Source organism: Phyllobates terribilis, unplaced genomic scaffold (assembly GCF_046119375.1).
Source record: "Phyllobates terribilis strain yellow unplaced genomic scaffold, ASM4611937v1 Scaffold_7__3_contigs__length_470593459, whole genome shotgun sequence".
NCBI classification, from domain to species: domain Eukaryota; kingdom Metazoa; phylum Chordata; class Amphibia; order Anura; family Dendrobatidae; genus Phyllobates; species Phyllobates terribilis.
The window spans coordinates 137887741-138176098 of NW_027362767.1; the positions used below are offsets into that span (position 1 = coordinate 137887741).

General features: G+C 46.3%; 3 protein-coding genes and 1 long non-coding RNA gene across 9 annotated transcripts; 1 reads left to right on the plus strand and 3 right to left on the minus strand.

Annotated features, from left to right (window-relative positions):
- Nucleotides 1–8032: 8032 nt before the first annotated feature.
- On the plus strand, nt 8033–26846 carry LOC141153969 (uncharacterized). 3 transcript variants are annotated; one of them, XM_073639296.1, is made up of 4 exons: nt 8033–8318; nt 8404–8611; nt 23243–23599; nt 24294–26846. In XM_073639296.1, exons 1-4 carry the CDS (start codon nt 8313–8315, stop codon nt 24341–24343), a joined length of 621 nt encoding a protein of 206 aa, XP_073495397.1. In that variant the 5' UTR covers nt 8033–8312; the 3' UTR covers nt 24344–26846. The 3 variants fall into 3 exon arrangements, with proteins under 3 accessions (XP_073495397.1, XP_073495398.1, XP_073495399.1); XM_073639297.1 differs by having other exon boundaries at nt 8033–8611; XM_073639298.1 differs by lacking the exons at nt 8033–8318; nt 8404–8611 and adding an exon at nt 8710–8855.
- GLMP (glycosylated lysosomal membrane protein) lies at nt 26323–30606 on the minus strand. Of its 3 annotated transcripts, XR_012247373.1 has the most exons (7): nt 30458–30606; nt 29230–29487; nt 28931–29134; nt 28621–28839; nt 28219–28496; nt 27393–27909; nt 27013–27107 (listed from the first exon to the last, which is right to left on the minus strand). XR_012247373.1 is itself a non-coding variant. In XM_073639295.1 (6 exons), the coding sequence occupies exons 1-6, from the start codon at nt 30536–30538 to the stop codon at nt 26975–26977; spliced, it is 1173 nt and encodes a 390-aa protein (XP_073495396.1). In that variant the 5' UTR covers nt 30539–30606; the 3' UTR covers nt 26323–26974. The 3 variants fall into 3 exon arrangements, 2 of the variants coding, with proteins under 2 accessions (XP_073495396.1, XP_073495395.1); XM_073639295.1 differs by lacking the exon at nt 27393–27909 and having other exon boundaries at nt 26323–27107; XM_073639294.1 differs by lacking the exon at nt 27013–27107 and having other exon boundaries at nt 27177–27909.
- A 3593-nt stretch (nt 30607–34199) lies between these two features.
- On the minus strand, nt 34200–38952 carry CCT3 (chaperonin containing TCP1 subunit 3). 2 transcript variants are annotated; one of them, XM_073639299.1, is made up of 14 exons: nt 38790–38952; nt 37355–37416; nt 37234–37284; nt 37095–37157; nt 36913–37009; nt 36720–36837; nt 36354–36540; nt 36131–36280; nt 35767–35899; nt 35458–35539; nt 35200–35380; nt 34840–35085; nt 34629–34760; nt 34200–34544 (listed from the first exon to the last, which is right to left on the minus strand). In XM_073639299.1, the coding sequence occupies exons 1-14, from the start codon at nt 38818–38820 to the stop codon at nt 34437–34439; spliced, it is 1641 nt and encodes a 546-aa protein (XP_073495400.1). In that variant the 5' UTR covers nt 38821–38952; the 3' UTR covers nt 34200–34436. The 2 variants fall into 2 exon arrangements, with proteins under 2 accessions (XP_073495400.1, XP_073495401.1); XM_073639300.1 differs by lacking the exon at nt 38790–38952 and adding an exon at nt 38047–38126.
- An 86-nt stretch (nt 38953–39038) lies between these two features.
- On the minus strand, nt 39039–150594 carry LOC141153972 (uncharacterized). The gene is made up of 3 exons (XR_012247374.1): nt 150485–150594; nt 49284–49355; nt 39039–39235 (listed from the first exon to the last, which is right to left on the minus strand). It is a non-coding gene; the product is annotated as an uncharacterized lncRNA (long non-coding RNA).
- Between the last annotated feature and the right edge of the window lie 137764 nt (nt 150595–288358).

The following is a 288358-nucleotide window of genomic DNA, read 5'->3' on the forward strand; positions in this document are numbered from 1 at the left end:
TGACATCACTGAGAATGCCGCCTATCCATCACCAGAGATCAGCGGTGACACCACTGAGAATGCCGCCTATCCATCACTAGAGATCAGCGGTGACATCACTGAGAATGCCGCCTATCCATCACTAGAGATCAGCGGTGACATCACTGAGAATGCCGCCTATCCATCACTAGAGATCAGCGGTGACATCACTCAGAATGCCGCCTATCCATCACTAGAGATCAGCGGTGACATCACTGAGAATGCCGCCTATCCATCACTAGAGATCAGCGGTGACATCACTGAGAATGCCGCCTATCCATCACCAGAGATCAGCGGTGACATCACTGAGAATGCCGCCTATCCATCACTAGAGATCAGCGGTGACATCACTGAGAATGCCGCCTATCCATCACTAGAGATCAGCGGTGACATCACTGAGAATGCCGCCTATCCATCACCAGAGATCAGCGGTGACATCACTGAGAATGCCGCCTGTCCATCACTAGAGATCAGCGGTGACATCACTGAGAATGCCGCCTATCCATCACTAGAGATCAGCGGTGACATCACTGAGAATGCCGCCTATCCATCACCAGAGATCAGCGGTGACATCACTGAGAATGCCGCCTATCCATCACTAGAGATCAGCGGTGACATCACTGAGAATGCCGCCTATCCATCACTAGAGATCAGCGGTGACATCACTGAGAATGCCGCCTATCCATCACCAGAGATCAGCGGTGACATCACTGAGAATGCCTCCTATCCATCACCAGAGATCAGCGGTGACATCACTGAGAATGCCGCCTATCCATCACTAGAGATCAGCGGTGACATCACTGAGAATGCCGCCTATCCATCACCAGAGATCAGCGGTGACATCACTGAGAATGCCGCCTATCCATCACTAGAGATCAGCGGTGACATCACTGAGAATGCCGCCTATCCATCACCAGAGATCAGCGGTGACATCACTGAGAATGCCGCCTATCCATCACCAGAGATCAGCGGTGACATCACTGAGAATGCCGCCTATCCATCACCAGAGATCAGCGGTGACATCACTGAGAATGCCTCCTATCCATCACTAGAGATCAGCAGTGACATCACTGAGAATGCTGCCTATCCATCACCAGAGATCAGCGGTGACATCACTGAGAATGCCGCCTATCCATCACCAGAGATCAGCGGTGACATCACTGAGAATGCCGCCTATCCATCACCAGAGATCAGCGGTGACATCACTGAGAATGCCTCCTATCCATCACTAGAGATCAGCAGTGACATCACTGAGAATGCTGCCTATCCATCACCAGAGATCAGCGGTGACATCACTGAGAATGCCGCCTATCCATCACTAGAGATCAGCGGTGACATCACTGAGAATGCCGCCTATCCATCACCAGAGATCAGCGGTGACATCACTGAGAATGCCGCCTATCCATCACCAGAGATCAGCGGTGACATCACTGAGAATGCCACCTATCCATCACTAGAGATCAGCGGTGACATCACTGAGAATGCCACCTATCCATCACTAGAGATCAGCGGTGACATCACTGAGAATGCCGCCTATCCATCACTAGAGATCAGCGGTGACATCACTGAGAATGCCGCCTATCCATCACCAGAGATCAGCGGTGACATCACTGAGAATGCCACCTATCCATCACTAGAGATCAGCAGTGACATCACTGAGAATGCCGCCTATCCATCACCAGAGATCAGCGGTGACATCACTGAGAATGCCGCCTATCCATCACTAGAGATCAGCGGTGACATCACTGAGAATGCCGCCTATCCATCACTAGAGATCAGCGGTGACATCACTGAGAATGCCGCCTATCTAGGGCTAGTTTTAGTGGCCAGGGCTGTTAGTGGAATGGGGGAGTTGAAGTATTTGAGCTCTTAAAAAAAACACCTTAAAACATGTCTGCAAATGGAGCGTGTGGTTTGGCATCACATCCTATGTTAGGTGCGTCATCTGGCAAGGTTCACTCAAGGATTGATATTAGGACTGATTCATCAACGTTTTTACATTAAAATTAGGGCTCTGACAAAATGGGTGGAGTGGGGGCGTGGTGACTGTCGGTCGTCAAATTCATGACGTGCATCGGCGAGGTGCATGCCACTCGTGATGCTCCTGAGTGAACAACGCCGATCTTGATAAATCTGGTCCATTGACTATTAGAATTGCTTCTCCCAATAGGAAGTGCTAGAGTTCAAATCCTGGTCTTCACAGATGGGACAATTTGCTTTTAGAGTTTCCCACAGGAGCATTGCATGGCCTAAAAGTCTCCCTACGCCAGACTGACTCCATAAGGAGAGACGTTAGCTCTTAAACCCCTGGCCCTGCTCAGGCTGTGAGGTGATCTAGACTGGCTCCTAGTTTCATTGGGGTGGTAGCCCAATTGGATGCTGGGTGCAAGACTGGGTCTCCTTGGCTTATACTGTGAGTGGTCCTTAGTTTCTTCTGCCTTGGAGGAACAGGAATGGTTTATAGGGGGCCTGCCTTCTAATGGAGTGTGCTGTGATTGACTGCATGCTTATTACATATTAATTATGGAAAGAGACAATTTGCATATTTGTTTTCTTAGAGGAGCTGTGCATGGCCTATAAGTCTCCTTACACTGGCTTTGCACTCTCCACAAAGAGGGATGTTTCTTAAGCTCTTGCTGGAGGCTTCTCGTTCGCCCAAATCAGACCTCTTTCTTTGCACCGAGAAGGGGCATACACCATTCAGCCAAATCTGACCTCTTGCTTTGCATCAAGGAGGGGCATACATCCTGAAGGCTTCTTCCAATAGGTGGTGCTAGAATTCAAGTCCTCTTTCTTTCTGAAGAGCTAACTTGCATGTATAGTTTCCCAGAGGAGCATTGCAAGGCCTTGAAGTCTCATCATTCCGGTTTGACACTCTCCATATGGAGAGCTGTTACCTTTTAAACCCCAGTCCGAGGCCAAGTCAGACCTTTTGTTTGTTGATGAGGAGGAGCAAACACTCTGAAACAGCTCTAATTAGGCAGAGGCCCATTTGTATGTGAACAAGATTTGGTCTCCTTAAGCTTCAGCTATGAGCGGCCACTGCTTCTTGACTCTTGCTGTGGCCTTCTGGTCTGCATTTTGTGCACTTTTTCAAGTGTTTCCAAGCACTGTATTTGGGCTCTTAAAAAAAACATCCCAAAAACATGTTCAAATAGTGTCTGGTTTGGCTTTCATCCTTGAAGAATGTGCCCAATAACTTGCAGCAAGTAAGTGTGTACCACTGAATTTCCTTAAACAGGTTGAGTTAAAGAAGTCCTCTTCTTCTCTAGAGGCAATTTGCATATTTAATTTCCAAGAGGAGCATTGCATGACCAATAAGTCTCTGTACACCCGCTTGGTGCTCTCCACAAGACACATTACTCCTTAGACCCCAGAGATAGGCCTCTCATCTAATTGAATCAGATCTCTTGCTTTTCACTGTGGAGGGGTAATCACCTGAAACATGTGTTTGCAATTGGATCGTTTGGTTTAGCTTCACATCTTAAATCATGTGAAAAGACTCGATAAAGGGTCAATATTGACTTTTGGAATTGTTACTTCCAATAGGTGGCACTAGACTTCAAGTTCTCTTCTTTTCTGAAGTGACTAAACATATAATTTTCAAGAGGAGCATTGTGTGGCCTAAAAGTCTCCTTGCACTGGCTTGGCTCTCTCTGCAAGACAATACAGTGTGTGACACTGCAGATGAACGTTCATAGTTGTAAACATGTCTGTAATCACGCAATGAGCAAATGCCTCATTCACTGGGTGATTAGCTCTAAAGTCAATACTCTCGGCAGCACATCACCCGTTGTAATCAAGACACGTGCTGTCCATAGCATGAACTGTATGGGATAGAATAAGCAATTAGTGATTATAGCATCGGCGTCTCTGCCTCCTGCCCGGCAGAGACGCTGTCCCCCTTACCGCCGCGGTCCTGTTCCGGCGACTTCCGTCCTCCGTGCGGCTGCTGCTGGTGCACGCAGCTTCCCTGGCTCTGTGCTTAGGGTGCGCGCGCGCGCTCCCTCCCTCTAAAGGGGGCCGCGCGCACCATCCTAAAAAGTCCCCGGCCAATGGCCGGAGGACTTCCCCTATAAAAAGCACCTCCTCCAATATGGAGGTACCCGTGCAAGGTTGTAGCTTTGTGTCTCATACTCTGCTTCAGCCCTCAGTTCCCGCTGCCAGCCTGACTACAAGTCCAGTCCGCCAGCCTGACTACAAGTCCTGCCCGCCAGCCTGACTACAAGTCCTGCCCGCCAGCCTGACTACAAGTCCTGCCCGCCAACCTGACTACAAGTCCAGTCCGCCTGCTTGTCTACTCTCCAGCCTGACAGTTTGTCTACAGTCCAGTCCGCCAGTCTGTCTAGGGGCTCTGTCCGCTTGCTTACCTGGAAGCACCTGCCCGTTACCTGCCGTGCCTGCCAGCCAGCCTACCTGGAGGCTCCTGCCTGTTACCTGCCGTGCCTGCCAGCTGGCTTACCTAGAAGCACCTGCCCGTTACCTGCCGTGCCTGCCAGCCAGCCTACCTGGAGGCTCCTGCCTGTTACCTGCCGTGCCTGCCAGCTCACTTACCTAGAAGCACCTGCCCATTACCTGCCATGCCTACCTGGAGGCTCCTGCCTGTTACCTGCCGTGCCTGCCAGCTCACTTACCTAGAAGCACCTGCCCATTACCTGCCATGCCTACCAGCCAGCCTACCTGGAAGCTCCTGCCTGTTACCTGCCGTGCCTGCCAGCTCACTTACCTAGAAGCACCTGCCTGTTACCTGCCGTGCCTACCAGCCAGCCTACCTGAAGGCTCCTGCCTGTTACCTGCCAGCCCGTCTGCCCGGATCACCTGTCAGCCTGCCTGCCGTGCTCATCTACTGTACCGGTCAGTTCCTGCCTTCTGACCCGTGGGAGTCACCTGCTCTCATACAAGGTCGGTCCCCAGAGTAGCACCTGGTCCCTCTGCCCGGTCCTTCCCTGGTCACGGAGTCGATTGAGCCGCCGTACGACTTTGGTCGGTCCGAGTTGATACCTAGTTACGCCCCTCTGGGTCCCTCCTTGCACCGTAGCACAGAGGTTCCACCACCCGGATCCGTAACAGTGATCATTCCACATGGCTTCACATTTAGGGGCCCCGGTTTTAATTTTGACCCAGGGCCGCACTTTGTCTAAAACTGTCTGTGATGGTGTGTGGGGTATCATTCTGTCTATTTTCATATTTTTACTGATTTTAGGAGTGGCTCTGTATCATTCTGTGTGTTTCTCGTATTGTCTAGAGTCTTAAAAAAGGTCCGATAATTGAATTAGTTCAGTTACCATCAGCAGCCTCTTGATAAACCTCTGCTGACATCGCCTGACTGTCCATTCATGACCCCTCTGCTCCCCCAAATGCCTCAAATCACCCCCTGTAGTGTCCCGATCTCTGAGGCTCCATTCCTAGGTCTAGGGGGCCTGAAAACAATCCAACCTGTCTGCCTACCCCTGGCTATAAGGAGGGGGCCTGAGGAGGACATGTAGTCGAGGACCATAGATCCTTTGTGGGATGCTGATGCTAAGGCCAGCACCCCAGACAGACTTGGAGATACCCTGATTACCCTGGAAAATACTGCTGGAGGAGCCTATACAGAGAAATATCTGGAGCCGCACTGCCATATCCATCTCTAAGCGGAGGATTGGGACTCTCATCTCCGGGGTCATTTATCTCGTTACTGGACAGTTCCTGGACTATTTCATCTTCTGTGTCGTAGATTGTTTTATGGACCTTTCGGTTTGCATATAAAGATTCTTGGGATTGTTCACTCATCTCTCGCTCTGTTGACTGTGTGATACCGGAGTAGGACCCCATGACACCGTCCCTGAACCTATCCCATTCACTATAGAGCAGTAGTGTGAATGACCGGCCACCAGGGGGAGCAGTTGATTCTCTTATTCCATCGCATTGTCCTGGCGGATTGTGCAGATCTAAGTATTGAGGAGTGAGCACGAGTTTAATAATTTTTGGGCCGAAGTGTAAAAAATCTTTTTGTATCCCCCTAATGAAATTTTCAATTTGAATTGGGGAACCCAATGAATCGCTATAAGATCGTCATACTATATAACATACGGAAAGCCTCTCCTACTCCTCTCGTCTTACAGCCCTGTATTCTCTGTATTGTTGATTCGCTTGGCCCGTAAACTCTTTCTGAACTCAGTCTAATTCCAAAGCAAATAGGAGGTTAAGGTTTGTTCATTAACCTGCTGATCGATGGTATACAGGCAAAGAATGTACAATAGCCGACTCGTTAGGACCGGTTACTAATTATCAGACCGCTGATAATACCAGTGACAAACAGTGAACTGTATTGTAAGGGGGTTCTGCCATTGTGTTCCTCTCAAATTGAACGTTTGTCATAAATGGCGACGCATGAACTTTTATTTAGTGACCGGAGGGGAATGTATAGTCATTTTTTTCCCTTTAATTACAGAACGTCAAAGTCCTCACCTTTTTCCACATAAAAAAAAAAAATCACATATTTGGTATCTCTACGTCTATAAAAGTCTGATCTATCAAAATATAAAATTGATTAACCCGATTGGTAAATGGCGTAATCAGAAAAAAAAAACATTAAACTCCAGAATTAAGGATTTCTTTGCAACACTGCAAAAAATTAATAAGGGGCAATCTAAACATTGTATCTTCCCCAAAATGGTATCAATAAAAATGTCAACTCATGACGCAAAAGAATAAGCCCTTACGCGGCCTCATTGACCAAAAATCGAAAATGTTACAGGTCTCGTAAAATGGCGACGGACACAAGAGAATTTTTTTTTCATCGCTTACATGAAAAAAATCTATACATGTTTGGTATCGCCATAATAGTACTAACCTAGAGAATCATATTGCCAGGTCCTTTTACCATATAGTGAACATGGTAGAAAAAAAACTAAAACAATTGTGGAATTGCATTTTGTTTTTTGCAGTTTTGCCACACTTCATATATCATTGACAATATGGATTTTCACATGTTGATTATAGTCACACCAGGATTTCCACATGTTTCTTTATGGTTGGTTCATCCAGTCCTAAGGTCTCCTGTGTGTTTCACTATTTGTGCTATATTGTAAACCTTATCATTTGCCTGAATTGCCCTAGATGCTTGTCTTGTCGTTTCTGTAAGGTCCATTTGAAGAAAAGTGGCATTTTAGTAACCACTAACTTCTAGGGTGCCGATACTACAGTAGATACAGTGCTGTGAAAAAGTATTTGCCCCTTCCTGATTTCTTATTCTTTTGCATGTTTGTCACATTTATAAACTGCATTTTGTGGTTACTTGTGTTATCTTTGTCTAATATTTATATTTGTTTTGTGATCTGAAACATTTAAGTGCGAAAAACATGCAAAAGAATAAGAAATCAGGAAGGGGGCAAACACTTTTTAACACCACTGTATGTAGGTAAGGAGTTTTTTTTTTACTACAACACTGAATGTATATACACACTAAGTTATCAAGTGTTCGGCCAGTATACTTAAACGCAACTCCCTATGGGACCGCTATGGGCTCCACAACCACCCCAGGAGTGTAAAGGGTAATTCAGTGGCACACAGTTGCTGCAAGTTATTGGGCACCTTCTCTTGAGATATGTGGTCAATGTTGTTGACTCTTATAGAGTTTTCATGATGTCCCTAGTGCCTTGGTTTATGAGGGTCACCATACCTTGCTTTTTGAAACCATGATTGTCTACACCCTAATACTTTAACTCACAATGTTGTTTAAGGGTCAGAGGTTTAAGGGGAAAATTATCTTCAAGTTAAGGGTTCATATGTCACAAAAGCAGGTTTCCCCATCGTCTTTGGCATTGTTAACATTAACAAATAAAATAGCCGGTGACAACTCTGTGTGGTACTGCCCTTCCCTACAGCAAAAGATTGAGGGGCAAACAAGTAGTGGATGCCAAATATACAAGCTGATCATGGCGTTAACCAGTAGGGGTTTATTTGTCCCTCTCTATTACGTAAGCCTCCTTTTAGACTCAGTGAGTGACTTGTCCTTTCTTCCTCTTCTCTCTCACTGGCTCTTCCTTCCTCTTCTGTGCTTCTCTATTCTGGGCATATCATTTTCCCTGTCTCTATTTTTCATCCTTGTTAACTCTTCTCTTTTTTCCTGATCCCTCTGTTTCTCCCTGTCTGTCTCTTTATCTCTGGTTTTCGCATAGTCTCGTACTATATTTCACTGTCTCTCTCTCCTTATACGGTATGTCACTATTGGTTTACAATCCACAATTTTTCTCCATATTTCTGTTTTAGGCTGTCTCTGTGTCTCTCAGAACCTATTCAGGACCCCACATATGTGTGTGAGTATGTCTCTGCCTCTCCCTCTCTGTCTCTCTCTCACACCTTGCTCTCTATAATAATAAAGCAGATAATCAGGTGTTTTAGTTCCTGTCAGCTGTCACACAACGCCATGACTCCACCTTCTACTTGGTAATCCAGGAAGAGAGGACAGCAGAGCGATCTGATAGCTCAATGATGGCTGCAGAGCGCACTCCCAGCAGGAGAAAGCAATGTATTCTTAGGAGGACTTTCCAGAGATTCCCCTTTGGGAAATGTGAGCGCAGATCCCGCAGCAGCAGCAGCAGCAGTTACGGTAAGTGGCGGTACCGCATGTGGTCACTAAGCTGGAAACAGGGAGCTTTACAGTACAGGGGGCGGTGGAGGTGGCTCTATCTGTGGTCATGACTGTGGATTAGGAGCTTAGTGGTTAACATTGTTGTCATGCAGCATGAGGGTCATGAGAGTGAACAACTGCAGTGTTGTTACCCCTGACATCGCAGGATCATCACACCCCAAAGCACAGCATTCAGCCAAAGACGTAAACTCCATTCACCAATGTAAGTGAAAACTGCCCTCACAATATTACATATGATAGGCATGATATTCCTGTTCATAGGAGCAGTATTATAGTAGTTATATTCTTGTATATAGAGGGCAGTATTATAGTAGTTATATTCTTGTACATAGGTTCAGTATTATAGTAGCTATATTCTTGTACATAGGGGGCAGTATTATAGTAGTTATATTCTTGTACATAGGGGGCAGTATTATAGTAGTTATATTCTTGTACATAGGGGGCAGTATTATAGTAGTTATATTCTTGTACATAGGGGCAGTATTATAGTAGTTATATTCTTGTACATATGAGCAGTATTATAGTAGTTATATTCTTGTATATAGAGGGCAGTATTATAGTAGTTATATTCTTGTACATAGGAGCAGTATTATAGTAGTTATATTCTTGTACATAGGGGTAGTATTATAGTAGTTATATTCTTGTACATAGGGGGCAGTATTATAGGAGTTATATTCTTGTACATAGGAGCAGTATTATAGTAGTTATATTCTTGTACATAGGGGGCAGTATTATAGTAGTTATATTCTTGTACATAGGGGGCAGTATTATAGTAGTTATATTCTTGTACATAGGGGGCAGTATTATAGTAGTTATATTCTTGTACATAGGGGCAGTATTATAGTAGTTATATTCTTGTACATATGAGCAGTATTATAGTAGTTATATTCTTGTATATAGAGGGCAGTATTATAGTAGTTATATTCTTGTACATAGGAGCAGTATTATAGTAGTTATATTCTTGTACATAGGGGTAGTATTATAGTAGTTATATTCTTGTACATAGGGGCAGTATTATAGTAGTTATATTCTTGTACATATGAGCAGTATTATAGTAGTTATATTCTTGTACATATGAGCAGTATTATAGTAGTTATATTTTTGTACATAGGGGGCAGTATTATAGTAGTTATATTCTTGTACATAGGGGGCAGTATTATAGTAGTTATATTCTTGTACATAGGAGCAGTATTATAGTAGTTATATTCTTGTACATAGGGGTAGTATTATAGTAGTTATATTCTTGTTCATAGGGGCAGTATTATAGTAGTTATATTCTTGTACATAGGAGCAGTATTATAGTAGTTATATTCTTGTACATATGAGCAGTATTATAGTAGTTATATTCTTGTACATAGGGGGCAGTATTATAGTAGTTATATTCTTGTACATAGGGGGCAGTATTATAGTAGTTATATTCTTGTACATAGGGAGCAGTATTATAGTAGTTATATTCTTGTACATAGGGGACAGTTTTATAGTAGTTATATTCTCGTATATAGGCGGCAGTATTATAGTAGTTATATTCTTGTACATAGGAGCAGTATTATAGTAGTTATATTCTTGTACATAGGGGGCAGTATTATAGTAGTTATATTTTTGTACATAAGGGGCAGTATTATAGTAGTCATATTCTTGTACATAGGGGGCCGTATTATAGTAGTTATATTCTTGTACATAGGGGGCAGTATTATAGTAGTTATATTCTTGTACATAGGGGGCAGTATTATAGTAGTTATATTCTTGTACATAGGGGCAGTTTTATAGTAGTTATATTCTTGTATATAGAGGGCAGTATTATAGTAGTTACATTCTTGTACATAGGAGCAGTATTATAGTAGTTATATTCTTGTACATAGGGGTAGTATTATAGTAGTTATATTCTTGTACATAGGGGCAGTATTATAGTAGTTATATTCTTGTACATATGAGCAGTATTATAGTAGTTATATTCTTGTACATAGGGGGCCGTATTATAGTAGTTATATTCTTGTACATAGGGGGCAGTATTATAGTAGTTATATTCTTGTACATATGAGCAGTATTATAGTAGTTATATTCTTGTACATAGGGGGCAGTATTATAGTAGTTATATTCTTGTACATAGGGGGCAGTATTATAGTAGTTATATTCTTGTACATAGGGAGCAGTATTATAGTAGTTATATTCTTGTACATAGGGGACAGTTTTATAGTAGTTATATTCTCGTATATAGGCGGCAGTATTATAGTAGTTATATTCTTGTACATAGGAGCAGTATTATAGTAGTTATATTCTTGTACATAGGGGGCAGTATTATAGTAGTTATATTTTTGTACATAAGGGGCAGTATTATAGTAGTCATATTCTTGTACATAGGGGGCCGTATTATAGTAGTTATATTCTTGTACATAGGGGGCAGTATTATAGTAGTTATATTCTTGTACATAGGGGGCAGTATTATAGTAGTTATATTCTTGTACATAGGGGCAGTTTTATAGTAGTTATATTCTTGTATATAGAGGGCAGTATTATAGTAGTTATATTCTTGTACATAGGAGCAGTATTATAGTAGTTATATTCTTGTACATAGGGGTAGTATTATAGTAGTTATATTCTTGTACATAGGGGCAGTATTATAGTAGTTATATTCTTGTACATATGAGCAGTATTATAGTAGTTATATTCTTGTACATAGGGGGCCGTATTATAGTAGTTATATTCTTGTACATAGGGGGCAGTATTATAGTAGTTATATTCTTGTACATAGGGGCAGTTTTATAGTAGTTATATTCTTGTACATAGGGGGCAGTATTATAATAGTTATATTTTTGTACATAGGGGGCAGTATTATAGTAGTCATATTCTTGTACATAGGGGGTAGTAGTATAGTAGTTATATTCTTACCGTTCTCTCCTGGTTCTCCACCTACTTCTCTGACCGCTCCTTCTCTGTATCTTTTGCCGGCTCCTCTTCCCCTCCTCATCCTCTTACTATCGGGGTTCCTCAGGGCTCAGTCCTAGGCCCCCTCCTCTTCTCTCTGTACACTGCCCCTATTGGACAAACAATCAGCAGATCTGGGTTCCAGTATCCTCTCTACGCTGTCGACACCCAACTATACACCTCTTCACCTGCCATCACCCCTGCCCTAATACAAAATACCAGTGATTGTCTGTCCGCTGTCTCTAACATCATGTCCTTCCTATATCTTAAACTGAATCTCTCCAAAACTGAACTTCCTGTGTTTCTCCCCTCCACTAACCCAACTCTACCTAACATCGAAATTACCTTGGAGGGTTCAACCATAACTCCCAAGCGTCATGCCCGCTGCCTTGGGTCATATTCGACACTAACCTTTCCTTTACTCCCTATATCCGATCACTCACTCGCTCATGTCACCTGCATCTTAAAAACATCTCCAGAATCCGACCTTTTCTCTCCTTTGAAACTGCTAAAACTCTTACTGTCGCTCTTATTCACTCTCGTCTGGACTACTGCAACTCTCTACTGATCGTTCTCCCTCTTACCAAACTTTCTCCTCTCCAATCCGTCCTGAATGCGGCAGCCAGGGTCGTATTTCTGTACAGCCGCTTCACCGATGCCTCCATCTTGTACCAGTCTTTACACTGGTTGCCAGTCCGCCTCAGGGTCCAATATAAACTCATTGCTCTCACCCACAAAGCTCTCCACAGTTCTGCGCCACCTTATATCTCCTCTCTCATCTCTGTCTATCGCCCTACATATGCCCTCCGTTCTTCAAATGACCTAAGACTAACATCCCCCATAATCCGAACCTCGCACCTCCGTCTCCAAGACTTCTCTTGTGCTGCGCCAGTTCTCTAGAATGCACTACCCCAGGCAATCCGACTGATGCTTAGCCCCCATGTCTTCAAGCGTGCTTTAAAAACCCATCTCTTTAAACAAGCCTACCACCTCAACTACTCAGTAAATTAACTTTCCCCTGTTCCCTCGTTCTAAATATCATTCAGTATCTGTTCCCTACTCTTCATCTGTTTCCACACCCTCCATGCACAAGATAACTGCACTCGGTACTCGAGTATTGCACTTAAACATACAGGCTGATGACCGGATCATACAGCTTTATATGAAAATCCCTATTTATTAGAATTGCCGGACCTGAAATAACAAGCACTTTTCACCTATTGTGTCCCCCCCCATTTCCTTGTAGATTGTAAGCTTGCGAGCAGGGACCTCACTCCTAATGTAACTGTTTAAACTGTCCTTAAATTGTGTTGAATTTATTGTCTGTACATGTCCCCGCTTAATTGTAAAGTGCTGCGGAATTTGTTGGAGCTATATAAATAAAAAAATATTATTATTATACATAGGGGGCAGTATTATAGTAGTTATATTCTTGTACATAGGGAGCAGTATTATAGTAGTTATATTCTTGTACATAGGGGGCAGTATTATAGTAGTTATATTCTTGTACATAGGGGGCAGTATTATAGTAGTTATATTCTTGTACATAGGGGGCAGTATTATAGTAGTTATATTCTTGTACATAGGGGGCAGTATTATAGTAGTTATATTCTTGTATATAGAGGGCAGTATTATAGTAGTTATATTCTTGCACATAGGGGGCAGTATTATAGTAGTTATATTCTTGTACATAGGAGCAGTATTATAATAGTTATATTACATAGGAGCAGTATTATAGTAGTTATATTCTTGTACATAGGGGACAGTATTATAGTAGTTATATTCTTGTACATAGGGGGCAGTATTATAGTAGTTATATTCTTGTACATAGGGGACAGTATTATAGTAGTTATATTCTTGTACATAGGGGCAGTATTATAGTAGTTATATTCTTGTACATAAGGGGCCGTATTATAGTAGTTATATTCTTGTACATAGAAGCAGTTTTATAGTAGTTATATTCTCGTATATAGGCGGCAGTATTATAGTAGTTATATTCTTGTACATAGGAGCAGTATTATAGTAGTTATATTCTTGTACATAGGGGGCAGTATTATAGTAGTTATATTTTTGTACATAAGGGGCAGTATTATAGTAGTCATATTCTTGTACATAGGGGGCCGTATTATAGTAGTTATATTCTTGTACATAGGGGGCCGTATTATAGTAGTTATATTCTTGTACATAGGGGGCAGTATTATAGTAGTTATATTCTTGTACATAGGGGCAGTTTTATAGTAGTTATATTCTTGTACATAGGGTGCAGTATTATAATAGTTATATTTTTGTACATAGGGGGCAGTATTATAGTAGTCATATTCTTGTACATAGGGGGTAGTAGTATAGTAGTTATATTCTTACCGTTCTCTCCTGGTTCTCCACCTACTTCTCTGACCGCTCCTTCTCTGTATCTTTTGCCGGCTCCTCTTCCCCTCCTCATCCTCTTACTATCGGGGTTCCTCAGGGCTCAGTCCTAGGCCCCCTCCTCTTCTCTCTGTACACTGCCCCTATTGGACAAACAATCAGCAGATCTGGGTTCCAGTATCCTCTCTACGCTGTCGACACCCAACTATACACCTCTTCACCTGCCATCACCCCTGCCCTAATACAAAATACCAGTGATTGTCTGTCCGCTGTCTCTAACATCATGTCCTTCCTATATCTTAAACTGAATCTCTCCAAAACTGAACTTCCTGTGTTTCTCCCCTCCACTAACCCAACTCTACCTAACATCGAAATTACCTTGGAGGGTTCAACCATAACTCCCAAGCGTCATGCCCGCTGCCTTGGGTCATATTCGACACTAACCTTTCCTTTACTCCCTATATCCGATCACTCACTCGCTCATGTCACCTGCATCTTAAAAACATCTCCAGAATCCGACCTTTTCTCTCCTTTGAAACTGCTAAAACTCTTACTGTCGCTCTTATTCACTCTCGTCTGGACTACTGCAACTCTCTACTGATCGTTCTCCCTCTTACCAAACTTTCTCCTCTCCAATCCGTCCTGAATGCGGCAGCCAGGGTCGTATTTCTGTACAGCCGCTTCACCGATGCCTCCATCTTGTACCAGTCTTTACACTGGTTGCCAGTCCGCCTCAGGGTCCAATATAAACTCATTGCTCTCACCCACAAAGCTCTCCACAGTTCTGCGCCACCTTATATCTCCTCTCTCATCTCTGTCTATCGCCCTACATATGCCCTCCGTTCTTCAAATGACCTAAGACTAACATCCCCCATAATCCGAACCTCGCACCTCCGTCTCCAAGACTTCTCTTGTGCTGCGCCAGTTCTCTAGAATGCACTACCCCAGGCAATCCGACTGATGCTTAGCCCCCATGTCTTCAAGCGCGCTTTAAAAACCCATCTCTTTAAACAAGCCTACCACCTCAACTACTCAGTAAATTAACTTTCCCCTGTTCCCTCGTTCTAAATATCATTCAGTATCTGTTCCCTACTCTTCATCTGTCTCCACACCCTCCATGCACAAGATAACTGCACTCGGTACTCGAGTATTGCACTTAAACATACAGGCTGATGACCGGATCATACAGCTTTATATGAAAATCCCTATTTATTATAATTGCCGGACCTGAAATAACAAGCACTTTTCACCTATTGTGTCCCCCCCCATTTCCTTGTAGATTGTAAGCTTGCGAGCAGGGACCTCACTCCTAATGTAACTGTTTAAACTGTCCTTAAATTGTGTTGAATTTATTGTCTGTACATGTCCCCGCTTAATTGTAAAGTGCTGCGGAATTTGTTGGAGCTATATAAATAAAAAATTATTATTATTATACATAGGGGGCAGTATTATAGTAGTTATATTCTTGTACATAGGGGGCAGTATTATAGTAGCTCTTCCTCCTCCATTACTTCCTCGGCTCTTGCACCCTCACTAACAGTTTTTCTGGTATCACCAGCCCCCTCGATCGCAGTAATCCACCCTCACTTGGCATCCGCCTGTGTGACGACAGTCTGGAACTTTTAGACATTGTTATCCCTTCGCATCCTCCTCTTCCTCTGGGACCACCACCTCCTCCCGCAGGCTATTCAAAGTCTGCTCCAGCATGTAGATGACCGGAATAGTGATGCTGATGATGATATTGTCAATGCTAACCATCTTAGTAGCCATTTTGAAACTGTGCAGAAGGGTACAGAGGTCCTTAATCTGTGCCCACTCCGTAAACGTCATATGCCTCACGTCCCTACTGCCCAGGGCATACGTCATGACATGCTGCGTCAGGGCTCTTTGCTGCTGCCACAGTCACTGCAACATGTGCAGAGTGGAATTCCACTGTGTCGGCACATTGCATATCAACCTATTAACTGGCATGGACAAAGAGCTCTGCATCGATGCAAGTCAATGACCCGAGGGGTTGCGAACTGCGGAAGTGAGCACACAGCTTCTGTGCTTTCTGCAGCAGCTCATCCAGGCCAGGATAGTGGCAGAGAAATCGCTGTACCACCAGGTTGAGGACGTGAGCCATGCAAGGCATGTGTGTGAGCTTGCCTTGGCGTAGGGCCGCCACAAGGTTCTCACCATTATCAGAAACAGCCTTCCCTGGATCCAGGTTCAGGGGAGACAGCAATTGCTGAAACTGAGCGTGGAGAGCTGTCCACAACTCTTCAGATGTATGACTGCCATCTCCAAGACATATTAATTTGAAGACTGCCGGATTGCGGTGAGCCCTGGCTGCACAGTATGGAGATGGTGTGGATTGGCTCTGCAGTGTTGGAACGCGTGTCTCGTTAAGGCAGAGGTTGAGTGCGCAGGTGGAGGCCCTAGAGGAGGTGGAGAAGGCAGAAGCAGTGGAGGAAGTGGGAAATACAGAGGTTTATTCTGCAAGCCTTGGGGATTCCAAGATTTGTGGAGCAGCCCCTTCCCCGCCTGTCCCCACAGCCACCAGAGTCACCCAGTGCCCAGTCAGCGAGATGTAACGCCCTTGGCCATGATTACTCGTCCAGGTGTCTGTGGTGAAATGCACCCTGGCACACGTAGATTTAGTCAAGGAACGGGTGATCTTGTCATGCACAATGTAGGAAAGACTAAGTGCAACACGAAGGGATGAGGAGAAGGGAGCCCAGACACTAGGGAAAGGGGAAGTAGAGACCGCTAGGCTGATCTAATATCACCCTGTCTGCCCTACCGTCCCTATATTGGTTCCTCACCAATCACCGAACTGGAAACCTAAGCCCTGGAAATCCCTAGAGCAAGGCCCTGCATAGGGAAAGGGGGGGGGGGGTGAAGACTGGTCAGTCACCACTATAAACTAAAGACAACAAGGGTGACCAACACAGGGGGGAGAAACTTAGCTTGAGCCAACTTCAGAGAGATTACACCAAACGTCCTCTGAAGCACCAGAGAGGAAGTAAGCCTAATGCAATAGCTTCAAGCCTTCACAAGGGAACATGTGAATATCACCCTGCAGCAAACTGAAAGTATTTAAACACCCAGGCCAGGGTGTCAATCAGAGCAGGAGGGAGGTAGCCACTTGTTCCTAAAGTAAGACTGATTTAAGGCGGTGTCTGTAATGCCAAACAAAGTGATCCTCTGCAGCCAGCTGCAGAGTGACTATCTGTCACATCTGACACTCCCGTGACAGATGTCTGCAACATGCTGGTTTAGCGCAGGCACAGCTTTCTTAGAGAAGTAATGGCGACTGGGAATCTGGTACTGGGGGACTGCGATGGCCATCAGCTTTTGGAAACCGTCTGTATCTACCAAGCGGAAAGGCAGCATTTCCGTGGCTAACAGATTGGAGATGGTGGAGTTCAACCTCTTTGTTTCCTCTTACACGAGAAAGCTATCTTTTACGTGACCACAACTGCGGGACCGAAGGCTGGCTGCAGTGCTGAGAGAGGGCGGAGTACAGTGAGCTGGACAAACTGCTGGACTGTGAGTGAGGTGCAGGCAGAGATGTTACGATGGATTGATAAAGTTGTGGTGTGCTTGTTTTCTGAGATCAGTCAAAACCAGCAGGTATGTCCGCTTCTGTTACAGCTGACGGGCTGTCACTCAGCCTGACTGGAGCGGGTAAAGAACCAGAGGTTCTGCGGTTGGAGACCTACGTGACAAAACTTGGCACGGAAACAGAGGAGGAGGAAGAAGCAGCAGATGCGGTTGATGGGGCAACTGATGGTTGTTGAGGTGCGCTGGTCCGCATTTGATCGCAGTGAGATTGCCTGCGTAACGCATGTTGATGGAGCATGTGACGGTTCATTCATGTAGTAGTCAAATTATTGCACTTTTTCCCTGTACCGATTTTTTTTTTTTTGCAAAGTTGGCAGGTAACGTGAGTTGGCTCATCCTTTGCGGTGTCAAAAAAGGCCCATGCTAAGCAACCCTTCCTGCCCCTGCGAGTTGCAGACCCGCGACCACTGCTGGCCAAAGCCACAGTTGTGGCTAAGGATGCAGTGATCTTTGTACTTGCATCACTCCATGACTGCGCTGTAGGGCGAAACGTAACCCCCTCATCTTCCTCCTCCTCCACCTCCTCAGATGAGCTAATCGGCCGCGTGCCTCTGGGTTCATAGCAAGTGGGATCTACAACCTCATCATCATCCAATGTGTTATCCCATTCCTCGCCCTGAGAGTCACCCTCCTCCTCTTCTTGACCTGACAGCACAGTACAGTCCGCGTGAGCCTCAGGTATCTGAGTCTCATCAGGATCACCTCCCATGCAGTTAACGTCTGGTCACGAAGATCAGGAACCTGCTCGGACCCTAATCCGTCTTGACCCGGATCCAATTTAAAAAAAGTTGGGCTTCGGTACAGATGCTTTCCTCCTCCCCTTGACTCTGTGACTTTGGAGTACACTTCTGATGCCCATGGTGTAGAATGGGTGAACAGTTCTACAGACTCGCCCATCTGTGGTTCCCTACAGTCAGTTGGGCGGTTGGAGAGTTGTGACGCTGGGGGGAAGCATGGGTAATTGGGGTGCCACCTCTGATGTTGAGGTGGAGGAAGAAGAGGAGAGGGCACTGGAAGCAGAGCTTGCCATCCACTGGAGCACCCGCTCTTTCTGGCCCTTAACAAGGCGTATCGCTGTGCGGCTGCCAAAGAAAGGGAGTGGAGTAACAGAAGTTGTCAGTTGTCTTTGGATAGGACATGACGGTGTTGGTTCACTAGAGCTTTCACTAACATTATCACCTACACTACGTATACACTGAACACCAAGCCCTTGCTTTTTCCCACTCATGTTGCTCAGACACTGTAGTAAGAGCACGCTATTAGCAAAACAAAATTAGATTTTTTTACTCTGCACACAGCTGAATTTCAGCGGCACTAAATGACAAGGTGAGATATGGCGTGCTTTATCACGTTAGTCACAGAAAAAAATTGATTTTTGTACTCTGCACTCAGGAGCTCTGCATACAGCTGAATTTCACAGCAACAAAATGACAAGGTGGGCTATGGCGTGCTGAATCACATTAGCAACTGACACTAAATAGATTTTTAAAGGTGTACTCGTACATGGAGCACAATAGAAGCAATGCACAACAGACTTCTATGACATGGGCCCTGCTGTCCTTTTCTGGACCTGACTAATTGCACAAGAAAAAAAAATCTGCTGGAAGGTTGTTTTCACAGCCACACAGGACACTAGCTATCTAAACTATCTGACTTAGAAGCAACCGCCTAGCTAACTAGCTAAAATCTCTAATGAATCCCGGAGCAGACCTGGAGCAGCCTCTCTGATCTCTTATAGTCACAAATTGGCACTAAAAGAACATGGCCGCTCTTTATATAGAGAGGGACATGTGATTTCAGAAGCCAATGGCACAAGCCCTTGTGTCTGGACATTGTGGATGGTTCCTGCGCCCTGATTGGCTAGTCGCAATTTGCACACATAAAGTTAGGGAAAAAAAATACAAGCATGCCGCTCCTCTGGGCTCTCCCCACCCCTCCCCTCATCAAATACGTCCCCCCTATCCCGCTCATCAAACACCACTATTCTAGCCAAAGTGATAAAAATATTGTAGTGGAAGAGCAATAATTTCCTGCATTTTTACCGAATTTTACCAAATTTTGCCAATTTTAAGAAAAAATACTCATGCTTCCGATCACGAATCCGAATGTGCCATATTTGAAATTGGCAACCGTTTTCCAAACATATTCACTTATCTCTATTCTTGTACATAGAGCCAGTATTATAGTAGTTATATTCCTGTACATAGGGGCAGTATTATAGTAGTTATATTCTTGTACATAGGGGGCAGTATTATAGTAGTTATATTCTTGTACATAGGGGCAGTATTATAGTAGTTATATTCCTGTACATAGGAGCAGTATTATAGTAGTTATATTCTTGTACATAGGAGCAGTATTATAGTAGTTATATTCTTTTATACATAGGGGCAGTATTATAGCAGTTACATTCTTGTACATAGGGGGGCAGTATTATAGTAGTTATATTCTTGTACATAGGGGGCAGTATTATAGTAGTTATATTCTTGTACATAGGGGGCAGTATTATAGTAGTTATATCCTTGTACATAGGGGGCAGTATTATAGTATTTATATTCTTGTACATAGGAGCAGTATTATAGTAGTTATATTCCTGTACATAGGGGCAGTATTATAGTAGTTATATTCTTGTACATAGGAGCAGTATTATAGTAGCTATATTCTTGTACATAAGGGCGGTATTATAGTAGTTATATTCTTGTACATAGGAGCAGTATTATAGTAGTTATATTCTTGTACATAGGAGCAGTATTATAGTAGATATATTCTTGCATACAGGAGCAGTATTATAGTAGTTATATTCTTGTACATAGGGTGCAGTATTATAGTAGTTATATTCTTGTACATAGGGGGCAGTATTATAGTAGTTATATTCTTGTACATAGGGTGCAGTATTATAGTAGTTATATTCTTGTACATAGGGTGCAGTATTATAGTAGTTATATTCTTGTACATAAGAGGCAGTATTATAGTAGTTATATTCTTGTACATAAGAGGCAGTATTATAGTAGTTATATTCTTGTACATAAGAGGCAGTATTATAGTAGTTACATTCTTGTACATAGGGGGACAGTATTATAATAGTTATATTCTTGTACATAGGGGCAGTATTATAGTAGTTATATTCTTGTACACAAGAGGCAGTATTATAGTAGTTATATTCTTGTACACAAGAGGCAGTATTATAGTAGTTATATTCTTGTACATAGCGGGCAGTATTATAATAGTTATATCCTTGTACATAGGGGGCAGTATTATAGTATTTATATTCTTGTACATAGGAGCAGTATTATAGTAGTTATATTCCTGTACATAGGGGCAGTATTATAGTAGTTATATTCTTGTACATAGGAGCAGTATTATAGTAGCTATATTCTTGTACATAAGGGCGGTATTATAGTAGTTATATTCTTGTACATAGGAGCAGTATTATAGTAGTTATATTCTTGTCCATAGGGGGCAGTATTATAGTAGATATATTCTTGTACATAGGGGGCAGTATTATAGTAGTTATATTCTTGTACATAAGAGGCAGTATTATAGTAGTTATATTCTTGTACATAAGAGGCAGTATTATAGTAGTTACATTCTTGTACATAGGGGGACAGTATTATAATAGTTATATTCTTGTACATAGGGGCAGTATTATAGTAGTTATATTCTTGTACACAAGAGGCAGTATTATAGTAGTTATATTCTTGTACACAAGAGGCAGTATTATAGTAGTTATATTCTTGTACATAGCGGGCAGTATTATAATAGTTATATTCTTGTCCATAGGGGCAGTATTATAGTAGTTATATTCTTGTCCATAGGGGGCAGTATTATAGTAGATATATTCTTGTACATAGGGGGCAGTATTATAGTAGTTATATTCTTGTACATAGGGGGCAGTATTACCGTAGTTATATTCTTGTACATAGGGGGCAGTATTATAGTAGTTATATTCTTGTACATAGGGGGCAGTATTATAGTAGTTATATTCTTGTATATAGGGGCAGTATTATAGTAGTTATATTCTTGTACATAGGGGGCAGTATTATAGTAGTTATATTCTTGTACATAGGGGGCAGTATTATAGTAGTTATATTCTTGTATATAGGGGCAGTATTATAGTAGTTATATTCTTGTACATAGGGGGCCGTAATGATTCTATATAATTTCTTTGTGAGTTCTCAATGACTTTTGCTCCAATTACCAGAATTTTGATTTTAATTCCAAATTTTTGACCTCTGGTGAAGTATCAGTGCTTCTAGTTTTTACACTTTAGATAACTGTTTTTCCACCCAGAATGACCCTTGGATACAACACAGAGCTGCTGCCTGGATACAGGTGTATCAGAAAACATAGCACATTTGTACACTACGTACAGTGTGTGTATCATTGTATATGTGACTGTAACGTATAGTGTGTAATATACAGTGTGTGTGTCTATAACACATAGTGTGTAACCTTCACATATAATAATCCCGGCTTTGCAGATGGGCGTTTATAGGTAGCCATGTCTCCGCTCCTTCATGTTGTGTTGGGTCTGTTATGCCTTTGTTCTCGGCAGCACATTGCTTGTACACAGCAGATGTGCTGTAGTGATGGTATCCGCCATCGTTCTGTCCCCATCATTCAGGTGATAATCGGCCCCTGTTTAACAGTCTTACATTGGGGCCCCTGTTCTGCTCCTTGCCCAGGGCCACGCTTTATCTCTGTATCTAGGGCCAGTTGTAGATTAGTAGACAGCTGGGATGGGATATTTGCGGAGCGGCCTCACATACCAGGATATTGTGATCATTAGTCAGACAGGTTGGGGCAGATATAACTATAAACTTCTCTCCCTCAGGAGAAATCTAGGAGGTGCCAAGTGAGCCGCACCTACCGGGGTCTCCACTGAGGGTAGTATAGGGGCCGGGCTGTGGGAGGCTCATTAGTGGCTTTTAGTGAGCCAGGGTGATGGGGTGTGAATTGCATAATTGCAGTACCTGCTGGCAACCAGTAGGTGGCGTAATGTGGACTTTTGTACAGGATATATGAAATCCTACTGGACGCAGGACAATAAACAGTTAATCGCTCGCTCTCAGTCATGCCACTGATTCCTGAAGTAGTTGGACTGGTTTTTCCAGCAGGGCTCACAGACACAAAAGAAGATTTCCATTAATGGCCCCAGCCAGAACATACAGCCATTGTGTGAGTGCAAACAGGGGGTCATCTAGTCACCCCCCCCCCCCCTCTTATATGCCATTGTTGACTTTCAGCTGCACTACCAGACCCAGCCTATCTACAGGGGTGGCGCTGTTTTTCACATTCTGAATGATCTTTCAGGAAGACTTGAGAATGCACATACATACAGGACGCAACCTTATAACAACTGCTTACATTAAGTGTCCGGAGAGTGAACCCCACAAGCAATGCCCCTCACAAACAAAACTCCTTTACCCAAGAAAAATTGCCCTTATTGCAGCCTTCTTATAGATTCATATTTTGTCTTCCTCCGGACACCACTAGGGGGGAGCTCACTACATGTCTATGTATACAGCTGGAAATGAAAGTAATAGGAGGAGTATAAATACATATGTGCCCCCTAGTGGCACACTGGACAATCTGGGATACAGATAAGTATTACAAATCCACAACCCAATGGCACAAATTTTGGAACTTGAAATGACATGTTCTCTATCAGACTGAGCAATGACTTCTGTCTCCTAGATGTCCACCATGCTGATGTGTCACCATCGAAAAACGAGGAAAAATGGTCACCCACCTACCCCACAGTTTCCACATTTAATGCAGTGGAACAAACAAGTATCAATGAGTCCCAGATGGTAAATGCAGGTGGCTTTGAGGACGGGGTATTTCTAGAACCATTGCCACCCATCCATCCTGTGTCTGACCTGCCGCTGTCTCCAGATCTCCCCCTCCCACGTCAAGTCTTAGACTCTATACAGATCCATGCAGACCTAGAACAACCAGACGCAGATTCCGCTTATTCTTCTGTGTCCTACCGTGAGGAACAACATCAGCGTCATGTGATATCTCCTCCATCCCCCAGCATCTCCAGCATGGGTGAGTCTCCAGCATATGGCTGAGGTTGAGGTTACTGGTGTAATAACACAGGTCTACAAAAAAAATTAAAACATTTTCAGGTGTCAAGGTTTTTTGAATGGATTTAGGGTATTTTAAGGGCACTGGATTCAAAAAGTCCCATTACTTTTGCTGAATTGGTTCTAGTTTTTGAGATAATTCATCCATGAAAATAATGCATTCCCCCAATGCGACTTGTGTGTGATAACAGATGCGATAGCTTTTGGTCTTTTGACTCTTTAACAGCGTCTTAGGTAATGAAATATCCCATATAATTATTTTAGATTTCAGTTTGTAGGCTTACAATGCTATAAAAGTGACTTTTTGAAGCGAGAATTGTACTGTAATTAACTATGAAATATCTCAGAAACTAGAGCCAGTCTGGCAAAACCAAAGTCATGTTCTTAATCAGCACCATAAACTTAATATAAACCATTCAGACATCGTTGGCACCAAAATCACTGTATACCAGTGTAATCTTTAGAATATATTCCAATGTATCTGTCAGAAAGTAAATATGAGACGCATCACATTTTTTCCCTGTTAAATTTTGGGCACTGCAATGGGGTCTACTTACACCCCTTATTAAGTTTCTAAGCAGCGATCCGCTTTGATTTCTTCTGTTTTATAGCTTTTTATTTGACACTGTCTAACCAATTTTTTTCTGGACTTTTAGAGACAGATGTGGGAGTCGATCCTGAGACAGGGGAACGCGCCATGGAATAACAGTGAGATGCAGGAAATTTAGATGAATATCTAGAACATCAATCCTGGGCATAACGCTCAATGACACTTTAAATATGAGCAATAACATTCAGTTGCCAAGGAACAGTGGGTACAAAATTGACTTCTTGTGAGTTGCCATCTTCACAAACTTTACACACTGGACATTAATCATCAATCTTCTATGGGGCAACAGACCAATTTTGCCCTTTTAAGAAAGCTGTTTCCCCGTTAGACGGTAGAAGGAACCTGCATGAAACCTCCAAGATGTGCTTTTTCTAAGACTTTGTTACAGATGGTCTGTAGGTGGCCATAAGCTAAAATAATGACCACAGTCAGATGCGTTTACATAGGACATTTTACAACGTCAGGGCAGAAATTGTCCTTGTTACCCCTAGCAAACAATCAAATGTACATGAATTCTGGTTACGGGTGATAAGGCTTGGGCAGAAGTCACCTTGTTGAGCGTTTTGCTTTGGGTGGAGGGAAGATGAAAAGTTTTTCTAAGGCTGTGTGCCCACTATGCGTTTTTTAAGTGTTTCCGCAGCGGCAGTTCCGCCGCGGAAACAATTAAAAAAAGCTTGGTAGAAGGCCTGCCATGTTCCCCAATGATAATCCGCATGTGCTGCGCACATGCTGCGGAAATTTCCGCTGCGGATTATCATTGTGGAAAAATCCGCAGCACTACCAATTATTTTGCGTAATCGCTGCGTTTTTACCGCCATTGACTTGCATTGAATCGCTTAATATCCACATGACTACATGTGCACATGCGGATATCATGCGATTCAATGTGTGGATGGTACCCAGGTCTGGAGAAGAGGAGACTCTCCTCCAGACCCGGGTACCATGGTAAGTGTAAAAAAAAAAAAAAAAAATAAATAATATTAAAATAAAAAATACATTATACTCATCTTCTGATGGCCCCCGCTCTCCATAGCGATGCGTCCTGGCTTCCCGGCAGCTTGCGATGGTCTAAAAGGACCTGCCATAACATCATCTAGTCATGTGAGGGTCACGCGACCGCTGACGTTGGCGGTCGCGTGACCTGTCACATGACTAAATGATGTCATTGAAGGTCCTTTTATACCACCGCGAGACACCGGGAAGACCAGACACATCGAATAAGGAGACCGGGGGCCATCGGAAGATGAGTTTAATTTTTTTTTTTACCATTTTTTTTTTAAACTATTACTTGGTCACACTATATATGCCGGCTGCATGGATTTATATAGTGTGACCAAGTTGTCAAGCACTTTCCAAGTGATGCTAAAATTGCTTGGAAAAGCGCTTGATAACCCACATGCGAAAATGCATGTGAAGAACGCTTTACATCCACATGTCCCTGGCAGGAAAACGCATGTACAATCCGCATGTACAATCCGCATGTACAATCCGCATGCGTTTTTTCTGCCAGGGAGATGCAGAAACGCTCAGGAAAAAATCCGGAGCATTTCTGCATCGTGGGCACATAGCCTTAGGGTTCATGCAGACGTCTGTTGATCTCTGTCCAAGCATGTACTGTTGATAATTAGGGAAAGGAAAGTAGGGGAAGGGGAAAGTGAATAAAATACAACTTATTAATGACTGTATAAAATAGTAGAAAAAAAATGTAAAATAATACACATATACCCAACTGAGGATGTATATGGAGTCACTGCTCGCTTATATAATTGTGTACTTAATAAAGCTGAGACTCACTAAGTTCCCGATTGGATCACTTGGGTATAAGTTTTTTTTTTTTATAGGGAGTCAATTATATAACCAAGCAGTGACTCCATATACATCCTCAACTGGGTGTATGTGTATTATTTTACATTTTTCTACTATTTTATACACTCATTAATAAAAGTTATATTTTATTCACTTACCCCTTCCCTTTCTGTAATTATCTACACTTTCTCAGTGTACATTTAAGTGAATAAAATCTAATGAGATTTGACAATACTACTTCTCCAAGCAAGGACTGTCCTTGGGTCTCTCGATCTGAACTTGACAGCATCATAAATTACTACGAGACTGTAGAGTTCGGGTCAGGAGAACCGTGGACAGACTGCTCGGACCAAGATCTACGGACATTTGCATGAGCTCTTAGTTTGTTACAAAAAGCAGGCGGCCTTTATCCATTTCATATCTCAAGACTTAAAAGGATTTATCTTGTGTAAATATAGTTTATTGAAACGAGCACATCCTGTGATCATATTTTGTGTTGCACATCCTATGGGAATTTGATCTCTAGGGACCGCAATGGGCTCAAATCTCACCCCCAGATTTCAATAAATGTGTGCAAGTATTTTACAATTTAAACCATAAATTAGTTTGTGTTTACACTTTTTTCACCACGGTTAGCAAAACTGACGGTTTTGACGCTATTCTTCACACAATTGCACCAAGAATGGAAAGTGTGAACGCTCCCTGATCGGTAACTTGTATTTTACGCTACGTATCGTGTCACTAGGTTTTATAGAGGGGAAAAATAAAATATTTTGCCTTATGAAGCATTGAATTACATTTTGTTTTTTTTGGTGTTTATCTCCGACATGTAAAAAAACAAACAAAAAAACATAGGTGTAAATCTTTCTATTCTTTTACTCCAGTCACACCCAGAGATGCAATCCAAAATTTAGCAGCATGCTACAATAAATATTCTATAATATAACAATTACACATACCAGATGGCAAATAGTCATGGGTGATTGCAGCTCTGGATGTGACTGGAGTAAAATGTTGCCTGGTTGTTGAAGCTTTGTGATCTCGCGATTGGAAGCTGAAAGATGGAAGCAGACGAAACTTTAGAAACTTCTCTTTTTTATTGAAAGCAAAGTTTAAAAAAAAAAAAAAACAATCATCATATACAGACAAGAGTCAAAACCACACAGAAAAAGAAAAAAATTCAAGTAAAAGGATGTAAAAAAAAAGGATTAAACAGCAGCAATGGAAAAAAACCCTGAACAGTGCAAAAATGGGGGAAAAATCTCTGATCGCCTTATTTTAGGATCAGCGAATTAGAAGGCTGGAATGTCATGTGACAGGTGGAAAATGTTTCACCTACAATGTATCGATCCTGAGTAACACTGTTTCTACTCCGGTCACATCCAAGGCAAGTACGAAGCTGAGGTCCCATAATGCACTGCGCTCCAATGCATTATGGGAAAAAACTCAAATTGGCGGCTGTATGTGCGTAACTACCGCAAGGAAGAAGGCAAGATTACTGGAAAAAGAGTAATGGAGGGAGCAGCCTCTTGTGCGCCACCCGGAGGTCACCACGGATGATTGAACGGGTCATTACAATTGTCCCATCCGGATCACAGGTCTCTGAATTGGCGCCACCAGACCCGGGTTATTGCCGTGTGAACGTCAGTATGTGCAAATGATGGGAGGAGCTGTCCATCTCTGGCCTCTAGTTAATGGGCTCATAGCTGGAGTAAATGCTTTTCTTCTTCAACGAGACCACGATGGCTCCAACTATCAACAACAGCAGTGGAGTCCCCAGCGCCACCGCCATGATACAGATCACCAGGATGGAGAAAGAGTCACGAGGGGGAACGCCGTATCCCACCAGAGCCGACCTGCAACCAGGAAAGTATCAGTAAGACGCTGGTCACGCACGGGATGTGGTAGGGGAGATGGAGAGCGAGGGTCAGGCAGGAGGAGACGCGGAGAGCGAGGGTCAGGCAGGAGGAGACGCGGAGAGCGAGGGTCAGGCAGGAGGAGACGCGGAGAGCGAGGGTCAGAGGGGGAAGCGGGGAACGTGACGAGCTGAGGTCAGAGGGGAGGCAGGACGAGGAGACTGGGGGGATGGGGTGGGTGATGAAGGCAGGATGTAGAGCTGATGGCACTGAGGGGGAGCATGACACCAACACTCAGGGTACACTCACCATCCTAGGAACATGTTTTTATCATAGAAGTCGCCTTCTGCAATTCCGAAAGACACATTCAGAGCTTCCATGTTGTACTGGTCGATCAGCCGCTCCCCGTAGAATGCCTGGATGATATGGGGGACGCTCAGGGTCCCGTTAACGTCTTGAGGGTCGTACACCACACACGGGAGCGAGTTTGACCTGGTGCCATTCACTGATCCGTACGCCACAGATTTCCATTGGAAATAGCCCTGGGCATGGCTGGCATTGGGAAGGTTGGGCACCAGCTCCATCATCTGGGGGTAAACAGAGCAGAGATTAACTTGACGATGTAACACACTGACGTCTGCCAGGCTCACCCGCCGGGGCCAGTCAACGCCTCTCGCCTCGCCCGCGCCGGGGCCAGTCAACGCCTCATACCTTAAAGATGGTCGGCGTGTACTCATCATCGATGGAGCGCACAGACCGCAGCTTCTTACGCCCAGACTTCTTCTCCAGTGTGACCATCTCTAGAGCAAAGCGGGACTGGTTTCCCCGGGGCTGGACCCCCGCGATGGTGAACTCCAGCTTTGTGCAGTTGGCGGTGTGGAGGAGCCGTGGCGCGGAGGTGTCCCGTCCGGGTCTGTCGTACGCAGAAACCTGAGGAGACGGACGACAGATATTACAATTCTTAAAGGGCCAGTACCCTACAGTGAGCTCTGCGGAGGCCCACAGCCGCAGTCCACCTCACCCTGAAGCTGACGCTGCCATTTCTGAAGCTCCCTGTGGGGTCAGAGGCGTCGGCTCCGGACAGGCGGAAGGAGAAGGAGGAGGCGTTGAGGGTGGTGTTGGCGTTCTCCCAGACGAAGCTGGACAGGTTGTAGGCGGGGTAAAAATACCGCTCTGCGGTGCCGGAGAAGTTGGCCGTGTTGTTCACGTCGTGATACTCGAATATCTGGGGGGAGGAGCCGGACACGTGAGCAAGTAGAGCATCATGGGAAATTACTTTTAAAGGGGGCATTTTAATGCACCCCCCCCATGGTGACTTACCCTGGTGAAGGCGAGGGCGGTGGAGTAGAGCACGCTGCCCGCTGGATCCACAGTGATGGCCCCGGAGGGATCTGCTGACAGCAGCTTGGTCCAGTTGATCCGCAGCTCGCTGTGCTGGTCCTCTGTGTATATGAGCAGCACAGTGGGGGCCCCGATGGTGCTCCAGACGTAGTGGATGGTGCTGCCATTCCCCACTGCCCGGGTGTGCAGCAGGTTCACAGAGGAGCCGGGAAAGCCAGGGTTAAACTGCAGGTAAATCTACAAAAAAGAAAACCATCGTCACCATCATGGAGGAAAGAAGGAGCGAGGTCAGACAACTGACCGGGCGGGTCCTGTCACTGACACCCGACTCCTCCGAGAGCGGATCCCCATCGGTAATGTCCTATAACTCGAGGACGGGAGCAGATCCCCATCAGTAATGTCCTATAACTCGAGGACGGGAGCGGATCCCCATCTGTAATGTCCTATAACTCGAGGACGGGAGCGGATCCCCATCGGTAATGTCCTATAACTCGAGGACGGGAGCAGATCCCCATCGGTAATATCCTATAACTCGAGGACGGGAGCGGATCCCCATCAGTAATATCCTATAACTCGAGGACGGGAGCGGATCCCCATCAGTAATGTCCTATAACTGGAGGACGGGAGCGGATCCCCATCAGTAATGTCCTATAACTGGAGGACGGGAGCGGATCCCCATCAGTAATGTCCTATAAATGGAGGACGGGAGTGGATCCCCATCAGTAATGTCTTCAATCTTCACACGTTGCGGCCTTATAGTGGCAGTACGGTGACTCTGGCGCATCCATCGCCCGTTTCCTGTACACCAGCCGATCTCAGTTCCCCTTGTTTTGGGACATGTGGGCGGAGTCACCGCTGGTGGGGGAGGAGTGCTGAGATTTCAGTTCTGTTGATGAGTCAGGCTCGGATCCCCACCCGCCTCCTCATCAATAATACACTCTGTATGTGGTAGAACTACAGCTCCCAGCATTACCACAGCACGGCTGTGCCCTATACACCATGTGTGGCCCCTTTAAGAAGATAACCAGCGGCTGTGAACTACAATTCCAAGCCTGTCCCTCAACAACAGCCCAAACGCGCGCAGAACTACAAGTCCCATTAGGGCGCGCTACAAAACAGCGAGGCAGCGGCTCTGCGGCCGCCCGGGGGATCCTGGGAGTTGTAGTCTCTCCCACAGATCACTATGAGGGGCCCATTGCTCTCTCACCTGCCGGGTCTCCTCGTCCTCAGGGGACCCCAGCACCGCGGCCACCGCCAGCAGCAGCTGCAGCCAGACCGCCGCACACATGACTGCGACCGAACACTGCCGCAGCTTCCGGCTGAGCCACGTGACTCTCAGTCAGCTGATTACTGCCGAAAGGGAGGAGCCGGAGCTCTTAAAGGGGCCATGTGCACTTGTGGTGAGAGTATTACTATAGGAAACGGCTCCCTCTGCTGGTCAGTGGAGTTCATTGATTATATTAGATGACCAGCAGAAGGAGCCATTCCTCATCCACACCTCTGGTCTTTTCTATTCATCACTCAGGTAGTCATTCTGGGCCCAGGACGACAGACGAGGCGATGACGAGATATCGTTCCCGGCCCAAGACGACAGACGAGGCGATGACGAGATATCGTTCCCGGCCCAGGACGACAGACGAGGCGATGACGAGATACCGTTTCCGGCCCAGGACGACAGACGAGGCGATGACGAGATATCGTTCCCGGCCCAGGACGACAGCCGAGGCGATGACGAGATACCGTTTCCGGCCCAGGACGACAGGCGAGGCGATGACGAGATACCGTTCCCGGCCCAGGACGACAGACGAGGCGATGACGAGATACCGTTTCCGGCGACAGGCGAGGCGATGACGAGATATCGTTTCCGGCCCAGGACGGCAGGCGAGGCGATGACGAGATATCGTTCCCGGCCCAGGACGACAGGCGAGGCGATGACGAGATACCGTTCCCGGCCCAGGACGACAGGCGAGGCGATGACGAGATACCGTTCCCGGCCCAGGACGACAGGCGAGGCGATGACGAGATACCGTTTCCGGCCCAGGACGACAGGCGAGGCGATGACGAGATACCGTTCCCGGCCCAGGACGACAGGCGAGGCGATGACGAGATACCGTTCCCGGCCCAGGACGACAGGCGAGGCGATGACGAGATACCGTTCCCGGCCCAGGACGACAGGCGAGGCGATGACGAGATACCGTTCCCGGCCCAGGACGACAGGCGAGGCGATGACGAGATACCGTTTCCGGCCCAGGACGACAGGCGAGGCGATGACGAGATACCGTTTCCGGCCCAGGACGACAGGCGAGGCGATGACGAGATACCGTTCCCGGCCCAGGACGACAGGCGAGGCGATGACGAGATACCGTTCCCGGCCCAGGACGACAGGCGAGGCGATGACGAGATACCGTTCCCGGCCCAGGACGACAGGCGAGGCGATGACGAGATACCGTTCCCGGCCCAGGACGACAGACGAGGCGATGACGAGATATCGTTCCCGGCCCAGGACGACAGACGAGGCGATGACGAGATAACGTTCCCGGCCCAGGACGACAGGCGAGGCGATGACGAGATACCGTTTCCGGCCCAGGACGACAGACGAGGCGATGACGAGATACCGTTTCCGGCCCAGGACGACAGACGAGGCGATGACGAGATATCGTTCCCGGCCCAGGACGACAGGCGAGGCGATGACGAGATACCGTTTCCGGCCCAGGACGACAGACGAGGCGATGACGAGATACCGTTCCCGGCCCAGGACGACAGGCGAGGCGATGACGAGATACCGTTCCCGGCCCAGGACGACAGGCGAGGCGATGACGAGATACCGTTCCCGGCCCAGGACGACAGGCGAGGCGATGACGAGATACCGTTTCCGGCCCAGGACGACAGGCGAGGCGATGACGAGATACCGTTTCCGGCCCAGGACGACAGGCGAGGCGATGACGAGATACCGTTCCCGGCCCAGGACGACAGGCGAGGCGATGACGAGATACCGTTCCCGGCCCAGGACGACAGGCGAGGCGATGACGAGATACCGTTCCCGGCCCAGGACGACAGACGAGGCGATGACGAGATATCGTTCCCGGCCCAGGACGACAGACGAGGCGATGACGAGATAACGTTCCCGGCCCAGGACGACAGGCGAGGCGATGACGAGATACCGTTTCCGGCCCAGGACGACAGACGAGGCGATGACGAGATACCGTTTCCGGCCCAGGACGACAGACGAGGCGATGACGAGATACCGTTTCCGGCCCAGGACGACAGACGAGGCGATGACGAGATACCGTTCCCGGCCCAGGACGACAGGCGAGGCGATGACGAGATACCGTTTCCGGCCCAGGACGACAGGCGAGGCGATGACGAGATACCGTTTCCGGCCCAGGACGACAGGCGAGGCGATGACGAGATACCGTTTCCGGCCCAGGACGACAGACGAGGCGATGACGAGATACCGTTTCCGGCCCAGGACGACAGGCGAGGCGATGACGAGATACCGTTTCCGGCCCAGGACGACAGGCGAGGCGATGACGAGATACCGTTCCCGGCCCAGGACGACAGACGAGGCGATGACGAGATACCGTTCCCGGCCCAGGACGACAGGCGAGGCGATGACGAGATAACGTTCCCGGCCCAGGACGACAGGCGAGGCGATGACGAGATACCGTTCCCGGCCCAGGACGACAGGCGAGGCGATGACGAGATACCGTTTCCGGCCCAGGACGACAGGCGAGGCGATGACGAGATACCGTTCCCGGCCCAGGACGACAGGCGAGGCGATGACGAGATACCGTTCCCGGCCCAGGACGACAGGCGAGGCGATGACGAGATACCGTTCCCGGCCCAGGACGACAGACGAGGCGATGACGAGATATCGTTCCCGGCCCAGGACGACAGACGAGGCGATGACGAGATAACGTTCCCGGCCCAGGACGACAGGCGAGGCGATGACGAGATACCGTTTCCGGCCCAGGACGACAGACGAGGCGATGACGAGATACCGTTTCCGGCCCAGGACGACAGACGAGGCGATGACGAGATACCGTTCCCGGCCCAGGACGACAGGCGAGGCGATGACGAGATACCGTTTCCGGCCCAGGACGACAGACGAGGCGATGACGAGATACCGTTCCCGGCCCAGGACGACAGGCGAGGCGATGACGAGATAACGTTCCCGGCCCAGGACGACAGGCGAGGCGATGACGAGATACCGTTCCCGGCCCAGGACGACAGGCGAGGCGATGACGAGATACCGTTTCCGGCCCAGGACGACAGGCGAGGCGATGACGAGATACCGTTCCCGGCCCAGGACGACAGACGAGGCGATGACGAGATACCGTTCCCGGCCCAGGACGACAGGCGAGGCGATGACGAGATACCGTTCCCGGCCCAGGACGACAGACGAGGCGATGACGAGATATCGTTCCCGGCCCAGGACGACAGGCGAGGCGATGACGAGATACCGTTCCCGGCCCAGGACGACAGACGAGGCGATGACGAGATATCGTTCCCGGCCCAGGACGACAGGCGAGGCGATGACGAGATACCGTTCCCGGCCCAGGACGACAGACGAGGCGATGACGAGATATCGTTCCCGGCCCAGGACGACAGGCGAGGCGATGACGAGATACCGTTCCCGGCCCAGGACGACAGACGAGGCGATGACGAGATATCGTTTCCGGCCCAGGACGACAGGCGAGGCGATGATGAGATACCGTTCCCGGCCCAGGATAAGACGAGGCGATGATGAGATACATTTCGCAGGGATTGAGTTTTCCTTGATGCCTTACTCACATGGCAATGCTTGACCTTCTTCTTGCCCTCCTTGCTGCATTTGGGGGTCAGTGCTTTTAGCCACTCAGTACGGAGCTCACTTCGCACCTGACTTAGCCATTATAGAGCAGCGCCCCCTATGAGGTTACAGCACAGGAACCAGATTTCAGACAGAATACATTTGAAAGAAAAGTTTTATTTTCTCGGTAGCAGGAGATGGCCGACTTATGGGGGCCCTGCTCCCCTTCATCCTCCTAGACAGCAATAAATAAAAAAAAAAACGGACTCCCCGCCAAAGCGCGGCATACAGACAACCCGCTGACGTGTGACAACTGCCGAGACGTCTGGAGTGCTGGACGCGCTTTCTGGGGTGATCAGCACGCCGTGGGTCCCGCTTCCCCGCAGGGAGGTGATCACTCCTGGGGGTTCCCCGGAGCTGCGGGCGGCGCCTTCCCCTGATCGTCTCCCTTCCTCTTGTGACCGGATACGATGTCATCGATGCGGAGCAGCAAGATGGCGGTCTGTGGGCGGGAGAGGACAGAGCATCACTACAGGCAGCATTCTCACGAGCAGAGGCCTCGGCGAGGCTGGCGGCGCCTCCTTACCTCCACAGCGGTCTTGTACGTTTGCAGCTTGACAGCTAAAGGCTCCCAGATGCCCAGGTCTTTCATGTTGACGAGCACGCCGGTCTCACCGTCCACGCCCCAGGTCTGGCAGCCGTCCTGCGTGTGTTTTGCCTGTAGATGGATAATGAGGATTGATTATCTTTGTTTCCCGCCATTGTCGTCACCCACCCCCAGGACCCGGCCATCGTACCCGCAGTGATGTCAGCACCCGGATAGTGCTGGCTCCGCAGTTCTGAATCAGGGTCCTTGGAATGACCTCTAAGGCCTGGGCCACGGCTCGGTACGGCCACTGCTCCACCCCAGTCATGGTCTTGGACTTCTCAGTCAGGACGTGGGCAACGCTCATCTCGGCAGCTCCACCTCCCGGCACCAGGAATGGGTCGATCATCACGTTGCGGCACACCTGCATGGCGTCCTGGAGGTTGCGCTCCACTTCCTGTAGGGATAAACAAGGGATGGTCAGGATTACAGGCGACACTTACCACTCGGGAACCGATAGAAGATGTGACCACAATACGGTGATGGCAGCTCGGGCCCCTGCGACACTCACCGCCAGGATCTCCTTACTGGCTCCGCGCAGCATAATTGTGCAAGCCTTGGGGTCTTTGCATTCGGTGATAAATGTGAAATACTCATCACCGATCTTCTTGACCTCGAAGAGCCCAGCGCCTGTCCCAACGTCCTCCTCCCGGAGCTCATCTGTGCGGCTGGCGATACGAGCTCCACAAGCCCTGGTGGGAAGAGAAGATGTCATCAGCGGCCTCACCACACGGGCTTGTCCGCCATCGTTCTTACACGACCACGTTACCTGGCTATTCTGTTGTTGTCCGTCTTGCGCACTCTCCGGATGGCGGTGATGTTGGCTTTGACCAGGTAATGCTGAGCAAGATCTGAAACAAGAGTTATAGCAGGAGCTCACATGTGCCATGAGAAGAAAATAAGGGGGTATCACTTTAAAAGACTCCACCCACAATCTGCAATCAATCATAATCACTCCATCCATACAGCTCCTCTCAGTAGTTCATAAACTTGGACCCAGGCATCTTAAGTCACCAGTCGTATGGTGCAGTCAGCCTGATAACAGAGAACACTAGACGCAGTGTCCCTTTAGTCGTACCGGAGATTCCCTTCTCTGTGATCACCAAGTCGGGCTTGAGTCTGATGATGTCCTCACAGATCTGCTGGATGTATTCCTCCTCCATCTGCAGGATACGAGCAAAGTCTTCCTCCCGTGTAATCTCGATCTCAGTCTGTGGGAACATTGAGTAGAGGAGTGGGGTCACTGGCCAAACCCAACCTACCAACCTCAATCTCATCACTCAGCCGCAGCGCCATGACTGAGCGGTTACCCAGAGCCACCACTAGGAGGCACACACCATTATCCACAGGATAGGCGTTGAGTTGCTAATCTGGAACCCCATACGTCCCAAAGGCTCTAGTTTGGAGAACCCCCTAGTGGTGTCCTGCGTCATACTCTATACCTGGCTCTCTCCCTTCTTGTACTCCAAGGAGCAGTCCAGGAGGACGATGCGCGGGTTCTTGATTAACCTCTTCATCTTGGGGTGTGTGACGTCCTTGTTCACCATGACGCCTCTCAGGACACAGGATTCCTCGATGATCCCACCTGGAATCTGGTGATGGCAGGAGACACAAGTCAGGACCGGAACATCTCAGGCTAAATCTGATCGAGGCTCCGGGACTCACCTTCTCCACTTTGGCATACTTCTTGATGTCAAACTCTTTCCTGCCATTCTCCTCAAACTCCACCGTCTTGACGGCGTCCAGGGCGATGTTACAGGCCATGTCCGCCCAGCGCTTGATGGCCTTGGTGTTGATGGCGCTGTTGATGATCTTCAGCATGAGCTGCCGGTCACTCGTGTCCACAGGAGTGCTACAACGGGAGTTGAGGATTCAGGCTAAAACACCCCACCTCTCTTCTGGTGGCAGCTTATAGCTCTATGACAAGGATTGGGCATGCTGACATCCAACTGCCTGATCCTCATCTCTGCTGACATTTTACAGTTTTGGCCGCAGAGATCCAATTTATCATTGGGGTCATCAAGTGGTCACCTGATCTCCTTCAAGATGCCGATCATGTCATCCAGGGCCTTGCGGTAGGCGCTGATCACCACGGTGGGATGAATCTGCTGCTCCAGGAACTGCTCGGCCACAGACAGCATCTCCCCGGCTGTGGAGACAAGGACCAGTAATGAGGACGGAGACGAGGACCATTCATACCCGGGAGGGTGGCCGCCAGCCTCACCCAGGATGATGACCGATGTGGTGCCATCTCCAACCTCCTCGTCCTGTGTGCGGCTGATCTCGATCATGGACTTGGCGGCCGGGTGCTGCACCTGGATCTAGAGGCGAAAGAGGAAGGAGTGTCATCTATCTCTGCCTGCATGGCGTGAAGGACATCCCCAGAGGTCTCATCCCATCACCCACCTCTCGTAGGATGGCATTTCCATCGTTGGTCATCACAATTCCTCCCATGGGATCCAGTAACATCTGTAAAGTAAGACGCGTTTACTACGGAGTCCCAAAAACTGACAATCTACAGGAGGACCGGGGGGCAATCACTCACCTTCATCATGGCACGGGGGCCCAGGCAGGTGCGGATAATGTCTGCAATGGTCTGTAAGAGATGGAGAGAAGTTGGGGGCTCGTCCGAGATGAGGAGGACGCGCTCACCTCCATGTACTTACCTTGGCCGCATTGATGTTCCCGGCCTGGACCTTCCTCCCAGACTCTCGCTTCATGTTCTGACCTAAGGCACAAACATCACACTCAAAATTATTGGGGCAGAACCTGACCCAAAACACATCTCCCCAGCTCCCGTTTCGCCCCCTCAATCCGAAATATTGGAAAGGAATCGCTTGTTCTAAGAGTGCAGAGCCGGGCGGCCATCTTATCCCTGCACCAGCAAGGGTGTAACAACCGTGGTAGCAGAGGTAGTGACCGTGACTGTGCGGGCCCGCCGACGCCAGCAGAAACTTCAACTGGATGTGCATCCTTGGACCCATCGGGTCCGTACGCGGCAATACACGCTGCCGGCCAATCAGAGGCCAGCAGCTGACGGCATGCACGTGACTTCGCTCACACCCTGAAGTCAACTGACGGCTTCAGAAGTAGACACCGTGCGGCAGGGGAGCAGAAGGAAAGTGACTTTTATTTTTATAAATTGGTGAGTACACGGAGGACCGCGGGGAGCCGCACTCTGCCACACGGATGACCGCGGGAGGTACATTATGCTTCTGCTATGGGGCCCCATGACTTCTATGTTGCCCCTGGTGAGTATAATGTTTTTTTTTTATCTGTACATTAAAGAAGTTGGCCACAACTTATTATTATGACCCCAATGTGTCCCCCCAGGGCCCATAAGTATATTTGTAAATACCTTCTGTTGCAGGTTCTGCCTGTGAGGGGTGCTATCACTGGCCGCTCACAGGCATCACGTGACCCCGTGCCGACAAGGCGTGACTCAGCGCTGGGGTCCCCGCGGTGGCTGCTGGGTTGTGGGTGGGGTTACCTCACCGCGTCACACCCGACATCCACCGCACGCTTTCCCAATGAATGGGGAGAGGCAGAGGGGGGGGGAACCAGGAAGAAAAAGACCCCCGGCTCCTGCCAGTACTTGTCGTGACGTCAGCGGATGTCAGAGCCGGCTGCAGCCGGGGGTCACGTGATGTCTGTGAGCGGCCAGTGATAGCACCCCTCACAGGCAGTAACTGCAACATAAGGTAATTACAAAAACACTTATGGGGCCCCGGGGGGATTATAAGTAGTAGACAACCACTTTAAAGAACAGGAGAACAGGGGACATATACCAGGATGGAGGGCATACATATATACCAGGATTGGAGGAGCCCCGGTCGTAATCTTGCCCCGGGCCCATCTGGCTCTAGTTTCACCACCGTGCACCGGTCACACAAGTAGTCACCGGCCAGACGTGAAAGCGGTTGCTAGGTAACTTCTAGGGATTTCTGGTGACCTAATTAATATTCAGCGCCATTTGCATATTTACACCCTGTGATAAATACACTAATTCTCATTACTGACAGGAGGAGCAGCGCTGACAGTTTGTGGCCCTCAGGGGCCCAGACTATGACTGAGCGGATTCTCTCTCCCTCCATCACTCACTTAACACGAGTACCGGGCGGCCCATCATCATGGCGGCGGCGGCAGAGGAGAGTGGAGACCACGGAGCCGGCAACGGGAGAAGATTCTGGAGAAAGAACGAGCAGAGCCCCCTCCTGAGCGCACACTAACCGGAAGGTGCGGGCCCTGGGGCCAATAGTGGAAGCGGCCGCTGCGCCTCAACCAATCCCCTCATAGAGGGTGGGGCGAGAAGGGCTAGGCTGCGTAAGCTTGGTTGGCGCAACACTTACCGTTGAAGCCGCATGGTAACCATTTGGGTTGTACGCATGCGCTGCGGTGGCTGCTGTATCGCACAGCTTGCCGGGAAATGTAGTCCATCTTCTTTGTTCCATAGTCACACAGCGCGCAGGCGCCTGCATCTGCTCCATAGAGAAGCCAGAGGGGTTCGCATTGCATAGTGGGAGTTGTAGTTTTTTTTCTGGATACTCCTACATATGACCAAATTAGGCAAAGATGCTGCAGTCAGTGTGTGATGAGGAGACGCACAGAGAGCAGCTCAGCAGCGACACCCAGTGGTCATATTGTTAAATGTAGTGCTGGCGACCACACATTGCTTTTTTGCTGCAGGCAAAACTTGCTCTCTTAGTACACAAAAAAGGATATTTAGACTCGTTACAGTCATTTTTTATATTTCACGAAGGCATCCAATACTAAACATATTAAAACATATTAACACTAATACCACCACTGAGAAATTAAACTATATAAGACCATATAGCATTAATTAAGCATATTGAAAAGTTTATTATAGCAAAAGTTAGCACACACCAATTCCCATATAAAATAGCCCCTAAAAATCCCCATATTTCATATATATACAGGGAGGTCTTAATAATCCCATATACAGGTAATTGTATAGATAATAATAAAATAGCCACTAGTATAATTCCAAATGTAATAGATGATGACGGCTGAAGATTAGATCAACTGAGCACCATATAGTTAATACATAGTTATATTTAATTGTTGTTCATCATTATATAGACACAAATATTCTTTAACCAAAAAATCATGTTGATATTTACAACCCAATTCTACCATGACTAATGAAATCACTAAGATCCATAGCCCTCAATGCCACCAGGACAATATAGAGATGCACAGAGTCTTTCAGTATAGCACCATTGACCTCATAAATACAAGGAGACCCTGGTCACCTATTGGTGATATATATGTGTCACCCTGGCCTGGATGCCACAAATATAATAAAGCTGTGTCTGAGAGCAAGGGGGAGGTTCTCTAGTCAGGGGAATATTAGCATGCAATACCTCCTGTCTCAGGCCAGTAGGGGGAGCAGGCTGCCCCTATAAAAGCTGGAACCGGGGGCAGGGTTAGAGAGAACTGGACGACCTGTCTCAGGACTGAGAGGTGTCCCAGAGCAGAGAGGGACAGTTGTATTGCACCCTAAGAGGAAGTGTGGCAGGAGGAGAGCCACGAGCCAGAGACAAGAGGCGAAGAGAGCCTGTCTTGGCAGACAAAGAACTCCATTTTACCAGACTTTGGTGTCTGAGGCTGTGAGGATTCCACGTCCTGCAGCAGATAACCAGTCCGCAGGGGACTGTATGTTCCTTGGCCTAAGAAGCCCGGAGGCTCTGCCACAACAGAAGGGACCAGCAAAGCCGTACCAGGCCGGGAGTAGAAAGGGACCCACGTTGCAGGCCATACAGGCGAGAATACACGGTGAGCTCGGGACCGTGGGCTGTTACCCTATCAGGAGGAGATAGCCAGAAGGAGCGCAGAGAGCACGGTAGGCCTACACCCTCACCCTGACCAGGGCCAATTTCCCAATTGCTCTCAGACATCCCGGTCCCCTCCTAGCCGGGACTGTTTGTGGGTCAGTTCACCTGTTCTAGTAAAGACCCTGGACTGCAATCTGTTGTCTGTGTGCTCCTTGCTCCTCCAGCACTAACGGTACTGGGACGCCCTACACCATCACCCCCATCTTCCATTATACTGCCCTGGGGCCGCACTCTTCCCGTGGGGAGTCACACTATCCCAGCTGCATACATCATCAGCCCCAGCGGTCTACCTGGCAGCGGCGGTCCGCACTGACCGCAATCCACGGGTGGCGTAGTCGGACATCACTTAAAACTTATAAAGGGACTACCACTGGTCTGACCACCCTGAGCCACGGACCGGGTCGCCACTACTACCCCCATCGTTCCCCTATTGCCTGGATCCGAGTGCCCCAAGGCCCAGGGGGCGAGTCAGCTTTGGCGTAGTCGGCAGGATAGTAACCAACCCGCCACAAACGGGTATTGCGTGCCTGAAAAAGACTGTACAAGCACCTGAAAAGAGGTTTCCCGCCATCCGGAGCCGTTTCCTGCCATTTCCAGCCGCTTTCCCGCCATCTTCCGTCGGTTCCCGCCATCTTCAGCCGTTTCCCACTATCGGACGCCATCTTCAGGACGCCGCTCGGGAAGAAGAGGGGCGTGGACATCCAAACCGCGTGAGACCCGAAGCTCCGCCCCACGCACCGACGCTGCGCAAGGTCCTGGAAGGGAGAGAGAGCGACGCTGACATCACCAGGACGCGACGCATGGTCCTCGTCCATAGCAGCAGCAGCGGAGCCGCGGCCTACAGAAGAGGATCGTCGGAAGGTAGGCCACGCTTAACTAGGGGGGAGGAAGATGTCGGACACAGAGGCGCCCACTACCACCAGCGCAGCTGCAGCAGCGGTGATGCCATTTTCCCTGCCCTACATCCCTGGAGCGGCCTGGCTGCCTAAGTACTCATGCCCTGACTGATTTTAAGGAAAGGCTGTACAGTCTGTTCCAAGTTTACCCCCTGACAGAGGAACAGAAGGTCAGCATACTGACGGGGCAGTTAACTGGCGCAGCCCAGCGGGAGGTAAAGTCGTGGCCCGCTGAGGAGAAAAGGACTGTGAAGGACATTCTGGCCCGGCTGCGAGGTACCTTTGATACCCGTACCTCCGCTGAAATTAAAATGCGGTTCTATGGATGTAAGCAGCGGGCACAGGACAGCATTAGAGACTATGCCCTAAATTTGCAGGAAGCCTTGAGGGCCATCAAACAAGCTGACCCTGGCAGCGTGCAGGATACTGATAAGCTACTAACAGAACAGTTCATAGAAGGTCTGCTGTCCAGCGCCCACAGGACCCAGCTGCGCCTCATGTTCTTTCAGAACCCTGACCTGACCTTTGCCCAATTTAAGGACAGGGCCATAAGGGTGCTCCGTGAACCCGCAACAAGTGGCGCTATAAACCCCCGGCGCCCTGCTCTCACCTACCACCAGGAGGCGGCGTCCTCCTCTATGGACTCTGTGGGGGCTGACGCACAGGCCCTGAACCAAGCCCCGTCGAAAGACCTGCACCACCAAGTCCAGGAGCTGACCAGGAGCGTCGCGGCGTTGACCAGGACCGTCCAGGCGTTGCAAGTGGACCCGTCAAGACCCATCGAGTTGGCTTCAAGTCCGGAGGATGTCCCATGGCGTCGACAGAGGAGGACCACGTCGTTCAGAGGGAGGCCCACAGACCGCTACGCAGAGGATTGACAGCCCATTTGCCGTCGATGCAACCAGCCCGGACACATTTCCAGGTACTGTAATTTAAACGGGTCCAACTTGGGGCAGAGGGCCAACCCCCAGGCATAAGATCACCAGGTCCTTATAATTGGCGTGATAAGTACGTTGGGGGGCGCCCGGTTTTACCCGTGGTGCTGGACGGTAACCCCATGAGCGCCTTGCTGGATACTGGGTCGCAAGTAACCACTATCCCTTATGTACTTTTTAAGCAGTATTGGACTGATGCTGATATAACGCGGTATCCAGACAGTAACTTGAGCATCATCGCCAGTAATGGCTTACCCGTGCCACAGATGGGGTTCAAGGAGATGACAATTAAAATTGGTAAAGTTGAACTACCGGCACAGGGAGTGATTAGTATGGACTTTGACCGTCGTGAAAGTCACCCTAAAATAACTGTGGGTACTAACGTGATTGAAAATTGTCTTTCAGAGGTAATTGTAATTCTACAACAGGTGGCGGTGAATGCTAGTTCCAGCCAACAGAGAGTCCTCAACAAAGAGATAAAAGTCCTGATGAGACGGCAGCAGGTAGAACTGTCTGGTGGTGAGATCGGTAGCGTAAGAATGAGTGACCCATTCCCCTGCCTCCCAAAAGTGAAATGATGATCTGGTGTCGGACTGCAATCGGATTGAGAGGTAGAGACTACCATGCCATGGTAGAACCCGTGTACTCAGACAGCAGGCCCACCATTTTGACAGCCCGGGGGGTGGTTGATGTCCATCATGGGAGGGTGCCCGTCCGCATCCTCAACATTGGGGAGAGAAAGGTACACTTACCCAGGTACGCTACACTTGCCAAACTGTTTGTTGTCGAACACAAAGCTATCAGGGCCGTGGAACCCTTGCCTCCATCTCCTCAGGCGGAGGGTAATGGCTCCCAGAAACAAAAGGAGGACTGGTGCCAGAAACTCCATGTGGGTGCTGACTCCACTCCCCTGCACCAAAAACAAGGAGTCTACCGGGTGGTACAGGAGTACGAGAGAGTCTTTAGTAAGCACCCGCTAGACTTCGGCAGAGTAAAAGGGATAGAACACTACATCCCCACCGGGAGCCACCCACCAATAAAAGAGAGAAACAGACCTGTACCCCCTGCACATTATCAGAACGCAAAGTGCATGCTAAGAGAAATGAAAGAAGCTGGGGTCATTAGAGATAGCTGTTGCCCCTGGGCAGCCCCCTTGGTTCTGGTGAAAAAGAAAGACGGTACCCATGAGAATGTGCGTAGACTATAGACAAATCAACCGTATCACCCATAAAGACGCATACCCGCTGCCTAGAATAGAGGAGTCTTTAGCCGCACTAAAATCAGCTAACTTCTTTTCTACTTTGGACCTTACTAGTGGGTACTGGCAGGTTCCTGTGGCAGAGGCTGACAAGGAGAAGACCGCCTTCACCACCCCGATGGGACTGAGCGAGTTCAACTGTATGCCCTTCGGGCTCTGCAACGCACCAGGGACCTTCCAGAGGCTGATGGAATGCTGTCTAGGGCACCGAAACTTCGAGACGGTCCTCCTTTACCTGGACGACGGGATCGTCTATTCGAAGACCTATGAGGACCATCTGAAGCACCTGGCCGAGGTGTTCGAAGCCCTGGCAGGCTATGGCCTGAAGGTGAAACCATCGACTTGTCACCTGTTGAAACCGAAGGTCCAGTACCTAGGGCACGTGGTAAGCGCGGAAGGAGTGGCCCCCGACCCTGACAAGGTCACGGCAATCAAGAGCTGGCCAAGCCCCTCGACCATCAAAGAAGTAAGGCAGTTCCTCGGGTTGGTAGGCTACTACCGAAGGTTCATCCCCGGGTTCACTAAGATGGCAGCTCCTATGCAGGACCTCATGATAGGACAGTCTAAGTCCAGAAGTCAAAAGCCACCCTTCAAGTGGGATCAACCGGAAGAGGAGTCCTTCCGCCAGTTGAAGATGGCCCTCACGGGGGATGAGATCCTGGCCTACCCTGATTATGGCCAGCCTTTTAATCTCCACACAGACGCCAGTAATGTGGGACTGGGAGCTGTACTGTCCCAAAACCAACAGGGCAGAGAAAGGGTGATCGAGTACGCTAGTCGGAAGCTGAGGCCCACCGAGAGGAACCCGGAGAATTACAGCTCCTTTAAGCTACAATTCTTGGCGGTGGTGTGGGCCGTAACGGAACGCTTCAAGCATTACCTGGCCTCCGCAAAGTTCACCGTGTACACGGACAACAACCCGTTGACACACCTAGACAGTGCAAGACTTGGTGCCCTGGAACAGCGGTGGATGGCCCGTCTCTCCAATTATGACTTCGTGATCAAGTACCGGGCAGGCAAAACCAATGCCAACGCTGACGCGCTGTCGAGAATGCCTCACTTACCTGAAGGTGACGAAGACCCAGAAAAGCTGGAGGAGGTAGAACTCCCCGCATTTCACCGGTATGGAGCCGCTCAATACTCCCACCGTGTGAAGGAGGAGGATTTAACAACCATTATGATCAATCCCCTACCTCACCACAGCTGGGCCGAGACCCAAGATAGTGACCCTGCAGTCCGCCTGGTGAAAGATCTGCTGACCCAGGAAGATGCCCGCATAGATCCGGATGCTCCAGAGGAAGCCAAGCAGCTATGGAAAGAGAAGAGCAAGCTGTTCCTCTACGAAGGCAAGCTGTGCAGAAGGCTTGTCAACCACCGGACGCACGAGCTGACCTGGCAAGTCGTGGTCCCAAGGCGGGATGCAGCCATGGTCCTGGGGGCTTACCATGACAGAGCGGGGCACTTCGGTTGGAAGAAACTGGAGTTCCTGCTAAGAGGACGGTTCTTTTGGGTTGGCATGAGAGGTGCTGTAAAGAAGTGGTGCCGGGACTGTGGCCCTTGTAACTTAAGGAGAAAAGACCGCACCAGCCAGAAGACACCCTTGAAGCCCATCGTCACGCAGCAACCTCTTGAGCTGGTAGCCCTAGACCACGTCAAATTGGCTCCAAGCCGGTCAATATACATCTACGCCCTGACAATTGTGGACCACTATTCCCGTTTTCTAGTGGTGGTCCCGGTGAAAGACTTGACAGCCCAAACGGCGGTCAGAGCCTTCCAGCAATACTTCTGCCGTCCACACGGGTATCCGGAACAAGTCCTGACAGACCAGGGTCCAGCGTTCAAGGCTGAAATCTTCCAAGAGTTCTGCAACCTCTATGGCTGTAAGAAGATTCGGACAACGCCTTACCACCCACAAACCAACGGGATGTGTGAGAAAATGAACAATATAGTCATTGATCTCCTGAAGACGTTGCCCCTGGAGGAGCGCAGCCTGTGGCCAGAAAAACTGCCGGACCTGATGGACTTATACAACCATATCCCGGTGAATGCTACAATCTGCACCCCGGCTTACCTGATGCGAGCCAGACCAGGTAAGCTGCCCGTAGACCTGCAGATGGGAGTCCTAACTCCTGAGGACACCTCCCCGGATGCGGACTGGGATACGGAAAGGCAACTGCAGTACAAGAAGGTACAGGAGAGTGTGGAGAAGAGCCTGGCCCAGGTGAGAGAGAGGCAAGAAAAACTCTTCAACCAACACGCCTCTGCTGGTCCCCTAGAACCTGGTGAGCAGGTCCTGAAGCGAAAGAGAAGGCTTCATAAGTTGGACGACCAGTGGGAAAGGGAACCCTACACCGTACTGCAGTCTGATCACGACAACCCGAAGGTGTGCGTGATCACCAAGGATGGAGGAGAAACCATTAGTACCGTCTCCAGAGACCACCTAAAAAGGTGCCCCGAGCAACTCCGTGGTGCAGAAGAGGATCAAAGTGACCTTGAACCCGCAGAGGACAAGGAAGAAATGATCAGCACCGTTCTCGGAGAGTTCTCTCAGTCCTGGACTCGAATAATTGATGCCATAGTGGTACCCGTCCTGCATTTCCTGCAACCGGCCCAGCAACAACCTACACCAGAGCCGGAAGGTGAAGAAGAGCAAGCAGTTCCAGAGACAGAAGAGCCTGTACCAGCAGCCCAGGAGAGTCAACCCTCTGCTGACAGTGAGCCTGCCATGCCTGCGGTAACCCAAAGGACCCGCAGACAGCTGCCTGCCCTACCTGTACACCAAGCTGGTAGCTGTACCCCTAACGCTAGTGGGGAAAGCCAGGTCGGTCCACTACCAGACAGTGGGTTAAGGAGGTCAACCAGGAGCACAAAGGGGCAGATACCCGCTCGCTGGAGAATATAGGGTGCACTAAAATTGTAAATAACCCTGTTGCCAAATGTTGAAATGTTTGCAAAGTTACATGCATGTTTGGTAATTCTGTGTTTCAGTTTCTTGCAGTTACCTTAAGGACTCAAAGGTTATGGACTTTTAATAACCGGGACCTTGTATGGACTGCGTTCGGAGCCTAACCAAGGAATGAACTAAGACTGTAAAGGACTAGGAGTAAGACAGACTCCCCACCTGGTTAAGGCTCCCCGTTGTGTTGGTGATATGGACACCCGGTCACAAACCACACTGTGACCTTAAGAACTCAATTTGTGCGTCACTTTCCTGATAATGTTTTATGGTCATGCATATTGTCTTTGTTTACTGTTTAGTCCCGGAGTACTAAATTTTACTAGGGGGGAATGTGTCACCCTGGCCTGGATGCCACAAATATAATAAAGCTGTGTCTGAGAGCAAGGGGGAGGTTCTCTAGTCAGGGGAACATTAGCATGCAATACCTCCTGTCTCAGGCCAGTAGGGGGAGCAGGCTGCCCCTATAAAAGCTGGAACTGGGGGCAGGGTTAGAGAGAACTGGACGACCTGTCTCAGGACTGAGAGGTGTACCAGAGCAGAGAGGGACAGTTGTATTGCACCCTAAGAGGAAGTGTGGCAGTAGGAGAGCCACAAGCCAGAGACAAGAGGCGAAGTGAGCCTGTCTTGGCAGACAAAGAACTCCATTTTACCAGACTTGGTGTCTGAGGCTGTGAGGATTCCTCGTCCTGCAGCAGATAACCAGTCCGCAGGGGACTGTATGTTCCTTGGCCTAAGAAGCCCGGAGGCTCTGCCACAACTGAAGGGACCAGCAAAGCCGTACCAGGCCGGGAGTAGAAAGGGACCCACGTTGCAGGCCATACAGGCGAGAATACACGGTGAGCTCGGGACCGTGGGCTGTTACCCTATCAGGAGGAGATAGCCAGAAGGAGCGCAGAGAGCACGGTAGGCCTACACCCTCACCCTAACCAGGGCCAATTTCCCAATTGCTCTCAGACATCCAGGTCCCCTCCTAGCCGGGACTGTTTGTGGGTCAGTTCACCTGTTCTAGTAAAGACCTTGGACTGCAATCTGTTGTCTGTGTGCTCCTTGCTCCTCCAGCACTAACGGTACTGGGACGCCCTCCACCATCACCCCCATCTTCCATTATACTGCCCTGGGGCCGCACTCTTCCCGTGGGGAGTCACACTATCCCAGCTGCATACATCATCAGCCCCAGCGGTCTACCTGGCAGAGGCGGTCCGCACTGACCGCAATCCACGGGTGGCGTAGTCGGACATCACTTAAAACTTATAAAGGGACTACCACTGGTCTGACCACCCTGAGCCACGGGCCGGGTCGCCACTACTACCCCCATCGTTCCCCTATTGCCCGGATCTGAGTGCCCCATGGCCCAGGGGGCGAGTCATATACAATGCCTTACCAACCCTGTGCCATTTTTAGGAACCACACTGCCCCGTACCCCAACGCGTGTTTCGTGTTCAGCTTCTTCGGGAGGTACTGAGTCAGTCCTATGTCCGAGTATGTATAGTGTATAAAATAAAAAAATCACCTGTGACTATCCATGACAGCCGGCGCATGTATTCCGCCCATCACGCCTCGCCCCCTCCGGCCGGCGTCCCGGAAGTTTGACAGCGCATGTCAGCGCAGCCGGAGCTCCGATTGGAAGCCGGACACAGGGGGAGAGGCCACGATGACGCGGCGCACACGCACACCAGGGCAAAGATGCCGTTTTAGGTGTGAGAATACATGCGTTATACGGTACCAAAACATCATTCATAACTATGAGTATGGGCATATATACATTGTACAGTAGTAAGAGATCTTGTTACAAGAGAATATATACGGAACTATGATCTTCATTTTTTGAAGGAGTCATCATACAATCAAAAGGTCATGTGACATCTTTAAAATAGAAAAGAACAGAAATAATAAGACAAAGCAAAATAATTCGTATAATGCCATCTAATTTCATAATATATTAAAGTATAATAAAGATATGATATAATAAAAATTTTATACATTATAAAAAAGATGTAGTTTTTATGATCGCAGCAATGTCGAGACTACATGGAGCAAAGCTCACAAAGTCATTCACACCTTTAGGTTTGACAATATGAAGGACTGTAATCCATTTTGCCTCCGTCTGATGCAATAACGTTTTAGCATCACCACCTCTCACACCTAAGTGGATTTGATCTATCCCACGAAACCGTAGGAAACGCCAATTACAGCTGTGACAATAACGGAAATCTTTAGGGATATTTTCATTTGGGTCTGTAATCTTAGCAGCATTTTTAGTGTCACGTATGTGCTCCATTATTCTCACACGAAATTCTCTAGAAGTGAGGCCAATGTATATCAGTTTACAAGGGTAAATTGCCCTGTAATCTTCTGTCGAGCGACAAGTTATACGATGAAGGATTTTAAATGTCCGAGTATCAAAAAAATCAAATGCCCTATCAACCTGAAGACATGCTCCACATGAGTCACATGAGTAACAACCCCATTTTGGACCAGAAAATCCCGTAAATGGTATTTGTGGCGTCGGAGGCATGTAATGGCTCCTTATGAGCATATCATTTAGAGTTTGAGAATTTTTAGGGGTTATCAAAGGTTTAGAGGATATAATCCTATTTAATATGGGGTCTGAAAGTAATATTGGCCAATATCTCCTGACAATATCAGACATCTCTCTCCATTGTGCATGGTAAGGGGTTATCAGCCTCACCTGATCATCCCTTTTCTTTTGTTTGGTTTTCAAGAGTTGACCCCTCGGAGTCGCCACCGCTCTGTTGTAGCCCTGTTGGATGACATCATCATTATAATTACGGCCTTTAAATCGTTTCTTAAGTTCACCTGCTTGATTCTCAAACAGTTCCCGTGAGGAACTGACCTGTAGGGATTGATTTGATCACTTGTGGAGGGTGAGAGGATTTTGCACTCAGCAAAGAATTTGCTGCCGTCTTTTTCCTATAAATATCCGTTGAGATTTGACCATCTGACTCCCTCCTAATCTTAAGGTCTAAGAATTCAATTTCCACAGGGCTCGACGTATATGTCAGTTGAATGTTCCATTGATTGTTGGTAAGCTCTTGAAAGAAGCCATTAAGTTGGTGCACACCCCCCTGCCAAATCACAAAAAGATCATCAATGAAGCAGACCCACATATGGACCGCTCCTACTTCCCCTTCTGGGAATTTTATATTATGTTCCCAATACTCCAGGAAGAAGCACGCATATGAGGGCGCACAAAAGGCCCCCATAGCCATGCCTCTCTCCTGGAGGTATATCCTATCCTTAAAAAGGAAAAAATATGCATAACGCAATAATTGGAGAAGTAGATCAATTAGTTGATGATCCATATTGGTCTAACTGAGGAAAAACCTCACTGCTATAATACCGTCCTCATGATTGATTGATGCGTATAAGGATTCTACGTCCGCAGTGGCCATAATGTACGACAGGAGATTCCGCACCAAAGGCTTCAAATAATAGTCAAGAATTTACATGCATGTTCGCATAATCTGTTATTACCAAACATGGTGGGTCGTCCTGGGGTGTCACGCAAGGTGTGGGAAAAACTAAGTGCAACACAAAGGGAAGAGGGGAAGGGAGCCCAGACTCTAGGGAAAGGGGGGAGTGGAGAACTCCTAGGCTGATCTGATATCACGCTGTCTCCCCTACCGTCCCTATATTGGTTCTTCACAAATCGCCGCACAGGAAACTATCCCTGTATTTCCCTAGCGCTTGTCCCTGATAAGGAAGGGGGGGGATGAGCACTAGTTGATCCCCACTAACAACTAAAGACAACAAGGTAGACAGACACGGGGGAAAGATAACTTAGCTTGAGCGGACTTCAGAGAGATAACGCACACGTCCTCTTAGCACTAAAGAGGAAGTAAACAGACTGCACTCGCTCCAAGCCTTCACAAGGAAATATATGAATATCACCGTCACCGCCCTGTAGCAAAGTGAAACTATTTAAACACCCAGGTCTGGGTGTCAATTAGAGCAGGAGGGAGGTAGCCGCTGGGTCCTAGAGTGAAACAGCTAAGAAGATGTCTGTAATGCCAAACAAAGAGATCTTCCGCAAACAACTGCAGGGCGACTGTCTGTGACATCTGACACACCGTTGACAGTACCCCCTTATACGAGTGGCCTCCGGACAGTCAGGACCAGGTTTCTCAGGATAAGAGGTGTGGAATGAACTAACCAACCTGGGAGTGTTCACCTTTGCTGCTGAAACCCACATCCTCTCTTCTGGACCATAACCCTTCCAATGCACCAAGTATTGCAGGGAACAACGTTGGAGACGAGAATCTACAATCCTCGAAATCTGAAACGCCAGATTACCATCAACCATTACTGGGGGCGGTGGTAGAGGTGAGGGCTCAAGAGGTTCCACCTATTTTATGAGTAAGGACCTGTGGAAAACATTGTGGACCTTAAGGGCCTGAGTGTTAGAACTCTCCTGTTAGTTTTTTTTTAGTTTACTGGTCACATGACCATTTTTGCCTATTTAATCCGGCTCCGCCTTCCTGGTCTTGCTGGACTTCATTGTATTTACTACTCTTGAGCTAGCTTGGTGCTCTGTTGCCGTTCTCTGTTAGTTTTGCTAGGTCTTCTGACCTCTATGCTTTTTGTTGTGTGTTTGTCTTTGACTGCTACTATTTCTGCTAGGAGGTGTCCAACTTATCCCAGTCCCTAGTTCTTGTAGGGATCCCTCCCTCACATCTATAGGTCTTCGTTCAGACTAGCCGAGGACTTTAGCGGGTCTGATCGCAGGATCAGGTTCCCCGTTACATCGTAGGGATCTAGTTTAGTTCTATTGTAGGGACAGTTCTCCTGTCTTTCCTTAGTCCCTGTAGCAGATCATAACAGTAAGTCCAGCCCTAAAAGAAAAAAAAATAATTTTCTCTAAAAAAAGACCTCCAGTTTTCCATCATGGTCTCGGTGCAAGATTTGGCTCAACGCTTGCAGGGACTCTCTCTGGAGGTGGCCAAGCTCCAACAACATGTGAGTAGCTGTTCTGGAGCACATTTTGTGGAACCAAAGGTACGTCTGCCTGATTTATTTTTTGGCGAACAACAAGATTTTTTTTCTTTTAAAAATGCTTGTTTATTGTATTTTCGTTTGAGACCCGGGTCCTCTGGTGATGAATCACAGCGCATAGGGTTCATAATGTCACTTTTGCGCAAAGATCCTCAGGGATGGGCCTTCTCTCTCCAACCTAGTGATCCGTGCTTTAGATCAGTGGATAGTTTTTTTTCTGCTTTGGGTTTGTTGTACGATGATCCTGATCGTGTCTCATCTGCTGAGTCTGAATTGAGACATCTGAGGCAGGGATCAGGTAATGTGGAAAAATATTGTTCTCACTTCCGTCGGTGGTCTGCCCAGGTGGGGTGGAACGATTCAGCTTTGAAAAGCTTGTTTTTTGCAGGGCTAGGTGAAAGGGTTAAGGATTTACTGATTGCTTATCCCACACCTGGAAACTTGCAGGAGGCTATGCAATTAGCTATACGGGTGGACAGGAGACTGCGTGCAAGGGTTAATGAGAGCAAATCCTCTGCTATGTCAGCTCCGAGTCTTGAGAGGGTCTGTGCTGACAATGGAGAGCCGATGGAGATTGGAGCGATGACACCCCGCTCTCAGGAAAAAGATCGCAGGCTTTCTGAAGGCTTGTGCTTCTATTGCAGAAATTCTGGTCATTTTATTAAGAGCTGTGTGCTTCGTTTGAAGAAAGAAAAAAAAATGGTCAGTTATGCCCGTATTGCCTGTTTAAATTCTAAGGGAGTATTCCTATCTGCCACTACTGCTGCTCAGGATGAATTAATTGAATTTCGGGTATTTGTGGATTGTGGTTCTACTCTGAATGTGATTGATGGGGGATTCTTGGAAAAACTTAGATTAGAACCTAAAACTTTGTCATCCCCTATTGCTGTGGTTTCTGTTGATGGCTCTCCCTTGAAGAGTGTTACTCACAAGGTCTGTGAATTTCCCCTCACTATTAATGGTATTCATCAAGAGAATTTGGATTTGGTGGTATTGGATAATTTGCCTTCTCCAGTAATATTGGGGTTACCCTGGTTAAAATTTCACAATCCTGTACTGGATTGGTCTACCAATGAAATTAAGTCCTGGAGCCCTAAGTGTTATGACAAGTGTTGTAACGGGCGCATTGCTGCTGTGGATAAAGGGGAATTACCTGTACCTATTCAGGATTTTTGGAGAGTTTTTTCTGAGAAGGATTCGCAGGTTTTGCCTCCCCATAGAGACTATGATTGTACCATTGAATTTGTCCCTGGAGCGACTCTTCCTAAAAGTCGTTTATTTAACCTTACTATTCCTGAGAGGAAGGCTTTGGAGGAATACATACAGACAAGCTTGGCCGCTGGTCACATTAGACCTTCCAAGTCTCCTGTGGCTGTTGGATTTTTTTTTGTAAAAAAAAAAGATGGCGGTTTACGTCCTTGTCTGGACTTTCGTGAGATTAATAAAATTACTGTGCGCAATCCTTACCCAATGCCATTGATTCCTGATTTATTTAACCAGTTAGTGGGGGCCAAGTGGTTCTCTAAAATTGATCTCCGGGGGGCATACAATTTGTTGCGCATGAAGGAGGGTGATGAATGGAAGACTGCTTTTAACACTCCTGTGGGTCATCTGGTTATGCCTTTTGGTCTTACTAATGCTCCAGCATTTTTTCAGAATCTGATTAATGACATCCTTAGACCTTTGATCGGCAAAAATGTGGTTGTGTATTTGGATGACATTCTGATTTATTCGCCTGATCTGGAATCTCATTGGCGGAGCGTACGTGAGGTATTACAGTTATTAATGGACAATTCGCTTTTTGCTAAGCTGGAGAAATGCGAGTTCGCTGTACAGAGAGTTAGTTTTTTGGGCTACATTATCTCCAGTGAAGGTTTTGAGATGGACCCGGTTAAAGTTCAAGCTGTGCAGGAATGGCCTAGGCCTATTGGTTTGAAATCGATACAGAGGTTTTTGGGTTTCGCCAATTATTACAGAAAATTCATAAAAAATTTTTCTATTATTGTCAAACCTCTGACCGATCTCACCAGGAAAGGTGCTGATGCGGTTCAGTGGACTTCTGAGGCCATTGAAGCTTTTGTGTTTCTAAAGGAGAGGTTCACCTCTGCTCCCATCCTTATGCAGCCTGATGTGACTAAGCCGTTTTTGGTTGAGGTTGATGCTTCTTCGGTGGGGGTCGGTGTGGTGTTGTCTCAGGAAAGCAAGGATGGAGTACATCCCTGTGCCTTTTTTTCCAAAAAAATTTCTGAGACTGAACTTAATTACGATATTGGTAATCGGGAATTGCTGGCGATTAAACTCGCATTTGAACACTGGCGTCACCTCTTGGAAGGTGCTGAATTTCCCATTCAGGTTTTCACTGATCATAAAAATCTGACCTATCTTGATGCTGCCAAGCGCTTGAATGCCCGTCAGGCTAGGTGGGCACTTTTTTTCTCGCGGTTTAATTTTTCCGTTACTTACATCCCGGGTACCAAGAATGTTAAAGCGGATGCTTTGTCTCGCAGCTTTTCTCCCATGGTCGGTGTTGAGGAGGAAGAGGAGAGCATTTTACAAGAAGGTGTTGTGATTGCTGCTTTGGACTCCGTTTTGGAGGATGAGTTTCTTAAAGCTCAGGAGAATGCCCCAACTAACACTCCCCATGGGAGGTTGTTTGTGCCTAGGACCTTTAGGAGAGATTTGTTTGTTGAGTGTCATGAGTTTCGGTTGGCAGGTCATCCAGGAATTTCTGAGACCAAGAGACTTGTGGGTCGCAGTTTTTGGTGGCCTGGATGGCAGAAGGAAGTCATTAAGTGGGTGCGCCAATGTACTGTGTGTGCTAGATCCAAGTCTTCGCATGCTCCTGCTGCGGGGTTGCTTTGCCCTCTGGAGGTTCCTAGTGCACCTTGGACACATCTGGCTATGGACTTTATTACTGACCTTCCCCCCTCTGAAGGTTTCACGGTCATCTGGGTGGTCGTGGACCGTTTTAGCAAGATGTGTCACTTGGTTCCCTTCATCAAACTGCCTTGCGCTAAGACACTCGCTAAGGCCTTTGTCAAGGAAATTGTCAGACTACATGGTGTTCCTACTGACATTGTTTCTGATAGGGGACCTCAGTTCGTGGCTCGTTTTTGGCGTGCCTTTTGTGACAGGTTGGGAGTTCATTTGTCGTTTTCATCTGGATATCATCCTGAGTCTAATGGCCAGACAGAAAGGAAGAACCAGGATGTTGAGCAGTTCTTGCGTTGTTTTGTGGCAGACAATCAAGAGGGGTGGTCTGAGTTTCTGCCACTTGCTGAATTTGCTCTTAACAACCATACATCCTCTTCTGCTGGGTGTTCGCCTTTTTTTTGTTGTTCTGGGAGACATCCGTCTTTTGGGTCATTCTCCAAATTGGTTTCGGCTGTGCCTGAGGAGGAGAGTTTTTCCGGTGATTTGGAGAGAGTTTGGACGGATGTGCGTGGTAATCTTCAGGAGGCTAACAAAAAATCTAAGAGGTACTTTGATAGGAAACGGCAAGAGGTTTTGTTTGCTGTTGGTGACATGGTTTGGTTGTCCTCTAAGAATCTGCGATTGAGGATTCCTTCTAAAAAATTGGGTCCCAAGTTCGTAGGGCCCTTTAAGGTGCTTCAGATAGTTAACCAATCTGTTGTTAGGTTGGAGGTTCCTACGTCCTGGAAGATTAACCCGGTGTTTCATGTTTCTCTGTTGAAAAAAGCTGATGTGTCTGATGGTGACGCCTCTGCCACTGTTCCTCCGGTGGTGGAGGACGGGGAATATGAAATTTCCCGCATCCTAAATTCTAGACGGTATAGAGGGAGTTTGCAGTATCTCGTCGCTTGGAAGGGTTTCGGACCTGAGGATAACTCATGGGTGAGGGCGGATGATGTTTCTGCTTCCAGACTTGTCAGAGCGTTTCACAGGAGGTTTCCTGGTAAGCCTGGGCCTAGGGGATCCGGAGGATCCTCTTAGAAGAGGGGGTACTGTTAGAACTCTCCTGTTAGCTTTACTGGTCACATGACCATTTTTGCCTATTTAATCCGGCTCCGCCCTCCTGGTCTTGCTGGACTTCATTGTATTTACTACTCTTGAGCTAGCTTGGTGCTCTGTTGCCGTTCTCTGTTAGTTTTGCTAGGTCTTCTGACCTCTATGCTTTTTGTTGTGTGTTTGTCTTTGACTGCTACTATTTCTGCTAGGAGGTGTCCAACTTATCCCAGTCCCTAGTTCTTGTAGGGATCCCTCCCTCACATCTATAGGTCTTCGTTCAGACTAGCCGAGGACTTTAGCGGGTCTGATCGCAGGATCAGGTTCCCCGTTACATCGTAGGGATCTAGTTTAGTTCTATTGTAGGGACAGTTCTCCTGTTTTTCCTTAGTCCCTGTAGCAGATCATAACACTGAGGAAGCTCAAGACGAAACGCTGCTGGGTTAATGACGGCGATTATTTTGTAGGGACCAATACATCTAGGTCCAAGCTTCCAGGAAGAGACTTTCAACTTAATATTCCTGGTAGACAACCACACAGTCATTTACATTCAGGTACAGACCTGGCAAGCGTTTTCTGTCAGCCATGCGTTTATACCTGTCTCCCATGATCTTTAAATTACTCAGCACCCCCCCCCCCCGCCACACCGAGAAGAGCGACGAAGCAAATCGTTCCTCCTCAGGAACTCCAGAAGCTCCTCCCCCACTAAAGGTAACAAACTGTGGGTGATAACCGTATGCACCAAAGAACGGTGACCTGCCAGTGGATTCTTGACGATTATTATTAATGGCAAATTCTGCCAGCGGTAAGTAGGATGCTCAATCCTCCTGATTTTCGGAGACAAAAGAGCTGAGGTAGGTTTCCAAACTGTGATTGGTCTGTCTATTCGACTGAGGGTAGAAGGCAGAGGAAAAGCACAGCTGCTCTCCCAGTCGAGAACAGAATGCTTTCCAGAACTTGGAAACAAACTGGGTCCCCCGATCCCCGATCTGACACCACATCGGAGGGAACCCCGTGAAGCTTCACGATCTCATTTATAAACACCTGGGCAAGTGTCTTAGCATTGGGAAGTGCCGGTAATGTGATGAAGTGAACCAGTTTACTGAACCTATCTACATCCACCAAAACACAGTTTTGCCTGTAGAAACAAGTAGGTCAGTAATAAAATCCATGGACAAGTGTGTCCATGGCCTACTAGGGATAGGTAGCGGAAGAAGAGTACCAGACAGATGAGTATGCGAAACCTTAGACCGCGTGCAAATACTACAAGCAGCTACGTGTTCAATCACATCCCGATGCAACCCTGGCCACCAAAAACGACGAGAGAGGAGGTCGGCGGTTGACTTACCACCTGGGTGACCAGCAAGTACAGAGCTATGATGTTCCTTAACTACTTTGTGGCGCAGATTGGATGATACAAATAACCTTCCTGAAGGGCAGGAGGCTGGGGCATCTCCCTGAGCCTCCAACACCTCACCCTCCAGTTCAGGATACAATGCCGAAATAACTACCCCTTCTGTAATATTGGGGCAGGGTACTCATGGTCACCACCACCAGGGAAGCTCCGGGACAAAGCAACAGTCTTGACATTTTTGACCCCTGGATGAAAAGTGACAACAACATTGAACCTAGTAAAAAACAGGGACCATCTGGCTTGCTTAGGGTTAAGACGTTTAGCTGACTGGAGATATGACAGGTTCTTATGGTCAGTAATAACAGTAATAGGATGGACAGCCCCCTCTAACCAATGTTGCCATTCTTCGAACGCCAATTTGATCGCCAAAAGTTTCCTATTACCCACGTCATAATTTCTCTCAGCCGAAGACAATTTTTTTAGAAAAGAAGGTGCATGGACGCCACTTACCAGAGGATGGACCCTGAGACAACACACCCCAACCCCCACATCCGAAGCATCAACCTCCACAATAAAGGTTTGGGAAACATTGGGTTGACTGAGTATAGGTGCAGTGACATAATGATTCTTTAAAGAAGAAAAATCTGGAGGGAGGCATCCGACCATTTGGAAAAATCAGACCCCTTCTTAGCCATGTCTGTAAGGGGTTTCACGATTACTGAGTAATTTTGGTTGAATTTCCAGTAAAAATTAGTAAAGCCCAGAAAACGTTGTAGAGCCTTCAGGTTCTTGGGACGGTCCCAATCAAGGACTGCACCGATCTTCTCTGGATCCATCAGAAAACCAGAAGATGACAACAAGTACCCCAAAAACTGCACCTCATGAACAGCGAAAACACATTTTTCCAGTTTGGTATAAAGTTTGTTATCCCTTAATATCTGGAGCATCTGCTTAACATCCCCCGATGAGTCTCAAAATCAGGTGAGTAAATCAAAATATCGTCCAGATAGACCACCACAAACCTCCCCACCAAATGATGAAAAATATAATTTATGAAATGCTGGAATATCTCAGGTGCATTGGTCAAACCAAAAGGCATAACCAGACTCTAGAAATGACCTTCCGGGGTATTGAATGCTGTCTTCCATTGGTCCCCTTCTCTTATTCTAACCAGGTTGTAGGCTCCTCTTAAATCCAACTTGGAGAATACCTTAGCTCCCACAACCTGGCTGAACAAATCTGGAATCAGAGTAAGAGGGTATGGATCACGGATGGTAATTTGATTTAATTCCCGGAAATCTAAACAGGGACGTAGACCGCCATCTTTTTCTTCACAAAGAAGAATGCTGCCGCCATGGGCGAAGATGAGGGTCTGATATGTCCCTTCTCCAGACTTTCCGCAATGAAATCCTTCATGGCTTGTCTCTCAGGGCCAGAAAGATTATACAGTCTGGTCTTCGGTAGTTTAGCTTCGGGGGTCAGGTTAATAGGACAGTCATAAGCACGATGAGGAGGCATTCCCTCTGAGAAAAAAGTCCTCTAAACCAGACAGAAAAGCAGGTAATATTTCCGTAGAGACAGTAGCAAGGGAAGTATCTAAACAGTTCTCATGACAGTAATCTCCCCATTCAATAATGTCCCCAGTTTGCCAATCCACCAACGGGTTATGTTTAACAAGCCAAGGTATACCCAAGACAATCTGAGTAGGAAGATTGTCCAGAACATAGCAAGGGGTTAATTCACAATGAACTGACCCCACCCTCAGTTTTACATTATGTACAATCTGAGTAAATGCTTTCTGTGCAAGTGGCACCGAGTCAATGGCGAAAATTGAAATAGGTTTATCTAAAGTACAGCAAGCAAGACCATGAGTTTTCACAAACTCAGCATTAACCATGCTGACTCTGGCTCTACTGTCAACAAACACAGAAATTTTCTCAGTTTTGCTCTCTAGCACCACCTCTGCTGTCAGGACAAAGCGGGAACTGCAGTTTGGCCACAAATGCACCCCTTGTTTGTCCAACTCCAGACTATCAAGAGTTAATCGAGTCTCCTTTTGTTTAGGAAATGAAGGACAGGTCCCAACAAAGTGTCCCTTTTTCCCACAAAAAAAACATACGCCTTTTTTCTTGAGAATCTCCGGGGAGATGTATGATGCAGAGACACCCCCTAACTGTATGGGTTCCTCCACCTCCCCCAGTACTGGTTCACTGCCAGACCCCCCCCTGGCAGAGGTACACAACCCCGACAAGAAGGCCCCGGAGAAGATGGTCTCACCCGTCTATCCTGAAGGCGTCTATCAAGACGTATGGCCAACGACTTGGCAGCCTCCAAGGACTGAGGGGTTTCATACACTGCCAAGGCATCTTTCAACCTTTCAGTAAGCCCCTCACAAAATTGACTTCTAAGGGCTGAGTCATTCCATTTAGAATCTGTTGCCCATCTACGGAATTCCGAACTGTGTGTTTCCACTGACCTGCTGAAGGCGACGTAGCCTAGACTCAGCCAAGGCGACTCTGTCAGGGTCATCATAGATGAGGGCCAGAGCCCCGAAAAACCCCTCCACAGACTGGAGACAAACCGAGTCCTGCGATAAAGAAAACGCCCATGACTGAGGATCTCCCTGCTACAGAGAGATCACAATACCAACCCGTTGCTCCTCATTTCCGGAGGAATAGGGACGAAGTTTAAAATATAGTTTGCAGGCCACCTTGAAAACAAAAAACTTGTCCCTACCGCCTGAAAACCTGTCTGGGAGGGCAACCTTGGGTTCAGGCTGGACAGGCCTACCTGCAGAGGCCCCCACATTGGCGACCTGTAGCCGCTGATGCTGCTGTTGAACCTCACAGCGGAGGTCATTCACCTCCAGAGACACCGCGCAGCCGCTCTGCAAGCTCTGCAACTGAACCAATACCAAGGGAGAAAGGGAAAAAAAAAAGGTCCACGCCCAAAAACACACAGAAAAAAAACAAACAAAAGTGTCAGTCTCTTTTTTTTTTCTTTTTCCTTTTCAAAATGTGCTCGGCCTGCGATAATGTCACGCAAGGTGTGGGAAAGACTTAGTGCAACACAAAGGGAAGAGGGAAAGGGAGCCAAGACTCTAGGGAAAGGGGGAAGTGGAGACCTCCTAGGTTGATCTAGCGTCACCCTGTCTCCCCTAACGTCCCTGTATTGGCTCTTCACCAATCACCGCATGCGTGCCTCGCCCTGTCTTTCCCTGGCGTATGGCTATGGCTAGGGAAGGGAGGAGATGAGCACTAGTCGATCTCCACTAAACACTATAGACAACAAGGGTACACAAACAGGGGAAAATTGCTTAGCTTTAGACGAACTCCAGACAAATGCGCACACGTCCTCAAGCTCCAGAGAGGATGAAGTACTGCTCTTGCTAAAGCCTTCACAAGTAGTAATGAATATCGCCGACACCTCCCTCTGATACAGAGCAGGTATTTTTACATCCAGACCAGGGAATTAATTAGCCAGGGGAAGGTAGCCGCTGGGTCCTAGAGGCAGCCTCTAAGAAGATGTCTGTAACGCGAAACAGAGAGATCTCCTGCAACTAACTGCAGGGCGACTGTCTATCACTTCTGACATACCCGTGACAGAAGGAATAAGTGTACAATGATGGTAAGAGGGGGAAGGGAGTCCAGCAACTTGGGAAAGGGGGAGTGGAGACCCCTAGGCAGATCTAATATCACTCTGCCTACCCTATCGTCCCTATATAGGTTCTGCACCTATTGCCGAGCAAGAATCCAAACCCTGAATGGAGAAGGATGTAACTATACTATAGAGATGAGAGGATCAAGAAGGTGTCTGCAATGCTAAGCACAGTGACCTTCTACAGCCAGATCCAGAGCGACTGTCTGTCACACCTGACACACCCGTGACAGAAGGAGAAGAAAGGTTTTTGCTACACCTCTGAGAAAATCAGATCCCATTCTGATCAGAGTCTGATAAGCATAATCGGAGCGATTTTCTCAGATGGAGAGAAATCGGTTGTGTGACCCTAGCCTAATTCTGAGCAGATCATTGGGAACCAGGTCCTGAGACTCCCACCAATCACTTAAAAGATGTCGCAAAAGTGCGCAGCTCAGTAGACAAGAGCACACAGCGGAGTAAAGATACAGTAGAAAGTCATAGGCTTCTGTCCCCTAAGTTTCACACTACCAATAGGTCACCTGAGCAATTGGTGGGGGTCTCAGGATCTGGACCCCACCGTTCTGCTCAGAATAAAAGAGCCTAAAACATGTAAAAAAATCTACCGAAATGTAAGTTACTATTTAAATGTTTAATAGTGCTATTGCCTACGTCTCATCAGTACTGTGGCTCCTGCATGGTCCGCTGTCTGATTATGGCAAGTGACAACAACTTCCATCATCTCTTTACCAGTTTTAGGGTGATATTGGGGGTTGCAGGTTCATGTGACACAATTGTATATGACAGGGGCTGACCTAACATTGCAATTGATCGCTGTATTAAAGGGGTTGTCCACTACTCGGTGTAGCATTGGCGTCTCTGCCTCCTGCCGTGCAGAGACGCTGTTCCCCTCACCGCCGCGGTCCCGGTCCGATGTCTTCCTGCTTCCCTCCTGCTTCCCGGGCACTGTGCTTAGGGCGCGCTACCTCCCTCTTAAAGGGGCCGCCCGCGCCGTCGTAAAGAGTCCCCGGCCAATGGCCGGAGTTCTTCCCCTATATAAGGCACCTCCTCCAAAATGGAGGTGTCTGTGCCAGGTTGTTGTTTTGTGTGCTAACACTTTCCTCAGCCCTCAGGTCCTGCTGCCTGTCAGTCCAGCCCGCCAGTCTGTCTATCAGCTGTGCCCGCCAGCCTGCCAACCCGGAGCACCTGCCAATTACCTGCCATGCCCGCCAGCCTGCCTACCTGGAGCACCTGCCAGTTACCTGCCGTGCCTGCCAGCCTGCCTACCTGGAGCACCTGCCAGTTACCTGCCGTGCCCGCCAGCCTGCCTGCCTGGAGCACCTGCCAGTTAACTGCCGTGCCCGCCAGCTTGCCTACCCGGAGCACCTGTCTGGCTACCCGCCTGCTTGCCTGCCCGGAGCACCTGTCTGGCTATCTGCCGTACCTGCCTGCTTATCTACCCGGACCACCCGCCAGCCTTCCTGCCGTGCTCATCCGCTGTACCGGTCAGCTCCTGTCATCTGACCCGTGGGAGACACCTGCTCTCACACAAGGTCGGTCCCAGAGTGGCACCTGGTTCACCTGCCCGGTCCCTCCCTGGTTCACGGAGTCGACTAAGCCGCCGTGTGACCTGAGTCTGTCCGAGTAGGTACTTAGTTACGCCCCTCTGGTCTCTCCTTGCACCGAAGCACAGTGGTTCCACCACCCGAACCCGTAAATGTTTGCACAGGCCATGGAACCAGGTGGCTCCCAGGTTCCTTCGCTCTCAGACCTCTATCTAGATGTCTCTCGCCAGAGATCCCAACAGGATACTAGCCTGTCCTATCTGTGGACACTCAACTCCCGCCTGTCCGTCTCTAACCGAGTGTCACCCGCTCCGGTGGCACCTCAACCCAGTGGCGCTGTGGCACCCGGCTTTGGACCCCGGCTCTCTGCGCCTCCACGTTTTGGTGGTGACCCCGTCCTATGTTGGGGCTTCATAAATCAGAGCACACTGCACTTTGAACTCCTGGCACACCAGCTCACCTCTGACCGAGCCAAGGTGGCGTTCATCATGTCTCACCTCACTGGAGAGGCATTGGCTTAGCTTAACCCTCTTTGGGAAAGAGAGGATCCCCTGGTGTCCGATCTTCTGACTTTCCTCGCTGCCTTCCGGAAGGTCTTCGATGAGCCCGGACGAAAATCTTCTACTGCCTCCTCACTTCTCCATCTCCGCCAAGGGAGTCTCACTGTGGGCCAGTATGCCATACATTTCCGAACCCTATCATCTGAACTTGCCTGGAACAATGAGGCCCTGGTGTCCACCTTTTGGGAGGGTCTTTCCGGACGGATCAAGGATGAGCTAGCCAGTTGTGACATCCCTTCCACCCTGGACGTCCTGGTGTCATTAGCTACCCGGATTGACATCCGTTTTCTGCAACGTGCTAAGGAGACGACCCGAGAGAGAAGACTTCTGCATCTCACTCCAACATTCCAAAGGGCAATCCCGCAACCAGCAATCCCCCGGGCGTGTTCATCAGAGCCTATACAAATTGACCAAACCAAGATGGTCAAGTCTTGCCTGGAGACACGCCGAGCCGAGGGGAGTTGCTTCTACTGTGTCAGTATAGAGCATCTGTTCCATTCCTGCCCGGTGAGGGGGGTAAACTCCAGTGTCTAGGACCGCTCGGAGAGGTTATCCTAGGCAAGAGTAAATCCTCTCCGTCCTTGACTCTGTCTGTTTCTATTTCGAGTGGTGAGACCCGCTTCTTCGAGACTGCCCATCTGGATTCCGGGACCGCTGGGAAATGTCACGCTGTCTCTGTATACTGGAGGTAGGGGGCCTAAGCTGACCCTAAGCTGGGGCCCTGACTAATCCCTCAACCTGGAGGTACTGTTAAAGGTACAGAGGTCCAGGCCGCCAGCGTAACCCCTACCTCCTGAGGATCCCTGCACCTAAGTAATCTAGTCCTGAGAAGGACCCCGATCACAACAAAAGAGGACAAGTAATAATATGCCCACACACAGTACTTAGACGAACAAGACAGTACAAGGGAAAAACCAAAACCACCTTGCATACAAAAACTACACAACTACAACAGAGGGAACACCAACGGGAAAGGAGATAAATGATAAAGCGAGGAAGGGAAAAACCACTCCAAATACACTTATCTCAGAAACTCCAAATACCACGATCCGCTCTGTATGAAATGCTTTCACCGACACTTCCCAAACAGACCAGCAGGCATTTGAAGGAGACTCACTACAGCAGCATTGATTGCAGCTGGGCGAGGCTGGACCTCGTCTAGCACAGAGAGAGAGAGAATTAACTCCCTCACTGCCGAAAACACAAAGCACCAAAAAGTCAGCTGCGAGAAGTCAGGCTGTGTAATCGTGACGATCTTCATGGCGACACACCCGTGACAGTACCCCCCCTTCTACGAGGGGCCTCCGGACCCTCAGGGCCAGGTTTATCCGGGTGAGTCGTGTGGAAGGCCCGAACTAATCGGTCTGCGTTAATATCCGACGCAGGAACCCACATCCTCTCCTCAGGACCATACCCTTTCCAATGAACCAGGTACTGAAGGGACCGGCGATTAAAACGTGAATCGATGACCCTTGATACCTGGAACTCCAAGTTACCATTGACCACCACTGGAGGGGGAGGTAAAGGTGACGGTACCACCGGCGCCACATACCTCTTAAGCAACGATCTGTGGAACACGTTGTGAATTTTAAACGTAGGGGAGAGGTCAAGACGGAATGCCACCGGATTAATAATAGAACTGATTCTGTACGGCCCGATGAACCTGGGACCCAGTTTCCAGGAGGGAACCTTAAGTTTAATATTCCTGGTAGACAACCATACCCGATCGTTCACACTTAGGTCCGGACCAGACACTCTCCTCCTATCAGCCATACGTTTGTATCGGTTCCCCATAGTATTCAGATTCTTCAGCACCCCTCTCCATACTGAAGCGAGTGATGAGGAAAATCGTTCCTCCTCAGGAACCCCCGAAGAGCCCCCCCTACTGAAAGTACAAAACTGGGGGTGAAAACCATATGCCCCAAAAAACGGGGACTTACCAGTGGACTCGCTCCGCCTATTATTAAGAGCAAACTCTGCCAGAGGTAAGAAAGAAGCCTAGTCCTCCTGGTTCTCTGACACAAAACACCGGAGATATGTCTCCAAGCTCTGGTTCATACGTTCCGTCTGACCATTGGTCTGAGGGTGAAAAGCCGATGAGAATGACAAATGCATCCCCCGCCGTGCACAAAACGCCTTCCAGAACTTGGACACAAACTGAGACCCCCGATCAGACACCACATCGGAGGGTACCCCGTGAAGCCTCACAATCTCCCCAATGAACACCTGCGCAAGAGTTTTAGCATTAGGGAGAGCCGGAAGAGCGATAAAATGTGCCATCTTGCTGAACCTGTCCACTACAACGAGTATGACCGTTTTACCCGAAGACGGAGGGAGGTCCGTAATAAAGTCCATAGACAGATGAGTCCAAGGACGCTCCGGGATCTTCAAAGGTAAGAGGGCCCCAGACGGACGGGTATGTGAGGTCTTAGAGCGCGCACAAACCCCACAGGACGCGACAAAAGTTACCACCTCCTTATGTAAGTTAGGCCACCAAAACCGACGCGAGAGGAGATCCACAGTTGCTTTACTCCCCGGGTGTCCTGCCAAAACTGAGTTATGGTGTGCCTCGATCACCTTTTGTCGCAACTGATCTGGAACAAACAGTCTCCCCGGAGGTCCAACAGGGGCGTCCCCCTGAGCCTCCAATACCTCCTCCTCCAGCTCAGAGCATACTGCCGAAACCACCACCCCCTCCTGAAGGATAGGAATCGGGTCGTCCGTATTCCCGGCCCCAGGGAAACTGCGAGATAAGGCATCCGCCTTTACATTTTTTGACCCAGGACGATATGTAACGACAAAATTAAACCTGGTAAAAAACAATGACCACCTAGCTTGTCTGGGATTCAGACGTTTTGCGGACTCCAGATATAGCAGGTTCTTGTGATCGGTGATGACGGTGACCGGATGGACTGCCCCCTCCAAAAAATGGCGCCACTCCTCAAAAGCTAACTTAATGGCCAAGAGTTCCCTATTGCCGACATCGTAATTCCTCTCAGCGGACGACAATTTTTTAGAGAAAAAGGCGCACGGATGCCACTTACCAGGGGACGAACCTTGTGACAATACTGCTCCCACCCCTACCTCAGAAGCGTCCACCTCTACAATGAATGGCTGTGACGCATCAGGTTGAATGAGTATGGGTGCCGAGGCAAAACATTTTTTCAAGCAGGAGAATGCTTGACAAGCCTTGTCAGACCACCTAGAAAAATCCGTCCCCTTTTTAGTCATGTCTGTGAGAGGCTTAACCATGGACGAGAAATTACGAATGAACTTCCGGTAATAATTAGCAAACCCCAGGAAACGTTGTAGTGCCTTAAGATTCTCTGGCCGATCCCACTCAAGAACTGCCCGCACTTTCCCAGGGTCCATACGAAAACCGGACGCTGAAACCAGGAAGCCTAAAAACTGGAGTTCCTGTACGGCGAACACACACTTTTCCCATTTGGCATACAGTTTATTATCCCGCAAGATCTGTAACACCTGCCTAACGTGCTCCTGATGAGACACCAGATCCGGCGAGTAAATTAAGATATCATCCAGATATATGACAACAAACTGTCCCACCAGGCGGCGAAAAATGTCATTAACAAAGTGTTGGAACACCGCCGGGGCATTAGTCAGACCGAATGGCATGACAAGGTTCTCATAATGCCCCTCCGGAGTGTTAAACGCCGTCTTCCACTCATCCCCCTCCTTCATCCTAATCAGATTGTACGCCCCCCTGAGATCCAACTTAGAGAACCATTTGGCGCCCACGATCTGATTAAAGAGATCGGGAATAAGTGGGAGTGGATACGGATCTCGGACCGTAATCCGATTAAGTTCACGGAAATCCAGGCAAGGGCGTAGGCCTCCATCTTTCTTCTTAACAAAGAAGAACCCCGCAGCCACCGGTGAAGATGAAGGTCTAATATGCCCCTTAGCCAGACTTTCTGAAATATAATCCTTCATGGCCTGCCTCTCAGGACCAGAAAGGTTATACAACCTAGCTTTAGGTAACTTGGCCTCAGGGAGCAGTTTTACAGAACAGTCATACTCGCGATGAGGAGGTAGTTCCTGACACCCTTTCTCCGAGAATACATCCTCAAAGTCCGCCAGAAATGGAGGTAAGACCCAAGGAGTAACCGCACCGATGACCGTGTTCATGCAGTTTTTATTACAGAATTTACTCCATTGGCTTATCTCTCTGGTTTGCCAATTAATAACCGGGTTATGCTTAGTTAACCAAGGAAGGCCCAACACTATAGGAGTGGGAAGACCCTCCAACACGTAGCAAGACAACAGTTCTTTATGTATCGCCCCCACTTGAAGTTTTACGTCATGCACAGCTTGCAAAAAACTTCCCTGACCGAGAGGCCTGGCATCGATCGAGAATATGGGGATGGGTTTAGCCAACTCACTCAATCGCATACCTTGAACCCGGGCAAACCGAGCATCAACCAGATTAGCCCCGGCCCCACTATCCAGAAGAACAGATATCCTCTCAGTTCTCGTACCCACCACCACCTCCGCCGGTACGAGAAACTGAGACGAACCTAGGGACGAAATACCTACTCCCAGATTGCCGTCCACCACACAACCTGGGATCAACAGTTTTCCGACGACTCTTCACTCTGCAAGGGACGGGATGGACACCCCCCAATAAAATGTCCCTTTCTCCCGCAGAAGAAACACCTTCCTGTCTTATGGCACACCACCGGTCCCCTCCCCCGAAATGATGTCCCTCCTAATTGCATAGGCTCCTCTGGACTGACCAGGGGAACCACCATATGAGGGGACCTTGTAGGAGGTGGAGTCATCACAGGGGGTCGAGTTATCCCGCACCTCTCCCGAAGCCGTCTGTCAACGCGAATAGCCAGGGCCATAGCGGCTTCCAGTGACGCGGGAGAGTCATACTGTGCCAACACATCCTGTAATTTGTCGGATAAACCTTGACAAAACTGGCTCCTAAGAGCCGGGTCATTCCACTGGGTGTCCGTGGCCCACCTACGGAACTCCGAACAGAATTCCTCCGCCGGACGATCTCCCTGCTGGATCCTACGTAACTTAGACTCAGCAAGGGAGATCCGATCTGGGTCATCATATACGAGTCCCAGAGCAGCGAAAAACCTATCCACTGACTGGAGAGCCGGGGAGCCCGGGGGAAGAGAGAACGCCCAAGATTGTGGGTCCCCTTGTAGGAGCGAGATGACAATTCCCACCCTTTGTTCTTCACTCCCCGATGACCGAGGCCGCAGCCGAAAGTACAATTTGCATGCCTCCCGGAAAACAAAAAACTTGTCCCGCCCCCCAGTGAACCTGTCAGGGAGAGCTACTTTAGGTTCTGGTCCGGCTTGCTCCTGAGGATGCAAAACCTTGGACCTAACGTCCGCCAGCTCCATGGACAAACTCTGCAACTGCCGAGCTAGACCGGCTACTGGATCCATGGTAGCTGGAGAAAAACTAAGTGGGTCGGTGAAAATGTCACGCTGTCTCTGTATACTGGAGGTAGGGGGCCTAAGCTGACCCTAAGCTGGGGCCCTGACTAATCCCTCAACCTGGAGGTACTGTTAAAGGTACAGAGGTCCAGGCCGCCAGCGTAACCCCTACCTCCTGAGGATCCCTGCACCTAAGTAATCTAGTCCTGAGAAGGACCCCGATCACAACAAAAGAGGACAAGTAATAATATGCCCACACACAGTACTTAGACGAACAAGACAGTACAAGGGAAAAACCAAAACCACCTTGCATACAAAAACTACACAACTACAACAGAGGGAACACCAACGGGAAAGGAGATAAATGATAAAGCGAGGAAGGGAAAAACCACTCCAAATACACTTATCTCAGAAACTCCAAATACCACGATCCGCTCTGTATGAAATGCTTTCACCGACACTTCCCAAACAGACCAGCAGGCATTTGAAGGAGACTCACTACAGCAGCATTGATTGCAGCTGGGCGAGGCTGGACCTCGTCTAGCACAGAGAGAGAGAGAATTAACTCCCTCACTGCCGAAAACACAAAGCACCAAAAAGTCAGCTGCGAGAAGTCAGGCTGTGTAATCGTGACGATCTTCGTGGCGACACACCCGTGACAGGAACCTCATTCAACAGGCAGTTGTGGAGCTTTATCAGATTCCTACCGTACGTCTGGCTGAACCGTTGGCGGTTGCCTCCGTGGATGGTAGGCTTCTTCCAGAAACCATCTTGCTTGTCACAGAGCCTGTAACCCATCAGGTGGGAATGCTGCATTCGGAGAAGATCTCCTTTCATGTGCTGTCTGGTCTCTCTCACTCCCTCTTGCTTGGTCTACCCTGGTTACAAAGACATGAGCCCGTCATGAATTAGAGATCTGGTGAAATGCTCCATTGGGGTCAGGAATGCCATGAGTCCTGTCTGGTTCCGGTACGTCCTGCTCGACCCCCGTCTACTCTGGCAAACCTACCTGGTCTGCCGGCACCCTACTGGTCCTATGCGGACGTCTTTGACAAAGAGGAGGCTGAGACACTACCACCTCATAGGCCGTATGATTGCCCCATTGACCTAGTACCTGGTGCTTCTCCTCCCCGCGGGCGAATCTACCCTTTGTCGCTGGCCGAGACCCGTGCCATGTCTGAGTACATAGAGGAGAATCTTGCTAGGGGATTTATCCAAAAATCCACCTCCCTGGCTGGAGCAAGATTCTTCTTCGTCAAGAAGAAAGACGACTCTCTACATCCCTGTATCGATTACTGGGGCCTGAACTAGATCACCATCAAAAATAAGTACCCCCTGCCTCTCATCTCGGAGCTGTTTGACCGCCTTAAAGGCGCGAAGATCTTCACCAAACTCGATCTTCGTGGGGCGTACAATTTGGTCCGGATTCGCCAGGGAGACGAGTGGAAGACGGCATTCAACACCCGGGATGGTCAATACGAATACCGCGTGATGCCCTTTGGTCTCTGTAATTCTCCAGCCGTCTTCCAGGAGCTGGTTAATGACATCTTCCGAGATCTCCTGTATTCTTGGTGGTGGTGTACCTGGACAATATCTTGGCTTTCTCTCCGGATCTGCCCTCACACCGGAGGGATGTTCGTCAGGTTCTGCTGAGGCTCCGGAAGAATTGCCTGTACGCTAAATACGAGAAATGCCTCTTTGAGCAGACCACTCTGCCGCTCCTGGGCTATATTATCTCCGAGACTGGTCTACGGATGGATCCCGAGAAGGTGTCTGCCGTCTTAAAGTGGCCCCGACCGGAGGGGTTGAAGGCGATTAAGCGATTTGTGGGCTTTGCAAACTATTACCGCATCTTCATTCCTCATTTCTCCTCCCGGACTGCTCCCATCTCTGCGCTCACCCGTGAAGGAGCAAATCCCAGGGAATGTACTCCCGAAGTGGAGAAGGCCTTCATCTCCCTTAAACAAGCCTTCTCCTCAGCTCCTGTGCTACACCGTCCGGATTGCAACAAGCAGTTCTTCCTGGAGGTTGATGCGTCCTCCTCCGGGGCTGGAGCAGTGCTCACCCAGAAATCCTCGTCCGGGCGAATGGTAACATGGGGATTCTTCTCCAAGCTCTTTTCCTCGTCCGAACGCAACTATTCTATAGAAGATCAAGAACTGCTGGCCATCAAGTTAGCGCTGGAGGAGTGGCGCTATTTGCTTGAGGGGGCTCGCTTATTTGCAGAACCCGCAAAGACTGAATCCCCGTCAGGCCAGGTGGTCTCTATTCTTTGCCCGATTCCGCTTCACTCTGCACTACCGCCTGGCGGACAAGAAGATTAAAACTGACGCTCTATCCCGCTCATTCCTGTCTTCCGACCAAGAGGAGGAGCCTCTACATATCATTGACCCCTCCAAAGTTATGACTGTTGCTCCGTTTGACCTATCTCATCTTCCACCCGGTAAGACCTTTGTAGCGGTTCCGGATCAGAAGTAGGTTCTACTCTGGGGCCATTCATCCAAACTAGCCGGTCATGCTGGCCAGAGGAAGACCTTTCTGCTCGTTGCCCAACATTACTGGTGGCCTTCCCTGCGCAAGGATATTGTGGACTTTGTCGCGGCTTGTTCCTCTTCTGCCCGTAACAAGGTTCCCAGGCACCTTCCAGCTGGCCGTCTCCTTCCTCTTCCCGTGCCTTCCTCTCCATGGCAACACATTGCAATGGACTTCATCACGGATCTTCCTGTTTCTGCCGATTGTACTGTCATTTGGGTGGTCGCCGACCGCTTTTCTAAGATGGCCCACTTCATCCCTCTGCCTGGTCTTCCGTCTGCATCTGTGCTGGCTAAGGACTTCATTCACCACATCTTCCGTCTTCACGGCCTACCCCTCCACATTGTCTTGGATCGCGGAGTTCAATTCACTTCGTGCTTCTGGAGAGCCATGTGCAAGCTGCTGGATGTCTCTTTGGATTTCTCTTCTGCTTATCTTCCTCAGTCCAATGATCAAGTGGAACGTATCAATCAAATCCTTACCAGCTTTCTTCGGCACTTTGTCAACGCTCACCATAGTGATTGGGTTGAGCACCTGCCCTGGGCCGAGTTTTCCTATAACAACCATGAAAGCGAGTCTTCTACCAAATCCCCGTTTTTTGTGGTCTACGGTCGACACCCCTGGATTCCGTTTCCCGTCTCCTCTTCTGTGGACAATCCTGCCGCGGAGTCTCTCGACAGCGAATTTTCGGCTATTTGGGAAGACACTAGATCTGCGCTTCTTCAGTCCTTCGAATGGATGAAGAAACATTCTGATAAGAGACGTCTGGGAGACAAGGTCTGGATTTCCTCCAAATATGTCCGTCTCAAGATACCTTCTTATAAGTTGGGTCCGCGGTTCATCGGTCCGGTCGAGGTTCTGAACCAAATTAATCCCGTGGCTTACAAACTGAAACTCCCGGTCACCTTACGGATTCCCAACTCCTTTCATGTATCTCTCCTCATACAAATTGTCCTTAATTCTTTCTCTGACGACTCAGGTACCACTCCAGCTCCAGTCTCCGCTGAGGACGTCTTTGAGGTAGAAAACATTTTGGCCACCAAGAGGGTAAGAGGAAAGACTTTCTTTCTTGTGGATTGGAAGGGGTTTGGCCCAGAGGAGAGGTCTTGGGAACCCAGGGAGAACATTCATGCCCCTCATCTTCTTAAAAAATTTCTTGCGGGCCTAAAGAAGAGGGGGAATAAAGGGGGGTGGTACTGTAGCATCGGCGTCTTTGCCTCCTGGCGGGCAGAGACGCCATTCCCCTCACCGCCACGGTCCCGGTCCGGCAACTTTCTGCTCCCCCCCTGCCCCTGCTGTGGCGCGCACTGCGCGCAGCTTCCCGGGCACTGTGCTTAGGGCGCGTGCGCTCCCTCCCTCTTAAAGGGGCCACGCGCGCCGTCCTAAAGAGTCCCCGGCCAATGGCCGGAGGACTTCCCCTATATAAGACACCTCCTCCAAAATGGAGGTGCCTGTGCAAGGTTGTTGTTTTGTGTGCTAACACTTTCTTCAGCCCTCAGGTTCTGCTGCCTGTCAGTCCAGCCCCCCAGTCTGTCTAACAGTCCTGCCCGCCAGTCTGTCTATCAGCCGTGCCCGCCAGCCTGCCTACCCGGAGCTCCTGCCAGTTACCTGCCGTGCCCGAAACCCCTGCCTACCTGGAGCACCTGCCAGTTACCTGGTGTGCCCGCCAGCCTGACTACCTGGAGCACCTGCCAGTTACCTGCCGTACCCGCCTGCTTGCCTACCCGGAGCACCTGTCTGGCTATCTGCCGTACCTGCCTGCTTATCTACCCGGACCACCCGCCAGCCTTCCTGCCGTGCTCATCCGCTGTACCGGTCAGCTCCTGTCATCTGACCGTGGGAGTCATCTGCTCTCAGACAAGGTCGGTCCCAGAGTGGCACCTGGTTCACCTGCCCGGTCCCTCCCTGGTTCACGGAGTCGACTAAGCCGCCGTGTGACCTGGGTCTGTCCGAGTAGGCACTTAGTTACGCCCCTCTGGTCCCTCCTTGCACCGAAGCACAGAGGTTCCACCGCCCGGACCCGTAACACTCGGACAACCGCTGCTCAATCCTCATGTTTCTCACTTTCACAATAACAACAACATATAACAATAACAATAGCACCAGACAACCGTCTGGTGACGGCTACGTGCCAGCGGTGTCGGTGCTGTCTCTCATGGCGATCACGTCACAGTGTGATGTCATGTGAACCCTGCGGTCAGTCAGTCATCGCCGGCACCTTTTTATTTTAAAATGATTGAAAAGTGGTTGTCCCGAGTAGTGGACGGCCCCTCTAAGCTTGGTGATCTATGCATGGGCTGTTGGTGGCTCTGATCCTGTAGCAATCCTTCATTTGTCAGACTTTACAATAGATCATTATAGGATCAGTGTCTGTTGTACATGGACATTATGAAGGCTAAAAATACAGCCGTCTGAACGAGGCCATATGCGGCATGTCAGCCAAACAAGTGTGTGACTAAAGCCCCCATGCACTTTAGAAAGCGTCTGCCGAACGATGGTTCAGCCAATTGTTGGGCCGGCGGCCATCTCCCCCGAGTCTCCCACACACAGGAGCTCCTCTGAGCTCTGCTATGTCCTCTATCAGAGAGCCGCTGTCAGACATCTCTGGTGGCAGCTTATCTCTTACAGAAGGATCAGCAGTCTGATAGGGGACATGGCAGACCTCCATCTACCTCCGCAATCATCTGTTAGGGGCCCCATAAATATTAGGCTAAGTTAATATTATAATTATACGGATAATATTTTATTTGCAGATTTTACCCATAGACTCAAATGAGATGAGGAAAATCTGCAGATAGCAAACACTTTTTTTGTATTTTATTGCATTTCTGCAGCCAAAACGTAATAAATGCGCATGTAACCTGCATATGACTGTATGAGTGAGGTCCAAGGAACAGCAAGCCTAAAAATACAGTGTGGATGTGGCCACGGGGGGATCTGAGCCCCCAAACCAAGTGCCGCGCTGGTCACTAAGCTCTGATCCACCAAACCTGTAGGAAAAAGTGTGTGCAGCGGAGAGACCACTTCATGTCACGAGTTCCAGTTATGTATCACCACATATGAGAACTCTCAGGTAAGGTGGGCTGCCTTGTAAATCATGTAATCGTATGGGCACATGGCAAGTACCTGGATCACTAGGTATGGTAATCTCCAGATACCTGCGTCACTCCCGTGCTCTCCATGCAAATGGCTGGATGACGACCTCAATCTCTGCTCCGGACACAATTATACAGGAGAACTTCAGCTCTATTTATGGGCCTGGTATGGAGAATTTTTTACCTTAGGGAGATATAAAAAAAAAATCAAAAGTAACCTGCGGACAAATTGACCCTCCCCTGCTGACAAACTGACCCGCCCCTGCTAAATATTTAGGAGAAATTAGTTGAAAAGTCATTGGTTGTTTCTTTTTGACACCAGCTCATTTGCATATATCAGTGAGCGAGCGCTCTGATTGGCTGGCTGTAGAATGCTGCATCTGCAGCTAGATGCCACTACAGGGCAGTGGGAAGAGCAGAGGCTAAGCGCCAGATTTGGCGCATCTTATGGATGCGCCATTTCAAGGACTGCTAGGGGGTGATATTAATAGCCGCGGAGGGGGCTAGTATTCATGGCCCCTTCCCTGGCTATTAATATCATCCCGCAGCTGTCTGTTTAGTCTTTTCTGGTTAGATTTTATAGGGGGATCCCACGTCAGTTTTTTTCTGGGGTCCCTTTGTAATCTAGCCAGTAAAGGCTAAACAAACAGCTGTGGGCTGATATTAATAGCCAGGGAACATTGTTAGCTAATGGCCCCTTCCCCGGCTACTAATATCAGGCCCCAGTGGTCGGCTTTCCCTCTGTTGGTTATAAAACGGACGCAGGAGTCTACGCCATTTTTTTTTACTTTTAGGCTCTGTGCCCACGATCTGGACGTAGCAGTGCTTTGGACACATATTTTTTGCTGCATCCAAAACATTGCATTCTATTGAACTCAGGTAAATCCACATATCTTCACTGATTACCGCATTCTATACTTTCTGGGTGTCAAATTTCTGTTTCAGAGACTAGAGACTCCGCAAGTATATTTGACATGCTGCGGTCCTGAAAGACGCGTCACAAGTCAGTGTCCATGGGTGATCCGCAGCCTCTGATGCACGCATAGTGGACATGGGATTTCTAGAGATCCTATCCACTATGTTGTAACATCTGGACGCTGCGGGTTTGACGCTGTATAAACACATAGCGTCAAACCTGTAGCGGCTCCTGATCGTGGCGACATACCCAAACTCACCCGCAACATGTCAATTTCTGTTGCAGACACACCAGTCTCCGCTGCAGATTTTGACAGATTGAAGTGTTATTATATGCGGTGGATTCACATGTAGCGACAACAAAAGTGCGGCATTAGAACACCGCGTTTTGGACGCAGCAAAAATATGATGCGTCCAAAGCACTACTAAGTACTGATAGGGGTGACATAGTGGCTAATGAACCAGCTGTGAAATGTTAATTATGGCCAGGGACCATGTTTGCAAATGGCACCTTCCTAGGCTAAAAATAGCAGCTCACAGCTGCCGCATAAGTTACATGAATGGAAATGCTAATGAGATTGGGCAAATAGAATCAGCTGACACTCAGCTCTTTTGTTTGGTGATGACAAGGTGTCAATCAGACCCTTTCATAACCAAACCTAATTAAAGTAAAGTAAAGAGTTAAATAAACACACAGACACAGAGCAAACACTTTATTTGAAATACAACAGACACATTCTTTAATCATTTAAATTAACCAATATACTCACCCCAGTTCTGATCCAAGGGTAAAAGCAATGTCCCACCAAATAACTTTATTTAGCTCCAAAAAGCATTCATTGATGTACAAAAACGCTTCAAAAAAACGGGGCAAAACCGATGCGTTTTTTCCACAGCGCTTTTCCTGCCAAGGAGATGCAGAAATGCTCAGGAAATTTCTGCTTCAAATCCTGATCGTGCACACATAGCCTGACAGTGATACACAATTTAACTAAGTCCACCTAATTTAAACCAATATTCTTTGCATGTGAAAACACACCGTGAACCCCTGGAACAGGGGACATCATAAAGAGCTAATATGCACTATACCTGGTGTGGGCTAGAGGGTGTCAAATACCCTATTTAATTTTCGGCTCCCTCGGCCTTCTTCCGGGGTACTGCTACACTCAGGAAAGGGCTCCATTAATAGTCCCAAACACCAATCATACTCATTCATGCACACCTGTCATTCATCAACATTCAGACGTGTCCGAGAGCTAGAGGGAAGAAATGCCTCAGTTACATCCCCTTGGTATTCCACCAGCAGGGACCCAATCCATGTGCTACCTGAATGTGGAGAGATGAAGGTGGTGATCCTTGGGGGGAGAGAGAGGACACATAGACTACGTACCCCTCACTTCCACCCTCATCACAAACATTCACACTAGCACTGCACTGTGGTGCCTGTCCGCCCAGAGAGGCGCATCCACGGGTTGGGTCCTTGGGGCGGTCCGGTGATGCGGCACCACCGCCACAAAGGGGAGACATCCCCCGTATGCACGCATCGGAGCGGCAGGAGGCGCACGCACACGGCACCAGTGAGCAGGTAGTAACCCGCATATGATTCCAGACAGTCTTCATGCGTACTAGAACTGCACCTATGCGCACCCAAAGTTGGGACATGCCCACATACAGCTCCAGCACGATACATACAGTATATGCCCCAAGGGAGTCAAAATTACTTATAGCAGAAGTTATATTCATGAAAGCATACTGTACACAAGATGTAGGACAATAACCTAATATCTATATGTAGATCATAATCAATCTCCAGAACAATTCCAATCAAGAAGTACACACATTTAACACCAAGATAAATTACTGTTATCATAACTTTTATACTAAGAAAATACAAATATAGATCTCCTTATAACATGGAAATTGATAATATATGTTCCACATACTGTATACATAGATCTATCCTCTACCATAATTAAAGCCTTCATTAGTAGTGTTGAGCGATACCTTCCGATATCAGGAAATATCGTATCGGATTGGATCGGGCCGATACCCAAAAAGTATCGGATATCGCCGATTCCGATACCGGAAACCAATGCAAGTCAATGGGACACAAATATCGGAATGAAAATAAACCCTTTCTTTCCTTGTAGGTTAATTCTACATGAAGTAAAACAACTAAGAATAATGTAGAATGACATGAAAAGCCGGCAATTCAGCAGCGGCATACACCGGTACCCGACAATTTACAACAGAAAGAATAGAGCTTCACACATAGATTAGATAGATAGAAACATGTCAGTCACATATATATGAAGTACAGTGACAGTGTTGCTTACAGAACTTGTCATTTAGTGTAAAGGATTTATTAAAAAAAATATTAGTGTTTTCGTGCACCGTCTCTTTAAAAAAGCCGGCCGGCAATTCAGCATCTGTACCCGACAGTTTATAACAGACAGAATAGAGCTTCACACATAGATTAGATAGATAGAAACATGTCAGTCACATATATATGAAGTACAGTGACAGTGTTGCTTACTGTACTTGTCATTTAGTGTAAAGGATTTGTTAAAAAAAATATTAGTGTTTTCGTGCACCGTCTCTTTAAAAAAGCCGGCCGGCAATTCAGCAGCGGTACCCGACAATTTATAACAGAAAGAATAGAGCTTCACACATAGATTAGATAGATAGAAACATGTCAGTCACATATATATGAAGTACAGTGACAGTGTTGCTTACTGTACTTGTCATTTAGTGTAAAGGATTTATTTAAAAAAATAATAGTGTTTTCATGCACCGTCTCTTTAAGAAAGCCGGCCGGCAATTCAGCATCTGTACCCGACAATTTAGAATAGAAAGAATAGAGAATCACACATAGATTAGATAGATAGAAACATGTCAGTCACATATATATGAAGTACAGTGACAGTGTTGATTACTGTACTTGTCATTTAGTGTTAAAATAAAGGATTTATTAAAAAAAAAATTGGCGTGGGGTTCCCCTTAATTTTAGGCTCTAGCGGAGGTTAAGCAGACGGCTGGGGCAGATGTTTGAAGCCTGGGAAAGGGGTAATACCCACGGAGCTTCCCAGCTACTAATATCAGCCCCCAGCTGAATACCTAGCCTTTACTAGCTATTAAAATGGGGGAACCCCCCCCAAAAAATAACGTGGGGTCCCCCCTAATTTAATAGCTAGCACAGGCTAGGCAGACAGCTGGGGGCTGATATTAATAGCCCAGGAAGGGTGCCATGAATATTGGCCCCCTCCCAGGCTAGAAACACCAGCCGTCAGCCGCCCCAGAAATGGCGCATCCATAGGGTGCGCCAATTCTGGCACTTAGCCTCGCTCTTCCACGCTGCCCTGGTGCGGTGGCAGGGGGTAATAGGGTTGGGGTTGATGTCAGCTTATAATGCCAGCTGACATCAAGCCCAGGTTAGTAATGGAGAGGCGTCTATAAGACACCCCCATTACTAACCCCATAGTCAAAGTTAAAAGAAAACACAAACACCCAGAGTAAAGTCCTTTAATTGAAATAAAGACACAATTCTTTATTGTTCTAAATTAAACCATACTTACCATCACGCCCATTCCAGCTGAAGCCAACGATCTCCTGCAATAAAAGAAAAATAATAAAGCAACCTCATCCTTACCTTTCCATGGTTCCCAGGACAGCTTCAGCTCTGCTACATCGAGATGACAGGCTGGACCGCAGCAGAACGCTGCCATCCAGCCTGTCATCCCGCAGACACTGAGAAGCACAGGCATGCTTGCGCTCCTCAGTGTCTCTCTGTGACGTCATCCAGATGAGCCGAGTTCATGTCCAATGAACTCAGCTCACCTCATGCACGTCACTGACAGCGTGGGAAAATTCTCACGCTGAAGTGCTGAGTGCAGGAGAATTTTCCCACGCTGTCAGTGACGTACATGAGGTGAGCTGAGTTCATTGGACATGACCTCGGCTCATCTGGATGCCGTCACAGCCAGACACTGAGGAGTGGAAGTATGCCTGCGCTTCTCAGTGTCTGCGGGATGACAGGCTGGATGGCAGTGTTCTGCTGCAGTCCAGCCTGTCATCTTGATGTAGCAGAGCTGATGTGTCGTGGGAGCCATGGAAAGGTAAGGATGATGTTGCTTTATTATTTTACTTTTATTGCAGGAGATCGTTGGCTTCAGCTGGAATGGGCGTGGTGGTAAGTATGGTTTAATTTAGAACAATAAAGAATTGTGTGTTTATTTCAATTAAAGGACTTTTTTCTGGGTGTTTGTGTTTTTTTAAATACTTTACTAGAAATTCATGGCGGTCATGTCTAATATTGGCGTGACCCCATGAATTTTGGGCTTAGGGCCAGCTGATAATGCCAAGCTGGCCTTAACCCCTTTATTACCCAGTGAGCCACCGCACCAGGGCCCTGGATGAGTTGGGTACAGCGCCAGAAGATGGCGCTTCTATGAACGCGCCATTTTCTGGGGCGGCTGCGGACTGCAATTTGTAGCGGGGGTGGCCCAGAAAGCTTGGGTCTCCCTGCGCTGCGGATTCCAGCCCCCAGCTGCCTAGTTGTACCTGGCTGGGCACAAAAATAGGGCGAAGCCCCACGCATTTTTTTTTTAAATTATTTCATGAAATTCATGGAATAATTAAGAAAAAAAGGGCTTCCCTATATTGTTGTGTCCAACCAGGTACAAATAGGCAGCTGGTGGTTGGGGGCAGCCCATTCCTGCCTGCTGTACCTGGCTGGACACAAATATAGTGCGAAGCCCCACGTCAATTTTTTTTAAAATAAATCCTTTATTTTAACACTAAATGACATTTGAGGAGTTAATAAAGATGCAGTCCCTAAATTATTATTTATTTTTTAATTAATTTTTCACAAAAATTTTGACGTGGGCTTCGCCATATTTTTGTATGCCAGCCAGGTACAGCATCCAGCTTCTATGAACGCGCCATTTTCCGGGGTGGCTGTGGACTGCAATTTTCAGCGGGGGGGGGGGGGGCAGAAAGCTTGGGCCTCCCTGAGCTGCAAATTCCATCCCCCAGCTGCCTAGTTGTACCTGGCTGGACACAAAAATAGGGAGAAGCTTCACGTATTTTTTTTTTTTAATTATTTCAGGAAATTCATGAAATAATGAAAAAAAAATTGATGTGGGTCTTCGCCCTATATTTGTGTCCAGCCAGGTACAGCAGGCAGGAACGGGCTGCCCCCAACCACCAGCTGCCTATTTGTACCTAGCCGGACACAACAATATAGGGAAGCCCTTTTTTTCTTAATTATTCCATGAAGTTCATGAATTTAAAAAAAAAAGACGTGGGGCTTCGCCCTATTTTTGTGTCCAGCCAGGTACAACTAGGCAGCTGGGGGCTGGAATCTGCAGCGCAGGGAGGCCCAAGCTTTCTGGGCCCCACCCGCTGCAAATTGCAGTCCGCAGCCGCCCCGGAAAATGGCGCGTTCATAGAAGCGCCATCTTCTGGCGCTGTACCCAACTCATCCAGGGCCCTGGTGCGGTGGCTCACTGGGTAATAAAGGGGTTAAGGCCAGCTTGGCATTATCAGCTGGCCCTAAGCCCGAAATTCATGGGGTCACGCCAATATTAGACATGACCACCATGAATTTCTAGTAAAGTATTTAAAAAAAACACAAACACCCAGAAAAAAGTCCTTTAATTGAAATAAACACACAATTCTTTATTGTTCTAAATTAAACCATACTTACCGCCACTCCCATTCCAGCTGAAGCCAACGATCTCCTGAAATAAAAGAAAAATAATAAAGCAACATCATCCTTACCTTTCCATGGCTCCCACGACGGCTCCAGCTCTGCTACATCGAGATGACAGGCTGGACCGCAGCAGAACGCTGCCATCCAGCCTGTCATCCCGCAGACACTGAGAAGCGCAGGCATACTTCCACTCCTCAGTGTCTGGCTGTGACGGCATCCAGATGAGCCGACAATGAACTCGGCTCACCTCATGTACGTCACTGACAGCATGGGAGAATTCTCCTGCACTCAGCGCTTCAGTGTGAGAATTTTCCCACGCTGTCAGTGACGTGCATGAGGTGAGGTCATGTCCAATGAACTCGGCGCACCTCATGCACGTCACTGACAGCGTGGGAGTATTCTCACGCTGAAGCGCTGAGTGCAGGAGAATTTTCCCACGCTGTCAGTGACGTGCATGAGGTGAGCTGAGTTCATTGGACATGACCTCGGCTCGTCTTTATGCCGTCACAGCGAGACACTGAGGAGCGCAAGCATGCCTGCGCTTCTCAGTGTCTGCGGGATGACAGGCTGGATGGCAGCGTTCTGCTGCGGTCCAGCCTGTCATCTCGATGTAGCAGAGCTGAAGCTGTCCTGGGAACCATGGAAAGGTAAGGATGAGGTTGCTTTATTATTTTACTTTTATTGCAGGAGATCGTTGGCTTCAGCTGGAATGGGCGTGACTGTAAGTATGGTTTAATTTAGAACAATAAAGAATTGTGTCTTTATTTCAATTAAAGGACTTTTTTCTGGGTGTTTGTGTTTTTTTTAAATACTTTACTAGAAATTCATGGTGGTCATGTCTAATATTGGCGTGACCCCATGAATTTCGGGCTTAGGGCCAGCTGATAATGCCAAGCTGGCCTTAACCCCTTTATTACCCAGTGAGCCACCGCACCAGGGCCCTGGATGAGTTGGGTACAGCGCCAGAAGATGGCGCTTCTATGAACGCGCCATTTTCCGGGGCGGCTGCGGACTGCAATTTGCAGCGGGTGGGGCCCAGAAAGCTTGGGCCTCCCTGCGCTGCGGATTCCAGCCCCCAGCTGCCTTGTTGTACCTGGCTGGACACAAAAATAGGGCGAAGCCCCACGTATTTTTTTTTTTAATTATTTCATGAAATTCATTGAATAATTAAGAAAAAAAGGGCTTCCCTATATTGTTGTGTCCGGCTAGGTACAAATAGGCAGCTGGTGGTTGGGGGCAGCCCGTTCCTGCCTGCTGTACCTGACTGGACACAAATATAGGGCGAAGCCCCACATAATTTTTTTTTAATTATTTCATGAATTTCCTGAAATAATTAAAAAAAAATTGACGTGGGGCTTTGCACTATATTTGGGTCCAGCCAGGTACAGCAGGCAGGAACGGGCTGCCCACAACCACCAGCTGCCTATTTGTACCTGGTTGGACACAACAATATAGGGAAGCCCTTTTTTTCTTAATTATTCCATGAATTTCATGAAATAATTAAAAAAAAAAAAACGTGGAGCTTCTCCCTATTTTTGTGTCCAGCCAGGTACAACTAGGCAGCTGGGGGATGGAATCTGCAGCGCAGGGAGGCCCAAGCTTTCTGCCCCCCCCCCCCGCTGAAAATTGCAGTCCGCAGCCGCCCCGGAAAATGGCGCGTTCATAGAAGCTGGATGCTGTACCTGGCTGGCATACAAAAATATGGCGAAGCCCACGTCAAAAGTTTTGGGAAAAATTAATTAAAAAATAAATAATAATTTAGGGACTGCATCTTTATTAACTCCTCAAATGTCATTTAGTGTTAAAATAAAGGATTTATTTTAAAAAAAAATGGCGTGGGATCCCCCATAATTTTAGTCTCTAGCGGAGGTTAAGCAGACGGCCGGGGCAGATGTTTGAAGCCTGGGAAGGGGGTAAAACCCACGGAGCTTCCCAGGCTACTAATATCAGCCCCCAGCTGAATACCTAGCCTTTACTAGCTATTAAAATGGGGGACCCCCCCAAAAAAAATGACGTGGGGTCCCCCCTATTTTAATAGCTAGCAAAGGCTAGGCAGACAGCTGGGGGCTGATATTAATAGCCCAGGAAGAGTGCCATGAATATTGGCCCCCTCCCAGGCTAGAAACACCAGTCGTCAGCCGCCCCAGAAATGGCGCATCCATAGGATGCGCCAACTCTGGCACTTAGCCTCGCTCTTCCACGCTGCCCTGGTGCGGTGGCAGGGGGTAATAGTGGTGGGGTTCATGTCAGCGCCAGCTGCCATGAAGCCCAGGTTAGTAATGATGGGCGTCTATAAGACACCCCCATTACTAACCTACAAAGTGTTAAAAAGAAAAAACACACTACACCCAGAAAAAAATAATTTATTTGAAATAAAACACACAATTTTATTTAATTCTTAGTTTACTAAAAATAATAGTTACCTGTCCACGTTCCTGCGCTGATCTCCCATGCACAGCTGTCACATCTGGAGATGGTGACAGCTGTGCATGGCTGCTGTAAGCTCACGCTGCCGGGAACACGTCCGCTCCCGGCAGCGGGAGCCACTGACTGAGGTCACCGGAGTGCATTCAGGCAGCGCAGCTCCGGAGACCTTCCTTTACGGCACTGCTGTACCGTGGGAATTTCTCACGATACAGCAGGGCCGTAAAGGAGCTAACCGGAGCAGCGCTGCCTGAACTCCGGTGAACCCTTACGGCCCCGTCATTCTAGCGGCGGCAGCGGTTCAGAGCGGTCACATTCTATGTGGCTGCTCTGAACTGGAGATCTTCGTGGGACACTCGTGGACTGCTACGGAGGGGTAAGGATAAGGTTGTGGTTTATTATTTTATATTTTATTACAGGAGATCGATGGCTTCGGGGAATTAGGTGTCTAGGTGAGTATAGGTGTAGTTTTTTATTTTTTACTTTATTTTAGGTGGCGATCGGCGGGGACAGGTAATGTATGAACTAATTTATTGTAGGTAACCACTGGCCACCAATGACGTGTATTTAACATTTATTGGGGACACAGTAGGGCAATTTAAATAGCAGGATCAGGCTGATGGGAACTACTGCTCCCATCGAGCTGATCCTGCTGGCAGGAGTGGACGGGGGACAGACATAGGCCGATGGGAGTAGTAGTGTCACATCGGCCTATGTCTGCCTGCACGCACACACCCGCACAGACACCGCACACACCCGCACACATCGCACAGACACCGCGCACACCCGCACACACACCCCGCACACACACCCCGCACACACACTAATCATGACGGGTCTGGGAGGTGAGGCTGACCTGTGCGGCCGTGGGAAAGTTCATGTGAGTTCATGCAGTCAAGCATGAACTCACATGAACCCTCTGAGGGCAACGCGGCGACTTCAAATGAACAGCTGATCGGCATCACCTGATACCTCAGCTGTTCATTTGAAATAACCGGCGGGAAAGCGCAGCACAGAACGGGAAAGCCGGCGGTGAAGTCTTTTCACTGCCGGCTTCCCCGCCCGGGTCCTTCACTCCCCGCTCCTTGGTGCTGCGCTCCCTGCCCGGTCCTAACTTACGATCGGGATGGGAGGTGGCGAGGGGAGCGGAGGATCGGGGTCGGAGGCTGCGGGGAAGCAGTATGGGGCTGTGTGATTGTTTAAAAGCCGGCGGCTTTTTACCGCGCGCCGGCTTTTAAACAATCAGGAGAATTCTCCCCCGCTGGGATGGCATTCTGATGACAGGCTGGATCGCGCTGCCATCCAACTTGTCATCCTTCACAGACACTGCAGAGCGCAGGCATTATGGGAACTTCCGATTCCGGTATCCGATATTGTAAAAGTATCGGAATTAAGTATCGGAATTCCGATACCGCGAATATCGGCCGATACCCGATATTACAGTATCGGAATGCTCAACACTAGTAATCATATATTCTTTGGAACCATCAGAGGAATTGAAGTGCGTGTCCCGCTCGATGTTAGGACAGGCCACGCAACCCCCACATGGTGAACATCCCCATTTTTTTCTCCTCACACGTACAAAGGGCAGTGTCCTTTGGTCATTAACCTCATGGTGACTGCGTACTAGAATGTCACGTAGGCATCTCCCCCGTCTTGCTGTTGCACACGATCTCTCCGGAAGATACTGTCTCAAAGTTTTATCCACCAGTAGGATCGGCCAATATTTGTCCATACAATCCATCATTTGATTCCACTGTGAGTGGTATTCTGTAATCATCCGGACCTTATTTTTGGTTGGTTGTTCCCTTGGTTTATACATCAAATCGTGGCGTTTGGAATTCCTTGCTCTATCATAGGCATGCTTAATTGACCGATTACTATAACCCCGTTCTCTAAAACGATCCTTCAGCTCCACAGCTCTCTTCTTGAAGTTGGTATCCGATGAGCAGACCCTATGAATCCGCAGGAACTGCCCTACCGGAACCGAGTTGATCACATGATATGGGTGTGACGATGAGGCGTGAAGCAAGAAATTGACCGAAATCTCCTTCCGAAACAGATCTGTGCAACATATCCATATCCATTCTTATAGTGGAGGTGATCATTCACACCAGTATTTCCTACATGTCGGCTTATTGATGAGCTGTGTTTATGGTTTATGGACCATGCTTATTGCTGGTCGTGTGGCTTCTATGTGGGCAGTTGACGTCTCTTTTTATGTTATCAGTGTCACTTGTAGATCGCCATCATTGTCTTTCTCCATTGAATGATATCTGTTGTGAACATCCTGTAGCTCTTAGCAGTTCTTCTCTGACTGTCTTGTATGCATCTACTGTACAGCACGTATGGGATCACTGAGGATTCACCACTAGCTGTATTGGGTGTTATACTTGGGTATGGCGGTATATACTAAACAAAGTCTCTGTGTAGCCATGGCCTAAGTGTCAACTGGCTGTCATCATTTCTCCTCCTCACAGATTCAGTGGGTGACCTCTGTGTGTAGTGACTCAGGCCTATAACACCTAGCTGTCAACTTATTAAGGCTGCTTTTACACGTTGTTGTCACAATTTGTTTTTTTGCCACAGTTGTGGAAAAAATTCACTGACTTGCCACAATTTCAAAAATTACTGCAAAAAATATTGCAATGTGTGAACGCCGTCTATAAAGGTTGGTAACTTCTGCATTGAGAGTTGAGTAGTGCTGGTAATGTCATGTTTGCACATACCTACAAGTACACGGGAACAATAGGCATATCCTAATAGGAAAAGGACAGGTAAACTCTACCTGCCGAATGTGCAGACTTCCTAACAGGTATGTATAGATATGACGTCTTTAGTGCTGCTTATCTCCTAATTCAGAATTGCCAGTCAACCCCTTTAGGAGAGTGGTGGGTGGTGTGACAAAGAAAATTATCCCATGGGAATGTTGCACTTTATTTTTGGGATCAGGGAAAGGCTATATTGTATGTGGGCTGGTCGGGTCAATGTGGCAGGGCTGTTTTTTAGTCCCATTCCGGCCCTACTTCTCACGTGCTGCGCCAATTCTTTGGAATGCACTACCCAGGACAATTTGATTAATTCCCAATACCCACAGTTTAAGCGTAGCCTAAAAACGCATTTCTTTAGACTGGCCTATCGCTTCAACATACAAATCTAACTGTCCCTGTTAAATATAAATTACGGATATTAATTTTATTCCTAATTCTGAATTCTGTATCATACATTGCATAAGATTGCATCATCCACTGTGCTAGGGTTTATAGATGACATGCGCTATTTGTCTATTTTTAGTTAGTACCATAAATAGAAGAACAGCTGGTACGACCGGCTATATAACCCCATGTTAGAGACAGGGGGCGCTCTTGCCATTTCACAGGACACTGGACGACATATGGTGTCATCCTGACACATGTGCTGGACACAGACACGCAATCTACCATTCAGGATTCCAGGAAAAAATTGGTGAATCTCAACTATTAAGCTAATTATGGACAAATGGACAATCACTCTGTAACTGTTTAACTATTTTATGTAACTTCTGCAATCATTCTTTTTAATGGACAATTCAAGCATAAATTGATACTTTTTTTATAAGAATATCGTGATATCGATACTTTGATCGATCGCATCTGATAAGAAGTCCTCGATAGAAAAATATATGGAAATAAGTATTTTTTTACATTGGTGAGCCACAGCCAGTCCTGATTTTTCATGTTTTTAATTGAATTTCCTTCTTGATCAAAAGAGAGAAGACAAGCTGAACAGCTGTTGTTCACGTGTCAGGAAATCCACTAACTTTGTCACAAGAATCAGAAAGAACCTACAGATTGAGGACTGATATATTCTTCAGATGGATTGACAGGCACCAGAGATACTACAAGGGTCAGATCAGATGAGTTGAGGATAATACGTGCTGATCATCAGAGGCTAAGAAATCTGAAGGCAAGCAAAATATGGATATAATTTCCTCTTTTGCTAAACAAAGTAAGCTTAAATTCAAAGTTACTGACGAAACTTAGATATTTTGTGGCTTAGTTTATATAGAGAATGTGAATTGGTGAATTTACAGTTAGATTCTAAGTTGGTATCTTTTCATAGTGACAAAGAAAAATTGAGAAATATTCTACAGTTGGTAGATGTATTTCATAGTCTTGTGTTAGAGAAGTCTAAGCAGGACAATTGTGTAGAAGTAGTGTCAAATGGTGATACTGATTCTGACTCTAATGTAGAAAACATGAAAAGAAGACACGTGTCTGTAACTGAAGGTGACCTTACGTCTGAGGAAGAGACAGACATACAAAAAACTGACATGGGAGGAGACATGATTGACGTACGAGAAACTGACATATTAGGTGATGTGGACGGAGACATGATAATAGACATGAGTGACATAGGAGGAGCTGATGTACAAGGGCCATTAAAATAGCAGGGAACTTAGTAGCTACCGAGACCCAACTTCAAATTAAAGTGAGGAAAAATGTGCTAAAATTATACAAAATCATGCCAAAATATGATGTCAAAATCCATGTCTGTAGAAATTCAGAGATATTTGAGAGCTTTGCTGATAAGTTTGATTTATCCAATGAGGAGAGGAATCAATTATTTAAAATGTGGATTCCTGTAATATTTGCCAGACGTTTAATTTTAATGCCCTGTGAAAATGACTCTCCTAATGAATGGAAAAATGATTCGGGCAGATTAAAATATTTGATTTATTGTGCCACAAAGGATTTCCCCGACATAGATAATCTGCAAAAATTAAGGATTGATAGGAAAGAATGTACATATACATTCATGTCCATATTTGAACGGATGTACAAAGCTCTCATCAAAAATGGAAAATTACAACAAATGATAACAACTTTTGTACAAAAATTCAAATTCCTAAATCCAGTATCTCAAGTTATTGCGTCATAAAAGGATCCTCTATGTAAATGTGCGCAATTACTTGATTTTGTTAGAAAACATGAAAATCGTGAAAAGAAAAGAAATCAAGCTAAATTTGTAAAACCAGAAAAGGAAAAATATCAAGAGCCAATGAGTCATCCTCGAAATGAAATCTATGAAATACGTAGAAGATTTCATATATGTTAAAAGCCATATCAGATGATTCAAAAGTCAATTTCTTCACAGAAAGAGTTAAAACTCAGTCAGAACTGTGACTTCTCCCTAAAAAGGAAAATGGCCGAAATTGACGGACAGAGACAGGTGAGACGACCAGCTCACAGTGACATCATGGAATGTAGACTGAAGAACAGGCAATTATCTGAGTTTTTGAAGAATAGAAAGACGTCTTTTCTAAACAGAGCTTTTCTGGAGATTTTTGACAGAGACATAAGATTTGGTTTAGGGAGTGGCTAAGAAAAAACTGTAGTAATATGTTGTATAAAAGTTATACAATGTATCATTAGTTATTTATTATTTTATACAGTAAAATTGTGAAGTTATATAGTTTTTGTAGATTTATATATATATACACTTGTATACAGTAGAGATTGTGTATAATTGTATTTATATATATTTATAGTAATATAATAACAAAAAAATTAATAAATTAGATCCTCAAATATAAATTAAAGTAGCAATATTTTGAATTACATTAGAACCAATATATGTATAAGATATTTAAATAATTCTGTTTCTGTATAAATTTGATATTTAATCTTATTTTTTATGTTTCCTTAGAGTTTTCATTCCAAAGTAGGATTTGATCAAACAACTCTAATCTGGATTTATTTCTTTATTCACACAGGAAGTTGAAAAAAATTGCATGATTTTATGTGTATAACATTTTAAAATAATAACAATATAACCAGTTGAACTATATTATGTGTAACACTTATTAATTATTTCTTTTGAGCTTTATAACTAAATTAACCTTACTGCACGATGTGTGTGACAGCTGCAGCCTTTGAACTTTGAGCAAATAATATGGATTTCCATTCATCCTATCTTTAGTTGGTGTAATTTAAACCTGGTAGCCAGTAAAAAAAGAATCTAAGACATTTCTATTTTAGCAAGTCAAGAGTATTTTTTTTTCAAGCGTCCTAAATTTCAGTGAAGAAAAATCTTATATTATATTATACAGTATGTACTTGGGGAATATTCAAAGAAATATTAAGTATTATCTTAATAGTTTACAATGCACATTGATAATTAGGATACAAAAAATTTGGGTTAAATATACACTGCTCAAAAAAATAAAGGGAACACTCAAATAACATATCCTAGATCTGAATGAATGAAATATTCTCATTGAATACTTTGTTCTGTACAAAGTTGAATGTGCTGACAACAAAATCACACAAAAATCATCAATGGAAATCAAATTTATTAACCAATGGAGGCCTGGATGTGGAGTCACCCCCACAATTAAAGTGGAAAAACACACTTCAGGCTGATCCAACTTTGATGTAATGTCCTTAAAACAAGTCAAAATGAGGCTCAGTATTGTGTGTGGCCTCCATGTGCCTGTATGACCTCCCTACAATGCCTGGGCATGCTCCTGATGAGGTTGTGGATGGTCTCCTGTGGGATCTCCTCCCAGACCTGGACTAAAGCATCCGCCAACTCCTGGACAGTCTGTTGCAATCTGTTGGTAGATGGAGCGAGACATGATGTCCCAGATGTGCTCAATCAGATTCAGGTCTGGCGAATGGGCGGGCCAGTCCATAGCTTCAATGCCTTCATCTTGCAGGAACTGCTGACACACTCCAGCCACATGAGATCTGGCATTGTCCTGCATTAGGAGGAACCCAGGGTCAACTGCACCAGCATATGGTCTCACAAGGGGTCTGAGGATCTCACCTCGGTACCTAATGGCAGTCAGGCTACCTCTGGCAAGCACATGGAGGGCTGTGCAGCTCTCCAAAGAAATGCCACCCCACACCATTACTGACCCACTGCCAAACCAGTCATGCTGAAGGATGTTGCAGGCAGCAGATCGCTCTCCATGGCGTCTCCAGACTCTGTCACGTCTGTCACATGTGCTCAGTGTGAACCTGCTTTCATCTGTGAAGAACACATAGTGCCAGTGGCGACTTTGCCAATCCTGGTGATCTGTGGCAAATGCAAAGCGTCCTGCACAGTGTTGGGCTGTGAGCACAACCTCCATCTGTGGACGTCGGGCCCTCATACCACCCTCATGGAGTCAGTTTCTAACCGTTTTTGCAGAAACATGCACATTTGTGGCCTGCTGGAGGTAATTTTGCAGGGCTCTGGCAGTGCTTCTCCTGTTCCTCCTTGCACAAAGGTGGAGGTAGCGGTCCTGCTACTTGGTTGTTGCCCTCCTACGGCCCCTCCTCATTTCTTGGTATACTGGCCTGTCTCCTGGTAGCGCCTCCAGCCTCTGGATACTACGCTGACAGACACAGCAAACCTTCTTGCCACAGCTTGCATTGATGTGCCATCCTGGATGAGCTGCACTACCTGAGCAACTTCTGTGGGTTGTAGAGTCCATCTCATGCTACCACGAGTGTGAAAGCACAACCAACATTCAAAAGTGACCAAAATATCAGCCAGAAAGCATTGGTACTGAGATGTGGTCTCTGGTCCCCACCTGCAGAACCACTCCTTTATTGAGGGTGTCTTGATAATTGCCAATAATTTCCATCTATTGTCTATTCCATTTGCACAACAGCATGTGAAATTGATTGTCAATCAGTGTTGCTTCCTAAGTGGACAGTTTGATTTCACAGAAGTTTGATTTACTTGTGGTTATATTCTGTTGTTTAAGTATTCCCTTTATTTTTTTGAGCAGTGTATATATATGTTATATCTATAACTTCATATGTGGAATGTTTGAGTTGAACGAATCTGTGACAGAGTGAAATGTGATGAATATATGAGCAGCTGCTAAGTGTGATTTGTGTGACAGAGGCCTCATGTATGCTTGAAAAAAAAAAAACGTTTCTTTATGTGAAGGTACAAAAATACATTTAATTCTGAGAAAATTATGATACATAATTAAGTATTATCTACATAATATATATATTTCTAGATTTCTTTAGTAATTATTACTTATTGATTTAGCTAATAGTGGATAAGGGCAACCACACATCAATATGGTTTACAAAGCAAATTTACATTTAGAATAATTTTTCCCCATGATAATTTTATAGTATTCAAGGATATTATTATTTTCAATGGTTACCTAAATAGGTACACACCTTTTCAGACAAATATATGCTACACATTGATATGAAATTTATGCAAAATATTTATAGAAGAAGAATTATTTTTAATTTGGTTCTGATATATAAATTATTTTATAAAATAATATTTTTTGGCATTAAGGGGGAAAATGTGTTTTTTGATCCTGATTACATAATACTTATTTTTCACACATTTTAATGAAGAAGAAATATTAATAAGGTACAATGGTATAATTAAGAAGGGTATTACATGCAAAGTTGCAGAATTTAATCATTTTTGGTAATACAAGGTTATGACAAATATGAAATCATTCAGATAATGGAAATATAAGGTTATTTTTAGGGAGAATATAATTACTCTGCATTTGTCATTAACATATAACGGCCTTATTTTTATTCTTATTTTTAGTCTTAATTTTAATTTTTACATTTTCTTCTTATTTTCTTCTTATTTTTCCACTTTTCATTTTTAATTCTCATTTTTTGATTTTATTTTAGTTCAATATCTCAATTGAGAAAACAGATTAATATTTAATAAAGTAATGTCTAGTACAAGAATATTGCTTCATTAAATATAATGATATGGTTCCAATATAAGAAGAAAAATGTTTCAGTTTTCTGAGTAAACACAACAAGTCATTCTTGGATGGATTCATTCATTCATTCATTTATATATTCATTCATTTTGGCTCATGAGTATACATTCTTTGGTATTATTGTGTTAAGAAAGATATAAACACTTGTTGTTTCAAAACACACTGACACCTATTGGTTGGAAAAGGTAATTACATCTATGACATAAAAATATTCTATCACATGAAGAACTTGATTAATAATGAATTACTATCTATTATTGTTTTATTATTCCAGACATAATTTATTTAAATATTTTGATAATAATTAGATGGATAATAGTTGGATATTATTGATTGCTATGGTACGCTGTGATATTATAGGTTAAGAAAATTGCCAGATTTGGTATCAGATTAGGGAATGAAGACTTCAATCAAGACATCGCAATTATGAATTCTATCTTAATAAAGACTTTTCATATTTATAAATCAAGAACAAGCAACTAGACTCTGTCAATAACATACAATACATTCACACCACTGATAACCACGACTAGAGGACGATGATCCTAAATGAACTGGGTTGGTTGTGTTCAAGTTTCATCACGTTCCAGTGGTTTCTTATCAACTGCAACGCTTCAATGTAAGCTGGTAAACAGGGTAATACCTGACATACAGTATGTGACTTGTACATTAAGGACTGCGTACTGGTTATGGGGCTATATAAAGCAGGGACGTGTCAAGTTAACCCTTGCTTTGCTGACCAAAGACGTCACATCTGTTCCAAAAGTGACACGAGACCAGTGCGGACGACACGGAGGATTCCAGAATTATCCAAAGACAATCCAACGTAAGTCCAGGTGACACTGCATAGATATTAAAGCTAATGAACACAATTATGGACTGTACAATATCTACACACTATAATTTATTTCAATCATATAAAGACTGTGTTTTAAAAGAACCGAGAAGAAGACGAGACGAAGACCCGATGACATCAGATGATGACGATTGGACCCGCGATTGCTTCGATTTAGATTTAGGGAAGTATAATTATACATGTCAAATGAATATTAGTCACGGCTTACCCTAACAAGAATTTACATCATTATGCTATTGAATACATATAAAAAGAATCCGATATTGATATTATTATTACTATTATTAATATTATTATGGACATTAAATTATATTGCCAAGGAAGAAGGAAAGAAAAATGATCCTGTTATCCTAATGATGAACCTATCTGAGGATTCCAGTTGATGTCTGTCTTCCTCAAAAGGGGGAATTGTTAAATATTAATTACGGATATTCACTTTATTCTTAATTCTGAATTCTGTACCATACATTGCATACGATTGCATCAGCCATCGTGCTAGGGTTTCTAGATGACATGCGCTATTTGTGTATTTTTAGTTAGTACCATGAATAGAAGAACAGCTGGTATGACCGGCTATATAACCCCATGTTAGAGACAGGGGGCGCTCTTGCCATTTCACAGGACACTGGACGACATATGGTGTCATCCTGACACACATGCTGGACACAGACAGATGCAATCTACCATTCAGGATTCCAGGAAAAGATGAGTGAATCTCAACTAATAAGCTAATTATGGACAAATGGACAATCACTCTGTAACTATTTAACTATTTTATGCAACTTCTGCAATCATTCTTTTTAATGGACAATTCAAGAATAAATCGATACTTTTTTATAAGAATATCGTGATATCGATATTTTGATCGATCACATCTGATAAGAAGTCCTCGATAAAAAAATATACTGAAATAAGTATTTTTTTTTACATCCCCGTTTGACCCATAAAAAAATTTCTTCAAATTCCTGTTCATACCCTCCATGCACTTAATGGCCTCTGTGTCTGTAGTGTACACATACACCCTGGCGACAAGTTCATACAGTGTTATGTACAAGCCCGATTTAGTATACTATGGCTGTATTGTACAATATAAGCACATTGTCTCCCCTATTTCCTTATAGATTGTAAGCTTGGGAGCAGGACCCTCACTGCTTTTGATATCTGAGTTATGCTGAGTCAAGCAACAGTGGCAAATGAATGTGAAGAGGCTATGGTATAAGTGGTATAAGTCCTCATTAAATAACTAGGGAAAATTACTATCCCGGGTTCATGCTGTGGATGCTGCTAACGCCGCCCCTCACTATGATGCACCTTTCACACGAGCGTCCTCAGGGCGTGATCAACCCCTCATATACAGCCTGCACCCCATGTACTCCTCATACAGCCTGCATCCCCATATACAGCCTGCACCCCATGTACCCCTTACACAGCCTGCATCCCCATATACAACCTGCACCCCCATATACAGCCAGCACTCCATTTATCCCCATATACAGCCTGCACACCATGTACCCCCATATACAGCCTGCACCTCCTTTCATATACAGCCTGCACCACATGTACCTCCAATATACAACTTGCACCATATGTGCCTCCCCTATACAGCCTTCACCCCTATATACAGCCTTCACACCATGTACACCCATATACAGCCTGCATCACCCCATATACAGCCTGTACCCCCCCATATATAGCTTACATTCCATGTACCCCCATACACGGCTTGTACCCCCACATATACAGTCTGCATCGCCCCATATACAGCCTGTACCCCTGCATATACAGCCTGCACCCCACGTACCCCTGTACCCTGATTATCTGTCACCAGTGCTCCATCTTCTCCAGCTGCTGATGCTTCTTGTCCAGGAAAACACTTCACTTTCTGCAAACTTGTATGGGAGGATGGCTCCTCCCATATGAGTCACATGGGCATGACGTCAACGCAGGTACTTTACTGGTCCTCTAGGATTCATTGTCTCCTGCCAGGGCAGGGAGCTGCTGAGTGCTCCTCCTCCCATGCAGCATGCGAGCGACTCCTGAACCTCCATCACCTTCCCCCCCAAAATAAAAACGGTGATACAGACACTTGATCCAGCGGTGAAGCAGGGGAAATTCATTGTTGTTTTTTTACTCCTTCTTGGTGGTGCCATCCTTTGCTGCCATATGCACCTGCCCTCCAATGTCTAGCGGCTGCAGATGCAGCATTCTACAGCCAGCCAATCAGAGTGCTCGCTAACTGATATATGCAAATTGTTGCACAGCTTCTGGATACCCACAGTTGCGGTAGAAACTTCACAGAGCAGAATACATGGGATAACACGCTTTTACTTCTCAGAACATGAGGTAAAGGAAAAAACGCACAGTCACGCAGTACTGCACCAGGAAGTAAGAACAAAACAGTAAGTACAAGAGAGACTTTTTTTCTTTTTACAATACAGTAAACAAGGAAACTTTACATAACATCGCTATCTACTGTCAGATCAGTATAAAGTCCTCCTTCACACAAACAAAGAAGTCCACAACTGTTGCATATACCAGCACAAATGAGCTGGTGTCAAAAATAAACAACCGATGACTTTTCAACTAATTTCTCCTAAATATTCAGCAGGGATGGGTCAATTTGTCAGCAGGAGCGAGTCAATTTGTCAGCAGGGGCGGATCAATTTGTCCGCAGGTTACTTTTGATTTCTTTTGTCTCCCTAAGGTAAAAAATTCTCCATTCCAGGCCCTTAAATAGAGCTGAAGTTCTCCTGTATAATTGTGTCCGGAGCAGAGATTGAGGTCGTCATCCAGCCATTTGCATGGAGAGCACGGGAGTGACGCAGGTATCTGGAGATTACCATACCTAGTGATCCAGGTACTTGCCATGTGCCCATACGATTACATGATTTACAAGGCAGCCCACCTTACCTGAGAGTTCTCATATGTGGTGATACATAACTGGAACTCGTGACATGAAGTGGTCTCTCCGCTGCACACACTTGTTCCTTCAGGTTTGGTGGATCAGAGCTTAGTGACCGGCGCGGCACTTAGTTTGGGGGCTCAGATCCCCCCGTGGCCACATCCACACTGTATTTTTAGGCTTGCTGTTCCTTGGACCTCACTCATACAGTCATATGCAGGTTACATGCGCATTTATTACGTTTCGGCTGCAGAAATGCAATAAAAATAAAAAAAAGTGTTTGCTATCTGCAGATTTTCCTCATCTCATTTAAGTCTATGGGTAAAATCTGCAAATAAAATATTATCCGTATAATTATAATATTAACTTAGCCTAATATTTATGGGGCCCCTAACAGATGATTGCGGAGGTAGATGGGGGTCTGCCATGTCCCCTATCAGACTGCTGATCCTTCTGTAAGAGATAAGCTGCCACCAGAGATGTCTGACAGCGGCTCTCTGATAGAGGACATAGCAGAGCTCAGAGGAGCTCCTGTGTGTGAGAGACTCGGGGGAGATGGCCGCCGGCCCAACAATTGGCTGAACCATCGTTCGGCAGACGCTTTCTAAAGTGCATGGGGGCTTTAGTCACACACTTGTTTGGCTGACATGCCGCATATGGCCTCGTTCAGACGGCTGTATTTTTAGCCTTCATAATGTCCATGTACAACAGACACTGATCCTATAATGATCTATTGTAAAGTCTGACAAATGAAGGATTGCTACAGGATCAGAGCCACCAACAGCCCATGCATAGATCACCAAGCTTAAAGGGGTCGTCCACTACTCGGGACAACCCCTTCTCAATCCTTTTAAAACAACTACAGGTATTCTCACCTCTGGTGCCGGCGCTGACTGACTGGCCGCAGGGTTCACGTGACATCACACTGTGACGTGATCGCCGTGAGAGACAGCAACGACACCGCTAGAACGTAGCCATCACCAGATGTGAGTATAAGTGTTATTGTGAAAGTGAGACACATGAGGATTGAGCAGCGGTTGTCCGAGTAGTGCACAACCCCTTTAATACAGCGATCAATTGCAATGTTAGGTCAGCTCCTGTCATATACAATTGTATTACATGAACCTGCAACCCACATGTGATGATACAGCCTAAAATCTTAATAAGCCAGACGTTTAGATTTGTTAATCCAAGAGAAATACGCTATTATCTTTGTGTATTTGTGTCTGGTCTATTAGAACAGACCAGTATTTGTATAACCCTGAATGTTTAATTCTACTCCTTTGGAAACAATCATGTTTACTATGCTAATGACAAATTGTACTAGGGATAAGCTAGATGTTTGTTTGCAACAGCCCCTGTGATACCAACTATGTAAATAGATTATCTAAAACAATGATAGCTGAGCCCTGCACCTTTACCTCTGAGATGTGACTGATGACCCTTGACCTGTGGATGTTTACTTAAAAAGGACATGTGCTTCTGTAGCAGTCAGACTTGAAACAGAGATTGGAGAAAGACTTTACATGGAGAATGAGAGACATCCTTCAGGACAGTAGGTGGATTGCATGGCATTAAATAAAGAGACACAGATTTGAATTCTGTATGATTCTAGCCTAAGGGTACTGGCGCTGACTGGAAAGATTCAGATCTGCTCCATTTAACCATCAGAGGGCCCATGGATACATTTTGGGGAGACCAGGAGAGGATGAAGAAGTAACCTGGCCCCAAGGATATGTTGTTTGGGGTTGCCAGGAGGGACCCACCCCTCGCCTGCAACCCACAGAGACATTCGGAGAAACCAGATTGGATCCCATCGGTCATCTGGCTCCATGGAAACTCTCGGACAGGCCGGGTCTCCTGGCCTTGTACCTCGATGGACTTCTCTCTGTGAGGGCCCGCCAGAAGCGGGAGGCCACTGATTCAGGTAGTCGACCCTGGAAGTCTCCAAAGTCGCAGCTGTTCTATCCCAGGTGGGCAGAGTAGGAAGGGTGTGACTGTGTAATGTACCATTTGGGGATTTTCTGGGACTGTCCTGTGTGTTTATTGTCCGCTTTGTGGTTCAATAAAGTATTGCCACGCTGTTTTATCCTCACCCTGCGTTGTCTGAGTAGTGTTACACCCACGGAAGACCCCAAGTCTTCACACCACAGTATCACCCTAAAACTGGTAAAGAGATGATGGAAGTTGTTGTCACCAGCCATCAGACAGCGGACCATGCAGGAGCCACAGTACTGATGAGACGCAGGCATTAGCACTATTAAACATTTAAATAGCAACTTACATTTTGGTAGATATTTTTTACATGTTTTAGGCTCTTTTATTCTGAGCAGAACAGCGGAATCCGGATCCTGAGACCCCCACCAATTGCTCAGGCGACCTCTTAGGAGTGTGAAACTTAGGGGACAGAAGCCTATGACTTTCTACTGTATCTTTACTCCGCTGTGTGCTCTTGTCTACTGAGCTGCGCACTTTTAAGACGTCTTTTAAATGATTGGTGGGAGTGTTGGGACTGGGTTCCCAATGATCTGCTCAGAATTAGGCTAGGGTCACACAACCGATATCTCTCCATTTGAGAAAATCGCTCCGATTATGCTTATCAGACTTTGATCAGAAAGGGATCTGATTTTCTCAGAGGTGCAGCAAAAACCTTTCTTCTCCTTCTGTCACGAGTATGTCAGGTGTGACAGACAGTCGCCCTGGATCCGACTGTAGAAGGTCACTGTGCTTAGCATTGCAGACACCTTCTTGATCCTCTTATCTCTGTAGTATAGTTATATCCTTATCCCTTTGGGACCCAGCAGTGACCTCCACTTTCTGCTGCTGATTGACACACCCTTGCTTGGTAGTTAAAATCTCTCAGTTTCTCCAGAGAGTCACCGGTGATAGTTGTATGTATCTCTGTGTAGGCTTGGAGTATTAGCATTTGACTAGTCTCGTCTTTGGTGCCCTTGGAGGACAGATGGCGTTATCTGTCAGGTGTCTGCTCAAGCTAAGTGTATCCCCTTTGTTTGTTTACCTTGTTGTCTTTAGTTTGTAGTGGGGCCTGACTGCTGCTCACCCCGTTCCCTCCCTATCTAGAGCCTATCTCTAGGGACATTCAGGGTTTATATTCCTGCTCGGCGATAGATGCAGAACCTATATAGAGACGATAGGGTAGGCAGAGTGATATTAGATCTGCCTAAGGGTCTCCACTACCCCTTTCCCTAGTTGTCGGGCTCCCTTCTCCCTCTTCCCGTCATTGTACACTTATTCCTTCCCTCACATTGCGTGACACCTTCTCCGTGCAGTCAGCGTGTGAACATCGTGCCGAACTTGGATGTTCTCTAAGTGCGGTGCAATTTTTTTCACAGATCCATAGACTTGAATGGGCGAGTGCCATCGGCTTCTTGGAGGTAAATCGTACATGCTGCGATCTTTGTGCCAGGGCTGTGGAGTCTGAGTCGGTGCCCATTTTGGTGGACTTGGAGTCGGTATAAAATGGACTGACTTCGACTCCTAAAATATATAATAAATTGGGTACAGTAGTTCAGTGCTGTTTGTGGGGAATATTTTTTCATAAGAATTTGGGAAAGTTATGAAATGTCCTATAAATGCCTGTCCTATTCCTGATCTAAGGGTCTGGACTTTTAGCTGAGATGAATCTGTGCTACACTAAATTTATCACTTAAACATGAGCCATGTATGAGGGAGTCGGCAGGAGTCGGAGTTGGAGTCGGTGTCATGGAAATTGAGGGATTGGAGGTTTGGCTTACCGACTCCACAGCCCTGCTTTTACCTGGGACCACTCAGCCCGAGGAAAAGAATCGGGCATGCACAGCCCCATAGGATAATATGTGTACGAGAGCTATCCATCAGAAAGACAGATAGCACTCGTCCGATTTACATGGTCGTGTTCACGGTCCCTTAAAGTGCCTAAAACATATAACAAAATCTTCCAAAAGTTTACTTACTCAGGTATTGATTATCGGCCTATCTAAACATGCCGCCCATCACCCAAAATGTTAGTTTGTATGGTGAAATTATTTTTAAGCTTGCTGAATTATCATTGTTCTGGGCAGCAGATCATCCTGTGTAAACATGTGCTGCCGAAAACAGTTAAGCGATTCAATGCAAGTCAATGGCGGCAATTACTTTTGTCACATATATTATACTTCTGATTATTATTTGGGGTATGTAGCTCACTGTTGTTCTCTATTTTTGATCCAATGTATTTTGGGAGATTCCCTGTATGAACGATGGTCCGTGTACGACATTTCAGTTCCAGCAAGTGTTTAATACTGTATATATGTTGTGGAATACCTACACTAACTTTAAACAAGCAAATCTCTCTCTGACTCAGCAGCGGCTCTCCCTACTCTGCCTGATTCCGGAGTGACTGTGACGAGCATGGCGGCGCCAGGTCTTATATACACCTGATGACGCTGTGCGGCCAGCCAATCACTGTAATGCCACAACCAACATGGCTACAGTATTACAGTGTGTGGCAAGCAATCCCTGCATGTTCATTGGCTCTCTAAAGAGCGCCAAACATGCAGGGCGGAGACCCGAGTTCCCGCCCCAGCAACCCGGAAATACTTGCCGAGCTTGTCGAGCACAGTGATGCTCGGGCGAGTACTGAGCAGTGGCGAGCACGTACGCTCATCACTAGTCCCTGAAGCACATAAGCAGCAGAACCCCTCCACAACTAACCTATATTGGAAACTATATCCCTCAAAGATTTTATCCAGGGTACAGTTGCCGGGGTCGTAGCGACATTCCACTCGTCCTCCAGTCACTCCAAATTAAGGCTATGAGCATGGGTCAACCATTCAAAGAATGAGTCAGACAACAAGCTGGTTCAAACTCAGAGCATGCTCAGAAGGCTACTGGCAAGCCACGATCTCAGCAATGTTCTGTCTTTATTTCCGCATGCACAAACTTAAATACACTACGTAATGGGGAGGGGAAAGGGAGTGTTCGGGGCGGGGTAAGCCATAAATGTCTAGTATCCAGCCACTCCTGATTGGTCCACGACTCCTTAACTCAGTCTCTGGGCAGACAACAATCAGTTGATGTTTTGGTTTCATTTCTCTGAAACAGGTGCTGGCTGATACTGGCGCCATCTTAGCATAAGTTTCGATCTAAGTAACACGTAGCAAGGAAAGCTTATTGTCATAAGACACAAAATGGTGGTTAGTACATAAGCAAAGCGTATAAAAGTATAAAAGTATAAAAGTAGAAAAATATATATATATATATTCTTTTTTTTTTACCCTGACATTCCCCCCTAAACACTAAGCTTTCCCTTGCTTCGGGGCCTTTGAGACTGTCCATGTGTGGGGAGAGGGGAGGTGGATTTCTTCACCCAATTATTTTAGAAGCTGTCCCCTTATGGGACGCCCCCAAACAATTGAGCCCTACCCTAAATGACACATGGAGTTCTCCCAACTGACCCTAAACTAAATCTCTCAATTGGACTCTGTCATGGGGGGTCTGGTCAGGCTTGTTTAAAGGAGTGTATTTCTCCATGTCTTCCTTACTGGTATCATCATGTAACAGAGATGTGGTTTCTTGATTCAAAAAGGTCCCGGAGGTTGGAACAGCATTGTTTATAGCTTTCCTGTATAAGGGGACTATGCAGCATAGGACCACCAGGCCCAATACTAATAGACCTCCTATCACTAGACAAGCTTGCTGGAAGAATCCCTTGAGCCCTCCCAACCAACCTGAGAAGAAGGAGGTATCTACCCCCGCATTCGCCTTCACTTCCTCTGCCAGACTTGTTATTCTTCGAAGAGCTTCCACGGTTTTCCCATTCACTCCAGAGTTCTGGGGAATGTATGTGCAACATTCTTCCCCTATCATCCCACATACTCCACCTTTCTCAGCAAGAATCATATCTATTGCCAATCTATTTTGAAGAGTCATCCTTGTATTGGGCCCTAGTTCCTCAACTATGCCCTGGAAGGCATCTCTGCTGTAATTTATAAATCTCTGTTCAGTGTAATAGACATAGTTTATCCAATCTACATTCCTATTGATCTGTATAGCCGGGATGAGAGAGAGAAATCCAGCAACTACTTGATTCTGGGCCTTGTACTCATCTGGGACCCCCCTAGGGACTCCTATAGAGTCTATATAGACCTTCGGGTCTTCTGCATAGCTCATATGCAGCTGTTCCAGACTTCTCTTTTTCCTGGTCAGTTCAGGAGTTGTTTCCGGGTTCCAGGGCAGGATTCTGAATTGCATGGCTAATTTTACTAGGGTGCACTGTCCGGTCCAGGTGGTGGGAAGCCTTGGTCTGAGTCGTCCATCCCCACAGAGCCAATAACTATCATATATATATCTAGAATGATTGCTTAGTAGATCAGTGTCCACAGTCTCGTTAGTCTGACAGAAACTATCTTTGAAAATTCCTAAAGAACGACCGGTAGAGTTGTCAGGGGAATAGCATGTATAATTATCTTTGGTTATTGTTACTTCACCTGGGGTCCGAATTTTTGCCTTGGAGCTAACCAGGGGAATGTATTCAGGACAAGAGCTATCGTCTACTTTATTTTTCAGCAACTTTAATAAGCAGAGGGTACTATTATGGTCAGCTGGGAAAGCATGGGTGTACAGATGAGTATTGGCGGCTGCACAGGCCACGCAACTTACGGATATGTTCTGGGCTCTAACATTGTACCGTACCCATTCTAACCATAGATTTTTACGGGGATTTACCTGGGTTTCTATGGAGAAAACTTCCTCCCACCCAAGCCCTGGGATGGGAATGACCTCGTTTAAAATTTTTTGCAGCATAACACCTTCGCTAGATTGACTTGTGTTCAAAGGGGCTGGTGTAGGTTTTGTTTGTATATCTTTTAGCTCTATTATTCCTTGACCAGGGTTTATAGCACCATTGTAGCTACTCAAAACATATTTCCCCAAATCTCCTGTTTGAGGGTTCTCCAGATTCAGATATAAAGGGAAGCAGTCTTTTTCCCATGAACATTTTGGTCTACGTGGCCACTGTACCTTATCTATAAATCCAGTGCTCAGGGTCATTCGGGTTAATAGAGATCTCCCTTCTCGGTCCTTCCTGTTTACAGCTTCCTTTGGTTTGTATTCCCAGTCAGTATCTCCCGTATTCCACCCCACATCTGACCAATAATAGCAATTTTCGTTTCCTGGACGGGTTACACAGAGATAAAACGTTCCTCGGGCACAAGCATTATACCAGTACCATGTCATTCCTGCACAATCCACTATGTCACAGTAATCAAATCGATACGTCTGGATTTTTGCGTGAGTATCTACCCAAAATGTGGTAGCTGTCCACCCTGGGACAGACAGTAAGCATATGGAAAGGATATAGAAGAAGGTAGTCATCTTTTATAGGCTCGCTTTGTCTCTCTTGCAGTGGGAGGCGTGAATCCAGGTGCTCTTGCCCTCAAGCTTCAGAGCTGTAGGAGTAGTCAGGATCACAGTGTAGGGGCCCTCAAATCTGGGTTGGAGACAGTCCCTCCGGACAAACTTCTTTACGTACACCAGGTCGCCTGGGGTGAAATCATGTACCGCATCACCTGTGGATTCTGGGAGAGAAGCAGATACTGTAGAGCGGGTATTAGTCAATTCTTTAGACAGAGCAATCACAAATTTTACTACTCTATCATGTGTTTCAGACAACTCTTGGGGCCTAATTTCTCCTATTTTAGGTGGGGTCCCAAACAAAATTTCATAGGGAGTTAGCCCATGTTTAGCTTGTGGGGTGTGTCTGATATGATACAATACTATAGGGAGTAGGTCGGGCCAGGGGAGGGGATGATCTTGGGTCATTTTCAAGAGCTGGGTCTTGAGTGTGGAATTCATCCTTTCCACTTTGCCTGAACTGGCAGGATGGTATGGAGTGTGGAGGCCCAAATCTGTTCCCAACATGTTCCAAAGTTCTTTGTAGATATTTGCTGTGAAAGCTGGTCCTTGATCCGATTCTATGACTTGGGGAACTCCAAATCTGCAGGCAATTTCAGTGATCAGTTTCTTGGCTGTGACTTTAGCAGTCATGTTGACAACCGGGTAGGCCTCGGGCCAGGCTGAGAACATATCCACGGCTACCAAAACGTACTCATATTTTCCTGCTTTAGGCATTTGGATACGGTCGACTTGTATTCTCTGCCAAGGGTAGTCTGGTTTAGCCAGGTGTTGGAGAGGGACCCGTGCCGTACACGTTGGGTTGCAGGTAGCGCAGACAGAGCAGGATTTTGAGTATGCAGTCACAGTGGAAGAGATTCCGGGTGCAAAGTACAGTTTCTTGATACATGCCAAGGCTTGATTCTTTCCTCTGTGTGTAGGCCCGTGAGCCCATGCTGCCACGGCTGAGTACATGCGCCTGGGCAAGCAAGGTTTTCCGTCCACTTGATAAAGAGCTGAGTCGATCTTTAAATCTTTGCGACCTGCCAGCACGGCTCCTGCCGCTTTCCATTGCTTGACTTCTTCAGTGGGGGTCTTCCTTTGTTCCTCACACAATTTTTCTTCAGGCATCTTGACCCCCCTGGATTCCACTCGTGTCTCCGCTGGACTTGTATGGTCTTCCGCCGGCTGTTCTTTGGCCCTTGCTCTAGTGAGCGCCACAGCTACGGTTTGCAGGGTCTCCCCCATCTCTTCTTCCTTTTCCTGCCACTTTGATGACACATTCTCCACTGCTGCAGTCTTGGCTGCTTGGTCAGCTAGGTGGTTGCCCCTGGCTTCCCTGGAATCTAGTCTTCCATGAGCCTTGACCTTGATAACAGCAACCTGAATGGGTAGTTCCAGGGCCTTCATTAGGGCCTTAATCCATGAGGCATGTTTCACTGGTGTACCTGCAGCTGTGATGAATCCTCTAGACTTCCACAAGAGTCCAAAATCATTGCAAATTCCATGTCCATACCTAGAATCGGTATATATGTTTGCCGTTGTTCCAGCTGCCAGGTGGCAGGCTTCTGTGAGAGCTACAAGTTCAGCTTCTTGTGCAGACATGTATGGTGGTAGAGCTTCAGCCTTGAGGACTGTTAGGTCTGTTGTGACAGCATATCCCGTGTGGAACTTCCCTTGAGGGTCTGCGAAACGGGATCCATCAGTCCATAGATGCAAGGCAGGGTGTGCGAGCGGATGTGCCACCATATTCTCTGGAGCAGAAGTCTCTTCCTGCAAAATTTTTATACAATCATGAGGTTCCACCAATGGACCTTCACCCTGTTCATCTTCCCCCTAGAAGGTGGAAGCAAAGTGGCAGGGTTGATAGTCAGACATCTGGTAAATGTTATATTGGAGGGCAACAATAGGGAACACTGCAGCCGCAGGTGTCTTTGGTTGGTTAGATGTTTCGGAGATGTTTGTTGCAGAACAGCCGAGAGATCATGGCCAGCCTGTATAACTAGATCATGTCCAAGGACGATATCAGCTGACTTGTCAAGGAGGATGTGAGCAGCGTGGACCGCCTTAAGGCACGTGGGGGCAGTTCGAGCGACAGGGTCCAGGCGGGCTGAGTAGTAGCCTAAAGGCCGATACTTATGATCATAGCGTTGTGCTAGAACTCCAGAGGCATGACCTTCCGATTCAGAGACAAAGAGGTGAAATGGCTGAGTATAGTCTGGTAAGCCCAAGGCTGGGGCAGAGACAACAGCCTGTTTAAGGCGGTCAAAACATAGTCTGCGTTGGTGAGAGACACGTGGATCTTCAGCATGAAGCCAGACGGAGTCTTCGTCCTTAAGACAGTCATACAGGGGTTGCATAAGCTTTGAGGCATCCGGGATCCATTGCCTGCAGTAAGTGATGAGGCCAAGGAAAGTCTGCATAGCGGAGTAGGTGGTTGGCAAGGTGATATCCATGATGGCTTGTTTTCTTTCTTCAGTCAGATGTCTAGCACCTTGTGATATACAATGTCCGAGAAAAATGACCTTGGGCAGACACCATTGGACTTTGCCTTTCGAGACCTTACAGTTAGCTGAGTGAAGAAACCAGAGAAGGGATGTTGACATCTCTGGCAAATTCTCTTCAGTGCCGCAGAGTAAAAGATCATCCACATATTGTAGAAGAGTGACCTGAGGGTTCTCTTGAACCCATGGCTCCAGAATAGACTTCATAGAATGAATGAATTGGTTAGGAGAGTTCTGGGCTCCTTGTGGAGTCCTGGTCCATGTAAGCTGTGCTCCTTGAAAGGTAAAGGCAAAAAGAAACCACGAATCTTCATGCAAGGGTATACTGAAGAAGGTGTTGGCCAGATCTAACACCGTAAACAAGGTGGCCGTTGGAGGCACCTGAGACAAGAGGGTGTTTGGGTTGGGTACCACTGGAGTTTCTAAAATGGTAGCTGCATTGACGGCTCTGAGATCCTGAACCAACCGGTATCTTGGAGGCTCTCCCGGAGCGGTTTTCTTCTTTACAGGAAAGAGTGGTGTATTGCATGGAGATACACATCTAACAAGGACTCCTGACTCCAGGAGGGAAGCGATTTGGGTACCCAAGCTTTGTTCTTGTGCCGCCTTGAGGGGGTATTGTGGCAACCGTGGGTACCTGTGTCCAGGCTTGAGGTGTACTTGGACCGGGGGAACCTGCAGGAGGCCAACGTCCTCTGGCCCGCTGGACCACAGAGAGTGAGGGAACTGTGAGGTATCAAGAAGAGTGTGAGGTTGTATGGTCATCATCATGAGAGGGAAGGCTTTGAGAACGCAGCGATCTTCAGTCCCTTGTTCGGAATGAGGATCTCGCAGAAGAAGCTCCATACCATGGTTTCCGAAGGTAATAGTTGCCTTCATCCGCTCTAAGAGATCGGCTCTCAACAAATTAACGGGGCAAGTTTCTGAGACCAAGAATCTTGTGAGTACTCCAGTGAATGGTCCTGCAGACACAGGGACTGTGAGTGGGGAGGAAGTATGTTGGCCTTCCACCCCAACACAGGTGAGGGTATCCGGTGATAGGGATACCGAGGGAGGGAGCTGTGTGGAAGAAATGACAGATGTGGCCGCCCCAGTGTCCACCAGGAACTTTAATGGTTGATGGTCCACCTGTAAAGTGACAGTCCCACAGGCGGCCGTGGGGTGCGTAGCCGGGAAAGTGGACACTGGTTGACCGGGCCGTCATTGGCGTGGGTGAGATGGTTCACGGGAAGATCCATGGTTGTGTGGACCGTCATGAAACGAGCGGTCATGGTACTGTCTGCGGGTTGGACAGTCTCTGAGAATGTGATTAGGGCTACCACATTCCCAACACAGTATGCGTCCTTCAGAATCACGAGATTGTCTCTTGTCTCTAGGTGGCCCCCTGTCATTTCTTCTGTCTTGTTTTCTATATGTGGGAGGAGTATCATCACCTGTGCCTTTAACCATTACCCACTTGATTCCATGTTGGTTGCCAGGGGGTGGGCAGCTTTCTTGAGCTTGATATACCATGGCAGGAGCGGCTTTCTTCTTTGGCTTAGTATCCTTTTCCATTTTTAGCATGGCTTTTTGGAAAGCTTTGACAATGTCCACCGCATCGTTAAAAGAAGAAGAACGGATCTCGGGGCGTACCCTCAGAACCTCATCTCTGAGGGCGTCTTGGAGGCCATCTACTAGGGCCTGAACCAACAGGGCGGCCTGCGTCTTGACGTGAGGACTGTATCCGAGATCCTCAAAATGCATGCTGAGTCTTGCAGCATATCTTTCCACAGATTCATCAGGGTCTTGTTGAACATCTTGTACAGACCCAGCTTGATCTGACAAGCGATCCTGAGCCCAGGCTTTTAACTGTTTCATGTATTCTAGGCCGGATTCATACGTACTAAGGGATCCTGCTTTTGTGGAATCCATGGCCTTTTCGATAGTAGGCAAGAAATATTCCTTGGCCTTCACAGATGTGATACCTGCCAAATCAGCCCAGGTTGCACCATAAATGGCTCTGGTTGTGTCCAAGCGTCTAGCATACTGCATGGGAGATTTATCGGGATCAGGAAGCTTTGAGACCAGAGTGTCTACTTGTACTGGGGTAAAGGGTTGATATTTGATCATCCCTAAAGGTCCAGGAACTTGTTGAGGACCGGGCAGCATCGCATGTTCCTTGGTGGTGTTTGGGGTGGCAGTTAGGGAGGATTCTTCAGGCAACAGAACCGCATTAGGTATTGGTGTTGGGGAGGAGGTTGCCACTAGTAGCTTAAGGGCCAAAGGCATAGAAGCATGAACTGCTGGACTACGGACACATACAATGCGTATTGAGTCCAATCCATGGGGGAGAGTCTCCATGCCTTCCTTGAGGGCTAGTACGTGTTCCTCCATGCACGGCCCGAGTGGATAGCCGAAAATTCCAGAAGATATAAGTGGTATCGCTAAAGTGTGTCTGGGCATATCCTGATGACTCAATTTTCCTGCATGAAGGAGTACTGAACGGATGGTAGATGTGAGAGTGGAACGTGACTCTTCGGGGTTCTGGGGGTCATAAATAGGACCCACTGCATGTATGATAACATCAGCGGGCAGTCTACCCGCACGGGTGACTAAGGTCTGGCCTTTTGAAAGCTCTCCGTTTTCGGCTAAGTGAGCCTGGCATTCTGCAGCCAGAGTGGAACCAGCAGCAAGGGCAATTTTACGAGCCAATCCTCCAACATGGCTCATACGGGTGTTTGCAGGGTTGACTATGGCCCCCACCCGATGTGTAAGGATGTCACCATAGCCTATTGACAGAGTAACAGGGCATCCTGATGGGTCTACTAGATTCCGGGAGCGGCAGGGGTCCCAGACTTCTGAGGGGCTGGGGGGTGGTGTTCTTTCAGCAGTTGCTTGGAGCAAGGGCCGGAGTATGGGTAATGGATGTGGGGTGGAGGATGCCATAGGAGACGTATGGGATAAAGGGGGGGGGGCTGGAGTATCTTGAGCCCATCCCTCATCTGGCTCCGTATCGTCTTGAGTAACAGTATGTTGGCGGAGGGAGAGCAGTCTGGCCTGAAATTCTGAGGAGTTGAGGAGGATATCCCCAGGATTATGGGCGACCCCTATGGGGAACAGAGGGAGCGCCTCAGCATCGTGGACTGGAGCAGAGGGTATCACATTAGTTTCAGATGGGTGCTCTGGGACTGCGGGCTTTTCCACCCGTGCTGGCAGCTGGTAATAAGCACCGGACGGATCTAGTAGTGGATATAGGCCGGATTGGGGCTTTCCGGGCCTCCCACAACAAGTAAAAGGTGTAGTAAGATGGCCGTTGGAGGGAGGAGTTGGAGTGGGAGTGGGATTGTTCTTGGAGGCAGGAAAAGGTGTAGTAAGATGGCCGTTGGAGGGAGGAGTTGGAGTGGGAGTGGGATTGTTCTTGGAGGCAGAAAAGGTGTAGTAAGATGGCCGTTGGAGGGAGGAGTTGGAGTGGGAGTGGGATTGTTCTTGGAGGCAGGCTGGGCATCGTGCCATGGGCGGCCCGCCCCACAGACACAGCAGAACTCCGCCCAGGGCGGGTTCTGCTCTCCACACATACGACACGTCCATCCTTCCGATGATTTGGCGTCGGCGCCATTATAGAGTGGTGGCTGAGGGCTCGGTGTAGTGACAGGCATCAACGGGGTTACGGCCAATTTAGGGTCACATAACAAATCACATTCTGCAGCTTTCATGTATCCGAACAAAGGCTCGGCATTCTCTGTCCCCCCCGCACCATCTACTTCTTTCCAGCCCTCAACCTTTAACTCATTCGCTACTCTAAGTTGTGCTTGAGCCTGGTGCAGGAGTCCTTGATCACTCAACATCCCTTTATTTTGTATAACGTATTCTTTCCACACTGAAGGCTGGAGTCTGCCCGTACTGGGTAGCCTTATCATTTTATACAAATTCCTAACATTCTTAACAGCCTTCTTGCCTTCTCGTGCTTCTACTAATTGGATGACTCCCACTGCACCATCCGGCAATTTGTGAAGCCTTTCAGATTTGAACATGCTTAGTGATAGTTAATTAATCCAGATTGGTGTCGGGAAGTGAATTTTTTCCTCAATGATGTCAATTGGCCTATACCGCATGTTTTTTTTTTTTTTGTTTTGTTTTTTTGTTGCCTTCCCCTGGATCAACGCTGCGGAATAGCTGCAGTGCACAAGAAATAGGCTGAACTGGATGGACGCTTGTCTTTTTTCGGCCTTATAAACTATGTAACTATGTAACTATGTAACTATGTAACATACGCAACATTTTCTTATAGAATGCAATGATCTGTCGCGACTCAGATCACTGGTGCAGCCGACAGGTCGCCACCGGTCAGTGTAGAGCACTCCTCAATACACTGGTGAGATAGAGAGACACCTCAATCTATCTCCTTTCCTAACCGTTAATGGCGACTTTACAGTGCGACTCACCACGGCACCCTGATTACAGGTCACCACCCGTCAGTGTAGAGCACACCTCAATACACTGATGAGATAGAGAGACACCTCAATCTATCTCCTTTCCTAACCGTGACTTTACAGCAGTCTCTGTGGTAGACGAAGAGCACTCCTCAATTCGTCACAGATTCTTTCTCCCTTACACTTCAATTCAAGGATGGCTTGGAATCGACTATCAGTCACGGGAGGCAACTATCTAAGAAAAGTACAGTGACCGGGGGAGGAGGAGGTGGTGTGCACACGAGAACGCGCAGGCATGCGACGTCACTCGGTCTCACAGTTGCTGGTTCAGGACGTGGTGCGGGACGCCCAAGGTCTCACCACTCGACCGGTCACCCACCCAGATCCAACCTGACAATCCCACAGGAACCGCTGCGGCTGACACACAGGCAAGTGAAACATATAAAATATATCTCAACTTACCGTGTTCAATGGAGGTTGATCAGGCCTCAAATTCAGCCGCCGTGGTCACCACCAGGGAAGTCAGCAATATGGGTCCGAGAGGGCGGCATACCGCTAGCCACGCCCCACGTTGGGCGCCATTTGCCGGGGTCGTAGCGACATTCCACTCGTCCTCCAGTCACTGCAAATTAAGGCTATGAGCATGGGTCAACCATTCAAAGAATGAGTCAGACAACAAGCTGGTTCAAACTCAGAGCATGCTCAGAAGGCTACTGGCAAGCCACGATCTCAGCAATGTTCTGTCTTTATTTCCGCATGCACAAACTTAAATACACTACGTAATGGGGAGGGGAAAGAGAGTGTTCGGGGCGGGGTAAGCCATAAATGTCTAGTATCCAGCCACTCCTGATTGGTCCACGACTCCTTAACTCAGTCTCTGGGCAGACAACAATCAGTTGATGTTTTGGTTTCATTTCTCTGAAACAGGTGCTTGGCTGATACTGGCGCCATCTTAGCATAAGTTTCGATCTAAGTAACACATAGCAAGGAAAGCTTATTGTTATAAGACACAAAATGGTGGTTAATACATAAGCAAAGCGTATAAAAGTATAAAAGTGGAAAAATATATATATATTCTTTTTTTTTTACCCTGACACAGTGAGCATTTTGAACCCACAGGTACTGCACAGAATTTGATAACTGTTGTTACCCACTTTGTTCTGTGACAAAATTGATTTTGAGAACAGACTGGTTTTCAAGTGGACTCATCGAGGCAATAGTAGATCCATCGGAATGGAAAACAAAATTACCTATGATACACCTGTCTTTTATGAACTTTCGTCCAGTGATTTTTTTTATCCTCAGAACCAAGCGATCAAGAAGGTGCCACAGGAGGAGCAGTCTAAGAAAGAAGGCAGAAGTTTCAGGAACCTGTTTTGCCTACCTTCTACATGCTGGTAAAAGATGCACAAGTCACTTAAAGAACCTCCATTTGGCCCATTGTTCTGGTATTGGGGGCCTGTTTGAACGTCCCTCCATATAGCCAAACCATTTTTTACAATGGTTTCCTTATTAGGTTCCTATGTAAGGGATTCCTCACATCTCATTCAACATCTGGGTGATCTTGTCATTCCACCTAATACAATCTTGGTAACATTGGATGTGGTATCTCTGTAATAATAATAATAAGAATTTTTATTTTTATAGCGCCAACATATTCCGCAGCACTTTACAAATTTTAGGGGGGACTTATACAGACAATACAGAATAAGCATATCTCATATCGAAAGGAGTGAGGGCCCTACTCGCAAGCTTACAGTCTATGAGGAAATGGGGGAGACACAAAAGGTAAAATGTACATATATTGTATAATGCACCCTTGATATACTATATAGGATAAATAATACATGGACTGGTCGCCAGCCAGTATGTGTACAGTCCTGACCGAGGCTATTAAGTACATGGATGGTATGAACCTGAAGTTGAAGAAGATTTTAATATGAGGGAAAACTGGGACGGACAGATAGTGTGTGGAGGCGATACGCCACTCTAAAGAAATGGGGTTTTAGGGTCCGCTTGAAACTGTGGGTATTGGGAATTAATCGAACTGTCCTGGGTAGTGCATTCCAGAAAATTGGCGCAGCACGTGAGAAATCTTGGAGACGGGAGTGGGAAGTTTGGATTATGGAGGATTTTAGTTTTAAGTCATTGGCAGAACGCAGGGCACGTGTAGGGTGGTAGACTGAGACAAGGGAGGAGATGTAGGGGGGGTACTGAAGCATGGAGTGCTTTGTGGGTAAGCGTGATAAGTTTAAATTGAACTCTATATTGGATGGGCAACCAATGCAATGACTGGCATAGGGAAGAGGCATCGGTGTAGCAGTTGGCGAGGAATATGATCCTGGCTGCTGCGTTAAGGATGGATTGGAGAGGGGAGAGTTTAGTAAGAGGGAGCCCGATAAGTAGAGAGTTGTAGTAGTCCAGACGAGAATGAATAAGAGCTACAGTAAGAGTTTTTGCCGAGTCAAAGGTGAGAAAAGTCCTGATTCTTGAGATGTTTTTGAGGTGTAGATGACATGAACGAGCGAGTGATTTGATGTGAGGAGTGAAGGAAAGATCTGAATCAAAAATGACCCCAAGACAGCGGGCTTGCTGCTGAGGAGTAATGGTATTGGCCATTACCTTGGCATCCAGGCAGTTACATACTTTTTGAATCACATACCAGTGTTGACAGGAAATATGACTCCTTCATTCAGAACCTTTTAGGCTTTATTTTCTACAAGAAGAACTACTTTGTGTTTGATCGTGTTTTCTACAGGCAGGTATTCGGAACCACTATGGGAGCACGGTGTGCTCTGTCATATGCCAATCTTATTTGGGATGGTGGGAGGAAACAAAGGTGTATCCATCTTAACCATTTTGTTCTCATGTATTACGGTGGTTCTGATTTATAGATGATGTTTTGCTATTCTGGTCAGGCACCTTAAAAGGACTGCAAGACATTCATTGGTGAATTGAAAAACTACCCTTGGAACATTTTACTTACCCGGATCTGAATATTTTGTTTGAAGGTTCCCGGATTACCACGACCTTATTTTCGTAAACCCACAGCCACCAAAGTCTACTACATTATTCAAGCTTTCATCCGCTCCATCTATGGCATGGTATTCCTAAAGGACAATTTCTACCACTAAGAAGTAACTGCATTCCCAAAAGAGTAATCATCACGATATTCTCCAAACATCTCCATGAAATTCATCACAACCCATCAGTCTTATCCCAACATACAACAACTAATGGCCAGAATTTGTGACATTTTGACTAAGAACTGAGGCATTTTGCCCAGTGAGCCTCGGCTGCTACCTTTCATCTCTTCTCTTCCTAGTTTGGTTGGCAGGAGGGCCTGAAACCTCAAGGATTGCCTCTCCACCAGCCATTTTAAAGCACCATCTCAGAAACTAAACAGGGGTACTCACAGGTACTTACACTTTTGAGGGATGTACGATTTGTCCTTTTATAATTGTACAAGATTGCATTTCTCTTTCAATTTTTCCTTCGCAGATCCAGTCAAGAACATATTTCAACTGTCGGTCCCAAAATATTGTTTATGTCATAATGTGTGACTTACCTAAGATATATGTTGGACAAACCACCCAGTAACTTAGATGGAGACTTCAGCAATATTTCTCGAATATCGCAACAGCAAAGAAAGACCGTGCAAAAGGTCAAACCTTGCCGTCCTTTGCCAAACATTTTCTTGACCAATATCAGGGTCGGATAGGTAGACGCAAAGCAATGGGCCTCAAAGCAGTTCACACTAAGATCAGGGGGGGCATCACAAAGAACTCCTGCGCTATGAATCCAAATGGGTTCACAATCTGCGGAGCTTATCCCCCCATGGGCCTAATGAGGAGTTCCTATTTACGAGTTTCTATAAGCACTTAACCTGTTTTTCATCATTTTCCTCTATTTGCAGCTTTGTGGGTTAGGGGTTCAATTATTTTTTCCATATCAATTTAAAAGGAGACAGAAGTTTTGTTTTTTCACCTTTATAACTAATTATTATTTTATTCACAGATATTGCTTGCACTTATTCCCTCAGTATTGGTGCTGATACCGGTTATCTTCTTCACTTCGTCCTCCTAAACACCATTGTTTTGCCATGCGTGACGTTTTTGTCACTTACGTATACTGCCAGCACAACTATGTCGTTATATTTATTTGCATTGTCTATTTCACCAGGAACTTTGTTTATTGTGACTTTTAAATATATTTTCATTTGTACCTTTTTCATTTTATTTATTTGTTCATTCTATATTCACATGGCTGATCGTAATTAGTGTTGAGCGATACCTTCCGATATCGGGAAATATCGGATCGGATTGGATCGGACCGATACCGAAAAAGTATCGGATATCGCCGATTCCGATACCGGAAACCAATGCAAGTCAATGGGACATAAATATCGGAATTAAAATAAACCCTTTCTTTCCTTGTAGGTTATTTCTACATGAAGGAAAACAACTAAGAATAATGTAGAATGTATTGGGGGAGGTGGGGGAGACAATAAAGGCATAGAGGTTTAGCCCAGTCAAATGGAATAGCAGGAATTACTATTTTTTTATTATGTTCTGAGTTACGGAAATATTAACTATGTTAAGTATTTTTATATTTTGTCAGATATTTGTTTCACTACTTCCATGCTCTTCACCTTCTTTTTTACTTCTCCCACACTTTCTCCTTCATCATCCTCAGCATCTTTTTCATCCACTTCTTCTTCACCTTCTTCTTCTTCACCTTCTTCGTATTATTCTTTTTTTTACATTCTTCATATTCTACTTCTTCATCTTCTTCATATTCTTCTTCTTCATCATATTCTTATTTGTGACAGGCATTCCTGTAGTTGTTATCTATAAAAGGTTGGACATTACACCTTTCGTTCTGCCCGTCACAAAAGATTTACAACAGGATTTGTCCGCGTTCAGTTTGGCCTGCAGCAGCAGGTCTTTTCCAGGGGCACCACGAGGAGGAACGGACTCACCCCCATACACTGCTTAGTCATCTTCTGCTTATAATTTAGATATTATCTTTTGCTCTGAGTTTTAGTCTTATGCTTAATGTTCTTCCGCTTTTTGTTCTGCAGCTTCTTGTATTTCTGCTTCTTGGTTTTCTGTCTCTTGTTCTTCTGTATCTTGGTGCTTGTCTTCTCTTCTTTGTCTTCTTGGTCAACTTCTTCAGGGTCATCTTCTTGGTCTTCTTCGGGGTGGTCTTCAGGGTCGTCGTCTTCGGGGGTCCTCGTCTTCGGGGTCCTCGTCTTCTTCGGGTTGGTCTTCTGGGTCCTCGTCTTCGGGGTCCTCGTCTTCTTCGGGGTGGTCTTCAGGGTCCTCGTCTTCTTCGGGGTGGTCTTCAGGGTCCTCGTCTTCAGGGTCATTGTCTTCGGGGTCCTCGTCTTCTTAGGGTTGGTCTTCAAGGTCCTCGTCTTCAGGGTCCTCGTCAGGGAGATCCAGAGTGATTACCAAGAAACATTTCAAAAAGCTTGAACTTGGAAATGTAGCAGAAGGTACAAGAAAGCTGAGGAACTACCGAGGACCAGCTGACGGTACTGGAACCCGGATGGGTAGCAGAAGGTACAAGAGCCAATGGAACTACCGAGGACCAGCTGATGTTACTGGAACTCGGTTACTAAGCAGGAGGTACCTGTGCCAGAAAGCACTACCAAGGACCAGCAGACGTTGGTGGAACTTGGATACCGAGAAGGAGGCACCTAATCCAAAGGCACTGCCGAGAACCAGCTGACGGTACTGGAACCCGGATGGGTAGCAGAAGGTACCCATGTAAAAAAAAGTTCAAGGCCGCGAGCCGGCTGCAGTTACCAAAACCCACAGTCCTACAGGGGGTGCTTGTCCTATTGGCACTATGGAACCAGCCTTCATTGCCAGATCCCGCAGCCCACATAGGAGTCACCTAAACTGCAGGCACCATAGAGTCGGCTAACCCGACCGCAACACGACAGGACAACGCATTGGAGGCAAAGTGACGTTGACACTACCCGGAAACAGCTGGCGTGCTGGAACCAGGCTGGGCAGGAGGGAGTACCCGTGCCAAAGACACTGCCGAGAACCAGCTGACGGTACTGGAACCCGGATGGGTAGCAGAAGATACAAGAGCAAATGGAACTACCGAGGACCAGCTGACGGTACTGGAACCCGGATGGGTAGCAGAAGGTACAAGAGCCAATGGAACTGCCGAGAACCAGCTGGCGGTGCTGGAGCCCAGGGTAAATACTAAAAACAGAGGAGCCAGAGGTGTATTTGGAGGAGGTTTTAAATCCGTAGTACAGTGGATGTGGACAAAGCAGGAGAATTTGCCGGACACACAGCTGGGGATCAGCTGACGTTACTGAACCCCAATAACACTGGAGCAAGCGTTGACTGTGCAGACGGCACTTCTGAGCAGCAACTAGCGGTATTGGAGCCCAGGGTAAATACTAAAAACGGAGGAGCCAGAGGTGTAATTGGAGCAAGTTTTAAATAAGTAGCACAGTGAATATGGACAGAGCAGGAGAAATTGCCGTGAACACAGCAGGGGAACAGCTGACGTTACCGAACCCCAATAACACCGCAGCAAGTGTTGACTGTGCAGACGGCACTTCCGAGCGCTAACTGGCGGTGCTGGAGCCCAGGGATAAGAATGAAAACAGAGGAGCCAGAGGTGTAATTGGAGCAACTTTAAAATGTGTAGTACAGTGGATGTGGACAAAGCAGGAGAAATTGCCGTCCGTACAGCAGGGGAACAGCTGACGTTACCGAACCCCAATAACACGGCAGCAAGTGTTGACTGTGCAGACAGCACTTCCGAGCGCCAACTGGCGGTGCTGGAGCCCAGGGATAAGAATAAAAATAGAGAGGAGCCAGAGGTGTAATTGGAGCAAGTTTTAAATAAGTAGCACAGTGAATATGGACAGAGCAGGAGAAATTGCCGTGAACACAGCAGGGGAACAGCTGACGTTACCGAACCCCAATAACACCGCAGCAAGTATTGACTGTGCAGACGGCACTTCCGAGCGCCAACTGGCGGTGTTGGAGCCCAGGGATAAGAATGAAAACAGAGGAGCCAGAGGTGTAATTGGAGCAACTTTAAAATGTGTAGCACAGTGGATGTGGACAAAGCAGGAGAAATTGCCGTCCGCACAGCAGGGGAACAGCTGACGTTACTGAACCCCAATAACACGGCAGCAAGTGTTGACTGTGCAGATGGCACTTCCGTGCGCCAACTGGCGGTGTTGGAGCTCAGCGATAATACTGAAAACAGAGGAGCCAGAGGTGTAATTGGAGCAACTTTAAAATCTGTAGTAGTGAGAATGTGGACAGAGCAGGAGAAATTGCCGTCCGCACAGCAGGGGAACAGCTGACGTTACTGAACCCCAATAACATGGTAGCAAGTGTTGACTGTGCAGACGGCACTTCCGAGCGCCAACTGGCGGTGTTGGAGCTCAGGGATAATACTGAAAACAGAGGAGCCAGAGGTGTATTTGGAGGAGGTTTTAAATCAGTAGTACAGTGGATGTGGACAGAGCAGGAGAAATTGCCGTCCGCACAGCAGGGGAACAGCTGACGTTACTGAACCCCAATAACACGGCAGCAAGTGTTGACTGTGCAGACGGCACTTCCGAGCGCCAACTGGCGGTGTTGGAGCTCAGGGATTACAGTTCAGGTGGTAGAAACATGAACAGAACAGGAGACCTGGATACTGTTGCCAACCAATTATTTATTCTGGAAGAGGACTGGCAAATTCATGAGAGATCCAGGCCTTGTTCATTTTGAGAAAAGTAAGCCGGTCAACGTTATCGGAGGATAGTCGCATGCGACGGTCTGTTAGTACACCACCTGCGGCACTAAAGACGCGTTCCGATAATACACTAGCAGCAGGGCAAGCTAGCACCTCCAGTGCATACTGACTAAGCTCTGGCCATGTATCCAGCTTACAGACCCAAAACTTGAAGGGAGAAGAGCCGTCTGGGAGTACACTAAGAGGGCAAGACATGTAGTCTGTCACCATCTGACGGAAACGTTGCCTCCTGCTGACTGGAGCCGTCTGTGATGGTGTAGACATTTGTGGCGGCGGGGACACAAAACTTTGCCACATTTCGGCCATACTGGTCTTGCCTTGTGCTGAGGCGCTGCTTCTGCTCCCTCTTTGTGCAGAGCTTCCTCCACTGCCTCGACGCACTGAGCTGCTTTGTAAAGCACTAGCAGCACTGCTCTCGGTTGGAATGGAGAACATGATGGAATGCACCAGTGCGTCTTGGTACTCCCGCATTTTACGCTCCCGGTTCAACGGTGTTATGAGGCTTTGTAAGTTGTCCCGGTAGCGAGGATCTAGGAGGGTGGACACCCAATAATCAGCCGTGTTGAGAATGTGGGCGATGCGGCGGTCGTTTCTCGGGCACTGCAGCATGAAATCAACCATGTGCTGCAGACTGCCAACTGGCCAAGAAACGCTGTCCCCTGCTTGAGGCGTGATCTCTGCCTGCTCTGCATCACCCCACCCTCGCTCTAGATACTGACTACTAGAGCATTGTGTACCTCCCTCCTCTGGACAGATGTCTTCCTCATCCATTGACTCCTCCTCATCCTCCTCACAAAGTGTCCCCTGCCTAGGCCTTTGTGAGGAACCACGTTGCGCAGACTGTAGAGAAGCAGATGGCATTTGTGACTCCTCATCCTCCACCTCTTCCAAAACCTCGTCCCTTAGTGCTTGCAGTGTTTTTTCAAGCAGGCAGATAAGGGGGATAGTAATGCTGACTAGTGCATCATCTGCACTCGCCATCCGCGTGGAATAATCGAAGGCACGCAAAACGTGGCAAATGTCCTTCATAGAGGCCCACTCAGTGGTGGTGAAGTGTGAACGGCGCGCACTGCGACTTGTTTGCGCCTGCTGCAGCTGGTACTCCATTACTGCTGCCTGCTGCTCACACAACCTCTCCAACATATGTAACGTTGAATTCCACCTGGTGGGTAGGTCACATATGATGCGATGTTCCGGAAGACATAATCGGCGCTGCAGAGCTGCAATGCGTGATCTTGCATTGCTGGAACGCCGCAAGTGAGCGCACTCTATGCGGACCTTGTGAAGCAGTGCATCAAGATCCGGATAGTCCCTCAAAAAACTCTGCACGACCAAGTTGAGCACATGTGCCAGACATGGGATGTGAGTGAGGTTGCCTAGGCCCAGAGCTGCCACCAGATTTCGGCCATTGTCACACACTACCATGCCTGGCTGGAGATTCGCTGGCACAAACCACACGTCACTCTGCTGCTTGATGGCATTCCAGAGCTCCTGCGCTGTGTGGCTTTGATTCCCCAAAGAAATTAATTTTAATACGGCCTGTTGACGTTTGGCCACGGCTGTGCTCATATCGGTCATCATAACAGGTAACCGTTCACGGGTCGATGTGGAGGTAGACCGTGACGGCTCCTGCAGCGCTGATTCAGAGGAACTGGAGTATGAGGAGGAGTCAATGTGTACAGACTGGATTCCTGCAATCCTTGGAGTTGGCAGAACACGTACAGCGCCACACTCAAGATCTGTACCCAGCTCCACAACATTTACCCAATGGGCAGTGAGGGAAAGGTATCGTCCCTGTCCATGCTTACTGGTCCACGCATCGGTGGTCAGGTGGACCTTGCTACTGACGGCGTTTTGTAGCGCATGTTTAATTTTTCCCTCCACATGATGTTGCAGGGCAGGGACGGCTTGCCTGCTGAAATAAAAGCGGCTGGGCACGTTGTATTGTGGGACTGCCAATGCCATAAAGTTACGGAATGTGTCAGTCTCCACCAGCCTGAATGATAGCATTTCAAGGGCCAGTAGTTTAGCAATGCCAGCATTCAGAGCCTGTGCTCGGGGGTGGTTTGCCGAGTATGGGCGCCTTTTCTCCCATGCCTGTGCTAACGATGGCTGTAGACTGGCCTGGGAGTGTGAGGATGACTGGGAAAGTGGTGCTGTGGGTGGAATTACACTGTGTCTCTGTACAACAGTGCCAGAGATTCTTCCATGGCGATCCTGTGAGGAAGCCGAACCAGCTGTGTGTGAGCTGGAGGAAGAGGCTACAACACGAGCTGAAGAGGTGGTAGGTGGCGCTGTAGGTTGGCCTAGGTCTTCAGTGTGTTTGTGTAACTCCACCACGTGCTTGGTCCGCACATGTTTCCACATATTTGTGGTATTGAGGTTGCTGACACTTTTCCCTCTTTTCACCTTCTGATTACACAGCTTGCATTTGACAAAGCAAATGTCATCTGCAACTGTGTCAAAAAAGGACCAGGCACTGCAAGTCTTGGGAGCGCCCGCTTTGGATTTTGGAAGAGCCATGCTCCTAATGGGTGCCGAAGTGGAGGCTACAGGCAACCAAGTCTGCCCCCTCCCTCTCCCTCCTTTTTGGGCCGTTCGGGGAATCTCTTCCTCAGAGCTGCTCCCACCACCTTCCTGTCCCTCACACCATGATGGGTCAAGGACCTCATCATCTACACCACCCTCTTCAAACAACTGCTTCTCCTGGGTAGTCTCGACAGCACAGTACGCACCAGAAAGTGGCACCTGAGTCTCATCATCAGATGCGTACTGAGGTGTGCTGCTGACCATAGGCACTGGCCCACCCGCCTCTTCAGATTCAGAGAGACAAAACGGTTGCGCATCACTGCATACTACCTCTTCTTCAAATTCTCGAATTCTGCTTGGCTGGCCCCCTCTTTCCAAGTCAAGAGATTCAGAGAACAGAAGTAGAGATGGCTCCTGTCCAGGGCTCTCTGACTGCCTGGGCAATTTGGCAGGTGGTGAAGAGACAGATGGGTGCTCTTCAGTGCTCAGGACCTGAGAGGATCTGGAACTAATTGAAGTCGATGCGTTAGCTGCCATCCATCCGACAACGGCTTCAATTTGGTCCTCGCGCAGCAGTGGGGTACGGCTAGCTCCTACAAAGCTGCGCATAAAGGACTGTTCCCTGGTAAAACTGGGGGATGCTGAGTCACTGGTGCCCGCAGCAGGCACAGAATCCCCACGTCCTCTCCCTGCAGGCACAGAATCCTCACGTCCTCTCCCTGCAGAAACTCCACGCCCACGCCCACGCCCATGCCCACGACCACATGCCTTACTCCCTGCCTTCTTCATCTTGGTAGACTGATAAAGATAGGCAGAAAAGTACTAAGGGCTTAGTGTGCTTATTCCTGAACAGCTGCTAACAGGTATAAGAAACACTAATTTTATAAAGTGTGGACTAGACTTTAATATGAGCTAATGTGGCCTACACAACTGTAAAGTGGAGTGTTTGGTGAACTTTATTTAGGTTTTTTTTTGTCACAAAAAGACACTGGATGTGCCTAAAGATGTAATAACGATAGTATCACAAACTTTTTGTAGCTATTACAATGTAGGAAGGTAACCTACAATGCAATAGATGAGGCTGCAAAAAATAGGCTAATACTAATCTGGCTGGGGCTGCAGGGCCCAAGGCTGCAGAAAGGCTCCTCTATCTACTCTTATATAGTGTGTTTGGAATCAATTTAGCTGAATACGGATGGAACCACCACACTAATAGGAGATATCAGGAAAAATTATGAATTGGCAATAAAGGACAATGTATGAGGCAGTGACACACACTGAGTGCACTACAACCAGACGTGGTTGAAGCACACACTACAGGGTGAGCTGCACTCACACACCAGACCTTGCAGACAGCGGTGAACAGTACAGATGCAGAGCACTGTGCACTAGCGCTGCAAGACCAAAAAAAATTTCTCTATCTACTCCTATATAGTGTGTTTGGAACCAATTTAGCTGAATACGGATGGAACCACCACACTAATAGGAGATATCAGGAAAAATTATGAATTGGCAAAAAAGGACAATGTATGAGGCAGTGACACACACTGAGTGCACTACAACCAGACGGGGTTGAAGCACACACTACAGGGTGAGCTGCACTCACACACCAGACCTTGCAGACAGCGGTGAACAGTACAGATGCAGAGCACTGTGCACTAGTGCTGCAAGACGGAAAAAAATGTCTCTATCTACTCCTATTTAGTGTGTTTGGAACCAATTTAGCTGAATACAGATGGAACCACCACACTAATAGGAGATATCAGGAAAAATTATGAATTGGCAAAAAAGGACAATGTATGAGGCAGTGACACACACTGAGTGCACTACAACCAGACGTGGCTGAAGTACACACTACAGGGTGAGCTGCACTCACACACCAGACCTTGCAGACAGCGGTGAACAGTACAGATGCAGAGCACTGTGCACTAGCACTGCAAGGCACAGTGATTTAGAAAGTAGCTTGGGTAAAGCAGTATAGAGCAAATAGGTAGCTAAAACTGTCCCTCAGAACAGCAGCGTCCTATCCCTAACTGAATTCACAGCAGAGTGAGCTCAAAATGGCGGCGGTGGCTTTTATAGTGCATCATGACATCATTTCAGCAGCCAATCACAGCCATGCCATTAGTTAAGATGCCTACATGCCTAACAGGATGTGCCCACACTTCTTAGGATCCTCATTGGCTGAATAAAATGAAAATGTCTCATTGCATTATGGGAACTTCCGATTCCGGTATACGATATTGCAAAAGTATCGGAATTAAGTATCGGAATTCCGATACCGCGAATATCGGCCGATACCCGATATTTCAGTATCGGAATGCTCAACACTAATCGTAATTCATTACATAGTATGTTTTCCCCCTCACACATACATAGAGTGACTTTTATATGCTCAGTGAGGTTATACGGTACTTAGCCCAGGCCTTGCTGCTGTCGCTCCTTATAGGCTTTGTGCTCTCTCTTTTTTATACTCTCACTATACAGTACAGACCAAAAGTTTGGACACACCTTCTCATTTAAAGATTTTTCTGCATTTTCATGACTTTGAAAATTGTACATTCACACTGAAGGCATCAAAACTATGAATTAACACATGTGGAATTATATACTTACCAAAAAAGTGTGAAACAACTGAAAATATGTCTTATATTCTAGATTCTTCACAGTAGCCACCTTTTGCTTTGATGACTGCTTTGCACACTCTTGGCATTCTCTTGATGAGCTTCAAGAGGTAGTCACCGGAAATGGTTTTCACTTCACAGGTGTACCCTGTCAGGTTTAATAAGTGGGATTTCTTGCCTTATAAATGGGGTTGGGACCATCAGTTGTGTTGTGCAGAAGTCTGGTGGATACACAGCTGATAGTCCTACTGAATAGACTGTTAGAATTTGCATTATGGCAAGAAAAAAGCAGCTAAGTAAAGAAAAACGAGTGGTCTGCTAAGAATGAAATTTGATGTTTCAGGCAGGGATGGTTCTAGGAAGGTTAGGCCACTGATCTTTGGTCGAATTGGCAATAATTTGTGTAACCTTTGGTCTATGTGACCGGTCTATTTATATTTTAGTCCTTTGTATCACTATTCCTATATAGGATTTTATTCACATAATTTATTAAAGGTTATGTTTTAACTCTTATACCACTGTTCTGCTTTGATCTATGGTGGGCCTTTAGCAACCCGGTCCAACACTGTATGTGCCCGTATCATTACGAAATGTGTGGGCTGATATTCACGTACCGTGTGTTTGGATATTTGTCTGTCTATATGTGCAGTCTTGATCAGCTTTGCTGTATCTACTCCACATGTTTTAACATCTCATGTGACATTTAAAGTTTTTTTACATCACATCACTGTCTAGACCTGTCAACACCTCGTTATATTCCTTGTGCCATTATCAGTTCACTTGACAGGCGGATGCGCTGACGCGCCCAGGGGATGGGGGATGACTCAGCGCCCGGGCCTTGTTGTTGCCTGATCTTGGGGGATGTCGTGGTGGCCGGCTCTCGGGCCCGTACCCTGGGGTCACTCTTAAAAGAAAGAAGGGGGGGAAAGTTGTGTAGGATAGGGGAATTTTTGTGACGCCACCTGTGGTGTCTGGTGAGGACCACCAGCGCTGCAACAGTCCTCTGAGGCCGGTGTTTAGGCAGCTTAGTTGGTGCGGCTCCCCACAGGTGGAGCGGGGCCTCAGGGCAGCGTAGAGAGGGTGTAGAATAGAGCGTTGGCGGGTGCAGAGCCGCGGAGGAAAGAACAGACAGAGGCGGTAGTTGAAGTCATCCAAGTCTTTACTCACTTTGATGTGTAGTCAGCTCAGAGCTTCTCTCTGCTGTCACACGACGAGCTGCGGCCGCCAGGGTGGGGTTCAGCACACTCCAGGTAGTTCAGGAGCACTTGTCAGGACCCCCGCTCTAGTGTTTTCCTCTCCTGTTGAACTTTTCCCACCTTGTGTCCCCCACTGAGTCCCGTACGGGTACTGCGATGTCCCTTGTGGGTAACGTGTAGTTCCCGGACTGACTGGGTGCCCTTTTTGGTGACTTGTGGTGAGAACGTGGCATAAGGCTGGGTCCCTCTGGATAAACTCAGATTAGGGCATACAGGTGGCGACTCCGCTCCGTCCGTATCCCCCTGGGATCCACAAAAGCCTCCGGACTTTTCCGACAGAGACGTGAAGTGCAAATTCAGATAATCGGGGACCGGTACCCCCTCTTGCGGCAGGGTCTCTCTGGCAGGGCCAGAATAAGGTATGCAAGTGGCGACTCCGCTTCGTCCACACCCCCTGAGATCCTTTCGCCTGTGGAGCCTATCTCCTCTGCTCCCCTCCTGGGCCTTCTTGCGTGGACCCTGACCGGGGACAGAGCCGGCTATAACTCGGCCCCGACCCCCCGTCTCGAGGCCTGAGACTGGGAACCGTGAACCCTCGGCCGGCTGCAGCTTAGTGCTGACTTGCCGTCCCAAAGACCCACGACCAAAGACCTTGCTATTAAGATGGCCTCCAGTTATATAGAATTCTAATTAAGTGCTTAGGTAAAATGCTTCCTCCACCCTCACTCACTACGTGGTTCTCCCTTACTTTGGTCCCCCCCCAACTCCTCCATTCAGGCCCGGGGCAGCACTATGGTGCTTTAGGCCACCTACAGAAATGGAGTGGTGTAGTGTTGAGTGTGTGGTTGGGGTCCTGAGTAGTACTCCATCCTTACCTGGGAGAGGAGATACCACACCTCGTTCTGAGGTGCAGTACCTCTGTGGCGACTGAACCCTCAGGGGCGCCACAGCGCCTATCAGTTATAATGCCCCCGGCGGAACTAAAATTCACCCAGACAAAATGCTAGTGTGACACCCCAGGGGTCTGGTTGCCACAGTGATAGAGATATTACGTCTGAGAGCAGGTGGGAGGTCTCTTGGTCAGGGATCCTATGCATGCCACACCTCCTGCCCAGTCCTGGGAGGGGAAGAACTTCCCCTAGTAAACCTGGGGCTGAGGCAGGGTTGGAGAGTTCAGAGGGAGAGTTCAGCCAGGAGGGCTGACAGGGAGCTGTGGCTCCGGCTGGGCCCAGCTCCTGGGCCATGCCAGGAGTAGAGAAGAAGTAGAGAAGAGAAGCAGCATAGGAAGAAACAACAGGAGCTCTGTGGGAGCAGTGTTACAAGGAGTCAGGGGCTGGCAGCTGCAGAGCTCGCCCTGACTGAGAAGATTTCTTACCGGACCCGGAGTCCGAGGCTGTGGGGACTAACTCCTCCTACCCAGCAGCAGAATCCGTCAGGCAGGGGATTTCAGGTCCTCTGGCCAAGAAACCCGAAGGCACGGTCACACGCATGGGACCAGCACCGCCGTCATGGAGCGGAAGCTACTAGAAGGCCCCGAGTCACCGGCCATACGGGTGAGCACCACACGGTACACTCAGGGACGTGGGCTACTTATACCCGCCTCTAGCAAGGTAGCCAGAAGAGTACAGTCAGTTTGGGAGGCCTACAACTCCGCCTGGCCAGGGGAGATCCCATCTGCTCAAGGACTGACCAGGCCCCGATCGCTAGCCAGTACTCCGGGAGGGTCTATCTTTGTCACCAGTAAAGACCCTGAATCACACCGCATCGTCTCTGAGTGATTCCTGCTACCCCCATCATCCACGTCGGCTGCCCTGAGGCCATACCCCTCCCGTTGGGGGTTATACCATCTACGCTGCACTATTCTACCACCGGCCTCAGCGGTCTGCCCTGCAGCGGCAGCTCCATAGCTGCATTCAACGGGTGGCGTAGTCGTCCTACATCTACCGCTGATACAGCGCCACTTAGTCTGACTCCCTGGGCACGGACCGGGTCACCGCCACGAGACTACAACCCTCAACAGATCCGGCTCCGGGTAAGCTCCCGCCTGCGCAACGCAGCGCGACACAGGCCCAGGGGCGCGTCAACTTTTGGCGTAGTCGGCAGGATCTCGTGCCCGCAACCACCGGGTACTGCGTGCCTGAAAAAGACTGTTCAAACTTACCTGTGGTGAAGATTCCCGCCATCCGGCGCCATCTTCCGCTTCCTTCCCGCCATCGGTGGAGTTTTACCGCCATCCGGCGCCATCTTCAGCCTTCTTCCCGCCACACGTGGAGTTTTCCCGCCATTGGACGCCATCTTGAGGACGCCGCGCGGGAAGAAGAGGGGCATGGACTCCGAAAGCGCGCGAGAACTGAAGCCCCGCCTCACGTCCGGACGTTGCGTAAGGTCCTGGAAGGAGCCCAGCAGACGCCGACGTCACAGGAGCGCGACGGAAGGTCCTCAACCCTGACGATCCACTGCGGAGCCGCGGCCTACGGAAGAGGATCATCGCAAGGTAGGCCACGGTCCACTAGGGGGGAGAAGGATGTCGGATACGGAGGAGAGCTTCACCGCTTCAACCCCCGCCAGCGCCACCGCTGTTGCGGTCATGCCTTTCACCATGCCCTATATCCCGGGGGCAGCCTGGCTACCCCAGTACTCAGGGGAGTCACATACCCTGCATGACTTTAGAGAAAAGCTGGATAGCCTCTTCCAGGTGTACCCCCTCACAGAGGAGCAAAAAGTGGGCATCCTGGTGGCCCAATTAACCGGGGCAGCCCAAAGGGAGGTAAAGTCCTGGCCACCTGGGAGGAGGACTGTCGCAGAGATACTAACCCAGCTAACCGAGGAGGAGCTGCAGTACTACCAATACGAGGAAAGCCAAGAGGACCCGGACGGGTCTGAGGACTACCCTCAGGAGGGAGCACAAAGAGGACATAGCTACTGAAGGGAAGTAGCGTGAATAAAGAGCTGTAAATAGTTACCCGTAAGGGTACAAGGACTGCTGCTAATTAAAATATGGTCCCCGTTGGGATTAGTGAATTGTTCCCCATGTGCCCCTATCTTAAACCAGGCTGAGGACTGTGAGCAGCCATTCCTTATCCCCACTGACCGAGGACTGAGAGCGGTCGTTCTTTCCCTCTACCTGGCCGAGGACTGAGAGCGGCCATATCCTGTAAATAATTATGTGTTTCTAGTTATTTATAGGAGTCCTTGGTGGATTTACCGGGAATCCTTGTACATGGTTGGAGCGTAACCTAGGAATGGACTAAAGACTGTTAAGGACTCGGGGCAGGACAGACCCCTACCTGGTTACGTCTCCCTGTTTTGGTGAAATGGACACCTTGCTTTTCTTCAAAGACTGCACCCAGTTGCGGACACGCCGTAACCATCTTTATGTGTTTTTCTTATTGTATTATTATTGTTTATACCTTGTTATGTTTTTCTAAAAATATGTTTAGTCCCGGAATACTAAATTTCACTAGGGGGGAATGTGACACCCCAGGGGTCTGGTTGCCACAGTGATAGAGATATTACGTCTGAGAGCAGGTGGGAGGTCTCTTGGTCAGGGATCCTATGCATGCCACACCTCCTGCCCAGTCCTGGGAGGGGAAGAACTTCCCCTAGTAAACCTGGGGCTGAGGCAGGGTTGGAGAGTTCAGAGGGAGAGTTCAGCCAGGAGGGCTGACAGGGAGCTGTGGCTCCGGCTGGGCCCAACTCCTGGGCCATGCCAGGAGTAGAGAAGAAGTAGAGAAGAGAAGCAGCATAGGAAGAAACAACAGGAGCTCTGTGGGAGCAGTGTTACAAGGAGTCAGGGGCTGGCAGCTGCAGAGCTCACCCTGACTGAGAAGATTTCTTACCGGACCCGGAGTCCGAGGCTGTGGGGACTAACTCCTACCCAGCAGCAGAATCCGTCAGGCAGGGGATTTCAGGTCCTCTGGCCAAGAAACCCGAAGGCACGGTCACATGCATGGGACCAGCACCGCCGTCATGGAGCGGAAGCTACTAGAAGGCCCCGAGTCACCGGCCATACGGGTGAGCACCACACGGTACACTCAGGGACGTGGGCTACTTATACCCGCCTCTAGCAAGGTAGCCAGAAGAGTACAGTCAGTTTGGGAGGCCTACAACTCCGCCTGGCCAGGGGAGATCCCATCTGCTCAAGGACTGACCAGGCCCCGATCGTTAGCCAGTACTCCGGGAGGGTCTATCTTTGTCACCAGTAAAGACCCTGAATCACACCGCATCGTCTCTGAGTGATTCCTGCTACCCCCATCATCCACGTCGGCTGCCCTGAGGCCATACCCCTCCCGTTGGGGGTTATACCATCTACGCTGCACTATCCTACCACCGGCCTCAGCGCTCTGCCCTGCAGCGGCAGCTCCATAGCTGCATTCAACGGGTGGCGTAGTCGTCCTACATCTACCGCTGATACAACGCCACTTAGTCTGACTCCCTGGGCACGGACCGGGTCACCGCCACGAGATTACAACCCTCAACAGATCCGGCTCCGGGTAAGCTCCCGCCTGCGCAACGCAGCGCGACACAGGCCCAGGGGCGCGTCACTAGCGCAAGGTAGGCCCGGACCTCCAAGGCAAAGAGAGACAGTTCATGCCAGTTTGTTACTCACAGAGGAATCAGGGAGTACGCTGGTACGGTCGGCTAGGTACTCCTTCACCATCTTCATAAACTTTTCCTTCCTTATCAGAGTACCTCGCGCATCAGGGCCTGGGCGCTGGGAGGGTCTCAGACCTTTGATAGTGTTTCCCTGCCTCTGTTGGACCTGGTTTGTGTCTCCCTCCTCTCTACTCCTTGGTTGTCCAAATAACGCTGACCTATGCAGCCAGCTTTGTCAGATGGGAATTTTTTGACCAGTTCTTCAACTATGGCCTTCTGGTATTGCAGCATTTTAGTAGCCCTCTCTGTCGCAGGAAGGAGAGATGGAAAGTTCTCCTTGTAGCGTGGGTTAAGAAAGGTGACCAACCATTAACTAGTGGTGGCCAAAATACATATAACGCAAGGGTCACAGGAAAGGCAGCGGCACATAAACTCAGCCATGTATGCCACACTCCCAAGAAGCAAAACTTCCATGTCCCCACCAGGAGGATGACTGTCCATGCTCTCCTCCTCCTTGTCCTCCCTTTCCTCCTCGTCTTCAGCCCATCCACGTTGAGAAGATGAGATAAGGCTTTGCTGGGTAGTGTATGAATAACAAGTGGATGGTCGGCACGTGTAGAGAAGCAATGGTGAAAGAATAAACCCCGGCACTCACGTGTTGAATAATGCTCATTTAATCCAAACCATGGAGATCCACACAAGACGTTTCAGCCCATCCCAGGCATTTGTCAACTGCGGCGCAACATTACAAAAAAAGATTTTCTATACATCAATCCCAAGGAAATTACATCATAATCAGTAACGTATACATATCATTTTTTTGTGATTTTTTATATATATATATATATATATATATATATATATATATATATATATATTGTATATGTTGTAAATATTTCATATATGGATTTGGTGATGATTTATGTCAATTATATATTTGTTTTATACATATTTGGTTTAATAAATAATTGTTCATTTTATTTTGCTAATTATTTGATTGAAGGCTTTCTCATATGTTAATGATTATGATGTCATTTCCTTGGGATTGATGTATATAAAATCTTTTGTTGGTCCTGAAAATCTAAGCATAATGAAATATGTTTTTGGCACATAGCCAAACTTATAAAATTGCAGATATTATGCAGGATAAAACGTGATTTGTGTTTTTTCTGTCCTTTTATAGACCACATACTGTATACATATCATTTCTACCTTCCTGTAGTTGTCTATACAGGAATTCCTGCCTTCCCGTTCTATCCTTGAGTTGGTTGACCCTGTCTGCTCATATCTTTATAGTGTTTTCTCAAGACATCCCCTGATTTATTCATATCTATAATAGTGAATACACAGAATTTTTACAGGATCTGATGACAACCGACTTTATTAGGATTTTGTTATCTATGGTCTTGGGAGTTAAATGGATTTCCATAATCCCGGTTTTGTGATGATCAGGGTCTACCAGGAACCCCATTCTCATACACCTAGGGGGCCAAACTCCGCGTCTTAGGCAGGTGACAGCATTTGTGCAGGTCGTTGCCCCTCTCCTCTCCTTGATATACCTATCTTATAAACTGATTTTCCTGGATCACCTAGTTTTGGGGACATCTTCATATCTGAGAGATGTTCCTGCTCTGTTTTTCTATATTTTCTTGATTTTCGTGTCTATTTTTATGTTTTCACCCATGAGGTGATTTTAAAAATGATTTAATAAAATGTTATTTTAGGGGAACTTATGTTAAACACTTCTGATACACCGACACTAGACTGTTATTGGTGAACTTCAGGACCACCCATCCAGCATCAGCATCTGACGTCACAAGCTCTTCTGAATGAGGGGCGCAAATTCCCACAGACGCCTCCAAAATCTTGTAGGAAGGGTCCAACTCCAAATTAACACCTGGAATGGGATGTTATAAAATCCTGTATCCTTATACTTATTTCCATATGATGTATATGTCTAATAACAATATAAGAAAAACATTGGATAATAAGACGCTTCTGCATATATGTGATCATGGGTGTATGTGTGGGGGGTCCTATGATTTCTAATAATTAGCTGTATCAGGTCATTTACACATTTATAAACCCCCCATAGACTTTATTACACATGATTAGATTGGATCTCATTGGCTGCAGGGCTTGTTCTAAGCACATTCTAGAATGTTGTGACATCACAGGATCGGCGCCATGGCGACCTCTGCCTGGACATTATGACATCATGAGGAATATATAAGCAGCCGCGCGCCCGGACCTCCTCTGAGGGATATAGTAGGAGCTTTACAGTAAGTATACGTGTCTTACACTCCTGTCCCTCCTTATTATTCCCCATTTCCTACCTATAGAAGTGTCTGATTTCTTATGACAAGCTTCCTCTACTTCCCAATTCTCATACCCCATACATTATTAATGAGAAAACCTTATATTGGTTAATGAGCTCGTTATGGTAATATTTACTATTGATAATATTGGTATTTAATATCAGGCGATTTATAAGGAAACTTCTCTATTTCTCCAATTCAGGATTTACGTTTATTTGCATCAAGCAAAAATGCAAGAAGAAATGCGAGAGCAATTCATGTAAGTCCGAAATAAGACAAGTCATGGATCAGGATAGTGATTGTAATGCCGCCTCTATACGTCTGTATAATAATGAATTTCTGTGTCTGATGTCTGTTCTTTATGTACGGCCAAATGCCCGGACCTTGGGTCAGTACGATTACCACACGACCAAAATAGTATTTTTTTTTTTAAGTGGTGAAAAAAAATTACTAAAACCCCCAAATGATCCTGAGTCGCCATTTTTGAACACTGGTAGCATTATTATTTTTGGTGGATGGGGCTGTGTGGGGCTTGTGTATTTTGCGTCGTGACCTGATGTCTTTATTGATTCTATTTTGTGGTAGTTACGACGCTTTTTTCGCTTCTTAATACTTTTTTTGTGGAGTTGTAGCAATCAAAAACGCGCAATTTTGCCATTTTGATTTCTTTTTTGTTTTACAGTTTTTACAGATTGGGTCAATTCATTTTATATTTTCGTACATCGGACTTTTCTGAACTCGTTGATACCAAATACGTGTATTTTTTTCCCTTTCTTTAATATTAAACTGGAGAAAAGGGGGGTGATGTGATTTTTTCTTTCCTTTTTTCTCTCTTTTATTAAACCCTCTTGTCACAGTATCATAATGTACAGAACACGTCACAATAGAATATATCACACACGAGCCGAGATAATCAGCCTCAGGTCAGGAGCGGACAGTCGCCTTAATTAGGATTAAAATAGAAAGTTTTTATCTGAAAACACAGATGTTAAAAATTCCCATAACTAAGAATAATGAGGGACTGTCCAATGAGAGCGAGCAGAGATCCTGCAGAGAGTCCAGAAGAATTGCTGGAAGTCTACAGAGGATCCAGTATATGTGCAGAAGAGGCATTGATGGGGAAGTGCTGATCAGATCAGGGGTTAATCAGATCATTAGCATAATCAGCCCCTTCTCTGGGATGAGAGAATATTCGCACCTGTGACCCCCGGCATTAAAGAGAATCTATCACCAGGTTTTTGCTTCCCTATCTAAAAGCAACGATTCCAGCGATGTGTCACTTACTGGGCTGCTTGCTGCAGTTTTAATAAAATCCCTGTTTTCTCTGCTACAGATCTAGCAGTTCCCTGAATGCTGAGCCCTGTATAACCTGCCCTCAGCACTGATTCACAGCTTTTTGTGTGCACTGTGCATAGGCAGAAATCTGCCAAACAGAGGTTTGCGCAGAGTTACACACTGGTCATGAGTGTGGAAGACTACATGGCAGCAGATTTAGTAGTCCTCTAGTGATAACCTCCTGCTGATAAAACACTGATTTTATTGAACCTATAGCATGCAGCCCAGTGAGTGACATCTTGCTGGAATCAGGGTCTCTGTCCCTGTATCATGATGCTCCCATATTAAATAGCAAACAACCTGCTGACAGATTCCCTTTAACAGTGGAATATAGTAAATGTAAAACTGTTGGCAAAGAAAGTGCCCAGAATGGAGGGAGAAGGGGGGGATTTACCCCATGTGTCACGGTCACTAATACTGGTGAGCATCTAATAATTCCTGGCGTTTGTAGCTGTCACTATCAGATCTATTCTCCATGTACAATAGGGAGGAGCGCATCACCTTCCTCACAGAAGACATTCAGGAGAAGACCTTCTTCATGGAGAAGATAGAGCAGACGATGTAAGTGCTGAGATTTATTGCGCTAATGAAAGCAAACGTTCTAGATGATAAATGATCGATGTTCTTACAGTTTCTCCCCTCCCCCCACTGTGGACGTCACTGACTGTGGGGTTATTACACTTTACCCCGAGTTACAGAAGAGCAGATCTCACAACTTTCCAGCCTTTACATCATCATTTTCCTCCTGCTGAACTCCTAGATTCCTCTTTCATTGCCCCCATAAAGTATGATGCCAACAAGAGTACCCCCAAACACAGTATGATACCCCCATGGTGAATTCCTCCACATGCACAGTATAATGACCCTACTGTACCCCACCTCAACTCCCAAGGCAAAGTATGGTGATCCCAACACAGTATGATCCCCCACCTGTGACCCCACACAGCCCTCCATACAGTATAATGGACCTACATACAGTATATGAATGGCCCCAACACTGCACTATACTGTATAATGGCCCCCACACAGTATAATGGCCCCCACACAGTATGATTGACCCACACAAACTTTCACACAGTATAATTGCCTCTATATAGTATAATGCGCCCCCCATAATAATCCACTCCTCATGGTCCTCCATACAATATAATGCACCTCCATGGTCCTCCATAGAATATAATGCTCTCCCGATGGTCCTCCATAAAGTATAATGCCCTCCTCTTGGTCCTTCATACAATATAATGCACCCCCCATACAATATAATGTATCCCCTCATGGTTCTCCATACAGTATAATGCATCATCTATGGTTCGCCATACTATATAATGCACCCCTCATGGTCCTCCATACAGTATAATGCACCCCCTATGGTCCTCCGTACAATATAATACACCCCCCATGGTCCTTCATACAATATAATGCACCCACCCATGGTCCTCCATACAGTATAATGTACCCCCCATGGTCCTTCATACAATATAATGCACCCACCCATGGTCCTCCGTACAATATAATTCACCCCATGGTCCTCCATACAGCATAATACATCCCCCATGTACACCATACAATATAATGTTCCCCTCTTGGTCCACCATACAGTATAATGTACCCCCCATGGTCCTCCATACAGTATAATGCACTCCCCATGGTCCTCCATACAGTATAATGCCCCCGCAATGGCTCTCCATACAGTATAATGCACCCCCTTGGTCCTCCATACAGTGTAATGCCTCCCATGGTCCTCCATACAATATAATACTCCCCCCTTGGTCCTTCATACAATATAATGCACCCACCCATAGTCCTCCATACAGTATAATGTACCCCCCATGGTCCTTCAAACAATATAATGCACCCACTCATGGGCCTCCGTACAATATAATTCACCCCATGGTCCTCCATACAGTATAATACATCCCCCATGTACACCATACAATATAATGCTCCCCTCTTGGTCCATCATACATTATAATGCACCCCCCATGGTCCTCCATACAGTATAGTGCACCCCCCTTGGTCCTCCATACAGTATAATGCCCCCCAATGGCTCTCCATACAGTATAATGCACCCCCCTTGGTCCTCCATACAGTGTAATGCCTCCCATGGTCCTCCATACAGTATAATGCACCATCCATAGTCCTCCATACAGTATAATGCCCCACATGGTTCTTTATACAGTATAATGCTCCCCCATGGTCCTCCATACAGTATAATGCACCTCCCATGGTCCTCCATACAGTATAATGTCCCCCCCATGGTCCTCCATACAGTATAATGCACCCACCATAGTCCTCGATACAGTATAATGCCCCCCATGGTCCTCTATACAGTATAATGCACCTCCCATGGTCCTCCATACAATATAATGCACCCCCCATGGTCCTCCATACAATATAATGCACTCCCCATGGTCCTCCATACAGTATTATTCACCCCCATGGTCCTCCATACAATATAATGGTCCCCCCATGGTCCTCCATGCAATATAATGCACCCCCATGGTCCTCAATACAATTTTAATGCACGCCCCATGGTCCTCCATACAATATAATGCTCCCCCTTGGTCCGCCATACAGTATAATGCCCCCCCCTTGGTCCACCATACAATATAATGCACCCCTCATGGTCCTCCATACAATATAATGCACCCCCCATGGTCCTCCATACAATATAATGATCCCCCGTTTGTCCACCATACAGTATAATACCCCCCCCCAATTGTCCACCACACAATATAATGCACCCCTCATGGTTCTCCATACAGTATAACGCACCCCCCATGGTCCTCCATATGATATATAATGCCCCCCATGGTCCTCCATACAGTATAATGTACCTCCCTTGTCCACCATACAATATAATGCTCCCCCTTGTTCCTCAATACAATATAATGTACCCCCATGGTCCTCCATAAAATATAATTCTCCCCCCTTGGTCCACTATACAGTATAATGCACCCCCTTGGTCCACCATACAATATAATGCACCCCCCGTGGTCATCCATACAATATAATGCACCCCCCATGGTCCTCCATACAATATAATGATCCCCCCTTGGTCCTCCATACAGTATAATGCTTCCCTTCTTGGACCACCATACAATATAATGCACCCCCCATGGTCCTCCATACAGTATAACACCCCCCCCATGGTCCTCTATACAATATAATCCCCCCATGGTCCTCCATACAATATAATGCACCTCCCATGTCCACCATGCAATATAATGCTCCCCCATTGGTCCTCAATACAATATAATGTACCCCCCATGGTCCTCAAAACAATATAATACTCCTCCCTTGGTCCACCATACAGTATAATGCCCCCGATTGGCCCACCATACAATATAATGCACCCCCATGATCCTCCATACAATATAATGCACCCCCATGGTCCTCCATACAATATAATGCACCCTCCATGGTCCTCCATACAATGTAATGATCCCCCCTTGGTCCACCATACAGTATAATGCCCCCCATTGGTCCACCATACAATATAATGCTCCCCTCATGGTCCCCAATACAGTATAATGCACCCCCTATGGTCCTCCATACAGTATAATGCCCCCCATGGTCCTCCATACAGTATAATGCAGCCCCCGTGGTACTCCATACAGTATAATGCACCCCATTGGTCCACCTTACAATATAATGCACCCCCCATTATTCTCCATACAATATAATGCACCCCTCATGGACCTCCATACAGTATAATTCCCCGCATGGTCCTCCATACAGTATAATTCCCCCCATGGTCCTCCATACAATATAATGCACCCCCATGGTCCTTAATACAATATAATGCACCCCCCATAGTCCTCCATACAATATAATGCTCCCTCCTTGGTCCACCATACAGTATAATGCCCCCCTTGGTCCACCATACAATATAATGCACCCACCCATGCTCCTCCAAACAGTATATTGCACCCCCCATGGTCCTCCATACAATATAATGCCCCGCATAGTCCTTCATACAGTATAATGCACCTCGATGTCTACCATACAATATAATGCTTCTAACTTGGTCCACCATACAGTATAATGCCCCCCTTGGTCCACCATACAATATAATGATCACCCCATGATCTTCCTACAGTATAACGCACCCCCATGGTCCTCCATACAATATAATGCACTCCCCATGGTCCTCCATACAATATAATGCACTCCCCATGGTCCTCCATTCAGTATAATGCCCCTCCCCCTTGGTCCACCATACAATATAATTCACCTTCCGTGGTCCTCCATACAATATAATGCACACCCCACCTCTCCTGGTTCCCCCCTATGCTCCGATCTGCTGAGCCTGTGGTGTGAAGCTCCACACATCTCAGAGCAGCGGCCGCCCTGTAATTACGTCATCGCGTCCGCTGCTCTGACTCGTCAGACGCCAAAGCAGAATGATGGGAGATAGGAGATGACAGAGGTGAGGGGCCACTTTCATCTCCATAGCAGGTAGAATGATGCATTATGATGAGCTATTGGATACAGAGGCCCAGATATTATTCCTGCATCGGGCCTTTCGCTGTCTGTGTCCACTCCTGGCATCAATGCTCATCAAAAATCCTAATAACTACATTCATAGATGTAACAATTCTTACATTTAGTCCAGAGCTACATTGGGACTTGTAGTGCTACCAACTCATCTCTACCTACTGGTGATTGCTGAAGCCAATAACATTGCATGGAACATATTTATTGTAAGGTTGTTGTAGCTTAAAGGGGTTGGTCCCAGCTTAGCTGGGGGTCCGACTGCTGGGTCCTCCACCCATTCAGAGAACATTGTTCTGAAGTTAGGGGGATAATTTGTCAGATGTGTATACATGAGGAATAACACTATTTCTGGCCATTAGATGACTTGTATCCTATATTGTTCACCAGTCTTCTCCTCTCTCATCTTCAGTTGTCTCTGATCTAGAGGGCAGAGACTCACTGTTATCATGTCTCATATGCACAGTACACAGATACAGAGGGATTCCTGATCTTTCTTCTCTGCTTAAGACATGTTTAGAAGTAGCAGCAGCACAGAGGACATTATACAGCAGTACTCAGCAGTCTAGCTGTGCATCCAGCTCTGTACTCAGCAGTCTAGCTGTGCATCCAGCTCTGTACTCAGCAGTCTAGCTGTGCATCCAGCTCTGTACTCAGCAGTCTAGCTGTGCATCCAGCTCTTGGATAAGTTATGCTCCTGTCTGGCTGCAGCGCTATGTTTCTGTGTCTCTCTTCCTGGTTTCTCCTTCTGCCCTTCACTCCTCCTCCTCTACAGAGTATAATAGGCCATGTAATCAGACATCGCACTGAGCTGACGGCTGTCCTGCTTTCACCAAGATAAATGTAACCTGTGTCTTCAGAGTGGACAGTGAGTTCAGGAGGCGGGGGAGTAGAAGTGGCTCATAAGTGGAGACGGAAACAGATTCCTCTGATAAAATAGATGACAAACCTTCTTATATTTGTTTGTACTATTGAGTTTCTGACCATTTATCACAAGTTGATGTATCTTCCTTGTACGATAGTGATGACACCACTGACGATCCAGAATCGGAGATACATGTGGAATTAGCAGAACTGATCTCGAAGAACATCGTGACTATGTAAGCGCAGAGAATTACTGATCTAATAGAAGTAAACCTTCTAGATGACACCATGATATAGATGTTTCCTTCTCTCCAATGTGTGATTCTCTGTATTCAGGACAGATAATAGAAAACCTATCTGCACGTGATATATATATATATATATATATATATATATATATATATATATATATATATATATATATATATATATATATATATATATATACACAGATAGCTGCCATTACTGGGGGCCACTCGTGTGCATTTCTTATTATAAAGATGCCAAAGTGTTTTTTATGGGTTACAAACAGAGGAATTGTTGTTTCACTTATTGAATACAAGTGAGAAAAAAAGAAAAATTAGCCAAGATCTTAAAGGGAACCGGTCACCTGAAAAAAACGAAAATTTCCTCTTGTCGCCGCTTTCGAAGAGTCGTTATTAAAAATATTTATGTATAAAAAATAAAACGTTTCAATCATCCTCCTTTTCATATTTAAAAAAAAATTAAGAAAACCCATTTGATATCATCGAATCAGTAAAAGTCCGATCTATCAAGATATAAAATTATTTTAACCAGACGTAAAACTCCAAAAAGAAAAGAGTCGAGACACGAGAATATCGTTTTTTTCAGTTGCTGTACGACCCATAAGAAATACAGTAAGAATAAACTGAAACGTCGTATCTGCGCCACCAAAATGGTATCAATGAAAAAGAAAGCTCCGGTCTACAGTTACAGGGCTCAGAAAACGGGGTCAGAAAACCCATCCATTACTTACAAAGATTTACATTATTATTAACCACTAAATCCTAAAATAAACCCTTACAAGTTTACTGTCACCGTATTCTAACCGCCCTAAAGAGTAATACCGCCCTACAGAATAATACCGCACTAAAGAGTAATACCGCCCTACAGAATAATGCCACTCTAAAGAATAATACCTCTCTAAAGAATAATACCGCCCTAAAAAGTAATACCGCCATAAAGAGTAATACCGCTCTAAAGAATAATACCGCCCTAAAGAGTAATACCGCCCTAAAGAGTAATACCGCCATAAAGAATAATACCGCCCTAAAGAATAATACCGCCCTAAAGAATAATGCCACTCTAAAGAGTAATACCGCTCTAAAGAATAATACCGCTCTAAAGAATAATACCGCTCTAAAGAGTAATACCGCGCTAAAGAATAATACCGCTCTAAAGAGTAATACCGCCGTACAGAATAATGCCACTCTAAAGAATAATACCGCCCTAAAAAGTAATACTGCCCTAAAGAGTAATTCCGCCCTAAAGAGTAATACCGCTCTAAAGAATAATACCGCCCTAAAGAGTAATACTGCCCTAAAGAATAATACCACCCTAAAGAATAATGCCTCTCTAAAGATTAATACCGCTCTAAAGAGTAATACTTCCCTAAAGAGTAATACCACTCTAAAGAATAATACCGCCCTAAAGAGTAATACTGCCCTAAAGAGTAATACCGCCCTAAAAAGTAATACCGCCTTACAGAATAATGCCACTCTAAAGAATAATACCACCCTAAAGAATAATACCACCCTAAAGAGTAATGCCGCCCTAAAGAATAATACTGCCCTAAAGAAAAATACCGCCCTAAAGAGTAATACCGCTCTAAAGAATAATACTGCCCTAAAGAATAATACCGCCCTAAAGAGTAATACTGCCCTAAAGAGTAATACCACCTTAAAGAGTAATACTGCCCTAGAGAATAATACCGCCCTAAAGAGTAATACCGACCTAAAGAATAATATCACCCTAAAGAATAATGTCACCCTTCAGAATAATACCGCCCTAGAGAGTAATACCAGCCTACAGAATAATGCAGCCTTACAGGATAATACCGCCCTAAAGAGTAATACCACCCTAAAGAGTAATATCGCCCTACAGAATAATACCACCCTAAAGAGTAATAACACCCTAAAGAATAATACCACCCTACAGAGTAATACCGCCCTAAAAAATAATACTGCCCTAAAGAGTAATAACGCCCTAAAGAATGATACCGGCTTACAGAATAATACCGTCCTAAAGAATAATACAGCCCTAAAGTGTAATATCACCCTACAGAGGAATACCGCCCTACAAAATAATACCGCCCTACAGAGTAATACCACCCTACAGAATAATACCACCCTACAGAGTAATACCGCCCTACAGAATAATACCGCCCTACAAAGTAATACCGCCCTACAGAATAATACTGCCCTAAAGAGTCATACCGCTCTAAAGAATATTACCGGCTTACAGAATAATACTGCCCTAAATAATAATACCGCCCTAAAGAGTAATATCGCCCTACAGAGTGATACCGCCCTACAGAATAATACCAACCTACAGAGTAATTCTGCCCTACAGAATAATACCGCCCTAAAGAGTAATACCACCCTAAAGAATAATACCGCCCTACAGAATAATACCACCCTACAGAGTAATACCACCCTAAAGAGTAATACCACCCTACAGAATAATACAGTCCTACAGAATAATACCGCCCTAAAGAGTAATACCACCCTAAAGAGTAATATCGCCCTAAAGAATAATACCACCCTAAAGAATAAAAATGCCCTAAAAAATAATACCGCCTTAAAGAGTAAAACCACCCTAAAAAATAATACCGGCTTACAGAATAATACCGCCCTAAAGAATAATACCGCCCTAAAGAGTAATATCGCCCTACACAGTAATACCGCCCTACAGAATAATACCATCCTACAGAGTAATACCACCCTACAGAATAATACCGCCCTACAGAATAATAACGCCCTAAAGAGTAATACCGCCCTACAGAATAATACCGCCCTAAAGAGTAATACTGCCCTAAAGAGTAATACCGCCCTACAGAGTAATATCGCCCTAAAGAGTAATACCGCCCTAAAGAATAATGCCACTCTAAAGAGTAATACCGCCCTAAAGAGTAATACCGCCCTACAGAATAATACCGCCCTAAAGAGTAATACCGCCCTAAAGAGTAATACCGCCCTACAGAATAATACCGCCCTAAAGAGTAATACCGCCCTAAAGAGTAATGCCGCCCTACAAAATAATACCGCCCTAAAGAATAATGCCACTCTAAAGAATAATACCGCCCTAAAGAGTAATACCGCCCTAAAGAGTAATACCACCCTAAAGAATAATACCGCCCTAAAGAGTAATACCGCTCTAAAGAATAATACCGCCCTAAAGAGTAACACCGCCCTAAAGAATACTGCCACTCTAAAAAATAATACCGCCCTAAAGAGTAATACCGCCCTAAAGAGTAATACCTCCATAAAGAATAATATCGCCCTAAAGAGTAATACTGCCCTAAAGAGTAATACCGCCCTTAAGAGTAATACCGCTCTAAAGAATAATACCGCCCTAAAGAGTAATACTGCCCTAAAGAATAATACCGCCCTAAAGAATAATGCCACTCTAAAGAGTAATACCGCTCTAAAGAGCAATACTTCCCTAAAGAGTAATACCACCCTAAAGAATAATACTGTCCTAAAGAGTAATACTGCCCTAAAGAGTAATACCACCCTAAAGAATAATACCGCCCTAAAGAGTAATACCACCCTAAAGAATAATACCGCCCTAAAGAGTAATACCGCCCTAAAGAGTAATACCGCCCTAAACAGTAATACTGCCCTAAAGAATAATACCGCCCTAAAGAATAATACCGCCCTAAAGAGTAATACCGCCCTAAAGAGTAATACCGCCCTACAGAATAATACCGCCCTAAAGAGTAATACCGCCCTACAAAATAATACCGCCCTAAAGAGCAATACCGCCCTAAAGAATAATGCCACTCTAAAGAATAATACCGCCCTAAAGAGTAATACCGCCCTAAAGAGTAATACAGCCATAAAGAATAATACCGCCCTAAAGAGTAATACTGCCCTAAAGAGTAATACTTCCCTAAAGAGTAATACCACCCTAAAGAATAATACCGCCCTAAAGAGTAAGACCGCTCTAAAGAATAATACCGCCCTAAAGAGTAACACCGCCCTAAAGAATAATACCGCCCTAAAGAGTAATACCGCCCTAAAGAATAATGCCACTCTAAAGAATAATACCGCCCTAAAGAGTAATACCGCCATAAAGAATAATATCGCCCTAAAGAGTAATACTGCCCTAAAGAGTAATACCGCCCTTAAGAGTAATACCGCTCTAAAGAATAATACCGCCCTAAAGAGTAATACTGCCCTAAAGAATAATACCGCCCTAAAGAATAATACCGCCCTAAAGAGTAATACCGACCTAAAGAATAATATCGCCCTAAAGAATAATACCGCCCTAAAGAGTAATACCACCCTAAACAGTAATACTGCCCTAAAGAATAATACCGACCTAAAGAATAATACCGCCCTAAAGAGTAATACCACCCTAAAGAGTAATACCGCCCTACAGAATAATACCGCCCTAAAGGGTAATACCACCCTAAAGAGTAATAACGACCTAAAGGATAATACCGCCCTAAAGAATAATATCGTCAGGCCATTTTACCAAATAATGAATGCTGGAATAAGTTACTTTTTTTTCACCATTTTGCCACTTTTGGAATTTTTTCCCGTTTTCAGTACATTATATGGTAAAGTGATTGGTGTAATTCAAGACTACAACTCGATCCGCAAAAAATCAAGTTCTCAAATGACTATGGAGACCAAAAAATATAAGGACACGGCTCCTGGAAGACGGGGAGTAAAAGTGAAGGAAAAATGAAGGCTCAAAAATGGAAAATTCCCCGCTCATTATATCATTAAATAAGTCTGGGATAGACGTATATGAAAAGCACATAATTCGGGCAGATGGACCATGAGGTCTTTTTATGCCGCCAGCATTCTACGTTTCTTCTGTCCCTATACAGTGAGCGCCCTCTAGTGTTGACTCCACATAAACCAAATTGCATCATTTGTGTGATCTAGATGGAAAATGTTGGCAAAGTATTGTGGATGGAGGCGAAGGGGCGGAATTTGTTCCTAATGATCTTCATATTGCTGCTATTTCTACATTTACATATGATGATGATGATGATATATGTTCCATGTACCACAGATGGGAACTATTAGCAGAAAAAATAGAAAAGGAAAAGAAAGAACTGAAGATCATGGAGGAATCTCTGTAAGTGCTTTTATCTCAGGTAGAGATGATATAAAACCCGTCTGCACACACTATATTCCTGTCTACACTGATAGTTGTCATTAGAGAGTGGCGCCCCCTGCAGTCACAGTACACCCTGAGTGGTGCGATCGCCCCGATATGTCACCTTTGTCGGATCATTGTGGCTCTGAGGTCGCTGTGATACATTCGCTGTTGTGAAATCTTTGTTACTACTTTTCTTTTCTTCACTTTTACTAAAGATGGATCCACAAAATCAGGAGCACTCCACCGACTTTCATTCCTGATAGGTTTCCAAAGCCTCTCTGGCGTCCGACCCTTGGATCCATCGAGTACGTATGTTATTTCTGGGAATATAATACTATCTGACCCGCCTGATGTACAGTGGGTACGAAAAGTATTCAGACCCTTTTACATTTTTCACTCTTTGTTTCATTGCAGCCATTTAGTAAATTCTAAAAAGTTCATTTTTTCCTCATTAAAGTACACGCTGCACCCCATCTTGACTGCAAAAAACAGAAATGTAGAAATTTTTGCAAATTTATTAAAAAAGAAAAACTGAAATATCACATGGTCACAAGGATTCAGACCCTTTGCTCAGTATTGAGTAGAAGCACCTTTTGAGCTAGTACAGCCATGAGTCTTCATGGGAATGATGCCACAAGTTTTTCACTCCTGGATTTGGGGAGCCTCTGCCATTCTTCCTTACAGATCCTCTCCAGCTCCGTCAGGTTGGATGGTGAACGTTGGTGGACAGATATTTTCTCCCATCTCCCTACTGCATCTCTGGAGCTCAGCCACAGTGATCTTGGGGTTCTTCTTTACCTCTCTCACCAAGGCTCTTCTCCCACGATTGCTCAGTTTGGCTGGACAGCCAGGTCTAGGAAGACTTCTGGTGTTCCCAAACTTCTTCCATTTAAGGATTATGGAGGCCACTGTGCTCTTAGGAACCTCGAGTAATGCAGAAATTCTTTTGTAACCTTGGCCAGATCTGTGCCTTGCCACAATTCTGTCTCTGAGCTCCTTGGGCAGTTCCTTTGAGCTCATGATTCTCATTTGGTCTGCCATGCACTGTGAGCTGTGAGGTCTTATATAGACAGGTGTGTGTGACGTGCCCCCTGGGCCGTGGGGTACTTGGTGCCGGGCCGGTCGTTGTTAGGGGAGATGTCACAGTGGCGGTGACCCGGTCCGTGACCCAGGGCGGTCAATCAAAAGGGGTTATTTACAGGGGATTGATAAAGTTTTTATATATAGTTCGTGACGCCACCTGTGGTATGCGGCTAAGGGAGCCGCCGCTGCGGAGCAGGTCCTCTGGAGCTGATGTTACTGCAGCAGGGATGGTGTGGCTCTCCACAGGTAGAGCTTAGCTCCAGGGCAGTGTAGATGTTATAGGTTGTGCTGGGTGTTGTAGTGCAGGAGGTGATGGCGCAGATAATAACCACAGAGACAGTGGGGTGCAGTCTTCCAAGTTTACTCACAGTTATTAAGTTCCTCAGGTTACAGGTTCCGGACTGCAACGTGCTGCGTTCACCAAGCAGGGGTTCAGCAATCCCCCAGGTAGTTCAAGAGTGCCTGACAGGACCCCTTTCTATGTGCCTTCCTCAGTCGTCTTCCTGCGCTGGCTCTCGCCCTCCTGCCCTGCGCCTCGCAATCAGTGTCCCAATCCGGTAACCTCAGGTCTTGTCGGGTGACCTGCAGTCCCCTGGACCCTCTGTTGCCACCTTTTCTCGGCAATATTTTTGCGGTTTCGGCTACTGCACCTTGCAAGTACAGCAGCCTCCGGTTCCTAGCTGAGCCTTGTAGTTCTCCACTAGTTTAGGGGCCGGTCCCCTCTGCGGCTCGATCCCTCCACTGCCTGGCAGATTCGGGCATATGGGTGGCCTCCAGCACTTCCCGTACCCCTGGGATCCCTTTTGGTCCTGGAGCCTTTCTCCTGCTCCCTCTCCTCTCTCAGTCCTGGGCCTCTCACTAGGCCCGCCTCCGGAGCAGAACTCCTGCAGAGCCTCTGCTCCACACACTTTCCTCCTCTGACTGAACACTCTCTCTCAAGATGGTTCTCTCTTTTATACACCTCCTTCACAAGTGCTCCCCTGAACTACGTCATCCACCCACACCCACTACATGATTCCCCCTCACTTCGTGACTGTGGACTGTGCTCTCCCTTAGGAGCAATCTCGCCCTGCCCTACTGAAGTGGATGTGTTGGATGCAGGTGGGTCCTGGGCAGCACTCTATCCTTACCTGAGAGTGGGATACCACACCTCTGGGTGAGATGCAGTACCTCTGTGGCGACTGAACCCGCAGGGGCGCCACATGTGCCTTTCCAAATCAAGTCCTATCAGTTTACTTAAACACAGCTGGACTCCAATGAAGGAGTAGAACCATCTCAAGGAGGATCACAAGGAAATGGACAGCATGTGACTTAGATATGAGTGTCTGAGAAAAGGGTCTGAATACTTATGACCATGTGATATTTCAGTTTTTCTTTTTTAATAAATTTGCAAAAATTTCTACATTTCTGTTTCAGTCAAGATGGAGTGCAGCGTGTACTTTAATGAGAAAAAAATGAACTTTTTAGAATTTACCAAATGGCTGTAATGAAACAAATGTGAAAAATGTAAAGGGGTGTGAATACTTTCCGTACCCACTGTATTATACAAGGTTGTGTTTTCTGTGACCCGCTGGTGGAGGACAGTATTTGTAGCCATTTATTGCTCTCGCCTAGCTCATAGGATGATCTCTGTTTCATGTCCTATAGGGAGGAGACCCCAGAACAAATGATGGAGGATGAGAAGATCGCAGTTCTGTAAGTGCAGATATTCACTGTTAATAGAAGCTATAGATGTGCTCCTATAAGAGAAATGGAACGTAGCTGCAACATCACTTATTCTCATCCCTCCCATAACTCATATCAATCACATTTATGAGGTTTTCCAATATATAAAAAAAATTGTCCAAAAATGGGAAATGGCACAAGGACAGCGATTGGCTGCAGCGGTCACATGAGTCGCTAACTTCATTGCTGCAGCACAGGATTTATCATGTGACAATGGATCTTTTATTATTTTACACCATTTTCTCCGTTTTGGTCCAATTATACAAATCCCGATAATGTCGTTGTCTCACAGTCTCCTGTTGGCTTATGGGGCGGTCAGGTTTGGGCGGTCAGTGATCGGGGTCTGTACTCGGACCGCGCTCCACAGACATATGAACCCGGCATTAATGTATTCTATTAAATTGTAGACCCTGCAGCCCCCGATCTGCACAGCCGCTACCAGGTAACAGTCAGGGTCCACTAATCAGGGGGGTCTCCATCTGGATCCAGACATCTGCTTCCCTCGTATTGGGGGCAGATCCTAACGAGCGGTCATTTTACTCCTGGAGAGCCCTTTATCTGTGATGGAGGAAATGGACAAATTTTGCTAAGAAAGTATTTGGGTTGGAGTGAGAAGCTGGGGAATTTCCTCTGTCTGTCGCGTCCTGAGAACGAACCTTTACAGATCCTAATCCCCCATTACTGCACATTTACATGAGATGATATAGGTTTCATGTACTGTAGGGAGAAGACCACCAACATCAACAGGATGAAGAAGAAGAAGACCACCATCATCAGCAGGTAAGAGCAGAGATTACTGAGCGAACCTTCTACATGGGATAATGATAGAGATGATTCCTGACCATCGTATATACCTGACTGTACAGACAGCGGCCATTTATTATCACCACTCACACATCTTATATACCTGACTGTACAGACAGCGGCCATTTATTGTCACCACTCACACATCTTATATACCTGACTGTACAGACAGCGGCCATTTATTGTCACCACTCACACATCTTATATACCTGGCTGTACAGACAGCGGCCATTTATTATCACCGCTCACACATCTTATATACCTGACTGCACAGACAGCGGCCATTTATTATCACCACTCACACATCTTATATACCTGACTGTACAGACAGCGGCCATTTATTGTCACCACTCACACATCATATATACCTGACTGTACAGACAGCGGCCATTTATTGTCACCACTCACACATCTTATATACCTGACTGCACAGACAGCGGCCATTTATTATCACCACTCACACATCTTATATACCTGACTGCACAGACAGCGGCCATTTATTGTCACCACTCACACATCTTATATACCTGACTGCACAGACAGCGGCCATTTATTGTCACCACTCACACATCTTATATACCTGACTGCACAGACAGCGGCCATTTATTGTCACCACTCACACATCTTATATACCTGACTGCACAGACAGCGGCCATTTATTGTCACCACTCACACATCTTATATACCTGACTGCACAGACAGCGGCCATTTATTATCACCACTCACACATCTTATATACCTGACTGCACAGACAGCGGCCATTTATTGTCACCACTCACCCATCTTATATACCTGACTGCACAGACAGCGTCCATTTATTGTCACCACTCACACATCTTATATACCTGACTGCACAGACAGCGGCCATTTATTGTCACCACTCACACATCTTATATACCTGACTGTACAGACAGCGGCCATTTATTGTCACCACTCACACATCTTATATACCTGACTGTACAGACAGCAGCCATTTATTATCACCACTCACACATCTTATATACCTGACTGTACAGACAGCAGCCATTTATTATCACCACTCACACATCTTATATACCTGACTGCACAGACAGCGGCCATTTATTGTCACCACTCACACATCTTATATACCTGACTGTACAGACAGCCGCCATTTATTATCACCACTCACACATCTTATATACCTGACTGTACAGACAGCGGCCATTTATTGTCACCACTCACACATCTTATATACCTGACTGTACAGACAGCGGCCATTTATTATCACCACTCACACATCTTATATACCTGACTGTACAGACAGCGGCCATTTATTATCACCACTCACACATCTTATATACCTGACTGTACAGACAGCCGCCATTTATTATCACCACTCACACATCTTATATACCTGACTGTACAGACAGCGGCCATTTATTGTCACCACTCACACATCTTATATACCTGACTGTACAGACAGCGGCCATTTATTATCACCACTCACACATCTTATATACCTGACTGTACAGACAGCGGCCATTTATTATCACCACTCACACATCTTATATACCTGACTGTACAGACAGCCGCCATTTATTATCACCACTCACACATCTTATATACCTGACTGTACAGACAGCGGCCATTTATTGTCACCACTCACACATCTTATATACCTGACTGCACAGACAGCGGCCATTTATTATCACCACTCACCCATCTTATATACCTGACTGCACAGACAGCGGCCATTTATTGTCACCGCTCACACATCTTATATACCTGACTGTACAGACAGCGGCCATTTATTGTCACCACTCACACATCTTATATACCTGACTGCACAGACAGCGGCCATTTATTATCACCACTCACCCATCTTATATACCTGACTGCACAGACAGCGGCCATTTATTGTCACCGCTCACACATCTTATATACCTGACTGTACAGACAGCGGCCATTTATTGTCACCACTCACACATCTTATATACCTGACTGTACAGACAGCGGCCATTTATTGTCACCGCTCACACATCTTATATACCTGACTGCACAGACAGCGGCCATTTATTGTCACCACTCACACATCTTATATACCTGACTGCACAGACAGCGGCCATTTATTATCACCGCTCACATATCTTATATACCTGACTGTACAGACAGCAGCCATTTATTGTCACCACTCACACATCTTATATACCTGACTGTACAGGCAGCCGCCATTTATTATCACCACTCACACATCTTATATACCTGACTGTACAGACAGCGGCCATTTATTGTCACCGCTCACACATCTTATATACCTGACTGTACAGACAGCGGCCATTTATTATCACCGCTCACACATCTTATATACCTGACTGCACAGACAGCGGCCATTTATTGTCACCACTCACACATCTTATATACCTGACTGTACAGACAGCGGCCATTTATTATCAACACTCACACATCTTATATACCTGACTGCACAGACAGCGGCCATTTATTGTCACCACTCACACATCTTATATACCTGACTGCACAGACAGCGGCCATTTATTTTTTGCACCCAATATCATGGGATCTCTGGAAACGAAGGATGTTTTCTTAACAATCATGTTACCTTGTTTCTATTTTTTAGGCTTCGATGCTTCTTCTCTTGTTTCTTTTGTTTCAATTTCTAAAACAGTGAGTATACAAGATCCTTTCTGTACATGTCACCCCCAGGTCTCACCGTCATCCTGTAATATTTCCACCCTCAGGTCTATATAGTGTGAACAAGTTGTCAAGCACTTTTCCAAGTGATGTTAAAATCACTTGGAAAAGCGCTTGATCACCCGCATGCAGAAATGCATGTGAAGAACACTTGAGAAACGCTTCTACCTGGCGAGAAAAACGCATGTAAAAACCGCATGCTTTTTTCCTGCCGGGGAGAAGCATAAAAAATATGCAGCATTTCTGCATCGTGGGCACATAGCCTAATGAGCCACATGACACTGGGGAGGGAAAATGCCTAATTGAGCACAATTTGGTCATTTACACTTAGGGGTGTACTCACTTTTGTGATATACTGTAGGTCCTTAGGATAGCTCATCAATATCTTGTGACTGAAAAGCGTTTTAACAATATTGTTTGTTATATCTCCACTCTATATAGTAAAATGCCACTTACCACCTTGGCAGCAACAACAACCACCTTTTACCACCTCGGCAGCAACAACAACCACCTTTTACCACCTTGGCAGCAACAACAACCACCTTTTACCACCTCGGCAGCAATGACAACCACCTTTTACCACCTCGGCAACAACAAAAATCACCTTTTACCACCTCGGCAGCACCAACAACCACCTTTTACAACCTCGGCAGCAAAGACAACCACCCTTTACCAACCTCGGCAGCAATGACAACCACCTTTTACCACCTCAGCAGCAGCAACAACCACCTTTTACCACCTCGGCAGCAACGACAACCACCTTTTACCACCTCAGCAGCAGCAACAACCACCTTTTACCACCTCGGCAGCAACGACAACCACTTTTTACCACCTCGGCAGCAATGACAACCACCTTTTACCACCTCGGCAGCAATGACAACCACCTTTTACCACCTCGGCAACAACAACCACGTTTTAACACCTCGGCAGCAACAACAACCACATTTTACCACCTCAGCAACAACAACCACTTTTTACCACCTGGGCAGCAACAACAACCACCTTGACAGCAGCAACAACCACCTTTTACCACCTCGGCAGCAACAAAAACAACCACCTTCTACCACCTTGGCAGCAACAACAATCGTCTTTTACCACCTTGGCAGCAACAACAACCGCCTTTTACCACCTTGGCAGCAGCAACAACCACCTTTCACCACCTCGGCATCAACAACAACCACCTTTTACCATCTTGGCAGCAACGACAACACCCTTTTACCACCTCGGCAGCAGCAACAACCACCTTTTTCTACCTCGGCAGCAACAACAACCACCTTTTACCACCTTGGCAGCAGCAGCAACCACATTTTACCACCTCAGCAGCAACAACAACATTCTTGGCAGCAACAACAACCACCTTTTACCACCTCAGCAGCAACAACAACAACAACAACCTTTTACAAACTCAGCAGCAACAACAATCTTCTACCACCTCGACAGCAAACCAAGGCCGTCCAACAAATTTTATTTTTTCTTTATGTATGACAACTCAATAAATTGTATTGGACTCTACCTTTCGTTCCTCTTTAATTTCACTTCATTTCCTGGCCCCTTTTGTTCACATGCTGCTCTCCAGACTGGGAAACTCCCTGTGCCCTTTTTTCTAATCTCACAACCAGAACTGGCACTGTCTGGCTCAATTGTGCAGCACTGCCTTCTTCCCGCCCCATACACAGCATTGGCTGTTAGTAATCTGCTCCATCACTGACCGCATTCATTCCAGCATTGGCGCTGACTGAGCAGTGATCCTGTGCCTTCATCTGTGGCAGTGCAGCGCCGATCACTACATCTCACACCACATCCACAATGGTGATAGTCATCACATGTCCCCAGGGGTATAATGTTTGCAGTTGCAGAAAGTGTGACTGGGCCCATACTGACGCCATTGCCTACTTCAGTTGGATATGCACGCGGATGCACAATCAGCTGAAGTGTGTTACGGCGCAGAGACACGTTGGGTCCCTGCACTGCAAAACAGACCGCCGCCAAGAGACCAGCAGCTGAGGTTGGCGTGCGAGGCATGGACGTCGCACGGCAGTGACATTACCCTACACACACAGACTGGCCTATGCTGGGGCTACACCATGTTTGGTCTCAACACAGGTCAAGCTGCCAAACTTCGTTCTATGCCGCTGCTACATGGTAACGCGATGCCGGCGAGTAGGGTCACATTGCGGACCCTGCGGTGATGGGACAAGTTCTGATTTTTTAATCTGCTTGTTGCGGGACGTAGGGGACATAATGTGACCCTATTCACTTTATTTCTGCCACTAAGTCATGTAGCAGCAGCTTACAGTGATTGTGCTGCACAACCTGCGCCATGACCAAATCACTGTGCAACCAGCATCATATATAATAGTGTAATGTAGAGCTGAATAATGAGATTCACAGGACTCCATGGGAATCGGATCAGGGTCATGCAAAGTAATTCAGCCGGTCATGAAATAGTCGCATTGTATTAAGTGCCACATACATCCAAGATACTTGAGTCTGAATACCGGCCGAAGAAGTGTGCAAGTTTTACAATAGATCCTGCTGATGGATTGGTCGAGTTTGTATAATATATGACGCATATGACGCTTGTATGCAGTTATTGTTTTACATATAAAAAATATAACCATATGTATCGAGATGGATATAGATACATATTTATTTATAGTCATATACGGCAATAAAATGGCAGCACTCCAGACGTATGATAGTGAAAAAACTGATCTTTATTCCGCCATGTATGTGCAACATTTCCTCTCTTCAAACTGTGAGTCTTTCTGAAGCCATGAACATTATATATAGGGTACACTCCATAATCAGAGGCCGGCAGCTGACATCAGCGTGCGCGTTACTGGGGGCACGCCCTCTGTTGGTATGTACAGTGCTGTCCCATTATTATGTGGCGCCCCTGCGGGTCCAGTAGCCACAGAGGTGCTGCATCTCACCCAGAGGTGTGGTACCCCACTCTCAGGTAAGGACGGAGTACTACCCGGGACCCACACACCCACATCCAACACACTCCACTTCAGGAGGGAAGGGCGAGATTGCTCACAAGGGAGAGCACAGTCCCTGGTCCCTAGCTGGAGGGTGGAACTAGGTAGAGGAGGTGGGTGGAGGAAGTAGATCAGGGGAGCACAGACAGAAAGAGTATAAAAGACAGGGAGAAATATCTAGAAAGAGTGGAGAGGGGAGTCCTGCTCAGGAGAGCAGTGGAGAAGGGTTCATTCTCCTGGCTCCAGTGCTTGGAGCAGGAGTTCAGTGGAGAGAGAGGAGTGGGGCCTAGTGAGAGAGGCCCAGGAGGAGGAAAGTGAGGAAAGAAGAGAGGAGCAGTGAGGAGGGCTCCAGGGAGACAGAAGGGATCCCAGGGGCACGGCGAGTGCGGATGCCACCCGTACGCCCAAAATCACGCTGACGTGGAGGGATCAAGCCGCAGAAGGGGATGGCCCCAGACTAGTGGAGAACAACCAGGCTCAGCTAGCCAACCGGAAGCTGCAGCATTTTTAAGGTGTTGCAGTCAAAATCCACAATTACATCGCTGAAAATTTGGCCACATAGGGTCCAGGGGACTGAGAGAAGTCGCCCGACAAGGCCCGAGGTCACTGGCTTGGGTCACTGATTGTGAGGCGCAGGGCAGGAGGACAAGTCAAGAGCCAGCGCAGTGAGACGACCGGTAAAGGTACATAGAACGGGGTCCTGTCCAAGTGCTCCTGAGATACCTGACAGTTTGCTGGATCACTACCCCGGAGGACACAGGACGACGTGGGTGGTCGCACACCGGTGACTGTAACCTGAAAAACTTAACAACTGTGAGTAAAACCTGAAGACTGCACCCCACTGTGTCCTTGAATAATTGCTGCGCCATCATCTGCATTACACCGCACCAACAACATCTACATCCACAATTCTTCATATACTGCCCTGGAGCTAAGCTCTGCCTGTGGAGAGCTGAACCAACTCTGCTGCGTCACCATCAGCTCCAGAGGATCTGCACCGCAGCGGTGGCCCCATATAGCCGCATACCACAGGTGACGTCACGAACATTATCTCTAAAAACTTTATTCCCCTTTCACTTCCCCTTTAATTATTTGACCGCCCTGGGTCAACGACCAGGTCACTTCCACTGTGACATCCCCAGCACCGATTGGCCCGGCACCGAGTACCCCATGACCCCAGGGGGCGCATCAACTACATAGTATTAAATTATATTATTTTATAAATATATATATATATATATATATATATATATACACAGTGGGGGAAAAAAGTATTTAGTCAGCCACCAATTGTGCAAGTTCTCCCACTTAAAAAGATGAGAGAGGCCTGTAATTGACATCATAGGTCGACCTCAACTATGAGAGACAAAATGAGAAAACAAATCCTGAAAATCACATTCTTTGATTTGGAAAGAAATTTTTTTCAAATTTTGGTGGAAAATAAGTATTTGGTCAATTACAAAAGTTCATCTCAATACTTTGTTATATATCCTTTGCTGGCAATGACAGAGGTGAAACGTTTTCTGTAAGTCTTCACAAGGTTGGCACACACTGTTTCTGGTATGTTGGCCCATTCCTCCATGCAGATCTCCTCTAGAGCAGTGATGTTTTGGGGCTGTCGCTGGGCAACACGGACTTTCAACTCCCTCCAAAGGTTTTCTATAGGGTTTAGATCTGGAGACTGGCTAGGCCACTCCAGGACCTTGAAATGCTTCTTACGAAGCCACTCCTTCGTTGCCCTGGCGGGCGGTGTGCTTGGGATCATTGTCATGCTGAAAGACCCAGCCATGTTTCATCTTCAATGCCTTTGCTGATGGAATGAGGTCTGCACTCAAAATCTCACGATACATGGCCCCATTCATTCTTTCATGTACACGGATCAGTCGCCTGGTCCCTTGATAGAGAAACAGCCCCAAAGCATGATGTCGCCACCCCCATGCTTCACAGTAGGTATGGTGTTCTTCAGATGCAACTCAGCATTCTTTTTCCTCCAAACACGACGAGTTGTGTTTCTACCAAACAGTTCTACTTTGGTTTCATCTGACCATATGACATTCTCCCAGTACTCTTCTGGATCATCCAAATGATCTCTAGCAAACTTCAGATGGGCCCAGACATGTAATGGCTTAAGCAGGGGGACACATCTGGCACTGAAGGATCTGAGTCCCTAGTGGCGTAGTGTGTTACTGATGGTAGCCTGTGTAACGTTAGTCCCAGATCTCTGCAGGTATTTTACTAGGTCCCCCCGTGTGGTTCTGGGATTTTTGCTCACCGTTCTTGAGATCATTTTGACCCCACTGGGTGAGATCTTGTGTGGAGCCCCAGATCGAGGGAGATTATCAGTGGTCTTGTATGTCTTCCATTTTCTAATTATTGCTCCCACAGTTGATTTCTTCACACCAAGCTGCTTGCCTATTGCAGATTCAGTCTTCCCAGCCTGGTGCAGGGCTGCAATTTTGTTTCTGGTGTCCTTTGACAGCTCTTTGGTCTTCACCATAGTGGAGTTTGGAGTGTGACTGAGGTTGCGGACAGGTGTCTTTTATACTTATAACAAGTTCAAACATGTGCCAGTACTACAGGTAATGAGTGGAGGACAGAGGAGCCAGTACTACAGGTAATGAGTGGAGGACAGAGGAGCCAGTACTACAGGTAATGAGTGGAGGACAGAGGAGCCAGTACTACAGGTAATGAGTGGAGGACAGAGGAGCCAGTACTACAGGTAATGAGTGGAGGACAGAGGAGCCAGTACTACAGGTAATGAGTGGAGGACAGAGGAGCCAGTACTACAGGTAATGAATGGAGGACAGAGGAGCCTCTTTAAGAAGAAGTTACAGGTCTGTGAGAGACAGAAATCTTGCTTGTTTGTAACGGACCAAATACTTATTTTCCACCAAAATTTGAAAAAATTTCTTTCCATATCAGACAATGTGATTTTCAGGATTTGTTTTCTCATTTTGTCTCTCATAGTTGAGGTCGACCTATGATGTCAGTTACAGGCCTCTCTCATCTTTTAAGTGGGAGAACTTGCACAATTGGGGGCTGACTAAATACTTTTTTTCCCCACTGTGTATATATATATATATATATATATATATACCGTATATATATATGTATACAGTACAGACCAAAAGTTTGGACACACCTTCTCATTTAAAGATTTTATGTATTTTCATGACTATGAAAATTGTACATTCACACTGAAGGCATCAAAACTATGAATTAACACATGTGGAATTATATACTTAACAAAAAAGTGTGAAACAACTGAAAATATGCCTTATATTCTAGGTTCTTCAAAGTAGCCACCTTTTGCTTTGATGACTGCTTTGCACACTCTAGGCATTCTCTTGATGAGCTTCAAGAGGTAGTTACTGGAAATGGTTTTCACTTCACAGGTGTGCCCTGTCAGGTTTAATCAGTGGGATTTCTTGCCTTATAAATGGGGTTGGGACCATCAGTTGTGTTGTGCAGAAGTCTGGTGGATACACAGCTGATAGTCCTACTGAATACACTGTTAGAATTTGTATTATGACTAGTGTTGATCGAGCACTAAAATGCTCGGGTGCTCGAAGCTCGGGCGGAGCTCGCCGTGATACTCGGGTGCTCGACCCAAGCAACGAGCCCAATGTTAGTCTATGGGAGACCCGAGCATTTTTGCGGTGGCACCTCCGGCAGTCTTTTAAAAGCCTAACAAATGCCCAAGACGATAGTGACAGTGCTCAAATGACATGGGGACAGCATGGTGATCGCCCCAGGAAGCATTTCTGACCCCCAGGTCACTGCTGTCAACAACATGGTCAGAGGTATTAAGCCACTTTTACGGGCTCACAATAAAACGTTCAAAAACGAAACTGAAACTTTTTTCCTGCGAAATATGTTAAGGAATTTCTTTTCCAGGGTAAAGACTTGTGTATAAGGTAAAATAAATAACCAAAAACAAAAATACTCCTCCACACCTTGGGCTATGTTCACAAGCAGCATTTTTTATGCATTTTTGCACTTTTGTATTGCTTTCAACTGTGACAAATGCATTCACCGGGAAATGTCATTTTAACATTTTACAACCTTATCTGGCCATGTGCTGTGTGACACATGCATACAGTGCTGAAAAGACATGGGAACAGCATGGGGAAGACCCCTGGAAGCATCTCTGACACCCAGGTCACTGTCTAAAAGTGTGCCCATCATAAGTGATCCTTGCCGCATCAGAAGATGCAGACTTGCAACTATCCCCGTGCAAGTTGTAGTCCCAGGGCAGTGTTCAATTGTACCTCCCCCATTCCTTGCAATACAAGCGCAAGTATGCAGCCTGCCACCCACCCACCCCCAGGCTGCAATACTATACTGCTTGCTTGCTTGCACTTGAAATTGGGCCTTTTAGGCATGTGGGGGCGGAATCTGGCCACCACGTCATGGCTGCGTTGGCGGCCTGGAATCCATACTCAGTCCCCAGCCGCCCGGCGGCCGGGTGTCCACACACGGTTCCCAGCCGCCTGGGGGCAGCCGGGTGTCCATAAACGGTCCCCAGCTGCCCCTATTTCTCCTTGGCACATCCCCCCACACACTTTTCTTAGCCCGGCCTGCTTTAGGGCAGCATTGGACGAGCCCACCAGAGAACCGGACTCCTCCGGTGGGCCCTGGCTTCTCCATCAGGGGAGTTGAGAGTGCCAAGGTGAGGAGCATGATGATGATGACAGAAGTTAGCATCTGCTTTGTTTTCTTTTAATGCAAGTGTAAGTGTGCAGCCTGCCACCCACCCCCAGACTGCAATGCCATACTGCTAGCTTGAACTTGAAATGGGGCCTTTTAGTTTGGAGGAGGCCGAAGCTGGCCACTACCTCATGGCTGCTTCGGCAGCGAGGTATCCATACTCAGTCCCCAGCCGCCCCTATTTGTCCTGGTGTGCCTTATACATAAGATTAAGCGCATATACCAAAACATTACCTTTGCCCTCCCCAGAGCATTTAGTGGGAAGGAGAGCCTATTCCGTTGTAGTGTGTGCATGCCAACCCCCTGCTCATGGCACATGCGAAGATACCTCCCACCCTGCACCTGTCGTTGCAGACTTGCAACTATCCCCGTTCAAGTCCTTGTCCCCGGGCAGTGTTCAATTGTACCTCTCCCATTCCTTGCAATGCATGCGCAAGTATGCAGCCTGCCACCCACCCACCCCCAGGCTGCAAAACCATACTGCTAGCTTGCTTGCACTTTAAATTGGGCCTTTTAGGCATGTGGAGGCGGAATCTGGCCACCACGCCATGGCTGCGTCGGCGGCCTGGTATCCAAACTCAGTCCCCAGCCGCCCGGTGGCCAGATGTCCCCGCTTGCTCCCCAGCCTCCAGGGGGCGGCCGGGTGTCCATACTCGGTCCCCAGCCACCCCTATTTTTCCCGGTAACCTTTCCCACACTTTTCTTAGCCTGGCCTGCTTTAGGGCAGCATTGGCTGAGCCCACCAGACAACCAGACTCCTCCGGTGGGCCCTGGCTTCTCCATCAGGGGAGTTGAGAGTGCCAAGGTGAGGAGCATGATGAGGATGATAGAAGTTAGCATCTGCTTTGTTTTGTTGGAATGCAAGCGCATGTATGTAGTAGCGGCTAGGCCTGAGGTGGTCAGCGTTTTGGCGCATATCCTACCTCCTCCGAGGATTGCTGGATGTTTTCCTGCTACTATCCAAGTTCTATGACTCCCGTTAAAACAAAGCTTCAGGTGATAAATGATGGATGAGGTGGTGGCAAAGGAGAAATAGCAGGAGGAACAGGGACCATTCACATCAATATCAGGCCAGTCAACCAGATATGTCTTGTAGGATATGTTTCTGTAACAAAAGGAGCGGTTCGGCTACACAGTTATAGGGCATACAGTGAGTGCAATGCCTACCAAAAATTTCGAGGCACTCCAATGCCCCTTGGAAATGACATGGAGGTCAGAGGGCCTTAACTAAACCTTTTTTTCCATTTATAGCAACTGGGTCTCCTGTGCTCTGTTGGCCTAAGCAGTGAATGGAAGGCTTTCCAAAAATTATGAGGAACTGCAATGCCCCTTACAAGAGCCATGCAGTACAGCATATTACAAACATAAGTCCCATTATTGGGGAGTGGGTCTCCCATAGTATTTGCTTATGCCTTCCAAGCAAAAGCTTCCAAAAATTAGGACGGAGCAACTTGCAATGCCCCTTACAAGAACCATGCAGTACAGCATATTACAAACATAAGTCCCATTATTGCGGAGTGGGTCTCCCATAGGATTTGCTTATGCCTTCCAAGCAAAAGCTTCCAAAAATTAGGACGGAGCAACTTGCAATGCCCCTTACAAGAGTCATGCAGTACAGCATATCACAAACATAAGTCCCATTATTGCGGAGTGGGTCTCCCATAGTATTTGCTTATGCCTTCCAAGCAAAAGCTTCCAAAAATTAGGACGGAGCAACTTGCAATGCCCCTTACAAGAACCATGCAGTACAGCATATTACAAACATAAGTCCCATTATTGCAGAGTGGGTCTCCCATAGGATTTGCTTATGCCTTCCAAGCAAAAATTAGCACGGAGCAACTTGCAATGCCCCTTACAAGAGCCATGCAGTACAGCATATTACAAACATAAGTCCCATTATTGCGGAGTGGGTCTCCCATAGGATTTGCTTATGCCTTCCAAGCAAAAGCTTCCAAAAATTAGGACGGAGCAACTTGGAATGCCCCTTACAAGAACCATGCAGTACAGCATATTACAAACATAAGTCCCATTATTGCGGAGTGGGTCTCCCATAGTATTTGCTTATGCCTTCCAAGCAAAAGCTTCCAAAAATTAGGACGGAGCAACTTGCAATGCCCCTTACAAGAACCATGCAGTACAGCATATTACAAACATAAGTCCCATTATTGCGGAGTGGGTCTCCCATAGGATTTGCTTATGCCTTCCAAGCAAAAGCTTCCAAAAATTAGGACGGAGCAACTTGCAATGCCCCTTACAAGAACCATGCAGTACAGCATATTACAAACATAAGTCCCATTATTGCGGAGTGGGTCTCCCATAGGATTTGCTTATGCCTTCCAAGCATAAGCTTCCAAAAATAAGGATGGAGGAACTTGCAATGCTGGCACCCTGGTGGTATAGTGGTGTTGGAGGCTGAGGATAAGGAGAAGAACATAAAACAGCCGAAATGAGGAAGCGTATACCCATGTGTGGATGTGAAGCGGTGCATGTGAATACACCTCCCGAAATAACACAGTGGATTTGACTTTATGTTACTCTGCTATTATTTGGTGGTGATGAGAAGTCTGGCCCAATCCAGCCCTTGTTCATTTTGTTAAGGGTCAGTTTGTCAGCATTGTCAGTTGACAGGCGAGTGCACTTATCAGTTATAATCCCCCCAGCGGCACTAAAAACACGCTCCGATAACACGCTAGAGGCAGAGCAGGCCTCCAAGGCGTACAGAGCGAGTTCATTCCAAGTGTCCAGCTTGGATACCCAATAATTAAAAGGCACAGAAGAATCACGGAGGACCCTGGTACGGTCGGCATGGTACTCCCTCACCATCTTTTGAAACTTTCCACTCCTTGTGAGAGTACCCCGCGCCTCAGGGCCTGTAAACTGGGCGGGTGTCAGAAATCTGTCCCAGAACGTTGACAGTGTTCCCCTGCCTCTGCTGGATTGGAGTTGCATCTCTTTCGCCTGTACGCCTTGGTTGGGCAACGAACTGTGACCTCTGCCGCTAGCGTGTTCAGATGAGAATTTTGCAAGGTCTGCAGCAAGGGCCTTCTGGTACTGCCCCATTTTTGTAGACCTCTCCACTTCAGGAATAAGAGAGTGAAAGTTCTCCTTGTAGCGGGGGTCTAAAAGTGTCACCAACCAGTAATGACTGTCACCCAACATTTTGACAACGCGAGGGTCACGGTTAAGGCAGCGTAACATAAAGTCAGCTATGCGTGCCAGACTGGTAACGGGCAAGATTTCCGTGTCCTCACCAAGATGACGACTGACCATGCTCTCCTCCTCCTCCTCCTCTCCCCTGTCCTCAGGCCACCCACGCTGAACCGACGGTATGACACTTGTACATGTACTACCGTCTACAGCGCATGATAGCAGCTCCTGTTCTTCCTCCTCCTCCTCCTCTCCCTCATTGTCCCCCAATGCACATTGGGATGAGATGAGGCTGGGCTGTGTGTAATCGCCCACTACGGCTTCTTGATCCATCTCATCATACTCTGGCTGCAATGCCTCCTCTTTAATTCTCTGCAGAGAGCGTTGCAAAAGACAGACAAGTGGGATGTTGACACTAATGATGGCGTCATCGCCACTCACCATCTTGGTGGCTCCTCAAAGTTTGTCAGGATGGTACATATGTCAGACATCCAGGTCCACTCCTGAGGTCTTATGTGTGGAGTCTGACCTGAATATCGACGGCCTTGTTGCATCTGGTACTCCACAACTGCTCTCTTCTGCTCACAAAGCCTTTGCAACATGTGGAGGGTAGAGTTCCAACGTGTGGGGACATCACACACCAGTCGGTGTGCCGGAAGCTGCAAACGCTGCTGCAACACAGCAAGGGCGGCGGAAGCTGTAGCCGACTTGCGAAAATGAGCTGACAGGCGGCGTACTTTCACGAGCAGATCTGGCAACTCGGGGTACGATTTAAGAAACCGCTGAACCACGAGGTTAAGCACATGAGCCAGGCATGGTACGTGTGTGATCTAACCTCGCCTCAGAGCCGCCACCAGGTTACGGCCATTGTCACACACGACCATGCCGGGATGTAGGTTCAGCGGTCTCAGCCACAGATCTGCCTGCTCTTTCACAGCTGTCCACAACTCACAAGCAGTGAGAGGTTTATCATCTAAGCTTATGAGTTTCAGCACAGCCTGTTGCCGCTTGGCGGAGGCAGTACTGCAGTGCTTCCAGCTTGTAACTGATGTGGTGATATCTGAGATGGAGGCTGAACATGAGGAGGAGGAGGAGGAGGAGGAGGATGATGCGCAGGAGCTATACACTGTGGGGACAACTATGACTGACATAGGGCCCGCAATCCTCGGTGTGGGGAGGACGTGTTCTGTCCCAAGGTCCGACTGGGTCCCGGCTTCCACTATGTTTACCCAGTGTGCCGTCAGAGAGATGTACCGTCTCTGGCCACAAGCACTTGTCCACGTGTCCGTTGTCAGGTGGACTCTCCCAGTAACTGCGTTGTTGAGGGCACGGCAGATGCTTTGGGACACGTGCTTGTGTAGTGCGGGGATGGCACACCGGGCAAAATAGTGTCGGCTGGGGACCGAGTACCGAGGGACGGCCACCGCCATAAGATTGCGGAAGGATTCTGTCTCCACTAGCCTAAAAGGCAGCATTTCCAATGCAAGCAGTCGTGAAATGTGCGAATTTAGGACTGTGGCCTGTGGGGCGTTAGCTGCGAATTTCCGCTTTCGTTCAAAGGTCTGGGATATGGACAATTGAACGCTGCGGTGGGACGTGGACGTGGACGTTGATGCTGTTTCTTGAGAAACTGCCATAACAAGTGAAGACTGAGAGGAGAGGGCATCTTTACATGCAGTATGGACAGGGGATTGCCTTGCACACACAACAGGGGGTTCTATTGCACGCACAACAGTGGAAGAAGCACTGGTGACACCCGCTGACACTGGTCGTGGACCCTGGGTTTCGCCCCACAAAGTCGGGTGCTTTGCTGTCATGTGCCTGATGATGCTGGTGGTGGTCAGGCTGGTAGTTTTGTCACCCCTGCTGATGCTGGCATGGGGTTATCAGCAGAGTCTTTAAAAAAATTCCAGACTCTGGAAGATCTAGCGCTTGTACTGGCAACGTCCCTCGTGTTGGTGTTACGGGGAACGGTTGCCCGCCTTCTGTCTGCGGCCACCACACTGCTTCTTCCTGCCTGTTGGGGTACTCTGCCTCCCTCCCCCTGTGTGCTGCTGGCCTCACTCTGCATGTCCTCCTGCCATGTTGGGTCAGTTACTAGATCATCCACCACCTCCTCCTCTTCCACTTGCGCACCACGATGCTCCTCCTCACTTGCTGGCAATTATGTCTCGTCATCGTCCACCTCTTGTGACAAATTGCCAGCGTCGACTTCCTGTGGCCGTGGCTGTTCAAATATTTGGGCATCGCTACATGGGATCTCCTCTTCCACCACTTCAAGCGTATCAGGCGAGGGGCACAAATCTGGAAATGGACCAGTGAACAGCTCTTCAGAGTGTCCAAGTGTGGGATCAATTGCTGTCTGACGACACTCGGCATGGTGGGAGAAAGGAGCATCAGGGTGAGGAGGAGTATGCGGTCGAGACTCACGGCTACTAAGAGTTGACCGTGTGGAAGACAGACCGGAGGTGGTGGTGCCCAGGTAACTGGAAGTATTATCTGCTATCCAATTAATAACCTGTTCACACTGATCAGTTCTCAATACTGGTGTTGTTCTGTGCTTCCCTAGTAATTCGGTCAAGAAGTGGGAGCGAGAAGATGTGGCTGTTGGTTGTGGCACATTTTCACCTTGGCCACGGCCCCGTCCTCTGCACGAACCATCACCAGAATGTCCACTTCCACGTCCCTTGACACGCGCCTTGCCCATTGTAAATGAAGTAAAATAGCTTACACTTGCACTATCAATGGAAAAAGGGTAATAAAAAGTAGATTAGAACCGTGGAAGAGGATAACCAGAGTTCTATTTAACTGGCCTACACCCGACTCTTTTAAACAATCTGAACAATCAGGGAGAAACTATTACTGTTTTTCTTTACGTAAAAAATACCAAACCTGAATAATAGAGATTTTTTACCGTGGGATAGTAAAACCACAGTTATTGTTTACTGGGGTATACCAGACTTTTTTAAATATATAGATTTGCGGCTGAACAGTGAGCGACACACTCAAACTGTGTTTTTTTTAGATACCAAAGGCCCAAAACTGGATAGTACAGAGATTTGACCCATGGAACTGCAAAACCACACTGGGATTTGTCGGGCCTACACAAGACTATTTTCAACAGATATATTTTTGTGTCACAACAGTCAGGAGACACTACCGTTTTTCTTTACGGAAAATATACCAAAACCTGAATAATAGAGATTTTTTACCGTGGGAAGGCAAAACCACAGTTATTGTTTACTGGGGTATACCAGACTTTTTTAAGTAGATATAATTGCGGCTGAACAGTGAGCGACGCACTCAAACTGTGTTTTTTTAGATACCAAATGGCCCAAAAGTGGATAATACAGAGGTTTGAACTGTGGAAGTGCAAAACAACACTTTTGTTTCTCTAGCCTACACCTGACTATTTTCAACAGATATATTTGTGTCTGAAAAATAAAAACCAAAAGGTTAATAAGACGGGTATTTGTACAGTGTGAAAGAGGAAAAAAAAAGAGGATTTAGATGAAAAAAAAAAGGATTTTTCCTGTCCCCTGAGACCTGGAGCTAAGTCCAGCAATTTCAGCAACAGGAGCACACAGGACTGTAATGCTGCGTTTGCTGGTATAACCACTGCGTCTCCTATACCGCCTGCCTGCCTGATATCTGGGATGGATATTAGTCCTGAGAAGGACTGTTTGTTTGATCTGGCAGCCTTTACAGACCCTACACTAACTATTTTGCAGTTTATATCTCTCCCTAAATCAGCAGCGCTGTCCCTACACTGTCTGATCCGGAGCGACTGTGTCCAAGATGGCGGCGCCTGGTTTTAAATACTCGAGGTGACGCTGTGCGGCCAGCCAATCACTGTAATGCCCACAACCAACATGGCTGCGGCATTACAGTGACTGGCTGGCAATCCCTGCATGTTCATTGGCTCTGTAAAGAGCGCCAAACATGCAGGGCAGAGACCCGAGCTCCCGCCCGAGTAACCCGGAAATGTTCGGTGCTCGCCGAACATCCCGAGTAGCGTGATGCTCGGGCGAGTACCGAGCAGTGTCGAGCATGTTCGCTCAACACTTATTATGACAAGAAAAAAGCAGCTAAGTAAAGAAAAACGAGTGGCCATCATTACTTTAATAAATGAAGGTCAGTCAGTCCGAAAAATTGGGCAAATTTTGAAAGTGTCCCCAAGTGCAGTTGCAAAAACCATCAAGCGCTACAAAGAAACTGGCTCACATGAGGACCGCCCCAGGAAAGGAAGTGTGGCACCCCAGAGGGTCTGTTTTCCACAGTGGTGTTGCTTCCCTTAAAAGAGGTAATACCATGTCTGGAGGCAAGTGGGGGGTTTCCTGGTCAGGAACCTAATACATGCAACACATCCTGTCTCCAGACCAGAAAGGGGAGGATCCTGCCCTATATAACTGGATCTGGAGGCGGGGTTAGAAGAGTTCAGTGTGAGGAGTCGAGTTGTGGACACGAAGGAGCCAGGGACTGGAGCTGGAGATAGCTCGTCCTGGCCAGTATACACAGAGTACTGGACACCGGAGTCCGAGGCTGTGGGGATTGCAAACCCAGCAGCAGATACCGCAGGGCAGGAGATTGCAGGTCTCCTGGCCCCATCAGAAGCCCGGAGGCTCAGCAGCACAAAGGGACGAGTACCGCCACAGAGGAGCGAGGAATCCACAAGGCCCGAGTTGCCAGCCATACGGGTGAGCACAGCACGTTACACTCAGGGACGTGGGCTACAACACAGCTATAAACAGGATAGCCAAAGAGCATAGTAAGAACGGCAGGCCTACAACTCCACCTGGCCAGGGGGACTCTATGCTTGCTCCCAGACCGACCAGACCCTTATTACTAGCCAGTACTCCCGTTGGGGCCTGTATTATTGCCACGAGTAAAGACCCTGGGACTGCACTATCTGACTCCGTGTCATTACTGACTACCTGCACCATAACCACCATCATCTATACACGCTGCCCTGGAGCTACACTCTTCCTGTGGGGAGTTACACTACCTTAGCTGCTATACCACCAGCTTCAGAGGACTGTTCCGCAGCAGCGGTTCCCATTGACCGCATTCCACAGGTGGCATAGTAGGACATTAAACACTTTTACACATAGACTACCCTTGGTTTGACCGCCCTGGGTCACGGGCTGGGTCGCCGCCACGGTGACTACAACCCCCAGCGTCTACAGGCTCAGATTCGATACCCCACGGCCCAGGGGGCGCGTCAGAAGCCCAAGAGTCACCTCTGCTTCTGAGGATAAGTTTATCCGAGTCACCTGCCTCAGAAATCGCAGGTTAACAGCAGCTCAGATTAGAGACCAGGTCAATGCCACACAGAGTTCTAGCAGAAGACACATCTCTACAACAACTGTTAAGAGGAGACTTTGTGCAGCAGGCCTTCATGGTAAAATAGCTGCTAGGAAACCACTGCTAAGGACAGGCAACAAGCAGAAGAGACTTGTTTGGGCTAAAGAACACAAGAAATGGACATTAGACCAGTGGAAATCTGTGCTTTGGTCTGATGAGTCCAAATTTGAGATCTTTAGTTCCAACCACCGTGTCTTTATGCGACGCAGAAAAGGTGAATGGATGGACTCTACATGCCTGGTTCCCACCGTGAAGCATGGAGGAGGAGGTGTGATGGTGTGGGGGTGCTTTGCTGGTGACACTGTTTGGGATTTATTCAAAATTGAAGGCATACTGAACCAGCATGGCTACCACAGCATCTTGCAGCGGCATGCTATTCCATCCGGTTTGCATTTAGTTGGACCATTATTTATTTTTCAACAGGACAATGACCCCAAACACACCTCCAGGCTGTGTAAGGGCTACTTGACCAAGAAGGAGAGCGATGGGGTGCTACGCCAGATGACCTGGCCTCCACAGTCACCAGACCTGAACCCAATCGAGATGGTTTGGGGTGAGCTGGACCGCAGAGTGAAGGCAAAAGGGCCAACAAATGCTAAGCATCTCTGGGAACTCCTTCAAGATTGTTGGAAGACCATTTCCGGTGACTACCTCTTGAAGCTCATCAAGAGAATGCCGAGAGTGTGCAAAGCAAAGCAAAAGGTGGCTACTATGAAGAACCTAGAATATAAGACATATTTTCAGTTGTTTCACACTTTTTTGTTAAGTATATAATTCCACATGTGTTAATTCATAGTTTTGATGCCTTCAGTGTGAATGTACAATTTTCAAAGTCATGAAAATACAGAAAAATCTATAAATGAGAAGGTGTGTCCAAACTTTTGGTCTGTTCTGTATGTTGTTATATTTATTTGCATTGTCTATTTCACCAGCAACTTTCTTTATTGTCACTTTTAAATATATTTTCATTTGTACCTTTTTCATTTTATTTTTTGTTCATTCTATAGTCACATGGCTGATCGTAATTCATTACATAGTATGTTTTCCCCCTCACACATACATAGAGTGACTTTTATATGCCCAGTGAGGTTATACGGTAGTTAGCCCAGGCCTTGCTGCTGTCGCTCCTTATAGGCTTTGTGCTCTCTCTTTTTTATACTCTCACTATACATATTTGTATATGTGCTACTTGTTGTCAGCACATTATTATCATCCTTTGCTGACATGCATTATCACTTTATAATCCTTATTGTTGGAGCTTTCTTTCTGTGCAGGGACATGTGCCCTAACCACCATCCTATGTTTTTGTTTGGGTCTTTCCTCTTGTGTAGGTGCATTCTCGCTGTATGTTGCTAAGCTTTATGCCCAGCCTCGGACTGGCCCACAGGAGAGCAGGAGAATCCTCCGGTAGGCCGCCCCTGTGAAGGCGTGCTAATGAGTAGTGCTATTACCGTTGATTTACAAATTGTAGAAAAAAATTTAATCTAATCATTCTTTAAACAAGCTAGCCTAGTTAATATTACATAGAAGTAAAAGTAAATTTGTGTACTAGGATCAGGTTATTTTTGCATTTAGCTGAAAAGTGGGCCCCAAAAATCAATGTTATTGTGGGCCTTTACCAACTGGGTCCAACAGTGTATGTGCCCGTATCATTACGAAACGTGTGGGCTGATATTCACGTACCGTGTGTTTGGATATTTGTCTGTCTATATGTGCAGTCTTGATCAGCTTTGCGGTATCTACTCCACATGTTTTAAAATCTCATGTGACATTTACAGTTTTTTTATATCACATCACTGTCTAGACCTGTCAACACCTCGTTATATTCCTTGTGCCGTTATCAGTTCAGTTGACAGGCGGATGCGCCTATCAGTTATAATGCCCCCGGCGGAACTAAAATTCGCTCAGACAAAATGCTAGCGCAAGGTAGGCCCGGACCTCCAAGGCGAAGAGAGACAGTTCATGCCAGTTTGTTACTCACTGAGGAATCACGGAGGACGCTGGTACGGTCGGCTAGATCCTCCTTCACCATCTTCATAAACTTTTCCTTCCTTATCAGAGTACCTCGCGCATCAAGGCCTGGGCGCTGGGAGGGTCTCAGACCTTTGATAGTGTTTCCCTGCCTCTGTTGGACCTGGTTTGTGTCTCCCTCCTCTCTACTCCTTGGTTGTCCAAATAACGCTGACCTATGCCACCAGCTTTGTCAGATGGGAATTTTTTGACCAGTTCTTCAACTATGGCCTTCTGGTATTGCAGCATTTTAGTAACCCTCTCTGTCACAGGAAAGAGAGATGGAAAGTTCTCCTTGTAGCGTGGGTTACGAAAGGTGACCAACCAGTAACTAGTGGTGGCCAAAATGCATATAATGCAAGGGTCACAGGAAAGGCAGAGGGACATAAACTCAGCCATGTATGCCACACTCCCAACAGGCAAAACTTCCCTGTCCCCACCAGGAGGATGACTGTCTATGCCCTCCTCCTCCTCATCCTCCCTTTCTTCCTCGTCTTCAGCCCATCCATGTTGAGAAGATGAGATAAGACTTGGCTGGGTAGTGTATGAATAACAAGTGGATGGTCGGCACGTGAAGAGAAGCAATGGTGAAAGAATAAACCCCGGCACTCACGTGTTGAATAATGCTCCTTTAATCCAAACCATGGAGATCCACACAAGACGTTTCAGCCCATCGCAGGCATTTGTCAACTGCGGCGCAACATTACAAAAAAAGATTTTCTATACATCAATCCCAAGGAAATTACATCATAATCAGTAACGTATACATATCATTTTTTTGTGATTATATATATATATATATATATATATATATATATATATATATATATATATATATATTGTATATGTTGTAAATATTTCATATATGGATTTGGTGATGATTTATGTCAATTATATATTTGTTTTATACATATTTGGTTTAATAAATAATTGTTCATTTTATTTTGCTAATTATTTGATTGAAGGCTTTCTCATATGTTAATGATTATGATGTCATTTCCTTGGGATTGATGTATATAAAATCTTTTGTTGGTCCTGAATATCTAAGCATAATGAAATATGTTTTTGGCACATAGCCAAACTTATAAAATTGCAGATATTATGCAGGATAAAACGTGATTTGTGTTTTTTCTGTCCTTTTATAGACCACATACTGTATACATATCATTTCTACCTTCCTGTAGTTGTCTATACAGGAATTCCTGCCTTCCCGTTCTTTCCTTGAGTTGGTTGACCCTGTCTGCTCATATCTTTATAGTGTTTTCTCAAGACATCCCCTGATTTATTCATATCTATAATAGTGAATACACAGAATTTTTACAGGATCTGATGACAACCGACTTTATTAGGATTTTGTTATCTATGGTCTTGGGAGTTAAATGGATTTCCATAATCCCGGTTTTGTGATGATCAGGGTCTACCAGGAACCCCATTCTCATACACCTAGGGGGCCAAACTCCGCGTCTTAGGCAGGTGACAGCATTTGTGCAGGTCGTTGCCCCTCTCCTCTCCTTGATATACCTATCTTATAAACTGATTTTCCTGGATCACCTAGTTTTGGGGACATCTTCATATCTGAGAGATGTTCCTGCTCTGTTTTTCTATATTTTCTTGATTTTCGTGTCTATTTTTATGTTTTCACCCATGAGGTGATTTTAAAAATGATTTAATAAAATGTTATTTTAGGGGAACTTATGTTAAACACTTCTGATACACCGACACTAGACTGTTATTGGTGAACTTCAGGACCACCCATCCAGCATCAGCGTCTGACGTCACAAGCTCTTCTGAATGAGGGGCACAAATTCCCACAGACGCCTCCAACATCTTGTAGGAAGGGTCCAACTCCAAATTAACGCCTGGAATGGGATGTTATAAAATCCTGTATCCTTATACTTATTTCCATATGATGTATATGTCTAATAACAATATAAGAAAAACATTGGATAATAAGACGCTTCTGCATATATGTGATCATGGGTGTATGTGTGGGGGGTCCTATGATTTCTAATAATTTGCTGTATCAGGTCATTTACACATTTATAAACCCCCCATAGACTTTATTACACATGATTAGATTGGATCTCATTGGCTGCAGGGCTTGTTCTAAGCACATTCTAGAATGTTGTGACATCACAGGATCGGCGCCATGGCGACCTCTGCCTGGACATTATGACATCATGAGGAATATATAAGCAGCCGCGCGCCCGGACCTCCTCTGAGGGATATAGTAGGCGATTTACAGTAAGTATACGTGTCTTACACTCCTGTCCCTCCTTATTATTCCCCATTTCCTACCTATAGAAGTGTCTGATTTCTTATGACAAGCTTCCTCTACTTCCCAATTCTCATACCCCGTACATTATTAATGAGAAAACCTTATATTGGTTAATGAGCTCGTTATGGTAATATTTACTATTGATAATATTGGTATTTAATATCAGGCGATTTATAAGGAAACTTCTCTATTTCTCCAATTCAGGATTTACGTTTATTTGCATCAAGCAAAAATGCAAGAAGAAATGCGAGAGCAATTCATGTAAGTCCGAAATAAGACAAGTCATGGATCAGGATAGTGATTGTAATGCCGCCTCTATACGTCTGTATAATAATGAATTTCTGTGTCTGATGTCTGTTCTTTATGTACGGCCAAATGCCCGGACCTTGGGTCAGTACGATTACCACACGACCAAAATAGTATTTTTTTTTTTAAGTGGTGAAAAAAAATTACTAAAACCCCAAAATGATCCTGAGTCGCCATTTTTGAACACTGGTAACATTATTATTTTTGGTGGATGGGGCTGTGTGGGGCTTGTGTATTTTGCGTCGTGACCTGATGTCTTTATTGATTCTATTTTGTGGTAGTTACGACGCTTTTTTCGCTTCTTAATACTTTTTTTGTGGAGTTGTAGCAATCAAAAACGCGCAATTTTGCCATTTTGATTTCTTTTTTGTTTTACAGTTTTTACAGATTGGGTCAATTCATTTTATATTTTCGTACATCGGACTTTTCTGAACTCGTTGATACCAAATACGTGTATTTTTTTCCCTTTCTTTAATATTAAACTGGAGAAAAGGGGGGTGATGTGATTTTTTCTTTCCTTTTTTCTCTCTTTTATTAAACCCTCTTGTCACAGTATCATAATGTACAGAACACGTCACAATAGAATATATCACACACGAGCCGAGATAATCAGCCTCAGGTCAGGAGCAGACAGGCGCCTTAAATAGGATTAAAATAGAAAGTTTTTATCTGAAAACACAGATGTTAAAAATTCCCATAACTAAGAATAATGAGGGACTGTCCAATGAGAGCGAGCAGAGATCCTGCAGAGAGTCCAGAGGAATTGCTGGAAGTCTACAGAGGATCCAGTATAAGTGCAGAAGAGGCATTGATGGGGAAGTGCTGATCAGATCAGGGGTTAATCAGATCATTAGCATAATCAGCCCCTTCTCTGGGATGAGAGAATATTCGCACCTGTGACCCCCAGCATTAAAGAGAATCTATCACCAGGTTTTTGCTTCCCTATCTAAAAGCAACGATTCCAGCGATGTGTCACTTACTGGGCTGCTTGCTGCAGTTTTAATAAAATCCCTGTTTTCTCTGCTGCAGATCTAGCAGTTCCCTGAATGCTGAGCCCTGTATAACCTGCCCTCAGCACTGATTCACAGCTTTTTGTGTGCACTGTGCATAGGCAGAAATCTGACAAACAGAGGTTGGTGCAGAGTTACACAGAGGTCATGAGTGTGGAAGACTGAGTCATGAGTGTGGCAGCAGATTTACTAGTCCTCTAGTGATAACATCCTGCTGATAAAACACTGATTTTATTGAACCTATAGCATGCAGCCCAGTGAGTGACATCTTGCTGGAATCAGGGTCTCTGTCCCTGTATCATGATGCTCCTATATTAAATAGCAAACAACCTGCTGACAGATTCCCTTTAACAGTGGAATAAAGTAAATGTAAAACTGTTGGCAAAGAAGGTGCCCAGAATGGAGGGAGAAGGGGGAATTTACCCCATGTGTCATGGTCACTAATACTGCTGAAGATCTAATAATTCCTGGCGTTTGTAGCTGTCACTATCAGATCTATTCTCCATGTACAATAGGGAGGAGCGCATCACCTTCCTCACAGAAGACATTCAGGAGAAGACCTTCTTCATGGAGAAGATAGAGCAGACGATGTAAGTGCTGAGATTTATTGCGCTAATGAAAGCAAACGTTCTAGATGATAAATGATCGATGTTCTTACAGTTTCTCCCCTCCCCCCACTGTGGACGTCACTGATTGTGGGGTTATTACACTTTACCCCGAGTTACAGAAGAGCAGATCTCACAACTTTCCAGCCTTTACATTATCATTTTCCTCCTACTGAACTCCTAGATTCCTCTTTCATTGCCCCCATAAAGTATGATGCCAACAAGAGTACCCCCAAGCACAGTATGATACCCCCCATGGTGAATTCCTCCACATGCACAGTATAATGACACTAATGTACCCCACCTCAACTCCCAAGGCAAAGTATGGTGACCCCAACACAGTATGATCCCCCACCTGTGACCCCACACAGCTCTCCATGCAGTATAATGGGCCTACATACAGTATATGTATGGCCCCCACAGTGCACTATACTGTATAATGGCCCCCACACAGTATAATGGCCCCCACACAGTATGATACCCCCATGGTGAATTCCTCCACATGCACAGTATAATGACTCTACTGTACCCCACCTGAACTCCCAAGGCAAAGTATGGTGATCCCAACACAGTATGATCCCCAAACTGTGATTCCAACACAGTCCTCCATACAGTATAATGGGCCTACATACAGTATATGTATAGCCCCCACACCGCACTATACTGTATAATGGCCCCCACACAGTATAATGGCCCCCACACAGTATGATGGACCCCACACAAACTTTCACACTGTATAATTGCTTCTATATAGTATAATGCGCCCTCCATAATCATCCATGTAGTTTAATACACTCCTCATGGTCCTCCATACAATATAATGCACCTCCATCGTCATCCATAGAATATAATGCTCTCCCGATGGTCCTCCATTAAGTATAATGCTCTCCTCATGGTCCTTCATACAATATAATGCACCCCCCATACAATATAATGCACCCCCTCATGGTTCTCCATACAGTATAATGCATCTCCTATGGTTCTCCATACAATATAATGTACCCCTCATGGTCCTCCATACATTATAATGCACCCCCTATGGTCCTCCGTACAATATAATACACCCCCCATGGTCCTTCATACAATATAATGCACCCACCCATGGTACTCTGTACAATATAATTCACCCCATGGTCCTCCATACAGTATAATACATCCTCCATGTACACCATACATTATAATGCTCCCCTCTTGGTCCACCATACAGTATAATGCACACCCCATGGTCCTCCTTACAGTATAATGCCCCCCCAATGGCTCTCCATACAGTATAATGCACCCCCCTTGGTCTTCCATACAGTGTAATGCCTCCCATGGTCCTCCATACAGTATAATGCACTCCATGGTTCTTTATACAGTATAATGCTCCCCCCATGGTCCTCCATACAGTATAATGCCCCCCATGGTCCTCCATACAGTATAATGCACCCCCCATAGTCCTCAATACAGTATAATGCCCCCCATGGTCCTCTATACAGTATAATGCACCTCCCATGGTCCTCCATACAATATAATGCACCCCCCATGCTCCTCCATACAATATAATGCACTCCCCATGGTCCTCCATACAGTATAATTCACCCCCATGGTTCTCCATACAATATAATGCCTCCCCCATGGTCCTCCATACAATATAATGCACCCCCATGGTCCTCCATGCAATATAATGCACCCACCATGGTCCTCAATACAATTTTAATGCACGCCCCATGGTCCTCCATACAATATAATGCTCCCCCTTGGTCCGCTATACAGTGTAATGCCCCCTCCCCTTGGTCCACCATACAATATAATGCACCCCTCATGGTCCTCCATACAATATAATGCACCACCCATGGTCCTAGATACAATATAATGCTCCCCCTTCGTCCGCCATACAGTATAATGCCCCCCCTTGGTCCACCATACAATATAATGCACCCCCCATGGTCCTCCATACAATATAATGATCCCCCGTTGGTCCACCATACAGTACATTTATATGAAAAAAGTTTGGGCACCCCTATTAATCTTAAGCTTAATGTTTTATAAAAATTGGTGTTTTTGCATCAGCTATTTCAGTTTGATATATGTAATAACTGTTGGACACAGTAATGTTTCTGCCTTGAAATGAGGTTTATTGTATTAACAGAAAATGTGCAATCTGCATTCAAACAAAATTTGACAGGTGCATAAGTATGGGCACCTCACCAGAAAAGTGACATTAATATTTAGTAGATCCTCCTTTTGCAAAAATAACAGCCTCTAGTCGCTTCTTGTAGCTTTTAATGATTTCCTAGATCCTGGATGAAGGTATTTTTGACCATTCCTCTTTACAAAACAATTCCAGTTCAGTAAAGTTTGATGGTCGCCGAGCATGGACAGCCCTCTTCAAATGATCCCACAGATGTTCAATGATATTCAGGTCTGGGGACTGGGATGGCCATTCCAGAACATTGTAATTGTTCCTCTGCATGAATGCCTGAGTAGATTTGGAGCGTGTTTTGGATCATTGTCTTGCTGAAAGATCCATCCCCTGCGTAACTTCAACTTTGTCACTGATTCTTGAACATTATTGTCAAGAATCTGCTGATACTGAGTGGAATCCATGCGTCCCTCAACTTTAACAAGATTCTCGGTGCCGGCATTGGCTACATAGCCCCAAAGCATGATGGAACCTCCACCAAATTTTACTGTGGGTAGCAAGTGTTTTTCTTGGAATGCTGTGTTTTTTTGCCGCCATGCATAACGCCTTTTTGTATGACCAAACAACTCAATCTTGGTTTCATCAGTCCACAGGACCTTCTTCCAAAAAGAAATTGGCTTCTCCAAATGTGCTTTTGCATACCTCAGTCGACTCTGTTTGTGGCGTGCTTGCAGAAACGGCTTCTTTCGCATCACTCTCCCATACAGCTTCTCCTTGTGCAAAGTGCGTTGTATAGTTGACCGATGCACAGTGACACCATCTGCAGCAAGTTGATGCTGCAGCTCTCTGGAGGTGGTCTGAGGATTGTCCTTGACTGATCTCACCATTCTTCTTCTCTGCCTCTCTGATGTTTTTCTTGGCCTGCCACTTCTGGCCTTAACAAGAACTGTCCCTGTGTTCTTCCATTTCCTTACTATGTTCCTCACAGTGGAAACTGACAGGTTAAATCTCTGAGACAGCTTTTTGTATCCTTCCCCTGAACAACTATGTTGAATAATCTTGGTTTTCAGATCATTTGACAGTTGTTTTGAGGAGCCCATGATGCCATTCTTCGGAGGAGATTCAAACAGGAGAACAACTTGCAAGTGGCCACTTTAAGTAGCTTTTCTCATGATTGCATACACCTGGCTATGAAGTTCAAAGCTCAATGAGGTTACAAAACCAAAAAAAGTGCTTTAGTAAGTCAGTAAAAAGTAGGTAGGAGTATTTAAAACAAGAAAATGATAAGGGTGCCCATACTTATGCACCTGTCAAATTTTGTTTGAATGCAGATTGCACATTTTCTGTTAGTACAATAAACCTCATTTCAAGGCAGAAACATTACTGTGTCCAACAGTTATTACATATATCAAACTGAAATAGCTGTTGCAAAAACACCAATTTTTATAAAACATTAAGCTTAAGATTAAGAGGGGTGGCCAAACTTTTTCATATAACTGTATAATGCCCCCCCACTGGTCCACCATACAATATAATGCACCCCTCATGGTTCTCCATACAGTATAATGCACCCCCATGGTCCTCCATATGATAAATAATGCCCCCCATGGTCCTCCATACAGTATAATGCACCTCCTTTGTTCACCATACAATATAATGCTCCCCCTTGGTCCAACATACAATATAATGCACCCCCCGTGGTCCTCCATACAATATAATGCACCCACCATGGTCCTCCGTACAATATAATGCACCCCCCATGGTCCTCCATACAATATAATGAACCCCCCGTGGTCCTCCGTACAATATAATGCACTCCCCATGGTCCTCCATACAATATAATGCACCCCCATGGTACTTTATATTGTATAATGCACCCCCCATTGTCCTCCTTACAATATAATGCACACCCCATGGTCCTCCATACAGTATAATTCACCCTCCATGGTCCTCCATACAATATAATGCACCCCCCATGGTCCTCCATACAATATAATGATCCCCCCTTGGTCGTGACCTGATGTCTTTATTGATTCTATTTTGTGGTAGTTACGACGCTTTGTTCGCTTCTTAATACTTTTTCTGTGGAGTTGTTGCAATCAAAAACGCGCAATTTTGCTATTTTGATTTCTTTTTTGCTTTACAGTTTTTACAGATTGGGTCAATTCATTTTATGTTTTCGTACATCGGACTTTTCTGAACTCGTTGATACCAAATACGTCACAATAGAATATATCACACACTAGCCGAGATAATCTGCCTCAGGTCAGGAGCGGACAGGCGCCTTAAATAGGATTAAAATAGAAAGTTTTTATCTGAAAACACAGATGTTAAAAATTCCCATAACTAAGAATAATGAGGGACTGTCCAATGAGAGCGAGCAGAGATCCTGCAGAGAGTCCAGAAGAATTGCTGGAAGTCTACAGAGGATCCAGTATAAGTGCAGAAGAGGCATTGATGGGGAAGTGCTGATCAGATCAGGGGTTAATCAGATCATTAGCATAATCAGCCCCTTCTCTGAGATGAGAGAATATTCGCACCTGTGACCCCCAGCATTAAAGAGAAGCTATCACCAGGTTTTTGCTTCCCTATCTAAAAGCAACGATTCCAGCGATGTGTCACTTACTGGGCTGCTTGCTGCAGTTTTAATAAAATCCCTGTTTTCTCTAGATTTACTAGTCCGCTAGTGATAACCTCCTGCTGATAAAACACTGATTTTATTGAGCCTATAGCATGCAGCCCAGTGAGTGACATCTTGCTGGAATCAGGGTCTCTGTCCCTGTATCATGATGCTCCTATATTAAATAGCAAACAACCTGCTGACAGATTCCCTTTAACAGTGGAATATAGTAAATGTAAAACTGTTGGCAAAGAAAGTGCCCAGAATGGAGGGAGAAGGGGGGGATTTACCCCATGTGTCATGGTCACTAATACTGCTGAGCATCTAATAATTCCCGGCGTTTGTAGCTGTCACTATCAGATCTATTCTCCATGTACAATAGGGAGGAGCGCATCACCTTCCTCACAGAAGACATTCAGGAGAAGACCTTCTTCATGGAGAAGATAGAGCAGACGATGTAAGTGCTGAGATTTATTGCGCTAATGAAAGCAAACGTTCTAGATGATAAATGATCGATGTTCTTACAGTTTCTCCCCTCCCCCCACTGTGGACGTCACTGACTGTGGGGTTATTACACTTTACCCTGAGTTACAGAAGAGCGGATCTCACAACTTTCCAGCCTTTACATCATTATTCTCCTCCTGCTGAAGTCCTAGATTCCTCTTTCATTGCCCCCATAAAGTATGATGCCAACAAGAGTACCCCCAAATACAGTATGATACCCCCATGGTGAATTCCTCCACATGCACAGTATAATGACACTAATGTACCTCACGTCAACTCCCAAGGCAAAGTATGGTGACCCCAACACAGTATGATCCCCCACCTGTGACCCCACACAGCTCTCCATGCAGTATAATGGGCCTACGTACAGTATATGTATGGCCCCCACAGTGCACTATACTGTATAATGGCCCCCACACAGTATAATGGCCCCCACACAGTATGATGGACCCCACACAAACTTTCACACTGTATAATTGCTTCTATATAGTATAATGCGCCCCCATAATCATCCATGTAGTTTAATAAACTCCTCATGGTCCTCCATACAATATAATGCACCTCCATGGTCCTCCATAGAATATAATGCTCTCCCAATGGTCCTCCATAAAGTATAATGCCCTCCTCATGGTCCTTCATACAATATAATGCACCCCCCATACAATATAATGTACCCCCTCATGATTCTCCATACAGTATAATGCATCCCCTGTGCTTCTCCATACAATATAATGCACCCCTCATGGTCCTCCATACAGAATAATGCACCCCCTATGGTTCTCCGTACAATATAATACACCCCCATGGTCCTTCATACAATATAATGCACCCACCCATGGTCCTCCATACAGTATAATGCTCCCCCCCTTGGACCACCATACAATATAATGCAACCCCCATGGTCCTCCATACAGTATAACGCACCCCCCATGGTCCTCCATACAATATAATTCCCCCCATGGTCCTCCATACAGTATAGTGCCCCCGCTTGGTCCACCATACAATATAATGCACCCCCATGGTCCTCCATACAATATAATGCACCCCCCATCGTCCTCCATACAATATAATGCACCCCCCATGGTCCTCCATACAATGTAATGATCCCCCCTTGGTCCACCATACAGTATAATGCCCCCCATTGGTCCACCATACAATATAATGCTCCCCTCATGTTCGCCCATACAGTATAATGCACCCCCCATGGTCCTCCATACAGTATAATGCACCCCATGGTCCTCCATATGGTATAATGCAGCCCCCGTGGTACTCCATACAGCATAATGCACCTCCCATGGTCCTCCATACAATATAATGCACTCCCCATTATTCTCCATACAATATAATGCACCCCTCATGGTCCTCCATACAGTATAATTCCCCCCATGGTCCTCCATACAATATAATGCACCCCCATGGTCCTTAATACAATATAATGCACCCCCCATAGTCCTCCATACAATATAATGCTCCCTGCTTGGTCCACCATACAGTATAATGCCCCCCTTCATCCACCATACAATATAATGCACCCCCCATGGTCCTCCAAACAGTATATTGCACCCCCCATGGTCCTCCATACAATATAATGCCCCCCATAGTCCTTCATACAGTATAATGCACCTCCATGTCCACCAAACAATATAATGCTTCTACCTTGGTCCACCATACAATATAATGCTCACCCCATGATCTTCCTACAGTATAATGCACCCCCATGGTCATCCATACAGTATAATGCCCCCCATAGTCCTTCATACAGTATTACCCCTCCATGGTACTCCATACAGTATTATGCCCCTTCCCCCTTGGTCCACCATACAATATAATTCCCTCTCCATGGTCCTCCATACAATATAATGCACTCCCCATGGTCCTCCATTCAGTATAATGCCCCTCCCCCTTGGTCCACCATACAATATAATTCACCTCCCTTGGTCCTCCATACAGTATAATGCACCCCCCATGGTCCTCCATACAGTATAATGCCCCCCATGGTCCTCCATACAGTATAATGCACCACCCCATGGTCCTCCATTCAGTATAATGCCCCTCCCCCTTGGTCCACCATACAATATAACTCACCTCCCGTGGTCCTCCATACAGTATAATGCACACCCCACCTCTCCTGGTTCCCCCCGATGCTCCGGTCTGCTGAGCCTGTGGTGTGAAGCTCCACACATCTCAGAGCAGCGGCCGCCCTGTAATTACGTCATCGCGCCCGCTGCTCTGACTCGTCAGACGCCAAAGCAGAATGATGGGAGATAGGAGATGACAGAGGTGAGGGGCCACTATCATCTCCATAGCAGGTAGAATGATGCATTATGATGAGCTATTGGATACAGAGGCCCAGATATTATTCCTGCATCGGGCCTTTCGCTGTCTGTGTCCACTCCTGGCATCAATGCTCATCAAAAATCCTAATAACTACATTCATAGATGTAACAATTCTTACATTTAGTCCAGAGCTACACTGGGACTTGTAGTGCTACCAACTCATCTCTACCTACTGGTGATTGCTGAAGCCAATAACATTGCATGGAACATATTTATTGTAAGGTTGTTGTAGCTTAAAGGGGTTGGTCCCAGCTTAGCTGGGGGTCCGACTGCTGGGTCCTCCACCCATCCAGAGAACATTGTTCTGAAGTTAGGGGGATAATTTGTCAGATGTGTATACATGAGGAATAACACTATTTCTGGCCATTAGATGACTTGTATCCTATATTGTTCACCAGTCTTCTCCTCTCTCATCTTCAGTTGTCTCTGATCTAGAGGGCAGAGACTCACTGTTATCATGTCTCATATGCACAGTACACAGATACAGAGGGATTCCTGATCTTTCTTCTCTGCTTAAGACATGTTTAGAAGTAGCAGCAGCACAGAGGACATTATACAGCAGTACTCAGCAGTCTAGCTGTGCATCCAGCTCTGTACTCAGCAGTCTAGCTGTGCATCCAGCTCTTGGATAAGTTATGCTCCTGTCTGACTGCAGCGCTATGTTTCTGTGTCTCTCTTTCTGTTTTCTCCTTCTGCCCTTCACTCCTCCTCCTCTACAGAGTATAATAGGCCATGTAATCAGACACCGCACTGATCTGACGGCTGTCCTGCTTTCACCAAGATAAATGTAACCTGTGCCTTCAGAGTGGACAGTGAGTTCAGGAGGCGGGGGGAGTAGATGTGGCTCATAAGTGGAGACGGAAACAGATTCCTCTGATAAAATAGATGACAAAGCTTCTTATATTTGTTCGTACTATTGAGTTTCTGACGATTTATCACAAGTTGATGTATCTTCCTTGTACGATAGTGATGACACCACTGACGATCCAGAATCGGAGATACATGTGGAATTAGCAGAACTGATCTCGAAGAACATCGTGACTATGTAAGTGCAGAGAATTACTGATCTAATAGAAGTAAACCTTCTAGATGACGCCATGATATAGATGTTTCCTTCTCTCCAATGTGTGATTCTCTGTATTCAGGACAGATAATAGAAAACCTATCTGCACGTGATATATATATATATATATATATATATATATATATACACAGATAGCTGCCATTACTGGGGGCCACTCGTGTGTCATATCTTATTATAAAGATGCCAAAGTGTTTTTTATGGGTTACAAACTAAGGAATTGTTGTTTCACTTATTGAATACAAGTGAGAAAAAAAGAAAAATGAGCCAAGATCTTAAAGGGAACCGGTCACCTGAAAAAAACGCTATTAGCAGCAGATATGGGGTTAATCGGCAGGTTTATAGCGCTAAAAACCTGCCTGGTGCCGGCACTTGGAGCCCCGCTGCTGGGAAGAAATGAGCATTATTCCACCCGGCAGCGTTCGGCTTCCAGTCATAGTGGTGCCGGCGGGGGATCAGTCACCGTTGTGTATAGAGAGAGGCGGCTGTGACTGAAAGCCCTGACTGACAGCCAGTCACGATCCTGAGCCAGTGTCAGTCAGTACAGGAGCGGATACAGCCGGCGCTCTTTATACACAGCAGTGACTGATCCCCGCTGCTGCTGCCCATCACTGGAAGCTGCCGGGGGAATAACGTTCATTTCCTTTCGGCAGCGGGGCTCTCAGTGCCGACACGGGGCAGGTTTAGGACACTATTAACCTGCAGATTAACCCCATATTTGCAGGTTAATATTGCTTTTTCAGGTGACAGGTTCCCTTTAATGTGACTTCTGTAGAAATATATAGAAACATATACAAAAAGTCATCTGAGCGCAGGTGTGCTGAGGACCCCAGACTGCACGGACATCTGCCGGGAGACACAGACTTTACAATCCAAGATTTCAGTCCAGCAAAGCAAAGATAATCCCATAAAGTGTAATATTTATTCCACCATAGACAAAATATGATAATGATAAAGAATCCAGGAGATAAAAGGTTATTCCAGGAGATCGGTGATGACGTCTCAGTGCCCCGGACCCTCGCTGATGTACAGCCCGTATACACAGGGATACCAGAGATTAGAAAATAAATAAAAATATATTTTCCACCTGTGGGAACAATTTTTTTGTTACATTTTTTACATGAATATATTTAGTTGCTAAACACTATTTTTCTAATTTGGTTTCATTACATATTTTGCTCCATTTGGCTTTTACCGGATGTTTCCTTGTATATTCACAAATTTGGAGAAAAAAAAATTTCCTCTTGTCGCCGCTTTCGAAGAGTCGTTATTAAAAATATTTATGTATAAAAAATAAAACGTTTCAATCATCCTCCTTTTCATATTTTAAAAAAAATTAAGAAAACCCATTTGATATCATCGAATCACTAAAAGTCCGATCTATGAAGATATAAAATTATTTTAACCAGACGTAAAACTCCAAAAAGAAAAGAGTCGAGACACGAGAATATCGTTTTTTTCAGTTGCTGTACGACCCATAAGAAATACAGTAAGAATAAACTGAAACGTCGTATCTGCGCCACCAAAATGGTATCAATGAAAAAGAAAGCTCCGGTCTACAGTTACAGGGCTCAGAAAACGGGGTCAGAAAACCCATCCATTACTTACAAAGATTTACATTATTATTAACCACTAAATCCGAAAATAAACCCTTATAACTTTACTGTCACTGTATTCTAACCGCCCTAAAGAGTAATACCGCCCTAAAGAGTAATACCGCCCTAAAGAGTAATACCGCTCTAAAGAGTAATACTGCCCTAAAGAATAATACCACCCTAAAGAATAATACCGTCAGGCCATTTTACCAAATAATGAATGCTGGAATAAGTTACTTTTTTTTCACCATTTTGCCACTTTTGGAATTTTTTCCCGTTTTCAGTACATTGTATGGTAAAGTGATTGGTGTAATTCAAGACTACAACTCGATCCGCAAAAAATCAAGTTCTCAAATGACTATGGAGACCAAAAAATATAAGGACACGGCTCCTGGAAGACGGGGAGTAAAAGTGAAGGAAAAATGAAGGCTCAAAAATGGAAAATTCCCCGCTCATTATATCATTAAATAAGTCTGGGATAGACGTATATAAAAAGCACATAATTCGGCAGATGGACCATGAGGTCTATTTATGCCGCCAGCATTCTAGGTTTCTTCTGTCCCTATACAGTGAGCGCCCTTTAGTGTTGACTCCACATAGACCAAATTGTATCATTTGTGTGATCTAGATGGAAAATGTTGGCAAAGTATTGTGGATGGAGGCGAAGGGGCGGAATTTGTTCCTAATGATCTTCATATTGCTGCTATTTCTACATTTACATATGATGATGATGATGATATATGTTCCATGTACCACAGATGGGAACTATTAGCAGAAAAAATAGAAAAGGAAAAGAAAGAACTGAAGATCATGGAGGAATCTCTGTAAGTGCTTTTATCTCAGGTAGAGATGATATAAAACCCGTCTGCACACACTATATACCTGTCTACACTGATAGTTGTCATTAGAGAGTGGCGCCCCCTGCAGTCACAGTACACCCTGAGTGGTGCGATCGCCCCGATATGTCACCTTTGTCGGATCATTGTGGGTCTGAGGTCGCTGTGATACATTCGCTGTTGTGAAATCTTTGTTACTACTTTTCTTTTCTTCACTTTTTCTAAAGATGGATCCACAAAATCAGGAGCACTCCACCGACTTTCATTCCCGATAGGTTTCCAAAGCCTCTCTGGCGTCCGACCCTTGGATCCATCGAGTACGTATGTTATTTCTGGGAATCTAATACTATCTGACCCGCCTGATGTACAGTGGGTACGAAAAGTATTCAGACCCTTTTACATTTTTCACTCTTTGTTTCATTGCAGCCATTTAGTAAATTCTAAAAAGTTCATTTTTTCCTCATTAAAGTGCACGCTGCACCCCATCTTGACTGCAAAAAACAGAAATGTAGAAATTTTTGCAAATTTATTAAAAAAGAAAAACTGAAATATCACATGGTCACAAGTATTCAGACCCTTTGCTCAGTATTGAGTAGAAGCACCTTTTGAGCTAGTACAGCCATGAGTCTTCATGGGAATGATGCCACAAGTTTTTCACACCTGGATTTGGGGAGCCTCTGCCATTCTTCCTTACAGATCCTCTCCAGCTCCGTCAGGTTGGATGGTGAACGTTGTTGGACAGATATTTTCTCCCATCTCCCTACTGCATCTCTGGAGCTCAGCCACAGTGATCTTGGGGTTCTTCTTTACCTCTCTCACCAAGGCTCTTCTCCCACGATTGCTCAGTTTGGCTGGACAGCCAGGTCTAGGAGGACTTCTTGTGTTCCCAAACTTCTTCCATTTAAGGATTATGGAGGCCACTGTGCTCTTAGGAACCTCGAGTAATGCAGAAATTCTTTTGTAACCTTGGCCAGATCTGTGCCTTGCCACAATTCTGTCTCTGAGCTCCTTGGGCAGTTCCTTTGAGCTCATGATTCTCATTTGGTCTGCCATGCACTGTGAGCTGTGAGGTCTTATATAGACAGGTGTGTGTGACGTGCCCCCTGGGCCGCGGGGTACTCAGTGCCGGGCCGGTCGTTGTTAGGGGAGATGTCACGGGAGATGTCACAGTGGCGGTGACCCGGTCCGTGACCCAGGGCGGTCAATCAAAAGGGGTTATTTACAGGGGATTGATAAAGTTTTTATATATAGTTCGTGACGCCACCTGTGGTATGCGGCTAAGGGAGCCGCCGCTGCGGAGCAGGTCCTCTGGAGCTGATGTTACTGCAGCAGGGATGGTGTGGCTCTCCACAGGTAGAGCTTAGCTCCAGGGCAGTGTAGATGTTATAGGTTGTGCTGGGTGTTGTAGTGCAGGGGGTGATGGCGCAGATAATAACCACAGAGACAGTGGGGTGCAGTCTTCCAAGTTTACTCACAGTTATTAAGTTCCTCAGGTTACAGGTTCCGGACTGCAACGTGCTGCGTTCACCAAGCAGGGGTTCAGCAATCCCCCAGGTAGTTCAAGAGTGCCTGACAGGACCCCTTTCTATGTGCCTTCCTCAGTCGTCTTCCTGCGCTGGCTCTCGCCCTCCTGCCCTGCGCCTTGCAATCAGTGTCCCAATCCGGTAACCTCAGGTCTTGTCGGGTGACCTGCAGTCCCCTGGACCCTCTGTTGCCACCTTTTCTCGGCAATATTTTTGCGGTTTCGGCTACTGCACCTTGCAAGTACAGCAGCCTCCGGTTCCTAGCTGAGCCTTGTAGTTCTCCACTAGTTTAGGGGCCGGTCCCCTCTGCGGCTCGATCCCTCCACTGCCTGGCAGATTCGGGCATATGGGTGGCCTCCAGCACTTCCCGTACCCCTGGGATCCCTTTTGGTCCTGGAGCCTTTCTCCTGCTCCCTCTCCTCTCTCAGTCCTGGGCCTCTCACTAGGCCCGCCTCCGGAGCAGAACTCCTGCAGAGCCTCTGCTCCACACACTTTCCTCCTCTGACTGAACACTCTCTCTCAAGATGGTTCTCTCTTTTATACACCTCCTTCACAAGTGCTCCCCTGAACTACGTCATCCACCCACACCCACTACATGATTCCCCCTCACTTGGTGACTGTGGACTGTGCTCTCCCTTAGGAGCAATCTCGCCCTGCCCTACTGAAGTGGATGTGTTGGATGCAGGTGGGTCCTGGGCAGCACTCTATCCTTACCTGAGAGTGGGATACCACACCTCTGGGTGAGATGCAGTACCTCTGTGGCGACTGAACCCGCAGGGTCGCCACATGTGCCTTTCCAAATCAAGTCCTATCAGTTTACTTAAACACAGCTGGACTCCAATGAAGGAGTAGAACCATCTCAAGGAGGATCACAAGGAAATGGACAGCATGTGACTTAGATATGAGTGTCTGAGAAAAGGGTCTGAATACTTATGACCATGTGATATTTCAGTTTTTCTTTTTTAATAAATTTGCAAAAATTTCTACATTTCTGTTTCAGTCAAGATGGGGTGCAGCGTGTACTTTAATGAGAAAAAAATGAACTTTTTAGAATTTACCAAATGGCTGTAATGAAACAAATGTGAAAAATGTAAAGGGGTGTGAATACTTTCCGTACCCACTGTATTATACAAGGTTGTGTTTTCTGTGACCCGCTGGTGGAGGACAGTATTTGTAGCCATTTATTGCTCTCGCCTAGCTCATAGGATGATCTCTGTTTCATGTCCTATAGGGAGGAGACCCCAGAACAAATGATGGAGGAAGAGAAGATTGCAGTTCTGTAAGTGCAGATATTCACTGTTAATAGAAGCTATAGATGTGCTCCTATAAGAGGAATGGAACGTAGCTGCAACATCACTTACTCTCATCCCTCCCATAACTCATATCCATCACATTTATGAGGTTTTCCAATATATAAAAAAAATTGTCCAAAAATGGGAAATGGCACAAGGACAGCGATTGGCTGCAGCGGTCACATGAGTCGCTAACTTCATTGCTGCAGCACAGGATTTATCATGTGACAATGGATCTTTTATTATTTTACACCATTTTCTCCGTTTTGGTCCAATTATACAAATCCCGATAATGTCGCTGTCTCACAGTCTCCTGTTGGCTTATGGGGCGGTCAGGTTTGGGCGGTCAGTGATCGGGGTCTGTACTCGGACCGCGCTCCACAGACATATGAACCCGGCATTAATGTATTCTATTAAATTGTAGACCCTGCAGCCCCCGATCTGCACAGCCGCTACCAGGTAACAGTCAGGGTCCACTAATCAGGTGGGTCTCCATCTGGATCCAGACATCTGCTTCCCTCGTATTGGGGGCAGATCCTAACGAGCGGTCATTTTACTCCTGGAGAGCCCTTTATCTGTGATGGAGGAAATGGACAAATTTTGCTAAGAAAGTATTTGGGTTGGAGTGAGAAGCTGGGGAATTTCCTCTGTCTGTCGCGTCCTGAGAACAAACCTTTACAGATCCTAATCCCCCATTACTGCACATTTACATGAGATGATATAGGTTTCATGTACTGTAGGGAGAAGACCACCAACATCAACAGGATGAAGAAGAAGAAGACCACCATCATCAGCAGGTAAGAGCAGAGATTACTGAGCGAACCTTCTACATGGGATAATGATAGAGATGATTCCTGACCACCGTATATACCTGACTGTACAGACAGCGGCCATTTATTATCACCACTCACACATCTTATATACCTGACTGTACAGACAGCGGCCATTTATTATCACCACTCACACATCTTATATACCTGACTGCACAGACAGCGACCATTTATTGTCACCACTCACACATCTTATATACCTGACTGTACAGACAGCGGCCATTTATTATCACCACTCACACATCTTATATACCTGACTGCACAGACAGCGGCCATTTATTATCACCACTCACACATCTTATATACCTGACTGCACAGACAGCGGCCATTTATTATCACCACTCACACATCTTATATACCTGACTGCACAGACAGCGGCCATTTATTGTCACCACTCACACATCTTATATACCTGACTGCACAGACAGCGGCCATTTATTGTCACCGCTCACACATCTTATATACCTGACTGCACAGACAGCGGCCATTTATTGTCACCACTCACACATCTTATATACCTGACTGTACAGACAGCGGCCATTTATTATCACCACTCACACATCTTATATACCTGACTGCACAGACAGCGGCCATTTATTGTCACCACTCACACATCTTATATACCTGACTGTACAGACAGCGGCCATTTATTGTCACCACTCACGCATCTTATATACCTGACTGCACAGACAGCGGCCATTTATTATCAACACTCACACATCTTATATACCTGACTGCACAGACAGCGGCCATTTATTGTCACCACTCACACATCTTATATACCTGACTGTACAGACAGCGGCCATTTATTGTCACCACTCACACATCTTATATACCTGACTGCACAGACAGCGGCCATTTATTATCACCACTCACACATCTTATATACCTGACTGCACAGACAGCGGCCATTTATTATCACCGCTCACACATCTTATATACCTGACTGTACAGACAGCGGCCATTTATTATCACCACTCACACATCTTATATACCTGATTGCACAGACAGCAGCCATTTATTGTCACCACTCACACATCTTATATACCTGACTATACAGACAGCGGCCATTTATTGTCACCACTCACACATCTTATATACCTGACTGCACAGACACGACCATTTATTGTCACCACTCAAACATCTTATATACCTGACTGCACAGACACGACCATTTATTGTCACCACTCACACATCTTATATACCTCACTGTACAGACAGCGTCCATTTATTGTCACCACTCACACATCTTATATACCTGACTGTACAGACAGCGGCCATTTATTGTCACCACTCACACATCTTATATACCTGACTGTACAGACAGCGGCCATTTATTATCACCACTCACACATCTTATATACCTGACTGTACAGACAGCGGCCATTTATTGTCACCACTCACACATCTTATATACCTGACTGCACAGACAGCGGCCATTTATTATCACCGCTCACACATCTTATATACCTGACTGTACAGACAGCGGCCATTTATTGTCACCACTCACACATCTTATATACCTGACTGCACAGACAGTGGCCATTTATTGTCACCACTCACACATCTTATATACCTGACTACATAGACAGCGGCCATTTATTATCACCGCTCACACATCTTATATACCTGACTGCACAGACAGTGGCCATTCATTATCACCACTCACACATCTTATATACCTGACTGTACAGACAGCGGCCATTTATTGTCACCACTCACACATCTTATATACCTGACTGCACAGACAGTGGCCATTTATTATCACCACTCACACATCTTATATACCTGACTGCACAGACAGTGGCCATTTATTGTCACCACTCACACATCTTATATACCTGACTACACAGACAGCGGCCATTTATTATCACCGCTCACACATCTTATATACCTGACTGCACAGACAGCGGCCATTTATTGTCACCACTCACACATCTTATATACCTGACTGTACAGACAGCGGCCATTTATTATCACCACTCACACAACTTATATACCTGACTACATAGACAGCGGCCATTTATTATCACCGCTCACACATCTTATATACCTGACTGCACAGACAGCGGCCATTTATTGTCACCACTCACACATCTTATATACCTGACTGTACAGACAGCGGCCATTTATTATCACCACTCACACAACTTATATACCTGACTGCACAGACAGTGGCCATTTATTGTCACCACTCACACATCTTATATACCTGACTACACAGACAGCGGCCATTTATTATCACCGCTCACACATCTTATATACCTGACTGCACAGACAGCGGCCATTTATTATCACCGCTCACACATCTTATATACCTGACTGCACAGACAGCGGCCATTTATTATCACCGCTCACACATCTTATATACCTGACTGCACAGACAGTGGCCATTTATTATCACCACTCACACATCTTATATACCTGACTGCACAGACAGCGGCCATTTATTGTCACCACTCACACATCTTATATACCTGACTGCACAGACAGCGGCCATTTATTATCACCACTCACACATCTTATATACCTGACTACACAGACAGCGGCCATTTATTATCACCGCTCACACATCTTATATACCTGACTGCACAGACAGTGGCCATTTATTGTCACCACTCACACATCTTATATACCTGACTGCACAGACAGCGGCCATTTATTGTCACCACTCAAACATCTTATATACCTGACTGCACAGACAGCGGCCATTTATTGTCACCACTCAAACATCTTATATACCTGACTGCACAGACAGCGGCCATTTATTATCACCGCTCACACATCTTATATACCTGACTGCACAGACAGCGGCCATTTATTATCACCACTCACACATCTTATATACCTGACTGCACAGACAGTGGCCATTTATTATCACCACTCACACAACTTATATACCTGACTGCACAGACAGCGGCCATTTATTGTCACCACTCACACATCTTATATACCTGACTGTACAGACAGCGGCCATTTATTGTCACCGCTCACACATCTTATATACCTGACTGCACAGACAGCGGCCATTTATTATCACCACTCACACATCTTATATACCTGACTGCACAGACAGCGGCCATTTATTATCACCACTCACACATCTTATATACCTGACTGCAGAGACAGCGGCCATTTATTGTCACCACTCACACATCTTATATACCTGACTGTACAGACAGCGGCCATTTATTATCACCACTCACACATCTTATATACCTGACTGTACAGACAGCGGCCATTTATTGTCACCACTCACACATCTTATATACCTGACTGCACAGACAGCGGCCATTTATTGTCACCACTCACACATCTTATATACCTGACTGCACAGACAGCGTCCATTTATTGTCACCACTCACACATCTTATATACCTGACTGCACAGACAGCGGCCATTTATTGTCACCACTCACACATCTTATATACCTGACTGCACAGACAGCGGCCATTTATTGTCACCACTCACACATCATATATACCTGACTGTACAGACAGCGGCCATTTATTGTCACCACTCACACATCTTATATACCTGACTGCACAGACAGCGGCCATTTGTTGTCACCCCTCACACATCTTATATACCTGACTGCACAGACAGTGGCCATTTATTATCACCCCTCACACATCTTATATACCTGACTGCACAGACAGCGGCCATTTATTATCACCACTCACACATCTTATATACCTGACTGTACAGACAGCGGCCATTTATTGTCACCACTCAAACATCTTATATACCTGACTGTACATACAGCGGCCATTTATTGTCACCACTCACACATCTTATATACCTGACTGCACAGACAGCGGCCATTTATTATCACCACTCACACATCTTATATACCTGACTGCACAGACAGCGGCCATTTATTATCACCACTCACACATCTTATATACCTGACTGCACAGACAGCGGCCATTTATTGTCACCACACACATCTTATATACCTGACTGTACAGACAGCGGCCATTTATTGTCACCACTCACACATCTTATATATCTGACTGTACAGACAGCGGCCATTTATTGTCACCACACACATCTTATATACCTGACTGTACAGACAGCGGCCATTTATTGTCACCACTCAAACATCTTATATACCTGACTGCACAGACAGCGGCCATTTATTATCACCACTCACACATCTTATATATCTGACTGTACAGACAGCGGCCATTTATTGTCACCACACACATCTTATATACCTGACTGTACAGACAGCGGCCATTTATTGTCACCACTCAAACATCTTATATACCTGACTGCACAGACAGCGGCCATTTATTGTCACCACTCAAACATCTTATATACCTGACTGCACAGACAGCAGCCATTTATTGTCACCGCTCACACGTCTTATATACCTGACTGCACAGACAGCGGCCATTTATTATCACCACTCACACATCTTATATACCTGACTGTACAGACAGCGGCCATTTATTGTCACCGCTCACACATCTTATATACCTGACTGCACAGACAGCGGCCATTTATTATCACCGCTCACACATCTTATATACCTGACTGTACAGACAGCGGCCATTTATTGTCACCACTCACACATCTTATATACCTGACTGTACAGACAGCGGCCATTTATTATCACCACTCACACATCTTATATACCTGACTGCACAGACAGTGGCCATTTATTGTCACCACTCACACATCTTATATACCTGACTGCACAGACAGCGGCCATTTATTATCACTACTCACACATCTTATATACCTGACTGTACAGACAGCGGCCATTTATTATCACCACTCACACATCTTATATACCTGACTGCACAGACAGTGGCCATTTATTGTCACCACTCACACATCTTATATACCTGACTGCACAGACAGCGGCCATTTATTATCACTACTCACACATCTTATATACCTGACTGTACAGACAGCGGCCATTTATTATCACCACTCACACATCTTATATACCTGACTGCACAGACAGTGGCCATTTATTATCACCACTCACACATCTTATATACCTGACTGTACAGACAGCGGCCATTTATTGTCACCGCTCACACATCTTATATACCTGACTGCACAGACAGCGGCCATTTATTATCACCGCTCACACATCTTATATACCTGACTGCACAGACAGCGGCCATTTATTATCACCACTCACACATCTTATATACCTGGCTCTACAGACAGCGGCCATTTATTATCACCGCTCACACATCTTATATACCTGACTGCACAGACAGCGGCCATTTATTGTCACCACTCACACATCTTATATACCTGGCTGTACAGACAGCGGCCATTTATTATCACCGCTCACACATCTTATATACCTGACTGTACAGACAGCGGCCATTTATTATCACCACTCACACATCTTATATACCTGACTGCACAGACAGCGGCCATTTATTATCACCGCTCACACATCTTATATACCTGACTGCACAGACAGCGGCCATTTATTGTCACCACTCACACATCTTATATACCTGACTGCACAGACAGCGGCCATTTATTGTCACCACTCACACATCTTATATACCTGGCTGTACAGACAGCGGCCATTTATTATCACCGCTCACACATCTTATATACCTGACTGTACAGACAGCGGCCTTTTATTGTCACCACTCACACATCTTATATACCTGACTGCACAGACAGCGGCCATTTATTGTCACCGCTCACACATCTTATATACCTGGCTGTACAGACAGCGGCCATTTATTATCACCGCTCACACATCTTATATACCTGACTGTACAGACAGCGGCCATTTATTGTCACCACTCACACATCTTATATACCTGACTGCACAGACAGCGGCCATTTATTGTCACCACTCACACATCTTATATACCTGACTGCACAGACAGCGGCCATTTATTGTCACCACTCACACATCTTATATACCTGACTGCACAGACAGCGGCCATTTATTGTCACCACTAACACATCTTATATACCTGACTGCACAGACAGTGGCCATTTATTATCACCACTCACACATCTTATATACCTGACTGCACAGACAGCAGCCATTTATTATCACCACTCACACATCTTATATACCTGACTGTACAGACAGCGGCCATTTATTGTCACCACTCACACATCTTATATACCTGACTGCACAGACAGCAGCCATTTATTATCACCACTCACACATCTTATATACCTGACTGTACAGACAGCGGCCATTTATTATCACCACTCACACATCTTATATACCTGACTGTACAGACAGCGGCCATTTATTATCACCACTCACACATCTTATATACCTGACTGCACAGACAGCGGCCATTTATTGTCACCACTCACACATCTTATATACCTGACTACACAGACAGCGGCCATTTATTGTCACCACTCACACATCTTATATACCTGACTGCACAGACAGCGGCCATTTATTGTCACCACTCACACATCTTATATACCTGTCTGCACAGACAGCGGCCATTTATTGTCACCACTCACACATCTTATATACCTGACTATACAGACAGCGGCCATTTATTGTCACCACTCACACATCTTATATACCTGACTGCACAGACAGCGGCCATTTATTGTCACCACTCACACATCTTATATACCTGACTGTACAGACAGCAGCCATTTATTGTCACCACTCACACATCTTATATACCTGACTGCACAGACAGCGGCCATTTATTGTCACCACTCACACATCTTATATACCTGACTACACAGACAGCGGCCATTTATTATCACCACTCACACATCTTATATACCTGACTGCACAGACAGTGGCCATTTATTGTCACCACTCACACATCTTATATACCTGACTGTACAGACAGCGGCCATTTATTGTCACCACTCACACATCTTATATACCTGACTGTACAGACAGCGGCCATTTATTGTCACCACTCACACATCTTATATACCTGACTGTACAGACAGCGGCCATTTATTGTCACCACTCACACATCTTATATACCTGACTACACAGACAGCGGCCATTTATTATCACCGCTCACACATCTTATATACCTGACTGCACAGACAGCGGCCATTTATTATCACCACTCACACATCTTATATACCTGACTGCACAGACAGCGGCCATTTATTATCACCGCTCACACATCTTATATACCTGACTGTACAGACAGCGGCCATTTATTGTCACCACTCACACATCTTATATACCTGACTGCACAGACAGCGGCCATTTATTGTCACCACTCACACATCTTATATACCTGACTGCACAGACAGCGGCCATTTATTGTCACCGCTCACACATCTTATATACCTGACTGCACAGACAGCGGCCATTTATTGTCACCACTCACACATCTTATATACCTGACTGCACAGACAGCGGCCATTTATTGTCACCGCTCACACATCTTATATACCTGACTGCACAGACAGCGGCCATTTATTGTCACCGCTCACACATCTTATATACCTGACTGTACAGACAGCGGCCATTTATTGTCACCACTCACACATCTTATATACCTGACTGCACAGACAGCGGCCATTTATTGTCACCGCTCACACATCTTATATACCTGACTGCACAGACAGCGGCCATTTATTATCACCACTCACACATCTTATATACCTGACTGCACAGACAGCGGCCATTTATTATCACCGCTCACACATCTTATATACCTGACTGCACAGACAGCGGCCATTTATTATCACCACTCACACATCTTATATACCTGACTGCACAGACAGCGGCCATTTATTATCACCGCTCACACATCTTATATACCTGACTGCACAGACAGCGGCCATTTATTATCACCACTCACACATCTTATATACCTGACTGCACAGACAGCGGCCATTTATTGTCACCACTCACACATCTTATATACCTGACTGCACAGACAGCGGCCATTTATTGTCACCACTCACACATCTTATATACCTGACTGCACAGACAGCGGCCATTTATTATCACCACTCACACATCTTATATACCTGACTACACAGACAGCGGCCATTTATTGTCACCACTCACACATCTTATATACCTGACTGTACAGACAGCGGCCATTTATTGTCACCACTCACACATCTTATATACCTGACTGCACAGACAGCGGCCATTTATTGTCACCGCTCACACATCTTATATACCTGACTGCACAGACAGCGGCCATTTATTATCACCACTCACACATCTTATATACCTGACTGCACAGACAGCGGCCATTTATTGTCACCACTCACACATCTTATATACCTGACTGTACAGACAGCGGCCATTTATTGTCACCACTCACACATCTTATATACCTGACTGCACAGACAGCGGCCATTTATTGTCACCGCTCACACATCTTATATACCTGACTGCACAGACAGCGGCCATTTATTATCACCACTCACACATCTTATATACCTGACTGCACAGACAGCGGCCATTTATTGTCACCACTCACACATCTTATATACCTGACTGCACAGACAGCGGCCATTTATTGTCACCGCTCACACATCTTATATACCTGACTGCACAGACAGCGGCCATTTATTGTCACCACTCACACATCTTATATACCTGACTGTACAGACAGCGGCCATTTATTGTCACCACTCACACATCTTATATACCTGACTGCACAGACAGCGTCCATTTATTGTCACCACTCACACATCTTATATACCTGACTGCACAGACAGCGGCCATTTATTGTCACCACTCACACATCTTATATACCTGACTGCACAGACAGCGTCCATTTATTGTCACCACTCACACATCTTATTTACCTGACTGCACAGACAGCGGCCATTTATTGTCACCACTCACACATCTTATATACCTGACTGTACAGACAGCGGCCATTTATTGTCACCACTCAAACATCTTATATACCTGACTGTACAGACAGCGGCCATTTATTGTCACCACTCACACATCTTATATACCTGACTGCACAGACAGCGGCCATTTATTGTCACCCCTCACACATCTTATATACCTGACTGCACAGACAGCGGCCATTTATTATCACCGCTCACACATCTTATATACCTGACTGCACAGACAGCAGCCATTTATTATCACCACTCACACATCTTATATATCTGACTGTACAGACAGCGGCCATTTATTGTCACCACTCACACATCTTATATACCTGACTGTACAGACAGCGGCCATTTATTGCCACCACTCACACATCTTATATACCTGACTGTACAGACAGCGGCCATTTATTGTCACCACTCACACATCTTATATACCTGACTGCACAGACAGCGGCCATTTATTGTCACCACTCACACATCTTATATACCTGACTGCACAGACAGCAGCCATTTATTATCACCACTCACACATCTTATATATCTGACTGCACAGACAGCGGCCATTTATTATCACCACTCACACATCTTATATACCTGACTGTACAGACAGCGGCCATTTATTGCCACCACTCACACATCTTATATACCTGACTGTACAGACAGCGGCCATTTATTGTCACCACTCACACATCTTATATACCTGACTGTACAGACAGCGGCCATTTATTGTCACCACTCACACATCTTATATACCTGACTGTACAGACAGCGGCCATTTATTGTCACCACTCACACATCTTATATACCTGACTGCACAGACAGCAGCCATTTATTGTCACCACTCACACATCTTATATACCTGACTGCACAGACAGCGGCCATTTATTGTCACCACTCAAACATCTTATATACCTGACTGCACAGACAGCGGCCATTTATTGTCCCCACTCAAACATCTTATATACCTGACTGCACAGACAGCAGCCATTTATTGTCACCGCTCACACATCTTATATACCTGACTGCACAGACAGCGGCCATTTATTATCACCACTCACACATCTTATATACCTGACTGCACAGACAGCAGCCATTTATTATCACCACTCACACGTCTTATATACCTGACTGCACAGACAGCGGCCATTTATTATCACCACTCACACATCTTATATACCTGACTGCACAGACAGCGTCCATTTATTGTCACCACTCACACATCTTATATACCTGACTGTACAGACAGCGGCCATTTATTGTCACCACTCACACATCTTATATACCTGACTGCACAGACAGTGGCCATTTATTATCACCACTCACACATCTTATATACCTGACTGCACAGACAGCGGCCATTTATTGTCACCACTCACACATCTTATATACCTGACTACACAGACAGCGGCCATTTATTATCACCACTCACACATCTTATATACCTGACTGCACAGACAGCGGCCATTTATTATCACCACTCACACATCTTATATACCTGACTGCACAGACAGCGGCCATTTATTGTCACCACTCACACATCTTATATACCTGACTGTACAGACAGCGGCCATTTATTATCACCACTCACACATCTTATATACCTGACTGTACAGATAGCGGCCATTTATTGTCACCACTCACACATCTTATATACCTGACTGCACAGACAGCGGCCATTTATTGTCACCACTCACACATCTTATATACCTGACTGCACAGACAGCGGCCATTCATTTTTTGCACCCAATATCATGGGATCTCTGGAAACGAAGGATGTTTTCTTAACAATCATGTTACCTTGTTTCTATTTTTTAGGCTTCGATGCTTCTTCTCTTGTTTCTTTTGTTTCAATTTCTAAAACAGTGAGTATACAAGATCCTTTCTGTACATGTCACCCCCAGGTCTCACCGTCATCCTGTAATATTTCCACCCTCAGGTCTATATAGTGTGAACAAGTTGTCAAGCACTTTTCCAAGTGATGTTAAAATCACTTGGAAAGTGCTTGATCACCCGCATGCAGAAATGCATGTGAAGAACACTTGACAAACGCTTCTACCTGGCGAGAAAAACGCATGTAAAAACAGCATGCTTTTTTCCTGCCGGGGAGAAGCATAAAAAATATGCAGCATTTCTGCATCGTGGGCACATAGCCTAATGAGCCACATGACACTGGGGAGGAAAAATGCCTAATTGAGCACAATTTGGTCATTTACACTTAGGGGTGTACTCACTTTTGTGATATACTGTAGGTCCTTAGGATAGCTCATCAATATCTTGTGACTGAAAAGCGTTTTAACAATATTGTTTGTTATATCTCCACTCTATATAGTAAAATGCCACTTACCACCTTGGCAGCAACAACCACCACCTTTTACCACCTCGGCAGCAACAACAACCACCTTTTACCACCTTGGCAGCAACAACAACCACCTTTTACCACCTCGGCAGCAATGACAACCACCTTTTACCACCTCGGCAACAACAAAAATCACCTTTTACCACCTCGGCAGCACCAACAACCACCTTTTACAACCTCGGCAGCAAAGACAACCACCCTTTACCAACCTCGGCAGCAATGACAACCACCTTTTACCACCTCAGCAGCAGCAACAACCACCTTTTACCACCTCGGCAGCAACGACAACCACCTTTTACCACCTCAGCAGCAGCAACAACCACCTTTTACCACCTCGGCAGCAACGACAACCACTTTTTACCACCTCGGCAGCAATGACAACCACCTTTTACCACCTCGGCAGCAATGACAACCACCTTTTACCACCTCGGCAACAACAACCACGTTTTAACACCTCGGCAGCAACAACAACCACATTTTACCACCTCGGCAACAACAACCACTTTTTACCACCTGGGCAGCAACAACAACCACCTTGACAGCAGCAACAACCACCTTTTACCACCTCGGCAGCAACAAAAACAACCACCTTCTACCACCTTGGCAGCAACAACAACCGTCTTTTACCACCTTGGCAGCAACAACAACCGCCTTTTACCACCTTGGCAGCAGCAACAACCACCTTTCACCACCTCGGCATCAACAACAACCACCTTTTACCATCTTGGCAGCAACGACAACACCCTTTTACCACCTCGGCAGCAACAACAACCACCTTTTACCACCTTGGCAGCAGCAGCAACCACATTTTACCACCTCAGCAGCAACAACAACATTCTTGGCAGCAACAACAACCACCTTTTACCACCTCAGCAGCAACAACAACCACCTTTCACCACCTCGGCATCAACAACAACCACCTTTTACCATCTTGGCAGCAACGACAACACCCTTTTACCACCTCGGCAGCAGCAACAACCACCTTTTTCTACCTCGGCAGCAACAACAACCACCTTTTACCACCTTGGCAGCAGCAGCAACCACATTTTACCACCTCAGCAGCAACAACAACATTCTTGGCAGCAACAACAACCACCTTTTACCACCTCAGCAGCAACAACAACAACAACAACCTTTTACAAACTCAGCAGCAACAACAATCTTCTACCACCTCGACAGCAAACCAAGGCTGTCCAACAAATTTTATTTTTTCTTTATGTATGACAACTCAATAAATTGTATTGGACTCTACCTTTCATTCCTCTTTAATTTCACTTCATTTCCTGGCCCCTTTTGTTCACATGCTGCTCTCCAGACTGGGAAACTCCCTGTGCCCTTTTTTCTAATCTCACAACCAGAACTGGCACTGTCTGGCTCAATTGTGCAGCACTGCCTTCTGCCCGCCACATACACAGCATTGGCTGTTAGTAATCTGCTCCATCACTGACCGCATTCATTCCAGCATTGGCGCTGACTGAGCAGTGATCCTGTGCCTTCATCTGTGGCAGTGCAGCGCCGATCACTACATCTCACACCACATCCACAATGGTGATAGTCATCACATGTCCCCAGGGGTATAATGTTTGCAGTTGCAGAAAGTGTGACTGGGCCCATACTGACGCCATTGCCTACTTCAGTTGGATATGCACGCGGATGCACAATCAGCTGAAGTGTGTTACGGCGCAGAGACACGTTGGGTCCCTGCACTGCAAAACAGACCGCCGCCAAGAGACCAGCAGCTGAGGTTGGCGTTCGAGGCATGGACGTCGCACGGCAGTGACATTACCCTACACACACAGACTGGCCTATGCTGGGGCTACACCATGTTTGGTCACAACACAGGTCAAGCTGCCAAACTTCGTTCTATGCCGCTGCTACATGTTAACGCGATGCCGGCGAGTAGGGTCACATTGCGGACCCTGCGGTGATGGGACAAGTTCTGATTTTTTAATCTGCTTGTTGCGGGACGTAGGGGACATAATGTGACCCTATTCACTTTATTTCTGCCACTAAGTCATGTAGCAGCAGCTTACAGTGATTGTGCTGCACAACCTGCGCCATGACCAAATCACTGTGCAACCAGCATCATATATAATAGTGTAATGTAGAGCTGAATAATGAGATTCACAGGACTCCATGGGAATCGGATCAGGGTCATGCAAAGTAATTCAGCCGGTCATAAAATAGTCGCATTGTATTAAGTGCCACATACATCCAAGATACTTGAGTCTGAATACCGGCCGAAGAAGTGTGCAAGTTTTACAATAGATCCTGCTGATGGATTGGTCGAGTTTGTATAATATATGACGCATATGACGCTTGTATGCAGTTATTGTTTTACATATAAAAACTGTAACCATATGTATCGAGATGGATATAGATACATATTTATTTATAGTCATATACGGCAATAAAATGGCAGCACTCCAGATGTATGATAGTGAAAAAACTGATCTTTATTCCGCCATGTATGTGCAACATTTCCTCTCTTCACACATCTTATATACCTGACTGTACAGACAGCGGCCTTTTATTGTCACCACTCACACATCTTATATACCTGACTGCACAGACAGCGGCCATTTATTGTCACCGCTCACACATCTTATATACCTGGCTGTACAGACAGCGGCCATTTATTATCACCGCTCACACATCTTATATACCTGACTGTACAGACAGCGGCCATTTATTGTCACCACTCACACATCTTATATACCTGACTGCACAGACAGCGGCCATTTATTGTCACCACTCACACATCTTATATACCTGACTGCACAGACAGCGGCCATTTATTGTCACCACTCACACATCTTATATACCTGACTGCACAGACAGCGGCCATTTATTGTCACCACTAACACATCTTATATACCTGACTGCACAGACAGTGGCCATTTATTATCACCACTCACACATCTTATATACCTGACTGCACAGACAGCAGCCATTTATTATCACCACTCACACATCTTATATACCTGACTGTACAGACAGCGGCCATTTATTGTCACCACTCACACATCTTATATACCTGACTGCACAGACAGCAGCCATTTATTATCACCACTCACACATCTTATATACCTGACTGTACAGACAGCGGCCATTTATTATCACCACTCACACATCTTATATACCTGACTGTACAGACAGCGGCCATTTATTATCACCACTCACACATCTTATATACCTGACTGCACAGACAGCGGCCATTTATTGTCACCACTCACACATCTTATATACCTGACTACACAGACAGCGGCCATTTATTGTCACCACTCACACATCTTATATACCTGACTGCACAGACAGCGGCCATTTATTGTCACCACTCACACATCTTATATACCTGTCTGCACAGACAGCGGCCATTTATTGTCACCACTCACACATCTTATATACCTGACTATACAGACAGCGGCCATTTATTGTCACCACTCACACATCTTATATACCTGACTGCACAGACAGCGGCCATTTATTGTCACCACTCACACATCTTATATACCTGACTGTACAGACAGCAGCCATTTATTGTCACCACTCACACATCTTATATACCTGACTGCACAGACAGCGGCCATTTATTGTCACCACTCACACATCTTATATACCTGACTGTACAGACAGCGGCTATTTATTGTCACCACTCACACATCTTATATACCTGACTGCACAGACAGTGGCCATTTATTATCACCACTCACACATCTTATATACCTGACTGCACAGACAGCGGCCATTTATTGTCACCACTCACACATCTTATATACCTGACTACACAGACAGCGGCCATTTATTATCACCGCTCACACATCTTATATACCTGACTGTACAGACAGCGGCCATTTATTGTCACCACTCACACATCTTATATACCTGACTGCACAGACAGTGGCCATTTATTATCACCACTCACACATCTTATATACCTGACTGCACAGACAGCGGCCATTTATTGTCACCACTCACACATCTTATATACCTGACTGTACAGACAGCGGCCATTTATTGTCACCACTCACACATCTTATATACCTGACTGCACAGACAGCGGCCATTTATTGTCACCGCTCACACATCTTATATACCTGACTGCACAGACAGCGGCCATTTATTGTCACCACTCACACATCTTATATACCTGACTGCACAGACAGCGGCCATTTATTGTCACCGCTCACACATCTTATATACCTGACTGCACAGACAGCGGCCATTTATTGTCACCGCTCACACATCTTATATACCTGACTGTACAGACAGCGGCCATTTATTGTCACCACTCACACATCTTATATACCTGACTGCACAGACAGCGGCCATTTATTGTCACCGCTCACACATCTTATATACCTGACTGCACAGACAGCGGCCATTTATTATCACCACTCACACATCTTATATACCTGACTGCACAGACAGCGGCCATTTATTATCACCGCTCACACATCTTATATACCTGACTGCACAGACAGCGGCCATTTATTATCACCACTCACACATCTTATATACCTGACTGCACAGACAGCGGCCATTTATTATCACCGCTCACACATCTTATATACCTGACTGCACAGACAGCGGCCATTTATTATCACCACTCACACATCTTATATACCTGACTGCACAGACAGCGGCCATTTATTGTCACCAATCACACATCTTATATACCTGACTGCACAGACAGCGGCCATTTATTGTCACCACTCACACATCTTATATACCTGACTGCACAGACAGCGGCCATTTATTATCACCACTCACACATCTTATATACCTGACTACACAGACAGCGGCCATTTATTGTCACCACTCACACATCTTATATACCTGACTGTACAGACAGCGGCCATTTATTGTCACCACTCACACATCTTATATACCTGACTGCACAGACAGCGGCCATTTATTGTCACCACTCACACATCTTATATACCTGACTACACAGACAGCGGCCATTTATTGTCACCGCTCACACATCTTATATACCTGACTGCACAGACAGCGGCCATTTATTGTCACCACTCACACATCTTATATACCTGACTACACAGACAGCGGCCATTTATTGTCACCGCTCACACATCTTATATACCTGACTGCACAGACAGCGGCCATTTATTATCACCACTCACACATCTTATATACCTGACTGCACAGACAGCGGCCATTTATTGTCACCACTCACACATCTTATATACCTGACTGCACAGACAGCGGCCATTTATTGTCACCGCTCACACATCTTATATACCTGACTGCACAGACAGCGGCCATTTATTGTCACCACTCACACATCTTATATACCTGACTGTACAGACAGCGGCCATTTATTGTCACCACTCACACATCTTATATACCTGACTGCACAGACAGCGTCCATTTATTGTCACCACTCACACATCTTATATACCTGACTGCACAGACAGCGGCCATTTATTGTCACCACTCACACATCTTATATACCTGACTGCACAGACAGCGTCCATTTATTGTCACCACTCACACATCTTATTTACCTGACTGCACAGACAGCGGCCATTTATTGTCACCACTCACACATCTTATATACCTGACTGTACAGACAGCGGCCATTTATTGTCACCACTCAAACATCTTATATACCTGACTGTACAGACAGCGGCCATTTATTGTCACCACTCACACATCTTATATACCTGACTGCACAGACAGCGGCCATTTATTGTCACCCCTCACACATCTTATATACCTGACTGCACAGACAGCGGCCATTTATTATCACCGCTCACACATCTTATATACCTGACTGCACAGACAGCAGCCATTTATTATCACCACTCACACATCTTATATATCTGACTGTACAGACAGCGGCCATTTATTGTCACCACTCACACATCTTATATACCTGACTGTACAGACAGCGGCCATTTATTGCCACCACTCACACATCTTATATACCTGACTGTACAGACAGCGGCCATTTATTGTCACCACTCACACATCTTATATACCTGACTGCACAGACAGCGGCCATTTATTGTCACCACTCACACATCTTATATACCTGACTGCACAGACAGCAGCCATTTATTATCACCACTCACACATCTTATATATCTGACTGCACAGACAGCGGCCATTTATTATCACCACTCACACATCTTATATACCTGACTGTACAGACAGCGGCCATTTATTGCCACCACTCACACATCTTATATACCTGACTGTACAGACAGCGGCCATTTATTGTCACCACTCACACATCTTATATACCTGACTGTACAGACAGCGGCCATTTATTGTCACCACTCACACATCTTATATACCTGACTGTACAGACAGCGGCCATTTATTGTCACCACTCACACATCTTATATACCTGACTGCACAGACAGCAGCCATTTATTGTCACCACTCACACATCTTATATACCTGACTGCACAGACAGCGGCCATTTATTGTCACCACTCAAACATCTTATATACCTGACTGCACAGACAGCGGCCATTTATTGTCCCCACTCAAACATCTTATATACCTGACTGCACAGACAGCAGCCATTTATTGTCACCGCTCACACATCTTATATACCTGACTGCACAGACAGCGGCCATTTATTATCACCACTCACACATCTTATATACCTGACTGCACAGACAGCAGCCATTTATTATCACCACTCACACGTCTTATATACCTGACTGCACAGACAGCGGCCATTTATTATCACCACTCACACATCTTATATACCTGACTGCACAGACAGCGTCCATTTATTGTCACCACTCACACATCTTATATACCTGACTGCACAGACAGTGGCCATTTATTATCACCACTCACACATCTTATATACCTGACTGCACAGACAGCGGCCATTTATTGTCACCACTCACACATCTTATATACCTGACTACACAGACAGCGGCCATTTATTATCACCACTCACACATCTTATATACCTGACTGCACAGACAGCGGCCATTTATTATCACCACTCACACATCTTATATACCTGACTGCACAGACAGCGGCCATTTATTGTCACCACTCACACATCTTATATACCTGACTGTACAGACAGCGGCCATTTATTATCACCACTCACACATCTTATATACCTGACTGTACAGATAGCGGCCATTTATTGTCACCACTCACACATCTTATATACCTGACTGCACAGACAGCGGCCATTTATTGTCACCACTCACACATCTTATATACCTGACTGCACAGACAGCGGCCATTCATTTTTTGCACCCAATATCATGGGATCTCTGGAAACGAAGGATGTTTTCTTAACAATCATGTTACCTTGTTTCTATTTTTTAGGCTTCGATGCTTCTTCTCTTGTTTCTTTTGTTTCAATTTCTAAAACAGTGAGTATACAAGATCCTTTCTGTACATGTCACCCCCAGGTCTCACCGTCATCCTGTAATATTTCCACCCTCAGGTCTATATAGTGTGAACAAGTTGTCAAGCACTTTTCCAAGTGATGTTAAAATCACTTGGAAAGTGCTTGATCACCCGCATGCAGAAATGCATGTGAAGAACACTTGACAAACGCTTCTACCTGGCGAGAAAAACGCATGTAAAAACAGCATGCTTTTTTCCTGCCGGGGAGAAGCATAAAAAATATGCAGCATTTCTGCATCGTGGGCACATAGCCTAATGAGCCACATGACACTGGGGAGGAAAAATGCCTAATTGAGCACAATTTGGTCATTTACACTTAGGGGTGTACTCACTTTTGTGATATACTGTAGGTCCTTAGGATAGCTCATCAATATCTTGTGACTGAAAAGCGTTTTAACAATATTGTTTGTTATATCTCCACTCTATATAGTAAAATGCCACTTACCACCTTGGCAGCAACAACCACCACCTTTTACCACCTCGGCAGCAACAACAACCACCTTTTACCACCTTGGCAGCAACAACAACCACCTTTTACCACCTCGGCAGCAATGACAACCACCTTTTACCACCTCGGCAACAACAAAAATCACCTTTTACCACCTCGGCAGCACCAACAACCACCTTTTACAACCTCGGCAGCAAAGACAACCACCCTTTACCAACCTCGGCAGCAATGACAACCACCTTTTACCACCTCAGCAGCAGCAACAACCACCTTTTACCACCTCGGCAGCAACGACAACCACCTTTTACCACCTCAGCAGCAGCAACAACCACCTTTTACCACCTCGGCAGCAACGACAACCACTTTTTACCACCTCGGCAGCAATGACAACCACCTTTTACCACCTCGGCAGCAATGACAACCACCTTTTACCACCTCGGCAACAACAACCACGTTTTAACACCTCGGCAGCAACAACAACCACATTTTACCACCTCGGCAACAACAACCACTTTTTACCACCTGGGCAGCAACAACAACCACCTTGACAGCAGCAACAACCACCTTTTACCACCTCGGCAGCAACAAAAACAACCACCTTCTACCACCTTGGCAGCAACAACAACCGTCTTTTACCACCTTGGCAGCAACAACAACCGCCTTTTACCACCTTGGCAGCAGCAACAACCACCTTTCACCACCTCGGCATCAACAACAACCACCTTTTACCATCTTGGCAGCAACGACAACACCCTTTTACCACCTCGGCAGCAACAACAACCACCTTTTACCACCTTGGCAGCAGCAGCAACCACATTTTACCACCTCAGCAGCAACAACAACATTCTTGGCAGCAACAACAACCACCTTTTACCACCTCAGCAGCAACAACAACCACCTTTCACCACCTCGGCATCAACAACAACCACCTTTTACCATCTTGGCAGCAACGACAACACCCTTTTACCACCTCGGCAGCAGCAACAACCACCTTTTTCTACCTCGGCAGCAACAACAACCACCTTTTACCACCTTGGCAGCAGCAGCAACCACATTTTACCACCTCAGCAGCAACAACAACATTCTTGGCAGCAACAACAACCACCTTTTACCACCTCAGCAGCAACAACAACAACAACAACCTTTTACAAACTCAGCAGCAACAACAATCTTCTACCACCTCGACAGCAAACCAAGGCTGTCCAACAAATTTTATTTTTTCTTTATGTATGACAACTCAATAAATTGTATTGGACTCTACCTTTCATTCCTCTTTAATTTCACTTCATTTCCTGGCCCCTTTTGTTCACATGCTGCTCTCCAGACTGGGAAACTCCCTGTGCCCTTTTTTCTAATCTCACAACCAGAACTGGCACTGTCTGGCTCAATTGTGCAGCACTGCCTTCTGCCCGCCACATACACAGCATTGGCTGTTAGTAATCTGCTCCATCACTGACCGCATTCATTCCAGCATTGGCGCTGACTGAGCAGTGATCCTGTGCCTTCATCTGTGGCAGTGCAGCGCCGATCACTACATCTCACACCACATCCACAATGGTGATAGTCATCACATGTCCCCAGGGGTATAATGTTTGCAGTTGCAGAAAGTGTGACTGGGCCCATACTGACGCCATTGCCTACTTCAGTTGGATATGCACGCGGATGCACAATCAGCTGAAGTGTGTTACGGCGCAGAGACACGTTGGGTCCCTGCACTGCAAAACAGACCGCCGCCAAGAGACCAGCAGCTGAGGTTGGCGTTCGAGGCATGGACGTCGCACGGCAGTGACATTACCCTACACACACAGACTGGCCTATGCTGGGGCTACACCATGTTTGGTCACAACACAGGTCAAGCTGCCAAACTTCGTTCTATGCCGCTGCTACATGTTAACGCGATGCCGGCGAGTAGGGTCACATTGCGGACCCTGCGGTGATGGGACAAGTTCTGATTTTTTAATCTGCTTGTTGCGGGACGTAGGGGACATAATGTGACCCTATTCACTTTATTTCTGCCACTAAGTCATGTAGCAGCAGCTTACAGTGATTGTGCTGCACAACCTGCGCCATGACCAAATCACTGTGCAACCAGCATCATATATAATAGTGTAATGTAGAGCTGAATAATGAGATTCACAGGACTCCATGGGAATCGGATCAGGGTCATGCAAAGTAATTCAGCCGGTCATAAAATAGTCGCATTGTATTAAGTGCCACATACATCCAAGATACTTGAGTCTGAATACCGGCCGAAGAAGTGTGCAAGTTTTACAATAGATCCTGCTGATGGATTGTTCGAGTTTGTATAATATATGACGCATATGACGCTTGTATGCAGTTATTGTTTTACATATAAAAACTGTAACCATATGTATCGAGATGGATATAGATACATATTTATTTATAGTCATATACGGCAATAAAATGGCAGCACTCCAGATGTATGATAGTGAAAAAACTGATCTTTATTCCGCCATGTATGTGCAACATTTCCTCTCTTCAAACTGTGAGTCTTTCTGAAGCCATGAACATTATATATAGGGTACACTCCATAATCAGAGGCCGGCAGCTGACATCAGCGTGCGCGTTACTGGGGGCACGCCCTCTGTTGGTATGTACAGTGCTGTCCCATTATTATGTGGCGCCCCTGCGGGTCCAGTAGCCACAGAGGTGCTGCATCTCACCCAGAGGTGTGGTACCCCACTCTCAGGTAAGGACGGAGTACTACCCGGGACCCACACACCCACATCCAACACACTCCACTTCAGGAGGGAAGGGCGAGATTGCTCACAAGGGAGAGCACAGTCCCTGGTCCCTAGCTGGAGGGTGGAACTAGGTAGAGGAGGTGGGTGGAGGAAGTAGATCAGGGGAGCACAGACAGAAAGAGTATAAAAGACAGGGAGAAATATCTAGAAAGAGTGGAGAGGGGAGTCCTGCTCAGGAGAGCAGTGGAGAAGGGTTCATTCTCCTGGCTCCAGTGCTTGGAGCAGGAGTTCAGTGGAGAGAGAGGAGTGGGGCCTAGTGAGAGAGGCCCAGGAGGAGGAAAGTGAGGAAAGAAGAGAGGAGCAGTGAGGAGGGCTCCAGGGAGACAGAAGGGATCCCAGGGGCACGGCGAGTGCGGATGCCACCCGTACGCCCAAAATCACGCTGACGTGGAGGGATCAAGCCGCAGAAGGGGATGGCCCCAGACTAGTGGAGAACAACCAGGCTCAGCTAGCCAACCGGAAGCTGCAGCATTTTCAAGGTGTTGCAGTCAAAATCCACAATTACATCGCTGAAAATTTGGCCACATAGGGTCCAGGGGACTGAGAGAAGTCGCCCGACAAGGCCCGAGGTCACTGGCTTGGGTCACTGATTGTGAGGCGCAGGGCAGGAGGACAAGTCAAGAGCCAGCGCAGTGAGACGACCGGTAAAGGTACATAGAACGGGGTCCTGTCCAAGTGCTCCTGAGATACCTGACAGTTTGCTGGATCACTACCCCGGAGGACACAGGACGACGTGGGTGGTCGCACACCGGTGACTGTAACCTGAAAAACTTAACAACTGTGAGTAAAACCTGAAGACTGCACCCCACTGTGTCCTTGAATAATTGCTGCGCCATCATCTGCATTACACCGCACCAACAACATCTACATCCACAATTCTTCATATACTGCCCTGGAGCTAAGCTCTGCCTGTGGAGAGCTGAACCAACTCTGCTGCGTCACCATCAGCTCCAGAGGATCTGCACCGCAGCGGTGGCCCCATATAGCCGCATACCACAGGTGACGTCACGAACATTATCTCTAAAAACTTTATTCCCCTTTCACTTCCCCTTTAATTATTTGACCGCCCTGGGTCAACGACCAGGTCACTTCCACTGTGACATCCCCAGCACCGATTGGCCCGGCACCGAGTACCCCATGACCCCAGGGGGCGCATCAACTACATAGTATTAAATTATATTATTTTATAAATATAAATATATATATATATATATATATATATATATATATATACACAGTGGGGGAAAAAAGTATTTAGTCAGCCACCAATTGTGCAAGTTCTCCCACTTAAAAAGATGAGAGAGGCCTGTAATTGACATCATAGGTCGACCTCAACTATGAGAGACAAAATGAGAAAACAAATCCTGAAAATCACATTCTTTGATTTGGAAAGAAATTTTTTTCAAATTTTGGTGGAAAATAAGTATTTGGTCAATTACAAAAGTTCATCTCAATACTTTGTTATATATCCTTTGCTGGCAATGACAGAGGTGAAACGTTTTCTGTAAGTCTTCACAAGGTTGGCACACACTGTTTCTGGTATGTTGGCCCATTCCTCCATGCAGATCTCCTCTAGAGCAGTGATGTTTTGGGGCTGTCGCTGGGCAACACGGACTTTCAACTCCCTCCAAAGGTTTTCTATAGGGTTTAGATCTGGAGACTGGCTAGGCCACTCCAGGACCTTGAAATGCTTCTTACGAAGCCACTCCTTCGTTGCCCTGGCGGGCGGTGTGCTTGGGATCATTGTCATGCTGAAAGACCCAGCCATGTTTCATCTTCAATGCCTTTGCTGATGGAATGAGGTCTGCACTCAAAATCTCACGATACATGGCCCCATTCATTCTTTCATGTACACGGATCAGTCGCCTGGTCCCTTGATAGAGAAACAGCCCCAAAGCATGATGTCGCCACCCCCATGCTTCACAGTAGGTATGGTGTTCTTCAGATGCAACTCAGCATTCTTTTTCCTCCAAACACGACGAGTTGTGTTTCTACCAAACAGTTCTACTTTGGTTTCATCTGACCATATGACATTCTCCCAGTACTCTTCTGGATCATCCAAATGATCTCTAGCAAACTTCAGATGGGCCCAGACATGTAATGGCTTAAGCAGGGGGACACATCTGGCACTGAAGGATCTGAGTCCCTAGTGGCGTAGTGTGTTATTGATGGTAGCCTGTGTAACGTTAGTCCCAGATCTCTGCAGGTATTTTACTAGGTCCCCCCGTGTGGTTCTGGGATTTTTGCTCACCGTTCTTGAGATCATTTTGACCCCACTGGGTGAGATCTTGTGTGGAGCCCCAGATCGAGGGAGATTATCAGTGGTCTTGTATGTCTTCCATTTTCTAATTATTGCTCCCACAGTTGATTTCTTCACACCAAGCTGCTTGCCTATTGCAGATTCAGTCTTCCCAGCCTGGTGCAGGGCTGCAATTTTGTTTCTGGTGTCCTTTGACAGCTCTTTGGTCTTCACCATAGTGGAGTTTGGAGTGTGACTGAGGTTGCGGACAGGTGTCTTTTATACTTATAACAAGTTCAAACATGTGCCAGTACTACAGGTAATGAGTGGAGGACAGAGGAGCCAGTACTACAGGTAATGAGTGGAGGACAGAGGAGACAGTACTACAGGTAATGAGTGGAGGACAGAGGAGCCAGTACTACAGGTAATGAGTGGAGGACAGAGGAGCCAGTACTACAGGTAATGAGTGGAGGACAGAGGAGCCAATACTACAGGTAATGAGTGGAGGACAGAGGAGCCAGTACTACAGGTAATGAGTGGAGGACAGAGGAGCCAGTACTACAGGTAATGAGTGGAGGACAGAGGAGCCAGTACTACAGGTAATGAGTGGAGGACAGAGGAGACAGTACTACAGGTAATGAGTGGAGGACAGAGGAGCCAGTACTACAGGTAATGAGTGGAGGACAGAGGAGCCTCTTTAAGAAGAAGTTACAGGTCTGTGAGAGACAGAAATCTTGCTTGTTTGTAACGGACCAAATACTTATTTTCCACCAAAATTTGAAAAAATTTCTTTCCATATCAGACAATGTGATTTTCAGGATTTGTTTTCTCATTTTGTCTCTCATAGTTGAGGTCGACCTATGATGTCAGTTACAGGCCTCTCTCATCTTTTAAGTGGGAGAACTTGCACAATTGAGGGCTGACTAAATACTTTTTTTCCCCATTGTGTATATATATATATATATATATATATATATATATATATATACCGTATATATATATGTATACAGTACAGACCAAAAGTTTGGACACACCTTCTCATTTAAAGATTTTTATGTATTTTCGTGACTATGAAAATTGTACATTCACACTGAAGGCATCAAAACTATGAATTAACACATGTGGAATTATATACTTAACAAAAAAGTGTGAAACAACTGAAAATATGTCTTATATTCTAGGTTCTTCAAAGTAGCCACCTTTTGCTTTGATGACTGCTTTGCACACTCTAGGCATTCTCTTGATGAGCTTCAAGAGGTAGTTACTGGAAATGGTTTTCACTTCACAGGTGTGCCCTGTCAGGTTTAATCAGTGGGATTTCTTGCCTTATAAATGGGGTTGGGACCATCAGTTGTGTTGTGCAGAAGTCTGGTGGATACACAGCTGATAGTCCTACTGAATACACTGTTAGAATTTGTATTATGACTAGTGTTGATCGAGCACTAAAATGCTCGGGTGCTCGAAGCTCGGGCCGAGCTCGCCGTGATACTCGGGTGCTCGACCCTAGCAACGAGCCCAATGTTAGTCTATGGGAGACCCGAGCATTTTTGCGGTGGCACCTCCGGCAGTCTTTTAAAAGCCTAACAAATGCCCAAGACGATAGTGACAGTGCTCAAATGACATGGGGACAGCATGGTGATCGCCCCAGGAAGCATTTCTGACCCCCAGGTCACTGCTGTCAACAACATGGTCAGAGGTATTAAGCCACTTTTACGGGCTCACAATAAAACGTTCAAAAACGAAACTGAAACTTTTTTCCTGCGAAATATGTTAAGGAATTTCTTTTCCAGGGTAAAGACTTGTGTATAAGGTAAAATAAATAACCAAAAACAAAAATACTCCTCCACACCTTGGGCTATGTTCACAAGCAGCATTTTTTATGCATTTTTGCACTTTTGTATTGCTTTCAACTGTGACAAATGCATTCACCGGGAAATGTCATTTTAACATTTTACAACCTTATCTGGCCATGTGCTGTGTGACACATGCATACAGTGCTGAAAAGACATGGGAACAGCATGGGGAAGACCCCTGGAAGCATCTCTGACACCCAGGTCACTGTCTAAAAGTGTGCCCATCATAAGTGATCCTTGCCGCATCAGAAGATGCAGACTTGCAACTATCCCCGTGCAAGTTGTAGTCCCAGGGCAGTGTTCAATTGTACCTCCCCCATTCCTTGCAATACAAGCGCAAGTATGCAGCCTGCCACCCACCCACCCCCAGGCTGCAATACTATACTGCTTGCTTGCTTGCACTTGAAATTGGGCCTTTTAGGCATGTGGAGGCGGAATCTGGCCACCACGTCATGGCTGCGTTGGCGGCCTGGAATCCATACTCAGTCCCCAGCCGCCCGGCGGCCGGGTGTCCACACACGGTTCCCAGCCGCCTGGGGGCAGCCGGGTGTCCATAAACGGTCCCCAGCTGCCCCTATTTCTCCTTGGCACATCCCCCCACACACTTTTCTTAGCCCGGCCTGCTTTAGGGCAGCATTGGACCAGCCCACCAGAGAACCGGACTCCTCCGGTGGGCCCTGGCTTCTCCATCAGGGGAGTTGAGAGTGCCAAGGTGAGGAGCATGATGATGATGACAGAAGTTAGCATCTGCTTTGTTTTCTTTTAATGCAAGTGTAAGTGTGCAGCCTGCCACCCACCCCCAGACTGCAATGCCATACTGCTAGCTTGCACTTGAAATGGGGCCTTTTAGTTTGGAGGAGGCCGAAGCTGGCCACTACCTCATGGCTGCTTCGGCAGCGAGGTATCCATACTCAGTCCCCAGCCGCCCCTATTTGTCCTGGTGTGCCTTATACATAAGATTAAGCGCATATACCAAAACATTACCTTTGCCCTCCCCAGAGCATTTAGTGGGAAGGAGAGCCTATTCCGTTGTAGTGTGTGCATGCCAACCCCCTGCTCATGGCACATGCGAAGATACCTCCCACCCTGCACCTGTCGTTGCAGACTTGCAACTATCCCCGTTCAAGTCCTTGTCCCCGGGCAGTGTTCAATTGTACCTCTCCCATTCCTTGCAATGCATGCGCAAGTATGCAGCCTGCCACCCACCCACCCCCAGGCTGCAAAACCATACTGCTAGCTTGCTTGCACTTTAAATTGGGCCTTTTAGGCATGTGGAGGCGGAATCTGGCCACCACGCCATGGCTGCGTCGGCGGCCTGGTATCCAAACTCAGTCCCCAGCCGCCCGGTGGCCAGATGTCCCCGCTTGCTCCCCAGCCTCCAGGGGGCGGCGGGGTGTCCATACTCGGTCCCCAGCCACCCCTATTTTTCCCGGTAACCTTTCCCACACTTTTCTTAGCCTGGCCTGCTTTAGGGCAGCATTGGCTGAGCCCACCAGACAACCAGACTCCTCCGGTGGGCCCTGGCTTCTCCATCAGGGGAGTTGAGAGTGCCAAGGTGAGGAGCATGATGAGGATGATAGAAGTTAGCATCTGCTTTGTTTTGTTGGAATGCAAGCGCATGTATGTAGTAGCGGCTAGGCCTGAGGTGGTCAGCGTTTTGGCGCATATCCTACCTCCTCCGAGGATTGCTGGATGTTTTCCTGCTACTATCCAAGTTCTATGACTCCCGTTAAAACAAAGCTTCAGGTGATAAATGATGGATGAGGTGGTGGCAAAGGAGAAAGAGCAGGAGGAACAGCGACCATTCACATCAATATCAGGCCAGTCAACCAGATATGTCTTGTAGGATATGTTTCTGTAACAAAAGGAGCGGTTCGGCTACACAGTTATAGGGCATACAGTGAGTGCAATGCCTACCAAAAATTTCGAGGCACTCCAATGCCCCTTGGAAATGACATAGAGGTCAGAGGGCCTTAACTAAACCTTTTTTTCCATTTATAGCAACTGGGTCTCCTGTGCTCTGTTGGCCTAAGCAGTGAATGGAAGGCTTTCCAAAAATTATGAGGAACTGCAATGCCCCTTACAAGAGCCATGCAGTACAGCATATTACAAACATAAGTCCCATTATTGGGGAGTGGGTCTCCCATAGTATTTGCTTATGCCTTCCAAGCAAAAGCTTCCAAAAATTAGGACGGAGCAACTTGCAATGCCTCTTACAAGAACCATGCAGTACAGCATATTACAAACATAAGTCCCATTATTGCGGAGTGGGTCTCCCATAGGATTTGCTTATGCCTTCCAAGCAAAAGCTTCCAAAAATTAGGACGGAGCAACTTGCAATGCCCCTTACAAGAGCCATGCAGTACAGCATATCACAAACATAAGTCCCATTATTGCGGAGTGGGTCTCCCATAGTATTTGCTTATGCCTTCCAAGCAAAAGCTTCCAAAAATTAGGACGGAGCAACTTGCAATGCCCCTTACAAGAACCATGCAGTACAGCATATTACAAACATAAGTCCCATTATTGCGGAGTGGGTCTCCCATAGGATTTGCTTATGCCTTCCAAGCAAAAGCTTCCAAAAATTAGGACGGAGCAACTTGCAATGCCCCTTACAAGAACCATGCAGTACAGCATATTACAAACATAAGTCCCATTATTGCGAAGTTGGTCTCCCATAGTATTTGCTTATGCCTTCCAAGCAAAAATTAGCACGGAGCAACTTGCAATGCCCCTTACAAGAGCCATGCAGTACAGCATATTACAAACATAAGTCCCATTATTGCGGAGTGGGTCTCCCATAGGATTTGCTTATGCCTTCCAAGCAAAAGCTTCCAAAAATTAGGACGGAGCAATTTGCAATGCCCCTTACAAGAACCATGCAGTACAGCATATTACAAACATAAGTCCCATTATTGCGGAGTGGGTCTCCCATAGTATTTGCTTATGCCTTCCAAGCAAAAGCTTCCAAAAATTAGGACGGAGCAACTTGCAATGCCCCTTACAAGAACCATGCAGTACAGCATATTACAAACATAAGTCCCATTATTGCGGAGTGGGTCTCCCATAGGATTTGCTTATGCCTTCCAAGCAAAAGCTTCCAAAAATTAGGACGGAGCAACTTGCAATGCCCCTTACAAGAACCATGCAGTACAGCATATTACAAACATAAGTCCCATTATTGCGGAGTGGGTCTCCCATAGGATTTGCTTATGCCTTCCAAGCATAAGCTTCCAAAAATAAGGATGGAGGAACTTGCAATGCTGGCACCCTGGTGGTATAGTGGTGTTGGAGGCTGAGGATAAGGAGAAGAACATAAAACAGCCGAAATGAGGAAGCGTATACCCATGTGTGGATGTGAAGCGGTGCATGTGAATACACCTCCCGAAATAACACAGTGGATTTGACTTTATGTTACTCTGCTATTATTTGGTGGTGATGAGAAGTCTGGCCCAATCCAGCCCTTGTTCATTTTGTTAAGGGTCAGTTTGTCAGCATTGTCAGTTGACAGGCGAGTGCACTTATCAGTTATAATCCCCCCAGCGGCACTAAAAACACGCTCCGATAACACGCTAGAGGCAGAGCAGGCCTCCAAGGCGTACAGAGCGAGTTCATTCCAAGTGTCCAGCTTGGATACCCAATAATTAAAAGGCACAGAAGAATCACGGAGGACCCTGGTACGGTCGGCATGGTACTCCCTCACCATCTTTTGAAACTTTCCACTCCTTGTGAGAGTACCCCGCGCCTCAGGGCCTGTAAACTGGGCGGGTGTCAGAAATCTGTCCCAGAACGTTGACAGTGTTCCCCTGCCTCTGCTGGATTGGAGTTGCATCTCTTTCGCCTGTACGCCTTGGTTGGGCAACGAACTGTGACCTCTGCCGCTAGCGTGTTCAGATGAGAATTTTGCAAGTTCTGCAGCAAGGGCCTTCTGGTACTGCCCCATTTTTGTAGACCTCTCCACTTCAGGAATAAGAGAGTGAAAGTTCTCCTTGTAGCGGGGGTCTAAAAGTGTCACCAACCAGTAATGACTGTCACCCAACATTTTGACAACGCGAGGGTCACGGTTAAGGCAGCGTAACATAAAGTCAGCTATGCGTGCCAGACTGGTAACGGGCAAGATTTCCGTGTCCTCACCAAGATGACGACTGACCATGCTCTCCTCCTCCTCCTCCTCTCCCCTGTCCTCAGGCCACCCACGCTGAACCGACGGTATGACACTTGTACATGTACTACCGTCTACAGCGCATGATAGCAGCTCCTGTTCTTCCTCCTCCTCTCCCTCATTGTCCCCCAATGCACATTGGGATGAGATGAGGCTGGGCTGTGTGTAATCGCCCACTACGGCTTCTTGATCCATCTCATCATACTCTGGCTGCAATGCCTCCTCTTTAATTCTCTGCAGAGAGCGTTGCAAAAGACAGACAAGTGGGATGCTGACACTAATGATGGCGTCATCGCCACTCACCATCTTGGTGGCTCCTCAAAGTTTGTCAGGATGGTACATATGTCAGACATCCAGGTCCACTCCTGAGGTCTTATGTGTGGAGTCTGACCTGAATATCGACGGCCTTGTTGTATCTGGTACTCCACAACTGCTCTCTTCTGCTCACAAAGCCTTTGCAACATGTGGAGGGTAGAGTTCCAACGTGTGGGGACATCACACACCAGTCGGTGTGCCGGAAGCTGCAAACGCTGCTGCAACACAGCAAGGGCGGCGGAAGCTGTAGCCGACTTGCGAAAATGAGCTGACAGGCGGCGTACTTTCACGAGCAGATCTGGCAACTCGGGGTACGATTTAAGAAACCGCTGAACCACGAGGTTAAGCACATGAGCCAGGCATGGTACGTGTGTGATCTAACCTCGCCTCAGAGCCGCCACCAGGTTACGGCCATTGTCACACACGACCATGCCGGGATGTAGGTTCAGCGGTCTCAGCCACAGATCTGCCTGCTCTTTCACAGCTGTCCACAACTCACAAGCAGTGAGAGGTTTATCATCTAAGCTTATGAGTTTCAGCACAGCCTGTTGCCGCTTGGCGGAGGCAGTACTGCAGTGCTTCCAGGTTGTAACTGATGTGGTGATATCTGAGATGGAGGCTGAACATGAGGAGGAGGAGGAGGAGGAGGAGGAGGATGATGCGCAGGAGCTATACACTGTGGGGACAACTATGACTGACATAGGGCCCGCAATCCTCGGTGTGGGGAGGACGTGTTCTGTCCCAAGGTCCGACTGGGTCCCAGCTTCCACTATGTTTACCCAGTGTGCCGTCAGAGAGATGTACCGTCTCTGGCCACAAGCACTTGTCCACGTGTCCGTTGTCAGGTGGACTCTCCAAGTAACTGCGTTGTTGAGGGCACGGCAGATGCTTTGGGACACGTGCTTGTGTAGTGCGGGGATGGCACACCGGGCAAAATAGTGTCGGCTGGGGACCGAGTACCGAGGGACGGCCACCGCCATAAGATTGCGGAAGGATTCTGTCTCCACTAGCCTAAAAGGCAGCATTTCCAATGCAAGCAGTCGTGAAATGTGCGAATTTAGGACTGTGGCCTGTGGGGCGTTAGCTGCGAATTTCCGCTTTCGTTCAAAGGTCTGGGATATGGACAATTGAACGCTGCGGTGGGACGTGGACGTGGACGTTGATGCTGTTTCTTGAGAAACTGCCATAACAAGTGAAGACTGAGAGGAGAGGGCATCTTTACATGCAGTATGGACAGGGGATTGCCTTGCACACACAACAGGGGGTTCTATTGCACGCACAACAGTGGAAGAAGCACTGGTGACACCCGCTGACACTGGTCGTGGACCCTGGGTTTCGCCCCACAAAGTCGGGTGCTTTGCTGTCATGTGCCTGATGATGCTGGTGGTGGTCAGGCTGGTAGTTTTGTCACCCCTGCTGATGCTGGCATGGGGTTATCAGCAGAGTCTTTAAAAAAATTCCAGACTCTGGAAGATCTAGCGCTTGTACTGGCAACGTCCCTCGTGTTGGTGTTACGGGGAACGGTTGCCCGCCTTCTGTCTGCGGCCACCACACTGCTTCTTCCTGCCTGTTGGGGTACTCTGCCTCCCTCCCCCTGTGTGCTGCTGGCCTCACTCTGCATGTCCTCCTGCCATGTTGGGTCAGTTACTAGATCATCCACCACCTCCTCCTCTTCCACTTGCGCACCACGATGCTCCTCCTCACTTGCTGGCAATTATGTCTCGTCATCGTCCACCTCTTGTGACAAATTGCCAGCGTCGACTTCCTGTGGCCGTGGCTGTTCAAATATTTGGGCATCGCTACATGGGATCTCCTCTTCCACCACTTCAAGCGTATCAGGCGAGGGGCACAAATCTGGAAATGGACCAGTGAACAGCTCTTCAGAGTGTCCAAGTGTGGGATCAATTGCTGTCTGACGACACTCGGCATGGTGGGAGAAAGGAGCATCAGGGTGAGGAGGAGTATGCGGTCGAGACTCACGGCTACTAAGAGTTGACCGTGTGGAAGACAGACCGGAGGTGGTGGTGCCCAGGTAACTGGAAGTATTATCTGCTATCCAATTAATAACCTGTTCACACTGATCAGTTCTCAATACTGGTGTTGTTCTGTGCTTCCCTAGTAATTCGGTCAAGAAGTGGGAGCGAGAAGATGTGGCTGTTGGTTGTGGCACATTTTCACCTTGGCCACGGCCCCGTCCTCTGCACGAACCATCACCAGAATGTCCACTTCCACGTCCCTTGACACGCGCCTTGCCCATTGTAAATGAAGTAAAATAGCTTACACTTGCACTATCAATGGAAAAAGGGTAATAAAAAGTAGATTAGAACCGTGGAAGAGGATAACCAGAGTTCTATTTCTCTGGCCTACACCCGACTCTTTTAAACAATCTGAACAATCAGGGAGAAACTATTACTGTTTTTCTTTACGTAAAAAATACCAAACCTGAATAATAGAGATTTTTTACCGTGGGATGGTAAAACCACAGTTATTGTTTACTGGGGTATACCAGACTTTTTTAAATATATAGATTTGCGGCTGAACAGTGAGCGACACACTCAAACTGTGTTTTTTTTAGATACCAAAGGCCCAAAACTGGATAGTACAGAGATTTGACCCATGGAACTGCAAAACCACACTGGGATTTGTCGGGCCTACACAAGACTATTTTCAACAGATATATTTTTGTGTCACAACAGTCAGGAGACACTACCGTTTTTCTTTATGGAAAATATACCAAAACCTGAATAATAGAGATTTTTTACCGTGGGAAGGCAAAACCACAGTTATTGTTTACTGGGGTATACCAGACTTTTTTAAATAGATATAATTGCGGCTGAACAGTGAGCGACGCACTCAAACTGTGTTTTTTTAGATACCAAATGGCCCAAAAGTGGATAATACAGAGGTTTGAACTGTGGAAGTGCAAAACAACACTTTTGTTTCTCTAGCCTACACCTGACTATTTTCAACAGATATATTTGTGTCTGAAAAATAAAAACCAAAAGGTTAATAAGACGGGTATTTGTACAGTGTGAAAGAGGAAAAAAAAAGAGGATTTAGATGAAAAAAAAAAGGATTTTTCCTGTCCCCTGAGACCTGGAGCTAAGTCCAGCAATTTCAGCAACAGGAGCACACAGGACTGTAATGCTGCGTTTGCTGGTATAACCACTGCGTCTCCTATACCGCCTGCCTGCCTGATATCTGGGATGGATATTAGTCCTGAGAAGGACTGTTTGTTTGATCTGGCAGCCTTTACAGACCCTACACTAACTATTTTGCAGTTTATATCTCTCCCTAAATCAGCAGCGCTGTCCCTACACTGTCTGATCCGGAGCGACTGTGTCCAAGATGGCGGCGCCTGGTTTTAAATACTCGAGGTGACGCTGTGCGGCCAGCCAATCACTGTAATGCTCACAACCAACATGGCTGCGGCATTACAGTGACTGGCTGGCAATCCCTGCATGTTCATTGGCTCTGTAAAGAGCGCCAAACATGCAGGGCAGAGACCCGAGCTCCCGCCCGAGTAACCCGGAAATGTTCGGTGCTCGCCGAACATCCCGAGTAGCGTGATGCTCGGGCGAGTACCGAGCAGTGTCGAGCATGTTTGCTCAACACTTATTATGACAAGAAAAAAGCAGCTAAGTAAAGAAAAACGAGTGGCCATCATTACTTTAATAAATGAAGGTCAGTCAGTCCGAAAAATTGGGCAAACTTTGAAAGTGTCCCCAAGTGCAGTTGCAAAAACCATCAAGCGCTACAAAGAAACTGGCTCACATGAGGACCGCCCCAGGAAAGGAAGTGTGGCACCCCAGAGGGTCTGTTTTCCACAGTGGTGTTGCTTCCCTTAAAAGAGGTAATACCATGTCTGGAGGCAAGTGGGGGGTTTCCTGGTCAGGAACCTAATACATGCAACACATCCTGTCTCCAGACCAGAAAGGGGAGGATCCTGCCCTATATAACTGGATCTGGAGGCGGGGTTAGAAGAGTTCAGTGTGAGGAGTCGAGTTGTGGACACGAAGGAGCCAGGGACTGGAGCTGGAGATAGCTCGTCCTGGCCAGTATACACAGAGTACTGGACACCGGAGTCCGAGGCTGTGGGGATTGCAAACCCAGCAGCAGATACCGCAGGGCAGGAGATTGCAGGTCTCCTGGCCCCATCAGAAGCCCGGAGGCTCAGCAGCACAAAGGGACGAGTACCGCCACAGAGGAGCGAGGAATCCACAAGGCCCGAGTTGCCAGCCATACGGGTGAGCACAGCACGTTACACTCAGGGACGTGGGCTACAACACAGCTATAAACAGGATAGCCAAAGAGCATAGTAAGAATGGCAGGCCTACAACTCCACCTGGCCAGGGGGACTCTATGCTTGCTCCCAGACCGACCAGACCCTTATTACTAGCCAGTACTCCCGTTGGGGCCTGTATTATTGCCACGAGTAAAGACCCTGGGACTGCACTATCTGACTCCGTGTCATTACTGACTACCTGCACCATAACCACCATCATCTATACACGCTGCCCTGGAGCTACACTCTTCCTGTGGGGAGTTACACTACCTTAGCTGCTATACCACCAGCTTCAGAGGACTGTTCCGCAGCAGCGGTTCCCATTGACCGCATTCCACAGGTGGCATAGTAGGACATTAAACACTTTTACACATAGACTACCCTTGGTTTGACCGCCCTGGGTCACGGGCTGGGTCGCCGCCACGGTGACTACAACCCCCAGCGTCTACAGGCTCAGATTCGATACCCCACGGCCCAGGGGGCGCGTCAGAAGCCCAAGAGTCACCTCTGCTTCTGAGGATAAGTTTATCCGAGTCACCTGCCTCAGAAATCGCAGGTTAACAGCAGCTCAGATTAGAGACCAGGTCAATGCCACACAGAGTTCTAGCAGCAGACACATCTCTACAACAACTGTTAAGAGGAGACTTTGTGCAGCAGGCCTTCATGGTAAAATAGCTGCTAGGAAACCACTGCTAAGGACAGGCAACAAGCAGAAGAGACTTGTTTGGGCTAAAGAACACAAGGAATGGACATTAGACCAGTGGAAATCTGTGCTTTGGTCTGATGAGTCCAAATTTGAGATCTTTAGTTCCAACCACCGTGTCTTTATGCGACGCAGAAAAGGTGAATGGATGGACTCTACATGCCTGGTTCCCACCGTGAAGCATGGAGGAGGAGGTGTGATGGTGTGGGGGTGCTTTGCTGGTGACACTGTTGAGGATTTATTCAAAATTGAAGGCATACTGAACCAGCATGGCTACCACAGCATCTTGCAGCGGCATGCTATTCCATCCGGTTTGCATTTAGTTGGACCATTATTTATTTTTCAACAGGACAATGACCCCAAACACACCTCCAGGCTGTGTAAGGGCTACTTGACCAAGAAGGAGAGCGATGGGGTGCTACGCCAGATGACCTGGCCTCCACAGTCACCAGACCTGAACCCAATCGAGATGGTTTGGGGTGAGCTGGACCGCAGAGTGAAGGCAAAAGGGCCAACAAGTGCTAAGCATCTCTGGGAACTCCTTCAAGATTGTTGGAAGACCATTTCCGGTGACTACCTCTTGAAGCTCATCAAGAGAATGCCGAGAGTGTGCAAAGCAAAGCAAAAGGTGGCTACTATGAAGAACCTAGAATATAAGACATATTTTCAGTTGTTTCACACTTTTTTGTTAAGTATATAATTCCACATGTGTTAATTCATAGTTTTGATGCCTTCAGTGTGAATGTACAATTTTCAAAGTCATGAAAATACAGAAAAATCTATAAATGAGAAGGTGTGTCCAAACTTTTGGTCTGTTCTGTATGTTGTTATATTTATTTGCATTGTCTATTTCACCAGCAACTTTCTTTATTGTCACTTTTAAATATATTTTCATTTGTATCTTTTTCATTTTATTTTTTGTTCATTCTATAGTCACATGGCTGATCGTAATTCATTACATAGTATGTTTTCCCCCTCACACATACATAGAGTGACTTTTATATGCCCAGTGAGGTTATACGGTAGTTAGCCCAGGCCTTGCTGCTGTCGCTCCTTATAGGCTTTGTGCTCTCTCTTTTTTATACTCTCACTATACATATTTGTATATGTGCTACTTGTTGTCAGCACATTATTATCATCCTTTGCTGACATGCATTATCACTTTATAATCCTTATTGTTGGAGCTTTCTTTCTGTGCCCTAACCACCATCCTATGTTTTTGTTTGGGTCTTTCCTCTTGTGTAGGTGCATTCTCGCTGTATGTTGCTAAGCTTTATGCCCAGCCTCGGACTGGCCCACAGGAGAGCAGGAGAATCCTCCGGTAGGCCGCCCCTGTGAAGGTGTGCTAATGAGTAGTGCTATTACCGTTGATTTACAAATTGTAGAAAAAAAATTAATCTAATCATTCTTTAAACAAGCTAGCCTAGTTAATATTACATAGAAGTAAAAGTAAATTTGTGTACTAGGATCAGGTTATTTTTGCATTTAGCTGAAAAGTGGGCCCCAAAAATCAATGTTATTGTGGGCCTTTACCAACTGGGTCCAACAGTGTATGTGCCCGTATCATTACGAAACGTGTGGGCTGATATTCACGTACCGTGTGTTTGGATATTTGTCTGTCTATATGTGCAGTCTTGATCAGCTTTGCGGTATCTACTCCACATGTTTTAACATCTCATGTGACATTTACAGTTTTTTTATATCACATCACTGTCTAGACCTGTCAACACCTCGTTATATTCCTTGTGCCGTTATCAGTTCAGTTGACAGGCGGATGCGCCTATCAGTTATAATGCCCCCGGCGGAACTAAAATTCGCTCAGACAAAATGCTAGCGCAAGGTAGGCCCGGACCTCCAAGGTGAAGAGAGACAGTTCATGCCAGTTTGTTACTCACTGAGGAATCACGGAGGACGCTGGTACGGTCGGCTAGATCCTCCTTCACCATCTTCATAAACTTTTCCTTCCTTATCAGAGTACCTCGCGCATCAAGGCCTGGGCGCTGGGAGGGTCTCAGACCTTTGATAGTGTTTCCCTGCTTCTGTTGGACCTGGTTTGTGTCTCCCCCCTCTCTACTCCTTGGTTGTCCAAATAACGCTGACCTATGCCGCCAGCTTTGTCAGATGGGAATTTTTTGACCAGTTCTTCAACTATGGCCTTCTGGTATTGCAGCATTTTAGTAACCCTCTCTGTCACAGGAAAGAGAGATGGAAAGTTCTCCTTGTAGCGTGGGTTACGAAAGGTGACCAACCAGTAACTAGTGGTGGCCAAAATGCATATAATGCAAGGATCACAGGAAAGGCAGAGGGACATAAACTCAGCCATGTATGCCACACTCCCAACAGGCAAAACTTCCCTGTCCCCACCAGGAGGATGACTGTCCATGCCCTCCTCCTCCTCATCCTCCCTTTCTTCCTCGTCTTCAGCCCATCCATGTTGAGAAGATGAGATAAGACTTGGCTGGGTAGTGTATGAATAACAAGTGGATGGTCGGCACGTGAAGAGAAGCAATGGTGAAAGAATAAACCCCGGCACTCACGTGTTGAATAATGCTCCTTTAATCCAAACCATGGAGATCCACACAAGACGTTTCAGCCCATCCCAGGCATTTGTCAACTGCGGCGCAACATTACAAAAAAAGATTTTCTATACATCAATCCCAAGGAAATTACATCATAATCAGTAACGTATACATATCATTTTTTTGTGATTTATATATATATATATATATATATATATATATATATATTGTATATGTTGTAAATATTTCATATATGGATTTGGTGATGATTTATGTCAATTATATATTTGTTTTATACATATTTGGTTTAATAAATAATTGTTCATTTTATTTTGCTAATTATTTGATTGAAGGCTTTCTCATATGTTAATGATTATGATGTCATTTCCTTGGGATTGATGTATATAAAATCTTTTGTTGGTCCTGAATATCTAAGCATAATGAAATATGTTTTTGGCACATAGCCAAACTTATAAAATTGCAGATATTATGCAGGATAAAACGTGATTTGTGTTTTTTCTGTTCTTTTATAGACCACATACTGTATACATATCATTTCTACCTTCCTGTAGTTGTCTATACAGGAATTCCTGCCTTCCCGTTCTATCCTTGCGTCGGTTGACCCTGTCTGCTCATATCTTTATAGTGTTTTCTCAAGACATCCCCTGATTTATTCATATCTATAATAGTGAATACACAGAATTTTTACAGGATCTGATGACAACCGACTTTAGTAGGATTTTGTTATCTATGGTCTTGGGAGTTAAATGGATTTCCATAATCCCGGTTTTGTGATGATCAGGGTCTACCAGGAACCCCATTCTCATACACCTAGGGGGCCAAACTCCGCGTCTTAGGCAGGTGACAGCATTTGTGCAGGTCGTTGCCCCTCTCCTCTCCTTGATATACCTATCTTAGCTCTTCTGAATGAGGGGCACAAATTCCCACAGACGCCTCCAACATCTTGTAGGAAGGGTCCAACTCCAAATTAACGCCTGGAATGGGATGTTATAAAATCCTGTATCCTTATACTTATGTCCATATGGTGTATATGTCTAATAACAATATAAGAAAAACATTGGATAATAAGACGCTTCTGCATATATGTGGTCATGGGTGTATGTGTGGGGGTCCTATCATTTCTAATAATTTGCTGTATCAGGTCATTTACACATTTATAAACCCCCCATAGACTTTATTACACATGATTAGATTGGATCTCATTGGCTGCAGGGCTTGTTCTAAGCACATTCTAGAATGTTGTGACATCACAGGATCGGCGCCATGGCGACCTCTGCCTGGACATTATGACATCATGAGGAATATATAAGCAGCCGCGCGCCCGGACCTCCTCTGAGGGATATAGTAGGAGATTTACAGTAAGTATACGTGTCTTACACTCCTGTCCCTCCTTATTATTCCCCATTTCCTACCTATAGAAGTGTCTGATTTCTTATGACAAGCTTCCTCTACTTCCCAATTCTCATACCCCATACATTATTAATGAGAAAACCTTATATTGGTTAATGAGCTCGTTATGGTAATATTTACTATTGATAATATTGGTATTTAATATCAGGCGATTTATAAGGAAACTTCTCTATTTCTCCAATTCAGGATTTACGTTTATTTGCATCAAGCAAAAATGCAAGAAGAAATGCGAGAGCAATTCATGTAAGTCCGAAATAAGACAAGTCATGGATCAGGATAGTGATTGTAATGCCGCCTCTATACGTCTGTATAATAATGAATTTCTGTGTCTGATGTCTGTTCTTTATGTACGACCAAATGCCCGGACCTTGGGTCAGTACGATTACCACACGACCAAAATAGTATTTTTTTTTTAAGTGGTGAAAAAAAAATAATAAAACCCCAAAAATGATCCTGAGTGGCCATTTTTGAACACTGGTAGCATTATTATTTTTGGTGGATGGGGCTGTGTGGGGCTTGTGTATTTTGCGTCGTGACCTGATGTCTTTATTGATTCTATTTTGTGGTAGTTACGACGCTTTTTTCGCTTCTTAATACTTTTTTTGTGGAGTTGTTGCAATCAAAAACGCGCAATTTTGCCATTTTGATTTCTTTTTTGCTTTACAGTTTTTACAGATTGGGTCAATTCATTTTATATTTTCGTACATCGGACTTTTCTGAACTCGTTGATACCAAATACGTGTATTTTTTTCCCTTTCTTTAATATTAAACTGGAGAAAAGGGGGGTGATGTGATTTTTTCTTTCCTTTTTTCTCTCTTTTATTAAACCCTCTTGTCACAGTATCATAATGTACAGAACACGTCACAATAGAATATATCACACACGAGCCGAGATAATCAGCCTCAGGTCAGGAGCGGACAGGCGCCTTAAATAGGATTAAAATAGAAAGTTTTTATCTGAAAACACAGATGTTAAAAATTCCCATAACTAAGAATAATGAGGGACTGTCCAATGAGAGCGAGCAGAGATCCTGCAGAGAGTCCAGAAGAATTGCTGGAAGTCTACAGAGGATCCAGTATAAGTGCAGAAGAGGCATTGATGGGAAAGTGCTGATCAGATCAGGGGTTAATCAGATCATTAGCATAATCAGCCCCTTCTCTGGGATGAGAGAATATTCGCACCTGTGACCCCCAGCATTAAAGAGAAGCTATCACCAGGTTTTTGCTTCCCTATCTAAAAGCAACGATTCCAGCGATGTGTCACTTACTGGGCTGCTTGCTGCAGTTTTAATAAAATCCCTGTTTTCTCTGCTGCAGATCTAGCAGTTCCCTGAATGCTGAGCCCTGTATAACCTGCCCTCAGCACTGATTCACAGCTTTTTGTGTGCACTGTGCATAGGCAGAAATCTGACAAACAGAGGTTGGTGCAGAGTTACACAGAGGTCATGAGTGTGGAAGACTACATGGCAGCAGATTTACTAGTCCTCTAGTGATAACCTCCTGCTGATAAAACACTGATTTTATTGAACCTATAGCATGCAGCCCAGTGAGTGACATCTTGCTGGAATCAGGGTCTCTGTCCCTGTATCATGATGCTCCTATATTAAATAGCAAACAACCTGCTGACAGATTCCCTTTAACAGTGGAATAAAGTAAATGTAAAACTGTTGGCAAAGAAAGTGCCCAGAATGGAGGGAGAAGGGGGGGATTTACCCCATGTATCACGGTCACTAATACTGCTGAACATCTAATAATTCCTGGCGTTTGTAGCTGTCACTATCAGATCTATTCTCCATGTACAATAGGGAGGAGCGCATCACCTTCCTCACAGAAGACATTCAGGAGAAAACCATCTCCCTGGAGAAGATAGAGCAGACGATGTAAGTGCTGAGATTTATTGCGCTAATGAAAGCAAACGTTCTAGATGATAAATGATCGATGTTCTTACAGTTTCTCCCCTCTCCCCACTGTGGACGTCACTGACTGTGGGGTTATTACACTTTACCCCGAGTTACAGAAGAGCAGATCTCACAACTTTCCAGCCTTTACATCATCATTCTCCTCCTGCTGAACTCCTAGATTCCTCGTTCAATGCCCCCATAAAGTATGATGCCAACAAGAGTACCCCCAAACACAGTATGATATCCCTATGGTGAATTCCTCCACATGCACAGTATAATGACCCTACTGTACCCCACCTCAACTCCCAAGGCAAAGTATGGTGATCCCAACACAGTATGATCCCCAAACTGTGACCCCAACACAGCCCTCCATACAGTATAATGGGCCTACATACAGTACATGTATGGCCCCCACACCGCACTATACTGTATAATGGCCCCCACACAGTATAATGGCCCCCACACAGTATGATACCCCCATGGTGAATTCCTCCACATGCACAGTATAATGACACTAATGTACCCCACCTCAGCTCCCAAGGAAAAGTATGGTGATCCCAAAACAGTATGATCCCCAAACTGTGACTCCCACACAGCCCTCCATACAGTATAATGGGCCTACATACAGTATATGTATGGCCCCCACACCGCACTATACTGTATAATGGCCCCCACACAGTATAATGGCCCCCACACAGTATGATGGACCCCACACAAACTTTCACACTGTAAAATTGCTTCTATATAGTATAATGCGCCCCCCATAATCATCCATGTAGTTTAATACACTCCTCATGGTCCTCCATACAATATAATGCACCTCCATGGTCCTCCATAGAATATAATGCTCTCCCGATGGTCCTGCATAAAGTATAATGCCCTCCTCATGGTCCTTCATACAATATAATGCACCCCCCATACAATATAATGCACCCCCTCATGGTTCTCCATACAGTATAATGCATCCCCTTTGGTTCTCCATACAATAAAATGCACCCCTCATGGTCCTCCATATAGTATAATGCACCACCTATGGTCCTCCGTACAATATAATACACCCCCCATGGTCCTTCATACAATATAATGCACCCACCCATGGTCCTGCAGACAGTATAATGTACCCCCCATGGTGCTTCATACAATATAAAGCACCCACCCATGTTCCTCCGTACAATATAATTCACCCCATGGTCCTCCATACAGTATAATACATCCCCCATGTACACCATACATTATAATTCTCCCCTCTTGGTCCACCATACAGTATAATGCACCCCCCATGGTCCTCCATACAGTATAATGCAACCCCCATGGTCCTCCATACAGTATAATGCCCCCCCAATGGCTCTCCATACAGTATAATGCACCCCCCTTGGTCCTCCATACAGTGTAATGCCTCCCATGGTCCTCCATACAGTATAATGCACCTCCCATGGTCCTCCATACAATATAATGCACCCCCCATGCTCATCCATACAATATAATGCACTCCCCATGGTCCTCCATACAGTATAATTCACCCCCATGGTCCTCCATACAATATAATGCTCCCCCCATGGTCCTCAATACAATATAATGCACCCCCCGTGGTCCTCCATGCAATATAATGCACCCCCCATGGTCCTCCATACAATATAATGCTCCCCCTTGGTCCGCCATACAGTATAATGAACCCCCCATTGGTCCACCATACAATATAATGCACCCCTCATGGTCCGCCATACAGTATAATGCCCCCCCTTGGCCCACCATACAATATAATGCACCCCCCATGGTCCTCCATACAATATAATGATCCCCCGTTGGTCCACCATACAGTATAATGCCCCCCCCCCCACTGGTCCACCATACAATATAACGCACCCCTCATGGTTCTCCATACAGTATAATGCACCCCCATGGTCCTCCATATGATATATAATGCCCCCCATGGTCCTCCATACAGTATAATGCACCTCCCTTGTCCACCATACAGTATAATGCTCCCCCTTGGTCCTCAATACAATATAATGTACCCCCAATGGTCCTCCATAAAATATAGTTCTCCCCCTTGGTCCACTATACAGTATAATGCCCCCCTTTGGTCCACCATACAATATAATGCACCCCCCGTGGTCCACCATACAATATAATGCACCCCCGTGGTCCTCCATACAATATAATGCACCCCCCATGGTCCTCCATACAATATAATGCACCCCCATGGTCCTCCATACAATATAATGGTCCCCCCGTGGTCCATCATACAATATAATGCACCCCCCGTGGTCCACCATACAATATAATGCACCCCCCTTGGTCCTCCATACAATATAATGCACCCCCATGGTCCTCCATACAATATAATGCACCCACATGGTCCTCCATGCAATATAATGCACCCCCCATGGTCCTCCATACAATATAATGCACCCACATGGTCCTCCATGCAATATAATGCACCCCCCATCGTCCTCCATACAATACAATGATCCCCCCTTGGTCGTGACCTGATGTCTTTATTGATTCTATTTTGTGGTAGTTACGACGCTTTGTTCGCTTCTTAATACTTTTTTTGTGGAGTTGTAGCAATCAAAAACGCGCAATTTTGCCATTTTGATTTCTTTTTTGCTTTACAGTTTTTACAGATTGGGTAAATTCATTTTATATTTTCGTACATCGGACTTTTCTGAACTCGTTGATACCAAATACGTGTATTTTTTTCCCTTTCTTTAATATTAAACTGGAGAAAAGGGGGGTGATGTGATTTTTTCTTTCCTTTTTTCTCTCTTTTATTAAACCCTCTTGTCACAGTATCATAATGTACAGAACACGTCACAATAGAATATATCACACACTAGCCGAGATAATCAGCCTCAGGTCAGGAGCGGACAGTCGCCTTAAATAGGATTAAAATAGAAAGTTTTTATTCGAAAACTCAGATGTTAAAATTCCCATAACTAAGAATAATGAGGGACTGTCCAATGAGAGCGAGCAGAGATCCTGCAGAGAGTCCAGAAGAATTGCTGGAAGTCTACAGAGGATCCAGTATAAGTGCAGAAGAGGCATTGATGGGGAAGTGCTGATCAGATCAGGGGTTAATCAGATCATTAGCATAATCAGCCCCTTCTCTGGGATGAGAGAATATTCGCACCTGTGACCCCCAGCATTAAAGAGAAGCTATCACCAGGGTTTTGCTTCCCTATCTAAAAGCAACGATTCCAGAGATGTGTCACTTACTGGGCTGCTTGCTGCAGTTTTAATAAAATCCCTGTTTTCTCTGCTGCAGATCTAGCAGTTCCCTGAATGCTGAGCCCTGTATAACCTGCCCTCAGCACTGATTCACAGCTTTTTGCGTGCACTGTGCATAGGCAGAAATCTGACAAACAGAGGTTGGTGCAGAGTTACACAGAGGTCATGAGTGTGGAAAACTACATGGCAGCAGATTTAGTAGTCCTCTAGTGATAACCTCCTGCTGATAAAACACTGATTTTATTGAACCTATAGCATGCAGCCCAGTGAGTGACATCTTGCTGGAATCAGGGTCTCTGTCCCTGTATCATGATGCTCCTATATTAAATAGCAAACAACCTGCTGACAGATTCCCTTTAACAGTGGAATAAAGTAAATGTAAAACTGTTGGCAAAGAAAGTGCCCAGAATGGAGGGAGAAGGGGGGGATTTACCCCATGTGTCATGGTCACTAATACTGCTGAACATCTAATAATTCCTGGCGTTTGTAGCTGTCACTATCAGATCTATTCTCCATGTACAATAGGGAGGAGCGCATCACCTTCCTCACAGAAGACATTCAGGAGAAGACCATCTTCATGGAGAAGATAGAGCAGACGATGTAAGTGCTGAGATTTATTGCGCAAATGAAAGCAAACGTTCTAGATGATAAATGATCGATGTTCTTACAGTTTCTCCCCTCCCCCCACTGTGGACGTCACTGACTGTGGGGTTATTACACTTTACCCCGAGTTACAGAAGAGCAGATCTCACAACTTTCCAGCCTTTACATCATTATTCTCCTCCTGCTGAAGTCCTAGATTCCTCTTTCATTCCCCCATAAAGTATGATGCCAACAAGAGTACCCCCAAATACAGTATGATACCCCCATGGTGAATTCCTCCACATGCACAGTATAATGACCCTACTGTACCCCACCTCAACTCCCAAGGCAAAGTATGGTGATCCCAACACAGTATGATCCCCCACCTGTGACCCCACACAGCTCTCCATGCAGTATAATGGGCCTACATACAGTATATGTATGGCCCCCACACCGCACTATACTATATAATGGCCCCCACACAGTATAATGGCCCCACACAGTATGATAGACCCCACACAAACTTTCACACTGTATAATTGCTTCTATATAGTATAATGCGCTCCTCATAATAATCCATGTAGTTTAATACACTCCTCATGGTCCTCCATACAATATAATGCACCTCCATGGTCCTCCATAGAATATAATGCTCTCCCGATGGTCCTCCATAAAGTATAATGCCCTCCTCATGGTCCTTCATACAATAAAATGCACCCCCCATACAATATAATGTATCCTCTCATGGTTCTCCATACAGTATAATGCATCCCCTATGGTTCGCCATACTATATAATGCACCCCTCATGGTCCTCCATACAGTATAATGCACCCCCTATGGTCCTCCGTACAATATAATACACCCCCATGGTCCTTCATACAATATAATGCACCCACCCATGGTCCTCCGTACAATATAATTCACCCCATGGTCCTCCATACAGTATAATACATCCCCCATGTACACCATACAATATAATGCTCCCCTCTTGGTCCACCATACAGTATAATGCACCCCCCATTGTCCTCCATACAGTATAATGCACCCCCCATGGTCCTCCATACAGTATAATGCCCCCCAATGGCTCTCCATACAGTATAATGCACCCCCCTTGGTCCTCCATACAGTGTAATGCCTCCCATGGTCCTCCATACAGTATAATGCACCTCCCATGGTCCTCCATACAGTATAATGCCCCACATGGTTCTTTATACAGTATAATGCTCCCCCCATGGTCCTCCATACAGTATAATGCACCTCCCATGGTCCTCCATACAGTATAATGCCCCCCCATGGTCCTCCATACAGTATAATGCACCCCCCATAGTCCTCGATACAGTATAATGCCCCCCATGGTCCTCCATACAGTATAATGCACCTCCCATGGTCCTCCATACAATATAATGCACCCCCATGGTCCTCCATACAATATAATGCACTCCCCATGGTCCTCCATACAGTATAATTCACCCCCATGGTCCTCCATACAATATAATGGTCCCCCATGGTCCTCCATACAATATAATGCACCCCCATGGTCCTCCATGCAATATAATGCACCCCCCATGGTCCTCAATACAGTTTTAATGCACACCCCATGGTCCTCCATACAATATAATGCACTCCCCATGGCCCTCCATTCAGTATAATGCCCCTCCCCCTTGGTCCACCATACAATATAACTCACCTCCCGTGGTCCTCCATACAGTATAATGCACACCACCTCTCCTGGTTCCCCCCTATGCTCCGGTCTGCTGAGCCTGTGGTGTGAAGCTCCACACATCTCAGAGCAGCGGCCGCCCTGTAATTACGTCATCGCGCCCGCTGCTCTGACTCGTCAGACGCCAAGGCAGAATGATGGGAGATAGGAGATGACAGAGGTGAGGGGCCACTATCATCTCCATAGCAGGTAGAATGATGCATTATGATCAGCTATTGGATACAGAGGCCCAGATATTATTCCTGCATCGGGCCTTTCGCTGTCTGTGTCCACTCCTGGCATCAATGCTCATCAAAAATCCTAATAACTACATTCATAGATGTAACAATTCTTACATTTAGTCCAGAGCTACACTGGGACTTGTAGTGCTACCAACTCATCTCTACCTACTGGTGATTGCTGAAGCCAATAACATTGCATGGAACATATTTATTGTAAGGTTGTTGTAGCTTAAAGGGGTTGGTCCCAGCTTAGCTGGGGGTCCGACTGCTGGGTCCTCCACCCATCCAGAGAACATTGTTCTGAAGTTAGGGGGATAATTTGTCAGATGTGTATACATGAGGAATAACACTATTTCTGGCCATTAGATGACTTGTATCCTATATTGTTCACCAGTCTTCTCCTCTCTCATCTTCAGTTGCCTCTGATCTAGAGGGCAGAGACTCACTGTTATCATGTCTCATATGCACAGTACACAGATACAGAGGGATTCCTGATCTTTCTTCTCTGCTTAAGTCATGTTTAGAAGTAGCAGCAGCACAGAGGACATTATACAGCAGTACTCAGCAGTCTAGCTGTGCATCCAGCTCTGTACTCAGCAGTCTAGCTGTGCATCCAGCTCTGTACTCAGCAGTCTAGCTGTGCATCCAGCTCTGTACTCAGCAGTCTAGCTGTGCATCCAGCTCTTGGATAAGTTATGCTCCTGTCTAGCTGCAGCGCTATGTTTCTGTGTCTCTCTTTCTGTTTTCTCCTTCTGCCCTTCACTCCTCCTCCTCTACAGAGTATAATAGGCCATGTAATCAGACACCGCACTGAGCTGACGGCTGTCCTGCTTTCACCAAGATAAATGTAATCTGTGTCTTCAGAGTGGACAGTGAGTTCAGGAGGCGGGGGGAGTAGAAGTGGCTCATAAGTGGAGATGGAAACAGATTCCTCTGATAAAATAGATGACAAAGCTTCTTATATTTGTTTGTACTATTGAGTTTCTGACCATTTATCACAAGTTGATGTATCTTCCTTGTACGATAGTGATGACACCACTGACGATCCAGAATCGGAGATACATGTGGAATTAGCAGAACTGATCTCGAAGAACATCGTGACTATGTAAGTGCAGAGAATTACTGATCTAATAGAAGTAAACCTTCTAGATGACGCCATGATATAGATGTTTCCTTCTCTCCAATGTGTGATTCTCTGTATTCAGGACTGATAATAGAAAACCTATCTGCACGTGATATACAGTACAGACCAAAAGTTTGGACACACCTCATTTAAAGATTTTTCTGTATTTTCATGACTTTGAAAATTGTACATTCACACTGAAGGCATCAAAACTATGAATTAACACATGTGGAATTATATACTTAACAAAAAAGTGAGAAACATCTGAAAATATGTCTTATATTCTAGGTTCTTCAAAGTAGCCACCTTTTGCTTTGATGACTGCTTTGCACACTCTTGGCATTCTCTTGATGAGCTTCAAGAGGTAGTCACCGGAAATGGTCTTCCAACAATCTTGAAGGAGTTCCCAGAGATGCTTAGCACTTGTTGGCCCTTTTGCCTTCACTCTGCGGTCCAGCTCACCCCAAACCATCTCGATTGGGTTCGGGTCTGGTGACTGTGGAGGCCAGGTCATCTGGCGTAGCACCCCATCACTCTCCTTCTTGGTCAAATAGCCCTTACACAGCCTGGAGGTGTTTTTGGGGTCATTGTCCTGTTGAAAAATAAATGATGGTCCAACTAAACGCAAACCGGATGGAATAGCATGCCACTGCAAGATGCTGTGGTAGCCATGCTGGTTCAGTGCCTTCAATTTTGAATAAATCCTCAACAGTGTCACCAGCAAAGCACCCCCACACCATCACACCTCCTCCTCCATGCTTCACGGTGGGACCCAGGCATGTAGAGACTGTAACGGGTCTGGGAGGCGGAACCTCTGGGCTACAATACAAGGGGGCGGTCCTTGTAAGGGAGCGGGTGGCGACCAGGCAGGCAGTCACAGGAGGTGACCTGGACAGTCTCTGAGTGAACGGGACAGTCTCTGAGTGAACGGGACAGTCTCTGAGTGAACGGGGCTGGAGGTCACGGCAAGTGACCGGGGCAGTCTCTAGGTATAGGGTTGGTACGACCTGTGGCGGCTGAAGATAGACGAGAGCTCCCAGGTGAGCAGGCGAGAGTCTCTGGATGAACGGGTGGTCACAGCATGTGACGGCGGAGCCTCCAGGAAGACCAGCGGACAGGCGACAGATGAGCGCTCCCAGGTGAGCGGGCAGAAGTCTCTGGACAGGCGGGTGGTCACAGCACGTGACGGCAGAGCCTCCGGGTAGGCAGACAGACAGGTAGCAGATGAGCGCTCCCAGGTGAGCGGGCAGGAGTCACTGGACAGGCAGGTGGTCACAGCACGTGACGGCGGAGCCTCCAGGTAGGCTAGCAGGCAGATAGCAGATGTGCGCTCCCAGGTGAGCGGGCAAGCTGGTCCATAGACAGACTGACAGGAGTTGGTAGGCAGACCGTCGGACCTCAGGCAGGCAGGCAGGTAGCTGATGTGCGCTCCCAGGTGAGCGGGCAGGCTGGTCCTTAGACAGACTGACAGGAATGGTAAGGCAGACCGTCGGACCTCAGACTAGCAGGCAGGTAACAAGTAATCAGGCAGGAATCTGGCAGGTATCTGGCAACGGGACCTGAGGGCTGAAGCACAGGTGAGACACTGGTGCAAACAACATTGCTCGGGCACCTCCATTTTGGAGGAGGTGCCTTATATATGATGAAGTCCTCCGGCCATTGGCCGGGGACTCCTTAGGACGACGCGCGCGGCCCCTTTAAGAGGAGGGGAGCGCGCGCGCGCCCTAAGCACAGGGGCCGGGAAGGAGCGCGCGCTGAGAGCAGAGCGGGAGGAGGACGCCGGGAAGGAGCGCGCGCTGACAGCAGAGCGGGAGAGGGACGCCGGGCACGGGGCAGAGCGGTGAGGGGAGCAGCGTCCCTGCCTAGCAGAGGGCAGGGACGCCGGCACTACAGTACCCCCCCCCCTTTAGGCCCCCCCTTTTTTAGGCCAGACAGAAATTTAGCTAGGATGAGAGGGGCATGGATGTTCTCCCGGGGCTCCCACGTTCTCTCCTCAGGACCAAACCCCTTCCAATCTACCAGAAAAAAGGTCTTTCCTCTTACCCTTTTGGTGGCAAGAATGTTCTCTACCTCAAACTCGTCCTCAGCGGAAACCGGAGCAGGAGGCATACCTGTAGACTTGGAAAAAGAGTTAAGTACCACAGGTTTGAGGAGAGATACATGGAAGGAGTTAGGGATCCGTAAGTTGGCCGGGAGTTTCAATTTATAGGCCACCGGGTTGATCTGACTGGTGACCTCCAGAGGTCCGATGAACCGAGGCCCTAACTTGTAAGAAGGTATCTTGAGTCGAACATATTTAGATGAGAGCCAGACCTTATCTCCTGGACGAAATTGAGGAGGATCCAGGCGTTTTTTGTCAGCGTGTCTTTTCATCCGTTCGGACGACTGAAGGAGTGCGGATCGGGTACTCTCCCAAATGGAGGAAAATTTGCTAACGAGAGATTCCGCAGCCGGGTTGTCCACCGAGGTGGAGACAGGAAAAGGAATCCGAGGATGCTGACCAAAGACTACAAAAAACGGGGATTTGGAGGAGGATTCGCTCTCGTGATTATTGTAAGAGAACTCGGCCCATGGTAGGAGATCCACCCAGTCAGAATGGTGGGCATTAACGAAGTGCCGGAGGTAACTGGTCAGGTTCTGATTGATCCGCTCCACTTGACCATTGGACTGTGGGTGGTAAGCGGAAGAAAAGTCCAGGGTGACGTCTAGTAGTTTACAAGTGGCTCTCCAGAAGCGTGAGGTGAACTGTACCCCACGATCCGACACGATGTGGAGGGGCAGGCCATGAAGACGGAAGATGTGACGAATAAAGTCTCTAGCTAGCTCGGGTGCAGACGGGAGGCCTGGTAGGGGAACGAAATGAGCCATCTTGGAGAAGCGGTCAGCGACCACCCAAATGACCGTACAACCGGCAGAGAGTGGGAGGTCAGTTATGAAGTCCATTGCAATATGCTGCCAGGGGGCAGCAGGTACTGGGAGCGGAAGGAGGCGACCGGCTGGCAGATGTCTCGGAACCTTGTTGCGGGCGCAGGACACACAGGCAGAAACAAAGTCTATTACATCCTTGTGCAGGATAGGCCACCAGTAGTGACGGGAAATAAGCTGGAGGGTCTTCTTCTGACCAGCGTGGCCAGCCAGTTTAGACGAGTGACCCCAGTGAAGGATCTTCTCCCGATCAGGTACTGATACGAACGTCTTTCCGGGAGGGAGACGATTTAGACTCACGGGAGCCACCTGCATTACTCTGGCGGGATCGATGATGTGTTTCGGATCTTCCTCGAGATCAGATACCAGAAAGGATCGAGACAAGGCGTCCGCCTTGACGTTTTTGTCAGCCGGGCGAAAATGAAGGACAAAATCAAAACGAGCAAAAAACAAGGACCACCGGGCTTGGCGCGGGTTAAGTCTCTGGGCATGCTGGAGGTAAGCCAAGTTCTTGTGGTCAGTGTAAATTATTACCGGGTGAAGAGCCCCCTCAAGCAGGTAACGCCACTCCTCCAATGCCAGTTTGATGGCCAATAACTCTCGGTCTCCTATGGAATAATTGCGCTCTGAGGAGGAGAAGAGTTTAGAGAAGAAGCCGCAAGTTACCATCCTCCCGGAAGAAGATTTTTGAGTAAGTACCGCTCCAGCTCCAGAGGAGGAGGCGTCCACTTCCAGGAAGAACTGCTTGTTGCCGTCCGGGCGATGCAGCACCGGGGCGGAAGAGAAGGCCTGTTTTAAGGAAAGAAAGGCTTCTTCTGCTTCGGGCGGCCACTGTTTGGGATTAGTACCCTTACGGGTGAGCGCGGAAATTGGGGCAGTCCGGGAAGAGAAGTGTGGTATGAAGAGGCGGTAGTAGTTGGCGAAGCCCAGGAACCGCTGAATGGCTTTCAACCCCTCCGGTCGGGGCCATTTCTCGATGGCAGACAGTTTCTCTGGATCCATTCATAGGCCGGTCTGAGAAATAATGTAGCCCAAAAACGGAAGCGAGGTCTGCTCAAAGAGGCACTTCTCGTATTTAGCGAAGAGGTGATTCTGCCTGAGCCTGAGCAGGACCTGACGAACGTCCCTCCGGTGAGTCTGGAGATCCGGAGAGAAGACCAAGATGTCGTCCAGGTACACCACTACGCAGGAGTAGAGAAGGTCCCGGAAGATGTCATTGATCAACTCTTGAAAGACGGCAGGAGCGTTACAGAGACCAAAGGGCATTACCAGGTATTCATAGTGGCCGTCCCGGGTGTTGAATGCCGTCTTCCATTCATCCCCCTGACGGATACGAACCAGGTTGTACGCCCCACGGAGGTCTAGTTTGGTGAAGATTCTAGCCCCCCTCAGATGATCAAATAATTCTGGAATGAGCGGAAGGGGGTACTTATTCTTCACCGTGATCTGGTTTAGGCCTCTATAGTCTATACAGGGACGGAGAGAGCCGTCCTTCTTTTTGACGAAAAAGAAGCCTGCTCCCGCCGGGGAGGTAGATTTCCGGATGAATCCCCTGGCCAGATTCTCCTCAATATATTCGGACATCGACCGGGTCTCAGCAGCGGATAGAGGATAAATACGCCCACGGGGAGGAGTAGTACCGGGTAACAGGTCGATGGGACAGTCGTATGGTCTATGAGGGGGTAATGTCTCTGCCTCCTTTTTATTAAAGACATCAGCATAAGACCAATAAGGAATCGGAAGTCCAGGTAGATTAGCTGGGGTAGGAGAGGGACGGACGGGATGGACGGGAACCAGGCAGGTCTTATGACAGTCTTGTCCCCAGCGAAGGACTTCTCCGGTTTGCCAGTCAAGCACGGGTGCATGTTTCTGGAGCCAAGGCAGACCTAGCAAGAGGGCGTGAGAGAGTCCAGGCAGAACATGAAAGGAGATACTTTCAGAATGCAGCATTACCACCTGCAGAGTAATGGATTCGGTGATGAGTTGGATGGGGCGTGGTAAAAGCCCCCCATCCACGGCAGCCACAGACAGGGGTACAGCCAGAGGTTTGGTGGGGATGCGGTATTTCTCTACCAGGGACTGTGAAATAAGATTCCCGGCTGCTCCAGAGTCCAGTTGGGCTAGTTCGAAATAACGGTTCTCCCCGTAGACGATTGAAACTGACAACAGCAGGGATGGAGAGGATTTATTCTTGTCTAGGTGGACCTCTCTGAGCGAACCTAGACACAGGCGTTTCCCGACCTCTCCGGGCAGGCACGGATCCGGTGCTCCTTACTGCCACAGTAGAAGCAGGTCCCCTCGGCACGGCGTAAGTCCTGACGGGTCTTGACCATCTTGGTCTGGTCGACCTGCATAGGCTCAGGAGGGTGTACCTGGTTAGAGACAGAAGGAGTGACGGGTTTCTGAAAAGTAGGAGCTAGACGTAGTAACCTCCTCTCACGGGTGACCTCTCTGGCACGCTCCTGGAACCGTAGGTCAATCCGGGTGGCAAGAGTTATTAAGTCATCGAGAGTGGTAGGAATGTCCCGACCGGCAAGTTCATCTTTAATACGGCCGGACAGACCCTCCCAAAAGACGGAAACCAGAGCGTCGTTATCCCAGGCCAGCTCCGAGGCAAGGGTACGGAACCGTATGGCATATTGGCCCACGGTGAGGCTTTCCTGACGGAGGCGTAGCAATGATGATGCGGATGAGGTCTTCCGTCCGGGTTCGTCGAAGACTTTCCGGAAAGCCGTGAGAAAAGCAGGCAAGTTGGACACCAGGGGGTCTCCTCTCTCCCATAGAGGATTTAGCCAGGCCAGAGCCTCCCCGGTGAGATGGGACATGATGAATGCAATTTTGGCTCGGTCGGAGTTAAACTGGTGGGACAATAGTTCAAAGTGCAGCGTGCACTGATTTATGAAGCCCCGAGCCTGGACGGAGTCGCCTCCGAAGCGAGGAGGTGCAGAAAGCCGGGGTCCGGGGTAGGATACCATGGTATTAGTGGGCAGCGGAGCTGCCGGATTGCGAGACATGGCACTGGCGGAGGTTGTCGGTGGAGCAGTCAGAGTATCCAGGCGAGTATTGACATTCCGCAGGTGACCCAGGATGGACTCCTGTTGGGACCTTTGACGGGACAGTTCATGACACAGGTCCGAGAGCGAGGGAGCTTGGGTGCCACCGGGTTCCATGGCCCGAGCAAACTGTAACGGGTCTGGGAGGCGGAACCTCTGGGCTACAATACAAGGGGGCGGTCCTTGTAAGGGAGCGGGTGGCGACCAGGCAGGCAGTCACAGGAGGTGACCTGGACAGTCTCTGAGTGAACGGGACAGTCTCTGAGTGAACGGGACAGTCTCTGAGTGAACGGGGCTGGAGGTCACGGCAAGTGACCGGGGCAGTCTCTAGGTATAGGGTTGGTACGACCTGTGGCGGCTGAAGATAGACGAGAGCTCCCAGGTGAGCAGGCGAGAGTCTCTGGATGAACGGGTGGTCACAGCATGTGACGGCGGAGCCTCCAGGAAGACCAGCGGACAGGCGACAGATGAGCGCTCCCAGGTGAGCGGGCAGAAGTCTCTGGACAGGCGGGTGGTCACAGCACGTGACGGCAGAGCCTCCGGGTAGGCAGACAGACAGGTAGCAGATGAGCGCTCCCAGGTGAGCGGGCAGGAGTCACTGGACAGGCAGGTGGTCACAGCACGTGACGGCGGAGCCTCCAGGTAGGCTAGCAGGCAGATAGCAGATGTGCGCTCCCAGGTGAGCGGGCAAGCTGGTCCATAGACAGACTGACAGGAGTTGGTAGGCAGACCGTCGGACCTCAGGCAGGCAGGCAGGTAGCTGATGTGCGCTCCCAGGTGAGCGGGCAGGCTGGTCCTTAGACAGACTGACAGGAATGGTAAGGCAGACCGTCGGACCTCAGACTAGCAGGCAGGTAACAAGTAATCAGGCAGGAATCTGGCAGGTAACTGGCAGGTATCTGGCAACGGGACCTGAGGGCTGAAGCACAGGTGAGACACTGGTGCAAACAACATTGCTCGGGCACCTCCATTTTGGAGGAGGTGCCTTATATATGATGAAGTCCTCCGGCCATTGGCCGGGGACTCCTTAGGACGACGCGCGCGGCCCCTTTAAGAGGAGGGGAGCGCGCGCGCGCGCACCCTAAGCACAGGGGCCGGGAAGGAGCGCGCGCTGAGAGCAGAGCGGGAGGAGGACGCCAGGAAGGAGCGCGCGCTGACAGCAGAGCGGGAGAGGGACGCCGGGCACGGGGCAGAGCGGTGAGGGGAGCAGCGTCCCTGCCTAGCAGAGGGCAGGGACGCCGGCACTACAGAGTCCATCTGTTCACCTCTTCTGCGTCGCACAAAGACACGGTGGTTGGAACCAAAGATCTCAAATTTGGACTCATCAGACCAAAGCACAGATTTCCACTGGTCTGATGTCCATTCCTTGTGTTCTTTAGCCCAAACAAGTCTCTTCTGCTTGTTGCCTGTCCTTAGCAATGGTTTCCTAGCAGCTATTTTACCATGAAGGCCTGCTGCACAAAGTCTCCTCTTAACAGTTGTTGCAGAGATGTGTCTGCTGCTAGAACTCTGTGTGGCATTGACCTGGTCTCTAATCTGAGCTGCTGTTAACCTGCGATTTCTGAGGCTGGTGACTCGGATAAACTTATCCTCAGAAGCAGAGGTGACTCTTGGTCTTCCTTTCCTGGGGCGGTCCTCATGTGAGCCAGTTTCTTTGTAGCGCTTGATGGCTTTTGCAACTGCACTTGGGGACACATTCAAAGTTTGCCCAATTTTTCGGACTGACTGACCTTCATTTCTTAAAGTAATGATGGCCACTCGTTTTTCTTTACTTAGCTGCTTTTTTCTTGCCATAATACAAATTCTAACAGTCTATTCAGTAGGACTATCAGCTGTGTATCCACCTGACTTCTGCACAACACAACTGATGGTCCCAACCCCATTTATAAGGCAAGAAATCCCACTTATTAAACCTGACAGGGCACATCTGTGAAGTGAAAACCATTTCTGGTGACTACCTCTTGAAGCTCATCAAGAGAATGCCAAGAGTGTGCAAAGCAGTCATCAAAGCAAAAGGTGGCTACTTTGAAGAACCTAGAATATAAGACATATTTTCATTTTTTTTCACACTTTTTTGTAAAGTATATAATTCCACATATGTTAATTCATAGTTTTGATGCCTTCAGTGTGAATGTACAATTTATATATATATATATATATATATATATATACACAGATAGCTGCCATTACTGGGGGCCACTCGTGTGTCATATCTTATTATAAAGATGGCAAAGTGTTTTTTATGGGTTACAAACAGAGGAATTGTTGTTTCACTTATTGAATACAAGTGTGAAAAAAAGAAAAATGAGCCAAGATCTTAAAGGGAACCGGTCACCTGAAAAAACGCTATTACCAGCAGATATGGGGTTACTCGTCAGGTTTATAGCTCTATGAACCTGCCCGGTGCTGGCACTTGGAGCCCCGCTGCTGGGAAGAAATCAGCATTATTCTCCCCGGCAGCGTTCGGCTTCCAGTCATAGTGGTGCCAGCGGTGGATCAGTCACCGTTGTGTATAGAGAGAGGCGGCTGTGACTGAAAGCCCAGACTGACAGCCAGTCCCGATCCTGAGCCAGTGTCAGTCAGTACAGGGGCGGATACAGCCGGCACTCTCTATACACAGGGGTGACTGATCCCCGCCGCTGCTGCCCATCACTGGAAGCTGCCGGGGGAATAACGTTCATTTCCTTTCGGCAGCGGGGCTCTCAGTGCCGGCACCGGGCAGGTTTAGGACACTATTAACCTGCAGATTAACCCCATATTTGCAGGTTAATATTGCTTTTTCAGGTGACAGGTTCCCTTTAATGTGACTTCTGTAGAAATATATAGAAACATATACAAAAAGTCATCTGAGCGCTGGTGTGCTGAGGAGCCCAGACTGCACGGACATCTGCCGGGAGACACAGACTTTACAATCCAAGATTTCAGTCCAGCAAAGCAAAGATAATCCCATAAAGCGTAATATTTATTCCACCATGGACAAAATATGATAATGATAAAGAATCCAGGAGATAAAGGGTTATTCCAGGAGATCGGTGATGACGTCTCAGTGCCCCGGACCCTCGCTGATGTACAGCCCGTATACACAGGGATACCAGAGATTAGAAAATAAATAAAAATATATTTTCCACCTGTGGGAACAATTTTTTTGTTACATTTTTTACATGAATATATTTAGTTGCTAAACACTATTTTTCCAATTTGGTTTCATTACTTATTTTGCTCCATTTGGCTTTTACCAGATGTTTCCTTGTATATTCACAAATTTGGAGAAAAAAAATTTTCCTCTTCTCGCCGCTTTCGAAGAGTCGTTATTAAAAATATTTATGTATAAAAAATAAAACGTTTCAATCATCCTCCTTTTCATATTTAAAAAAAAATTAAGAAAACCCATTTGATATCATCGAATCACTAAAAGTCCGATCTATCAAGATATAAAATTATTTTAACCAGACGTAAAACTCCAAAAAGAAAAGAGTCGAGACACGAGAATATCGTTTTTTTCAGTTGCTATACGACCCATAAGAAATACAGTAAGAATAAACTGAAACGTCGTATCTGCGCCACCAAAATGGTATCAATGAAAAAGAAAGCTCCGTCTACAGTTACAGGGCTCAGAAAACGGGGTCAGAAAACCCATCCATTACTTACAAAGATTTACATTATTATTAACCACTAAATCCTAAAATAAACCCTTATAACTTTACTGTCACCGTATTCTAACCGCCCTAAAGAGTAATACCGCCCTACAGAATAATACCGCACTAAAGAGTAATACCGCCCTACAGAATAATGCCACTCTAAAGAATAATACCTCTCTAAAGAATAATACCGCCCTAAAAAGTAATACCGCCATAAAGAGTAATACCGCTCTAAAGAATAATACCGCCCTAAAGAGTAATACCGCCCTAAAGAGTAATACCGCCATAAAGAATAATACCGCCCTAAAGAATAATACCGCCCTAAAGAATAATGCCACTCTAAAGAGTAATACCGCTCTAAAGAATAATACCGCTCTAAAGAATAATACCGCTCTAAAGAGTAATACCGCCCTAAAGAATAATGCCACTCTAAAGAGCAATACCGCTCTAAAGAGTAATACCGCCGTACAGAATAATCCCACTCTAAAGAATAATACCGCCCTAAAAAGTAATACTGCCCTAAAGAGTAATTCCGCCCTAAAGAGTAATACCGCTCTAAAGAATAATACCGCCCTAAAGAGTAATACTGCCCTAAAGAATAATACCACCCTAAAGAATAATGCCTCTCTAAAGATTAATACCGCTCTAAAGAGTAATACTTCCCTAAAGAGTAATACCACTCTAAAGAATAATACCGCCCTAAAGAGTAATACTGCCCTAAAGAGTAATACCGCCCTAAAAAGTAATACCGCCTTACAGAATAATGCCACTCTAAAGAATAATACCACCCTAAAGAATAATACCACCCTAAAGAGTAATGCCGCCCTAAAGAATAATACTGCCCTAAAGAAAAATACCGCCCTAAAGAGTAATACCGCTCTAAAGAATAATACTGCCCTAAAGAATAATACCGCCCTAAAGAGTAATACCGCCTTAAAGAGTAATACTGCCCTAGAGAATAATACCGCCCTAAAGAGTAATACCGACCTAAAGAATAATATCACCCTAAAGAATAATGTCACCCTTCAGAATAATACCGCCCTAGAGAGTAATACCAGCCTACAGAATAATGCAGCCTTACAGGATAATACCGCCCTAAAGAGTAATACCACCCTAAAGAGTAATATCGCCCTACAGAATAATACCACCCTAAAGAGTAATAACACCCTAAAGAATAATACCACCCTACAGAGTAATACCGCCCTAAAAAATAATACTGCCCTAAAGAGTAATAACGCCCTAAAGAATGATACCGGCTTACAGAATAATACCGTCCTAAAGAATAATACAGCCCTAAAGTGTAATATCACCCTACAGAGGAATACCGCCCTACAAAATAATACCGCCCTACAGAGTAATACCACCCTACAGAATAATACCACCCTACAGAGTAATACCGCCCTACAGAATAATACCGCCCTACAAAGTAATACCGCCCTACAGAATAATACTGCCCTAAAGAGTCATACCGCTCTAAAGAATATTACCGGCTTACAGAATAATACTGCCCTAAACAATAATACCGCCCTAAAGAGTAATATCGCCCTACAGAGTGATACCGCCCTACAGAATAATACCAACCTACAGAGTAATTCTGCCCTACAGAATAATACCGCCCTAAAGAGTAATACCACCCTAAAGAGTAATACCACCCTACAGAATAATACAGTCCTACAGAATAATACCGCCCTAAAGAGTAATACCACCCTAAAGAGTAATATCGCCCTACAGAATAATACCACCCTAAAGAATAAAAATGCCCTAAAAAATAATACCGCCTTAAAGAGTAAAACCACCCTAAAAAATAATACCGGCTTACAGAATAATACCGCCCTAAAGAATAATACCGCCCTAAAGAGTAATATCGCCCTACACAGTAATACCGCTCTACAGAATAATACCATCCTACAGAGTAATACCACCCTACAGAATAATACCACCCTAAAGAGTAATATCGCCCTACACAGTAATACTGCCCTACAGAATAATACCACCCTAAAGAGTAATACCACCCTAAAGAATAATACCGCCCTACAGAGTAATACCGCCCTACAGAATAATACCACCCTAAAGAATAATACCACCCTACAGAATAATACCACCATAAAGAGTAATACCACCCTAAAGAATATTACCGGCTTACAGAATAATACTGCCCTAAAGAATAACACCGCCCTAAAGAGTAATATCGCCCTACAGTGTAATACCGCCCTACAGAATAATATCGCCCTAAAGAGTAATACCACCTTAAAGAATAATACCGCCCTAAAGAGTAATATCGCCCTACAGAGTAATACCGCCCTACAGAATAATATCACCCTACAGAGTAATACTGCCCTACAGAATAATACCGCCCTACAGAGTAATACTGCCCTACAGAATAATACCGCCCTAAAGAGTAATACCACCCTAAAGAATATTACCGGCTTACAGAATAATACTGCCCTAAAGAATAATACCGCCCTAAAGAGTAATATCGCCCTACAGTGTAATACTGCCCTACAGAATAATATCGCCCTAAAGAGTAAGATCACCCTAAAGAGTAATACCGCCCTAAAGAATAATACCGCCCTAAAGAGTAATATTGCCCTACAGTGTAATACCGCCCTACAGAATAATATCGCCCTAAAGAGTAATACCACCTTAAAGAATAATACCGCCCTAAAGAGTAATATCGCCCTACAGAGTAATACCGCCCTACAGAATAATATCACCCTACAGAGTAATACTGCCCTACAGAATAATACCGCCCTACAGAGTAATACTGCCCTACAGAATAATACCGCCCTAAAGAGTAATACCAACCTAAAGAATAATACCGCCCTACAGAGTAATACCACCCTAAAGAATATTACCGGCTTACAGAATAATACTGCCCTAAAGAATAATACCGCCCTAAAGAGTAATATCGCCCTACAGTGTAATACCGCCCTACAGAATAATATCACCCTAAAGAGTAATACCACCCTAAAGAATAATACCGCCCTAAAGAGTAATATCGCCCTACAGAGTAATACCGCCCTACAGAATAATACCGCCCTACAGAGTAATACTGCCCTACAGAATAATACCGCCCTAAAGAGTAATACCAACCTAAAGAATAATACCGCCCTACAGAGTAATACCGCCCTACAGAATAATACCGCCCTACAGAGTAATACCAACCTAAAGAATAATACCGCCCTACAGAGTAATACCGCCCTAAAGAATATTACCGGCTTACAGAATAATACTGCCCTAAAGAATAATACCGCCCTAAAGAGTAATACCACCCTACAGTGTAATACCACCCTAAAGAGTAAGATCACCCTAAAGAATAATACCGCCCTAAAGAGTAAGATCACGCTAAAGAATAATACCGCCCTAAAGAATAATACCGCCAGACCATTTTACCAAATAATGAATGCTGGAATAAGTTACTTTTTTTTCACCATTTTGCCACTTTTGGAATTTTTTCCCGTTTTCAGTACATTGTATGGTAAAGTGATTGGTGTAATTCAAGACTACAACTCGATCCGCAAAAAATCAAGTTCTCAAATGACTATGGAGACCAAAAAATATAAGGACACGGCTCCTGGAAGACGGGGAGTAAAAGTGAAGGAAAAATGAAGGCTCAAAAATGGAAAATTCCCCGCTCATTATATCATTAAATAAGTCTGGGATAGACGTATATAAAAAGCACATAATTCGGGCAGATGGACCATGAGGTCTATTTATGCCGCCAGCATTCTAGGTTTCTTCTGTCCCTATACAGTGAGCGCCCTCTAGTGTTGACTCCACATAAACCAAATTGCATCATTTGTGTGATCTAGATGGAAAATGTTGGCAAAGTATTGTGGATGGAGGCGAAGGGGCGGAATTTGTTCCTAATGATCTTCATATTGCTGCTATTTCTACATTTACATATGATGATGATGATGATATATGTTCCATGTACCACAGATGGGAACTATTAGCAGAAAAAATAGAAAAGGAAAAGAAAGAACTGAAGATCATGGAGGAATCTCTGTAAGTGCTTTTATCTCAGGTAGAGATGATATAAAACCCGTCTGCACACACTATATTCCTGTCTACACTGATAGTTGTCATTAGAGAGTGGCGCCCCCTGCAGTCACAGTACACCCTGGGTGGTGCGATCGCCCCGATATGTCACCTTTGTCGGATCATTGTGGGTCTGAGGTCGCTGTGATACATTCGCTGTTGTGAAATCTTTGTTACTACTTTTCTTTTCTTCACTTTTCCTAAAGATGGATCCACAAAATCAGGAGCACTCCACCGACTTTCATTCCCGATAGGTTTCCAAAGCCTCTCTGGCGTCCGACCCTTGGATCCATCGAGTGCGTATGTTATTTCTGGGAATCTAATACTATCTGACCCGCCTGATGTACAGTGGGTACGAAAAGTATTCAGACCCTTTTACATTTTTCACTCTTTGTTTCATTGCAGCCATTTAGTAAATTCTAAAAAGTTCATTTTTTCCTCATTAAAGTACACTCTGCACCCCATCTTGACTGAAAAAACAGAAATGTAGAAATGTTTGCAAATTTATTAAAAAAGAAAAACTGAAATAACACATGGTCATAAGTATTCAGACCCTTTGCTCAGTATTGAGTAGAAGCTCCTTTTGAGCTAGTACAGCCATGAGTCTTCTTGGGAATGATGCAACAAGTTTTTCACACCTGGATTTGGGGAGCCTCTGCCATTCTTCCTTGCAGATCCTCTCCAGTTCCGTCAGGTTGGATGGTGATCGTTGGTGGACAGATATTTTCTCCCATCTCCCTAATGCATCTCTGGAGCTCAGCCACAGTGATCTTGGGGTTCTTCTTTACCTTTCTCACCAAGGCTTTTCTCCCAGGATTGCTCAGTTTGGCTGGACGGCCAGGTCTAGGAAGACTTCTGGTGTTCCCAAACTTCTTCCATTTAAGGATTATGGAGGCCACTGTGCTCTTAGGAACCTTGAGTAATGCAGAAATTCTTTTGTAACCTTGGCCAGATCTGTGCCGTGCCACAGTTCTGTCTCTGAGCTCCTTGGGCAGTTCCTTTGAGTTCATGATTCTCATTTGGTCTGACATGCTCTGTGAGCTGTGAGGTCTTATATAGACAGGTGTGTGCCTTTCCAAATCAAGTATTATCAGTTTAATTAAACACAGCTGGACTCCAATGAAGGAGTAGAACCATCTCAAGGAGGATCACAAGGAAATGGACAGCATGTGACTTAAATATGAGTGTCTGAGTAAAGGGTCTGAATACTTATGGTCATGTGATATTTCAGTTTTTCTTTTTTAATAAATTTGCAAAAATTTCTATATTTCTGTTTTTTTCAGTCAAGATGGGGTGCAGAGTGCACTTTAATGAGAAAAAAATGAACTTTTTACAATTTACCAAATGGCTGCAATGAAACAGAGAGTGAAAAATTTAAAGGGGTGTGAATACTTTCCGTACCCACTGTATTATACAAGGTTGTGTTTTCTGTGACCCGCTGGTGGAGGACAGTATTTGTAGCTATTTATTGCTCTCGCCTAGCACATAGGATGATCTCTGTTTCATGTCCTATAGGGAGGAGACCCCAGAACAAATGATGGAGGATGAGAAGATCGCAGTTCTGTAAGTGCAGATATTCACTGTTAATAGAAGCTATAGATGTGCTCCTATAAGAGAAATGGAACGTAGCTGCAGCATCACTTACTCTCATCCCTCCCATAACTCATATCAATCACATTTATGAGGTTTTCCAATATAACAAAATTTGGCCAAAAATGGGAAATGGCACAAGGACAGTGATTGGCGGCAGCGGTCACATGAGTCGCTACCTTCATTGCTGCAGTACAGGATTTATCATGTGACAATGGATCTTTTATTATTTAACACCATTTTTTCCGTTTTGGTTCAATTATACAAATCCCGATAATGTCGTTGTCTCACAGTCTCCTGTTGGCTTATGGGGCGGTCAGGTTTGGGCGGTCAGTGATCGGGGTCTGTACTCGGACCGCGCTCCACAGACATCTGAACCTGGCATTAATGTATTCTAATAAATTGTAGACCCTGCAGCCCCCGATCTGCACAGCCGCTACCAAGTAACAGTCAGGGTCCACTAATCAGGCGGGTCTCCATCTGGATCCAGACATCTGCTTCCCTCGTATTGGGGGCAGATCCTAACGAGTGGTCATTTTACTCCTGGAGAGCCCTTTATTTGTGATGGAGGAAATGGACAAATTTTGCTAAGAAAGTATTTGGGTTGGAGTGAGAAGCTGGGGAATTTCCTCTGTCTGTCGCGTCCTGAGAACGAACTGTTACAGATCCTAATCCCCCATTACTGCACATTTACATGAGATGATATAGGTTTCATGTACTGTAGGGAGAAGACCACCAACATCAACAGGATGAAGAAGAAGAAGACCACCATCATCAGCAGGTAAGAGCAGAGATTACTGAGCGAACCTTCTACATGGGATAATGATAGAGATGATTCCTGACCACCGTATATACCTGACTGTACAGACAGCGGCCATTTATTGTCACCACTCACACATCTTATATACCTGACTGCACAGACAGCGGCCATTTATTGTCACCACTCACACATCTTATATACCTGACTGCACAGACAGCGGCCATTTATTATCACCACTCACACATCTTATATACCTGACTGCACAGACAGCGGCCATTTATTATCACCGCTCACACATCTTATATACCTGACTGCACAGACAGCGGCCATTTATTGTCACCACTCACACATCTTATATACCTGACTGCACAGACAGCGGCCATTTATTATCACCACTCACACATCTTATATACCTGACTGCACAGACAGCGGCCATTTATTATCACCACTCACACATCTTATATACCTGACTGTACAGACAGCGGCCATTTATTATCACCACTCACACATCTTATATACCTGACTGCACAGACAGCGGCCATTTATTGTCACCACTCACACATCTTATATACCTGACTGCACAGACAGCGGCCATTTATTATCACCACTCACCCATCTTATATACCTGACTGCACAGACAGCGGCCATTTATTATCACCACTCACACATCTTATATACCTGACTGCACAGACAGCGGCCATTTATTATCACCACTCACCCATCTTATATACCTGACTGCACAGACAGCGGCCATTTATTATCACCACTCACCCATCTTATATACCTGACTGCACAGACAGCGGCCATTTATTATCACCACTCACACATCTTATATACCTGACTGTACAGACAGCGGCCATTTATTGTCACCGCTCACACATCTTATATACCTGACTGCACAGACAGCGGCCATTTATTATCACCGCTCACACATCTTATATACCTGACTGTACAGACAGCGGCCATTTATTATCACCACTCACACATCTTATATACCTGACTGTACAGACAGCGGCCATTTATTGTCACCACTCACACATCTTATATACCTGACTGCACAGACAGCGGCCATTTATTGTCACCACTCACACATCTTATATACCTGACTGCACAGACAGCGGCCATTTATTGTCACCACTCACACATCTTATATACCTGACTGCACAGACAGCGGCCATTTATTATCACCACTCACACATCTTATATACCTGACTGCACAGACAGCGGCCATTTATTGTCACCACTCACACATCTTATATACCTGACTGTACAGACAGCGGCCATTTATTATCACCACTCACACATCTTATATACCTGACTGCACAGACAGCGGCCATTTATTATCACCACTCACACATCTTATATACCTGACTGTACAGACAGCGGCCATTTATTATCACCACTCACACATCTTATATACCTGACTGTACAGACAGCGGCCATTTATTATCACCACTCACACATCTTATATACCTGACTGCACAGACAGCGGCCATTTATTATCACCACTCACACATCTTATATACCTGACTGTACAGACAGCGGCCATTTATTATCACCACTCACACATCTTATATACCTGACTGCACAGACAGCGGCCATTTATTATCACCACTCACACATCTTATATACCTGACTGCACAGACAGCGGCCATTTATTGTCACCACTCACACATCTTATATACCTGACTGCACAGACAGCGGCCATTTATTGTCACCACTCACACATCTTATATACCTGACTGTACAGACAGCGGCCATTTATTATCACCACTCACACATCTTATATACCTGACTGCACAGACAGTGGCCATTTATTATCACCACTCACACATCTTATATACCTGACTGCACAGACAGCGGCCGTTTATTGTCACCACTCACACATCTTATATACCTGACTGCACAGACAGCGGCCATTTATTGTCACCACTCACACATCTTATATACCTGACTGTACAGACAGCGGCCATTTATTGTCACCGCTCACACATCTTATATACCTGACTACACAGACAGCGGCCATTTATTATCACCACTCACACATCTTATATACCTGACTGCACAGACAGCGGCCATTTATTATCACCACTCACACATCTTATATACCTGACTACACAGACAGCGGCCATTTATTGTCACCACTCACACATCTTATATACCTGACTGCACAGACAGCGGCCATTTATTATCACCACTCACACATCTTATATACCTGACTGCACAGACAGCGGCCATTTATTATCACCACTCACACATCTTATATACCTGACTGTACAGACAGCGGCCATTTATTGTCACCACTCACACATCTTATATACCTGACTGTACAGACAGCGGCCATTTATTGTCACCACTCACACATCTTATATACCTGACTGCACAGACAGTAGCCATTTATTGTCACCACTCACACATCTTATATACCTGACTGCACAGACAGCGGCCATTTATTGTCACCACTCACACATCTTATATACCTGACTGCACAGACAGCGGCCATTTATTATCACCACTCACACATCTTATATACCTGACTGCACAGACAGCGGCCATTTATTGTCACCACTCAAACATCTTATATACCTGATTGCACAGACAGCGGCCATTTATTGTCACCACTCACACATCTTATATACCTGACTATACAGACAGCGGCCATTTATTGTCACCACTCACACATCTTATATACCTGACTGCACAGACAGCAGCCATTTATTGTCACCACTCACACATCTTATATACCTGACTGCACAGACAGCGGCCATTTATTATCACCACTCACACATCTTATATACCTGACTGCACAGACAGCAGCCATTTATTGTCACCACTCACACATCTTATATACCTGACTGCACAGACAGCAGCCATTTATTATCACCACTCACACATCTTATATACCTGACTGCACAGACACGACCATTTATTATCACCACTCACACATCTTATATACCTGACTGCACAGACAGCAGCCATTTATTGTCACCACTCACACATCTTATATACCTGACTATACAGACAGCGGCCATTTATTGTCACCACTCACACATCTTATATACCTGACTGTACAGACAGCAGCCATTTATTGTCACCACTCACACATCTTATATACCTGACTGCACAGACACGACCATTTATTATCACCACTCACACATCTTATATACCTGACTGCACAGACAGCAGCCATTTATTGTCACCACTCACACATCTTATATACCTGACTGCACAGACAGCGGCCATTTATTATCACCACTCACACATCTTATATACCTGACTGTACAGACAGCGGCCATTTATTGTCACCACTCACACATCTTATATACCTGACTGCACAGACAGTAGCCATTTATTATCACCACTCACACATCTTATATACCTGACTACACAGACAGTGGCCATTTATTATCACCACTCACACATCTTATATACCTGACTGTACAGACAGCGGCCATTTATTGTCACCACTCACACATCTTATATACCTGACTGCACAGACAGTAGCCATTTATTGTCACCACTCACACATCTTATATACCTGACTGCACAGACAGCGGCCATTTATTGTCACCACTCACACATCTTATATACCTGACTGCACAGACAGCGGCCATTTATTATCACCACTCACACATCTTATATACCTGACTGCACAGACAGCGGCCATTTATTGTCACCACTCAAACATCTTATATACCTGATTGCACAGACACGACCATTTATTATCACCACTCACACATCTTATATACCTGACTGCACAGACAGTGGCCATTTATTATCACCACTCACACATCTTATATACCTGACTGCACAGACAGCGGCCATTTATTATCACCACTCACACATCTTATATACCTGACTGCACAGACAGCGGCCATTTATTATCACCGCTCACACATCTTATATACCTGACTGCACAGACAGCGGCCATTTATTATCACCACTCACACATCTTATATACCTGACTGCACAGACAGCGGCCATTTATTGTCACCACTCACACATCTTATATACCTGACTGCACAGACAGCGGCCATTTATTATCACCACTCACACATCTTATATACCTGACTGCACAGACAGCGGCCATTTATTGTCACCACTCACACATCTTATATACCTGACTACACAGACAGCGGCCATTTATTGTCACCGCTCACACATCTTATATACCTGACTGCACAGACAGCGGCCATTTATTATCACCACTCACACATCTTATATACCTGACTGCACAGACAGCGGCCATTTATTGTCACCGCTCACACATCTTATATACCTGACTGCACAGACAGCGGCCATTTATTGTCACCACTCACACATCTTATATACCTGACTGCACAGACAGTGGCCATTTATTGTCACCACTCACACATCTTATATACCTGACTACACAGACAGCGGCCATTTATTATCACCACTCACACATCTTATATACCTGACTGCACAGACAGTGGCCATTTATTATCACCACTCACACATCTTATATACCTGACTGTACAGACAGCGGCCATTTATTGTCACCACTCACACATCTTATATACCTGACTACACAGACAGCGGCCATTTATTATCACCACTCACACATCTTATATACCTGACTGCACAGACAGCGGCCATTTATTATCACCACTCACACATCTTATATACCTGACTACACAGACAGCGGCCATTTATTATCACCACTCACACATCTAATATACCTGACTGCACAGACAGCGGCCATTTATTATCACCGCTCACACATCTTATATACCTGACTGTACAGACAGCGGCCATTTATTATCACCACTCACATATCTTATATACCTGACTGTACAGACAGCGGCCATTTATTATCACCACTCACACATCTTATATACCTGACTGCACAGACAGCGGCCATTTATTGTCACCGCTCACACATCTTATATACCTGACTGCACAGACAGCGGTCATTTATTATCACCACTCACACATCTTATATACCTGACTGTACAGACAGCGGCCATTTATTATCACCACTCACATATCTTATATACCTGACTGCACAGACAGCGCCATTTATTGTCACCGCTCACACATCTTATATACCTGACTGCACAGACAGCGGCCATTTATTATCACTACTCACACATCTTATATACCTGACTGCACAGACAGCGGTCATTTATTGTCACCGCTCACACATCTTATATACCTGACTGCACAGACAGCGGTCATTTATTATCACCACTCACACATCTTATATACCTGACTGTACAGACAGCGGCCATTTATTATCACCGCTCACACATCTTATATACCTGACTGCAGAGACAGCGGCCATTTATTGTCACCACTCACACATCTTATATACCTGACTGCACAGACAGCGGCCATTTATTGTCACCACTCACACATCTTATATACCTGACTGTACAGACAGCGGCCATTTATTGTCACCACTCACACATCTTATATACCTGACTGCACAGACAGCGGCCATTTATTGTCACCACTCGCACATCTTATATACCTGACTGCACAGACAGCGTCCATTTATTGTCACCACTCACACATCTTATATACCTGACTGCACAGACAGCGGCCATTTATTGTCACCACTCACACATCTTATATACCTGACTGTACAGACAGCGGCCATTTATTGTCACCACTCAAACATCTTATATACCTGACTGTACAGACAGCGGCCATTTATTGTCACCACTCACACATCTTATATACCTGACTGCACAGACAGTGGCCATTTATTATCACCACTCACACATCTTATATACCTGACTGCACAGACAGCGGCCATTTATTATCACCACTCACACATCTTATATACCTGACTGTACAGACAGCAGCCATTTATTGTCACCGCTCACACATCTTATATACCTGACTGCACAGACAGCGGCCATTTATTGTCACCGCTCACACATCTTATATACCTGACTGTACAGACAGCGGCCATTTATTATCACCACTCACACATCTTATATACCTGACTGCACAGACAGCGGCCATTTATTGTCACCGCTCACACATCTTATATACCTGACTGTACAGACAGCGGCCATTTATTATCACCACTCACACATCTTATATACCTGACTGCACAGACAGCGGCCATTTATTGTCACCACTCACACATCTTATATACCTGACTGCACAGACAGTGGCCATTTATTGTCACCACTCACACATCTTATATACCTGACTACACAGACAGCGGCCATTTATTGTCACCGCTCACACATCTTATATACCTGACTGCACAGACAGCGGCCATTTATTATCACCACTCACACATCTTATATACCTGACTGCAGAGACAGCGGCCATTTATTGTCACCACTCACACATCTTATATACCTGACTGTACAGACAGCGGCCATTTATTGTCACCACTCACACATCTTATATACCTGACTGCACAGACAGCGGCCATTTATTGTCACCACTCACACATCTTATATACCTGACTGCACAGACAGCGTCCATTTATTGTCACCACTCACACATCTTATATACCTGACTGCACAGACAGCGGCCATTTATTGTCACCACTCACACATCTTATATACCTGACTGCACAGACAGCGGCCATTTATTATCACCACTCACACATCTTATATACCTGACTGTACAGACAGCGGCCATTTATTGTCACCACTCACACATCTTATATACCTGACTGCACAGACAGCGGCCATTTATTGTCACCACTCACACATCTTATATACCTGACTGTACAGACAGCGGCCATTTATTATCACCACTCACACATCTTATATACCTGACTGCACAGACAGCGGCCATTTATTATCACCACTCACACATCTTATATACCTGACTGCACAGACAGTGGCCATTTATTGTCACCACTCACACATCTTATATACCTGACTGCACAGACAGCGGCCATTTATTGTCACCACTCACACATCTTATATACCTGACTGTACAGACAGCGGCCATTTATTGTCACCACTCACACATCTTATATACCTGACTGCACAGACAGCGGCCATTTATTGTCACCACTCACACATCTTATATACCTGACTGTACAGACAGCGGCCATTTATTATCACCACTCACACATCTTATATACCTGACTGCACAGACAGCGGCCATTTATTATCACCACTCACACATCTTATATACCTGACTGCACAGACAGCGGCCATTTATTATCACCACTCACACATCTTATATACCTGACTGCACAGACAGTGGCCATTTATTGTCACCACTCACACATCTTATATACCTGACTGCACAGACAGTGGCCATTTATTGTCACCACTCACACATCTTATATACCTGACTGCACAGACAGCGGCCATTTATTATCACCGCTCACACATCTTATATACCTGACTGCACAGACAGTGGCCATTTATTATCACCACTCACACATCTTATATACCTGACTGCACAGACAGCGGCCATTTATTGTCACCACTCACACATCTTATATACCTGACTGCACAGACAGCGGCCATTTATTGTCACCACTCACACATCTTATATACCTGACTACACAGACAGCGGCCATTTATTATCACCACTCACACATCTTATATACCTGACTGCACAGACAGCGGCCATTTATTGTCACCACTCACACATCTTATATACCTGACTGCACAGACAGCGTCCATTTATTGTCACCACTCACACATCTTATATACCTGACTGCACAGACAGCGGCCATTTATTGTCACCGCTCACACATCTTATATACCTGACTGTACAGACAGCGGCCATTTATTATCACCACTCACACATCTTATATACCTGACTGCACAGACAGCGGCCATTTATTGTCACCGCTCACACATCTTATATACCTGACTGTACAGACAGCGGCCATTTATTATCACCACTCACACATCTTATATACCTGACTGCACAGACAGCGGCCATTTATTGTCACCACTCACACATCTTATATACCTGACTGCACAGACAGTGGCCATTTATTGTCACCACTCACACATCTTATATACCTGACTACACAGACAGCGGCCATTTATTGTCACCACTCACACATCTTATATACCTGACTGCAGAGACAGCGGCCATTTATTGTCACCACTCACACATCTTATATACCTGACTGCACAGACAGCGGCCATTTATTGTCACCACTCACACATCTTATATACCTGACTGCACAGACAGCGTCCATTTATTGTCACCACTCACACATCTTATATACCTGACTGTACAGACAGCGGCCATTTATTGTCACCACTCACACATCTTATATACCTGACTGCACAGACAGCGGCCATTTATTGTCACCACTCACACATCTTATATACCTGACTGTACAGACAGCGGCCATTTATTATCACCACTCACACATCTTATATACCTGACTGCACAGACAGCGGCCATTTATTATCACCACTCACACATCTTATATACCTGACTGCACAGACAGCGGCCATTTATTATCACCACTCACACATCTTATATACCTGACTGCACAGACAGCGGCCATTTATTATCACCACTCACACATCTTATATACCTGACTGCACAGACAGTGGCCATTTATTGTCACCACTCACACATCTTATATACCTGACTGCACAGACAGCGGCCATTTATTATCACCACTCACACATCTTATATACCTGACTGCACAGACAGCGGCCATTTATTATCACTACTCACACATCTTATATACCTGACTGTACAGACAGCGGCCATTTATTATCACTACTCACACATCTTATATACCTGACTGTACAGACAGCGGCCATTTATTATCACTACTCACACATCTTATATACCTGACTGTACAGACAGCGACCATTTATTGTCACCACTCACACATCTTATATACCTGACTGCACAGACAGCGGCCATTTATTATCACTACTCACACATCTTATATACCTGACTGTACAGACAGCGGCCATTTATTATCACCACTCACACATCTTATATACCTGACTGTACAGACAGCGGCCATTTATTATCACCGCTCATACATCTTATATACCTGACTGCACAGACAGTGGCCATTTATTATCACCAGTCACACATCTTATATACCTGACTGTACAGACAGCGGCCATTTATTATCACCGCTCACACATCTTATATACCTGACTGCACAGACAGCGGCCATTTATTATCACCACTCACACATCTTATATACCTGACTGCACAGACAGCGGCCATTTATTGTCACCACTCACACATCTTATATACCTGACTGCACAGACAGCGGCCATTTATTGTCACCACTCACACATCTTATATACCTGACTGTACAGACAGTGGCCATTTATTGTCACCACTCACACATCTTATATACCTGACTGCACAGACAGCGGCCATTTATTATCACCGCTCACACATCTTATATACCTGACTGCACAGACAGCGGCCATTTATTATCACTACTCACACATCTTATATACCTGACTGCACAGACAGCGGCCATTTATTATCACCACTCACACATCTTATATACCTGACTGCACAGACAGCGGCCATTTATTATCACTACTCACACATCTTATATACCTGACTGTACAGACAGCAGCCATTTATTATCACCGCTCACACATCTTATATACCTGACTGTACAGACAGTGGCCATTTATTATCACCGCTCACACATCTTATATACCTGACTGCACAGACAGCGGCCATTTATTATCACCACTCACACATCTTATATACCTGACTACACAGACAGCGGCCATTTATTATCACCGCTCACACATCTTATATACCTGACTACACAGACAGCGGCCATTTATTATCACCACTCACACATCTTATATACCTAACTGTACAGACAGCGGCCATTTATTATCACTACTCACACATCTTATATACCTGACTGTACAGACAGCGGCCATTTATTATCACCGCTCACACATCTTATATACCTGACTGTACAGACAGCGGCCATTTATTATCACCGCTCACACATCTTATATACCTGACTGTACAGACAGCGGCCATTTATTGTCACCACTCACACATCTTATATACCTGACTGCACAGACAGCAGCCATTTATTATCACCACTCACACATCTTATATACCTGACTGCACAGACAGCGGCCATTTATTATCACCACTCACACATCTTATATACCTGACTGCACAGACAGCGGCCATTTATTATCACCACTCACACATCTTATATACCTGACTGCACAGACAGCGGCCATTTATTATCACCACTCACACATCTTATATACCTGACTGCACAGACAGTGGCCATTTATTATCACCACTCACACATCTTATATACCTGACTGCACAGACAGCGGCCATTTATTATCACCGCTCACACATCTTATATACCTGACTGTACAGACAGCGGCCATTTATTATCACTACTCACACATCTTATATACCTGATTGCACAGACAGCGGCCATTTATTGTCACCACTCACACATCTTATATACCTGACTGCACAGACAGCGGCCATTTATTATCACCACTCACACATCTTATATACCTGACTGCACAGACAGCGGCCATTTATTATCACCACTCACACATCTTATATACCTGACTGTACAGACAGCGGCCATTTATTATCACCGCTCACACATCTTATATACCTGACTGCACAGACAGCGGCCATTTATTGTCACCACTCACACATCTTATATACCTGACTGTACAGACAGCGGCCATTTATTGTCACCACTCACACATCTTATATACCTGACTGTACAGACAGCGGCCATTTATTATCACCACTCACACATCTTATATACCTGACTGTACAGACAGCGGCCATTTATTGTCACCACTCACACATCTTATATACCTGACTGTACAGACAGCGGCCATTTATTGTCACCACTCACACATCTTATATACCTGACTGTACAGACAGCGGCCATTTATTATCACCGCTCACACATCTTATATACCTGACTGCACAGACAGCGGCCATTTATTGTCACCACTCACACATCTTATATACCTGACTGTACAGACAGCGGCCATTTATTGTCACCACTCACACATCTTATATACCTGACTGTACAGACAGCGGCCATTTATTATCACCGCTCACACATCTTATATACCTGACTGCACAGACAGCGGCCATTTATTGTCACCACTCACACATCTTATATACCTGACTGCACAGACAGCGGCCATTTATTGTCACCACTCACACATCTTATATACCTGACTGCACAGACAGCGGCCATTTATTATCACTACTCACACATCTTATATACCTGACTGCACAGACAGCGGCCATTTATTGTCACCACTCACACATCTTATATACCTGACTGCACAGACAGCGGCCATTTATTGTCACCACTCACACATCTTATATACCTGACTGTACAGACAGCGGCCATTTATTATCACCGCTCACACATCTTATATACCTGACTGTACAGACAGCGGCCATTTATTATCACCGCTCACACATCTTATATACCTGACTGTACAGACAGCGGCCATTTATTATCACCGCTCACACATCTTATATACCTGACTGCACAGACAGCGGCCATTTATTGTCACCACTCACACATCTTATATACCTGACTGTACAGACAGCTGCCATTTATTATCACCACTCACACATCTTATATACCTGACTGCACAGACAGTGGCCATTTATTATCACCACTCACACATCTTATATACCTGACTGCACAGACAGTGGCCATTTATTGTCACCACTCACACATCTTATATACCTGACTGCACAGACAGTGGCCATTTATTATCACCACTCACACATCTTATATACCTGACTGCACAGACAGTGGCCATTTATTGTCACCACTCACACATCTTATATACCTGACTGCACAGACAGCGGCCATTTATTATCACTACTCACACATCTTATATACCTGACTGTACAGACAGCGGCCATTTATTATCACCACTCACACATCTTATATACCTGACTGTACAGACAGCGGCCATTTATTATCACCGCTCATACATCTTATATACCTGACTGCACAGACAGCGGCCATTTATTATCACCACTCACACATCTTATATACCTGACTGTACAGACAGCGGCCATTTATTATCACCACTCACACATCTTATATACCTGACTGCACAGACAGCGGCCATTTATTGTCACCACTCACACATCTTATATACCTGACTGTACAGACAGCAGCCATTTATTATCACCACTCACACATCTTATATACCTGACTGTACAGACAGCGGCCATTTATTGTCACCACTCACACATCTTATATACCTGACTGCACAGACAGCGGCCATTTATTATCACCACTCACACATCTTATATACCTGACTGTACAGACAGCGGCCATTTATTATCACCACTCACACATCTTATATACCTGACTGTACAGACAGCGGCCATTTATTATCACCGCTCACACATCTTATATACCTGACTGCACAGACAGCGGCCATTTATTATCACCGCTCACACATCTTATATACCTGACTGCACAGACAGTGGCCATTTATTATCACCACTCACACATCTTATATACCTGACTGTACAGACAGCGGCCATTTATTGTCACCACTCACACATCTTATATACCTGACTATACAGACAGTGGCCATTTATTATCACCACTCACACATCTTATATACCTGACTGTACAGACAGCGGCCATTTATTATCACCACTCACACATCTTATATACCTGACTGCACAGACAGTGGCCATTTATTGTCACCACTCACACATCTTATATACCTGACTACACAGACAGCGGCCATTTATTATCACCACTCACACATCTTATATACCTGACTGCACAGACAGCGGCCATTTATTGTCACCGCTCACACATCTTATATACCTGACTGTACAGACAGCGGCCATTTATTATCACCACTCACACATCTTATATACCTGACTGCACAGACAGCGGCCATTTATTGTCACCGCTCACACATCTTATATACCTGACTGTACAGACAGCGGCCATTTATTATCACCACTCACACATCTTATATACCTGACTGCACAGACAGCGGCCATTTATTGTCACCGCTCACACATCTTATATACCTGACTGTACAGACAGCGGCCATTTATTATCACCACTCACACATCTTATATACCTGACTGCACAGACAGCGGCCATTTATTGTCACCGCTCACACATCTTATATACCTGACTACACAGACAGCGGCCATTTATTGTCACCGCTCACACATCTTATATACCTGACTGTACAGACAGCGGCTATTTATTATCACCACTCACACATCTTATATACCTGACTGCAGAGACAGCGGCCATTTATTGTCACCACTCACACATCTTATATACCTGACTGTACAGACAGCGGCCATTTATTGTCACCACTCACACATCTTATATACCTGACTGCACAGACAGCGGCCATTTATTGTCACCACTCACACATCTTATATACCTGACTGCACAGACAGCGTCCATTTATTGTCACCACTCACACATCTTATATACCTGACTGCACAGACAGCGGCCATTTATTGTCACCACTCACACATCTTATATACCTGACTGCACAGACAGCGGCCATTTATTATCACCACTCACACATCTTATATACCTGACTGTACAGACAGCGGCCATTTATTGTCACCACTCACACATCGTATATACCTGACTGCACAGACAGCGGCCATTTATTGTCACCACTCACACATCTTATATACCTGACTGTACAGACAGCGGCCATTTATTATCACCACTCACACATCTTATATACCTGACTACACAGACAGCGGCCATTTATTGTCACCACTCACACATCTTATATACCTGACTGCACAGACAGCGGCCATTTATTATCACCACTCACACATCTTATATACCTGACTGCACAGACAGCGGCCATTTATTGTCACCACTCACACATCTTATATACCTGACTGCACAGACAGTGGCCATTTATTGTCACCACTCACACATCTTATATACCTGACTGCACAGACAGCGGCCATTTATTATCACTACTCACACATCTTATATACCTGACTGTACAGACAGCGGCCATTTATTATCACCACTCACACATCTTATATACCTGACTGTACAGACAGCGGCCATTTATTATCACCACTCACACATCTTATATACCTGACTGTACAGACAGCAGCCATTTATTATCACCACTCACACATCTTATATACCTGACTGTACAGACAGCGGCCATTTATTGTCACCACTCACACATCTTATATACCTGACTGTACAGACAGCGGCCATTTATTATCACCGCTCACACATCTTATATACCTGACTGCACAGACAGCGGCCATTTATTGTCACCACTCACACATCTTATATACCTGACTGCACAGACAGCGGCCATTTATTATCACTACTCACACATCTTATATACCTGACTGCACAGACAGCGGCCATTTATTGTCACCACTCACACATCTTATATACCTGACTGCACAGACAGCGGCCATTTATTGTCACCACTCACACATCTTATATACCTGACTGTACAGACAGCGGCCATTTATTATCACCGCTCACACATCTTATATACCTGACTGTACAGACAGCGGCCACTTATTATCACCGCTCACACATCTTATATACCTGACTGTACAGACAGCGGCCATTTATTATCACCGCTCACACATCTTATATACCTGACTGCACAGACAGCGGCCATTTATTGTCACCACTCACACATCTTATATACCTGACTGCACAGACAGCGGCCATTTATTGTCACCACTCACACATCTTATATACCTGACTGCACAGACATCCGCCATTTATTGTCACCACTCACACATCTTATATACCTGACTGCACAGACAGCGGCCATTTATTGTCACCACTCACACATCTTATATACCTGACTGCACAGACAGCGGCCATTTATTGTCACCACTCACACATCTTATATACCTGACTGCACAGACAGCGGCCATTTATTGTCACCACTCACACATCTTATATACCTGACTGCACAGACAGTGGCCATTTATTATCACCGCTCACACATCTTATATACCTGACTGTACAGACAGCAGCCATTTATTGTCACCACTCACACATCTTATATACCTGACTGTACAGACAGCGGCCATTTATTGTCACCACTCACACATCTTATATACCTGACTGTACAGACAGCGGCCATTTATTATCACCACTCACACATCTTATATACCTGACTGCACAGACAGCGGCCATTTATTGTCACCGCTCACACATCTTATATACCTGACTGCACAGACAGCGACCATTTATTGTCACCACTCACACATCTTATATACCTGACTGCACAGACAGCGGCCATTTATTATCACCACTCACACATCTTATATACCTGACTGCACAGACAGCGGCCATTTATTGTCACCGCTCACACATCTTATATACCTGACTGCACAGACAGTGGCCATTTATTATCACCGCTCACACATCTTATATACCTGACTGTACAGACAGCGGCCATTTATTATCACCGCTCACACATCTTATATACCTGACTGTACAGACAGCGGCCATTTATTGTCACCACTCACACATCTTATATACCTGACTGCACAGACAGCAGCCATTTATTATCACCACTCACACATCTTATATACCTGACTGCACAGACAGCGGCCATTTATTATCACTACTCACACATCTTATATACCTGACTGTACAGACAGTGGCCATTTATTATCACTACTCACACATCTTATATACCTGACTGTACAGACAGCGGCCATTTATTATCACCACTCACACATCTTATATACCTGACTGTACAGACAGTGGCCATTTATTATCACCGCTCACACATCTTATATACCTGACTGTACAGACAGCGGCCATTTATTGTCACCACTCACACATCTTATATACCTGACTGCACAGACAGCGGCCATTTATTATCACCACTCACACATCTTATATACCTGACTGCACAGACAGCGGCCATTTATTGTCACCACTCACACATCTTATATACCTGACTGCACAGACAGCGGCCATTTATTATCACCACTCACACATCTTATATACCTGACTGTACAGACAGCGGCCATTTATTGTCACCACTCACACATCTTATATACCTGACTGCACAGACAGCGGCCATTTATTATCACCACTCACACATCTTATATACCTGACTACACAGACAGCGGCCATTTATTGTCACCACTCACACATCTTATATACCTGACTGCACAGACAGCGGCCATTTATTATCACTACTCACACATCTTATATACCTGACTGTACAGACAGCGGCCATTTATTATCACCGCTCACACATCTTATATACCTGACTGTACAGACAGCGGCCATTTATTGTCACCACTCACACATCTTATATACCTGACTGTACAGACAGCGGCCATTTATTGTCACCACTCACACATCTTATATACCTGACTGTACAGACAGCGGCCATTTATTATCACCACTCACACATCTTATATACCTGACTGTACAGACAGCGGCCATTTATTGTCACCACTCACACATCTTATATACCTGACTGTACAGACAGCGGCCATTTATTGTCACCACTCACACATCTTATATACCTGACTGTACAGACAGCGGCCATTTATTGTCACCACTCACACATCTTATATACCTGACTGCACAGACAGCGGCCATTTATTATCACCGCTCACACATCTTATATACCTGACTGCACAGACAGCGGCCATTTATTGTCACCACTCACACATCTTATATACCTGACTGCACAGACAGCGGCCATTTATTGTCACCACTCACACATCTTATATACCTGACTGCACAGACAGCGGCCATTTATTATCACTACTCACACATCTTATATACCTGACTGCACAGACAGCGGCCATTTATTGTCACCACTCACACATCTTATATACCTGACTGCACAGACAGCGGCCATTTATTGTCACCACTCACACATCTTATATACCTGACTGTACAGACAGCGGCCATTTATTATCACCGCTCACACATCTTATATACCTGACTGTACAGACAGCGGCCATTTATTATCACCGCTCACACATCTTATATACCTGACTGTACAGACAGCGGCCATTTATTATCACCGCTCACACATGTTATATACCTGACTGCACAGACAGCGGCCATTTATTGTCACCACTCACACATCTTATATACCTGACTGCACAGACATCCGCCATTTATTGTCACCACTCACACATCTTATATACCTGACTGCACAGACAGCGGCCATTTATTGTCACCACTCACACATCTTATATACCTGACTGTACAGACAGCGGCCATTTATTGTCACCACTCACACATCTTATATACCTGACTGTACAGACAGCGGCCATTTATTGTCACCACTCACACATCTTATATACCTGACTGTACAGACAGCGGCCATTTATTATCACCGCTCACACATCTTATATACCTGACTGCACAGACAGCGGCCATTTATTGTCACCACTCACACATCTTATATACCTGACTGCACAGACAGTGGCCATTTATTGTCACCACTCACACATCTTATATACCTGACTGTACAGACAGCGGCCATTTATTATCACCGCTCACACATCTTATATACCTGACTGTACAGACAGCGGCCATTTATTGTCACCACTCACACATCTTATATACCTGACTGCACAGACATCCGCCATTTATTGTCACCACTCACACATCTTATATACCTGACTGCACAGACAGCGGCCATTTATTATCACCGCTCACACATCTTATATACCTGACTGCACAGACAGCGGCCATTTATTGTCACCACTCACACATCTTATATACCTGACTGCACAGACAGCGGCCATTTATTGTCACCACTCACACATCTTATATACCTGACTGCACAGACAGCGGCCATTTATTATCACCACTCACACATCTTATATACCTGACTACACAGACAGCGGCCATTTATTGTCACCACTCACACATCTTATATACCTGACTGTACAGACAGCGGCCATTTATTATCACCGCTCACACATCTTATATACCTGACTGTACAGACAGCGGCCATTTATTGTCACCACTCACACATCTTATATACCTGACTGCACAGACATCCGCCATTTATTGTCACCACTCACACATCTTATATACCTGACTGCACAGACATCCGCCATTTATTATCACCGCTCACACATCTTATATACCTGACTGCACAGACAGCGGCCATTTATTGTCACCACTCACACATCTTATATACCTGACTGTACAGACAGCGGCCATTTATTATCACCGCTCACACATCTTATATACCTGACTGCACACACAGCGGCCATTTATTATCACCGCTCACACATCTTATATACCTGACTGTACAGACAGCGGCCATTTATTGTCACCACTCACACATCTTATATACCTGACTGCACAGACAGCGGCCATTTATTATCACCACTCACACATCTTATATACCTGACTGCACAGACATCCGCCATTTATTGTCACCACTCACACATCTTATATACCTGACTGCACAGACATCCGCCATTTATTATCACCGCTCACACATCTTATATACCTGACTGCACAGACAGCGGCCATTTATTGTCACCACTCACACATCTTATATACCTGACTGCACAGACAGCGGCCATTTATTTTTTGCACCCAATATCATGGGATCTCTGGAAACGAAGGATGTTTTCTTAACAATCATGTTACCTTGTTTCTATTTTTTAGGCTTCGATGCTTCTTCTCTTGTTTCTTTTGTTTCAATTTCTAAAACAGTGAGTATACAAGATCCTTTCTGTACATGTCACCCCCAGGTCTCACCGTCATCCTGTAATATTTCCACCCTCAGGTCTATATAGTGTGAACAAGTTGTCAAGCACTTTTCCAAGTGATGTTAAAATCACTTGGAAAAGCGCTTGATCACCCGCATGCAGAAATGCATGTGAAGAACACTTGACAAACGCTTCTACCTGGCGAGAAAAACGCATGTAAAAACCGCATGCTTTTTTCCTGCCGGGGAGAAGCATAAAAAATATGCAGCATTTCTGCATCGTGGGCACATAGCCTAATGAGCCACATGACACTGGGGAGGGAAAATGCCTAATTGAGCACAATTTGGCCATTTACACTTAGGGGTGTACTCACTTTTGTGATATACTGTAGGTCCTTAGGATAGCTCATCAATATCTTGTGACTGAAAAGCGTTTTAACAATATTGTTTGTTATATCTCCACTCTATATAGTAAAATGCCACTTACCACCTTGGCAGCAACAACAACCACCTTTTACCACCTCGGCAGCAACAACAACCACCTTTTACCACCTTGGCAGCAACAACAACCACCTTTTACCACCTCGGCAGCAATGACAACCACCTTTTACCACCTCGGCAACAACAAAAATCACCTTTTACCACCTCGGCAGCACCAACAACCACCTTTTACAACCTCGGCAGCAAAGACAACCACCCTTTACCAACCTCGGCAGCAATGACAACCACCTTTTACCACCTCAGCAGCAGCAACAACCACCCTTTACCAACCTCGGCAGCAATGACAACCACCTTTTACCACCTCAGCAGCAGCAACAACCACCTTTTACCACCTCGGCAGCAATGACAACCACTTTTTACCACCTCAGCAGCAGCAACAACCACCTTTTACCACCTCGGCAGCAACGACAACCACCTTTTACCACCTCAGCAGCAGCAACAACCACCTTTTACCACCTCGGCAGCAACGACAACCACTTTTTACCACCTCGGCAGCAATGACAACCACCTTTTACCACCTCGGCAGCAATGACAACCACCTTTTACCACCTCGGCAACAACAACCACGTTTTAACACCTCGGCAGCAACAACAACCACATTTTACCACCTCGGCAACAACAACCACTTTTTACCACCTGGGCAGCAACAACAACCACCTTGACAGCAGCAACAACCACCTTTTACCACCTCGGCAGCAACAAAAACAACCACCTTCTACCACCTTGGCAGCAACAACAACCGTCTTTTACCACCTTGGCAGCAACAACAACCGCCTTTTACCACCTTGGCAGCAGCAACAACCACCTTTCACCACCTCGGCATCAACAACAACCACCTTTTACCATCTTGGCAGCAACGACAACACCCTTTTACCACCTCGGCAGCAGCAACAACCACCTTTTTCTACCTCGGCAGCAACAACAACCACCTTTTACCACCTTGGCAGCAGCAGCAACCACATTTTACCACCTCAGCAGCAACAACAACATTCTTGGCAGCAGCAACAACCACCTTTTACCACCTCAGCAGCAACAACAACAACAACAACCTTTTACAAACTCAGCAGCAACAACAATCTTCTACCACCTCGACAGCAAACCAAGGCTGTCCAACAAATTTTATTTTTTCTTTATGTATGACAACTCAATAAATTGTATTGGACTCTACCTTTCGTTCCTCTTTAATTTCACTTCATTTCCTGGCCCCTTTTGTTCACATGCTGCTCTCCAGACTGGGAAACTCCCTGTGCCCTTTTTTCTAATCTCACAACCAGAACTGGCACTGTCTGGCTCAATTGTGCAGCACAGCCTTCTGCCCGCCCCATACACAGCATTGGCTGTTAGTAATCTGCTCCATCACTGACCGCATTCATTCCAGCATTGGCGCTGACTGAGCAGTGATCCTGTGCCTTCATCTGTGGCAGTGCAGCGCCGATTACTACATCTCACACCACATCCACAATGGTGATAGTCATCACATGTCCCCAGGGGTATAATGTTTGCAGTTGCAGAAAGTGTGACTGGGCCCATACTGACGCCATTGCCTACTTCAGTTGGATATGCACGCGGATGCACAATCAGCTGAAGTGTGTTACGGCGCAGAGACACGTTGGGTCCCTGCACTGCAAAACAGACCGCCGCCAAAAGACCAGCAGCTGAGGTTGGCGTGCGAGGCATGGACGTCGCACGGCAGTGACATTACCCTACACACACAGACTGGCCTATGCTGGGGCTACACCATGTTTGGTCACAACACAGGTCAAGCTGCCAAACTTCGTTCTATGCCGCTGCTACATGGTAACGCGATGCCGGCGAGTAGGGTCACATTGCGAACCCTGCGGTGATGGGACAAGTTCTGATTTTTTAATCTGCTTGTTGCGGGACGTAGGGGACATAATGTGACCCTATTCACTTTATTTCTGCCACTAAGTCATGTAGCAGCAGCTTACAGTGATTGTGCTGCACAACCTGCGCCATGACCAAATCACTGTGCAACCAGCATCATATATAATAGTGTAATGTAGAGCTGAATAATGAGATTCACAGGACTCCATGGGAATCGGATCAGGGTCATGCAAAGTAATTCAGCCGGTCATAAAATAGTCGCATTGTATTAAGTGCCACATACATCCAAGATACTTGAGTCTGAATACCGGCCGAAGAAGTGTGCAAGTTTTACAATAGATCCTGCTGATGGATTGGTCGAGTTTGTATAATATATGACGCATATGACGCTTGTATGCAGTTATTGTTTTACATATAAAAAATGTAACCATATGTATCGAGATGGATATAGATACATATTTATTTATAGTCATATACGGCAATAAAATGGCAGCACTCCAGACGTATGATAGTGAAAAAACTGATCTTTATTCCGCCATGTATGTGCAACATTTCCTCTCTTCAAACTGTGAGTCTTTCTGAAGCCATGAACATTATATATAGGGTACACTCCATAATCAGAGGCCGGCAGCTGACATCAGCGTGCGCGTTACTGGGGGCACGCCCTCTGTTGGTATGTACAGTGCTGTCCCATTATTATGTGGCGCCCCTGCGGGTCCAGTAGCCACAGAGGTGCTGCATCTCACCCAGAGGTGTGGTACCCCACTCTCAGGTAAGGACGGAGTACTACCCGGGACCCACACACCCACATCCAACACACTCCACTTCAGGAGGGAAGGGCGAGATTGCTCACAAGGGAGAGCACAGTCCCTGGTCCCTAGCTGGAGGGTGGAACTAGGTAGAGGAGGTGGGTGGAGGAAGTAGATCAGGGGAGCACAGACAGAAAGAGTATAAAAGACAGGGAGAAATATCTAGAAAGAGTGGAGAGGGGAGTCCTGCTCAGGAGAGCAGTGGAGAAGGGTTCATTCTCCTGGCTCCAGTGCTTGGAGCAGGAGTTCAGTGGAGAGAGAGGAGTGGGGCCTAGTGAGAGAGGCCCAGGAGGAGGAAAGTGAGGAAAGAAGAGAGGAGCAGTGAGGAGGGCTCCAGGGAGACAGAAGGGATCCCAGGGGCACGGCGAGTGCGGATGCCACCCGTACGCCCAAAATCACGCTGACGTGGAGGGATCAAGCCGCAGAAGGGGATGGCCCCAGACTAGTGGAGAACAACCAGGCTCAGCTAGCCAACCGGAAGCTGCAGCATTTTCAAGGTGTTGCAGTCAAAATCCACAATTACATCGCTGAAAATTTGGCCACATAGGGTCCAGGGGACTGAGAGAAGTCGCCCGACAAGGCCCGAGGTCACTGGCTTGGGTCACTGATTGTGAGGCGCAGGGCAGGAGGACAAGTCAAGAGCCAGCGCAGTGAGACGACCGGTAAAGGTACATAGAACGGGGTCCTGTCCAAGTGCTCCTGAGATACCTGACAGTTTGCTGGATCACTACCCCGGAAGACACAGGACGACGTGGGTGGTCGCACACCGGTGACTGTAACCTGAAAAACTTAACAACTGTGAGTAAAACCTGAAGACTGCACCCCACTGTGTCCTTGAATAATTGCTGCGCCATCATCTGCATTACACCGCACCAACAACATCTACATCCACAATTCTTCATATACTGCCCTGGAGCTAAGCTCTGCCTGTGGAGAGCTGAACCAACTCTGCTGCGTCACCATCAGCTCCAGAGGATCTGCACCGCAGCGGTGGCCCCATATAGCCGCATACCACAGGTGACGTCACGAACATTATCTCTAAAAACTTTATTCCCCTTTCACTTCCCCTTTAATTATTTGACCGCCCTGGGTCAACGACCAGGTCACTTCCACTGTGACATCCCCAGCACCGATTGGCCCGGCACCGAGTACCCCATGACCCCAGGGGGCGCATCAACTACATAGTATTAAATTATATTATTTTATAAATATAAATATATATATATATATATATATATATATATATATACACAGTGGGGGAAAAAAGTATTTAGTCAGCCACCAATTGTGCAAGTTCTCCCACTTAAAAAGATGAGAGAGGCCTGTAATTGACATCATAGGTCGACCTCAACTATGAGAGACAAAATGAGAAAACAAATCCTGAAAATCACATTCTTTGATTTGGAAAGAAATTTTTTTCAAATTTTGGTGGAAAATAAGTATTTGGTCAATTACAAAAGTTCATCTCAATACTTTGTTATATATCCTTTGCTGGCAATGACAGAGGTGAAACGTTTTCTGTAAGTCTTCACAAGGTTGGCACACACTGTTTCTGGTATGTTGGCCCATTCCTCCATGCAGATCTCCTCTAGAGCAGTGATGTTTTGGGGCTGTCGCTGGGCAACACGGACTTTCAACTCCCTCCAAAGGTTTTCTATAGGGTTTAGATCTGGAGACTGGCTAGGCCACTCCAGGACCTTGAAATGCTTCTTACGAAGCCACTCCTTCGTTGCCCTGGCGGGCGGTGTGCTTGGGATCATTGTCATGCTGAAAGACCCAGCCATGTTTTATCTTCAATGCCTTTGCTGATGGAATGAGGTCTGCACTCAAAATCTCACGATACATGGCCCCATTCATTCTTTCATGTACACGGATCAGTCGCCTGGTCCCTGGATAGAGAAACAGCCCCAAAGCATGATGTCGCCACCCCCATGCTTCACAGTAGGTATGGTGTTCTTCAGATGCAACTCAGCATTCTTTCTCCTCCAAACACGACGAGTTGTGTTTCTACCAAACAGTTCTACTTTGGTTTCATCTGACCATATGACATTCTCCCAGTACTCTTCTGGATCATCCAAATGATCTCTAGCAAACTTCAGATGGGCCCAGACATGTAATGGCTTAAGCAGGGGGACACATCTGGCACTGAAGGATCTGAGTCCCTAGTGGCGTAGTGTGTTACTGATGGTAGCCTGTGTAACGTTAGTCCCAGATCTCTGCAGGTAATTTACTAGGTCCCCCCGTGTGGTTCTGGGATTTTTGCTCACCGTTCTTGAGATCATTTTGACCCCACTGGGTGAGATCTTGTGTGGAGCCCCAGATCGAGGGAGATTATCAGTGGTCTTGTATGTCTTCCATTTTCTAATTATTGCTCCCACAGTTGATTTCTTCACACCAAGCTGCTTGCCTATTGCAGATTCAGTCTTCCCAGCCTGGTGCAGGGCTACAATTTTGTTTCTGGTGTCCTTTGACAGCTCTTTGGTCTTCACCATAGTGTAGTTTGGAGTGTGACTGAGGTTGCGGACAAGTGTCTTTTATACTTATAACAAGTTCAAACATGTGCCAGTACTACAGGTAATGAGTGGAGGACAGAGGAGCCAGTACTACAGGTAATGAGTGGAGGACAGAGGAGCCAGTACTACAGGTAATGAGTGGAGGACAGAGGAGCCAGTACTACAGGTAATGAGTGGAGGACAGAGGAGCCAGTACTACAGGTAATGAGTGGAGGACAGAGGAGCCAGTACTACAGGTAATGAGTGGAGGACAGAGGAGCCAGTACTACAGGTAATGAGTGGAGGACAGAGGAGACAGTACTACAGGTAATGAGTGGAGGACAGAGGAGCCTCTTTAAGAAGAAGTTACAGGTCTGTGAGAGACAGAAATCTTGCTTGTTTGTAACGGACCAAATACTTATTTTCCACCAAAATTTGAAAAAATTTCTTTCCATATCAGACAATGTGATTTTCAGGATTTGTTTTCTCATTTTGTCTCTCATAGTTGAGGTCGACCTATGATGTCAGTTACAGGCCTCTCTCATCTTTTAAGTGGGAGAACTTGCACAATTGAGGGCTGACTAAATACTTTTTTTCCCCACTGTGTATATATATATATATATATATATATATATATATATATATATATATACCGTATATATATATGTATACAGTACAGACCAAAAGTTTGGACACACCTTCTCATTTAAAGATTTTTATGTATTTTCATGACTATGAAAATTGTACATTCACACTGAAGGCATCAAAACTATGAATTAACACATGTGGAATTATATACTTAACAAAAAAGTGTGAAACAACTGAAAATATGTCTTATATTCTAGGTTCTTCAAAGTAGCCACCTTTTGCTTTGATGACTGCTTTGCACACTCTTGGCATTCTCTTGATGAGCTTCAAGAGGTAGTCACTGGAAATGGTTTTCACTTCACAGGTGTGCCCTGTCAGGTTTAATCAGTGGGATTTCTTGCCTTATAAATGGGGTTGGGACCATCAGTTGTGTTGTGCAGAAGTCTGGTGGATACACAGCTGATAGTCCTACTGAATACACTGTTAGAATTTGTATTATGACTAGTGTTGATCGAGCACTAAAATGCTCGGGTGCTCGAAGCTCGGGCCGAGCTCGCCGTGATACTCGGGTGCTCGACCCAAGCAACGAGCCCAATGTTAGTCTATGGGAGACCCGAGCATTTTTGCGGTGGCACCTCCGGCAGTCTTTTAAAAGCCTAACAAATGCCCAAGACGATAGTGACAGTGCTCAAATGACATGGGGACAGCATGGTGATCGCCCCAGGAAGCATTTCTGACCCCCAGGTCACTGCTGTCAACAACATGGTCAGAGGTATTAAGCCACTTTTACGGGCTCACAATAAAACGTTCAAAAACGAAACTGAAACTTTTTTCCTGTGAAATATGTTAAGGAATTTCTTTTCCAGGGTAAAGACTTGTGTATAAGGTAAAATAAATAACCAAAAACAAAAATACTCCTCCACATCTTGGGCTATGTTCACAAGCAGCATTTTTTATGCATTTTTGCACTTTTGTATTGCTTTCAACTGTGACAAATGCATTCACCGGGAAATGTCATTTTAACATTTTACAACCTTATCTGGCCATGTGCTGTGTGACACATGCATACAGTGCTGAAAAGACATGGGAACAGCATGGGGAAGACCCCTGGAAGCATCTCTGACACCCAGGTCACTGTCTAAAAGTGTGCCCATCATAAGTGATCCTTGCCGCATCAGAACATGCAGACTTGCAACTATCCCCGTGCAAGTTGTAGTCCCAGGGCAGTGTTCAATTGTACCTCCCCCATTCCTTGCAATACAAGCGCAAGTATGCAGCCTGCCACCCACCCACCCCCAGGCTGCAATACTATACTGCTTGCTTGCTTGCACTTGAAATTGGGCCTTTTAGGCATGTGGAGGCGGAATCTGGCCACCACGTCATGGCTGCGTTGGCGGCCTGGAATCCATACTCAGTACCCAGCCGCCCGGCGGCCGGGTGTCCACACACGGTTCCCAGCCGCCTGGGGGCAGCCGGGTGTCCATAAACGGTCCCCAGCTGCCCCTATTTCTCCTTGGCACATCCCCCCACACACTTTTCTTAGCCCGGCCTGCTTTAGGGCAGCATTGGACCAGCCCACCAGAGAACCGGACTCCTCCGGTGGGCCCTGGCTTCTCCATCAGGGGAGTTGAGAGTGCCAAGGTGAGGAGCATGATGATGATGACAGAAGTTAGCATCTGCTTTGTTTTCTTTTAATGCAAGTGTAAGTGTGCAGCCTGCCACCCACCCACCCCCAGACTGCAATGCCATACTGCTAGCTTGCACTTGAAATGGGGCCTTTTAGTTTGGAGGAGGCCGAAGCTGGCCACTACCTCATGGCTGCTTCGGCAGCGAGGTATCCATACTCAGTCCCCAGCCGCCCCTATTTGTCCTGGTGTGCCTTATACATAAGATTAAGCGCATATACCAAAACATTAACTTTGCCCTCCCCAGAGCATTTAGTGGGAAGGAGAGCCTATTCCGTTGTAGTGTGTGCATGCCAACCCCCTGCTCATGGCACATGCGAAGATACCTCCCACCCTGCACCTGTCGTTGCAGACTTGCAACTATCCCCGTTCAAGTCCTTGTCCCCGGGCAGTGTTCAATTGTACCTCTCCCATTCCTTGCAATGCATGCGCAAGTATGCAGCCTGCCACCCACCCACCCCCAGGCTGCAAAACCATACTGCTAGCTTGCTTGCACTTTAAATTGGGCCTTTTAGGCATGTGGAGGCGGAATCTGGCCACCACGCCATGGCTGCGTCGGCGGCCTGGTATCCAAACTCAGTCCCCAGCCGCCCGGTGGCCAGATGTCCCCGCTTGCTCCCCAGCCACCAGGGGGCGGCCGGGTGTCCATACTCGGTCCCCAGCCACCCCTATTTTTCCCGGTAACCTTTCCCACACTTTTCTTAGCCTGGCCTGCTTTAGGGCAGCATTGGCTGAGCCCACCAGACAACCAGACTCCTCCGGTGGGCCCTGGCTTCTCCATCAGGGGAGTTGAGAGTGCCAAGGTGAGGAGCATGATGAGGATGATAGAAGTTAGCATCTGCTTTGTTTTGTTGGAATGCAAGCGCATGTATGTAGTAGCGGCTAGGCCTGAGGTGGTCAGCGTTTTGGCGCATATCCTTCCTCCTCCGAGGATTGCTGGATGTTTTCCTGCTACTATCCAAGTTCTATGACTCCCGTTAAAACAAAGCTTCAGGTGATAAATGATGGATGAGGTGGTGGCAAAGGAGAAAGAGCAGGAGGAACAGGGACCATTCACATCAATATCAGGCCAGTCAACCAGATATGTCTTGTAGGATATGTTTCTGTAACAAAAGGAGCGGTTCGGCTACACAGTTATAGGGCATACAGTGAGTGCAATGCCTACCAAAAATTTCGAGGCACTCCAATGCCCCTTGGAAATGACATGGAGGTCAGAGGGCCTTAACTAAACCTTTTTTTCCATTTATAGCAACTGGGTCTCCTGTGCACTGTTGGCCTAAGCAGTGAATGGAAGGCTTTCCAAAAATTATGAGGAACTGCAATGCCCCTTACAAGAGCCATGCAGTACAGCATATTACAAACATAAGTCCCATTATTGGGGAGTGGGTCTCCCATAGTATTTGCTTATGCCTTCCAAGCAAAAGCTTCCAAAAATTAGGACGGAGCAACTTGCAATGCCCCTTACAAGAACCATGCAGTACAGTGACGCGCCCCTGGGCCTGTGTCGCGCTGCGTTGCGCAGGCGGGAGCTTACCCGGAGCCGGATCTGTTGAGGGTTGTAGTCTCGTGGCGGTGACCCGGTCCGTGCCCAGGGAGTCAAACTGAGCGGCGATGTATCAGCGGTAGATGTTGGACGACTACGCCACCCGTTGAGTACAGCTAAGGAGCTGCTGCTGCAGGGCAGACCGCTGAGGCCGGTGGTAGGATTGTGCAGCGTGATAGTATAACCCCCAACGGGAGGGGTATGGCCTCAGGGCAGCCGACGTGGATGATAGGGGTAGCAGGAACCACTCGGAGACGGTACGGTGTAGTTCAGGGTCTTTACTGGTGACAAAGATAGACCCTCCCGGAGTACTGGCTAGCGATTGGGGCCTGGTCAGTCCTTGAGCAGATGGGATCTCCCCTGGCCAGGCGGAGTTGTAGGCCTCCCAAACTAACTGTACTCTTCTGGCTACCTTGCTAGAGGCGGGTATAAGTAGCCCACGTCCCTCAGTGTACCGTGTGGTGCTCACCCGTATGGCCGGTGACTCGGGGCCTTCGGGTTTCTTGGCCAGAGGACCTGGAATCCCCTGCCTGACGGATTCTGCTGCTGGGTAGGAGTTAGTCCCCACAGCCTCGGACTCCGGGTCCGGTAAGAAATCTTCTCAGTCAGGGCGAGCTCTGCAGCTGCCAGCCCCTGACTCCTTGTAACACTGCTCCCACAGAGCTCCTGATGTTCTGTTCCTATATTTGCTTCTTTTCTCTGTCTCTACTTCTTCTCTACTCACTAACCCTGCCTCAGCCCCAGTTTTATATAGGGGAAGTTCTTCCCCTCCCAGGACTGTGCAGGAGGTGTGGCATGCACAGGATCCCTGACCAAGAGACCTCCCACCTGCTCTCAGACGTAATATCTCTATCACTGTGGCAACCAGACCCCTGGGGTGTCACAACAGCATATTACAAACATAAGTCCCATTATTGCGGAGTGGGTCTCCCATAGGATTTGCTTATGCCTTCCAAGCAAAAGCTTCCAAAAATTAGGACGGAGCAACTTGCAATGTCCCTTACAAGAGCCATGCAGTACAGCATATCACAAACATAAGTCCCATTATTGCGGAGTGGGTCTCCCATAGTATTTGCTTATGCCTTCCAAGCAAAAGCTTCCAAAAATTAGGACGGAGCAACTTGCAATGCCCCTTACAAGAACCATGCAGTACAGCATATTACAAACATAAGTCCCATTATTGCGGAGTGGGTCTCCCATAGGATTTGCTTATGCCTTCCAAGCAAAAGCTTCCAAAAATTAGGACGGAGCAACTTGCAATGCCCCTTACAAGAACCATGCAGTACAGCATATTACAAACATAAGTCCCATTATTGCGAAGTTGGTCTCCCATAGTATTTGCTTATGCCTTCCAAGCAAAAATTAGCACGGAGCAACTTGCAATGCCCCTTACAAGAGCCATGCAGTACAGCATATTACAAACATAAGTCCCATTATTGCGGAGTGGGTCTCCCATAGGATTTGCTTATGCCTTCCAAGCAAAAGCTTCCAAAAATTAGGACGGAGCAACTTGCAATGCCCCTTACAAGAACCATGGAGTACAGCATATTACAAACATAAGTCCCATTATTGCGGAGTGGGTCTCCCATAGTATTTGCTTATGCCTTCCAAGCAAAAGCTTCCAAAAATTAGGACGGAGCAACTTGCAATGCCCCTTACAAGAACCATGCAGTACAGCATATTACAAACATAAGTCCCATTATTGCGGAGTGGGTCTCCCATAGGATTTGCTTATGCCTTCCAAGCAAAAGCTTCCAAAAATTAGGACGGAGCAACTTGCAATGCCCCTTACAAGAACCATGCAGTACAGCATATTACAAACATAAGTCCCATTATTGCGGAGTGGGTCTCCCATAGGATTTGCTTATACCTTCCAAGCATAAGCTGACAAAAATAAGGACGGAGGAACTTGCAATGCTGGCACCCTGGTGGTATAGTGGTGTTGGAGGCTGAGGATAAGGAGAAGAACATAAAACAGCCATAATGAGGAAGCGTATACCCATGTGTGGATGTGAAGCGGTGCATGTGAATACACCTCCCGAAATAACACAGTGGATTTGACTTTATGTTACTCTGCTATTATTTGGTGGTGATGAGAAGTCTGGCCCAATCCAGCCCTTGTTCATTTTGTTAAGGGTCAGTTTGTCAGCATTGTCAGTTGACAGGCGAGTGCACTTATCAGTTATAATCCCCCCAGCGGCACTAAAAACACGCTCCGATAACACGCTAGAGGCAGAGCAGGCCTCCAAGGCGTACAGAGCGAGTTCATTCCAAGTGTCCAGCTTGGATACCCAATAATTAAAAGGCACAGAAGAATCACGGAGGACCCTGGTACGGTCGGCATGGTACTCCCTCACCATCTTTTGAAACTTTCCACTCCTTGTGAGAGTACCCCGCGCCTCAGGGCCTGTAAACTGGGCGGGTGTCAGAAATCTGTCCCAGAACGTTGACAGTGTTCCCCTGCCTCTGCTGGATTGGAGTTGCATCTCTTTCGCCTGTACGCCTTGGTTGGGCAACGAACTGTGACCTCTGCCGCTAGCGTGTTCAGATGAGAATTTTGCAAGTTCTGCAGCAAGGGCCTTCTGGTACTGCCCCATTTTTGTAGACCTCTCCACTTCAGGAATAAGAGAGTGAAAGTTCTCCTTGTAGCGGGGGTCTAAAAGTGTCACCAACCAGTAATGACTGTCACCCAACATTTTGACAACGCGAGGGTCACGGTTAAGGCAGCGTAACATAAAGTCAGCTATGCGTGCCAGACTGGTAACGGGCAAGATTTCCGTGTCCTCACCAAGATGACGACTGACCATGCTCTCCTCCTCCTCCTCCTCTCCCCTGTCCTCAGGCCACCCATGCTGAACCGACGGTATGACACTTGTACATGTACTACCGTCTACAGCGCATGATAGCAGCTCCTGTTCTTCTTCCTCCTCCTCCTCCTCCTCTACCTCATTGTCCCCCAATGCACATTGGGATGAGATGAGGCTGGGCTGTGTGTAATCGCTCACTACGGCTTCTTGATCCATCTCATCATACTCTGGCTGCAATGCCTCCTCTTTAATTCTCTGCAGAGAGCGTTGCAAAAGACAGACAAGTGGGATGTTGACACTAATGATGGCGTCATCGCCACTCACCATCTTGGTGGCTCCTCAAAGTTTGTCAGGATGGTACATATGTCAGACATCCAGGTCCACTCCTGAGGTCTTATGTGTGGAGTCTGACCTGAATATCGACGGCCTTGTTGCATCTGGTACTCCACAACTGCTCTCTTCTGCTCACAAAGCCTTTGCAACATGTGGAGGGTAGAGTTCCAACGTGTGGGGACATCACACACCAGTCGGTGTGCCGGAAGCTGCAAACGCTGCTGCAACACAGCAAGGGCGGCGGAAGCTGTAGCCGACTTGCGAAAATGAGCTGACAGGCGGCGTACTTTCACGAGCAGATCTGGCAACTCGGGGTACGATTTAAGAAACCGCTGAACCACGAGGTTAAGCACATGAGCCAGGCATGGTACGTGTGTGATCTAACCTCGCCTCAGAGCCGCCACCAGGTTACGGCCATTGTCACACACGACCATGCCGGGATGTAGGTTCAGCGGTCTCAGCCACAGATCTGCCTGCTCTTTCACAGCTGTCCACAACTCACAAGCAGTGAGAGGTTTATCATCTAAGCTTATGAGTTTCAGCACAGCCTGTTGCCGCTTGGCGGAGGCAGTACTGCAGTGCTTCCAGCTTGTAACTGATGTGGTGATATCTGAGATGGAGGCTGAACATGAGGAGGAGGAGGAGGAGGAGGATGATGCGCAGGAGCTATACACTGTGGGGACAACTATGACTGACATAGGGCCCGCAATCCTCGGTGTGGGGAGGACGTGTTCTGTCCCAAGGTCCGACTGGGTCCCGGCTTCCACTATGTTTACCCAGTGTGCCGTCAGAGAGATGTACCGTCTCTGGCCACAAGCACTTGTCCACGTGTCCGTTGTCAGGTGGACTCTCCCAGTAACTGCGTTGTTGAGGGCACGGCAGATGCTTTGGGACACGTGCTTGTGTAGTGCGGGGATGGCACACCGGGCAAAATAGTGTCGGCTGGGGACCGAGTACCGAGGGACGGCCACCGCCATAAGATTGCGGAAGGATTCTGTCTCCACTAGCCTAAAAGGCAGCATTTCCAATGCAAGCAGTCGTGAAATGTGCGAATTTAGGACTGTGGCCTGTGGGGCGTTAGCTGCGAATTTCCGCTTTCATTCAAAGGTCTGGGATATGGACAATTGAACGCTGCGGTGGGACGTGGACGTGGACGTTGATGCTGTTTCTTGAGAAACTGCCATAACAAGTGAAGACTGAGAGGAGAGGGCATCTTTACATGCAGTATGGACAGGGGATTGCCTTGCACACACAACAGGGGGTTCTATTGCACGCACAACAGTGGAAGAAGCAGTGGTGACACCCGCTGACACTGGTCGTGGACCCTGGGTTTCGCCCCACAAAGTCGGGTGCTTTGCTGCCATGTGCCTGATCATGCTGGTGGTGGTCAGGCTGGTAGTTTTGTCACCCCTGCTGATGCTGGCATGGGGTTATCAGCAGAGTCTTTAAAAAAATTCCAGACTCTGGAAGATCTAGCGCTTGTACTGGCAACGTCCCTCGTGTTGGTGTTACGGGGAACGGTTGCCCGCCTTCTGTCTGCGGCCACCACACTGCTTCTTCCTGCCTGTTGGGGTACTCTGCCTCCCTCCCCATGTGTGCTGCTGGCCTCACTCTGCATGTCCTCCTGCCATGTTGGGTCAGTTACTAGATCATCCACCACCTCCTCCTCTTCCACTTGCGCACCACGATGCTCCTCCTCACTTGCTGGCAATTATGTCTCGTCATCGTCCACCTCTTGTGACAAATTGCCAGCGTCGACTTCCTGTGGCCGTGGCTGTTCAAATATTTGGGCATCGCTACATGGGATCTCCTCTTCCACCACTTCAAGCGTATCAGGCGAGGGGCACAAATCTGGAAATGGACCAGTGAACAGCTCTTCAGAGTGTCCAAGTGTGGGATCAATTGCTGTCTGACGACACTCGGCATGGTGGGAGAAAGGAGCATCAGGGTGAGGAGGAGTATGCGGTCGAGACTCACGGCTACTAAGAGTTGACCGTGTGGAAGACAGACCGGAGGTGGTGGTGCCCAGGTAACTGGAAGTATTATCTGCTATCCAATTAATAACCTGTTCACACTGATCAGTTCTCAATACTGGTGTTGTTCTGTGCTTCCCTAGTAATTCGGTCAAGAAGTGGGAGCGAGAAGATGTGGCTGTTGGTTGTGGCACATTTTCACCTTGGCCACGGCCCCGTCCTCTGCACGAACCATCACCAGAATGTCCACTTCCACGTCCCTTGACACACGCCTTGCCCATTGTAAATGAAGTAAAATAGCTTACACTTGCACTATCAATGGAAAAAGGGTAATAAAAAGTAGATTAGAACCGTGGAAGAGGATAACCAGAGTTCTATTTCTCTGGCCTACACCCGACTCTTTTAAACAATCTGAACAATCAGGGAGAAACTATTACTGTTTTTCTTTACGTAAAAAATACCAAACCTGAATAATAGAGATTTTTTACCGTGGGATGGTAAAACCACAGTTATTGTTTACTGGGGTATACCAGACTTTTTTAAATATATAGATTTGCGGCTGAACAGTGAGCGACACACTCAAACTGTGTTTTTTTTAGATACCAAAGGCCCAAAACTGGATAGTACAGAGATTTGACCCATGGAACTGCAAAACCACACTGGGATTTGTCGGGCCTACACAAGACTATTTTCAACAGATATATTTTTGTGTCACAACAGTCAGGAGACACTACCGTTTTTCTTTACGGAAAATATACCAAAACCTGAATAATAGAGATTTTTTACCGTGGGAAGGCAAAACCACAGTTATTGTTTACTGGGGTATACCAGACTTTTTTAAATAGATATAATTGCGGCTGAACAGTGAGCGACGCACTCAAACTGTGTTTTTTTAGATACCAAATGGCCCAAAAGTGGATAATACAGAGGTTTGAACTGTGAAAGTGCAAAACAACACTTTTGTTTCTCTAGCCTACACCTGACTATTTTCAACAGATATATTTGTGTCTGAAAAATAAAAACCAAAAGGTTAATAAGACGGGTATTTGTACAGTGTGAAAGAGGAAAAAAAAAGAGGATTTAGATGAAAAAAAAAAGGATTTTTCCTGTCCCCTGAGGCCTGGAGCTAAGTCCAGCAATTTCAGCAACAGGAGCACACAGGACTGTAATGCTGCGTTTGCTGGTATAACCACTGCGTCTCCTATACCGCCTGCCTGCCTGATATCTGGGATGGATATTAGTCCTGAGAAGGACTGTTTGTTTGATCTGGCAGCCTTTACAGACCCTACACTAACTATTTTGCAGTTTATATCTCTCCCTAAATCAGCAGCGCTGTCCCTACACTGTCTGATCCGGAGCGACTGTGTCCAAGATGGCGGCGCCTGGTTTTAAATACTCGAGGTGACGCTGTGCGGCCAGCCAATCACTGTAATGCTCACAACCAACATGGCTGCGGCATTACAGTGACTGGCTGGCAATCCCTGCATGTTCATTGGCTCTGTAAAGAGTGCCAAACATGCAGGGCAGAGACCCGAGCTCCCGCCCGAGTAACCCGGAAATGTTCGGTGCTCGCCGAACATCCCGAGTAGCGTGATGCTCGGGCGAGTACCGAGCAGTGTCGAGCATGTTCGCTCAACACTTATTATGACAAGAAAAAAGCAGCTAAGTAAAGAAAAACGAGTGGCCATCATTACTTTAATAAATGAAGGTCAGTCAGTCCGAAAAATTGGGCAAACTTTGAAAGTGTCCCCAAGTGCAGTTGCAAAAACCATCAAGCGCTACAAAGAAACTGGCTCACATGAGGACCGCCCCAGGAAAGGAAGTGTGGCACCCCAGAGGGTCTGTTTTCCACAGTGGTGTTGCTTCCCTTAAAAGAGGTAATACCATGTCTGGAGGCAAGTGGGGGGTTTCCTGGTCAGGAACCTAATACATGCAACACATCCTGTCTCCAGACCAGAAAGGGGAGGATCCTGCCCTATATAACTGGATCTGGAGGCGGGGTTAGAAGAGTTCAGTGTGAGGAGTCGAGTTGTGGACACGAAGGAGCCAGGGACTGGAGCTGGAGATAGCTCGTCCTGGCCAGTATACACAGAGTACTGGACACCGGAGTCCGAGGCTGTGGGGATTGCAAACCCAGCAGCAGATACCGCAGGGCAGGAGATTGCAGGTCTCCTGGCCCCATCAGAAGCCCGGAGGCTCAGCAGCACAAAGGGACGAGTACCGCCACAGAGGAGCGAGGAATCCACAAGGCCCGAGTTGCCAGCCATACGGGTGAGCACAGCACGTTACACTCAGGGATGTGGGCTACAGCACAGCTATAAACAGGATAGCCAAAGAGCATAGTAAGAACAGCAGGCCTACAACTCCACCTGGCCAGGGGGACTCTATGCTTGCTCCCAGACCGACCAGACCCTTATTACTAGCCAGTACTCCCGTTGGGGCCTGTATTATTGCCACGAGTAAAGACCCTGGGACTGCACTATCTGACTCCGTGTCATTACTGACTACCTGCACCATAACCACCATCATCTATACACGCTGCCCTGGAGCTACACTCTTCCTGTGGGGAGTTACACTACCTTAGCTGCTATACCACCAGCTTCAGAGGACTGTTCCGCAGCAGCGGTTCCCATTGACCGCATTCCACAGGTGGCATAGTAGGACATTAAACACTTTTACACATAGACTACCCTTGGTTTGACCGCCCTGGGTCACGGGCTGGGTCGCCGCCACGGTGACTACAACCCCCAGCGTCTACAGGCTCAGATTCGATACCCCACGGCCCAGGGGGCGCGTCAGAAGCCCAAGAGTCACCTCTGCTTCTGAGGATAAGTTTATCCGAGTCACCTGCCTCAGAAATCGCAGGTTAACAGCAGCTCAGATTAGAGACCAGGTCAATGCCACACAGAGTTCTAGCAGCAGACACATCTCTACAACAACTGTTAAGAGGAGACTTTGTGCAGCAGGCCTTCATGGTAAAATAGCTGCTAGGAAACCACTGCTAAGGACAGGCAACAAGCAGAAGAGACTTGTTTGGGCTAAAGAACACAAGGAATGGACATTAGACCAGTGGAAATCTGTGCTTTGGTCTGATGAGTCCAAATTTGAGATCTTTAGTTCCAACCACCGTGTCTTTATGCGACGCAGAAAAGGTGAATGGATGGACTCTACATGCCTGGTTCCCACCGTGAAGCATGGAGGAGGAGGTGTGATGGTGTGGGGGTGCTTTGCTGGTGACACTGTTTGGGATTTATTCAAAATTGAAGGCATACTGAACCAGCATGGCTACCACAGCATCTTGCAGCGGCATGCTATTCCATCCGGTTTGCATTTAGTTGGACCATTATTTATTTTTCAACAGGACAATGACCCCAAACACACCTCCAGGCTGTGTAAGGGCTACTTGACCAAGAAGGAGAGCGATGGGGTGCTACGCCAGATGACCTGGCCTCCACAGTCACCAGACCTGAACCCAATCGAGATGGTTTGGGGTGAGCTGGACCGCAGAGTGAAGGCAAAAGGGCCAACAAGTGCTAAGCATCTCTGGGAACTCCTTCAAGATTGTTGGAAGACCATTTCCGGTGACTACCTCTTGAAGCTCATCAAGAGAATGCCGAGAGTGTGCAAAGCAAAGCAAAAGGTGGCTACTATGAAGAACCTAGAATATAAGACATATTTTCAGTTGTTTCACACTTTTTTGTTAAGTATATAATTCCACATGTGTTAATTTATAGTTTTGATGCCTTCAGTGTGAATGTACAATTTTCAAAGTCATGAAAATACAGAAAAATCTATAAATGAGAAGGTGTGTCCAAACTTTTGGTCTGTTCTGTATGTTGTTATATTTATTTGCATTGTCTATTTCACCAGCAACTTTCTTTATTGTCACTTTTAAATATATTTTCATTTGTACCTTTTTCATTTTATTTTTTGTTCATTCTATAGTCACATGGCTGATCGTAATTCATTACATAGTATGTTTTCCCCCTCACACATACATAGAGTGACTTTTATATGCCCAGTGAGGTTATACGGTAGTTAGCCCAGGCCTTGCTGCTGTCGCTCCTTATAGGCTTTGTGCTCTCTCTTTTTTATACTCTCACTATACATATTTGTATATGTGCTACTTGTTGTCGGCACATTATTATCATCCTTTGTTGACATGCATTATCACTTTATAATGCTTATTGTTGGAGCTTTCTTTCTGTGCAGGGACATGTGCCCTAACCACCATCCTATGTTTTTGTTTGGGTCTTTCCTCTTGTGTAGGTGCATTCTCGCTGTATGTTGCTAAGCTTTATGCCCAGCCTCGGACTGGCCCACAGGAGAGCAGGAGAATCCTCCGGTAGGCCGCCCCTGTGAAGACGTGCTAATGAGTAGTGCTATTACCGTTGATTTACAAATTGTAGAAAAAAATTTAATCTAATCATTCTTTAAACAAGCTAGCCTAGTTAATATTACATAGAAGTAAAAGTAAATTTGTGTACTAGGATCAGGTTATTTTTGCATTTAGCTGAAAAGTGGGCCCCAAAAATCAATGTTATTGTGGGCCTTTACCAACTGGGTCCAACAGTGTATGTGCCCGTATCATTACGAAACGTGTGGGCTGATATTCACGTACCGTGTGTTTGGATATTTGTCTGTCTATATGTGCAGTCTTGATCAGCTTTGCGGTATCTACTCCACATGTTTTAACATCTCATGTGACATTTACAGTTTTTTTATATCACATCACTGTCTAGACCTGTCAACACCTCGTTATATTCCTTGTGCCGTTATCAGTTCAGTTGACAGGCGGATGCGCCTATCAGTTATAATGCCCCCGGCGGAACTAAAATTCGCTCAGACAAAATGCTAGCGCAAGGTAGGC

Excerpts from the sequence above, each read along its gene's own strand:
- CCT3 (XM_073639299.1), bottom strand. The coding sequence starts at position 38,820 with ATGATGATGGGCCGCCCGGTACTCGTGTTAA. Across the intron at positions 37,158-37,233 it reads GCCCCCGTGCCATGATGAAG|ATGTTACTGGATCCCATGGG; the intron begins GTGAGTGATTGC and ends CTTACTTTACAG. Across the intron at positions 35,381-35,457 it reads GACAACAACAGAATAGCCAG|GGCTTGTGGAGCTCGTATCG; the intron begins GTAACGTGGTCG and ends TCTTCCCACCAG.
- GLMP (XM_073639294.1), bottom strand. The coding sequence starts at position 30,538 with ATGTGTGCGGCGGTCTGGCTGCAGCTGCTGCTGGCGGTGGCCGCGGTG. Across the intron at positions 28,497-28,620 it reads ACACGCCGACCATCTTTAAG|ATGATGGAGCTGGTGCCCAA; the intron begins GTATGAGGCGTT and ends GTTTACCCCCAG. Across the intron at positions 27,910-28,218 it reads AAAAACATGTTCCTAGGATG|GTCGGCTCTGGTGGGATACG; the intron begins GTGAGTGTACCC and ends TCCTGGTTGCAG.
- LOC141153969 (XM_073639296.1), top strand. Across the intron at positions 8,612-23,242 it reads CAGCAGCAGCAGCAGTTACG|ATGTCCACCATGCTGATGTG; the intron begins GTAAGTGGCGGT and ends TCTGTCTCCTAG. Across the intron at positions 23,600-24,293 it reads CCCCAGCATCTCCAGCATGG|AGACAGATGTGGGAGTCGAT; the intron begins GTGAGTCTCCAG and ends CTGGACTTTTAG.